Genomic DNA, 243,793 nt, shown 5'->3' with positions numbered 1-243,793 from the left:
ATCCCCTTTAAAGTTTTCCATTTCTACTTTGTTAACTTGGGTGGCATTTTGCAGGTGTGCATAATTCTAAATATAGCTCTTGCTATGTTTCAGTTATCAACATCTGTCTCTATTAGGACAGAGTCATAGGGTATAGCTTAGGAAAAAAGGGGGAACCACATTTCTATACACTATTTGTTGTGCATGTCTTTCTGTAGCGTGTAAACACCCTTCCCTAAACAACCCCCGGGTGCCTGGGGCCGGTCTAGCCTGGCTGGTGACACCGCTGGCCTGCTGCCTTACATGGGCAAACCTCTCAACTGACTGGAGACGGCTGGAATTTCAGAGCGTGACGTCACTGCCTACAACTCTCCCACTATTTGGATCAAGAAGTTTCACTTTTTTTGCTGGGATTTGAGCCTCTCTTATATTTCCTAGAAAGCGAGGTAAGCGACACTACCGAGCACTCTTCCGGCGCTTTCGACGTATATGCGAATATGGGCTGCGTTTAGACGGGTGTGGTTTAATGTGTGAGTGATAAAGTCAGTGTTGGAGTAGCTCGTCTTCAGTTTGTTCGGCCTTGTTCGGCTCTGATATAAATGTTACTGTAGCTCGGACTGGGTTCACTCTGAGGGCGTGGACTCACACGATAGCCTCGGCTGGGACTAATGTTACATGAGGATACCAACGAAGCTAACTTGTCGGTAGCTAGTGCCGGAGTTAGGCTTGGTCAGTCATATAAGACGTTGTGTTTTGCCAAAAGGGGGACTCAGGGCGTCTCTGGCGTCTCTGTGTTTAGCCAAGTGTTGTGCTGCTGAGCAATGCGGAAGACGGACTGTCACCGGAGAAACGCGAGAGCCCCTCACTGCACACAAATATGTCGCTCAAGTTCACTTTAGCACACTCACTAGCGTCACTTTACCGACGCGTCCTGTTACTTTTAGCTGAGTTAGTGTCGGCTAGTATGGACGTCGTCGTCAGAGAAAATACCGTCACCCCCGTTACGTTTGAACGGACTTGTTTACGACATGGGTTCGCCACGTTGTTTAAGAGCGTTTAATGACGGTCTTTATCCGTGGACTTAGAACTGGTTTATGTGCAGCTGCTGCTACTTCTCTAACCATTGGACTTTATAAATGAAACTCTAATTCATTGCAAATACATATGGGTTTGTTGAGGCAGTACATAAAGGAGAGGACTGACGTTACAGTACAGGCCCACATTATAGCTACTTTAACCCTGGTATGGATGAAAAGAAAGAACAGGGAGCATATTTTTCTTGATTTGTGACATCAGATGCCCCCAAAAGGCCATCTTAAGTCCTTATTTACTTCAGCAAGCCCAAATAGACTCATGTGAGTTACTGGATCTTCTTGACAACTTTACCATGCAGCAAGAAGTTACCACAGACCGTTCTGAATGAAGTGGCTGAAGTGAGACAGGTTAAATGACCTCCACTTTGAATGTCCCAGAACAGGACGCTGATTCAAAGTGTTTTGTCCACCCCGCTGATGCCATCCTTTGTGTACACAGCCATTCTTTTTTAACAATTAAATCCCATTCATTTCATTAGTATCAAATGTGTTGTGAAGTGTATGCCTCAAGTTTTACATGGGTCATAGTCACACACAGATGACTTACTGAATACCTCCGTAATGTAGCTCTAACACTGAAGAACCAGGAGCGTACCTATGTTCCCCGGGTCCTATGTTCCTGTGTGTGACCCAGGACCCAGGTCCAATGGTCCCCGGCGCCTTTTTTTTGGACCTATGTTCCCAGGTCTGTTATTTTTCCCACTATCTGTGCCGAATTCCATGGCAAATAGGCCAATGTGGACCCTTAGTGCGCGCTCACACTGTCCGTCCGTACCGTGCCCCGTGCTTTAGGGTACTTGCCCCCCCCCCTCCCTCTCCCCCCGCGGCCCAGGCCTGTTTGTACTCATACTTCCTGGGCCTCTCGTGAACGCTGCTTGCCTGCCTGTACGTCATCACACCGTAACACATCACACGCATTGATTGATATCATCGTGATGCGTCGCTTTGTTTACAAAAGCGCACAGTCTTGGCCACATAATGGAAAGCAGCACAGAAAACATGGTAACGTTATTGGCTTTGTGTTTTTTTTGGACTCATTGTGATGCGGCACGACCCGTGAACCTTTCGCCGCCATTGTTTTAAAATGTCTGCGCATGGTCAGTCATTTTTTCCATGTCCGAACAATCTATGGCGCACATAAAATCTCTCCCAAACGGGCCGTGGCCGGCAAGCGGTTGCACTCACACTGGTCAAACAAACTCGACTTTAGCCGTGAAGCATGCTTGGGCACGGTATGGATGGACAGTGTGAGTGCGCCGAAAGACTACCCCCTAACCCTGCTCCAAACCCTGACCCTAACTGTAACCTCTAACCCTAGAAAAATGCTGAATTAAATCAGCAAAGAAATAGTCTTATGTGACTGGGGAACATAGGACCCTTTTCGTGAAAAAGGGCTAGGGGAACATAGGGATGACCCCGAAAAACCTCGGTTCAAACTATAGGCATTGTTCTGCTGTAACCTGTCACTAACATGGAAAATAAGTCTTACTTTCTTCATTCAAACTTTGACTTAGATGTTGGATTTCAAATCAATAACACTAAGGTCCACTGAGAGTGCTGTCATCAAACTGAATACATCTGTGTCGCTGCTGCACATTTTTGACTCGGGCAACATTAAACGGAAGTGTCTTTTAAAATCTCTGGTTAAAAAGGATGCGTTTGACAGCGTTGATGATGTTAAAGTTAAAAGATGAGCGCCCCAACTGCCTTTGAGCCAAGGCCCCCCTGGTAGGTTTAGTCAAGTTATTCCACTGTTTGTGTTATTTTAATGAGGATGTCCTTTTCTGGAAGGAACAGCCGCGGTTTCCCAGACTCAAAATGAACAGATTTAGGGTAGAGCGAGATGGCAAGACAGTGGGCTTTCACCTGTTTGAGTGTTCCCACAACCAGAAAGCTAGCTGTGCTTGTATACAGTCCACGGTAACTGTGATCTATTGGTACCAAAAATGAAGACGACACACACTGTGTTTTTCTGTTTTGTGTATTACATTTGATCCTCAGATATCTGCCAGTCTTTGCCACAGGGTCATTTAACAACACACACTGCTGTTTTGAAGGTATTTCCAGAATCTTCTAATCATCTGGATGAAAAAATTTATGCTTTATGCTCTATGATTAAAAAAGAGAGATTTTGAACCTGTTTCCCAAGATGCATTTTTCCTAATTCAAACAAAGACGGTAGCCTGAGAGGACATATCTCCTTGCTCAATTTATACAACTTGACATTAAACAAAAAACACATTCATATTGACGTAGGTTCATGCTTCTTTTCAGTATGTCATTTTTCATACAAAATAACTTTTTGATATTTTGTTTGTGATTTACAAAAAGAACAAGGACATAATGCCGCCACCTGGATTAGTAGATGCAGTCTCAACTTGAGAAACGGTTTAAAAATCTATTTTGTTGTGCAACAAACAGTATATAATCCAGGTGGCTATAAGACTCTTTGAGGAATCTGGAAATACCTCCAGGTGGTAAACATGAAACATTAAACAAACCTTTGGGTTTTTTAAAGACAGATCAAAGATATATTTTTCAGACAATTTGATGCTTATCTCTTGAATGTAATGGTAATACATGAGAGGCGCAAACTTGGGCTGGATACCACATCCTGTTTCCTTGTCCCTCTATTGGCAGTGCAACAGCAGTAAGGTCTAATGTAAGTGTGGGGAGTAAAAAATCAGGGTTAGTGACCGACCTAAGACCCTTTATGCCCCCATGGTTTCCTGGGGTCCAATCCGTCTGTCCGTCCATCATGATACAGATGATGAATATGATATCTCAGGAACACCTTAAGGGATTTTCTTCAAATGTCAAACAAATGTCCACTGGGACTCAAGGATGAACTGATAAGATTTTGTGACCTAACAAATGCCTTTCTGGCCGTAACTCAAAAATTTCTACGCTAATTATGACAACCAGAATGGGTAATAGGATAAAATGATGAGGTGATGACATTTCATATCCAAAGGTCAAAGGTCAAAGTCACTGTGGCGTCATAATGTTTCTGTCCATTATTAAATGCCATAACTCAGGAACAGAAGGGGGGACATTTGGTCAGATACTGAATTGGTGAATCTTGTACTGCTGGGTTGACAATGTGTGTGAAGCATTCCCATTTTTCCAAAAAAGACACCCAATACCTTAATTAATACATTCCTCCAAAGTCTTGACTACATACTGTATATTATGCATGTCCGGACAGTTTGGGGGAAAACTGCATCTTCACTGGGTGGCGGACGCATACAATCACAAGGGGGTAATTGTAATCATTATATACAGTGTTAAAGGATTGACCTTCACCAACATATGCATAGACCACATAAAAAAGGTTATGATTACATAAGCATGTTAGAGGAAAATAAATGTATATTCTTGTGAACAGATAATGACACCAGACATTTGAGAAAACATACAGGGCATAGCATGGACGTGTCAGTGCCCGCTTAAAATGTCTGCTGTGCTTCCAGGTAGGGTGTGACATGTAGGCTGGCTTGCACAACAGTACTGATGTCTGTCTTTTACTTACTGTTAATCCATGTGGATTACGAAAAAAATCCTGCAAAACTCCTACATCTGTTATGATATTAAATAAAAAAATGTCAGTTACTGCGCAAACAGATTTTGTCAAAAATAAAGCGATCGGTGTCTGACTAGACATAAGTATGTTCAGAACAAACTCAATCAAGTATATTATTTGGTCTATTCTAAGCATTAGACTGCTGCTACTACACCAAACCACACTGAAACAGCCAGTCAACATTTGCATATTCCAGCTTCTTAGCTGCGTCTGTGGGACAAAAGAAGCAGTGAAGATATGTTGTTGGCCTCTTCGAACTAGTGACAGTCATTATTTCAGATTTTATAACATGCGTGGTTAATTAAAAGCACCAATAGATGAATAGACAGATATTGCTGGTTAAGCCTTCAGCTGAATCTTCTAGTCGTATGTATTCAATCATCAGAGAGCAAAGAAACGTTTACTATTTGTGTGTTTCCCATGAGCTAAGCGTTCTGATCACCAGTGTTTCATAATCACATTTATACCTAAATGATCATCTTTTTTTACATCATATTTGCAATATTTCTATATTGATATCAATAATAAAATGATTCATGAATATTATGACCATTCTTTTTCTAGTAAATATGGGTTTTTAACAAAAATAATGAATAGGTGTATGATGTACAGTATGTCATTTTCAATCTTATATTTAAAAGATAGCATTGCATCAGGTATTTATTTGAACATCCATCTTAAGTTTCTTCTTTAGAAGGTTGGCTACATCTATACAGAACATTCTCTTCAACATTCTTGAAGAAATAGATGGCAAATACACTCTTCAGGCCGTTTCACATTTGCACTGCAAACCTGAAATTATCTAGACATTAGGAAGCAGGGCTCTATGTGTGCGCAAATATCTGATTCCGTCAATTAGCCTCCCCCGCTGCATGTGTGAAAGAGAAACTCTTCAATTTCACTGCTCCTATGTGAGAAGTGCTTTAGAAGCAATATTCAGTTTGAATCTTTTTTATCACATGTTTTTCCAGACATTATTGTCAGTCTTATTAGTAGGGAGGACACAACTATCAGTTTTCAGCGCGGATCACAAGTTGATCGTGGTGAATTATCATTATCATGAATATCTTGAAATCCTCACGAGTAACTTGACCGGTGAATTGACTGCCATTTACTACAGTTTTGGCTGTTGGCCACAGCCGTTAACAGTATGGAAAATCCATCTTCTAATTTTATGTAGCCCTATAAAAGTAGAAAGTGAAACTGTTAGTTGCATGTACAGTAGTAAGTTCGATCACAGCTCTCCATGATTGCTGCAAGTCTTTTCCACTGAGATTTTTTTTTGAGCATTTTAGTTTAGCATACTTTTTCACTAAGAACGATTCGCAAAAAGTATTTGTTTCTTAACAAAATGTAAAGTGAAATGATTCCAGTTCTTGTGCCATTTTACGAATCCATAACATATGAATAATAACATGAACCCCAATTAGGGATTGGCCAGGATAATCGTGACATGAAATTTTCATATGCCTACTTATTGGTCCATAGAGTTTGGTAATAACTGTTCCACTGTGGTGAAATATTTTCTTTAGTAAGCATTGTTTTCCCTGAACCTTAGCTTTGCAGTGAAATAGGCTGTGCGAGGTATCTGGTGAGAAATGAAGGACACAAATTTAAATAGACAACTTACACTCAGGTTCATGCAGTAGTCTGGCTATGGCTTATCTTTATACTGATGAATGACACTCTGGAAATAATATTCCAGTTGACTGGACCCACTGAAATGTCGGTGGGTCACAGGACAGCGCAATTATTGTTATGTAATCTGTTTGAGTAATACAGTGTTGTCTCTATTTCTTATTTTCAACAGATTTCAACACGCAGTAAAGGGCATCGCTTCAACAACCTTCCAGGAATCCCTTACATCCAGAGAGGAGAAAAGGTAAGTCTGCTTTTACTGCATTGTGTTTTTTAGGTGCTGTGTGATGCTGTTGGTCTTGTCCTCCTTCTGGCGCTTTCATGTCGAGTGGTAGTAGAAGGAAGGTTGTGCGTTTTTAACGTGCAGTGTAGGCGCAAATAGACATAATTTAGCAACTCAGGGCCAATTCATCCTCAAAAGCTTTCACAAATTTGCCCATGAGGATGGTTTGGGAACTTAAAGTAGCTCAATGCAAAAAAGCAAAATATGCTTGGTTGTCCCCAGTGCGAATGCTCATTAGTAAATCATTGTGTTGCACGGTATACTTCAGTGAGAATTACTATTACGTTCTTATTGCTGTAATATCTCTTTTAGCTGTTGCACTGCACTAGTACTGTCACCTTTGTGTTGGGTCAAACTGCCTTTAAGGACAAGTAGGGTACTTCTGCATATGTGAACAGAGTTGTATAAACATGTAGAGGGACATTCAGGATAACTGATAAATTCCCTCAGGTGATGTTACTTGGGTCTGTGTTGCTTGAGGCTAAAGGCTAAAAGTTTGAATTGAAAAAACTCTGGAGGTGGAGAGTGGGAAAGGCCTCCTCCTCATCTCAGCTTGAGGCAACTGGCTCAAGGTCAATTAGCCCCTACTAGTACAACACACTTGAAACTCTGTAAAAAGCACATGTTATTCAGCCATGGCCACCTCTTTTATTCAAATCTTCTTTTCATTTATTTTTCAAGCCCTTATGTCTGCATTGACGTTGAAGCCACATTGTCATGTGACCCTGTTTGGCCGTCTCTTCCAATATGCGCTGCATATTGGCTAGGGCTACACAATATATGTCGTTTGTTAAGCCGACATAGAGCCAGTCGCAATGCACCGCCATGGCGTAAATGTGTGCAGACCCACTGACTCGAGTACACATGCTGTGTTTCATTCTGCCCTGTCTCTACACTCCATACAGAATCAAAAAGCCTTTATTGGGTAGTTAAAGCATTTTTAGCTGCTTACAGTTACAGTTAGTTATTAAATCCATCACAGCATTATACACATGGCCAAACCTCCCATTTGCTTGCTAGTTAGCTGCACAGTAAAAGTCTGTTTTTCTGCTCTGTCCTCTCAGGGCCCATCCACACGGAGACGCATTTTCCTGTAACGACACAACTTTAGTATCATTTTGGCCAACCATCCACACGCAGCCGGTGTTATCAGAGCCTGAAAGCGGTATCTTTTGAAACCGGGTCCCAGAGTGGGAAGATTTGAAAACGCTCCCCGTGTCTTTGTTGTCAAGGTCACTTACTACAGAGCGATTCGTGTATCACAGTGTCCAAAACTCCACATAAGTCTCCAATAACACCAGGAACAGTCGCTAGATTTCTCTCTAGGATGGATGCGGATTCGGGAAGTTGCCAGATTTGGCAAGAAACCCGCCGGTGTTTGTATCATATCATACAACGATACAGCGATACAGTGTCTCCCCGTCTCCTCTTCTCCGTTGTTAGTGTTTTTCTGTGAAAGTTACAGCGCCACGTCCAGGCCTGGCATGTGTATTACAGACGGAACCCCGGAGAAAAAAAAGGTAGTTTTCGATCGTGCGGACTTACCCTTAGAGTTGATCTGCTACCACCATGTTTCATTCTGCCCTGCCCATGTTTAACAGCTGCTTAAATAAATAATTCAAATAGTCACGACTTAATGTAACGTTACATGGCCAAACTCACATCCTAGCCAGCACATGAGCCAGCAAAGTGTCACACTCACTCAAACAAAACATTTGTGCTGCCCTAGTATTGGTAGGAATCTGACGATGAGATACATTTCATCATACAGAGGTGCACGATTCAGTATATTTCCATATATTGAGAAGCTGTAAGTAAGGCGATATATAGTGATTTTTTAAAACTGTCATAGTATATAAAGAACACACATCCATATTCATACGTTGTTGCAGTGCAAGAGTCAAATGGCTGAAGATGCACTACTACACTGCTATCTAGCAATCAGGGGTTTAAACTGGACAAAATGCAGCCTTTCCGACAAGTTTAGCATGACATGGTTGGTACCGAAGGATGCATTAGGTTATCTACTGTAGTTTCATATATCAATGCCTTCACTCCAACTATAAAATGGAGCTCGCTCAGCAGTGTCGGCCGAGATAGTCAGAGTTTCACAGGTTTCAGAGGGTTCATTAAAGATTGATAAACCGTTTTTGAGAATTGATACAATATCTACAAACACTGTAGCAATATTTTCTTACCCTACTTTTATTACACTTGTGTATTTTAGGATTTGACTTTCTTTAAAATAATATCTTAAAGAACTGTAGCACCTCACTCTTCTTCCACAGATCACCTCCATCACAACAGGCTTTTCTCATCTGTTCTGCTCAAGTGCTAGACAAATGTTGCATTACAGCCCCGAAAATTATTTCATGACCTTTGCAACTGATTTTGCATTGCTTTGAATCCGATTGTACGACTAATATTTAATTACGGACTGTATTTGAATACAAATAAGTTAAATTAATAATTTTACCGAATTGTAATTTTTAAACAATTTCTGAATATGTAAGAGCTTCTTCTGAATGCAGTCCTTTCCTTGGGGATTTGGATTAAGTGGGTTGGGCTGTTTGAGGAAACGAGTGCTCTCAAACTAAATTGCTCTTCAGAACTGTTTCAGTCCAGACAGGGAGATGTAATGTTCTCTTTTAGCAGCTGTTAATATTCCCGTGATCTCTACTGACCCCCAGCACTCACAGGGAGTAATCAGACTTTAATTATACCTTCTTAATCACTTGAACACAATCCGTGTGACAAGACAGCGTCTCACAGTAGACGGTCTATCTTTACCTTCTAATCTGGCCCCGGTTGCTTGATTTACAAAAAAAAGTAAATTGTCTTTTTCCCTGAATTTTCGCAATTAATTGAGATTCCCATTTACAGCTTTTACGCTGACACATTTTCTCTTCTCTACATTTTGACTGTCTTCTTTTGGAGCTTGTAAGGCAGGCTCACAGTGTTAGCCATCTTAGGTCAGACCGAACCCAAACCGATTGTGAAAAGTTCTCTACAATCATCTTTATTATTCCTAGTGAAAGGTATGCACCACAGAACTGGCTGTGCTGAGTGACTCTGGCTCACAGAGTATGGCATTCCAAGTTAAAAGCAAACCAAACTGATATTGCCCTCAATACTGTCTTCATATTTTCTCCATATTTGGAAATGTTTACCTCCTCATGATGGTTGACAGAGGTTGGAAGAGGGGATGTGAGTCATTTCGGCTGCATAAGGCTTTCTATGAACCCTCCAAGTCACTGCCATTTAGTGAAGCTAGCAGTTTTCTGTGCTTCAGTGATCCAAAGAGAAACTGTGAGTATCCAATGCTTAATTTTCATTTTGAAAATATATATTTTATGGTAGCATATGTGAGTACAGTGAGATAATGCAGTTTGTTATTGTGAAAATAGCAATTTTTTAGGATTAAATATAATATATTTTTGAAATTGTCCAAAATCGTACATAAAGGCTGCTTGTGGGGAACTTGTGCCGTTATTTGTCACTGTTATAAGTTTGAGAGGAGTAAAGGAGATGCCACTGCTATTTCCTTGCATCAGACACAATACTAACACACAGTGTTCCTGTGCCTCTCTGCAAGTATAGTTTGGGCAAGATGTCTTTTAAAAGTTTGGACTAACTCGGCACTGCAGTAAGAACATCTTTGACTACGAGACTGACCTTGTATAGAAATGTCTGTTGGTAATATGAGAAATTAGAGATGAAGGGGAAAAGTTCACAAATCTCTGCGTCTCGCCAAACGGAATGCATATAGTATGCAGGTCTGGACGATTTTCTGTTAATTCAATAAATAAATAGTTTACATAAAATAACCACATGATAAAAGCTATTTTTGTGTACTCCTGTGTGAATTTGATACTTGACAATTGGAGTATTTTTCTTATTTTATTAAGAACTTTAGTGTAAAATGATCATAACAGTTAAATGTGAAATTAAAGTGTGTGCGTGTGCCTGTGCGTGCCTGCGTGCCTGTGCGCGTGTGTGTGCGCGTGCGTGTTATGATCATAACAGTTAAATGTGATCATAACAGTTAAATGTGAAATTAAAGTGTGTGCGTGCGTGCGTGCGTGTGTGTGTGTGTGTGTGTGTGTTGGGGGCAGCAAGAATAATGGTTCTGCAAACATCCACTCAAACTGATATTTACACCTTAACGGGTCTGACCTTGCTCCTGGCTCTTACTTTCACACTTCAAACATTTAGTGGCAGGTGACTTGTGCCTGCCAGTAGTAGCAGAGGGAAGAGGTAAATGATTTTTCTTAGCTCTAAGGGCACGAGCTGCTGCTGGCCTTAGTGATGGTGTGGTGTGTGGCTCACTTACTTTTATCTTAAAAGATGCTGGGACTGTATCAGTGCTCAGCCTGAGAGCTTGAAACCAGTGTCAATTGTTCCTTTTTTTTAATATATTGTTTTATTGGATAATTCTGTATGCTTGCATGTACTAATGCTTATATGGAACTATAACATGTACTATAAAGTTTAAAGTCTTGTGGTAGCTGTGCAACAGGGCAAGCAAGACTAAAGTAGCTTTGTTGTGAAGAGACTCACGAGAATCACAAGAGTGATTTGATGGACTCATTTATCATTCTGTAGCTGAATTTACACACCCTGTCTCACACTTTTTGTATTTAAAGATGAGATTTATAAAATTTACAATTATCAAACATTAAAAAAAAAGAGCTATTACCACTGCAATTTATTATAGATATTGTAGCCCATTATTTATTTAACATTATATTATATTGTTTACTACCACAATATCAAGAGTGTAGCAGTGAGTAGCTTCTTAACAAATGCACTATCAAAAAGAGTGCTTTGAGATCATTTATTGGCTCTACCAGTTTAATAAGCAGGGGCAGATGCTAATCGTTGGTTACATCAGTATCTGGCAGCATCACCAACACGGTTAAAACGACCTTATCTGGTTTCACTCTACTTTGTGATCCTTGATTTCCAGATGTTTGCATCCCAAGATTGGAAGAAATTGTTTGTGTTCAAGACAAGTCTTCCAAATGAATCTTGTCAACAAATTAAGGCATGATTAACAAGAGCAATTACAGCGAGGATCCAACTGAGCTGAGGAGAATCAAGCTAAAGTGGAGGAGATTATTGTTCTTATTAAGAAGAATCACTTTAAGGGTTTGATTACTGTCTGTTTTTGTCTTTAACACTTGATTGCTGCGTGTCTACTGATGCCTTCTAACCACCTATCTTTTGTGTACCACTGAGAGTGCAGATTGAATAGGCAGTACAGCGTCTGTTTTCTAGTGGCACCAACAATGATAGAAGGAACATATTTAGGAATGATTAGAGCTTTGGAATGTCAGTCCTGTTTTAAAAGACTGTCTATTACTATATTTGGCAACAATGGCAGCTTTAAGAACACTCTTATACTTCAGTATCTGCTTGGCAATTCTGGATTTGGGGATTTTGTCTGGGAAGTTTTTGTCTTTCCCGTCAAGACGTATTATTCTTCAATAGATTTTGGATTTCTTTGGCTGGGTCCCTGGTTTTAATGTTGGTCTGGCTGCGTGCTGGTGGCCAGTATTGTGTTGAAACATAACTCATCACCTCAGTTGAGGGTCTTTGGCACTTTGAAGGAGGTTCACCTCTAGACTTTGCCTGCATTTATTGTTCCCCTTCCCCCCACACCCACAGCATGATGTCATGACCATCCTTCATGGTTGGATGCTGTTTGATATGTGATGAGATGTCAGCCTCCGCCAGACACTTTGTCATGTCTGAAGAATTCACTCTTTATTTCAGAAAAATAAAGTATCTTTTGCACAACACACCCTACTCTCTCATGAACATTTTCTAACAGGAAAGCTTTCTTTCTTGTTGTAGAGCCTTGACTCTGGGAAGCTCTCTTGCTGCCAGTGAACTCCGTAGCTCCTTCTGTTTGTTCCCTCAGCCTGTTGCCCTTTGTGGTGTTAAGATCTCTCAAGTTAGCCTTATGTCTAATTTACAAAATTAAGCCCTAATTCCAATGTCCTGGTTTACTACGAATAAAAAAGGTGCATTTGAATGAGTGTCGATTATGGACTTATTGACTCAAAATACTTTTTTTATCATTTATCCACTTGGAAACCCTAAAAACATGAGGCATGCTTTGTTTAGCTGAAGATGCTTCATCCGTTAAAAAACCCCACTATGGTTTTATAAGGAAAATAAATGCCAGCAATGGCTATTTCAAGCATTAACGAATATAGTAAGGAAGCTCCTGGACATAGAGACTTGGTCAGCTTATGTATTTGTATGATGAACACTTAGGGGTGGGAATTGCTCTGATTTTATTGATACCAGTGCCATTGTTGAATCTGCGTATCCGTCTGATTCTTTTTCTTTAGAACAAAGAGAATATTTGTATAGTATTTGTTTTTTATCAGGTTTTCTTATGCAAAGGGAAAAACTGCTAAGCCTGCCTGTATGGCACTAATGTTTTTATAACAGGATCTGTACCCTCGGTAATGGACGTGCTGCTCAATTACATGGCATTCCTGGAATTTGAACCCATGTTGAGAAATGTTTGAGCATATTGCTGCTGTTTCCACCCTTAGCTGAAATGATCATTTTACAAACTTTACATGAAATAAAGCTATACTTTACACCATTTGTTCCCCTCCCCCATGATTCTTTCTTTCAAGTTTGTTTGCAATCCACTACTGTCAGAAAAAACAAATCGGCATCAATAATAGAAATTGATAATCTCTGATGCGTATTTTCTCTGCTCCAGTGGCCTATGTAGTTTGATCAAATAAATGAACATCGTTTTTTCTTTCTTGCATGTTCTTTTTTGTCTTTATCTCCTTAACCTCTAGTCCTTATATTGATAGTTAATAGTTGTCTTTCACTTAGCCCTGCCAAGAAACCCAAACTAGAAATTATTTTTAAGTTCCCAAGTCCCTGTTTGTGTTGAGTGGCAATCATTTTTACATTCTGGTTTAAAATCGACACTTGCCAGTAAACAACAGTAATCTTTAACATTGTCATAATGACAGTGGAGTGATTGTGTGCCAAAAGTGACATTTATTTTCTCCGTGCCCCTATCATTCAGGATCAGATGCCACTAACTGATTAATCTCAGATTAAGGAGAAGCTTGAGGCTAATGGGACACTTTACACGATGTGACTGATACACTTGCTTGGCATACAGTGACAGATGCCACCCTCTAAAGATGGTCAAATAACTGAAGCATGTTGTTGGCAAAACACACAGCCATCATCAATGTGCCAAAACATATGAACTACAAACTCCATTAATCAGATTAAAATGACAAACGGATGAATTATATCAGTGTGGACATAAAACACTGTTTTTCTTTCGAATGTAGTGAAACCCATGAATGTTTTTTTGTTTTTCGGTGTCACTAAATATTATCAACATTGCAAATGTTCCATCTATACTTGCAGAGGGGCGCAGGAACACTGTGTGTTAGTATTGTGTCTGATGCAAGGAAATAGCAGTGGCATCTCTTTTACTCCTCTCAAGCTTTCAATCAAGCAGTGACAAAGAGTGGCACAAGTTCCCCTCAAGCAGCCTGTGTACGATTTTGGACAATTTCAAAAATATATCATATGAAACATTATATTATATTACTAATGGCTATTTTGACTATAACAAACTCCATTTAATTAAATCCAAATCTTCTCATATCTCTCTTTCTTCTCCAAGTGCTATTAAACTCTTTTTTTTTTGGACACTGGACACAAAAACATGAGACTGTTAATGAGCTATAATGGAATATCAGCAGACTTAGTATTAAGGGTTCAAAATAAAAGTTGGTGCTGTTTTCTTTCTGGAGTAATTCTTCACCTGTTTTGAAGTGAACTTTTAACCTGGCAGCCGTTTGTCTTGATCTTCGTTAAGAAAAGAGACGGAGAGGCAGGCTTAGGATGCTCTTGACGGATAAAAACTGTTGAGGTTAGTTGGTAAAACCTTGGAGAAGCTGATAATGTAGGATTTTAGAGCTTTGTGTTTGAGATGTTAAGGCAGCGCTTAATTGACTATGAAGAGTTCCGATTTTGTGCTACATCAGGCATAACACCTTTTGTTCTGTTACAATCTTATTGTGTCATTGTAGCTGTGAGTCGCTGGTGTCAGCAGCAGACATTTTACCCTATCACTCTTTGAAAGAGCCGCGTTAACAGCACTTCATTTATCAGTCTACTGGCACACTATACATGTGCATATTTCAAGTGGCTCATCAGCAGGATTAATTGCCAACAAGTCCCCTGTGGTCCAGGAATGCAATTACCTACTGACCCAAATCATCCTCTTGGCTGGAAGTCACTGTCTCTGTTCTGGCAGCGTTACACCTGGGACCCTTCTCCTGGGAGTCTTCACTTAACCTCACACTCACCCCTCCATGCATCCTTACATCAGGGCAGTCTATGATTTTTGTGTTTGTCTGTAATGTTCAGGAATTTTACCCTCTGGTTTTACCTCCTGATGTGGGGTTGATTTGTGTTTGTAGTATCCTCTTTTCAGGAACAGATGTACTTTGAATTTAGGTCATATGTGTTGTGTCTGCCCTCAAATGAATAGCCCAGGTGAACCAACAGGTGAATAAGGGGAAAAATACGGGGTTTAACCCCATGAACTGTTCCCCAGTATTTCTGAAAATGTATGTTTAAATATGAAAATGAGGCATTATCTTATGAAATATGTACTACAGAAATGTGGACATTGGATAAAGCCAGGTTAAAAATTCATTTTCATTTTGTCGACTTTCTAGAGTCAGAGGTTTTTACAGACGGGAATTTGGATCTCTTTTCATCGCTCCATAAATCGGAAAATACTGGCAACAACCATAAGAAAGTAAATTTTCATCTTCATTATTATCAATAAATGTTGTATAACTAGCTATGAATGATATATTGAAAAAACCCTTCAGCATATAGATAGGAATGAAAGAGAAGTTTTGGTGTATGTAAGTGCTACTGAAGCTGAGATTTCTAGCTCAGAGTGAGAAAATATCGCGGCCTTTCGAAATTCATATTCAAAAATAAAATTCACACATTTTGCAAGACACTACAAGTGAATAGGGTAAAAATTGTTAACCAACGGATATCCCCATGAAACATCACCTGCTGATTACATACAATAAGATAGTTATTTTTTGTATTACAAGTTTTCTGAAATGTAATGGTGTAAATATGCAAATGAGGCATTCTCTAATGCTTACTTTTGGTGAATTTAGGAGGAAGTTACAGACACGAACAAAGTGTAGTAAATAAACACCTAAGTGTGTATATTGGACGTTTTCATTCCACCAATCTAAAAGAAGACATGTTGAGCAAGGAAAAGGGCCAAAATCCCTAAATTGCCTTTAATTAAACCGCAAGACACGTGTTGCAGCACAGTGTTTGCGTTTCAGCTCAGAGTAAGTCTTTACTGTGTTTTGCTGTCATTTACTGTCGCTGTTCTCTCCTCTCCTTTTTTCTGTCCTTTCCTCACGCCGGAACTGGGTGTGCATAGGAGAGAGCTGATGGAGCGATAGCTGCTAACTTATTGATTTGCTACAAATATTAGCTGCTTTGTTTCAATAATGTTAGTAATAATGTTGCATGCCAGCTGACCTTTCCCTAACATTACAAGAGTACTGTCAGCATCATTGTAGCAGTTATATCCAGATATAGTATTTTCCCCACATTATTATTCCTTGTGAAAAACCTGGTGCCTACTGTACATTATAGAGAATGCAACTTGGAACAGTGACACTTCAGTCAGAGATGTGGCTGTGTTATGGTAGTAGCACTTAATGTAGCCTTGAGATGTTAGTCACAAGCAGAGAACAGGGGCAGTCAACTGAGGTCCGGTATCACTTCTCTCCAACAACTTAAATACGGACGTGCAGCTTACATAGGAAGGGTGCAGCAGGGTATTTTACATGCTACAAAGACTGTGAGTTGCTGATGAGCCTCTTGGACCTCATGTCCCAGACACAAGAGTGAGCCTGACTCTGTATTCAGACTTGAACGTTCCCTTTCATTGTACTTTTACCTGTTAGAAGTTCCCGGAGTTCTGAGTACAAGTGCAGGCAGCTTAACCGACAGTGTCAAGCTTAAGCTTAGGCAGACCAGCGGCTGCTGACTAACATTTGCATTTAGGGAGGGAATGTCGCCACAGAAACTCAATGGTATTTCTCAGCAAAGAGGCAAATACAAGTGCTTTCATTGGTGGGTCATATGATCAATCACCATTGTTTTAACTCACTCTTGGATAGATAGTAACTAAAAAGACTTTAACTGATTGAATAAAAATCTCACAGCCCAAGTGTTTTGGTTGCCTAACCCAACTTTGATTGTAGTGTATTTGGTATAACCACGACCTTCCCCAAACTTTAACTATACTGTAGCCACCATACACAGATTTTGTAGAAAGGGAGAACTTTAAAAATGTTGAACCTATTGTGTGGATGGCAGAATACGCTCTTGTCTGGCAGTAAAGTTGAATTTTTCACAGTTTACTGATACAGGAATAGTATGTATGTACAGAGTGTGTTCAGGTGATGTTTGTGAAAGAGCCACCTCAACAATAAGTCTTTCTCTAGCATGTTATTGTCTATGATGTCAATAAGTTGCTCAGAATGATTAAACTAAATTGGATTCCAAGCAGAATACAGAAACAAACAAAACAAAAGTGAAAAGCCAAGGCTTAACTGAATGGAAGCTGTTTATTTATGAGGCTGTTAAGAGCACTAATGCAGTAAGATTTCGACTTTAAGCACTGCTAATGCTATTGCAAGTATATATAAAGAGGTGGACGGGACTTCCACATACTGCTGGTTTGTCACAGCATAAAGAGAAAAGCTTCTTTGTGTCTCCAAATGTGCATTTGCTTGCACCATTCTCATGTAATGTCTAAATACATAGGAGGTTAAAGGTTATGGCCTGGGTCTTTAGTGAGTTGCCCCAGAATCTGCTTCATTAATGGATTATCCAATTGTATGTGATGTAGCGTGCATTGTGGATCAAGTACAATAGTGCTGCCACTCTGCATTGCCACACAGCCTGTACTCTATACATGGCTGGCTTGTTATTTGAGCTCCCTGCATGAATTTTTTTTAGGTTGGAGGTTTAAGCTGAGGGTGAGAGGGACCTAACGTGTCAGGTTTGAGGTCACTTGTGTTAATATCAGACATATCCAGTACATTAGTTGCATTAATCTCTTAAATCCTTTCACTGTCCCAACTTTCATGTGTTGCAGAAGCATCAAATTAGGAAGAAACAAACAAAGCAAAGCCCTAGATTTGATTTGCCACCTTTCAGGGATTGCATTTGTTATCCCAAAGCTCTTCTCAGTCTGTGCTGGTTTTTGCTTTTATTTATTTTTTTATTTTTCACAATGTTTCTGCTAATGATAAAAGCATTCAAAAGCAAGCCACAGGCTTTTTTCCTCCCACATTTAGTAGCTATATCTCAATGAAAAGCTGTTATTTAAAAGTTTTGGTTTCTATTAATGCCATGAGACAACACTTAGTGTTTACATTGATAGGTTTTGGTATCTGATGGGTGCTTGCTTTTCTCCTCTTGTGGATGTTGCACTGATGAGTGTGTCTGCATGGTGGAGAAAGCATTGTTTTCTTGACAATCCCAGAAAAACAGACAACTTTCTCTCCTGTAAAAGAAGTATCAGTCCCAAAGTACAGACATATTTCCATTGAACCTGTTTCAATAGAATCCAACTGAAATCATATTTTGAGATCATTTCACATGCATACGTACTTTAACTTGTCCATAAGTCCAGGATGTCCATGTCCAGGATCAAAAGTCATCATAGAATAGAATAGCCTTTATTATCATTGTATTGCATACAAAGAAATTAGAGTGCAACACCTTTGGTGCATACAAGACAATATTAAACAGCAATACAAAAAACAATTTAAGGACACTTAAAATTATTAAAAGGTGTATAAAATGTTTTTAATCCTGTGTTACAGGAAAAGAAAGGGATTTTGTTCTAGAAATACTCACATTTTTTTGGGCATTAGATTAATTGATGACTCTAAATTGCCCATAGGTGTGAATGGTTGTCCGTCTCTGTTTGTCTCTATGTGCCCTGTGCTAGACTGGCGTCTTGTCCAGGGTGTACCCCGTCTAACGCCTGATGTCAGCTGGGATCGGCTCCAGCCCCCCGCGACAGGGACAAGCGGTTGAAGATGAACGAATGAATGAATGAATGAATATACCGAGAGATAACTGAATTATCAACACAAGGACACGAGAATTGAACCTGGGAAATATAATCTATGTTTCACTGTGTCTTAAGAGCAAATTAATGATTTCTATATCTCTGCAGCATTTCCTGTCTCTATGGTGAGATCCGCTCCTCCGTAGAGTTTTTTTTTAATGGTAAATGTGATTGAAGCATGGAGATTGTCAAGCTCACAAAATCTCCCCTTTGTGGCACTGTTATCAATGACAGCTGGTCCACCTCAGTAACCATTAACCAATCATGATCTCTGTATTGACTGCAGCACCAGTGGAGGCCTCTGCAGATGCTAATGGTTTTGACAGGAGCACACAGCTCAGTGCAGCCTCTCCGTGGTATGGACTCTGGTCTCTGCATGTGCTCTCTGTAACATGGATGTTCCACACACAGACAAAATCCTAAATTGACAATGATTTTTGTAATGAGATAGAATCTAATGATGCATTAATGTTACAGATTCATTGATTGATTAATTGTATGATTAAAGGTATATATAAGTGAATTAACTGGAAAATGAGTCAGCCAACACAATTAGGTGCCAGGAGCAGACAGACAGAAAGTAGGGGTGGGAATCTCTTGGCACCTCACGATTCGACTCAAGGTGCAAGCACTCGCAAGCACCCTAAAGCACAGGGCACGGTACGGATGGACAGTGTGGGAACGCCCTAATTAGCTGGATTGATATCGGATAAATGAGGCCGATCCAGCATTCTGATTGTCATTTCTTTGTTTATCGCGCGCGCGTGCGTGTGTGTGTGGTTGTGTGTGTTTAAGAGGGTAACATATAGGGGACAGACTGGAAGTAGAGAGATGAATGTGTGTCAATAGTTTACAAAAGAGCAAAAATATAGTCAACACATATAGTGCCCGTTACAAGATGGAGGCCCTGTAAAAACAGGCTCGCCTGCAGTTACATCTTACTGAATCAAATCTTATGGAGTACAACTTTAAAGCTATCCTACCCGCGTTCTATAGTGATAGTTAGTAATTAATTTCGCCTTCTCCGAGTTAGGTGGATGTTTCCAAAAACTAGTTTTAATGCAGAGGGTGTTGCGTGTCCTATTAACTAGTTTTTGAATTAACTGGTGACAGTAAGACAGACTGAACGGGAGCTGTACCTCCTCCGCATTTCCGAGTTTCGCCTTTTGCGTTCCGTCAATAGTTTATCATTTAACATTTAGATAATCAATTTTTGACATTTGTGAATTGATTCAGAATCTTCCACGTTAGCATCGCGATGAATCTAAGAATCGATTTTTTCCCCCATCCCTACAGGAAAGGCTGGACTGTTACAGCAGGAAGACAACACAGGCCTGGTAGGCAGGTGACGGGGTCAGGTGAAACTCAGTGGAGGCAACCTGTGGGCAGGTGAGAAATGACATTCTGCGCCATATTCCAGACAATTTGGGGAGGTAGACACTGAGGCTGCCCGTCTGAAACTGAAGAGGAGACAGGGACATAATGTAGTGGTTGAAATAAATAATACACCTATGAGTATTTACGTCTACAAGAGGTAGAAACAAGAAATCAAACTGGGGCTTTGATAGTCACTCTGCTGCATTCAGCCTGCAGTCCGGTTGTTTTCTTGGTCCAGGTGAAGCTCTCAGGAAAGGTTTGCAGGTCAGGTATAAATCAGAGGAGCCACTTGGTTCCTGTCAAGGGTATTTCCTGCACTCCAGTCTGCCCTCAGGCACATTCCTGTAAGCCCAGTGGTACTGTACCGAGTTCAGAAAAGGAAACATGCACTAATTTAATTCCAACATGCCTTTCACTTTGCTGCGATGCTGAAAAGAAGTGGTTATAAATACACCATAAAACCAAGGGAGAGGGCAAGGTGTTTTCATGGATATGTATTTTTCATTGGTTTGGTCTACCTTTGCAGGCTGTAAACATTAAGGTCCAATCAAACTGTCCATTGTAGGAGCACTTAGAAAGCATGAGTCCACAGAGGAAATGGACGCACTGCTCCTCAGCCTCTGTAGATCGGTATGAGAAAAATGTTTTGGTCAGCTCTTGTAAAAAAAAAAAAAAAAAGCATCATAAGTATTCAAACCCATCACATAAAGCCTATAAAAATAGCTGAATGATCCTGAGTGAAGCATGAAGACAAAGATGAAGGTTAGAACATGAGCGTGAAGCATGCACACTTGTTTTTAGTCTCTTTCATGCCCGTCCATCATAACCTGATAAATAAGGAGCTTTTCAGCGCCTAAATTGCATTTCTTTGACAGATTGTGGGTCTTTAGAAATGTGTTAATGGTCTAATGTACTTGGATGATCACTTGTGTTTGATATAAAATTGCTCTATCTGAATGTTTAATGGCTCTGATAATTTGGCTATTTAGCTCATTGTATTTTTTTCTTTTGTTCTATAAAGTGAAAATAGTAGTAACCTAGGTTATCATAATGGATTTGTCATTGAGTGAAATTGGCTCGTTTTATTTGACTATCAAAAGAATATGACGATGTGACATAAAATCTTTATGAATTACCTATTTAATCTAATGTAAATACAGGAATGAATGGTTAACTAGATGCAGTTGTGTAATGTCACAGCCAACAGTGGAATAGTAGAGAAGTGGTTTTAGTGAATGCGGAGGGATGGATGAAGGACAAAGTAGATCCTGCGTGAGTTGAAATGGACAGGTGCAGGTCCTTTTGGTGTTCTAAAAACAACCAAAGGTTGGTTGTTGTAGTTTTTAACTGATGATTTCATCAGTTTTTACCAGAAGCCATTTCTATCTGCATTAAAAGTGTAACTTTTCTGCGTGTAAAATCCAAACTTGCAGACATGACACACATATTATAGTCAATTCAGCGATCAATGTCCATATATCTGCTTAGAAATAGTGTAAAAAGATCATTCTAACATCAGAACTTGCATGAAAATCATCCTGTTTTCTTTAGTATCAATGAATACAATGAATAAGTCCCATTTTTTTGTGTGGCTGTTATTTTTGTTTGTGAGACACAAATCTGTGATGGTTAAATACGCTAAAGCTGTTGAATTTTTGTTCAATTTAAAATGGTCTTTCATTGGAATTGTATCATGATGAAATCGTATATCGAGATACCATGATACACAGTACCACAAACAGGATCCAGCCCTCTCTCATTGAAGCAAATATTTGCGTCTTACTTAAAAAGGATAAAGATGTAACGGATCCAGGCAGCTATAGGCCCATAGCTCTGCTGGACTCTGGTTTGAAAAATAATCACTAAAGTTTTAGTCAATAGGCTGGGCAAGTACATAACACATATCATCCACCTGAACCAAACAGGATTTATTCCTGCAAACTCTGCACAATTCTTAATATATTATATACCACTTATGGTAAAGGTGATAAGAGTGGCCCTACGTATTTTCAACACTTAAGAGGTTTGGATTTGGTGACACATTCATACAGTGGGTCAAAATATATACATATATATATATATAGCAATCCAAAGTCCTGTGTCCTCAAAAATGGAGATAAATCCAGCCTGTTTTCCTTGCAATGTGGTGTTCGTCAAGGGGACCCCTTATCCCCTTTGTTATTTAACACTGCACTGGAGCCTGCAGCAATTGGCATCAGAGTGAATCCAGACATCAAAGGTGTCCAACTGGGTAGTGTGGAGACTTGTGTGACTCTGTACGCAGACGATCTCCTTGTCCTGCCAACCCGACAGTCTCTAAACCCATCTTACTAGATAAATCTCTATGGGAATATCTCTGTTTACACCATAAATTGGGGAAAGTGTGAATAAATGCCTCCAGTGGAACATTTAGCTAAACACTTTCTTGGAAAACCTGCCTTTTAGAGTGGCGAAGGACTGTTTTACCTATCTTTGATTTAACCTACCCATGAGTCTGAGTCTGCCTAGGTTTCTATATATTTTCTAAAACCAGCCCATATGCTTAGATGCATAATTTTTAAGAAGTTTGATTCTGTTGTATTTCACTTTTATATAGGGTGACAAATCAAACAGGATATCTAACTTACTTACTTACTTAGGCCTTTAAATTCCCATAAGAACGTAAGCCATCGATGGAGCTCTTCCATCCTCTCCCGTCTTGGGCCCTCCGCCCTCCAGGGTTTGCCATGACACCCTTTCTTACCTTATCCTGCTCTGTGGTTCTTCTCCAGGTGGTTCTGCCTCTTTTCCTCCTGCACTGTGGGTAGGCCCGTCGGGATAAGCAATAAATCGATTAATCACATGATAACTTTTAATGAGCTTGGTAACTTTGCCAGCCGTGACAATTTCCATTTTCCCTCGTGTCTCTCGACTGGCTCACAAGAGTTTTCACTCCGGTGCATCAGTTTCTACTGACCCCTCTTAACCCTTGTTGCGTGTTGTGTCGGAGGCAGACCCCTGCCGTTACAATCAGAGTGCAGCACGAGAGCCCCATGAGTAGAGAAACACACTAGTTGAGATTTGGAGTTTTAAAGATGAAATCTGTTTCAAAGCCGACTGTGACAGCTGCTGTGTGGGAACACTTCGGTTTCAAACAGAATGACTGCATGAACCACTTCGCCTGAATGCGTGGTTTGTTTGAAAACAATAGCAACCAAATGCGCCAGTACAACAAACCTGCATCTCCACCTTAAGCTTAACCATCCAATGCATTTTATTTACATCCATTTTATTTATTGTTTCAGTTTTGTGTGATTTTATTTAACTTTTATTGACTCTGACACTGCTGTTTGCATGACATCTTCTACGGCCGCACTCCCACTGATCATTCGTACTGTGCCCAAGCACTCTTCACGGCTAAAGTCTAGTTCGTTTGACCACTGTGAGTACATCTGTACCGCACCCCGGCACGGCACACTTGCCGGACGCTGCCTGGTTGAAAGAGTTGCGCTTTTGTAAAGCACGGATGCACATGTACAGGCACGAGTGTGCGCACCTGTATGAGCACGAGCGCAGGCATTAACGGCGGTTCTAATGTCTATTTATATGCGTCTGTTCTCCGCGACGGACATTTAAAAAGATGCCGTTGGTTCACGGTGGTCTGATGCGGAGTGTTTACTGCAGATTTGGTCAGATGAAATGTTGAAAAACAGTTGGACAAAACTAAATCTCTGAGAGGTGATGACATATAGGCAAGAATGTATGCAGTAATGCAAGTAATGTGAGTACAAGCGGGCCTGGGCCGTGGGGGACAGTGTGAGTGCACCCTAACAGTTAAACTACATGGGGAACGGAGGCTGAGTGTACGTAGGCAGGGTGCAGTAGGGTTTCTTACCTGCTACACAGACTGTCTGTAACGTGTGGCTGCTGCCAGCTTCACTGTGTGCACGTGGCACTTTAACTTAGTTGGTTGTGCAGGTTTGTAAGCTGTTTACAAAGGTCCTAACTGGCAGTTTGACCTGTTAAAGGAATCACTATGTCTGAGCCTAATGTTTTAGACTTTTTGAATTGGAATTTAGTTAACATCCAATCCATATCAGCCCAGTGCAATTAGTCCATATTATTTATTGTTTTTGGTTGTTTTGTTTATTTCTTTTTTTATTTAAAATGTTTTCCAAATCTCATGTTAAATATTCTTTAGAAATAAAAGTTTATTGATTCTTGAGAGGCTTTACTTACTCAAAATGGCAATATTATTGCTTATCTCAATAATTTCTGGGACAGTTAATCGCCAAACAATATCTGTTATCGTGACCCACATGTGGGTTCTGAGTCAGCGCCTGTTTGGTGATTGATTTCTTTCTTCTGAGTGTATAACCTATCCACTTCCGTTTCCGCCCCCGGATTTCCATTTGTATTGGGTCTTGTTTGCTGAGTTCCCACAGGTTGGCATGAGGGATTGGTGTTGGGCCAGAATACTCACAGGAGTCGTCACTCCTGTGCTGGCACTGGTTGGTGGAGGCTGCAGCTTATTGACTGTGGTGGTGGTAATCCTCCAGGTTTCTGAGCTGTAAAGTACAGTATAGTGTTCTTTAAGTTTGACTTGAATATTTGCAGTTCAACCTTCCAAATTTGCATTTTTTCCGATATCTTCAAGTCAGACATTATGTCAAGGAAACGTGCCTACACTCTGAGTCAGACCCCATCATCCATCCCTTTATGGAAATTCTTCTGCTCCCTCCAGACTCCAGGCATTTAGTAGCTAAATTGGTGAACTGCTTTACTACTGCTGTCTCATCTGATCAGATATGAGAGGCTTGGGCCAGAGACCTGGAGTCAGAGATATCACCAGATCTTTTGGAAGAGGCTATATCCAGGTTTCATTGTTGCTTGATGAACTCACGCTATAGGTTGAGCCAGTATAAGGTTTAAGCATAGACTGCACTACTCTAAAACAAAACTGAACCATATTTTCCCATCAGTGTCTGCAGAATATGACAAATGTTGCTCTGCTGAAGGATCACTGGCAAATTTTGTCTGGTTCTGATCCACATTACTCAACTTTCAACAGAAAGTTTAACAGACATTCAACCCCACCATGACCTGGCCATCTTTGGATGCTCTAAAGAAACTCTGGAGCTGCCATATGATATACAGACTGCTCTGCATGGTGGTTGCAAAAACAAGTATTCTCTTGACCTGGAAGTCCACTACCCCACCTTGCGTTGGACATTGGATTAAAGAAATGCTGCATGTCGTACAGATGGAATGACTGCGTTGCATAAACCCAATATGCAATACAGATTTCAAAGAATTTGGGGGCCTTTCCTGGCACAGTGTCATATTATTCCACACACATAAAGGCCCTGGCCCCTTTGGTTGCAAGAGAGAATTTGATGAAAAAGGTATTTCTTTTTCTCTATAATTCCACTTTAAACTGTTATGTTCATCGCGTACTAAATGCATGTATCTGACCAAAATGTCAGAAACAGACTACTTTAAGGGTGGCATGAGGGCCCTCTAGTGGGGTCTGTGCTCAGAGCTCAGTACCATGCGGCTCGATTGGCATTTGCGAGAGAACACCATAATTGGCAGGTCCATTATTGGTGCCCTGTTCTCCTCACAGATGAGAGCAGGTTCACACTGAACACATGTGACAGGTGTGAGAGAGTTGAGTGGTAAACAAACATCATCCAATAACATCATCCAGCATGATGGTTTGGCGGTGGGTCAGTCATGGTCTGGGGAGGCATATCATTAGAGGGTTTCACTGACCTCCATGTCATAGCCAACAGTACCCTGACTGCTGAAATCCTCAGAGTGATTGTCAAACCTTACACTGGTGCAGCGGGCCCTCTGTTCCTCCTGGTGCAGGACAATGCCTGGCCTCATGGCCACAGTGCGTAGGCAGTTCCTGGATGACAAAGGCATTGATGCCATTGACTGGCCCTCTTGTTCCCCTGACCTAAATCCAATTGAACACCAAAAGGACAATACAAATTGGTGCATCCGACGCCACCAAGTACTGCGACAGACTGTCCAGGTGCTCACCGATACCCTTACCCAGGTCTGGAAGGAAATCCCTCAGGACACCATCCGCGACTCATCAGGAGGGCTGAATTTTTGCACTTCTGCTCTGTGCCAATAACAGCCTCCATGCTTGTATGAGAATTAGCAACATTCCGATTCTGCTTTAATTTTTCGGGGGTTGGCTACATTTGGCAACTAAGAAACAAACACAAATCCATGAGCTCCTCTGACCTGTGTTTTCCACACTTTCTGGCCAGATCACCATATTAAACAACTCCTCCTTTACTGGCTACATCCCCATATGTTTTGGCAAAGATCGTACTCACACCCTTATGTTTGTATTTAGATCTGTAGCTCAGAGACCAGAGGTCTAAGATCAATCATGTCCCCCACTTTTCACGGATATATACGGTATATGTATATCAAGAACTTTTTCTGGCTTGTTAAATAATTTTCACTCAGAATTCTGAGCTGGAGAGGAAATTATTGGTTTTATTACATGAACTTCTATGGTTATGTGTGCTCGTCAGTTAATCTGGCTATGGTGGTCAAAGACTGTTGTTTCTTTTAGGAAGGCTCCAGGAGTGAGTGTGTAACTGCATGTGCAAGGAATGGAGTTGCTGAAAAATAACATTAGCTCTCAGTAAATCTATCCTGGGTAAATAAAGGTATAAATAAAATATCCAAACTGCATGGCAATGGTGCTCAATTTAAGTTTATAGCAAGACAAGAAAACAGGAAGTGAGGCATATTTTCTTCAGCCTTAATAAGGTCCCTAGCTAGCTGTTACTTTCTCAGTAAACTTTGTATGGGTAGATGGCACAATAGGTCTGTTATATGTAAACAGCAGAGGTTTGGCCTTGATGGTGGTACCTGGGGGGGCTAATGGCAGTGTTATAGGAGAATAAACAGTTTTCTCTGTTCTGTACCTGTAGAAAATAAATCCTGACAAAGACTGTGGTGACAGTGAGCTCCATGAAGTCGGCACATTGTTTCTGAAAAGGCATGTTGCCTTAGAGTTTAATATCATATTTTCATGATTTGTGAACAACAAATTCAATTCCATTTACTTCTGTGTTGGGGGTAACAGCAGAAGTCAAATTGTCAGATATCTCAACTCGTCAGATAAAACCTATTTTCAAGGTTATATATCACAAAAGAAAAAGTGAGAACATATGTTTATGCTGAATTTCCGATATTTTAACACATTTTATTCATTTACAGATCCATACACAGCAGGGCGAGAGCTAACAATTATCTCTATTATTATTATTTTTATTGTTGTTGTTCAGTATTTAAAATGACAGAAGATGTTGAAAAAATGTCAAATGTCTCGTTTTGTTTGACCAGAGATATTTATATAACAATGAGCTAACTGAGACATCTTGTAGAAGCCAGAAACATTTGGTTAACAAAATTGCTGCAGATTCATTTTCTAAATAGAAAAACAAAAAACGCTTATTGTTCCAGCTCCCGTACTTACTTATTGTTCATGCTGTGGCACAAAAAGATGGTTTAAGAAAAGTATTTACACTTTGTGCTTCGTCTAATTTTTATGTCTTTATATGTGCATAAAGTGCACACATTCACACATTTAACTGATAGTAATAAAAAGGAGGATTCTCCTTCTGAACATTAAGTCTAAACTGTTGGTCGGTGCTCAAAAAACTAAAAGCGCTAATTAAAAGTGGAAAATAAAACCGTTTTAGAAGTAAACAGATTTAAATGACTCAGTAATTGAGACTGAACTCTGAATAGAATCAGAGTGTCAGACTGCATGGCACAGCACCAAAATAGAGCTTGTTCATCAACATCATCTCCCTGGAGGAACGTGTCCCCAGCACCCCGGCTGCTGGTTACTTTTCCTCCGTGCCCGGCTACTCGCTTCTGTGCTTGTGGAAAACCGCGCCTCTGAAAATAGGCAGCATATGCTAGAACAAGGAACGCCACTTCAGGCAATACTTTTTCCTTAACATTAGCACAGTGTAAAGAAACTGAAGAGAAGTTGAAAAAAGACTTAGTTGTCAGTTGCATGTTCTCAAAACATTGTATTATACTTGGGGAAAAAAAAAATAAAAGTGCGAAGGAGGCATGGATAACAATCCCAAACTGGCACCCACCAGTAATTATGATGTGGGTACAAAGAGATTTTTGCCATTCTAGAGGGAGAAGGGGAGAGTAGGTGTATTAATTCCTATTCCTTCCTGCTTCCTCGACTTGGAAGTTCAGAAAAATAGACCCCCCTCCCTCAAAAGAAAAGAAAAAACAACAACTGTCACATTGACTGACGCCAGTCATATGTAGCATCTGTGTTCCCACCACTGCTCCCTATAGTATATACCACTCTGTGGCAATGTGGGAAACTGACACTGTCAATTTATCAGAACAAAAGAATTCCTCAGCAAGAGGAATACACATCTTTGGGCCCTGGAGACAAAAATCATTCCACCCCCACCCTTACCTGTATCTAAACAGAATGTAGGACATTCACAACACCAGAAATAGAAATTTCACTCACAATTATCATTTTTGAATGTATCCCCTGCAGTCAAAAGTTAGCATTTCATTTTAGGAGTTAGAGCTGCACTTTAATGCTAACTTTCTTAAAGTAAACAATTGAATAAGAGGCACGGAGATGAGCAGCGGCTGCATCCAAACACCGGCCAGTTGAAATGAACTGATCCAGATCCGCTCTGCTCTAAACTCTTGTCTCTTGTGAAACTTCGATTTAATTTCAGAGCTGTATAACTATTCTGTGTTTCTTTTCAGGTGTCTGATCCTGTAGTCCTCACCGTTGCTTCGTGTTAATATTTGGGTAAGTACTCAACCTAATTTTCCCTTCTGTTCTACAACAGTACAATACTGTACATTCACAGACCATGAACACTGCTGATATACTCTGCCACTGTGTCTTTAATTTGATTTACTGTATTGTGGACAATAATAATGTAAATTTTACCTTACAAAAGAGCTGTCGCAGTTGTAGTGATGGCAAAAGTAAAAAAAAATCTTTAATTATGTAGTCACATAAATCTCCTCTTTTTCTTTTTTGGGCCATCTCACATGCACATCTCCTAGATTTGGTCAAAGTTTAGTAAATTTATTGTATCACACAAAAATGTCTTTACACCAGATTTCTGGAGAAACAAAATGCTAAAAATCATATATATTTTGTTTTCAATAATGCAATCATTTTTTTTTCATCAATTGTATTCGTTGTTTCTGTGTGAGCGTCTGTGCGGTTCATGCTTGCCAAAATATATGATGTTAACACATTAGTAAGGGTAGTTAATGTCAGGGGTGATCAATAAATAGCAGTTTGTTGCAGTGCCATGCAGACATTAAGCCAGAACGGATTATTTTTTCTTCTAATTCATCAAAGGCTCATGAATCTAAACTATTGTTCGGATTTAAAGATCCATTTTTAATGCCAATGCAACATCACAGCTTAAAAATATTGTAATATTCTTGTCCAGCTCAACCATTTCACTATATTTAACGGGAGATGAGCTATACATTTAATATACACACATGGGCTGTGGGCCTGCACAAGTTTTACCACAGGTTACTGTAATTATGAAAATTAAATAAAGCCCCTCTCCATTGATTAGGCAAAACCATTTTCATTCATTACACAAGGTCAACACATGCACACAGAAGTGAAGGAACACAACCGTACCACTAAGCAGAAGGAACAACACAAGGAAATAAAATGAAGTGACGATAATAGTAAATTCAAAGAAAGAAACGTTTCTGGTCATAATTGTAAATCAGAATGCCTTTATTCAACAATGCGCACTGAAATTTGACTTGGTGATACAGCAAGGCAAAACAAGAAGATTAAAAGTTAAATGGGAAGTTAAAAAGTAAAGTAAAGTTAAATCTAATAATTATATACAGTACATACAAGTGTGTGTGTGTGTGTGTGTGTGTGTGTGTGTGTGTGTGTGTGTGTGTGTGTGTGTGTGTGTGTGTGTGTGTGTGTGTGTGTGTGTGTGTGTGTGTGTGTGTGTGTGTGTGTGTGTGTGTGTGTGTGTGTGTGTGTGTGTGTGTGTGTGTGTGTGTGTGTGTGTGTGTGTGTGTGTGTGTGTGTGTGTGTGTGTGTGTGTGTGTGTGTGTGTGTGCGCAATATATATAGCCACTTTCTAGCACTCACAGGAACATTTCCTGGCCAGTGAGCCGCCTGGTTGTTCATATGATTCATTAAGTCTGTGTTTAGTGTGGGAAAAGCATGCAGGGTAAATGTTATTGTTACATCAAAGAGTGCGATATAGGACAAAAAGTAGGTTAATATGCATATACATACAAACACATTCAGAATTTTACACACACACATACATATATATATATGTATCTATATCCATGCTCATATGTGTTTGTATTTTATTTCTTAATTCATATGATTATATATTTATATTATTTTATGGCATTGTCGTCATTTAGGTATTGAATCCTTACTTTTTAAAAAAATAAGATGTTGACAACCATGTTGATTACAGTCTATGTATTTGCATCATAGAAAGTTCTTCAAAGGGCAGGAGGATGTCCTAACGTCATACAGTAATGTTCACATGACACATTTCATTTATTTGATTAGCCTTGGTTATGAGAAGGGCGAGCCATGTGTTTTAGCCAGGCGGTTGTTGTCGTGGAACAAAGAAACCTTCCTCTAATCAAATAAAGCATGTCCAGTTTGCTCTTTAGTCTTCAGATGGACACGAGCCAGATTTCTGTAGCTCCATTTAAGTGTTCCCGCAGTCCTGCTGAAGTTGCCTCCAGCACAGGAATTGATTTATTATTTAGTGTAGGTTTTAACTCATTGACTCAGTGACTGGCACCACTTCACAACTATGGATGTGTGGTACATTTCCAGGCCCCGTGTGGTGACTTGAGCGCAGGGGCCAAAGCCGAAAATACAGGTCATGTGACGCGTTGTGGTGCACAGAGACACAACAAAAGAAACCATCTGTGAAACAATGGCAAACATGAGCTTTACACACTCAGAAGTCATGATTTGAGTTTAAAATTGTGGAAACCTCAAGAAACGTAAATTAGCTTTGATGTTCAAACACAACTTTGCACTGAAATGGTAAGAAGATCTTGAAATGACACCAGTGTCCGACTTGCTTTAACTCTGTAACATTCCAGGATTTGAATCATCACTATGACGATAGCAGTAAACACTTTTCTCCTTGCTGGTTCTGTCAATGGCACCTGAAATATGGGAAAGACGACTCACATTTGTAGATTTGAAATGAAAAAGACTTATTCAAAAATCAAAAGATCTGCTAATAATGAAATAATTCCTGTAGACCGTATTGCTGCATATTAATAAGCATGCATTGGTGCATTAGTTAAGCTCACAGCGAGTCTTTGTCCTTTTTCTCCTGATTAGCTCTGTCTTTGTTAGCATTATTTCTGATAAGCTGCTGAGAAGTCCCTTAACTGCCAGATCAAAATTGTGTTTGCATGTCCTGATAACACTAATGGTCCTTGCTATAATTGATTTAAGATAAAATGTCATCAGTGCTTGTGTGTTTTTAATTCTAATTACTGTATGTCTGTATCCTGACTTTGAAGTAGCTTTACTTGCACTAGCCATAGAAGAAAATGTAATATACAGTGAATACAGTAAACTGCACAGAACGTACATGCAGACATTGAAATTAGCAACTTTTGTTTAGCAAAGCATGCACAGTGGTTGATTACCAAAATTTGATATTGTTTTTAAACAGATGGCAAGGTGCTCATATGGGAACCTGATCTCTTCTTCACTGAATATGGAAATGTTTAACAGGTGGTCCAAGAAGCTTTCTTCCCCACCATGGCTTCCATTAACACACTTTTATTCTTCTAGTAATAATAAGCTTACTTGTGCCCTGAGATATAGGGCAGACAAAAGCTGTTTCTTTTTTTTATAGGCAAAAACTAGCAAAACTGTGGCCTTGATATGTATTATTAGACACAACCGTCTCAACCAACATCACCGTCATCATAACTCACACTCACCCAGTGTGAGGGAGTGTTACAATCTGATTGATGCCCAAAATTCTGTTTATTAGCCAATGGGTTGATTTTGTGATTGTGCTTTATCCCTTTTTATGTGGCTGTAGGACTACCTTGCACTCATATTTGGATGTGTTCAGACTCTGTATCTCAGCAAGTTGTCTGTTCCACTGTCAACCATAAACTTAGTGGCAGGGTTTGAGCCACCGCGCCTCATTGTAACAATGACCTCCATAGAACATAAAATGCCCCTTCACTGCGACATACTCAACTTTCCTCCTGAGTGCCATTGTACACCTTTAACTTCCATCAGACTTACTAAGCTGAACAGTCATTGTTCTTTTTGTTTATCAATTCGTTTTGTTTGTTGGTCAAAAAACTGTGTTCTCCTTTCCTTTTTTTTTCACAATATTTTTACCAAATACAAACAACACAGTGTTTTTTTTTCCTGCAGCCTGACCATACTTTAGTGCTTATGCGGGTGTGGCTATGCCCGACTAGTGTGTACAGAAATCATTTACAGTAGCATTAGCGTCCCATGCGTTACAGCTACTGACCAGAAGCTTTATGCTACTCAGTTGTAAATAACTGTCTGATCTCTGTTATACTTTCAAACACATAACACCAACATTTCAATTAACTTAATCATGGTCTGTGAAACTATAATGTTAGTTAATAAATGTTAGCTTAGCAGTTAAAGTGGGGACTGACAGCTGTTAACTGGAATAATGTAGATGATATCTGATACTTTTAGCATTGTCAGATGCAACTTACGAGTAGTTTGTTGTTATGAATACAGCTTAAAAGTAAATATAATGCTTCTTTTGAATGCAATCATTGGAATAATGTAAAGGCTTATTTTGACTAGCCTAGTCAGGTATAAAATGTGAACTACAGTCAAATGGTGTAGATGATTGAGGTTATTTTTTAGAATACTGATAAAATAATTGTCAGGTAAACAGAGAAACAAGAGATTAAAGGCATGTACTTTCTCAATCACTGGATTTTTCAACTACATGATTAAATATTTTGTAAATATTATGGATTAAATTTGGAAATGTTGTTGATGTGTCAACAAATCCTGTGTCATATTAATATAATTTTCAGCTCTACTTTCCTGTCATCTCTTTGGAAAATGAAATTATTAACAACACCACAAAGTGCTGGACTTTCTTGGGTGGTTGAAAGAGGTTTTTGTAAGAGTGTTAAGCGGATTTATAAAATACAACATTTATTCAGTGAGGTCCAAAGATTCAATCAGTTATTTGTTATTTTAGCTACTCCAAAACCATTAAGAGACATGTCAGCAAAGAGAAATGTGAGCACTTACAAAGTGAAGACTCAAGCCCAACCCACAAGCTTACTCACCGTGTGCACCATACCTTTGTGTATAAACAGTAACAGTGTGTGCACCCTTTGATTCATGAGCAGTGTGTAACATACTGCAATGAAGGCTTGAATCAAACACATTTTAAGGTCAGATAGTGGAACCCAGAAAAGCCTACCCAGTTGTTTGGTTTTCTCAGTCAGCATCACAGGAGCACAGTAGCACAGAAGTGGACGGATGGAGACCACCTTACATGCCTGGGCTGCAGTGATGGTTTCAATTGAACTTGCCAAGGATTGTTCTCAGACTGTTTGTTTGGATTCCTGGCTCGACAGTTTCTCTGTTTGTTCAGGCCAGTTTCTTGAAGCACACATCAAATCGAAGGATGACTAGCAAGGTTGGCTGCCAGCTGAATTTCAAGAACAGTTGAGTTTCACTGTGGCACTTAAAATGCTTAACTCTTTGTTGGGCTTGAGTAGAGCTGTAGTCAAACCTTTTTTTCTATATTAATTTCAGAATTCAAGGGCTTTATGTAAATGGATAAATCTGCAGTGTTTGCTGGGCTGTCAGGGAAATTATATTATGCCTGTTGTTTGTTATTTTTTAGAAATGTGGTCGTCTTCACTTCCATTCATATCATTCCAACCCAATGCCAGCATACTATATGTAAGGTAAACACCATTTGGATAAACTCAAGTCCTTACTCTGATATATCATATTCCTCACATTTTGTTCTCAACAGCATGTTGGTGTGGAAACAGCTTTCAGGTCTGAAAGAAAAATCCATGTAGAATCTCTTTGTTTGGTTTTTGCTTATATTGCAAAAATGCGTGCTGAGATATTCTTTATTTTTCTCATATAAAGTCAAATTAAAAGTATATGTGATAGGTAATCCTCAACTTTTTGCACTTCTGGTAACCTTGTCTGGAAGTCAGTGGGTTTTTGAATGTTTTTTTTTGGTTTAATGCCTAAATAAGGTCTGTGGTTGTACAAGCATAAAAGATTTTCACGTATTGACTTATGGCATAAAATACTCCCCTTGTGTATTTTAGAGCTCTGTCTTCTACCTTACGCAAAGTGTACTCGCACCCATTGTCAGTGTTAAGATGAGGTGAGGTCAGGTGCATTGTTGGTGCATTGCTATCTCGAGGAAGTAGAAAGAGATTGTTGCATTGACCAACAAAAACCTAGTCTAAAGTAAAACACACGTTTATTAGTGATTCAGGTATAATCAAGGCTCCGTGGTTACCCCACGGATCGAGCCGGTTGTGTCATAAAAAATAATACTCTGATTAATAGTGGATTGGTGAAATAATCGTTTTAACATCATTAATGAAAAATATGAATCACAGAGCTGAGCGGCACGAGAAACAGCAACTTCAATGATTATTTCAGAGGTTAAACGTTGAGTTTCCTTTGTCAAGTAACTAACAGTAACTACAGATTTCAGTTTTGCTTATCCATCCATCTTGAACCGCTTGTCCCTATCGGGGTCGCGCTGGAGCCGATCCCAGCTGACATCAGGCGTGAGGCGGGGTACACCCTGGACAGGACGGCAGTCTATCGCAGGGCACATAGAGACAAACAGAGACAGACAACCATTCACACCTACGGGCGATTTAGAGTCATCAATGAACCTAACACGTGCATGGATCGTGAGAGGAAGCTGGAGAACCCAGAGAGAACCCACGCAGACACAGGGAGAACATGCAAACTCCACACAGAAGGGCCCCAGCCAGGATTCAAGGTGACAGTGCTAACCACCGCAACACCGTGCCGCCTTCATACATCAATACAATACATAATTTAAAAAGCAACAGCCTACAGGGGGAGTGAAAATAATGGCAAGGGAACTAGGGCGATGTTAATATCTAGGTTGGCCTACAATAATATGTCATCCCTGTGGCACACAAGTTTACAGATGCTACTATACATCAGAACTTTTTTCTGGCTGTCCAGAACCTTTACCTTTGTTGCCTTCTGCTCTGTGTTGGGACTAGGGGATTGTAGTATATTGGCTAACAAAGTTATTAAATAGAACATATACCCATGTGATGTATCATGTAAAGACCCATCGGAGACTGTTTTTTATGCAGTGTAGGACAATGTGCAGGCAGGCTACTAATGACTGAAGCATCTTATGTCTGGTTCCTCTCGAACTAAGGATGATACACAGATCGTGCTGTAAGAGGTTAGCTAGTTACATTACATTTAATCTCTTGAATGTGGATGAAGAAGTATAAAGGCATTCATTGTGATTATTAATATTATTTTGGTTATTTTGTGATTTAAATCTGCCTGAAAAAGTCCATTGACTCTAGATTCTACATGTTGCTGTTTATTAATGTGTGTGTTATATTGGCCCGCCCTTATTATACTACCGAGTCCTGCACTGGTCCAGTTTTGCAAACCCGCAAAGCTATGGACCAGAACCGATCTCTTACCCGTAATTCAACAAACTAGAACCTGCAACCCATCCTGTGTTGTTGTTGATGTAATGCAATGTGACTCAAAGATAACCAATTTATGGTAATTAAATGTCCACATATCCAAAGTAACACCCTCATTGCTATTATTAAGCAACATGCTCAGCCCAGGAATTCAAGGTTTCATTAAACACATATTTTGTCAGGCTGTGTGAAATAGTTGTCGATTCAGACAGAAGCTGCTGAGCGTCCATATGGCCAGCTCATGGACAAATGGCATTCAGGACCTTTGGCAGTTCATTTGAGAATAATAATGTAAAATTATTTTAATTTCTGATTTTTCAGTCCAGGAAGAGAACCTGGCTCCAGATAGATACTTTTTTACCCGGGCCCATCACAGGGAATTTATATACATTACACACATTATTACAACATCGCTTTAGAAAGATATTCAACCTACCTTTTATAATATATGTATAATTTTAGTTTTAAGTTCGAGAGATAACACTATTTGGGCTGTAGTGATTTGAATTTGAGTCAGATGTGGCAGATTTTTGAGATTCCTTATCAAATTCAGTATTTATACAACAGGCCGCTCTAATACTCATTGAGTAGAGCTTCTCATAAATATAAGATGATGCAGTCATAATGTTAGCCCAAATATGGATTGGATGGTCCAGAACAAATGCTATAAAAATAATAATGATGCTAATGAATGAACTGAAGAGTTTTACAGTAATATGCACTCCTTTAAAAAGACCAATGATGGCTCTGTTGTAGGGTTCTCACGGTACTAGAAAATCAAAGTTGATACCGATACCCGGGAAAATACTCAAAACTCAATACCATTTTCAATACCACGGTAGTGTTGCACGGTAAATCGAGAAAGAAAGGTACCCTGGTATTAAAAACAATACTTTTTCACGTTTTATTAGTATTGGTACTGTATGAGCTTTGTGCGACAGCAGGGCAGCGTGTCTGTGTGCAGCTTCTCTCTTCTTCATCGGGGGGGGTGGCAGGACAGGACGCCAACCTGAACTTACGCCTGCATGTCTTTGGACTGTGGGAGGAAGCCGGAGAACCCGGAGAAAACCCACGCAGACACAGGGGGAACATGCAAACCCCACACAGAAGGCCCCCGGATTCAAACCAGGAACCCTTTTGCTGTGAGGCGACAGTGCTACCCACCACCCCACCGTGCTGCCACCGTATTGTGTCAGGTCCGCCGTTAATGTTACTGTTTACTTATAGCTTTATGATAACGTAAGAGACGTAACTGTTTAATACTTCAATGTTGTCACAACAGGAACTTTAATGACTCTCTAAATCCACAAAAAAGACTGGGGTGTCGGTCTTTAAGATGCTGCGCCAACTTCGTTGTGCTACTCGCCCCCACTTTAGCTTTGTTAGCATATCAGCTTGTTTACATCATTTGCCTTTCCCTGGTAGTTAGCCCCGTATACTAAATACTCCCAAGCAGCACTTTTGCTTTGTTCATTTTCAACAGTGGTGGTGAAGGTCCTCCAACAGCAGGACTAGCTTAGTTCAGCCAGCTCAGAGTTATTTACGTGACGAACCGGCTCTTGGTGGCATGGTTGATCCTTAATGACCCCTATTATCTAATTCGATGCTCCTTTTTTTTTTGACAACCCTTCTCTGTTGTGACATCTTTGGGTATCATGGGCTTGTGCTCATTATATCAGATCTGGATAAACGAGGCTTATCATTTTTTTTCTTCTTTTTTTTTATATATTTCCTTTTTTTTCGTCCCCTAGTGAACACGTTACCGTAGAGTTTCTGCCCAGTCCAACTTCAGTAGATAAGAATCAGTGAGTTATGACTGTAGAGGTGGACATGGTCAAATGGTCAGAGATATATTGCAAAGCATCTGAAATAAATCATTTTTCTTGTGATGTCTATCCTAAAGATGCACAATCAGATGTACTAAGGGGAAGTACTCGGTTACAGACTCTGTCGGTTTACGCCATAAAAAAGGGAATTTCTGTATGTGCCAGACTAATCATATTTGAAGCACACAAAAATGATTTGTTTTTACTTGAACATGCAGGACTTACAAATATTCTTTTTAAAATTATACTCCACCCAAAAGCAAGCATTCAGTATTAAATATCCTCTCCCTGACATGGAGCGGTTGAAAATGTTATATTCTATTGTACATAGGAAACAGCTTTTGGTTCTTCTACTTGAGCAACCTGAGGGAACTTTTTTGTTTATTTTGTTTATTTAACAGGGACAATGGACAGTCATTGACTGTCTCATGGTTAGCTAGATATCTAAATATCATTAGCTGTCCCTGGGCAGGCAAATCACAAAGCAATTATGGTTAATTAATAATAATTATAACTCTATAAAGTCTTCAGCGTTTCTCCAGCAGAATGTTATTCCCTGTAGAGTGGAGACTTTGAACAGAGATTTAGGAAAGCAGTTATTCACAAAGTACAACTGAACAGTTAAATAAATAGTAAATAAGTAAACTATAAAAAAAATCCAACTAATAAAAAGAGGAAGAGGATAATTCAGATTTCTGTTTCAGAAATGTCCTCACCTGGCAATGTACCTCAGCTGTGGTCAGCTGCATTCTCAGTTATGGTTACAAGTTTAAACTATAAAAAAAAAGTCCACAAAAACTTTTCAAATGACTCCCGTAACATAATCCACTCCTTCACCTTCCCATCTGTATGCTCAGGACGTTCCAGCCATATGTTCACCAAAATATGCAAAATATTGCTAACTACACTGCGTCTGAGAGTAGCTTGCATTTTGTTTTTTGGAAAGAGATGAGATTTTAAGGTGCAGTATCTCTTTAATATTTAGATTTGTACTCTGCATGGTGTTAAATGCTTTATTGTCAATATTTTTGTTTTGAGAATTTCCTAGCTTATTTATGAATTCTCTACCTGAGTTTGCCTCCATGCAATCTTGAAAAGAGATGAAAAGCTAAATAAAATCAATACTGTTTAATCGTTATAGTGTGTTTCCACATAGATTGATTAAACAAGCTTTCACATAGTTGTGCAGTCTTAATATTTAGACCTCAGCTTATTTTCAACAGAGGTAAGCTTCATCTGGCACAGGGACACTCTTACTGGCAGAGTGCAGATTTAGAATGCAAACACTGTGAGCATGAATCTATTTGATTGAATCAATGCTGCTCTGTTGCCTGAGTGGGCCTTAACAATGCAATGGAAAATAATAGTGTATTGAACTGGCATATTGTAGCCTTTGTTCACAGCTCTGCAGACATGTTTGATGGTTGCCATCAGGCCACATGTTTACACACCGAGGATGAAGGACTATTCTTAAACAATCCCTATAGCTTTCCACTAGAAACTGGAGCACAAGATGATATTCAGCTGAGCAGCATCACTTTCTACACGGAAAACGAGGAGTAGAAAACAAGTAAATAAGACATGCTTAAGATGGTAAGATTAAGACAACCCCAGAGTGATTAAGAGGGCTGACATAGATACCCTGGCTGGATTTTTAGATGGACCAGTGAGAGGGTATGGATTTGGTTTTAAGCAGCAGGAACACATAAACAGCAATAGCTATCAGTCAATTAAGGATAAAGCCTTCCAAAAACAAATAGTTTAACTTTGCTTTTCAATTAATCTTCGCCATGGGTCGTAGTGCTGCAGCGTGAGCAGTGGAGAAGTGAAAGATTAAATTAGAGTCCAAACAACTGGGCACAAGGACCAAAACATTTAACCCTGCCCTGCTGATGCTGCACAGATGCTTCTGGCAAAATAGGATTTCAGCACTTTGTTTTTCTTCAGGAGCTAGACAAAGATCTGATTTATTTTAAGGAGTGATCCATGGATGAATCATGGAAGTCCAAATGTGTCCAATTTTCAGATTTACACAATCGCCTACATTTTTCTGTTCTTCTCCCAAGGCCTTTCAAGAACGTTTCAATATTAAAAGAAACACATCTGTGCTGTAATGTGTTTGCCAAAGCGATCTGTAAGAAATCCCTGAGCTAAAGTCCTCATCTGCTGTGGAAGAAAATCTGTGTGTGATGTACTCTGGTGTGTGGATCTTAATGATCAAATCACATTGTTTCCTGTGAAATAAGTCTTATTGACCTTATGACTTTCAGCAAGTGCTAGGAAGTGCTGAAGTCTGTTATTTTGTCTTTTGTCTTCCTGTCTACGCCGGAAGTGTGATTATGTTGTGTTGAGGGCATCTGCAGCTTGTTATCTCACACACCTGCATTTTAGCACATTGGTACTTATTGAAGGCAACATTTTTTGTCACGTCCTCTGTTCTCTCATCTAGATTTTGGCAGCTGAACAGTCATACAACCATGTTTAGACAGATTTTAGTAGGATAATCAATCTGAAACCAAAGTTAAGGGAACAAGAATAGTGTTTTAACAAGTGCATGCTCATGTCCCCCACATCCCTGGTAGAAACTGGGACACAAACCGCGGTCTCCTGGGTGAAAGTCCTGTGTCTACTTGACTCGTCCACCACCCGAACCTCCCCCCTATGTAGGCTTTGTCGATTTTACTTTTGGAACACTTGCTCTGGGCCGTGACAAAAGGGAGGTATTTGACGCCCCAGGATGTCTGCGTTGGATGTGCTGGTGTCCGGACACATGACCTCCTTAATTAAAAAATGTTGATGTGTTCCCATTTAAAAAAAAATGTATAGCATGCCATATGTTTGACTTGGATTGGTAGTAATAACTCCTCAAAGTATCCTTGAGTCCAAAACCACCCAAGTCAGGAGACTTTTACAGTAGTCAGGTCTTTTGGAGATGAAAGCATGAATTAGCTTCTCCTGATCAGTTTTGGACATAAAACCCTTAATTCTGGATATGTTCTTAAGTTGATAAAAGGCCGATTTGGTGACTGATTTGATGTAGCTGTTGAAGGTCATTGGTATTATTTGGAGCAGTATTGGTGGTTAAAAAATGACGTTTCAATGCGTCCAACTCGCCGCCCTAGCTAATCCGTGTTAGCCAAGGCAGGCTGTTAGCGTCTCTCTACGTTAATAATTCATACACAAATTTTTTTCCCCCGATGGCATATACGGTAACCCAATTCGTCTAAAAGGACCCTGGCATGATTTTACACCAGAATTTCACTTTAAGAGACACAAACTAAAAAATGCCACTGTTTTTTATAATCGTAAAATGTAGATTATCAACTTGTAATCAATCTCAAGCTCTTTTCGTGTAATTACCCTCTCCCTCAGTGGCTAAGAGCCTTAAAGTAAGCTTAGCCACTGGTATTTTGAGTGTTAAAGAAAGTATGAGGAAACCCTGGCTCAGTGTGACATGGTGAAGTTATGGACCAAAAGCTTCTCATTGTTATGTATCTGTGGTCCTGTAGCCCAGTGCTGCAGAATATAGAGAGGGTGAAGGAAATGGCGCTGTGGCTGCCAACCCACTGGGACTTTTTCTGCTCCTTAGAAAAGAGAGTACAATCAACGCAATGCATGTAAATCAAGACAAAAGGGTAAAGAACCTTGGCTTTTTGTCAGCCCCTTTCATCGGGCCAAGCCCAAATAATTTGGGTACAATTGCAATGCAAAATCTGTGTCTGCTGCAATTGCGTAAATAGTAGCTCAAGTATTTAAAAAAATCTCAGATGAAATTGTCATGAGCTTACAATCATTTATGTCTTTACATCATGTGCTATGCTAAGGGGATTCTTGAGCAAAGTCATCTGTATTCAGTAAACAAAGTGTTATTGATGAGTTGATTCTATGTGGCTTTGCCAGTGAGCGAGCCAGGGAAGGGATTATGTCCCCAAGCCAAAACCCAATAGAAGTTTGAATGAGAGGATAGATGTGCAGTGCTCATTGTAGCAGTAGAGGATAAGCTGTGCAAAATGTTAAAATAACAGCTCAATACCTGTGATATGAAAAGGTTCGGAAATCTCTGGCTCGCTTAAGTGGAAAGTATCTCTGTTTACTATCACAGAATGATAAATCGAGAAAAGTTTTCAAAGAGAAGACTAAAGGCAGCACAAATGTCCTAATACACTGTGTTTGTGAAGAAGTATAACTTGATGTTTGTGTTGATATCAGTTTACAGAGGGTCTCTATTGAAGAAGCTTTTTTGAAGACCTTCGATGAGGTTTGGTTTTAAGGATTTAAGCATCTTCACCGAGTGAGACTGGAAAGGTGTAGCTACAGCAGCATATGGCAGAGACTGTGAGGAATCCAGAAATCCGCTAATCCACCGTTCTTACAGTGTAGGGATTATACCTTCTGTGACTTTTTTCCTGTTTTCACGTCTTGCTTTCCATTTGTCTGTCAACAGTTCACTCCCAATCACTGTTGTTGCTGCATAATGTTGCATCTGGTCAGCAGGCGTTTTGCAAAAGAAACATCTTGTTTACAACAGCTGTAGGATATCCTTTTCACTTAGCTTTGATTTATATGTTGTATCTGTTGTGTAGCAAAAAAACAGTAAACCTCTACTAAGAATCTTAAATCTTAAAAACACTACATGCAGGGTATCTTAGGCTGAGATACCCTGCATGTAGTGTTTTTGTCTGTGTTATACTGTTGTATGGCTGCTAGGAATAACAGCGTTTCAGCAAACCTTAAAGCCCCTGAAAACACGGTTCCTCTATAAAATGAAATACGCATTACAAAATGTGCATCAAGGTTAAAGTAAGGGAAAAATACATTTTTAGCTATTATATATTGAAACTCTTCTAATCTGCTTTAATGGGACTTTTTGAGTGTGATTGATCACATTCGATTAACAGTGCTAGAATCATCCGCAAACAACCTAACAATTGTAATCAGATATTAATTCAAATATTGCTAAATCCTGATTGGTGCACAGCCTTTTTTTTCCATCGATCTCAAACATTTTAATCTTCTCAACTGAAAGCTACACCATTAACTAACTGTTGCTGAGGCAACCAATATCGGACTGAACTATTCTTAGAACATGTGGCTTTTATTTACGCACCCATCTTGTTGTAATGACATTCATAATTCAGACGTGCTTCTTTTTGTATGCATAGCATTATTGCTATGAACAAAAACAGGAGCTGACACATCTCTGCCAGCTCTTAGAAATGCAACAAGGGAACAACTGACAAAAAAAAAAAATTGCGCAATTTCATTTGGGTTTCCCACACATATTCCTTGGGAGTTTTGTGTTAATTCATTCTGACTTCTAAAGATCTCACAGTGTTCAGGATGTGGGAGAGATTATACATTGACATCAAAGTTGAGACTTCAGAGCTTTATTGTGTTAAAGTGATGGCTTTTCTGTACATGTCACTATACCAGTACTACTGCAGAGGTGAACCAGGCAAAACATTATTAGTCTGATTTCCCTTCAAATCAGGGAAAAGATCTAACACGCATCAGTTTTGCGCTTAAGCCAACGTCACTCCACACCAAGAAATAAAAATGATACATTGTTTTACTTTTAGTTCTGGTCCAGTTCATATCCGTACAGATTTTTACAAGTAAACCAAGAGGTATAAACACAGTTATACAGAGTGCAGGTGATTCAGTGATTGGACAGTTTTGGAGATATCATCTTGCATCATCATTAGGGTGGGGTATCAATTCCTTTAAGGTAATGACCGAAATTACCCACAACAACAAGTATTATTAGTATATAAGGAACCGAATCTCCAGCAAAACAATCTCTGCATTCGGTCCTTTTTGTGCCCAGATCTACATAAAAAATGACTACTTGTATGGTTTTGCTCGCAGCCCCAAGCGTCCTTTGATATAATGAGACGTGTGATTAGCCCACTAGCAGCAGCTACAACCCATGCAGTCCGTGGTGTGGTGAAGACGAGCGTAGTGTATTTCATGGTGTTGGTGGTTTAACGTGTCAAGATGTTTCCATTCACATGAGTATCGAACAAGGGTGTCAAAATTTCATTTCTAAATCAAAAATCACTCAAATAAGATTTCAATTTCAATTAGCAAAATCATTAATTAATCATTTAATCCATATTAAATATGTAGTTTAATTTTAGCCATATAAACTTAATGTGGAATATACCAAAAAATGTGGGGGTTATTTCACTATGTATATCATGTAGCCATGATACCATGTGTCTTTTTAAAGAAGAATTTGAGAATGTAAATGACTGTTGTATGGGCATAAAACCAACAACCTGTTGGTCTGTTCAACTCAAGACCAGGTAGTCAAATAATGGCAAACGGCAGACGTCAGTTCTAGGGGGAAAAACACTTTGAAATCGAAAATGGAATTGAATCGTGGATTGGGGAATCCTGACACCTCTAGTAAAAAGTACAAACAATTAGATTTTAAAAGAAGTACTCTATTTGTATTGGTATCACTTTAAGGGTACTGCTATTGGACCCAGCCCTAATCCTCATGCTACATGCCATGGATCTTCTTATGGTAATATCTTGGTGGGATAGTTACTGTGAACATGCAGCATTTCATAATTTCTTTTTTTTCAATGAGAAACCGGGAAAATACACAGAAGAATATTTAGTTTGAGAATCTTTTTTTTAAACTTCTTTTCACTCTCTGATTGATCAGGGAAATGCACTGCATTCAAGGGATTAAACGCATATATGTTACCACGGTTACCAAATGATCTTGTATTAATAAACTCAATGGCCACTTTATTAGCTACACACATACACTATACAGTACATTGCTTGCACACATTGCCTTGTAGATGCTTTACAAACAGTTCAATATCAGCAGATGGATTTAGTTCTTGCTTGGTTTCTTGACTCATGCAAAAATCGCAGATGAAACGCTTCAGAGTTTAGATTGGAAGCGGGCCGAGACACGATGTTTCAGTCGAACTTGGTCTGGTTGTTCAGACCGCACCAGAGTTTGATTGACAGCTTTCATAATAGCCTTATGAATCACACAATATGGTCAAACACATCAGCGGTAGTCTGAACTGGTTCAGGTGTTAAGGAACACATATTTATCTTTTTTTTCTTTGTTTATTTCAGTTCATTTTCGGAGTAGCAGATATAGCTCTACTGTACATGGCCATCATACTATAGTGTTGTTACAAAGACAGGACTAGATGCATTTGAAACCTAATTAAAAATGCAGTGGGATAGTCACATCCCAATCATCACTGGTTTTAAATAAACATGTATTCAAAACTGATTTACAACCCCTGCACCACACACATACCATTATAAAGATACACACAGCTGACAGTTTGATCCCCCAAATTACACACTTGCCTCCCTTTTATCATATTTCATCACTCCAGTCTTCACCAGCACAAGCAGTTAGAGTTGGATGGCCAGCCACTTGACTTGTTTGTGAGTTCAGGATCATAATTAACTCTGTCCACTGGTAAAATGCAGTTTTTGCAGTTCATACTTTTCTCATCAGACGAGGATTCCTGTGTGTCCGGCGTGTTTTCATAAATTATATTTCACAATGTTTTTAGAGAGTTCTCTTTTTTTTTTTTTTTTCACAGAGGAACCTCAGTCAACTTAATTATCACCTATACTTTCATTGTAGACTGGCCTTGAGTTGAAACCCCATGCTGTAGTTTGTTTGCTACAATTCAAGCCTCATCACTTTTCTCCATTTTGCCTTACTGTAGAACAACCGTTTCCGCCACAGTGAACACATACTTAAAATACGAGAGCAGCTGTACTCCTCTACTATCAGTCTACCAGCAGACCCCGCTGAGAGTTACTTCTTAACACCAAGTGCTCATCTTGGAAATGAAAGGCACCAATTAACACATCAAGGTTGAGGATGGCACCAGTCATTTTTTTTTCTCCAGTCAATGCAGGTAGCTACAGCAAAAAAAAAAGTCGTCATGTTAAATGATAAGCATTTCCTCTGCTGTGATAAGAGGCCCTAGGACAATGCCTGTCAGATGAGGCCAATTAATGATGGCTCGATGTGATGTTTTATCTGTTCAAGGCAGGTCTGCAGCTCCCCTCTCACTCACTCACTGTTGTTCCCTCCCAGATAAGCTCTACTTTGTTGACTTTGCCCCAATGCGTTCTGAAGCCAAAGGCACTTATTAGCTACCTATCCGAGAGTGACATGTGTAGCTATAGGCCAGTGTTGGATAACGGTCCTTCATTGTCACCTCTGTAATTTCTGGATTAACGGTTTGATTTAATTTTCAGTCATCATCCATACAACACAGCTGTTTGACTTTTTTGTAGGCAAGGACCAATGTTCTCCCTTAAGCAAGGCACTTTGGATGTTAAATCACTCATCACACATCATTTGTTTTGCTGTGTGCTAGAACAGGAAGGATCAGATGCTAATGAGATGGTTGGAAGTCAATGTTGCTTTTTAAATTGTTTTAAAAATCTGTTGACCAAAGACTTCTATAGAGTGAAACTTAAACAACGAAAAGCGAAGTCAAGACTTTTAATTGTATTGGTCACATTTTTATCTATAATTTAATGAGCAACTAAGGAACATTCAGCCAGGATTAATGCAATCTAATACATAAACTGTCTAGTTTATAGGAATTTTTTAGGCAGATATTGACATCTGGAATTTTTAGATAAGGATATATTGGCTGCCTCTCCAAATGTTTTATAAGTAAGTTGTAAGTATTTCTATATATTTATATTTTATGGAAAAAAATAATTGATGAGTATGAGTTTAAACCTCAAAAGCCAAAGCAGCTAAGAACTGTTCATTTAGGACCTCATCACTCATAATAATAAGAAGTGACGTGTGGTCAGGGGAGGCAGGTGAGGCTGTGCCTCCCCTGTCATCATGAGGACAAAGAAACGAAATAGTTAAATAACACAAGTATTAATATTTGTCCTCTTGACTATGATTTTGGTGTGGTTCTTAATGTATTTTGACCATCTTTATAGTAAAAATTCTGTATTTCCTGCTTAAATAAACGAGAGGTGAGGCACGCACAGCCGAGCCTCCCTCCAGATTGCGCAATCACTCACAAACTGGATTGAGCGCGTGCAAACGGCGCGTGCTTGTTCCCATTTCTGTGTATGTTTCCACTATGATGGTTGAGGACACTTTTATGTAATAAAAGTATACATCTTCTTTTCCATGGTGATCAGTAATGTATTTTACGAATGTGTGTAATATTTACATCTTATTGATGTGACATAAATCCACAGGGAAAATGCTGCCTTGAGGCAGGCAGTACCTCTGCCTCAAGGAGGGCGGCGATAATGAGCAGCCTGCCAGCAGCCAGGTCACGGTGAACTCTGACCCCTGTGCAAAAAGTAAACACAGAAGTGTGCTGTGCGACGCTATAGAGCTTAGAGCCAAGCTGTCATTTCTCGCCCTGAAAATGGAGGATTTGATTTCTAAACTAAGACATTTTTCAAAGCTGGACTTTCAGTCAAAGCAAGAAGTAATTTACAAGTAAAGGTAAGATATACTGCAATATACAGTGGCACTGGTGTTTTAAAATGGTCTTCAGCATCCTATTCTCTCATCCTATCCTATTGGCATCCTACTGTATATTTATAAATCTGACTTGTGAGTCAGTGCCTCCCCAACCCTGACTGCACGTCACTGATAATAAGGAGCTGATGCACAACATAAACAAACATTTTGATAAGGATTCCTTAAATTTTGTTATTTCAGAATTGTTTAATAGATTCATACTGATAGGGATACTGTACAAAAACGAACTTTCAGGTGGACAAACTTAGTGACTCTAAGCTACCTCGTTTTATCCAGGACTTTGGTTTATGACCGAATACCTGAACAACTACTGCCATACCAATCAGCCTCAGCTATATTTTGTGTCATGCTAAATAGCAAATGTTTGCAGTCTAATATATTAACCGGTCATTAATAATGACCATCTCACTCCAAATGATCCCGCTTATTACATGGCTACTTACAAAATTAAATTAAATTCAATTCAAATTTATTTACAGTGCTAAATCAAAAAAAAAAGTTATCTCAGGACACTTTACAGAGTAAGTATAGAACACACTCTATGACTTATTTATGATTAGCAGAGACCCAAAAATTCCTTCATAGAGTACGGTGGCAACGAAAGCCTTCCCTATAACAGGCAGGAACGTCAGACAGACCCAGCTCTGTGGAGGACGGACATCTGTCTGCACCGGAGAGAGGAAGAAAAGGAGAGAGAAAGAGAGAAAAGACGGACAGATAGAGACAAAGACAGACACAAAGACAGACAGACGGACACACTTCCAAAAGAAATCAAACATTTCTCAATGAATTTTGATTAAAACGGAAAAATAATGTATTCTTGCTGGTTTGTTTGTTGACATACTCCATTTAGTTATGACTGTTGGCCGTAGATGAGCTGAAGAGCGGCAAGGGACAGAGGGAGCGTACAAATGTCACATGCTTTGGATTTCACCGGAAAATTTGTCCCGAGTCCTTTACATAGGAGTCACTCTACAGGCTGTTATAGGCAACCAAGAAAATCGGTGAAGGTCTCAATTTTTACGTAAGTTACATAACCTGTTCATCAATTGGCAATAAGGAAATACTTGTCAAACGTTTGCACAGGAAAATGTCTGCCTCTAACATTCTGCCCTTCAGTTCAATTCCTTGCTGCCTTACACAATAACATGTTTTTTTATCCCAGCATTAATATTCAGTTGAAAACATCAGTTAAGTTCTATTCTTAATCATTCTTAGGGTGCACTCACACTTGGCCCAGTTGATCGGTGCCGTGCTTTTGCGCAATTGCCGCCCCTCCTCCTCGCTGGCCAGGCCAGACCCGCACTCACACTGCCTCAGAAGATCCGTGTCATGGCACGATTGCTTCATGATTATACATCCTCACGTGGTAATAAGACACATGTATTGATTGACGTCATCCAATGCATCACTTTGTTTGCTCCGTAGACCTCAGAGTTTTGTGGGTTTTGTTCAGTTGTTTTTGAATATTTTAATCTGACCAAATCTGCAGTAAACATTCCACCTCTGCATCAGACCATCGCAAAGGATTTGGCAACATTTTTTTAAACGTCCGTTGGGGCGAACTGTTGCATATAAATTAAAGTCACGTCTGCCTTCTATGCTCGTGCTCAGACGTGCGATTCGGCTGTGCCCAAGCCCACCTCTCTCAACCAGGCCAGGGCAGGGAAGAGTGCCGTGCCGTTAAATGAACTAGACTCTAGCTGTAAATCGTGCTTGGGCAAGGTACAAATGCCAAGTGTGAGTGCTCCCTTAATCATTCCATGTTTTTTCTTGAATTATTGCAGCCACCATATTGTGAAATTGTGTTTGTGTTCAATTTACATCAAGAGGTGTGACATTCATACATCCATCCCTATATGTTCCTGTAGCTGAACTTAATCAAGTGAAGTTGGATCATCTTGTCATTTGCTATTGATTTGCTGAGAATGTGAAATATACAGATCCTTTCTTTGTTTATTGTTGATGCAAATATATTTTTTCAAGTCTGCTATCTACCACAGAGGTATGCTGGAGATGGTTAAGGTTGTGTTGTGATATATTTACAGCTGTCAGTCAGTAACCTCCTGAGACTCAGATAAGATAAACTCCTGAGACGTCGCATCTTACCAGTTGCAGTATCAAGGAGCACATACTCCAGTCATGCAAGCCATCCGATTCTATTTGATATATCCCAAGCCAATACAAGCTGTCAGTCAGCATTAAAGTGAGATTCACATATTTACAGAAAAGTTGTGCTTCTGCCATTAGGGAGCAAAGGCCAACAACTCACGTAAACTACTCAACAGCTGTTCAGAAAACTCATGCAAATCTTGTTATGAAGTTTTGAGGTGTTACTTTAACAAACATAGCCATTATCTAGTGGTATTTTAATGCCTTAGTGATGCAAAAAAGTCAATCTTGTTTTTGCTGTAATTCTTAAATTAATGATAACACTTTTTTTTTTTAGCACCAAAGTTAAAACCCTTCAAACATTCTCTGAGACTCCTTTTATGCATGACTTTTACAACAGTTTATTAGCACAGATAAAGAGGAAGAGGTTGAAAAAGCCGAGGAGATTTTGTAAGCGTACGCTCCCCATGGAGAGTCTCACTATTGTGAATTACTGTAGAAATTTGAGCACAATTACTTGATAGAGAAAGACCCCTTGTATGGGACTAAAAGGTCAGAAAAATAACAAGGACTGAAAGTTTTTCGTTCACTTTCTGCACCAACAATAAAACATTTTGTAGACAAAGACAGAAAATAAGAAAATAATAAGTTTAATACCTGTGAATCACATCACAGATCTGTTCTGACTCAAGACAGCTAATGTAGTCAGCTATAATCTGCATTACTTTTAGACTGGAAACAAACTTTAAGTGATTTTCACAATGTCTACATTCTTCACATCATGCAAAAACCCCAAAAATGTTTGTAGTTTTGTGTCTTTGTTGTAATTTTGCATCTCTTGTTGGTCATTTTGCATCTCTTTGTTGTTTTTTTGTCTCTTTGTGGTCATTTTGCATCTCTTTGTTGTTTTTTTGTCTCTTTGTGGTCATTTTGCATCTCTTGTTGGTCATTTGCGTCTTTTGTGGTATTTTTGTGTCTGTTGCATAGACAGTCTATGGTCCGTTATTAGTAATTTTGTTGTTTTGTGTCTCTTTGTTGTCCTTTTGTTGTTGTTATGTCTCTTGTTGCTAATTTTGCATTTCTTTGTTGTTTTGTGTCTCTTTGTGGTTATTTTGCATATTGTGTTGGTAATTGTGCATTTCTTTGTTGTTGTTTTGTTTCTTCGTGGTCATTTTGCATCTCTTTGTGGTCTTTTCTGGCCTGTTGCTGTTGTTTGTTTGTCCAGTAGGCCCATTCAGTAATCCATCTATGCATACATGCCTAGATAGGCATGCTTACTCATGAACAAACTCAAAGTTATATGATGGTGTCAAATAATATCTTATGCAGAGATTGAAACCTGAAAAAAGAATACTGAACACTTTAATGGCTATGTAATGAGGCTCTGGTAATGAATCTAAGTATGCTCAGACCTACAGTGGCAGAGTTATTTCACACCTTGAAGCTATTTTCAACTTGAATACATTTCACATGATGTCTAAACAGTAAAATGAAAACACTGCAGCTATCTTTTCATCTCTAACCCGTTCTTCTGTTTTGGTGTTTCTTTCTGCTTTGCTCAGGGAGGTGGTGCGGGGTGGAGTGGGTGGGTGGGGGGTTTACTCTTTGTAGTAGTCACAGGTCCAAATCTAATTTGTAATGGTTATCAACTGGTTGGGGTCTTCACAATAGCTAATGGGGAAAACAAATCGGTATTTGCAATGTTTATCATTTGATTAACCTTCATATTATCCCTCTGTGTAATAAGCCTATATATGAGAGGCTTTACACTGGCTGTCTGATAGCTCCCTGTACTAATGGGTCTGAAATGTTCTGGCCTTTAACAAATGGAGGGTTCCTTGTGTTTAGAATCTGACTCTGAGCCAGGTAGACTGTTGCTATAAAACACATTGTAATACTGTTCCGGTCAATGATAAAATAATAATTTGCAATTTAAAACTCACACAGTGTCAGTTTGCAGTTTTTCTTCCTGTCAGAAATAATTAAATTACCTAATAATGTCCTAATCAAACTGCCTCATGTAGATAGATAGATAGCTTTGTTGGTAGAAGTGAAACAAAGAGCACACTGATGTAGAAGTGGACGAATAACCGTTGATGTCCGTTGCTGCAACCTGCCTAACAAGTTTGTTCGCTCCTCTCTGAGGAACATGCTGCCCGTCCGCTTCTGTTAAACTGGAACCAACCCCATCTCATCGGGTTACTGTCTGAGTGCAGACACGATGGGTTGTGATTGAGACCCTCTTCTGCACAGAGCTCTGAATAAACTGGCTTTGACAAAACAAAAAGGTGATTTTGCCTGCTAGCTTTCTCACCCCCTGTTGTCATGGCTGGTTTGCATTAAGTGGTCAGTGCTGGTGCAAGGATTGACTTACAGCAAGTGACTGTGAGACAGGAGTGTTAAAACAGGACGGATTGTTGTTGGTGTTAGAGGTGAAGTTGCTTCACCGTAATGCATCAACACCCCAGAAGAACTTTTTTCACGCAGTTAAGTCAGACCTTTCTGTGACTGTAAAATCACTGGCTTCACTTCGTTGTGATCGCTCCAGCTCTGCGTTTGATGGAAGGTTGTAGACCAGTAAACAGCAAGTAAAGGACAAAAGTGATATGGCCTACAAATGATATTTGAAAATCTCCTTTATTGGGTACATTTAAGGACAACAATCCAGGATTTGCTTATAATGCTTATAGAAATGTCCATGAAAATGGCTTGTGATGTATTATCTGATAATCAGATCAATCAATCCTATATGTGGAACATGGCACACAAAATAAAACTGTGCCTCATTCTGGAATTAAGTCTAAAACCAGCTGAATTACTTTTTAATAGAATCGCTTTATTAAACAAACATTAAATTACACAAAATGTGAGATGACAGAAAGATTAGTCTATTAATGAATCATCAGAAATTCAATGCTATTTTGCCGATAAATGTAATCATTTATTGCCGATAATTCAGAGGTCATTTTAGTAAGTGGAAAGGGCAATAATTCTCTGCTTTCAGCTTCCTCAATTGTGGACTTTTTGTCAAATTAAACCAGACATTTACAGACACCTTGGACTCTGAAATGTTACAACTTTTTTCCCACTATTTTCACACATTTTAGGGCCTTTTGGAGTCATTTAGTGTAACTATACAAAATGGGTTGCATTTATTCTTGAGGTATGTCAAAAATGTTTATTTCATTTCCTTACTCATAAAACATTTTCAAAGCTGATTTTTAAAATATTTAAAAGCAGGCATTGTTCATATTCATGCTTGTCTTCTTCATTGCCTTTGCTAGAGCAATGCTCGCTTGTATGCACACACAGTCTAATGTAGTATAGTAATATTTTTTGCACAGTTTTGACAAACATGTTTTATTGAGAAGTGCTGCCTTTGGCTCGAGCCTGTGAGACATGAGTAATAAAAAAGATCATTAGAAATAATTTTTGGGATCGTTACCATTTTTTTAAAAGTTGTCTTCTCTTTTTTTTTAATCCCTCTGAGGATTTACAAAGACCTCTCACTGTGTTGGGACTTAACTGTGATGTTTTACTTTACTTAATCCATGTTTTAGAGGGATAAGTAAAATAAATTCCAGTCTTTAAACAATAAAGAAGTACATTCTTACTTACTTTCTCACATTTACATAAAAAAATCCTAAATTTGTCAGGTGGATTATTTCTAAATCATTGTGTGATAAAGATCTTTGGGTTTTGTATATAATACCTTCAGCAAAATGCCACTTGTTAGCCATGTCACATTGAGAGTGCAACAGTACCTGTTCATTATTGTATTATATTAATTACTCTTGAGTGAAATTGGTCTAAAATAAATGAAAGACAACTGAAATAGAATAGAAATGCATTTAAATTCACAGCACGAGTTTGAAAAAAAATCCCATTCTTTGCTCTTCAGTTGGTGTTGAGGTGATCTTATCATGTCACTGTGCTGTTTGCAGTGGCTATGTTTCAGAACATGATGTTTGACTTACCCCGTCCTCCGATGCCCTGATCTGCTGTTGTGCTTCCAGCATAAAATTTTAAACACTTGAAAGAGGTCCAGAACAGTCTTTTGCTTTTATTAATATGTCAACACGTCGTATGGTGTCAGACTTCCGGCACTTTCAAATATTTACCCCTCTGCACAAAATATTTCAAGATCCATAATGACCACTTGAACTCTTTGCTCTTCCCTGTTTCCAAACAGTGGAACGTGGGGACTAAGCTCTTGTTTGTGTAATGTCGCATTAACCTGTTCAGTCATTCAACCAGCCCTCTAAAGCAGAGCGAGTCCAATGCTGGGAAGACGCGGCAGCAACCTCTTGCAGATGGGAACCTTTAATTTTTAAAGCATTTTCATACGCATGGCCGATCCTCCGCACCTTGCGTCACAAACCATGAGTGCTAATCCCAGTTGCCTCCCACCCCTCTATTTGCTATGAAAAATCTGCCAGCCAAAGTGTGTCTCCATATTCATCTCTGCAGTGTCTTTTTGAAGTGATGTTTTGATCGGTGCCTAGTGAACCAAGGGCTGTGTGGTTTTAACTGAACTCTACTCATGGGACAAAGTACAAGGTGGGAGAAAAGCAGCATAACTACCCTTTACATTTTAGTTGCTTTATTTATAAAACACTTTCACTTACAGTATTATGGACTGCACTGGACACCCTGATGTGGTTTTTTTTTAGGACATTTGCTCATTTTCATTTGCAGTACTGTTGTGTAAAGCGGAAAAGCACGTGGACCATTTGATGGGCAAAAAGGCCAAAGTCAAGATAGTCTGCTATCCAAAGCCTGATATACAGTTTGTCATTCCTCTGTGCCATAGAGCTCACTATTGTTCATTTGTTACTCACTTCACATTTTCAGAGGTTAAACATCTTTGATAAAACATTTGAGTCTTTTGCTGTAACAGGAGTCATTCATAGATCTTTGTGTATTTGTCTGTTAAGCAAAGCAAAAAAAGAAGCTACTGAAGCTACTCCAGCTTTCTGAAAGCAGAAGATCTTGAACACTGCCAGATCAAGTTCTGCAGTTTTGTATACATTTTCTTCAACATGCGATTCGGTCTTTCAGCCACAAAGAAGATTTACTAGAAAGCATGTTTTGTTCCTAAAAAAATCTCTGAACCCTGCCATTTTATGTTTGAATTCTCTACTCTCTGTGGTCCTCTTTGGATGGTTTTGTTTGATAGTTTCCTTGGTGGATATGAAAGATTAATGCAGCAGAAACACCTGCAGCAGTTCCTCAATGACAGCTGTAAAAGTGCAGCGGAACAGCTGTGAGAAGACTGCCGTGCCCCCATAAAGCAAACTGTTTAACACAGTGTCACAGCTTTGTGAGTCATCTTGTAACTGCCCCGGCAATCAGAAATGACTTTACTTACATGACGCTTCAATACGGATGCAGCCTTTTTGCAACCGCTTGCGCACTTTCGACCTGTGCCATATGCCTCACTTATGTCAATGTATTGTGTGTATGCGTGTGTGTGCATGTCTACTTGTGTTTTGTTCATTCATTTGCATGAGGGAGGAAATCTTTTTTTTTTTTTTTAATCACTGAACACAAGGCTAATATAGAAGTGCGGTAAGCAAATGCATAATTTGGCTTAATAAGTAGCAGGAGATTCGGGAACACTAAGTCAAAGTCAAATAAATAAAAAAAAGCACCATGTTTAGTCTCACACCATCAGACCTCTCTCCACAACATTGTGCCAGTGTAGGAGAAAGGTCTGAGATACGTATAGCAACAAGGCCACATCTGTTGAGTCAAAATATGTTTACAGCAAAGTGCAAATTCTACACATATGGTATGTGCTGCATATATTTTGTTTGTGTGGGTTTCCTCAGGTTTCCTCCCACAGTCGTGAAACACACCGAGTGAAATGGAACTGAAGTTGGCTCTGTGTTCATCTGCCTCTGACAGGCTGCATGCGTGCTCAGATAGTCTCCAATGCTACTTAAAAGAAAACAGATGAATAGACGACAATTTATGCAAAATATTTCATGCTGTCATGCTAGCTTGTCGGTAGAGAGCTAAATAACGCTCCAAAGTTAGGCGTGGCCATTTTCAAAGGGGTCCATTGACCTCTGACCTCAAGATATGTGACTGACAATGATCCAGACATGCTCACTGTTTGATTATCCCACGCAGGTTTTGTGTCACAGATATAATATGTCTGTATACTGGGTCCCTAAACAGTCAGTTCAGTAAGGGGGAAAAATAATGCTCCAGAAATCCCTCCACCTCTCACTAGGCTTGGGCGGTGCCTACCAAGTGGTCATACGATGGCCACTTACAGTTTTTACTTTTCTTTTTTTTTTTGGGGGGGGGGACTTGCTGAAAGCGGCAATGCTTTCAGCAAGTCTTAAATGTAAAAGAATGTCCAAGCAAGACTGAGTTTCATACAGCTATTAAGAAAAGGGAGTTTAAGAACCAGGGAAGGAAGAAATGAAAGATATCAGAAAGATATCAAGCATGAGGAGGTCAAAAATAAACAGGAAATCAGTCATATGGCAGTCACATGGTGAAAGGCATTGGGAGAACCACTTAATCCCTGATATGAATTACAACAAGCAACACTTGATCACTATCAGGAGCTGATAGATTAACATTATTATTAACATACTAAGGCAAATGTTCATCATTAGCTGTGTGTGTGTGTGTGTGTGTGTGTGTGTGTGTGTGTGTGTGTGTGTGTGTGTGTGTGTGTGTGTGTGTGTGTGTGTGTGTGTATGTGTGTGTGTGTGTGTGTGTGTGTGTGTGTGTGTGTGTGTGTGTGTGTGTGTGTGTGTGTGTGTGTGTGTGTGTGTGACCGCGCGCCAGTCATCATGGCAATATGTGGTCCCTTGCTGTATTGGCAACTACCACAGAGGTAGTTTTGAGTATTTTGCTAGGTGTTTACTTCTGTTCGTCTGTGGACAGGTTTTGTTGCTTTGATAGCGTCGTAACCATGTAAGAAAAACTTTACAGGTGTGTAGTTTAGATCGAAATGAAGGCCATTTCAAAAATGGGTGTGCTCTGAGTGAAGGGCACTGGATGTAAGGGGTAGGAAGTAGGGAAGGGGCCATTGCCCCCACCACTCCCTGGCATAATTTAGTGTGCTCCCATCACAAGATGTTCTCTATTTTCAATATATTACAGGTCCCATGTGATTTCCTGGTCATGTTTTCATAGCCTTTTTGAGCCTACATACACTGCTCAGTTGCTTGTGGTGTAAACTGCCTCATTAGTCAATGATCCATATGTTCACAGTAATTAAATTAACATGCTAATCACCAAAATCCCACTAATTCATGTTAAGGAGGCCTTCTTCTGTCTCCGTGTAGAAGTTGAACATTAAACTCCTAAGCAAATATTCTCTAAGCCTCCTGGAAGTGTTCTGTGCGGCCCCGTCTTCCATCAAATCCGACTACTGTAGATTCTTTGTTTTGTATTTCTCATGATGTCAAAACTAGATGGAATTTTGGGATTGAACAAATTCTCAGGATCTCTTGAAATGTACTTTAGACAAAAAATATAATGGATAATAAATAACAATTCAGTAAATTTATATTTTTTTGACAGTCTGTTGAAAATATCAGATTGGTGCATCTCTATATGCAGTTTATTACATATTGTTTTGCTTCTAATGGAATTCGGTGACAATAAGAAAAATATTGAATAACACCAACCTTATCCTTTAACCTATTAAACGGTTGGCTCATCAAAATAAAAGCCCATATATTTTTTACTTAGCCTTTGTGGTGTCTGATAATGCTGATAGTTCTGTTTTATTTGGATTCAGGTTTTGTTCATTGAGGTCATTGAGATTTCTGCCTCCACCTCAACACAATGGAGGTGAATGTGGCGCTCAAAACAGTGAAACATTTCATTTTAAAAACTTCACAGCACCATTTTTCTTTTCAGAAATAGCGTCCTTGTTACTTTAAAGAAAAAAAACATGGATCATATTGTGAACAATTTTTGGTGGGGGCCATTTTTCCAATAGAATGGAGATTTTATTTTTGATTTGAAGTCAGTTCAGAACGATTTTTATGTATTTAGGAGTTTATAGTTAAAGTTGAGGTAAAGTATTTAGAAGTCTCTATCCGCACAAGAAGTCTGCAAATCACTAGTGGTTATATTCTGAAGTCATCAGTGTTTGGACGTCAGGTTTGTTTTTACAAAATGGCACATAAATCAAATGTTTTGAAGAAAGTTCATTTTAAATAACACATGTTGGTGGGTTTAATGTGCACCTCGGGCCCTGGTACACAGTGACATCCAGCTGTGAATTATTTGCCATCATCAAAATATGTAACCATAGACTGAAAGAGACATTTTCCATTCAACATGTCGTGTATTACTCACGCATCCTAAGATCATTTCTCCTTTTTTCCCTCCTTTTATTTCATCTTTTATTTTGTTAGCCATTTGAGCATTGAGAAATGAAAGCATTTGCATTGAAAGGACAGGTGGGTGTGAGACACCAGCGCGTGTCTGAATCGTAACATTAAGAGCAGGGAAGGATATCAAAAGTAAGAACCATTCAGGCGGCAGGAGGAGCAGGGATTTGAGCTGATATTAAAAGATGATTGTGCGTGGGTTTTCTCCTGTGCTCCAGAGAAAGAATGTAAACCCTGTATCAGTCACACTGAGGATAATAAACAGCAAAAACATCAGAACACAGCACAACAAACACAAACAAAAAGAAGGATGGGGAAAAAGCAGAGCGTATAAATAGTTCAAATATTTCAAGTGATTTCAGAATGCGATGGTGAAATACTGGATGTTTGTGTCCTCAGCCACAGCAAAGTCTTTTACCCTGTTGTTTTCACTGTAACTGCAACAAGGCCATACATAAGGGCAAATCCACAAATAAAATGTAATAATCAAAGTCATTATATCAATTAGCTGCATCTTGATGTATCTATTTCAATCCCCCACCATTAAGGAAACAAAGATAAATAAATAATTTAATGTGAAAAGTAGCTGATAGATATTTATCTCTACTACTCACTGTACTTATAAACACTGATTAGATCTTGTTTTTGACAGATGACAGCTCAAAACGGAAAATAATTGATGGTCACCTTTACAATTCTGTAATGTTACAAAGTCTTTTTGGTCTGAAAATGCTTTGTTGTTTTCGCCGCTCTTTGTCTCACACATCACTCTTTTGATTTGTTGTTCTGGCGTAGGCATCGCAAGAAAGAAAAAGTAAAAAAGGTTCTGAGTTCAAAGTGATTTCCTTTCCTCTTTGATATTTTGATACTTTATTTGCCTGGACACACGAATGCATGTCAGAACAGTGTGTATAACATTGTTTTTTATTTTGACAAAATAATATTACCGGCTGCTCTAATAGTCTGACTCAATAGTTGGTACACAAAAAGTAGACTTGACTCTTTTTTTTTTTTCTCCAAATTTTTTTTGATTAAATCTGACAGACAAGTACACAAGAAAAAGCATTACAGCCGTACAGTGAGACTTGACTCACATAATTATGGAGACAGGCTAGTCACCTCCATTATCATGCAAACATCCTTAGAAAGAGTGTGAAACTATGTGACAAATCTAAGGTGTTTTACACACTCTATCAGTTCACTGCAAAAAAAGACCAGATTTGAACAATTATACAACAAATCCTCATACCTTAACACCAGAATATACATATACTGTATGATCATTGGAGAGTACCAGCGACAAAAAGTTAGCCTCGGAAGACCCTCCTGATCTTGCTCCAGTGTATTTTACTCACAGATCAGTCCGGTAACGTGCAACGGAGAAATTTGGGAGCCATTTGCCAAGCGACCGTCCAATCAGCGTTGGTTTTGAGGCGGGTTTAAGTGTGACGCAACGAGAAGCGACTGTTCAGTGGAAACAACATGGCGGCTTCCACGGATGAGATGAGAGCAGCTATTGCGCAAGTTTTATCAGAATTAGAGAGTATTCCTTTTCTGAAAAAAGAGCAAACGGCACTGGAGGGTTTCCTCGGAGGAAAATATACTAATATCCTTTACTGACATGTTGTCTACTTTCTGAGCTTTGCCTTGACGCTCTGTTGGTACGTCATACCCTTTGTTGATCTTGATTTGGCCTGTCTATAGACAGATGGTTTATCCAATCAGAAACTAGTATTTTCGCCCCTTCCCAAAATATCTCTAAACGAGAGTTCGCAGATGGATATGCAGAGCAAATGTAAATTATGTGAATCAATCTCCTTGGTGAGTTTCCTGTGTTTGTTTGACACATCCATCCACCCCAACCTCCTCCCTTAGTGGACTTTGTCGCTCTTTATACTACGTCACCTGATTTTCTCCTTTTCTCCCGTCATAATTACTACAGTCACTAGAGGTTGCAACCTAACAATAAATGCAAATATGGATCGTAATAAGCTTTCAATAAGCCAGTCTGCAATTAGAATAAGATAACGGAAGTATACAGCATACTGCTGCCGGTCAAATGAGGATTCACAGCTGCTTAAGACTTCTCTATTGAGCTGCTGTCCTTTTTTTTAATCATAGTTATCCTTTATGACCTGCAAAACGCATGCCATTCCTATCAGCGTCATCTGTACTTTGTGTTTACGGCTCATAAGCAAATGTTTGCACACTAATATGCTAAACTCAGATTGGGTACATGTTAGACATTATTCCTGATTAAAAATATGTTAGCATTGTCAGTGTAAAAATGTGATCATGCTAGGGTTACTATTTAGCTCAAAACACTGCTGCAGTATAGCCACAAAGAGCTACTATCATGGCGGCAGAGCTTGTTTCTGTGGACCTCCTTGATGCATCAGTATGCTTCAAACTAATATCGTCTTGTGATGACAGGCGAAAGAGGCTGAACTAGAAGGCAACGTGAAAAGTCTCTCCCTGGATGCATCTGCTGCTTTCCTGAATCCAATTACTTGCGTGTTCCGTTCATAGTGTTGCACAGAATTAGTTGCATAAAGAACGTAAAAGGAGACCTTGAGACATAAGCTGAAATGGTGCCTTAGTTATAGAAATTGTCTCGTGCAATTCCAGGGGTTTTTATACCATTTCAGAGCAGTATGAAGAGAAGTAAAAGCAGTACCACAGTAAAAGACAAACTTTATACACATAGTATCAGGATGATACTATATAACACATTTACACACAGTCACAACCTCAACACTGACGTCCTACCTGGCCACTACCCATTGATGTCATCACATTGTGGTAACTTCCTGTAGCAGTGCAGCTGGTCAGTTGTTAGTAGTATAACATGGGGTTTTTAATATAAAAAGCATGAATTATGTGAATTATTTTAATGATTGTGATCATTCAGGAAATTGTAGTTATTTACTAAAGGATATTACTGTTCCTAGGACTGCTGCAGTTTGACTGGAGGCCCTTTTTGACTTCTGTCCAGGCCCCTTACTTCCCTGGCAAGTTCAGTGGTGCTCCTGTCCTTGAAGAAACACATTACACAGTTTAACTGTTTGATGCTGGATTCTTTTATTATTAGAAATTACATATTCCTATTATGATCTACGTTCCCTAATGTTCAAACTTAACTCTAAAGACCTTTTGTGGTTTTCAGAGGCTCCATCTCCTTTGTCGACGTGATCTTGTCCTTGAATTCACAGCTCCAAGCTTCACTTCTAATAAACTTTTGTGTTTTCTCTTCAGAACCATGTGGAACAATAACGACCAGACGGGACAAGTGGCTGCCAGGATGGAGACTACTTTGGGTAGTGCGAGCATCTCCGTCTCCCAGCAGCAGGCACCCAAGAAATTCGCCCCTGTGGTCGCACCCAAGCCCAAGTTCAACCCCTACAAACAGATGGGAGAGCCCACCCACTCTGACACTGCAGGTAACATCAGGAGAAACATCCAAACCACTGATATCATGCAATTTCAAATGAAACCTTTATACTTTCCCTTAGGACAGTGTGAAACAAGAACAAATCAAATACAGTATAGCTGGAGTTGATCTTTAGCACATCAGACCAAACTCTTCTACAATACATTACAAATATCAAACTTTGCTGACATCAAACTTACTTTATGTTCCCTCTCCATTTTTAGTATCAGTCCACATTCATGTTCCACTTCTACTTAAATTATTTATTTTTCTCAACAATGAACTCTGCAGCTTTCCCTCAGGAGCAAGTGAACTTGAGTAGAAATGTCATTGTATTGATCGTGCGAGTCGTGCAGTCTTACAGCAGACAAACCCCCAACTTTAAATGTCTGACTGTTTCACATTAAAACAGCTACTGAGCTTCTGTTCATTCTCTGACAAAACACAATTATTAAAGATGCTATTAATCTGTATTGCACATGTATAAACATGCAATATTCACCATATAGCAGAGCTATTCAATAATTTGTCTTAGTTATTGTATATTTTTACAGTCCAAAGAAGCTCATTAATAAAAGATATGACTCCAGCCTACTGTATTCTGCATCCGGACTGTGAACAGACCTCACCTTTCACAATCACCTGCAAAACAGAGAGGAGCGGTAAATAATGCAAAAAAAGAGCTGCAGAATAGAAGCATAACAAGGCACTGCAACCCAACATACTCTGTGATGCTAGAGAGCATTTTATTGTCATGGTAACACTGATCGTCCACCCTTACATTATAATTCTAGTATGGAGGCACCGATGTATTGGACCATATTTGCCTTGTTGACCTTGTTTATCTGCTTTGTTGCATCAATTTGTGCGGGCTAAATCCTATGTAAAAAGGTTAAAAGGATTTTGTGCCAGTTATTTGAAAAAGAAATTCATGTGAAATAATGTTATATTAAAGGTTGATTGTATGATTGAATTTGTGCTCATTCAAAGATAGCGTAATGAAGGGCTAAATGACTTTAAAACAGTTCAGTTATATTTTTAGAATTAAGATTTCTTTGTTTCTCTTAATTCTACTTTATTTGCGACATGGATGTTGTGTTTGTAGTTTTGGCTCTGGTTTCTATCACTATAAAAATTTGAATCAAAATGAATTTCTATGGTGTGCTCTGACTGAACATAAAGTGAATATTCGTGTCATGTTATGAAGCTTTTGCTATCAAAGTAGGGATGGACCGTGTGTGGCTTTGTAATAATGTGGTAGCTCAGACTCTCCTTTTTCGCCTCTGTGTATGTATCAAGTGGAGCCACAAGACCTTGCAATAATAGCACATTTTTTTGACGGAGGTTTGCTTCATGCATAAACTCACATCTTTGCATTGGGACAGAGGCCTTGTTGCATGCCTAATTTCTAATAGACATACAGTGTAAGAACTGCGGTTTGAAGGCGTGAAAGTCCAGGAAGCCTTGTGTTGTCTGCTTTTTCTTAGGCCCCTTGGGAGGTGATGCTTTGTGCGGTTAAAAGAGGTTCAGAGATACGAGTTAATATGCAATAAGAAAAATACTAATAGAGTGTTAGTGTAACTGTTTTAGTCTCTGATCCATTGCAACAGGGTTACAGTCTGGAATTATTAAGATTCACATCTCAGGCTAAGATTTTTAGATAATGTAGAATAAGTTGAGCAAACCCTGAGGCTGTGCTCTACAGAGCAGAACGGTGTCTGTTTTACATGAGACTGATATGACTCCACACTGAGACAACTGCCTTCAGAATCACGTTTGATGAGTAATATCTGTAAAGGGTGTGTGTTGTGTTATAATATATGATATTAAATGTACCCTTTCCTCTCCTGATGTTTAGATACATAAGTAAAGAAGTAAAATGTGTTTGATTTGTAGGTTTATATAGCCACACTAGAATATTAGTGTTCATGACTGTAAACATCTTTGAACCAAAGAAACACATAAATAGGATGATATATGTAAATGATGAGAAACTACTCTCTTTTGCTGCTAAGAAAATATGAGAATAATGTCATTTAAAAAAGTTTGGAGTCATTGGGGATAAATAAAACTGAAAGAATAAAGACACCTACTCTGTGTTTTTTACAGGCCGTTTCCAGGCATTGACACTTTCTTATTTTTGCATATTTGTCAAGGTTACTGGCGTTTAAAGGAAGACAATACAGAACCATGTGTAAAGTATTCACCAACACAGATACAAATTTCCTGCCTTTCTATTGTGATTATTATGATGATTATTATCTTCTAAACATATACACTGGAGATCAAAATTAGAGAACAAAGTATAAATACTTAATTTATTCCGAAATTATTTTTTATTTTTCATAATTTGGTAAAATATCTGCTTTGGCTATACCACTGCTGTACCAACATGTTTTCTAAATAACCAAGGCACTTCAACAAAAACCTTTATTTTGTGAAAAAAAAAACAGTGATCAACATTAGAGAACAGTAACCATTGTGTCAGAAGAGAAGATTTAAACAATGTTTTCTTCTGTAGGATTCAAAAATGAACAGGAAGTGTAGAGGCCACAGCTTTGAATGACTTCAGCACATCTGCGCCCACAGGACATCACTAGTTTCTCACACTGCTCTGGTTTGATCTGGGTCCGTTCTGACTCAGTCTCTTCCACAGTTCACTAAATGTAGTGGGTTTCTTAGACATTACTTTGTAGCCGAAGATTTTCCAGAGAACTACTTAACCCATTTTGCAGTGTGACAGGGGGCATTGTCCTTCATAAAAATAACAGCTGATTAGGAGACAATTGCAGTGAAGATATTGCATGTTGCTGAAGGAGGTTCACATAAACATTTGCATTCACCTGCCATGTAGCTGAACAAGAGGCCCAACTCCTGCTGCAGAAAACATCCCCCAAACCATGACACTTCCTCCTCCAAATTTAACTGACTTCTTTACACACTTTGGGTTCAGTCTTTTCCCAGTCATACGAAGAAAACATGTTTTCATCAGACCCAAATAAAGTGAACGTCCTCTCACCACTGAAGTGCAGCCTTTTTATTATTTCTGCTGATGAGAGGTTTGGTCACTGCAGAGTGGGCTTTCTGTCCAAATTGTCATAAACGATGAGACACTGTTTTGAAACAGACCCTTGCCCTGTTCAGCACTGAACTGGAGAGCAACTCCAGTTCAGTGCTGAACCCATTCCCATTGAGAGTCTTCTCATAATCCTGTCCTCTCGTGCACTTGTTTTACGTGGACGACCGGCCTTTTTGAGGGATTTATATGAATCCGTGTCCCTGTAAAGTTTATATTCCTGAAATCACAGACTGTGAACGCCCAAACTCTCTCTGATGGCTGAGAGGGTCATCCTTTGGCCTTCATCTGGACAACCTGCTGTCTCATTCATCTTAGAGCTGCTTGCTATCTTGCAAAGTAACCCGGAGAGCTGCCAGATAAATAGGGTGTGTCCAACAATTAAGTCGATTGTAACCAGGTGCCAGATTAACACCAATAAACTGGGAGGGATCTGAAAATGTCAAGTCTAATTTTGCTCAATGTTTTTTTTTCATAAAATAAAGTTTTTCGTTGCCAAGTGCCTTGGTTATTTAAAAAAAAAGCATGCTGGTACAACAGTGGTTTAGCCACAGCAGATATTCTATCAAATTATGAACAATTAAAAAATAACAGTATTTCAGAATAAATCAAATATTAATAATTTGTTCTCTAAATCTGATTGCCACTGTATATATAGTATATTTCCATTATTACTGAGTGCACAGTATGTCTGAAGACTTCAGTAAGTAAGTTGTTATAGTAAAAGTAGAACATATCATTTATCATATCATCCCCCTCCCCTACAGTATGTGTTGTAATGTGAGCATTATCTAAACCTCTACCCGCAAACCCCCCTGGAGTTCTAAAACAGGGGAAACGGTTATGAAATTCAGCAAACAGCGAGCATACTGTCAGGTTGAAAACACCGCTGTCTGTGGGGGGTTGTGGTTTGAGTTGTTGACCTGTCTGGTACTCCAGATGTTAGTTTTGGAGAAAAAAAAAGTTCTTAGAGGGTGTTCGAGCTCTGCCCAACAACAAAACATCACCAGGCCCGGCCTAAAATGAAACTGTATATCTGGAGCTCGAGTACATGAATGTGTTTGACATTTCTTTCAGTTGTATTTAATTTAACAATGTTTCAGTGACTACCCAGTTTCTAGTGTCTCACTTGGAAGACAAAAATAGATAGAAATAGATTTTATTCCCAGTTGATGATTTGGAATTAGGCTACAAAATTTAATCTAGACCCGTTGCCACTCTCTTATTTTTCCACAATTAATCATTGTCTGGGAATTAAGAGGATTAATGAAGCAATATAAAGAGGGTGTTTTAATGTAAATGTTTTTTTTTTTATGAATTCAGTCATACCAGAGTTACAGTGTCAATATCTCATGACCTCAGTGAAAAAACTGTTAATGCCACTTCTCACTGTTCACATTGACTGTGATGGTAATTACATAAACAAACTGAACAATGCTTGGAATTTTTTCGTCATAATAGAGATTCAGTTGAGGTCAATTATACTGCTGATTAAAATGGGTAATGTGTGGGAAACACTTATTAATATCTGTTTAGTTTCACATTATCCTGTTGCTGATATCTAAAGGTTGCAGCATGTGGACATTCAAGTAGTAAATGTGCCTTTTGGGCAACAACATTTTTCATTAAAACAGTACTATTTAATGACTACAATGGTGAGTGGTTGACGATGGCAGCATTTTGAACATGCAAATATGTAAAGCCATCTGCAGACATCTCCACATGTCAAAGGATAAGGCGTCTTTATGAACAGATTATCTGGGTCTCTCTTTATTTATTTCTTTAATATCTTTTATATCAAATGTAGGGTTTGTCTGATTTAAAATTGAGGATTAGCATAAAAATTAGGGACAAGTCAATTTGGCACAGCGCCGCGCTGTCCCTTTGTCTGGCAGGGGCCACTATCAGGGCTGGAATGAGCAGTCTGAGGCCATGTTTACTGTGCGGACAAAGAAGCCGGTGCAGCCGGGGCGTGCCTAGTTACCAAGGTCTGACCTCAAATTGTTTGGGGGAGAACTTGTTCTGATTAAAGCCCCAGCAGGAGGAAGTGAATGACATATACTGTAGGTCTTAGACATTGACCCTTCACTCCAAATGCCTTACAACAGATCAGATTTTAGGGTTTAAGTTGATCTGGTACGGTACATGTACTGTAGGAAGGTCGGTCGTGATTGCTTTTTGCATAGGGAGGTCAGAGCTCCACTTCTTTGATGCATCGACTGCACCATTGACCAAGTTTTAGGGAATTTTAAAAGTACACTTTATGACATTATGAATGTAATGCTTGGTCGGTTGAATGAGGAGCAGCTCTGCAACACACTGAAGGAGAGGTGGACAAATTGTCATGAATAACTGCACAAGGTAATGCAATCCAGTGCAATAACCCTGCAATAAAAACTACCGTTCTAGGGCATATTAGGTTCAGTTTGGTAACAATAGTATTGACTACAGTGTGTCATGTATTGAAAGCTGTCAAGCTTTGAAAAGAGTTCAAAAAAGCCTTCATGTTATTGGCAGATGGAGGAGGTTACACATGCACCAATGCATTGTGGTATGAGCGGGCCTTCCTTGAAATCTCTCTCACCAAAGAGACCTCACATCCCTAATTTATGCTTACAACTTACTCTCTACCTTGACATCCTTTTAGGTTTCATTGTAACTCCCTGGGTAAAATACTTTGCACATGTGCCACTGGATTTGTGTGCAGCTGTATGCATAGATCAACACATTATGATGATGATTAGTTGGTTTAGAGTTCTGCTCTTTGGGACTTCTCTGTTTTAATGTAAACTGCGAGACCAGTGTTAAATGTGAGGACAAAGGTTGTATATGTACAACAGACTGAAGATTCAGTTTTTGTTGACTCTGATCAGTTTTCTTTTGTTTTGTATTGCCCTTTAAATGTACATGACATTCTAATCATTATTTTGAGAGATCTCTTAAGCCCCTGTCTTCTTTGCGTAGATATGTGAAATAGTCAAACTTGTTTATTTCTGTTGTTCTTTTTAAGGATATATAGTCAAAGACGGTGGTCCTCTCTGAGGTTTCTGCTGGGCTTATTGTCTGTACTGTGTTCCTTAGTGTTTCTGATAGACCTAATGTAGTGTTATGAACAGCGACATCTCACCACCGTCAGACTGATTTTTCTTTAGTTTGTGGCCGAGAAAGGTAAATTAGTTCTCGACCCTAACATCTGTGAAAGTGTTATTATTGGGTTTTCTCAGCCTTATTGAATTGTATGTACGGGACGCAGGGGGTTTTCTACCTGGAAGTTACTGTAAACAAAAAATTGTGAATTATTATTGAATTTAGAATTATCTCAGTCAAGCGTTTCAATGGGGATTTTTTTTCCCTTCACGAATAAAATATAAGTCTTTATTTGGTGTAACCAAAGCGTGTCTGGCACCACAAGAAAATGATTCACAAAGGAATGAGTCACCACCAGAAGCTTCAATCAGAATGCATTTATATGATATATTAAGAGATTGAACTGTATAACTTGATCTATCAAATCAGATTTCTTTCATGAACCCTCCAACAGCATAAATGAACACTGAACTCATTTTGTGACAGTAACATGGTGTATTTTCTCATGATGTCTGCCGCTGATTAGGAACTTTAATACGTTTTTGTAGTGAGACAATCATGGTGAAAGTTGAAAACATCCGAGAGGTGCTGTTTATGATCAAACTTCTCACACTAAGTTACCACAAACCCGCTAATTGTTTGCTCAGAGCTGTTCAAAAGTGTCGACCATGTGCATAAGCTGTTTTTATTCCTCCCTGCTTGACTGGCCAGAGGCAAACTGACTACCGGTTGTTATGTCAGAGTCCCTCATGGATGTCACCAGGAGAATTTACAGGAAATCCACCAATGAGTGTGTCAGTGTCCCCATAGAACCCACAGGCTCGCGCTCTGAGCGGGTACAAACGCCACTTTTATCTAAGTAGAACACATACCTTAACTACTTGTTGTATTTTGTCTGCAGTTTATGCAAAGTCTTTACTGTGTGATTTTTTAAATCTTTGCTTCAAAGTATCTGTTTTCTTTGTTCATGATTTTTCTTTTTTTTTTTACAGTGTAGAACTTTTTTGTCTACATTTCATCTGTTGTTTTGTCGCCAGATCGAGACATTTCACTTCTCTAAAACTTATCTCAAAGTGTCATAGCATTGATAAAATATTTTCCTTAAAAGTGGTCTTCTTTTATTTGATTGCATGAACTGCTTGACCATTAAGTGATGTTGGATTATGATCATGAGCCAAGACAAAGTGATCATTTTTGTGTGTGTTGTATTTCATCAGTGTGACACATTAGACAAAGGTGCAAAGAAGACGTTTTTTTGTTAGTGGGAATACTGAAAGTATTTGTGTGCTTGTGTGAACGTGTTTTGTTTAAGCGTGTCATATATTGGAGGAACGTTCATGTGAGAGGAAGGGAGATAAACAAATATATAAATGGTAATAATAAAACTTATGTTGATAAATAAGTTCAGTGACTAGATCAATAAGTAATAAGAAAGAAACAGAATAGAAAAGTAAAACAAAATAAGTAAATGCATCAATTAGTTGTAAGTTGTCCGGTTTAAGAAATTTAATAAAATAAAATATAAATATGCTCTGATATTGGTGTGTTCTGATACTGATGTCAAAACTTGTTCATTGAAAGAAAATGGATAAAGATAAATAGTGTTCTCATATTTTTGCATGCACACAGAAGTGAAGGAACACAACCGTACCACTAAGCAGAAGGAACAACACAAGGAAATAAAATGAAGTGACGATAATAGTAAATTCAAAGAAAGAAACGTTTCTGGTCATAATTGTAAATCAGAATGCCTTTATTCAACAATGCGCACTGAAATTTGACTTGGTGATACAGCAAGGCAAAACAAGAAGATTAAAAGTTAAATGGGAAGTTAAAAAGTAAAGTAAAGTTAAATCTAATAATTATATACAGTACATACAAGTGTGTGTGTGTGTGTGTGTGTGTGTGTGTGTGTGTGTGTGTGTGTGTGTGTGTGTGTGTGTGTGTGTGTGTGTGTGTGTGTGTGTGTGTGTGTGTGTGTGTGTGTGTGTGTGTGTGTGTGTGTGTGTGTGTGTGTGTGTGTGTGTGTGTGTTTCTCTTGAAAGATGGAAAAAACATGCACAACATCTGCAGTATTATCATTGCGCATATTTCCTTTGTTTAAAGTCAGGAACTCAAATGTCTTTTTTCTTTTTTTTAAAGAATTTTGACCAAAATAAGTACTAAGCGGGACGACTGAAAAACTTGAAAAACATTTTCTGTTCCCAATAACAGTATAGGGGTCACAATCTAATATGCACCAATATCTTGGCTAAGTCTAGTGCTGTGTATTAAATATTTATCACATTATTCCATTAATAGTTTTTATATCTATATGATATTAAGCTATTTAATAGTTGCGAAGGTTAACAAACCCAATGAAAAGTGTTCTCCATCAAAGTGATTAAGACATCTAATAAATTACACTAAGTATCCATTAGATGCTAATTATGTTTAAATGTCACCATAATATTAACTCTGTGGAACTGTATAGCATGATGCATATCACCAGTGTATCATATTAATAGTTCATAAAGTCATGTACAGCCCGTTAGCACGTAGCCTTTGTCACTTGTCTTATAGAGCGACTGGCTGTAGGTTCACAGCTGATTCTCGGCGCGGCAGAGGCTGTTTGGAAAGATTTCATGTTCTGAAACTGGCTGAGTTTACACAGCAGTGGCTGTCTGCTCTGACATTTGACTGGCTCCATTTGCTCTCTCTCCTTTTCCTTTATAAGAAATGACAGCAAAGCTCCCCTCTCCACCTTTGATGAATCACGCTTTCACTCATCAGCAAACCTTCCTAACATCACATTTTGAGGCACTAATTGTTCAGCCCATTTGATGTTTTAAGCTTTAAGATGAAAAAGGCCAACTCTGGCTCTCAAACCATTCACCTATTCCCTGCGTTTGCTTCTTTGCTTTCATACAAAAACATAATCCGTCTATTGTTCCTGATCTGAATTTCTTCTCCTGTGGGAATTCTCCTCAGAGTAGCAGGAGCCAATTTTGGTCTGCTCCTTTACACTTAAAACAAGTATATCTCCTAAGACCTCAATCCCTCCCTTCCATCTCTAAACCAAATGAAGCCATAAATCAGTCTTCTGTACATATCATGCTAATTAAGAGCAGGGCTCAGCTGCTCTTTTCCAGCGGAAGATGGAATAAAATGGCTCCATAATTATGGCAAAACAATGTGCAGTCAACCTCTGCCACAGCATATTTGGAACGGGTATATGGAGATAAAAAGCATGTGAACTGACACCCAGGACTTAAAACACTTAGTCTGATTTGGCTGGAAGAGATTAAACATGTTTGCTACTGAATAAAATAAAGCCACTTCTCTGATTCTATTTTATTTCATTTTGAATACATATTAGGTTTGTGCGGTTATCTTTTTTGATTATAAAGCAGGCTCAGGTGCTATATAAATACCGTGAAGGTATCAAAACAAAGAAGAAGAAATACACACAGTCTGTATTCAGAAACTGTCTTTAAACGAGCCGTCTGGACTTCTGTACAGTTGTGATGTCACAACTATACTGTATATACTGTACTCAATGCAAGTAGAGTTGTAACTGTCCCATGACACATGTGGACCCACATTGTTTCACTCTCCTGCCCTTATTTTGGCTCATTGCACAATTGAAAGTATTATTCTTGTGTGTGTGTGTGTGTGTGTGTGTGTGTGTGTGTGTGTGTGTGTGTGTGTGTGTGTGTGTGTGTGTGTGTGTGTGTGTGTGTGTGTGTGTGTGTGTGTGTGTGTGTGTGTGTGTGTGTGTGTGTGTGTGTGTGTGTGTGTGTGTGTGTGTGTGTGTGTGTGTGTGTGTGTGTGTGTGTGTGTGTTAAAGTGGCGGGACAAAACTCTCACTATATTTGAGGTGTCTTCCATTTTATTTCTTCTTCCAATCTCTGAAATGTTGGATGCATTATGTGAAAGGAAGTCGTGCTGGGCTTTGTCCTAAGTCGTCAAAGAGCAGATGGCCAGCGCTTACACACGTGTAACTCTGATAATATTGTTCATATGTAAATCTGCAAACATATGCTCAACCTTCAGCCCCCACAGAATATACTAATCCTCACTATAGAGCAGAACTATTTAAAAAAAAAAAAAAAAAAAAAGAATAATTATTTTCTACTGGTTTTTCTCAGTTTCATTTTAGTCTCAGTTTCAAAGCATTTAGTCATAGACGTTCAAGTATGAGACTTTCAAAGGTGGCAGTCATTAGTCATATACAGTATACTTGAAGTGTTTATAAATGTGTCACTTACTTGGAAGACAAAGTTTAATATTAAGCACAGTGTCACAGCTGGATCCATCTCAACCCTTTTATTTTCCCCTTAACAATACTCTGGTTCCCGATAACCAGTTATACCTCTTATGGCCTCTCAAATAACTTTAATCACTGATTAGGATTCCTTGTTCACAAAGAAGCTATTTAACAGTAATTGCTCAATAAAGACAGGGGAAGTTGTCTTATTAAGTAGGTCTTCCTGCTGCTTCTCTCATTAGTGCTCACTTGGAGCTTGCAACTCCCTATTGTCACAAATGGAGCCAGCGTCATTCACGGCACAGGAGCCGTTCTCACTCTGCCCAGTTCACATCGCTTTGACATGACATGGCAACATAAGCACCGCACAGACCTGCAGAACATCAAGTGTTTAACAGCTCAAACACATGCTGCTTTTAGATTGAGTGGAAGGAGCAGAAATATTGCGTGACACAGATGAGGTTAAGTTTCTGTGGACTACAGCAGAGACCCAGGGCTCGAGTCCCGGTGGCACCTCTGGCTTGGCACAGTTGGCTGTGTTTAATGGTGGGAAGCCTGTGAGGGTTCTCGCAGCAACATGTCCTGGTTTGTCTGAAACATGGTGGAAAAAGATGCAGGGTTGCATCTGTTAGATGCAGATATATACACAAAACCAGCACAAAATGACAGTAATAGCATTTATGCCTAATACATAGGGTATGAGGGTCATCATTTTCGGTTCCTACAATTTTAAAATTAAACCGTTTCCCCCAGATATTATGTCACTGTCTCACTGTAGTTGAGAGGACAGAAGGTCCTCTTTCGATGAGTTAAAAAAATTATTTTGGTAAAAGAAAGAGAAGTCGTTGGAATGCGGAGATAACATCTGTTAACTTAAATGACTTAAAAGTGATTGCCTTGCAAATTGTATTTTGTTTTGTCTTTTCTTCTGATTTATTTTGGCAGACTTTCACCCATTTCATCATATTTTGTTTTAATTTCGATCCTTATTTACTCAAAATTTGGAAATAAGTTGAGTTCCTTTCCTCTTGTCTCTCTCTTTATTTCACTCTGTTTTTTTAGAGCAGTCTGTAAGTTGCCCAGAGAAACTGTTGAAATATGAATAACATTAACCAAGGTTTCATCCCTAGGCCCAGGACGGGAAGACTTTGATATCGGAAGCGTTCTTGTATCCGTTTGTAGTAGTATGGACCAATCCTGTATGAGTGGGCTTCGGTTGCATGCAGGTAAACGGTCCATGTAGAGAGCAAAAGAGGCAGATTACACTGGCTGGAATGCAGTCTGGGAACCCATCAGCTTTTTAACGTATCTGCACTCATATGCAGATATCTGTTTAAAGAGATTAGCCAAATTGTTGTCCACACCTACAAAGAGGATCGACTCGGACTGTAAACAATGACCGGCGCATGGCAGATGAAGTCTTAGCCCGGTATCAGTCATTCAGATATCTGCTGGCTACACTGGCAGCGATATCGAGTCTAAATGAATGTTGTACACACCATGTTTTAGCCCTTAGTAATGTTCTGTACTGCAAACTCCATCCTGATAATATCCCGGCTATCAGAAGGTTCTACTCCGGGGTAAGATGTAATGCCTTTATGGTACCATTTCATGGTTTGCTATTCATGTGCCATGTGACAAACCCTTTTGGATGTAGGCATTTCACTGCGTTAATGGGACTACCCATCCAATAAGCAGACGTGTGAATGAAGATAAAAGCATCAAATAAATAATTTATGGTACCCTGTGGACTTTTTGACCAATGGTGCTATAGAGTAACGTTTTTATGAGTGCCCTTTGTGTTGTTTGCATCATGCATGAGGATGCACGTGTCCAAGCACAGGGCTCTTTCCACTGCACCTTGGCTAGGAAGAGGATTGATTTGAACAAAAAAAATATATAAATAATCACACTTATACCATATGTAGCACTGTATAGTTTGACTTATTTTGAAGCTTACTCACTTACTTAATACTAGCTTTCCTGGTTTGTACCCTAATTGTTGAATGCACTTTTTGGAAGTCGCTGTGGACAAATGCGTACGCTAAATGTAATGTTATCTAATGGGTGACGGTAACGTGCATTTTGGTGAGTAACACTCAATATAAACAAACTTCTGAATGTATTCAAGAAACTTCACAGGCCACCTTTAAGTTGTAACTTTTTTCTGTGTGATAGTTGTTTCACCACAGCTATTTAAATCTGTACATCTCCGGTGTGAGTTACTGTTTTTCAAACGACTACCCGGCTTTGGCAGTTTTATTTCCCACAGCACTGTAGGGACAGGTTCCACTTGCTAGAATTTTGCTAGATGAAGCCTAGTAAAGCATGATTGTTTGAATGTAGAGTTATAAAGGTCGTCTGGTCAGCAGTGATGTATTTTCAATGTCAGATCATTCATTACATGCCCCTTTATTGAAAAGGCTTCTATTAGGTGACTGTTTCTTCGGTGACCCTGAATCTGAGTGCAGCTGTTTCTAAGAGAAAATGGTTTTGCTTGGAAAGCTTACAGGGAATGCAAACACTACGAGTGATTGTGTTTTATATTAGCACATTGACAACTTCCGCTCCTTAATGACTGGCTGGATTACAGATACTAGAAAAATGAAGTAAATAAACAGAAAGATGGAAAGATCCTTTCCGCAAAGATGATTTATGACCTCTGTTCCAGCTCCAAGTCTTGCTTTCCACTGCTCCACATAAAGAACTCTAAGACCTCTTTAATAAAACATGCAACATTTACAACTCTTATGTTTCCTGAAATGAGAAATCCCAAACATGTTTGATGTTTGAGATAAATGTACATGCAACTTAATGTTTTAATTCTCTGTAAGCCACAAGTTACAAGTGACTTGTATTCTGGCAAAAAATGATGCGTGCTGAAGCGAGATGGGAGGGAGGACTGGGGCAGAGCCTTGTTGTAGAGCAGCATACTTTATTTCCTCTCCCAGAGGTTTAGAGGAACTGTTACACTGGAGTTTTAGCGGAGGTCACTAGGTTATTATATAAACAATTCACATGGAGGCCCTCAAGCACCCAGAGGGAATGTTTAATGCAATGCTCACAATTTCTGAAATATTGTAATGCTCAAGACGCAGACATGTGTACAATTTTAACCATGCTGCATTATCTCTGTCTTCATTTTATTTCTTTTTTTCCAGCTGTTTTGTTGAGGCAGCTGAAAACCACGTTTAATTAATTTGGTCAGCTGCCTTGGATAAACTACATTGATGACATCAATTAGATTCTAATGAAAACAGATAAAAGCCATGGAAAGCAAATGGAATTTCTGAACAGGACTCATCAAAGTCTTAGCATTGGAACAAATTCCCATTACGTCTCATAAAAGCCTTTAATTTGCAAAGCTCATGTCTGGTTTGGTACTAAGAAGTACATGGTCAAATGATTCAGTGTTAAGTCCTGTGCCAAGAGAAGCCAAATCAGAATTTAATTTGGCACGTAACTCCTTATCCTGTCTGAAACATGTGGTTGGATGCAATCCTTGGATTAGCGTGGACTTTAGAACTACAAATTTGGCTTGTTTCTCCTCCTCTGGCAGAACAAACACCTAGTCTAACCCATTTGTAACACAACATTTACATTTCCAATCTCCGGTAAAAGCAACACATGCTTACTCCAGATTAGTACTTCTTAGTTAACCAAATTGCTGCAATTATCTGTGTCAATCCATTGGCGTGGGACTGTGAGGCTCTATTTCTTTGTCCTTCTCACTCTCTGTCTCTCTTGTGTAATAACTGCATAACCTTTTTCCAACGTCTGATTTGATTTTAGAGTTCAAGACAGATTTTGATGAATAATTCTAATTTCTCAGCATTTTGTACAGACACTGGTTTTAAGAAATGGTGCACTATATATTTCAAACAATTTACTGAGAAATACGGATATCTGTGTTTTGAATATTTAACTCAGAGTAAATTTAGACTAACTTAAATTCTGTCTCGTGTCATAATTATCTCTCAGATCCTGACGTACACATTTCATTATTATACTTTCTTAAATCTGCAACTAGAAGGGCACACGGAGAGTGCAGACCTCCGCCAAGGCCATGCCTTCTCTCGCGATGTTAATGAAAGTAAAAAATAATTTGTGTAACCGTAATAAATAAAATGGCTTTTATCTGTTTTCATTACAATCTAATTGATGTCATCAATGTAGTTTATCCAAGGCAGCTGACCAAATTAATTAAACGTGGTTTACATATAAAGTTCAGATATGTAACGGACTTATCTGAACTTTACCCATTTCAATGTTTTCTTTTGCTGTATCTTTCACAAACACAACAGGACAGGGTTACACACACAATTTCAGTTTGATGTGCGTGTGTTTTTAGTTTTTTTGAATGGATATACGTGATTGTACAGAGATGTGCGTTCTCCACACGTCAGCATGCTGGATCTCCAGCAGATCTATTCATATACTTGTGCACAGTAACCTCAGTTAATCTTACTGTGTCATTTTAACCTTGACCTGTCTAGTCCTGTGTCTTTGATGTAACTGAAGATTTATACCAATCTATGTTCAAAAGAATATTTTACTATTATTAAAAAAAAAATAAAAAAAATCTAATTTCTTGTTGTTTCCTGCACTTATAACACTGGTAAAAAAACAAAACAACAAGCTATATTGTGTGTTAATTCAGTGGTGTGTTGCCTGTTGTGACAGTTTCGATGTAGGAAAAAAAGTATTTAATAAGGTGTGTGTGTCTGTGTGTGTGTGTGTGTGTGTGTGTGTGTGTGTGTGTGTGTGTGTGTGTGTGTGTGTGTGTGTGTGTGTGTGTGTGTGTGTGTGTGTGTGTGTGTGTGTGTGTGTGTGTGTGTGTGTGTGTGTGTGTGTGTGTGTGTGTGTGTGTGTGTGTGTGTGTGTGTGTGTGTGTGTGTGTGTGTGTGTGTGTGTGTGTGTGTGTGTGTCCTTCCCAGCAGACTACCTTCCCCCTCCACCACCTGCGGAAGACTCAACTGGTTTCTCACCATCCCCTGGTTCCTTCCCTCCTCCTCCACCGATGAACTCCTATGATTTTCAGGTGAGAAGAAGTGTTGTTGTATCTTATTTTCTTGGTTGTCAGTAACTCTCAAAGAATCGACACAGACAACAAAGAAAGCCCAGAGCTCCACACTGAGTTCATGTACCAAGTCCAGCAAAACTATCTGTCCATTTGAGTTGAAGCCAACTGCAGAGACGTCTAGCTCCAGATGCTGCCTGGAGCCAGCCACCCTAACTCAAGGACCCACACACAAACTTACTTTCTCCATTTCTAAGAGCTCCAATGCAGGAAGGATAGAAGGCTGACACCTATTGGTGGAGCCTGGTCACTTTTCTCTGATTTTCTGGTCCTAATACCCACAGGCATTTGTTCCTCCCGGGATATCTGGCCTCTGGATCTGACTGACACTCTCAGCACCTGACCTCTGCTGTGAAATCCTCCAAGTGCTGCACATTCCTTTGTTTAATGTCCCCTTCAAGCCCCTCATTTGATGTGACCATTTTCTTATCCAAAATAAAGGACTCCTTTGTATGCTGGCGACAGAATGTTACATAATCTAAATAAGTTGTGTGAAGCGTGTGAATCCACCGCTCTTCCCACACAAACTGTGTACATAGACAGTATAAGACTGCATCAGGAGGATCAGCATTGCATGTCTTCATGTGGTGTTATGACCTCAATGTAAAACTACGGGCCATCTCATAGTTATATTTAGATATTTTAAAAGGTGGTTTTCAAAGCTAAGCCGGGGACACTCAACCTGCTTTGCCCTGGGGCCACTTTTGCGAAATGACAGGATGCCAGGGGCAAGTTAATAAACATTAATAATATTATTGCATAGTATGAAGTGGCAACATTTGTCAATTTTTTTAATGATAGGCCTGTCTTCAACCATTAGACGTTAGCAGTCCACTTTCATCTTTGTTATGAGGCAAATCCAGTGACAGCAGCCCCGCACAGATCAGGTGTATGCAGGTTTTTTTTTCAGGATATTAGGACATTCAGGGCTTATCCTAGACTTATGTCGGGGTGAAGGCATTTTTATTATGATAAACAAGCTTTATTGTGTTGTTTGCACCTTATTTACATTCAAAGTACAAAAAAAAATCCCAGCATGAATACTTTTATTTGTTTTTTTTACAAGTGGTCAGAGGGCTGTATGTTGAGTTTCACTGGGCCAAGCGAATCAACAGAGCTGCTTTATAACATATTGTTAATTGACTGAGGATAGAGAAAGAAACACAAAAGCAGCTAGAAATGTAATAAGTCGTCAACAAAATAGATTTTCATTTTATAAATTAGCAAGTTCAGCAAATCATCAGATCTCTGTTTTTATTAGTTTTACTAAATAATGTTTTTTTGGGGTCCAATCTAGTGAATCTCATTACAATTGGTGTTGGGTTGGTGTTGGGTTGTTTTGGTAAGAGATTTCATTTTTTAAATTAATTAATAATTATTTTTTATAAGTTAATTGGGCTTTTATCCGTTTTACAAATGAACTCAATATGGATGAACAAATATTCTAAAAGTTGAATGAAATTGTGTTGTTAGAACTTTATATATGACGATTTAACATGGATCGGTCACAGTTGGCTCGTGATCCATTTAAAGAGGTCTCTCTGGGTCTTCAGCAACTAATGGTATTTCATATTAACCTGGCTATTCAATGCTATCAGATCATCTTAGAGGAAGACAAATAAGACCTGTGCGCATGTTTTATTGCACTACATCTGTTATGAATGAAAATAGATTATTTGTAAGTAAAAAAAGTTCTTATCTAAGAAGAAATGAAGGGAAAGTCTGTCTTAGAGGTGCAATTTACACACCTTTTCAATGGAATTCCAACAGCCTTGGGCCTTGTTAACTTCCTGTTAGCGGATGTCATTCACATACGCTGCAACAAGAAATGAACTCGGCCACATTTAGAATGTTTATGTTTATGTCTTTGAAAAGCTCTATAGTTCTTGGCCTCTAGAAAACAGGGGCAACATTTCACCTTTTGCAACAATTACATGTTTTGGATGACATTGTTCCATTGTTTTCCAGTATAAATTAGTTGTAATGTATCCTCAGCCATATGACTCTTCCACTCCAACATCGTTTTCCTAAAATGATTATAAAAATCCCAACACATCGACTTCCTTATAGCAACGCAGTACACTGAATTGTAACCCCTATATCATGATATGTGTCGTATTGCCAGATACTTGCCCATACACAGCCCTAGTTTCATTGAGCACATGACTATTGATGTAAGACAGACCTGAAAAAAGTCTATCCGTTTACCAATAAAAACAACAACATTGGACTCTGAAAATGATGAAAAGCTATTATATGTATGAAGTGGACACAAAGATCATCACACACACATTACAGTTAGTTTCTTTCCTTATTTACCACTGCCATTTCGGTCGTCGTTCTTCTTCTTCTGAACAGTATCAACAGTAGAAGTAAAGGACTCGAGTCCTGAAATGACTTATGAAATTAAGTGCTTAATTAGTTTTAAAAGTGCTCTACTGTTTTCATCTGTAACTTTTCTTCCCCTATCCAATAGGCTGTAGAGTCACCCTGGCCATGCAACTTAATTCCTTAATACACCACTGGTATCTTAATTATGTGTCCTGTAGCCAGAGCAGAACTCTCTGACTGCAGGCGCCGTTCAGAAAAGGGATAGATATCAATCAAAATGTCTTTGTACCTTGTACTCTCTGCCTCAGTAGAGAAATTATACACACTGAAAGAATAAATCAGTGATGAAATGGTATTTCCTCAGACGAAGGCAGAAATATTCTCTTGTCTATATCACCCTGACTGAGAGAGATGTCTGGATTAGGACATGTTAATGCCAAAACCTTTAGCAGCAGAGAGGAAGACAAAAGCAGCTCCGTCTAATCACGGCTGTTGTCCACATTACGAAGCCCTACACCGCAAATTCCAACACATCACAGAGACTGCAGTGTTTCTTTCATCCTCCTCGTTATCCCTGTTAAATAACTTTGCCTGTTTTTTCTTTTGTTGATTTGAGACAAGCCATTAGTGTTTTGCTTTGTTTACCCCCGCTCGTGATTGCCTTAGATGTTTTTAAGCAGCAGCTCTTCTCCAAATGGAGGCAAGCCCCTGCCTGTAATAGATTGTGACAGGTAATCCAAACACATAACATTAGAATAAGAAGCAGTCACTGATCCAGCCAACTCAAAAAGCCCCCGCAGGCAATTGCAAGAAGTCTTCTTGCAGTTGCAGCATAGTTCAGAGGACTAAAAATATATCTGTCAGTCCGTGGAGAAATTCCCGGGAATTTTGTAGAAACCCGAGTGTCACTAATGGTCAAATCATTTTAGCTACTTTCCAGATTTTTGTGCAACAGTTTAGTTATATTATGTGTCTTTTTTTAATGTGTTGAAGTTTTGTTTTCTCTGAGGTGAAAAAATGGTAATGAATAAACCAGTGAGAGTCAGTCTCAGACTGCTTGACTGATCCTGTTACTGACGCTTTCAAGCTTCCTCTGGTAATAAACTAGTTAAATAAAAATCAGAGCAATTCTCATCATCTTTTAAAGGGCATGTTTTTAAAAAATATGGAATAGAAAATAGCAGACTTTAATTCTTTAAAAAAAAAAGGATCTTTTTGTTTGAAATGCTGCCGGTTGAGCTTGTGATGAATAATGCATAACGAATGAAATACTGTAAATCCAAGCGTGCTGAAAAGCAGGAGGTGAATAGTGCACTGCTTTATGAAAGTTGTCTTTCAGACAATACATCACTTCTTATTTCTCACCACATTTTTTCTCAGAGAGAAGTCTCTGCTATTGATGTGTGGCTTTCAAAAAGATTGTCTCAGGTCAAGGTGAAGCCTGAACTCAGAACTGTAATCCAAAGTGTAAGCAGGGTGAAAAAAGTAGAAGAGAATGTCTCCGAGCAGTGCAGATTGATTTAGATGACTATCTGTCCTCAACTATGAGTGCTACAAGACAAAGTAAGTCAACCAAGGGCCATTACAGGCTGTTTTGGAATGTTCCCTCACTTGATTTATTATACATACATGTGATGTTTGCTCACAGATGAAAGGACCAGAGAAGACCCTGGAGGAGAGACGCTCCAGTCTGGATGCTGAGATTGACTCCCTTACCAGCATCCTGGCAGACCTGGAGAGCAGCTCGCCCTACAAGCCACGGATCACACAAGTATGCTACCAGCACAACTTTACACCTGCACATCCTCATTTTACACTGAAACTCACTACCTAAGTTCATCTACTCAAGTACTGTGTTTGTGTATAATTCTGAGGTACTTTACTTGAGTATATATATTTTCTGAGAGTACTTTTCCCGCACTTCATACATCCAGAAGCTAAGGTTTCTGGTGGCTTTTTAGATTAATGTCCTTAACAGACTGGGGACGTGACAATAAACTGTCTGTTAAGTAGTCCTCATGACAAATAAAGTTAAAGTTTTTTAATGACATGCAAATTATATGCACAAAGAAGAAAAAACAAAACGCTGTTGCTGTGTTGCTAGTGAATGTCCATCCACCAATTTTTACAATTCACTCATCATGAGTGCTGTTCCTTCTGTAGAAACAAATGTATATAATGTCGTCTGTGGCTAAGGAGGGAGCTATCTAAAGTCTGAGGAAAAACCCCTGATGATGTCATACTGATGTCACCTCAGACTGAGCGTCAGACTTTTAAAGTTGTTCTTTGTAAGATTTTCATCTAGTTAATTGTCTGTTAAGTTTATTTATTTGTTTATTTCAGGACTGCCAGTTAGATAAATCATCATCACACATTATCTTTGTTTATAGTTCACATGTTCGAAAGGAAAAGCGGTCACGCCCCCGTTACCCACAGAATACATTATCTTCATCATACTATTTTTCTTGTGTCCTTTGTCATAACATGTTTCAACAACAGGCTGTAGTCAGAGCTGATATCCAGCTCTACACAGACAAATAGACATAGTGTCCATAAGTTACTATCTATCTACTCACTGATGAAAGCGCTTTGCTAAGAAATACGTGTCTGTGGTGACTTTCCTGCGCTAAAATCAAAAGTGTCGCACAGTTCGGACCTCCTATCAGTGTGGAGCATGTGAAGGCATCACGCCACATTGCACAGGTGAGAGCTGCCAATATACTGACGTCATACAGTCGACACTGTTTGGTTTCCAAAGGAACTCTGTGAGATGAGATCCAAGAGGCTCGCCTGCAGTTATAACTTACCGCCAAAGCGGCTGCTAGAAACAACATATCTCAATTATAACGGATTATAGCTTTCACAGATAGAGAAGACTGCGATACAACCTGGGGATGTAGAGTTTAAAAGATGCAGGTGTTTACACGTGTTAGAAAGACGCTATTAGGTTGCATTATTGGAAATGCAGCAGCAGAGTGTAAGGGGCGTGACTCGACTTGAATGTTGGCCTATGTTGACAGCTTTTTTTTTCTTTTTAATCCGACTCTCACAAAGACTCCAACTTAATGGAAGTGAAAAACTAAGCACATTACAGTGCATTGTCCTATACATTAAACTTTGACATCGTTTTCATTATAATACCTCTGTTCTTTTACTTAGGTGAGATTTTGTAGGCCTTTAAAAGTTTGTGTAACATTGTTGGGCTGGTACTTCTCAGTAAGAACAGTAAAGAACCTCAGTACTTCTTCTACCACAACTTAAATGCATAACAACTCAGGAAGAGATGGTACACTCATCTTTTAAACCATTACTGCTGTATGAAGGATACTATTGGGTAAAAAAACCCAGCAGAGCTACAGAATGGTTGAAATATTATTTCAAACCAAATGATATACTTTAACATGTTTTGCCCTCCTGACAAAATGAGTCTTGACCTAAATCATTAGTTGCTATTAAACGATTTTAAGAGGAACTTCAAAAAGTCGAAGCCTTGGGCAGTTGACTAAATTGTTTGACACACAATAAATGTAGGACAGGCAGATAAAAAAACTGAACCAATTGTGTTTGGAGTAGGAAGGCTCAGATGGGCTTTGAGCACCATGCAGATCATATCTTTAGTGAGATATTCGAGCAATAATGTAATACCTGAAAGGTTGTTTTCTGTGAGGGCTACAGACTGGCACCACCACTGTACTACATTTAAGTAAAAATAATGTTTTTATTTACTCTGTAGTCATCATGTCTACATGTTGTCTCTTTTATTTATTTATGAAAGGATGCATATGTAAGACGGAAAATAGGGTTAAGCTGATAAATTATTGACAGAGCGATGCATTTAGCTGCGGATGAGGGCCGGTGCCCTGTATTTACATTCACTGACCTATTATGTGTATTATGCATGTCAGATGGTGAGTTTAATGTGGAGGGTGAAAAATAATAAATTGTTATAACTAATTTCATGGCAGTTTCATAGCACATCTGTGACTATACATAGTTTTTTAGACTAGTAGAAAGCATATGCAAGATGCTATGTGTGTGGGAAAAGTGTGCAGTGTGACAAAGACAGACAAAAGGGTTGGTTGTAAGTGCTTTCATCCTTTGGTGTAGTGACTCCTGGCTTCCTGGTTAGAGGGAGCAAAATGGGTGTACCATACACAAAGTGAAATTATTGCACCACACATGGAAAACACAGCAGCTACAGAGTGAAAAGAAATGAGCCATGTGGTGCTGCACATTAAAGGCAAGTAAAATATGACCTTGTGATTTCTAGTATGCATAGTGTTGCGGTAAGTCAGTGTGTTCATGGGTGCTGTGATAACATAACATTATGTGCTCATAAACTGTGGTGAAATGCCTTTTTGACCAATCACACAGACAGATTTTAACAGTTTGGTAGTAGAATACAGACAAATCATTATAGTGTTGACAGTCTGCATACAGCGGCTGCCCACAGGTGTCTGTTCAGGCTTCCCATTGAGAGAGAACTTGATAATGATCAGGGCGTCACCCTACAGGATTAATAAGAGGTCACACACCATTCATGGTTTCTGCTTCTGCTGCTTTTGACTCACAGTTCAGTGCACTCACTCAAGTCTGAAGTTAGTTAGTTCAAATCCTTTTGGCTAATTGTTTTTGGTCTTTTTTTAAAAGAATAGTAAAAAATATTTTAAAAAAATGTGCTTATTTTCTTTTTTCCCCCCGAGGGTTAACCAAAAAAAGATCCATCCCACTCTCATATCTGTATGGTACAGTTAATATGTAGCTGGAGCCAGCAGCTACTTCACTTAGTATAAAGAATGGAAACAGGGGGAACCAGGTTGTCTCGTTCTTTCCAAAGGTACCAAAATCCATCCGTCCTCACCTCATGAACATGCTATATCTTGTTTTTTTAATCCTCACCAAAGCAGAAGTGTAAAAACAACACTGCACTGTTTTACGAAAGATTATGTGCCAAACATATTATAATTAGCTAAGTTAGCCACCTGTAGCTTCATACTTACCGTACATTAGAGTGGTATCTGTCTTCTCAACTAAATCTTGGTAAGAAAGCAAATTAATATATTTCCCAAAATGTCAAACTGTTCCTTTAACAGCAAAGAAAACATATTGCTGAATCGTTGTCATTCACGTGTGTAACTTGACAGTATACAATATATATCCTCTATTTCCTGCTAGCTGTCACTGTCACAATGTCATACATTTTCACACTATGGAGAACAGTTTGCATAAAGAATAAAAAGCAGATTAGTGTAGTAAAGATGACCCAGGCTGGGGGGTGGAGAGTAGCACGGCTGTGTGGCAGGCAGTAGAAGCAATGGAGAGTAGGTCAGCAGGCAGGCAGACTGTCAGACAGGAGTCCTGGAGCACCAGCATTAATACAGGTCTCAAGAATTTGAAGGAAACTGTACTATACAGTAAAATTCAAGTGCTAGAGCCCTGAGAGCAGGTACCACTGTAGCTGAGTCAGCAATCTGGAAACAACAAGTAGGCAGGGTCCAGGGGAGTGACGAAATGGGAATGAGACACACAAACACACACACACACACACACACACACACACACACACACACACACACACACACACACACTCAGAAGCAAACCAGGGACAAAGAAGACACAAGATGAATGGGAATCACAGAAACACAAGGGACACACAGGGCATGGCTGTGTCCAGGACAGAATCTACAGCACAATGTGAAAGCATCTGTTTTCCTCTCATTTATCCTTTCTGTGTTTTATGTAAACACACACACGTAAACAAGTATACATGAACAAAGCACAGAAGCCCATATATACACATGGCATAGAAGTACAAACACTTTTTTAGAACGTGGAGCTACCAGCTGCTGAAACGCATGGCATTTATTCCTAAATAAAATATATAGTATAAGTGCACACCTTTGTTGGGTGAAAAATGTGCAGTATATATCAGAGCAGTCTGAAAGCTTTTGTCAACATGAGTTGAAAAATTGATGTGCACCTGTACAGCTCTGTGAGAGCCCAGCTTGCGAATGAGCGGCTGAACAGTCATACTAACTAATGTATGGCTGTCGTGGTGCTTTTACCTGTCAGGGTCAGAGTCGCTGCATGTTTATTTTTATCACAACCTGCTGCAAGCTTTTTGAGTTACGGGTGAAAAGCCACACCACCTGTGTCTCAGCAGAGTACACATACATGCCATGACATGTATTAATCATGAAATGTTATGTATCAGACATTTTGTTGACTTAACCCTGCTTTTGCAGTCTAGGCAGCATCTCTGTGCTGTCATGATGCCCTTTTACCGTCGCTGTGTCTTCTCTCTCAGAGCTTTTTGCACATGGAAAAGAGTTGCTTTCCATTTCATTGTTTATTTTACAGTATTGCGAGCACACACACAGATGCACACACACACACACACACACACACACGCACACACACAAACACACACACACTGTTCTCTCTCCTCAGCTGATGCTGATTCTAGCTGATTAACTCAGGTTGACCTTTTCCCCTACCCAGCTGCTCCTGTCAGTCCATGCTCAGGCTCTTTCAATGCATTCTCCTACAATACTGGTTTGTGTCACGTGCCAGGTTTCATTCTCCAGCTCTGGCACAACTGCTGCACAGTAATCCTGCGCTTGTATAAGCAGAGAGTAACAAGCGGTCTTGATTTACAACTTTCTTCGCGCAAGCAATTACAGAGCCAGCTCTCCAAAATCAATAGGCCTGCCTGCTCTCTTCCTTTCAAGCGTCCAGGAGAGGAATCTTCCTCCTGTTAAATTTGGAATCAGCAGGGGGACCTTATGTGTGCTCGCCTCCCCAGATGAAATTGCAATGGACGCTGCTGCTCATTCATAAAAATCTAAGTAGCATTCCTGCAAATATTCAGCCGGCACTGATGCTTCACAGACATCAAAACAATTTTGTTTGCTTTAGTTGGTATTCTCTGTGGCATAACAGTGGGTAATGAAATGTGATCATTATATAATTCCCATTTGTTCTCTTTCCACTTTCGTCTTAGATGCCATTTGTTATTTGACACAGTTAACTAAGTTTGTGTTGCAGTTTGCTTGCTTTATCCTGCGACAGCAAATATTAAGCCAGACCTGATTATGATTATAACGCTCTTTATTCTGTCAGAAGTTTTTTATTGTCATCCAGATTTAAAGCTGAAATGTGTGAGCATATTTGTGCTGAATTTGGTACATTTGTAAAATTTCTCATCATTTATATCACATAGGTCTGTTTTTTTCAAAAAAAATATGAAGCTGCAGCAGACCAGTTATAGCTTGTGTTTGCATTCACAGCGCTTCATGTCACACAGTTGGCTATTCAGTACATGCACTATACACTGACAGTCTGCACAGTGCTGTTTGAGTAAGTGACAATGAACACGGCAGAAAACCAACAGCCAGTAAAGTAAACAAGGACGTGTATGAATGACACTAAAGAAGTATCAGATGAGGCTACTGGAACTAAAATGATGTGGTAAAAAGATGTGTTAATGCTAGGAAACCACATGGTTGAATTGTGTGTGTGTGTGTGTGTGTGTGTGTGTGTGTGTGTGTGTGTGTGTGTGTGTGTGTGTGTGTGTGTGTGTGTGTGTGTGTGTGTGTGTGTGTGTGTGTGTGTGTGTGTGTGTGTGTGTGTGTGTGTGTGTGTGTGTGTGTGTGTGTGTGTGTGTGTGTGTGTGTGTGTGTGTGTGTGTGTGTGTGTGTGTGTGTGTGTCATCTATCGTGTGAGGATTTGTATTTTAGATCTTGAGAAGTAACCTGTAAAGTCCAGTTCAGACCATATATTTGCAACGAGTCAAAACTTGCAACTACTTGCAACATGCATGACTGCAACGTTCTGAAACCTGCCAGTTCAGACCAAGGAGATGGTCGAGGCGTTACTGCTACATTTCTGGTTGTGATGAAACAGCGAAAATACCGTTTTATTTCCCTCATTCACTGTTGTTGTTTGTTCTGGATTACGGCACTCTCTCTCTTTATTCGCCTTCTTTTTCCTCTCTCTCACGCTCGTTGAGCCTCCGATTGATTGATTGGCTGTTGAAACAGGTGACGTGTGTTACGTTCTAAAACCAGATGCCGGCGATTTGACAAGCTGAATTGCTGGCGACATCAGCCGGTTAGATTGGCAACGAGACGGGTCAGTTCACAGCGCTGCAACTTTCACCTGCGCAGTTCTAATACTGTTGCGTTGCGTTGCGAATCTTTGGTCTGAACTGGGCTTAAGACTCAAGTTGTGCTGCAACGCAATAGAATGTCATCTGGTAAGGTGCTGTGTTGGCCGATCAAATACATGCCAGTTATTTTTACAGTAACCAGAGTATTTCTACTGTTTATCTCACAATCGTCCCAACAAAAGATAAAGCCATTGCTGCCATGTCAACTTTTCAGACTTGTATAATCCTGTCTCAAAGTGATATAAAACAGTATGTGGAGTGCTCACTTCGACTTGGTTTTAGGGTTAAATTGAGATTTAGGTTAGGCTAAAAGAGGTGATCTAGGATAAGGGTTAGGGTCATGGGGCTAGCATTATGTCAGTGAAGGTCCTCTAAACTAATAACCAAACCAAAATGGCACCCCCCCCCCCCCAGCCCCCAATCATAATTGGTATTATCATATAGTATCATATATGGAATTATGCGTTATAACAACCCTTTACGGCAGCTGCTCTTTTTTCTACATAGGAGCAGCTGATCAATGACCTGGTGGCCCCTACACCATACATCGTTAAAATCCCGTTGTAAGATTTTAATAACGCTTACTGTCCTCAATTCTAAGTATTGCATGATGGTTGGAGGAAACACAAGAGAGTGTGTTCATGCTAAATCCTTCAAGTACTGCACTGCAATCTGCACCCAACCAGCCCCGCTAATATGCAGCGCAGGCCTGTCTAAGCACATCAGATCTGTTGTGGGGGAGCTAACAAGGAGGCCCAGATGAGTGTCAAAATAGTGCGCTCATCAAGCAACGGAGCAGCAGTGCTGCTTTAGTGGAGGCTACAGAAGCTTCTACTGCCGTGACCTCTAACTCACACCGAGCTCTGGTGCATTTCTTGTAATCAGACACATCAACATCCCTCCTGCTGAGATTCTACAGCATCCAGTATGTGCTTAATTTTGTACATCGTCAAAATATGTGCCTTAGGGCCCTTATTAACAACATGTAAATACAATTAGTTGTCAACATATGAATGTTTGTTACAATATTTAAATCCACACAAACTCTTTCACATCTTTTTACTGTTCTTTTGAAGCATGTTTTGTCCTTTATCCATTTTTATTCACCTCCTTCGTACACGAATATTGACAATTTTGGCAAAATGCTTGTAGCAGGTGGCTCAAAATTAGTACTCATATTCTGCTAATATGCACAAAGATGCAAAAAGAATGCAAGCAGAAGAGTGAACAGTGACAGCTTTTCCAGACACAGTACATTATAGGTCACATTGAAGTTGTTTCAGTCTTATTTGGTCCATTGTATTTATTCCGATGGTAATCAAAACTTTATTATCAAGTGACTTTGTTGAGGACAAAAGAACACACAAGTGCTGATGCACTTTACTGGTTATCCACTGTATAACCAATGAAGTAACCAAGTATGAATTTTGTTCCACATTAAGCAGTGACATTTTTGTCCCAATCAAACTCCAATGCACTACTCCATTAAAGCTGCACCTCCTTCTGATTCAATACGGTGTGATAAGATCTAAGTTGAAATTAAAAAGCTCTTCCTGTCTGATTCATCCTCACGTTGCGCGACGATAATGTGCAGCATTGTAAATAAAATATTGTGTGTGTGTGTGTGTGTGTGTGTGTGTGTGTGTGTGTGTGTGTGTGTGTGTGTGTGTGTGTGTGTGTGTGTGTGTGTGTGTGTGTGTGTGTGTGTGTGTGTGTGTGTGTGTGTGTGTGTGTGTGTGTGTGTGTGTGTGTGTGTGTGTGTGTGTGTGTGTGTGTGTGTGTGTGTGTGTGTGTGTGTGTGTGCGCGTGCGCGTGCGCGTGCGCGTGTGCGCGCATTTTAGAGGGATGCTTTAAGTGAGTACAAAGAGCTACTCCACTGTCACTGGGCCAAAACTTCTGGGACTAAAGATGTGTGACTGACTTACAATCAAGGTTCCACTTCACTTAACAGTTAGTCGGTGAAGTGCACTGAAGCCGTGTCTTTGTTTGTGTCCGTGTTGGAGTGCTGTCTAGAAAAATCAAATGAACCGGGCTGTTGTGCTCTTTGGCGCCTCTAAAATGAGAGAGGTTGTGACCCTGTGACATGGACTTCAGAGTTCAGGTGTACATCATTAAACTCTGTAGTCACACGTGTTTTTAGATTGTCATGTAACGAGTGTGACTAGAGGTTGTCACTTACAACCTACCAACCAACTGTTCCTAGTATTTAAAACCTGACCTGGGACTTGACTTGGGTATGATTGGGTTGGGTCAGGGGTTGTCTCGATTACCATTTTTGGGTCTTTGAAGTTTCAGTGAGAATAACCTGTGAATATGTAAAGCTTTGAAGGTCCAGATGCTCAGAAGGCTGCTTATCAGTCAGTTGCTGAAAGTATAAGAATAGAATAAATAGCTATATGACACCATTCATAAACCACCCAAAGCATTATACCTTCTGAAAACAAACATATAGAAAAATGCCAACACCAATAGATACAGATATGTTTGTGACAGGCCAATATATCTGTTTATCTATCCTGTTCACAAAACAGTAACTTAGTTACTGTGAGTTAAATTTGGTTTAGTTAACATTTTCATCAGCAACACCCACAAACTCACCTGTTGGCTGCCCATTGTGTTTCATTCAGCGTACTCTCGGATAGCTATTCAGAACGGCATTATCCTCTTGTCCACAGTTCAGTCTGCTCTGCTTTGCACAACCTCCTGGCACATTTCAATTCAATCACTGCCTGCTGTTGTGGAGGGCAAGTTACTCACATTTGTGATAAAACCCTCAACACAGTCATGGCGGAATGATTGTGCCGAAAGTCAAACACTATCTTTTTGTCCTTGCAGGAATTTTTTTTTTTTTACTTCTACTGATAGGTATGATTTGTATTTGCAAAACAAAGTCCATTAGTTTGTTAATGGTATTTGCACACTGTGTTTCATTGTAAATTGTAGGGCATTCATAAAACACTTTGGTTCAATAGTCTTCCCCTTGGTTTGGATTTTTTTCACACAGTAAAAATTCCATTTAACCAAAGCATCAGCAGGCAGGCTGCAGCATTGCACACATCAGTCTGTCTTTTTTTGTGTGTTTCAAATAGCTTGATGTCTGTGTAATAAGTTGTCATGTCCATACAAAACAAATGGGCATTATTGAAGTCTGCTGACAGTTTAGCTGATGCCAAGTGCTTGAAATGCTGTTGAGATGGATCCTTCCACATGAGTGCCCTAAGGAGGCAGCACTTCACACTGTGCCAGTCAAGCCATGCCATGACACTCCCATCTCTCAACAGGCAGAGCATTGCGTATGGCACTTGCTGTCACAACATGGCAGAATGATAGGCCCTCACTGCTCGCTCCCAAGTCTCCCACTGATAATGGCGTCTGCTGAACGGTCCCAGAGAATGCAGACTCTAGACCACCCTGGTGGGGTCTCAGCTCCCTGAGAGTATGATAGGGTTTGTGACCTTTCTTCTGCTCCCCTTACGAGGCTCAAACTCTGAAGGCATCTCAAGGGATGGCCTCCCTGTTTCAATCTCATCATCTCATACACCTTTACTCTCTGTATCTCTATATTAGGGGTTTGGAAGTGAATTTATGTATAAATAGATAAACATTAAATGAACAAATGTCATGTCATGTATAATCATGTGTCAAATCTTGTTGAAATGTAAAATGCAAGGAATAAGAAAGTCATTTCATTGCATCACCATTTGCACAATATTGTAGATTGCTGAGGATAATTGGCACAAGATATCCCAAAAAATTGATAAGATTAATGAATAGTCAGTAGTTGATTTGAAGTCATCAATTCAACTCTGTGGATACACCAGAGAATAAGCGACTGTATTCACACATGAGCCCACCTGTAGGTTACCTGGTCTGTGTACCAGAGAGCTGTATTCAGTATAGCTGTAATCTCCATTTGATGTCCGGTACAACATCTACACATGTAGATACATGTATTTGCGTCCACACATACAGACTTGTCGGTTTATGTCTAGATCATTTGTCTAGATAATTTCAGGTTTGCAGTGCATTTGTAAATGGGCTTTGGGTAAATATGAAGCTATTGCCAGCCCCTGCTTAGCTTAGCATAAAGTCCTCTTCATATTGATGGCAGAGGCTACCTGCTTATCATCTTATAATCTAATTTAACCCTTCGAACCACATTCACACAATCATGTGCAGAATGGGGAGAAATTTGGGGCGGGGTCTTGCCCAAGGACACTTCGACATGCCGACCAGAGGAGCTTGGGAGCCGCCCCATGGTATTGAAACAACTGAGTTGAAAGCCATTAAAAAAAGATTAAATAAATTAATTCAAATGAATCGTATAGTTAGTAACCCCCTTCTGCTCTCAAGGCAAAATATTTTTAAGGAATGGCGTTAAGGAGAACAAGTCCAAAAAGAGTTTGACAGAATCTGAACTAAAGACAGGTAAAAAGGTCATAAAACATCCCAAAAACTTTGTGAAAATTCCATTATCCAATTATCCATTTGGGCTTATGGAAATTCAAACTAAACTATTTTCACTAAACTATTACTAAACAAAGCATTTCATTTTTTTTCTCTCCTAAATAGCAGCTATATAGTATAGGAGCTATATACAAACTGTCTAGTAAGATAAAGCTGATTTCATGTAATTTGCATTATTTTGAATAACAATGTGATTTTGAATGAGGGTTTCTGTACACATTGGGTGTGTCAGAGGACATTGTTCATTTTGTTTTGAGGAAATATAATTGTACTGTACTTAAATACTCTATAACTTAACTGTGAAGTATGTAAAAAGCAACCACTCAAATTCTGTCTTTGCCTCACCTGGCCTATTTCTCACATGTTGCCAGTTTTGGCATTTTGTGCCTTTGTTGTTAGGGAGATCATTTTACCGTTTCCATGTACAGTGCTGTGAAAAGTATTTGCCCCCTTACAGATTTATCCTGGTCTTGCTTTTTTGTGTCACTTACGTGTTTCAGATCATAAAAACAAATTTTAATATAAGATAACCTGAGTAAATACAAAATGCCGTTTTTAAATGATGATTTCATTTGTTAAGGGAAAAAAGCTACCCAAACCAACCTGGCCCTGTGTGAAAGAGGAATTGCTCCCTAAACCTAATAATTGGTTGTGCCACCCTTGGCAGCAGTAACTGCAATCAAGTGTTTGAGATAACTGGCAATAAGTCTTTCACATCGCTGTGGAGGAATTACAGCACACGTTGCAGGAACACAGGATTGTTTTAATTCAGGGTTGATATGGGTTGTTTTGTTCTTTTTGGTCAGCTGTGGTTTTCGCCTTGGAACTTTCCCATGGATGCCCTTTTTGCCCAGTCTCTTTCTTATTGTTGAATCACGAACACTGACCTTAACTGAGCCAACTTAGGCCTGCAGTGCTTTAGATGTTGTTCTGGGTTTGTTTTGTGAGCTCCCAATTTTGGTTGGCTGGCCACTCCTGGGAAGATTCACCACTGTTGTTGTGTTCTCCATTTGTGGATAATGTTTGGATTCACTGGAGTCCCAAAGCCTTACAAAATGGCTTTTTAACCCTATCCACACTGATGAGGCTTTTCCGCTTAATAGATGAAATTATTTTATTTATTTAAAAAGTGCATTTTGTATTAACCCAGGTTATCTTAATTAGATATTAAAATGTATTTGATAGTCTGAAACCTGTAGATGTGACAAGAAATCTATACAGGGGCAAATACTTTTTCAATACGAATGCTGCTGTCCTACCATAAAAACAGGAATGCCCTTTGTGTTTTTTGGCGGTCACAACACTGAGACCTTTTGATTTAATCTCCTCTGCAGGTGGAATACATTTGCATCAGTCGGGAACATGCAACATGGTACATGTAGTGACACATTACATTTCAGTTATCAGTGCTGGATTGTTAAATGGTTTCTTCTGTAAAACACAAAGTTCAGTCATGAGAAAAATGAACAGTCAGCAACTGCCAAGTTATTATGGACAAAGTTAAACCAAACAATTGTACAGTTTGCTCATAAAATCCATATTTCTCCTTTACGGTGACACTAAGCTGAGGAATGTTGGCTTCAACTGTTTCCAGCTTCTGCTGTTGTCAAAGCCATGACACTAGTATGCTAAGCAGCCCCCTTTATTCCTTGTAAAAGGTCAAAGCCAAGGGCAGCTATTTTCTGCAAAGGATGTTTTAACTCTTCAGGGCTCTGACGCCACAAGTGCGACTGTGTGTTTCTGCAGCTTATCTCCAAGAGCTGCCAGAACTGCATCAAGATGACACCCCAGCTCTGTATTGATAGGGCATGGTGGTGTTTAGCTTTTTTTCTCTCTGTTTTATATGCAGCTATTGTCTTTGATTGCTTTGTTGCTGCACAGAGCAGAGATGTTGCCACAGCGCCCGTGGCACCCATTGACCTTAAGGTCAATCTGGCAGCAGGTTCTGAGTTTTGACGGGGGCAGCCAACTGTGGAGAGAGGAGCATGCCTTTGGGCACTCAATGTGTTCCGTCAATGTTTGTTAGTCAAATAAACTGCATAGTATCACCTCGTTGTCTTTTATTAACAGGGTGAACCAATGACAAATTTTAGTTTGAGCCAGGGAGCTGTGACAGTCAATATAACCCGCCTCTTTACATCATGAAGTCCTAGTAACAATGCTAAAAGGCTTACCATCAACTGCTGTCACTGCACATTAACCATCTTCCCAATAACATGTGCAAGCGTACAGTTCACACACACCAACACACACAGTGCCCAGAGAGAACAGTTACAGTTTCCCGTCTCTGGGATTGATGATATCGACATACTATAAGCGATGGGCATTTCCAACTGTGCAGTATTTCACCTCATGGAGCAGGAGGGGTCACAAGTGCATGGAAGAACCTCATTACAGGGATGAGTCAGGGATGTTGTGAGACACTGGCCCGTAGTACTGCATGAGCTGAACGAAACAATTAGTTTCTGCTATGTGAGAGCCACGAAACACTTCTCCTTCTTTTGTAAAGATAGCCTGCAGAAGTGCCACGATCGGTGGCTCTCGGGGACTTTTTTTCTTCACACAGTAGCCCAGAAAAAAATATTTTTTTTAGTTTTAGTTGCATCACTTATACGCCCTACTTTATATGATGTTGTTACATCATAATAGAAATATTATATTCTTTTTTCTGAAACCCATTTTTTATGGGATTATATAACCGTGGATTTTAAACCACGGACTTAATGTTCAACTACATCGTCTTCAGGTTATCTTGGTGTTAAAAGTGGAGAGTACGGATGTGATGTACTTTACATATGAGTGCCACTTGACTCATTGCGTATTCATATCGCTCCCCGTATTTTGAGTGTGTCTGTCATTTCTGTTTAGTACATCACAGACTGAAAAAACTGCTTGGCTATTCTGAAAACGCAGAATGGAAAAATAATTCTTTTTTGGTGAGATATGTATAACTCTAGGTACAAAGTGAGTTTGTTAAAGCCCTTCATGACCTTTTGGAATTCCAAATGACACCATAGGACTGTTGCACATGTACTGAATTGAAAAAGAATTTCAACAACTTAAAAAATCGCCACTGTGCATCCTTAACATCTAAACCACTATATCCCTCTTCTTAATACATAATCAACAACACTACATAAGAATGTGAAATAAAACAAACAAATTCAATAACAACATTATCTGTGTGCTTTACATTATTCATTCATTCATTCATCTTCAACCGCTTGTCCCTGTCGGGGTCGCGGGGTGCTGGAGCCGATGCCAGTTGACATCGGGCGTGAGGCGGGGTACACCCTGGACAGGACGCCAGTCTATCACAGGGCACATAGAGACAAACAGAGACAGACAACAATTCACACCTACGGGCAATTTTAGAGTCATCAATGAACCTAACACGTGCTTTACATTACCCTTCCCCATTTCTATACCTTGCAAAAATAAAAAATTATACACCTTGTCTATTTTGTCATTACACTTAATCACCCTGCATATCGGCATGCACATACTTTTAGTTTTGTGCAAATACAACATTGTTTAAGATTTTATTTGGCTCTTACTAATTCAGTCATTATGAACCGTCATGATGATAATGGTTTGCTTTTGTTTGAAAACTAGACACCCGACAATAGATTTTTACTCTGTAAAAGGTCCCATTCAGTTTGAATCTTGTTCACTATAAAACACTTATTAAACAATAGAAGGGATCTGTATCATGATTTTGGCCAATAGATCTTAATGACCAAATATTAATCAACTAGGATCGGCCCCAAAATTATAGTTTTAGTCCGGCTACAGTTTCAAATATGTATCTACTGAAGACTCATTGTTGTGTATCAGAGCTTCCTTTTCACTCCCTGCATGTAAAAAATGATAAACTGTGCAAATATTAGAAACCACAGAACAAACATCATAGCTGTGATATTATCAGGAGAAACGACTTGGAGAATTGGTAACTGATTTAGTAGAAATGTTGACTTCTTTATATTTCAGCTTCAAAACCCACATGAGTTCTCTTCCACAGCGGTGGCAGTAATCCTGAATCTGTTCCCACGTCCTCAGACAATGTTTGATCTTTCATTCTTTCACAGTCTGGCGCTCATTTGTAAAGTTTAGGATGTACTTTGTGAATATTTTCAAGTTTGCAGATTTAAATTGAACAGAAACACTCAGGTCACATCAACTTTTCCTACTGAGCCAAGCGTAAAAATGTACTGCGATATTTTGACGTAAAATTTCAAGCATTTCCTCACCATTTTTTGGGAAAAAACTAAAAATGCAAACAGTAATAAGTAGATGGCGATGCACTTAAAGAAAGCTGTAGTTGCACCTGGCCAATGAAGTATAAGGAATTAATATTCACAGTTGTTGGAATTCCTTCATATAAAGAATGAATATTAAGTAAATACAAAATCAAAGGGAAAGACAGCACATGACTGCAGTTCCATTTAATTCCGTGATATAATTAATAGTTATAACACCAGTCACAGTGGCACTATTTCAGGACAAATATGATACAGGGCACCCAGTAAACATGTATTCTAAATGAAATGGCGTGGATGAAAACAGTATATTCACTTGTGAAAGGCGAGGGTTGTCATGCAACTATCACTTGAAGGAGCAGAAGAAAGAATCAGATATGCAGATAGGCAGAGCGAAAAGTTCCCAATATGTGAATAACACACTTTATCTGCAAACGGAAAGATAGTTCAAAACAGCTAGAGGTCTCTTCCACAGACACATTGTTTAATCATATTTAATGTGCTTTATCTTGAACTATTTTAGGAAGGAAATTGATACCCTCAATTGCATGACTGTATTGAGGCTGACAGATTGCAAAATGTTACTATTGTATCTGATTGCGCTGAGACAAGATGACTAAAAGTAGAGGGAGGAAGAGTTGAAAATGCTTCCACGGCCATAGTGCAAGTGCTGAAATAGACAGATGCAAATGGACGGTCGAGTCTCCGCTTTGTATGGAGCCAGATAAAGTTGAGAGAAAAATATCCAAGGTCTTAGATGAGTCTGAAAAGATGCAGAACTTCTCTCTCTTTAGGGGTTTTCCCCGAGCTTGCATTAGAAAAAAATCCCCCACCCGTGTGGTTTGAAATGCAAAGTTAACAGTTTTACTCAGCCCCCTAAGGCTTGTATAGTCTCTCCTAATCTTTTTTAATGTGTCAAAAGGCTTTCTTGAGAGTCTCTGTGAAATTTCACACTTAAGTTGTTTGCAAAGTCAGTCTGAATTACAGTGTGGAGTGAGGGTTAACTTTTCTGAAGGCGTTAGGGAAAACTTTTTAAAAAATTGTGCGTGTTGTGTTTGTGTAAGGAGGGGGTGCTAGAGACAACGACACAGCATGATGCTATATCTTAGGTCGGTTTGAAACCGGGGCCTGACACAGGAAGGTCGGATCATTCTAAAAGACATTAGTGAACTAATAATTATCAAATCTAATTTTAGCCGTGCATGTAAACAAGCCCTGTCATCAGTAAATCATTTAAAATGAGTCCTGGGCAGTAATTAAGTTTTATCCTTCATCAGCTTTCAGTGGAATTTTATTAAACTTTATAAAATGATCTCATTGGCGTGACACCATTGTGTTCTCATCAACATAATGAGTTAACATATCAACAATAATTAACAATTAAAAATATGTTTGAGGAGTTTTGTCTACGAAACAAAACAGTGGAACATCATATAGAAGTTTCTCCAATTTATCAAGTTATATAAATTATTTATGTAAGAAAAAAGTTTCTTGTAGGAATGCCGTAATGTGGTAATAAAAGGAAAATGTCTTAAAAAAACAATGATTTATGGTGAAAAGATACATTTTAAATGTAATAACATTAATAAAGCTGGCCATAATGCCATCATTTTCTTATTAATAATGAAACACTGATTTCCACCATATCAACCTGGCTTCTTGTTAAAATTGTGTGGTAACAGAAGGTGTCATTACGTGTTGTCCGTGTCCTACCCATCGACCTCTTCACTTCGTAGTCATGATATTATCTCATTAACACTGACAGGTCAAAGGCGTGCAGCCACTAGAACGATAGCTTAGTTAATATGAAAATCTTTCCCACTACACAGACATTTTTGCTCAGATTGTATGCATTTGATTAGTTTCATCACCCTCAGAAAGGCTTGAATCCATTCTCTTAATGTAATTTGTGGAAAATGTACCATGACAGTGTAATTATTTTGAAGGGGCCAATTTGCATTTCCAGGGCTCTGCTAGCTAAATGCTACTGTAGGTTCTAAGGCCTTTAAGATAAATTAATAATCTAGAGTATTTAAAACCCATGAAACATTTAAATTAAGTAATTTCACTTCCTAAAGGGCATAGTGGAGATTTTTCCATACATATGCAGACAGACACACTTTTTAAATAAACATCAGCACTAATCACTGAGACAGAAATCATAGTGAGAGCAGAAACTATTTTCTGGAGCTTTTAATGGTTCCTTAGGGGCTCCCCTCTGACTTAGATTAGATGGGATTTAGACAAAGTTGAAGCATGCACCTCTTTTAGCAAAACTTGGATTTTTTTTTTTTATTATTATCTCAACACATTATTAGTATCACAGGCAGAATTTTACTGTATACTTTCCCCCTGATCGAATTAGAACACAAGTGTGTCTTATTCAATTCAAGCAAGGAATTACAACATAGTGTAGCAGTGCAGCAAAACATAGCAATATGGATCAGTGCTGCGCAGCCGGCTTTGATCAACTTTTAAGGGAAATCGATTGGAATTGTTGCTCTGCCTCAATTTAGAAGACATCTTATCAAGATGAGTTGCAAAGGGTCTTAAGACTACAAGTGTTCATTTTTGTTCCCCAAGTGCTGCAAATTTAGTAATTGACTCTGAATTTTGGCTTCAGGCAATAACCTAATAAGGCCATCCAAGGTTAATGATAGACCCTTTTTAGACTGGCTGAACGTCTGACACCGATATGTAGTGATGGTGAAAAACAATTATTACTTACATGAGAGACACCCAGGGCAGAAGCCTCTGACATCTGAGTGAAACGTTGTTATTCTGTGTGTTATTCACTGCTATATTTGCTTTTAGTTTGACCTGTACATCAAATGTAACCATTGGACATTAGATCAAAATGCCACACTTCAGACAGCAGTGGCATGTGTTGCTGCTTTACAGCCATCTCTTCCCAGGAATACCAGCGCCACAAATCTCAGTGATTTAACATCTTTCCCGTCCAAGCAGCTGGAGTCAGCACAAGTGTCATGTGCCATTGCCAATCTGCTGTCATGGCGTCCTCTGCCAAACAATTTATCCCTTCCCCTCCTATTTTATTAGCCATAGATTATGGGTGGCCTTAGATGGTGTAGAGCCTCTGCTGTCGAGGTAGCCTTGTAATTGACTCTGGGGAGGCAGGATGGATAATTATTTAAGTGTAAACCACAGTGTCAGTGAATTGCCATTGAATACAACTGTTTTCAGTTTGTCCTGTTACTGTTACTTTCCTGTTGTGTACCAATGTTTCTTAGCAATGCTCACAGCATGGCTCCAGTGATAATAATTCATAACTTTGGTCCAGACTGAAATATCTAATAACAACCATTGGATGGATTTTCATATTCATATCCCCATAAGATGCATCCTATTGACTTTGTTGTTGTTCTTTCCTCTTACATCACCACAAGTTTGACATTCATGCTTTTGAGTGAAATGTCTCAACCCCTTTCGGATGGACTGTCATGACATTTTCCACACACATTTAACCCACCTCAGAATGAATTGCTATAACTTTGGTGATCCCCTCAGCTGTACTTTGTTTTTGTTGCTGATTAGCAAATGTAAGCATGCTAACATGCCAAACTAAGATGGTAAACATAAAAAAATTATACTGCTTAACAACATGTTTAGATTGTCATTGTGAGCAGGCTAACAGGAGTGAAATGTTTTCAGTAGAGAAATGTAGTCATTTTGTTGTTTGTTTCTAATTGTTTTTCAGAACTCTGGCTCCTCAGCAGCCTCCACCCCCAGTGCTCCAGTGACTGGTTACAAGCGCATGGTCATTCCAACCCAGCCACCTCTGACTGCCACCAAGAAGTCTACGCCTAAACCTCAGGCTCCTGGGGGGGTCTCTTCAATCCCCCCTTCTTCTGCCAGCCCGGTGGCCAAGCCTCAAAGCCACACAGCTCCTCAGCCTGTTCCAGCCTCCTATGCAACAGCCTCAACCCCAAGCCAGCCCACCTTTAATGTGCAGGTGAGGTCTGCCCAGCCTGGCCCCCAGCATCAAGCGCCAATTGGGCACCACTTTGGCCAGCAACCCATTCGCAGTCCTGCACAGGTCCAGTACATGCCTGCCCAACCCAAAGGTCCCGACTTTGCCTATGGACCGCCACAGCCGGGCTTCTCCCAGATGGCTCAGGGTGCATATCAAGAACAGCACCATCCAGGAGTACCTCAAGTCGGTGGCTTAAGCTCCAGGAGACCTGAGCCAACCCACGCTCAAGCATACCAACCTCCAGGCCCCAGAAAGACCTTCATCACAGATCCACCACCAAGCCTGGTTCCCTACAATGCTGGACCAGCTGTTCCACCAAAGGTAAGAATGTTTTTCATCACACCTACAACATACTTGATCAATTGCCATCATTTTTTAGTTACTATTAACATCGATGGAAAAAAACTCAACAAATTTGTGATCATAGAAAAAGAAATCTGTAGTTGTGGCACAAGCAACAATCAGTCACCCATTAATCCATCCATCCGTTTACCATTTTCATAATTTCCTTTCTCATCTCATGCTCTGGAACAGGGGCATTGGGCTTAGTAGACTAGCCAAGGCATCCATTTCCCCAACCATGTCTCCCAGCTTCTTCTGGAGAATCCCGAGGCGCTCACAGGGCAGCTGGGATATTTAATCCCTCCAACGTGTTCTAGGATTGCCCTGAGGCTTCCTCCCAATTAGATATCCCTGGAATGCTTCCACAGGGATGAGTCTGAGAGACATCCTGATTGGGTACTTGACCCACCTCAACCTGCTCTTGTCAAAACGAAAGCGTAGCAGTCCGCCTTCAAACCTCTCTGGGATATTTGAGCTCATCTAGCTCAAAGACTGAGCCAAGACATGGGAAGAAAACTAATTTCTGGTACTTTTATCCAAAACTCTGTTCTTTTAGTTGCTACTAAAATGATTTGACAATGGTTGAGGATTTAAACACGTAAAATGAAAAGGTAAATAATGAGCTTTGGTTTACTACAGTACAACATCTACATGACTGGAATAACTTCATCAATCTGCCAAATAATCCCTCATCAGTCATGTCATATAGTATTTGATGACTAAATCTGCGGATGTACTGTAAATGTGTGTATGTGTGCAGTATGCATACATTTGTACAGCATAAGATGGCTATGCGATGGGGAGATCTTTGCCTTCCTGAATAGAAAAGCTCAGAATAAACATTGTTTTAACCTTCATGAATTTTTGAAAGAAATTCTCTGTTGGGGGTTTACACCATCTGATTTCATTTATCTCATAAATAGCAGCTCATATTCATGCGTATTGTATATATCTACCCACTGTGCATTGAAAATCCAAGCTTCTTATTTTAAGTTCATTTATTTTTGATTTCTCAAACAATCATTTCATTCATTGTGTTAAGATGGAACTCGTCCAAAATTAAAAATCTTAAGGTAAACACACAATTCGTTATGTTTTATGCTACTGTGTAGTTCTAAGTACTTGATGTGTGCACTGTTATGATTTTGTCAGCCAAGATTAAATGATCTTTAGGTCAGACAATTAACCATTCATTAATGCCCTCCCCCAAACGGTGATTGTCCTTTCATAGCTTCATGTATTCTGCTTAAAAAAAGCTGTGTAGACTCACACACACTGTGTAGAAGACAATCTTGGGTGCTCTCAGAGTTTAGGGTATCCATTAGCAGCTCTCTCATGCTTCTTTATTAGACTTTATGTGTTTACTCTACAGCAATCCCATCTAACATAACTGTAGACAACGATTGTTACCTACCTTATCCTATATCCTCATCCTATTTTCTTTTGTATCATTAAAAGTTTTTGGGAAATATGAACATGTAAGCTGAAAGCCTCACAGGCTTATGTCCTTATTGTACTTATAACCCTAAGACCAATGTTGCTTTCAATTTACCTCCGGTTGGAACTCAGAACTTGTCACACCCGAGATGATCACGTTTTAGTTAAAAGGTGGACATTTTTTATATTTAGGTTATCTATTGTTAGCAACCTGTCCACAGATGACAGTACTTTGTGAACGATTATTAAGTGAAACACAAATAAGACAGTGAGAATAAACAGTGTATCCCAACTGCTTTAACTACTGTTGATGCTTGGCACCGCCATGTTGTATTTTAAGGTTGGGCTCTGAGAGATCTCCAACTGGGAACTTGGAAATTCCGACTTTCGAGTTCAACTGCAACGGGTCACAACTTGTTCCTGTTTCTAGTAGCTAAAGGAGATCCAAATAAATAAATAAATAAAATACACTGCAATACAAGAACAATACTGTTCATGGATCATCAGCTGGTGAGGATGGCTTTTTTGCCTGGGACATGAAGCTTTAGCAGCATTCTTTTAGCACCTTTTAAAGGGTTGTGGTTTTTAAAAAAAGATGCAGTAGACAGTGATTTCAAACGACTCATGGAGCTAACATTAGCTAAGTTAGCAGGTTAGCTACAGCTGATAAAATCTGCTTGTAACAGCTGACAACGTTGCTGGTTAAAATGAGAAGCCTGTTTCTGTCTTCCTCTGTCTGATATCAAGGACATGATAAATGTAAATCGTTTTGACATTTTAAATAACTTTGACATTTTTAGAGTCTATTCTCAAACAATGGCGTAGGTGTACCATTTAATGCACATGGAACTGAAGACCCAGTAACACAAAAACCTATTCAGAATATGTTTCAAAAGCATTAAAGTATATTAAATCTTGGCAAGAGCAATATGAGACTGTCATAGGCCTGGCCTCAAGCCTTCAAAAGAATTGTAAGACATTGGACCTTTTAATAGAACTCTACGTGACTGAGAAGAATTACAAAATACTGTCATCCCTTAGAACAGAGTAGTCAATGCCACAGAGACAGTTATTCTAATCTCAATGCATCCAGCCGTCGACAATCTCTGGAAAGTGCAAGGCCCTTGAGTTTTCTTTAATTCAAGGATTTTATGCTGGTTCAAAATACAAACTGGGCCTCCCAGCCTTTGGGAATAATTCATCAAGGACTGTACTTTGCTAAATACAAATTAGCTTCAACATTGCAGGGAGTATCTTAAAAATAATTCTAATTATATTTGTTTAGAACAAAAGTCTACATTTTGCTTGAAAAGCTCGCTTTGGTCCCAGTATGATACATTATTAAAAAACAAAAGGTGGCGTTTAATAGATTTGTGAACATCTCTTTGATTTAAGATAAAAGCAAATCTCTAATTTTACAGATATAGCGTGTAAGCTATATATATTTGTCTTTCTTTCCCAAGGATACACAGTAGCAGGATAATGGGCTCTGTGCCTCCCTCCCCCATGCTTTATTTGAATGCTTTGAAACATATTGGGAAACGTAATGCTCCATATGCATGCTTTCAGCCAGATGATGCGCTGTAAATGACTCTGTGGTGTCACATCATGTTTGACCCGACCCTACCCTAAAACTTTTGTGTCCAAACCTTGGCTCTCATCTGATTTTCTATTCATTTGTGTCCAGTACAGCCGCTCATAAATGCCAAAATAAACCAGACTCTCTAAAACCAAGATTAGACTGCAAGCAAAATCTGTCAACTTTGCCTTTATGATCATTACTCTGCTTGACCCTATGTCTTGACATGACATAACCTCTTAAAAATAGTGATAAATCTACTCAAAAGAAGTGGGTTGTGCCTCTTTTCATCACTCCCTGCCTCTTTTCATCTGTTGTGTAAATAAATCAAAACATAGTCAATTAAAGGAACTATTTACATATTTGTACATATCCAGAATTAATGTTGATTTATATAATACCCAAGACTTTCTCAGTAGGGGGTCTGTGACTTTGATTGAGGACTTTTTTCAAGCGATAATTCCACATAATTGAGTGTATTCATAGAAGGTCAGTGTCATTAGAAGTCCAAGATGGAGTCCTTGAATGAAATTCTATGATCTAGACTTATTCTGATTAGCTTGCCTGTTCTGCCCCCCGACTCACCCCATGTCACTCCCTGACACCTTGTACCCAATCCCACAAAGTGTTATTACTCGCATGTAAAGTTAAGGTGTAAGAACAGCTTCTTACATCAACAGGCTCCAAGGACACTTAATTAAGCAAATCCACCAGTGTTTGATCTCTATTGTAGTCCAAAAAATTAACAGATTTCATGGCCGCCGGTTAACATACCAATTTCCACGAGTCTCCGTCTATCTGGAAATGGGAGAAAAGCTAAGCTGGATGATGACTTGTGTTATTGCTGAGCTTGAGTGACGTTTGACAGGGGAAGATTATTTTCAACTGCTCAATCCCTGCAGCCAGTTAAAACCCCCTTGAAGGTCAATGATGGTTTCAACTGTCAAACATGTTTAAATATCTGACATTTCTTTGCCTTGCAGTCCTGGCCACTTTGCCTTTTGACCTGCACAAGATCATTTGCATATGGTGCCATCAGTACATGTCAAAAAGAACCATTTTTAGATGTGACGCGGCATGCCATGAACCCTTATTAGTCTTTAAAACCTAAAACTATAATCCAATCTCCAAAAGAATGCAGTTAGCAACACCTGTGACTTCACCAAATTAAGCAATTCACTGTCTGTAAACATTACAAGAGAAATTGTGATTTTGACAGTTTATTAATTAATTAAGTGTGCATTTAAATGGTAATTCCTGATTTTAATGCAATCTATTTATCCGACCCGTGCAACTGGAATGCATCCTAAACACCAGTTTATTCTTGTAAAAGCTAATTTAATAGGTATCATGATGGAAACTGCAACAGGCTTTTTATTTTTTGTGCAGATCAACCAAAATCATCAACAGCATATTATCTGGGGCAAAACAGATACATTTCTGTTTTTCATATAGCCCTTTTTAAGAAATGTAAAAAATGTAAAATGAGTCCAAACAATAGCAATTAAAAAAGTAATACCAAGACCGCAGCCTGTTGGTCACCTGAGCACCAAAACACAGCTGAGTCAAAAATGACAAGATAAGGCACAGAGACTGTTAATGCAAATACTAGGACCAGAAGGGGTAATTATAAGGATCTCTTAATTGAAGTCATTCAAGTGCAGGACATTTTTAAACACCCAGTTATCAGCGAGGCAAGACATAATCTAAGATAGAGAAATAAATAAATAAATAAATACCTTGCTACCGTTCCTAACAACTGCTATGCGAATTTCTCTGAAATTATAGGGTATATGTAAGATAAAGTGAGCTGAAGCCTGACTCCAATCACTGTGCGCGGTCGTGGACCTTGTTTTTCTCTTCATTTAATCGCCAGAAAAACAACTGTGTGCTACTGTAAAATCATCAGCATCATTTAACAGTATTATACGCATTTGTTACCAAATTGTGTCTTATCATCAATGAATTACACCTACATATTATAGACACTCATTATAGTCTGACACAGCGCTGTAAATATGAAACCACAGCTCTAAATATACTGTCAGCTATTGTCAAAGAAAACTACAAACAAAACACATTTATGTTATAACAATACTTGAGATGGATAAGATCCTACCTGCTGCTGTGACCGCTGGTAGCACTGGACTCACTTGCACCCGCCGCTGTCTGTGTCAGGCACTCGTGCCCGACATCAGAGGGTTTATTATTTCCACAGGTTAATAGTGCACTTAAAAAGAATAGTACAAGAATATACTGGCAAAACATATTTTTGCAGTTCGCCTTTTTTGATAGCCTATGTTAAGCAAAAAAACGTCAAATTTTTATTTATTTTTTAAAAAACAAATATTCGAATACCGAAAAGGAAAAAACTACCCAACAAACAAATGTCTGAATATTCAGGTCCAGCCCTACTTGCTTTTGCTTTTTAAGTTGTTGTTTCTTTTGTTTGGTGAGCCCGGACTAGGACTAGGGATGCACCGATCCAACTTTTTCAGTCTCAATACCGATACCTTATATCAGTTGATACTCGATACAGAGCCGATACCATTGTATGTAAATGTAATAGCTGAACCTGAGAATAAAGTAACTTAAATAACAAACAGTAATGAAATTTATTTGTAAATATTTTGTGCACGGAATTCAAAATTAACTTTGTATCATTATCCGCATATCAGTGGAAGTTAGAATTACTGTATGTCTGTGAAAGATATTTCACAGACATTGCATGTAAATTGAGAATGAAAGGGGACCCATGATAGACCATTGGGGCACTCCACAAAAATGAAAGGTTTGGCATTCACGGTAACTATTGATTTTGTTTTTCTGCGTGGAAACTTAACCACACATAAGTGTCATTTGGTCCTTATTCTGCAGTGTCCGAATTATGGCTGAAACAATTACTTGAGTAACTCGAGGATTCTTTTAATTCCTATCTCACATGTAATGTGGCCTGCTCAGTGCAGGGATCATTGTTCCACACAGGTCGTTTTTGCGGATGCACACTACATCTGGAAAAGGCAGAGAATGTCCAAAATTTGGGATCATTTCACACTTAAAAAGAAGCCAATAAGGTACAATGTGTCCAATGCAAACTAGAACTAGCATACCGCAACAGCACGACATTGATGATTCAGCATCTGATCCGAAAGCAGCCCGTTGTTAACGCCACTTCACCGAGCACCGCTGTTTTGGTTTAACAAGTGCCCCTGTTAACTGGCGACTGCTGTAGTTACTGCTTATGTTAGAAATAGGAAGAGAATGCATAGCTGTCCTCGTGAATGCCTCTCTGTTTAGTTTTTCCTGACAATAATAAAAATAACGTTACCTACTTGATCAGTCTTTATAGTTTGGTTTGAGGAAGTCACGTTTTGTATGCTTGTTGTTACGGTAAACAGGAAGAGAGTGAGTTGCTCTTCCTGATAATATCTATCTCTTATTCATTTTCGAAATAAATCTATTTGTCTTTGAAACTTGTTGGAGTAAACACTTATGTCACGTATACATATATGCACCACTTTGAATTGTTTAAATAGTAAACTTAGTCATGGTAAAATGCAAGAGTATTGCCTACAACACACATACACACACACACACACCCCTGTGTTAGGTTACCACACCAAATAGGCCTACCCCAGATATATTACATGCATACAATACATATATTTGTTAGTAATGGTTAGTAATAACACAGACATTATATATATTATTGCATTTTTTTTATCCGATTAATCGATGGAATGATCCATAGAATACTTATTTACACAAATATTTCGATACCTGCAGCCCTAGTCCAAATATTACAGTCAAAGGAGCTGTTCTTATAATTATGCCTGGAAAGATGATCAGGTGTAAACACTTGCTGTGTTTACATCATACGTGGTGCCTTCTCAGGTTATTGACCCCAGCTGCCTTACAGTCAAGAACTATGAGCAGCTCTTAAAAAAGCAGGCTGAGTGATTGCAGAGTTACAAGCCCTGCTGTATATTACCAGAGAGTTTTTTCTAGTTACCACGTGCAACTACAAAGTGAGAGCCCAGGGCTTCAACAAGATGAAGTCATGTTATCTGCAGCCCTGTGATCTTTTCTATTTGTGTAGATGTACATAGAAACAAATTGCACTCTGTTCTACTCCAAACAGACTAAATGTTTATTCTAAATTATGTATAGATAGACAAATTGATAGACAAATAGTCCCAAAATTTTAGGTAACCTTTTTGAAGCAAAAACACAGGAAACTGGTTCAGATCAGCGATTGATATAATACATAGAATCATTTCTCAGTGAAAGCGCATGAACAATTTTTTTTGTATGTTTCCATCACTCCTATCTACAGTATTTCCCTCTGGCTACATGAAAAAGAAAGAAATACTTATTTAGAATTCCTCCTCTTTTTTTACTGAACCACCAGTGTTAGCATAACATCAGAAAAACTGCTGCCTCAAGTTATCACTGTGCACCTCAAAATGTGTTTATTTGCTATTCAAATATGACCGTGTTTATAAGACAAATTCATGATTTCTATTTCGGTGTAGCAATTTCCACCAATTTAATGCTAAGTGGAGAGCTGAAATGACTGCCACCAATAAAAAGCTTGGTGTTTGTGAAGGCTGAAAGGTACAAGTAATGAATCTGATAATATAATTAACACATGCAGATTCTTATCCCCAAGCCATTTTCTGTCAAAAGCAACTTCGTTATTTGTCTAGGAAGACGTTTCACCTCTCATCCAAGAGGCTTCATCAGTTCATGTACGCATCTGACCAGGCTGGGACTGGTCCAACTATCTGGTGTGGAGATCCAGGTATTTAGCTTCTCACAAGGCCGATGATGTCTCTGTAGGTTATTAGACAGTGATGTTGTCTTAACAGCAAAATTAAAATCAAAATGTGTCATGATTTTGAAAAAGGACACCCACTCATATCTTGGTATCTAATTACACCGGTGAGCTGCTCTGCCCTTTCAAGAATGTCTTTTCTTCCTTCTCATACTGTTCAAGAAATCAAGTGGATACAGACAAGCATAAATAACACTCACTTTGCACAATGTTCATTATGATTTTAAATCTTAAATTCAAGTCATTTTCAATGAATAAGTCAACTCTTAACTTGAGTAAAGCAAACTTTTTTTGGGTGTTTACGGTTTACGTAATTTTTGCTGGCTTCAAATGCAACTGGTAAGCTCACATTTGACCATATTTGGACAAAAGGGCGGAGCTGAGTGTTAAACCAGTGTCTTTTCAATGATACTGCGCTGAGCTAAATACTAGAGAACGTGAGTCATCAAGCAGACTGTTGCCAATGGGTGAGTGCGTAGCTCCGGGTGCTGGAGTGGTTCATCTGCTTGTACTCACCACGCTGCAGTGACACAGAGCCGGTTGAAAATCATCTATCTCTTTTATACAGTCTTTGGTTATGAGTGGTTATTCCAAGTAGTGAATACCACAGCAGTGGGTCGTTTAAGGTGACTCGTACTGTAAACACAGTAAATGCAACCTTTCTTGAAGGCGACATTTTCTATGCACACAAACATCATAGATATTTTTTCTAACTGAAAGCTGCAACAGGCATCAGGTCCGGGTGTGCGTGACAATTTGATGTTGATGTTTTTAAACTCGGCCCTGAACTTTGTGAGGTTTCAAAATATCAATAGTGAGTTAGGAAGACATTTGTTGGTTTAGCGGATAATCTGCAAGACTTTAGAGACAAGAGTCCAAAAGACCAAAGTCCTGTTTGTAACTTAATTCATACACAGTGTTATTATACATCGACAATAGTGTAACACCTACCCTCTTATTACCAGAATTAGAAATGGAAAGACGTAACGTGGGAAGTGTCCATGCAGAGACCCCTGAAAAAACCACACGAGGCAGTTAAACCCTCACGCTATTGGCTCATATCAGTTGACCGATATACCTTGTAACCATGCCGCACACATTCCTGTATGGTGTGTGTATGCTCAGTACTGGATGCCTCTAGCATACTGCGCTACTGTGTATAGTTACTGCTGTGCCTACAACCATGTTGTTAGGTGGCATGGTGTTCGGTGGTGGTCCACCCAGGCTCTGGTTACTGAATGTTTCATAGACTAAAGGTCAGTACACTTGACCTGATCCCTGAGTTCAGTGATGGAAAGTGGATCTCCTTATGTTTCACTGTCTCATGCCAACGCATCAGAAAGCCCTCTTCCAGTAGCTGCTTCGGGCCTAAAACAGTGCTGTGACAAATCTCAAATGCAAATATAGCCACAAGCGACAAAAACAAATTATGCCCATTAAGGGCAATGGGGGCGCAGTATTGATAAATATGTGCGACTATTACGTTAAAGTGATTAATGGTCAAGGCTATGGACAGTTTGTCAAATTGTACAAAGTTAAGCAAGTCATTTTTTTGGGTTATTTATTGTCATTCTGTTTATGGTCATCATCATCAAAAAATGTCATTAAGTTATGATTTTTATACAAAGGCGATAATAATAATAATAAGATAATAATAGAAACATTTTCATTGTGAAGCTATTAATGAAAGGATTACTAATTAATTGAGATTTTTTTTAATTATTCACTAGCATTAATGACAAACCCATAGAGTGGATTACATAATTAAGCATTTACTGTTGGATGTATGAAACCCAAGAGCTGGGGTTTTTTTGACCAGTAGTAGTGCTATAGATGTTTTGAGAAGGAGGTCCCAAGAAAACTTTTAAATATGAATGAATGAATGCTTTATTTCAAACATATGAAAAATAAATTACACTTGAAGCACTACTCATTAAAACCTTTTGTATGTTTGAAAAGGAATTCATTCCTACCCCTTCTCCACTAAGTACCTAGTACTATAGGTTATCTTACTTCCTGTGTATCCTGTTTTTTAATACGTTCAACAAAAACAAAGAAACAACCACTAGTGTAAAAATAAATAAATGACAAGTATGGCAAAATGTGATAACCCTAGTGTTTGTCATACCCCTCTTCTTCCCTGTACCTTGTAAATACTATCTGTTTGTACCGCTGTTCAATGTCATGTAATACGTACTGAGCATACCCAGTTCCATCCATTTTTCAATATAGAGTAGCACAAAGGCCGGGACCATATGTGCTGGATTACTGTTGGCCTCCTCACAGAGGACATTTTGAGTTGCCAAACACAGGTTCAACTAAGGTTAAGTAAGGTCTGCCAGTGTCAGGACCTTTGCATTGTGAGTGCTAGCACACTGCTATGGGCTTACAGACACAACTCATTGGTTCAGAACCATCGTTCATGTAATTAGTAACACCTGTGCCTTTCCTGCCATGTTAAATAACTGACTTGGTGTTTTATGATGCCCTTTTATTGATGAATTTAGCAAAAGGAATTTATTTTCCCAAAAATTAATAGTTATTTTTAAAGATTATTCTCATTGTTTAAATGATGGTCTTTAATATTTATTAGATATGTGGTAGTAATAAATTATTCCTCTTAAATTATGTTCACCAGGCCTGTGTTTCATGCTAATTACACGGCGTGATTACATACAAAGCATGGTTGTGTTGAATCATTCACCTATCCATGTGAGTTGAAATATGTCAAGTCGAATGATCAAACGTGTGTGAGGAACGCAACGTGAAGCAAATTTAGGCAGCCGGATTGAACACAACATACAGTCCAGTATGTCCACATGGTTATCGACGAGTGCATGACCGTCTCAGTGGGAGGTTATACATCTCTGGACTGGTAAAGATAAAACAAGATCAATTACAGATCTGCCCTTCGTTTCATTCACAGTGATTCTAAACAACATTTAACCACACAGCTGGACTGTAAGCACACATGCTAAAAATCCCAGTTTTCCACAGATATTTTTCCTGTCCTGGATAAAAGATTTAGCAGGGATATACTATAATCTTGATTCCTGGCATTACAACCCTAGTGCATACAGTAGTTTCAATATCCTACATGTTGTTGCTATATTATTATTTTCATGTTTTGTTTTATGTTTATGATTATTCATGTAGAGCGCTTTGTGGTTGCTCTATAAAGTTGAGTTGGGTAAGTTGAGTTTCCATCTAACATGAAATTGAGCACATAAAACATGCTATCAGCAAATGGTTTCAGATATTATGATAATTATTACAAAAATTCAAAGGGTTGTGTTTTTTTTTCATGTTCTTTTTTAATATTTGTTTGTTGATTGGTCGGTTCATTCGGTCAGTGGTAACCCTCAGTACATCAGAGGTGTTTGTCACATAACCGCTCATAAATAATAGGCCCTGCCACTCTCTCTCCCCTGGCCCCCTCTGAGACGAACAGCATGGCTGGTAAATAACTGGCCGGATCGATACCTGTCATTGCACTTCAGTGAGCTCCTGCAATCTAAAATGTCTGAGCAGTTTGTTTATTTTCTTGTTTTCAACCTCTCCTTACTGGCCTGTTGTGAAGAGATGCAGATGTATCCTGTAATGCTGAGATCATTCTGCCGCTTTAAATAGGGTTAGTATGATACTGTGGCATGCTGGGTGACAGTTGGATGACCTCCCTGCATCTACTCTAAGTCATATGACAACAACAAATTCCTCTGTCTTCTCTACACATCTGAATATGTTTATTTAAAAGTATTTGCACCTGTTTTTGTGAAAGTGTGGAAAATGTGGTTCATGAAAAAAAGCACTGGTCAACCGTATGACACTGTATGATTGTTGTAACGTCCTGATCCAAGCATTTGGCCTTTTATACAATCTGCATGAAGATACACAGTATATAATTTCCTTGATTCAGTCAGAAACCAGGGTGCCCAAACCACCTGCATAAACAGTGGCCCCTGCTGGCTCCTTCTGGACTTGGTCTCCCGTCTGTTTCAACACCTCTTTGTGTCCCACTTGTCTCAGACTTAAACATATTTTCTCTGTTTTTTTGACTGTTGCTGCAACTCGATTTCTCCCTGCCCTCCTAACATCCTACCCTGTCCACAAACAGGCTCTTCTCCACCCCTGTCTCAGAGCTCATGAAACGTGTGCACTTTCTAAACATTTCTTCCTCTACAAGGAAGCCTCCTTCAGGGGATCAGGCTTTGTGTATTGTTGGCTCCATCATTTCAGTGGTAGCGTTTGGTCTACAGATATCCTGCAGGCTGTTATTTAGTTCAGCCATGTAGTTTTTAAGGTGGAAAGGAGAAGGATATATCATGATTTGTCGGGAGGCAAAATTACACAGGAGATAGACATTGCTGTGTATCACAGAAGGGAAGTGCAGGTTGCCAATACATCGATTTGAAAACGCAACCTGCATGACTCTTCATTATGTCCACCACATGTGTTTGAATATAGAGCCGTGCTACCACATGAGGAAACAACAGAGAAACCAGAGAAACCTGTATCCTGTGTAATCAGGTCTTTGCTACATTCATGGGATTGTAATTGTATACAAAGAGACACCGAATAAGTTTTATCTCCATCCCAACAATTTGTGCAGTCATTTGTTGTTGTTGTTGTTGTTTTTTTCAGATTGCTTGTGGCTCCCCTCTCTACACTCTCAGATTTTCAAATATCTGTTTGCAGGGGGATGTGTCAGTTCCGGAACAGATGACCTAGTTTTTACACACGCACAATCTTACAAACATTGAGAGGCCCCTCTACATACATTACATTTCTGCAAACACTCTGAAATGCAGCCCTTTATGTGACTTCAGTTTACAGGAAAGATTTGAATGGCTGTGGAAAATGTCAATTATGGAATTGGTTAATTTTTAATCATCGTTGTCTGCTCTGTACACAGCTGCTCTACAGTCGACTTATTTTTTCTTACCATTTAATTGGAGCTGAAACAGCATGACCTATTTTGTTTGTAGAGAATGTATACTTTATCTGTGCCTTCTCAGAAGGTGGCCCTGAGCTTAATTCGTAGAGCTGCGATGGTTCTTCTCAAAGTGTAATGCATTACAGATTACTCATAACTTGTTTAAAATCACAGGCAGCAAATCCATCAACTGGATTACATAAGGCCACTCACATAGACTTGGCAAATTCTTCAATCAAGCATGTAGCTGCCAGAAAAATGACAAATCAACTTTCCCTCAAATATCACTTTTGTCCAGATAAACTGCCTATATTTCAAGTGGAATAACTGTGGCATCCTTATGCTGTTGAGTGGCATCACCTGTGTACTCAAAACAGAGCTGTTCTTTTGTATTAACATGAATATAAGTCTAGATTCTGTCTGGTCATTCATGAAAGACTGAATCACAGTAATGAGGCGCTCTCCAAGGTTTCTACTGAAGTACGCTGCTGTGTCACCGTGAAACAAACAATCTCTGGCTTTCAAAGCCACTTGAGAGAATGGGTCTCTGCAGTATGGAAACAAATTAAACCATCCACTTTACATTGATGCTCTTAATACACACATTTTCACTCTTCTCATCTTTAAGTGTTTAACCCATATGTTGGATTCCAGTCACACGACATGCTGTACTGTAGCCCCCCTCTATTCAAAAACACTCGTCGACACACATGCAAACACACACTAACTCGCTGGAAGGATAGTGTGACTGATCCAGCAATCCTTTAATTGTTTTGGTAAAAGGGAGTCGCCTAAGCTGCTATAATCACTCGTTTAGTGTTGCGGCAACAAATGCTTTTTTTTTTTTTTTTTTAGGTATTTCAATCCAATATAACATTTCAATCCTTCATGAACCCTTACTAATGCTATGGTCCATTTGCTGTTGTTGTCATTATCACTATTATTTTTAATAAGCCATTTCCCTTTCAAAGGCTCTGCATCCATTTCAAATAAGACCATTGTGATTCAGTGAGACAAAGCCAGGACGTCAGATTGAGAGCTGACTAAAGCTTCTCTTTTAAAAGCCCAAGTTAAAGCTGCAGCTCAATTGACACTAAGGAGCATTTTGTATTGTGAAGTCCATCATCATTTAATCTGTGGATAAATATGTATGTGAGTGATTATGTCTTTCTTTAGTTTGTGCTGATCGTGCAGGAAATGGTAAGCTCTTGTAAAAGGTAAGACAACTGCTTTTGGTTTAAGGTGCAATATTGGGTTTATAAAACCAAAGCAATACACAGCTGATACATGAGTGCAGGTTTAGAGAAACAGATTAGTGTTGTTTAGCAGCTGTCTTTCATTGGTCTCTGTCTACAGTGTTTGTACTTTCCCCCCTTCTGGTTATCACTTTCAGCTCAGTGGGTAGTGCTGCTGTTTATGCAATGGCTCTCAATCTCATTGTCTTTGCACATTGTTTTTGAACTTTGCAAAAAATGAACCGGCTTAAATCTGATGATACAGCTTGTGATTCCTCAAAAGTTCAACTGAAATTTGAATTTTCCTGACTTTAGGTGTAAGGAAATGATACAAACGATAATGATACTGCAGCTATTGGGCATATAAAACTGTGGCTATATTTGTAGAAGCCCTTGACTGAGGTTTGAGGGCCCAGGCTGCTAGGAGACTGTCCATCGTTGGGTGCTACTTGCTGGAACATGTCGTTGCCCTATATGGTTCACACAGCCTGCTATACATTTCTTAAAGTTGGGACTCACAGCCACATTTTTTCAGAAGTCATATGGCCTGACAGGACATCGTAGATCAAAATGATGGCTTTCAGTGCAAAGTAACCCACACCATCAACTATGTCTTACAACTAGCTCCACTAGCTCATTTGTTATGCTGAAACATCTGAAGAGCTCTGATGCTTAACTATCAGTGGGGTGAGTCAGATAATGAGGTTTGCAATATGATTTGAATTCTCTACAAGTGATCATAAACTAAAGTTTATCCTTTTAACCAACTATGTAATAAACCATGTATTTTATTCATAATTTATCACATCGCTTCGTTTAAAGTTCAATTCTGATTAGTCAATGATGGCATTCTATGGTCTGTTATTTCTGAATAGCAATCCACTGCTACGTATAACAGACCGTTGCTATGTGTGATCTGGAGGACCACATCCATCAGTCCACAAAAACAAGTCCTGTAACTTAAACGTCAGCTGTGGGAAAAAAAACAACAACCAAATACAAATATTTTGCATCAAATAACTGATTTCTTTAGTAAGTAGCCGTGTAATATGCTATGTATGATAATGTAGGGGGAGTCAGTCGTTGTTGTAAATGGAACCCTAACAGAGTGATGCAAGACCATCGGCAGATCGGCCATCGGCAAACTCATTTGTTCTTTATCGACACATACTTAATCTATAAATCAGTAGTTCATTTTAAACCCCGAGTTTGCACACAGCCCACATTGTCGGCTCAAATTTTAATAATACCTTTCCCCATTAGGTAACTTGCTATCTAGCTAATTCACCACATGACAAATTAATGGATTTATTATAAAATAGATTACATCTGCTTTTGATATGGTAAAAGGTGCGTTTTTGTCTGCATATGCCATGGTGAATATACCCTGAGCACAGTGTCAGAAATTAAGGCGGGCAAAAGGCACAATGCCCCAAATAATCTTAGAATGCCCCTAAAAATCATAATTGACAAATTCCTACTTCTGAGGTTAATAGCCAGTGATACTGACGTGTTACAAACAAGCCAACACAGTGTTTTCTGACTGAAACCTGGGGTAGATAGGCGGCTTATTTCTGGCGTTTCTGGGCAAAAAAATAATTTGTTAATATGTTATGACAGAGAAGTAGACTTCTGCAGCTCCTCTTGGCTCCATTTTCAAGCTTTCAAAAATCCAATCCAGTCCTTGACAAGGACTTTGGCCAATCACAGGTCATTTTCAGAGAAGGAAGAGCATTTCTATTGGCTCAGGGAAGACAGGGGAAAGGGAGAGCTGCAAAAAGAGGTCTCACTCTACTTCAATTTTTGGCTTTTTTCCCCTTATGACCTTATGACCTACTACTATCCTACAGATCTATAGGTTTTCTACTACAGTAGCTCCAGTTTCCCGTTCACTTGCACTCCTTTGTCCACCTCAACTTACAAAGCTGTAGATCAGATGCCCTAAGAAAACAGATGTCTCTCCCATTCACTCTCGATCACTGCAGTAGAAGCAGGAAAGACAGAGCCTGGGGTTTAGTTCAGTGGGACGCGATGCTGTCAGGGCATCAGGTGAGAGCATGTACTTAGCCCCCACCACACAACCTCCACTCCACTCCTCACTTAATCAGTTCTGACACAATGCCAATTCCACAGTGGGTGGCGGACACAGCTTTATCCATAGATGTGGCAGTGATCAGCTCACCTTTCACTGTCATGCTGTATCAGGTAGCACGCAACAGTGGTCGCTCACAGATGATATTGTTGTTTTTATTTTAAGTGGTTTCACATTTAACAGCGGTTTGTCAAGTGGATGGCATTTGATGGTCCATCAGGATGTCTTTCAGGGGTATTACAACTGATTTCTGCCATTACAAAGCAGATGGCAGATGACCTGAAACTATAAGCCTCGACATACTGGGAAAACAGTGGGATATAGGTGCAGCTGTTAACCCAGTCACCACTGAATTTTAGCAACAACTTCAATGAAAGTGCGGCTGAGTGTCCTGAGGGCGTGGGCAAACAATTTACTGAACTGAGCCAGACATAACTGAAAAATCATGTATGCACATATAGCTGCTGTATGGTCTCTATTGTTGCCTCTGAAAAGCTGAACGGGAATTGCGGAGCAATCATAAAGCAAGCAGGGAAGCAATTTCTTTCTCTTATTCAAGTGAAAAATTATTCTCTGCTGTCACAAAAGACTCCCTAACAAGGTGCTTTAAAGTCTCTGGTAGTGCATTGCTGCAGGGTGTCAAAGAGTGGATAAGCTATAAATGAAGCTTAAACTCAAAAGTCTGTTTCTGGTAATGGCAGCATTTCGTTCGCTCTCCAATGTGCTTTTGATGTGGAGCTAAGATTATCAGTGTTAAATCGTCATCTTCCCTGTCTCGAAGTAACAACACTGGCATAATGAGCAGATTGTTGACGACAAGAGCACTTCTTTGAGGTGTACAGACTTATCATCTATTCTTATGTGCAGGTATTATTAGAATTCAACCCCCTCCACGTACACCTCCACTGACCATTATGTATTATTAAAAAAAAGGCCATGTAATTTGAGACAACAATAGAGGAATATCCAACCACTGAGGAATGTTATTTTCATCTCATCCCTAATCCACCATGATGTGATCCTGGCCGTTTATGGTTGAGTGACTGAAGAGGCGCAAGGTGCCAAGGAATCCAAGAGCTCAGGCCCAGCTGCTCTCTAGAGAGAGCTCCGGCGTGGCAGAAAGATTTGCACGTCGAACTTGTCGATCCCTCAGAGTTAATGAGGCCTACTGTTTGGGCTTCCATTATCAGCCTGCTGCATCCTGAGCCGGGCCCGGGCTACAGTCATGCATCATAAAGTTCTAGACGCTCCTTGATACATAGTGGACAGTAATCAAAGCTCAGCATTTCTCACTGTGTCTGGAAATAAACTCAGTAGACCACTGCATGTTCTCACACCAAACCTACTCTACTTTTGCCTTACCACCTTAAATGTATTGTTGAAATTACGCCGACTTTATTTATATTCTTGCAACCTTGACTGACACATACAATGAGTCAATTTAAGGAAAATTGGGTGCATACCAATTTAGACATCAATAATAACAGAAGAGTTGTTTGACTGAACCTGTAATTACCCTTTCATACTGAACACAAAAACATTTCTTCACTCAATCTCCTATTGACAAATCTGATTCCTTTATGTGACACATTAAACCAGGGGATAAATGAGTACAAACCCAGACTGGTGACTGACACCCACCCAGCTCCCAGATGTCACAATTAGGAACACCTCAAAGGTCAGCTCAGATCTCAGCCCGTGTTACAATATTGAAAATCAAATCTACTGTAAAGATTCTGCTGGCCCCAGATCTAGGGAAGGTCATCCAAGTGTCACTGATTTCTGAAAAAGCTCAGCCGCGCAGCACGAAAAGAGTCAAGTTCAGGCCTCCAGGGCGTCTGCAAAGGACACACACCTGTGACGGGATTGTGCGGTGAGTCGGGGTAGGGGGAGTGGGGGATGGGGGGCTGTGTTCTGTGACTCTGCGGATGATTGGCACAAAATGTCAGGCATTACACGTCAGCCCCGTATAGACACACAGCAGGCAGATGTCAGAGACGCCATGATAAGAGGCAGGGCAGGCTCACAAGGAAAGGAAGGAAGTGGCGTCTTCAGAGAGTTATGTCATCCTGAAATCTCTTACAGATTAGGCTTCAACACGGCTCACACCTAAAGTCCTTTGTGTTCACTCAGAGTAAGACTAAACAACTATCTCCTGACCTATCACCCAAATGCACAAGACTTAAAAAGTAGCTTCCCTCCTCTTTTCCTTCTGTTATCGTTATTGTCCAAAATACAAGGATTAGTCAGGGTCACACTTTTTTCCGCATGCTTGTATTGCACAGAAGGATATGCACAACCTTCTGGGCTGCACACCACTGGGGCCTGAGCCAGGGTCAGATGTCTCAGAGGGGGAAGGCAGACTGAAGACCATCCACTGCATTTTAATTACAGGGAATGTGTTTTGTGTGACCTTGAGAGAGTGCTTCACCCTGATTTATTGAAGTCAGGTTTTTGTGAATCTTTAAGTTGCACCTGGACGTATTTTGTTTAGCAATATACCCTTGCACTTTTTCTTTGCCTTTTAAGCAGCATTTGTATGGCATAGACCACAGGTGACATTCATCAGTGAGGTGGAAATAGATGCAAGAAACTTCCGAAATGTTCTTCATTACCTCAGTCAGCTTTGTGAATAACAACTGTGTTCCTTTTCTGGGTTCTCAGGGCAGTGCTCACATGGCCCACCCTGAAGACGAGCTGGAGCGCCTGACTAAGAAGATGCTGTTTGACATGGATAACCCACCATCTGAGGAATATTTTGGTAAGAAAGCTAGCTCGTCTCTCACACAGCCATAGACACACTTTGTAAGAATTAGCCTTTTTTGACATGCCACAGTAAGTAATAGCCATAGTAAATAATTAAATTTCAGATCGCTGAATACAGGATCCGAGTATTCACATAATTACCCTTTCATGACTGACTGGAACACTTTTGAAACGGGACTATTATTAATGTTTTATATACTTTATGTATATATATGTGTGTAAATGTGTGTGTGTGTATATATTATATTATATAATATTATATATATACACAGCAACAGTCCTGGCAGAGCACTGACGTCACATATCACATTGAAACTGTGGTGGTCTTTAAGATCTAACAAGCTCTCACTCACTTGTTACCCGCTGCTTGTTACATGCTACTAATTGATCTCCTCCTGCTCTATCTTCTTATTTCAATGTTGTAATCAGATCATTTCCTTGTGCCTGTTATGTATCACATATTGTAGTGATCTGCTGTGTTGTACCGGTGGAGCTCCCTGAGCCGAACACTAATGCTTGGCTTTAGAGCAGGCTTATAGTCTTCCAAACACAGGTATATGATAATTTCTACTATAAATGGTCCTATATTCTCTGCAGCGAGCGCCTTTGATACGACAACAGTCACTTCACAATGTGGCATTCATAGGTGAGAGAAGTGGCTAAAATTATCACGAGTCACTGTTTGATCCTCATGTAAGGAGAATACTGGGAAAAGCTTTGCAGACACACAAGCGCAAGTATTCTTATTTGATACATTACACAGAAGCAGTTCTGAAAACAGGGACACTGGTAGTACAATCTCATTAGGAGCACTCACTGTTTTTTTGTCACTGTGACTAAAAAGAGAGATAAACACCTGGAGAAAAGAGTCCTAATCTACTTGTTGTTCTACAGAACCGAACCCATGTCGCATTTAGGAATAAAACAATGTGGAATATTGGGTTAATAGAATAAAACTGGCATACGGTTTCCTAGATTAACCCACCCAGTGACCCACAAAGTTAGTTTTCTATCACAAGAACAATGTTTTTGGAAAATGACTTGAGGCTGTGTGTAGCACAGTGCAGGTGTGTATGATACGGACTAGGTTAACCTAGTATTCTTCGTACTTCTTATCTGTTGGTTTCCAAATGTAGACACAGCAGCATATCTACCAGTCTGGGAAGCACTCCTCAAGGTAGTGACTCAAAACTATATCAATGTGATCAAAGGATAAGGCACACTCCTGCTCGGGGTATAATGAGGATGAGAGATAAAGGCTTTGGACAGATGAAACATCCTGATTTTATTTATTTTATTATTTTACAGAATGACTCCCATTATTTTGGTCTGAAGCGCCTGATATTTACTGTTGTTCTCTTTTAGGGAAATAAAAACTAAATAAATATATATATTAACTGCCAGGATTAAACAAAATACCAATTTCAATACTATTTTGCAAAATAGGATTCAAAAATGAAGGATTCTGTGCATTTATATTTCATTTCTATTTTTCCGCCCTCTGTACCCTCTGCTGCCAGTGAGTGCCATCCCCTCTGCTGCTCTCTTCTCTAGCCCTTAATCCCCTTTGCCCTGGAATTAATTCCCATGCCCATTAGATACCTAACTCAATACATTCAATAGGACTCTGGAGCAGGCTTTATATCAGCACATAATCACACAGCACACCATGAACGCATGTGTAGGTGTATTATAGCTGCAGGGACATGTATTTAACTGGTATTAAGGGATATTCGGCTTCACGTTGGTGCGCACTGATGTAAAGACCTTAATTGGTCCACATTAGACATAGGTCAAATGGATCTGCTGGCTTAAGCAAAGTGTAGTCATTTTACAGAGGAATGGCCCTCAAAGCCTTGTTGGCCTCATTTTTTTGGGTGAATATGTACGTGATGCAGTCCCGGCTTGAACTCTGATTACTGCTATACCATGCATGCAGTTCCCACTGTTTGCCAACTATAAGGCAGATTGCTGAAGGCTAGTGAAACAAGGACATGGGAGTGAAGAAATGGGTCATATGTGAGCTGAGGTAGCCAGAACAAGTTAGGGATAGCGTGTGCGTCCGCAGCTGACAGCGGCTGGCTGTTACTGGAGTGGAGTGGAGTGGAGTGGAGGGGGAGGGGGTAGGGGGTGGGGGTCATCTTGTGGTTAAACAAGGCGACAGCTGAATTCACTGAGAGATAGAGAGAGGATGAGGGCAGGAGCCTAAGACTGAGGTTACTGCAGGGACTCATTAGGAGAGAGTTCAAGCCCAGGCACCGCCGCTCTGCAAATCCACAGAGCCCCTGTCCTCCCCTGCTGAATAATGTACATATAGCCACTTCATAACATTAAAATGGACTTTAGTCAGGCATGTTCTTTACTGTATAACCAGGGTTGAGAGATAATCAGTCCCAGCGCATGAGCCTGTTGTAATTACAGAGAATCTAATGGCACACAATCCTCTTCTCTTTTTTTTTTTTTTGGTGGGGTGCAGGGGGAAGAGGGACAGTAGTTATTGAAACCCTAAGGCTAGTAATTAACAGGATTAATCAAAGTGGGGCTGCGATCTCTAGCGCACTACTGGACTGGATCATTGTCTCACTGTAGCAAAGTTTTATTGGTGTCGCTAATGTCTTTGATGAGCTTCTGATCTGAAACCGCTAAAGTGAGTTTTCATTCATGGACCATCCATTGGTCTGGAGGGGGGTAATTGAATTGAATTAATGTTACACTCTGGCTCTGTGATGTTACAAGGAAACTTTTCAGGAGACTCAATGGAGATTCATCTTTAGCTACACAACACGATCGTGCTCTTTTACAATAACTTCACTGCAGCTAATTATACCAGTCACAGCACTGAAGACTTTTTGTGACACAACAGCAGCATACAGTTAAAAAAAAAAAAGCTGTTAAACTCCTCAAACTGTTAAAAAAAACCTGAAAATTGTTCACTATAAAAGAACGTCTTTTCTTGTGAGAAACCCAGTTTGTACGCCAGAAATTCCTCCTATGATTGAAGCGTCTTTGAAAAGCGACTGATTAGTCCTGATTTAGAGTTCCAGATTAGATTTGAGTAATCTGAAAGAGCCTTTTCTCCAAATGTCATCATCCGTCATATTTAATCCACTTAGGTTGTGCGTAGGTGTACTGTGTTTGTGGAAATCTAATAAGACACAGCTACTCAGCTTGCAGTACAGATGCCTTGGCATTTGTGCATCAGAGGAACTTACAATATTTTGTCATCACTACATTTCTGTCAACCAAAACCAGGACATAAAGCTGAATAATTGAAAGGATGAGATGCTTTGCATTATTTACAATTAATGATGATGATACTTATGCAGTGTAGTTCATTCTGCCGCAGAGAATCTGTTTTTATTTCTCCTTTAATACCAAAATGACAAGTTGAAAATTCCTTCGTGTGATCCCAGACTCTCAGTATTCCACTGTATAGAATTAAGAAAGATGTGAAATTTTAATATACAATCAATATGTATGTGAGTTTCCAGTGAGATTTTAGCAGTGGCATACATGTATTTGAAATGTTATCATCAGATGGAAGAGAGATAGTCATTGGAAATAAGCGGAGAGATTCATTTGGGCATACTGTACTCCGTGCAGGACTGAGCTGTCGGGAAAGCCTTTCCTCCTGGTTTGAGCTAGCCTTTGTTTTATGATAAGAGCCAGAGAAGAAAAGGCTTTGCCATTTTCCCTCATAATGTCAGCTGGAAGAGCCCTCATAATTTATAAGACACCTCACATGAAATGTTCATGAGGAATCTTGGAAGAGATACAAATGGCAGTGTAGCTCCAGTAACAGCATAGGCCAGAGGAGTCAGAACAGATCAGCTAAGGTAAGTGGGTCAGAAAAAGTTTAGGTTCACACGCTGCGCTCTTGTGGAGCTGTCTCTGTTTCTTTTTAACACAACTGAGCATCATAACTTAATGTATTAATAGGCTTCCAGTTTAGACAGCTTTGTGCATTGTCTTAGATACTCTGGCGGAATTCATTTGCATATTACTGAGGTCGCCCTCAGCAACCTCTTAGGAGTTTGCTTTTAGATGTGCCTCTACATGTCATAACAAGTGGGATGTGTGTCAGAGTAAAACCTTTCTGCTGGCTTAAAAAGACGCCCCCCATCCCTCAGCCCCGCTTCCCCACAACACTCCACCTCCACAGTCTCCGAATGCCTTTGGCCACCCATCTCCCCAAATACAGCTAACTGTTTCTATTCAGTGCATGAAGGTGTAGCTTTAAAGTCATGTTCATTTGTAATGTTCATTTGGAGCGTATACGGAGAAAAAAAAGAGCTCTTGTAAACATGCAGGTACAATATGATAACACATTGAACTTTATACTGTAGACATTTTTTATACAATACTGCTCAAGTTAAGTTCTTAAGTTTTAAGCCTTAAGATTTTTATTAAATCATACCCTGAATTGTAATAATTTTTCACAGCATTGTGTCGGACCTGTAGAACACCGGCTCAAGTTAAAATTCTGGGAAATATGCTAAAGAACGTTCTGGCTTGTTTGTATTTCTTTAAACCAATCACAATCATCTTTGGTGGGTGTAAGCCCTGGATTCAGCAACGACGCCCTTGCGAAATAGAAAGCAAAGATAGTGAAAGGGGAGCAGAACGTATGCTGAGATGGGCACGGTCTTCATCCAGTGAGTCAGCTGCTCAATATATTTACGTCCTTTAAAGGGGACATATTATGCTGATTATCAGGTTCATACTTTTTTTTGTTTTTTGGGTTTCTGCTTGAACACGTTTGATTTAATGTTCAAAAAGCACAATGTTTTTCTCATCCTGTCTGTCTGAATATACCATCTGTATTCACCATCTGTCTGAAACTCTCTGTTTTAGCACCTGTCTCTTAAAGACCACCTCCTGAAAAAGCCCAGTCTGCTCTGATTGGTCAGCATGTCTGGGTTTCTACGCTCAAACGGTCTCTGAACCGTCATTACAGCCAAGAAATTTCTACCTATATATTATATATATATATATATATATATATATATATGTACTGGATAGTATAGTTGTGACATCACAACTGTACAGAAGGCCGTTTCTGAATACAGGCATTTATATAGTATCTAGATGTGCTTTGTAATTAAAAAGAAGACAAGGAAATCCCATCTTTTTTAAATGTTGCACCTTTAATTACCTCTCTATATCGTAGTTTACATTGTTAGTGGTGGAGTCCGCCATTCCCACCCATAATTAAAATGGCCTAACTATGCACAAGGGATTCATAGGGAATGATGCATGCATGTAATCCAGTTTTGCTGTTAATTTAACCGCATTGATGTCAGCCTCATCGTTAACTGTTTAGTCTCCTACAGCTATATCAGAGTTAATGCTAATGCTAACCCAACATTTTCTGCTGCAGCTGCCTCACATTAAAAGCATTCAGCCGGCAGAGTGCCTTTCTACAAAACACAACAGCACATGCAGTTGGCTTTGTACTGACTTTATTTTGCTTTGTAAACAGACAGACCACTTCCTCTTGAATTTCTAAAAAGAACAAAATCAAATTAAAACATTAAAAACAACTGCCAACAATAGACACGTTATTAAAAAGTGATATAAAAACCTTTAATAACAAAAAGAATTTGCTAAAAAAAAATTGAAAGGGGTAAAATATTGCTCTATTACATGTTCTTAATTGAGTTTTGACACAAATAGGCACAAGCAGTATAATAGTCTTCCATTACCAACAAAATAATTACAGTGGATTTTATGATAGAACCTGCGTCTAATTTCCCCCCACAGTAATCTCCTCATGGGCCCTTTAGTTTGAAGAGCCTCTGTTCTCTTTCACTATCAGAGGATTTCCTCCACAGTGGTTGGAGTGTTGCCTTGTTGTTGTACTGTTCTGTACTCTGTGTGTATATGTATGTTGCAGCAACAGAAGAGCATAATGCTGCTGGAAGGAGGTCAGCGACCACCCAGGGGGGACTTCATATGAGACAGTCTGGTGACATGGCAACTAGTCTAAATCCCATGCATCACTATACCACCTACAGTGGATTATAATGCTCGACTGCAAAAGACTAGATTATACAACACAATAGCCACGAATGATCCATCATAGCTGCCTTTAGAAGACAAATGCAGTATGTGGATTTGACTTCCAAGACTCCTTTCTAATGTAAATAATGTTGCTTTGCTTTGATTGTAAATATACAAATGTGTCAGACTGAAGTAATTATGCAAAAACCTCCAATTTTTCAGTTTAAACTGTCTATAATTCTGTTCTTTAATGAATGAGATCTTGGCAGTTTTTCTGCTATGTCATCATATCACTTGTAATTGGTCACATGATGTTTTCAATACTTTATTATAGTTGTTACTATTTTGAGCGGTGGGGGGAGTTTCATAAATCATGGAGTAGTTTCTTCAGCATAGTTTATGGCATTCTCTCATTATTTTGTCCCAGCTCCGCCGCTGACCTCACAGCGCTGCTTTCTAGTTTCTCAGCTGATGCAGTGTGCCAGCATGGGGCTTCTGTTCCCGGCGACAGAAGCCCGCTTTTTGGCAGCAGTTCACGTGAGGTGACCACCCCCTCCCACCCACCCCTTTCCCCCTCCCCTTCCTCCCCCGCCAGGCTCGGCGCTTGCTATCCTGCCTCGTTGAGACAGCTCCACTGAGGCTTGCAAGATCAGCTGCCGTGCGAGCCCAGCTGAGGCTTCCGGGCACTCACGTTGCTAGATTTCATTTGTGAGTGAGCGTTTGACCTCAGGAATGAGTAGACATCCGCATGCTCATGCACGCGAGCGCAGACATAGTTACAAGCACACGGGTGCGCACGGACAAACTGCATATAAACACACAACACATCTTTGAACGCACAGCTGCCCCAAATATTGTGCTGCTACACACACTCACCTGTCTGCCCCCCTCCTTCACCCCATTCGCCAGCCCTGCTCGCTCCCTGGCACCCCTTCATGTCGCTCCCACCGACCTGCTTCTAAAACATGTAACCTACACTCAGTCCCCCTCGCTCTGCTGCCGTGGGCCCTGACAGGCCGAGCAGTAATGCTTAGTGGCACAGGCTCGCCTATCCTCCATCCTCCACCATCGCCGCAGCAGTTCTGCAGATTGCTATTTGCTGACATTAGGAATGAGATTAAAGGCAGGGGTTAGGAAAGAGGCATTCAGAGATTGAAATGCAGCGATGACAGCTATTTCTCTTGTCATACTAAGGCAACTGAAGGCCACAGCATTGTCAGGCTGCAGGGAGGGCAATCTGAAGCAACAAAGTAGATTAACCTAGAGGGGAAAGAGATGAAACAGCACACAAAGAGTGTCCTCTGGCAGTTCAGTAGCTGGCAGTTACATTATTTTCTGCTGCTAACCACTCGCTGACCTGTCTTTAATTAAGTGTGAAGAAGTTATGACAACTTTGTACCTTTGTTTGGCCTGCCCTTTTAAAAGGTGTCACAAGAAATGAATGTTGCATTAGGACGAAAAATTAAGACAAATCAACATGTGAAGTAGAGCGAGAAAATTAGAGGTAGCCACATCTTTATTAGTTGTTCTAATTTCTAGTAGCATTGTTGTGTTGTTGATATTGAAACACAACATATGAAGTCGTTGAATGTATTTTGGGCTTTTTTACCACCATATCTATGGGATATTTAATTCCAAGCACAAAACTTTAGTTGAAGTCCCAAAATGGATTTTGTGGTTCTTTTATTAGTTTTGGATACAAGCTACAGTTGCTGGCTTTGCCTTTGGGGTTTGCAAGGGTTGCACCAGCAGAATTGTATTCTTTAGTAACATAGTGTGAAAAGTTTGGTCTCCCACAAAAAAGTTCCTTGCGATCCTTCTTTACATGCACGATCTTTGATTTCTGACGATGTAAGATCAAATTGAGCTGCAAGTGTGCTCCCTCTCTGCCTTTCATGCTGCTTCAATATCACGGCGTGAAAAAAACAAAGAAGGCAAAGACTGAGGGAAATCTGAAGCGTTCTGCCACTCAACATCCCCCATTCCCAAACAACAGCGTCTCACTGCCACTACAAATACATTAGAAATCAATTATTTATGGAACAGAGTCAGGGCCTCTTTAATCTTTTCCTTTTATCCAATTAAATTGTCTAACCATTCTAAGCCTCTATAGCTCACAGGGAATGTGCTTCTTTAAAACAAGAAAAGAAGAAAAGATTTTCTCTTCAGTCCTTCTTTTGACTTTCGATGTAACAGAGAAGAGACACTTCTGAGGGTTGAGGAATGAAAGGAAAGAAAGTGAGTAAAGTGTAAATGAACTCCCCCTCCCGCCCCGTCACCATTGCATTGGTTCTACAGGAACTATTTGAAGTTTTGATATTAAGACTCTGGTTCCCTTCCCCGCGCAAAGGGACGCTGGGGAACGGTGAGGCCTTTCAAGATTCCTTTATGCCCAGCTGAAATAGTTCGAAAGTATTTGCGATCATCTCCACAGGGGTAAATACGATGTTGCTTCAATTGGTGTCCTGTATTATTCAAGAAGTCAATTGAAGTAGTGTCTCAAAATTGAAAATGCACCTGACGCAGACGTGTGAAATTATTGATGTGAAGCATTGTAAAACACTCTTCACTTCTGTCTATTATCATACAGTAAGACTGTTAAAGGAAGAAAGTTACAGATGCATTGAGTAGCTTTACATTTTTAGACTTTGTGGAATCATTTTCTCACCCCACAATGAAAAGCGTGATGGTAGAAGGATGCTTAAGACCTGAATGTGTTGTGGTACATATAATGAAACACAACATTAAATATACTGGACTGGTGGTCAGTCAAAACAAGCATTTTGAAGACATCACGCTGGGCTCATGGGAATTGGAATGGGCATAATGCACTTTCTGACATTTTCCAGACTAAACAATGAATCAATTAATTGACAAAAATGGACAGACTCAATAATGATGAAAATAGAGCTGAATCAATTTGTCGATTAGGGCATTAGTCAATTGACAGAAACCCTATCAATCAATTTTGATTTCCTGAATCTCAAATGTGAATATTTGCTATTTTTTCTGTACTTTGCTCACTAATCTTTTAGTGCTAGTCAGACAAAACAAGCAATATGAGAGGCCCTGGGAAATTGTAACAGCCATTTTTTTACCCTTTTCTTACATTTTATAGATGAATCTATCCATCAGTTAGAAAACTAGAAGCAGACTACCAAGACATGGCCTAACGCAATGTTTCCGAAAGTGAAATATAATTTGTGTATACACCTCGTGAATCACATCCGCTCCTAAATGTAGTCAGTTCTTTCTTGGCCCGTGCTACGCCCTTCCACCAAGTTTCATGAAAATCAGGACAGTAGTTTTTCCGTAATCCTACGACAAACATACAAAACGTAACCTCTTTGCTGAAGGTAATATCGATAAGTGAAATGCGTTGCAGTTTAACCCTTTTACAGTCATCATCATCTTTACAATACAAATACAATCACACATCAACAAATTGCTGGTACAAGTACTGTTATTTATATCCTCCGTGTCCCCATTGAAACCAGTCATCTACTTAGAAAATCGCTTGGCATGATGGGAGACAGCGCCAGGACCTGGGATAAAACCAAGTCATTTATATCCTGTCAAACAATAGAGATTAGAGCTGATGCGATTTGTCCATTTATTGTTAAGTTGATGGATGGATAATTCATCTGCAACTATTTTGGCAATGGAATCAGTTTAGGATGAAGTTTTTAAGTAAAAAGGCCAAAAACTCTCCGGTTGCAGCTTCTCATGGAGAAATTTATCAAGCCAATTTCCTTTGTCTTCTGTGGGAGTAAGCTGATTATCTTATGTTGATATTTTGGACTAAAGGTCAAAAGAAAATAGCTGTCTGAATGTGTCAACCAAGATATAATAAGAAATAATGATGGACATAAATGGACTTTTTGACTCTTATTATGAATTGGTCCTTTCTATTTTTGGTTATATTTTAGAAATAGAAATGCATACAGTAGTTTTGAGGCCAACTGTAAGCTGCCTCAGATCTTCTGCTCTTTGTTACATGATCATGTGATCATTCATGTGTGGGCTGCTGATGTGTGCACGCAGCATGCCATGACATGTCTGTGGGTACGCATACACTATAAGATACATGTGTCTGTGTTGGTATATGCTCGTCTACATGTGTGGCATGTCTAGTGCAAAGACATTTTTTTTTTCATTGTGTACGTGCCTGTGTTTGTGTGTGTGTGTGTGTGTGTGTGTTGGGGTAAAACTGTGTACACTGTACACACAGTCGCGCACAAATAGCTCCTGAGGGCCCTCGCGATCACAGACTGCCAAAAGGAAAAGGATTTCCGAGAGGTTTCCTTCTCGCTATTTAAAGTGGGAGCCCTGTGGGACATGTTTGGCATTCTCATCCACTCACTGAAGATGGCCTGTGATCTGAAGCCACTAACAGGCTCGGCATGCTCCGTCTCTGTCTCTCACTCGCTCTCCCTCCCTTTCTCTTTCCCTCTGGCTTTCTGAAGTGATTACCCTGCTTGTGATTCCACTGACACCCACATGTCCCCCGGAGACGTGCCTTCACTAGTTTGTTTAATCTGCCTTCCTGTACAGTAGGTAACACAGCCATAATTGAGGTGTGGATAGAGCTGTAGGAACAGACGTAACCAATAACAGGTTTTATGAAAACTTGGCTGCGCCTTAAGTTGCGGAAGACCCGCTAAATAAATGCACAAAATGCTGCCGTGATAAGAATTCAAAACGTTAACAGCTAGATGTCTTCAACAGCAGTCTGTCAGCCTTGTTTTTTAATGTATCCCCAGTTAATAAACAATGTATACTGTTGTAATAGAGGCGCACATTTTGGCGTTTCAATAAGGATTTGGAAATGTTACTCGAATAGTTGCAGATCCAGTCTTTTGTTAAGCAACTTTTCTCAGTTTCCTCTGAGGCTGACAATAAGATAATGAGTTATCTGAGATTAGAATACCATTAACAGGCCTCGCAGTCAAGCAGATATTTGATCTCAACAACATATGACTTCCAAAAGTTGTGCTGATACCTGAGACAGATTCAGCTTTACACTCCGTTTGAATTTTTGATATGAAAACAGCGAGTGGAACTGTGAAAATGCAAACATCAGATACTCTATCTCCCCCGGTTAGTGTCTCGCCTCTGTCTGTAACACGCTTGAACTGCTCTGTTCAGAACATACAGAGTGTCAATCATCGCCCAAATCAGCCTTTAGATGAAGCCAAAAAAAAAAAAAAATGAAAAGGAACAAAAATTGTCCGTACAACTGAACTTGAATTAATTAAATATACTGTATCATACTTCCTCTGAGAGATTGCATCTGTCCTCAGATGTGTAAAAAATAAAACATTCTCAGATATCTTTTTAAACCCTATTATTGTAAGATACCAGTAATTAAATTGACAGTGTTATTAATTGGGTTGAAGATAACTTGCATTGAGTCGAGGACATCTTAAACTCAATTAAAGATATCTCCAACTCAATTAAAGATATCCAAATGCCATGTCCCGCAATATGCAATCAGGTCTTTTCTAGCGCAATAATATCAGTTCACTTGTGCCCCTTTTACAAAGACTTAGTTGTACTTCTGAAGTTTTCTTTTTATCATTTAAAGCCTGATTTTCTGAAAAAGATGTCGTTCATGTCACACTTTGGCGATGTGTATAGTTTCTTTAATGTGGCATAATTATAGTATTTAATCCTTCCTTATCCAGTGTTTGAAATAGAAATGAAGATTAGGCACTACTGACATTAAAAGGGATAGCTCCATTTTTTGGGGGGAACTAGGTAGTATGAGTGGATGGCAGCTCAGCGTATGGATCCTGTGATTGAACAACTTCGAGCGAGCCGGCGGCCTGTCAGACAGAAACAAACAGCAAGAAATGGAAGCAGGTAGCAAAAATATCTTCAACTGATTCTAGTACTAAAACCATTTATTAATCAGCAAAAAGTTCATCAGAAATTATACAGATAATCAATTTGGCCTTTATCCATTTATCAAGCCAAAATGCTAAACATTATCTGCTTTTTTCCTCATTATTTAATTGTGAGTTGAACACATTTGGGTTTGGGTCTGTGGCTCAGACAAAACTCCAGAACTTGTGATCAGTATTTTCTACAATTGTTCGATGTGTTCTCGATTAATCATTTGTTTGGAAAAATAAGACCTGGAATAGAATTGTAAATTTAATAACTAAACAACCCTACACAGGTTTACAGTATGTGAGGGATCAGTTTTAATAATTTCGACTTTGTTCCTTGGCAATCCCGTCAATTTGGCTTGACTCCAAATACAATGTCCTTGAGCCACTATGGAGAAGAGGCCGGTCAGAACAGAAGTTCTAATCAGAGCTGCAGCAAAATAACATAAACACAACATACCACCATAGTTAACAATTGAATCCAGAATTGACCCTGAATTTGAATTATATATTTATTAACTATTAGCAACACACATAAAATAATGTTAAGCTCTCTGCTCATACCAATATACAGCTTGAGACTCCTGTTTTGTGCACACAGACATGTACCTTTTGAACTGGAGAGTTTTATGTCGAACCGAGCCATAGATTTGCTCCAACTCTGGGTCTCCTAACTTTGTCTTTGGAGAAAGGAATGGGAGTTTTACTTCTGAAACCAGGGGCCCCATAACATATCTACTCTCTACTGTATACCCAACTTTATAAATCATGTTAAAGATTCTCTGCACACTGTAGGATGATTTACATCAACTCAAGTTGTTTACTCTGATCAGAGCATCTGCCAGCACATGGAAACAGTCACACTTTTTAGCTCTCCTACATAACACTATACATTATTGGATCATTTGTTTTCATCTTGATAGTGTTTTCAGTTTGTGGAATGTGGCTGTTGCTATCCCGATAAATGCTATCTGACCTTAAATATCTGTGGATTCATACTGAATGTTTTCTCAGCCTCCCCTCCTCTTCCTCTCCCCAGGGCGCTGTTCCAGCTGTGGAGAGAATGTAGTGGGTGAAGGCACCGGCTGCACCGCCATGGACCAGGTCTTCCATGTCGACTGCTTCGTCTGCATGACCTGCAGCACCAAGCTGCGTGGCAAGCCTTTCTATGCTGTGGAGAAAAAGGCGTACTGTGAGCCTTGCTATATTGTAAGTAACGTTTTCTTTCTGCCTCACCGGCTAGTTTTGGTTCACTCTGGTTATTAATGTGTCAATTTTTTCAGGGGAAATTAGGGGTGGGCACATTGGTAAATCTGTGCCTGGAATGTTCATGTATTTTTTACTTCAGGCAAAAATTTTGTTTCATCAAAGCCCGGCAATCTGTCACCTCCCACCAGACATATCTTCATTTCCTCTTTTTCTTTGGCTTTGTTTTATTTTTGGTCACTGAATGAAACTGAAGGGACTTCTTGCAGTTACACAATTTTTAGTGACGGATACCGTTTAATGGCATAGACATGAGAAGATGTAAGAAGAACAGTGTAACTAACAAAATGTGTCTTGTCAAGTGTTCAGTGTCTTGACTTTAAAGCTCTTTGAATGTGTCAGCGGACTAGAAATTACTACTAACTCTGTAAAAGTAGGTGCTAGCCAGCTAGCTAATGGTTTAGTGCTGACATAATTAGCAAAGTCTAATGTTAAAGACTTACATATAAATGAACGTGTGTCACATTCATCATTTAGGAACTAGTTTTGATGTCAAGGTATCAGTACCAGTCTTGACATTTTTTAGCGATTCCCAGCCCTAATAATTAATCTCACTGTTGTATCACTCCTTCTCTGAAATGCTTTGCAGCTATTGACACTTGTTTCATTCCATTTTATAGTCTATGGTTTTTACATTTGTCACACTCTCTTATAGACTCACAGTAGTGTCTCAGAGATGGAGAGGAAATGTTACTAATAGTTTAGCCTTTTAACCTCAGCCAAAGTCTCATGGAGCTGCGTGCTGGTGCAGTAAGCGGCCACTCCAGCTCCAATAAACACGGTGGAACATAGCAGGAATTTTGGAACAGGTTTTCACACAATAGTGAAGCCACACTCACGGAGAAGCGGCACACCTGCTCCACAACTTGTCTGCCATGTTTATGTCTCCTCTCCCAGCATATCCGGTGTTTTCTCATTCGGACGGGAGCAGTCGGTGGTGCTGTACTTTTAGCCTCGGATCCTCGTAGCAAGGTGCAGAATGCTGCCGTACGAACGGAGACACCTGAGGTGTGAGGGGAAATGTCAAGGTGGCTAATGAGCTGGGCTGCTTGGATGTCTTGGCTACCCGCTACTTCAATGTTTCTAGCCTGTGACAACCTGATAGATATTCAGATCATTTGCTCTTCCTGAATAATGATATCAGAGATGCATCCATTGTCCTTTTATAATAGAGGATTTTCAGATATCTTCTCCATGGTGAATTAAGATGAGGATTAAATTGTTCTCACTTCAGTGAGCTGGTGCATAACTCTAGACTTACAGCTGATAAGCAGTCAGATATGGTTTGAATGCACTTTGTTAAACAAGTGTTAAAATCATGTTAGAATATAACATGGTGTTAATTCTCTCTTATATTGCGCAGAAGAGTCTGTCTCTTCTGTTTCCTCATTCTTAGTTTTGACTTTTCTTCTGATCAAAAGTTGACCCGACTGAGGAAATGACTGACAGTTAGATATCCAGTTGGTGTCTTAAGTTATTTTTAATCGTGGGTGTTCGGGTTTTCCTGTCGTTATGTTGAGCAACACACATGAAAGTATTTCCTTGCACAATATTGTCAGGAAAGACGCAGCATCTTGAAATTGTTTTGCAGAAGTGTTTCCCTCACTCAGTTTCATTAGAATATGGTTCCGTTTTGTCATCTGGATATGACAGGGTTGAGGTTTCTTAGTATCACAATACCATGTAAATTTGAAGGGCATTCCTGAAAGCTGAGACGAAAGTAGCCCTGTGATGCAATGAGCCATTACAATGGATATTTTGAGTAATAGCTTTTAACTTTAACTCTTGTTTTCATTAAGAAAACTGTGTGTTTTAAAATGTGAATGAGGATCAGTGTCCCCAGATACAAATGAATCCAACAAGGAGAAAATAATCCTTAAAGTGAAGCATCAAAGTATGTGTACAGGTGCCAGGTAGTACAGCATCTGTAAACAAAGGTGTATAAAGCCTTTTGTGTCTCCAGAGGGAGCTGTGTGAAGATGTGATAAATGTCCTCAAGTGACCTCTGTAGCCCCTTCCTTATCTCTGCTCTAGGCCAGCAGCTTCAGGTGGCCGAGTTGCCTTGTGGGCAATGTAGGCATCAAGTTTTGACGAGAAACGTGGAATAATAAAGGTGATGTCTACACTTCTGTTGCATTGATTTTGATCCTTTATCAGTGTTATTAGTGCAAAGCTAAATCAGCAGAGCAGGCTTCTAAAACCCAGGATGTGAACATTTAGATTGTTCCTTTAATATCATTGTTCCATTCCTGGGCCTATATATAGGCGTGAGTCGTTGTAAATACTTGAATTAGAATGTAAATAGAAAATAAATGGAAAGAAGAGTTAGTAAATAGGCTACATTCTGTCGTCTGCATGTGTGTCTCAGTTCTCATTATGAAAATTCTCAGTAACAGTAATTGACCTTGATCCGTCTCAAACTGTGTCATGAATGGTCCTTGATTTTGAGGGAACTGGGCCTGGAAAGTCCTTAAACATCTTTAAATCTGATGTCTAAGGAGGTGTTGGCATCCTGGATAGGAGCCACACTAAAACAAATGTTGTCAGGTATTTATTTGCTTACAAAGAGAGGAGACTGGGCTTGTACCAGTACCAATGCCTAGTTACTGTGAGGGCTTTGTTTTTGGCCAGTGAGGGATGAAGCGTCTTGATGAGCGGGCAGTTTCAAAATAACTCCTGATATACTGTATACACTAATTGCTTTTTAGAAAACATCTTGAGAAATAAATTCAAACACACACAAACACACTGATATTGTTGATTCTTCTGACAAAGCACATTAACACATACATACAAATTTCTGTCACATCACTTACAGGAAACAGCTTGATATGCACTTTACCAGTAAAGTCTGGAATTTGAGCTACATGACGTTTAAACCAGTGGCAGGCCATCTCTTAAATCATCTCTTTTCAGAGGCACTCACTGTGATTGTAGTTGTCTTGTCTGGAAGTTCTCCAACTCTGATACATGCGCTAAAGAGGAATGGGATAATTTAAGAACTTTATTTATGCATTTCATCAGCATAAATGTTCTTTTGGCACAAGATCAAAAGGATGGGGGAAATCTGAATTTCTTAATGAAAGTAATTTCTTCTTCTTTTATTCCCATCCTCAGGGTCATATGCCTCTGTACGATTAGAGAATGAACGTGAGAGTTGAGTCTCTGAAGAGAATTGTCATATCCCAGAGAGAAAGAGGAAAACTTCAAGTTAGCCTCCAAGTCAGTCGGTCTAGGAATCTCTCAGAGCAAACGAACATGAATACAGTGATGCTCTGTGAATTGTAGATTCCCATTGGGTGCAACATTTTACTAGCAGCTTCTTACACCCTTATTTATCCCCTGTTTTCCATCTTCCAACTGAACTTGATTTTGTAAAATTTGTGGCCATGTCCTCAGATTGGATGTATTAATAGTGCATTCACATGCTCCTCGGACAGTCCGATTTCCCCAGTGAGGAAATCGCTCCATCGGAGTTCAGTGTGTTTGTGAGTTTAAAGTCGTAATGTGGAAACAACATGGACGCTACAAAGAATATGTGTTGCATTTGATTGCTTAGAGTGTTTGAACAACAGTTTGATAGCTGCTTCCAGTATTTACCTGACTAGTTATCAGGGTTAATGCTTTTAAATAACATCTAACTAATAGGTCTTTATGTGGCCAGCAACTACAGTTACAACCTCCTTTAATACCATGATACAAATTCCATGTAAGCAAAGAATTGATATGCAGTACAGTAATACGTTTCTTACCATCAACCCAATATTTACTTTCATCCGTCATGTTTTTACAATTATAACAACAGCACATGAACTCAGCATCAATTTAAAAAAATCTAATTTAAAATGTGTTCTTTCATTGTTATATGTGTGCATACAAAACGTATTAAGGACAACATTTAACTCACTTATTTTTATTGTATAATAGTTACTTGTCAGTTTTCTCAAACTGCATTTCACTGCAGCCATTCTGAGTAAACTCATTTTACATTGCATATTTTCATCCCAATTGTTATGTACTGTAAGTGTGAAATAGATTTTTCTAACACCCTCTTACAGGTATAACAGGTGCCCAAGGAATCTCTCTTTGTGTAGAAAATGTATAAAAGTATGAAAAAATCTATAAATCCCTTTGCCAGGAATTGCAAGAATATGTTTTGCACGCCAAGCTGATTGTCATCCAATAAAGTCTTCTGCCATTTATCAAAGAATGTCATCAGCAGCCCCTTTATATCAGCTCAGACTTTACATATTCTCTGGAACAATATCAGCATTTGAATTAGCAAGATCCATCTCTTCCACTGGGTGATTTGCCTCATTCAAACTGTTTGTCTAGATATCTTTAATTCCTTTTAGTAATGTGCAGGAACTCACCTGCATCTGCTATCATCACCTGCCTACTGTACTTCCTGATTTTACAACCTGCTATCTCTCTCTCACCAACCTCAGTCACACCACTGGCCCACACATTGCAGGGCAGCAATCGGCCTTTGTCCTTGGCACTTCCCATGTTTGCCTCCGCAGAGGACTTATCGCTGCTTATTTGAATACACAACTGTGTTGATAAATTCTACAGTCATTCAGTCAATGTCTCATTTTGCATGGAGTGCTTTATAGTCGTGTTATTGTGACAACAGCGGGTTGCCATTGGGTTCTCTCTTTTTTTTTTTCCTTGTCTGATGTCTTTCAGCCTGAGGTGTCCCACAGCTTCCCCCATTTCATGTTTGCACAATGCACACATGATGAGACGACTATGAGTGTCTGTGCAAACACCACTCGGCGAGCCGTCCATCATTGTTACGCGGAGACAGCAGGTTTGAGTTTGAGTGCTACTAAGTGTTTTCCAAGAAAGCTCTCGTGAAGCATTTTCCAGCAAATTCAAGTATTGCTGACTGTATGTTTTCTGCACACTGTAACAAATCAATCCCTGTGCATCTCAAAATTCACAAACAGGAGATGAACCCATTGGGGCGGGACAATATAACAACAGTATTTTTCATAACAACCAGGCATCCCAGCTGGCTCTCTTGTGCGTTGTAATTGAAGATTCAATAATGTAACTAGATCTACGATGACATTTACAGTTTTTGTGTGCTCACCCCATAGACTCTTAAAATGGAAGCAGCAATTGTGACGCATTGGTTTTGTGGTTCGAGTATGGCATTTGGTTGTCGGCATCTTAGAATGTGAGTGCCAGAAATGACCATATTTGGACGAGAGGGCGGAGCTGGAAAGAACCGCATGCAAGTGACGTTTCAGTGGCGCTGCTCTAAGCTAAATGCTAAAGAGGGAAACTATAACCAATTTTCCGTGCAAATCCTCTGGTGGACGGGCTCCAGGTGCTGCTGCCACTCATCTGCATGTAAAGCAGTAATGCAGAGCCAGTTGAACATTATTACTTTCCCTTAAGTTACCAGCTGAGGCTAGCACTACCTAGATAGCTTGGTTAGCAAGGTGCATCCACCGAACTTTGGGCAAGACCTGATTGACAGGTTGCCGTGTATTTCCGTCCTAAACATCCCGACTTTTTCATCTATTTTTCTCTAAATGCAACCAGAATTTATAAGTGAACATCATGCTGTATTGAAGAAGCGATTGAGAACATAAACTCATTAAGAAAACGTTCACTGAGGTAATAAATCAAGTGAGAAGTAGTGTTATTTTTCTCATTGACTTCTATGGAATCAGACTTCTTTTTGGAGCCAGTGGAGTTGTACCTTGCTGGACATTAGTAAAAATACAGCTTTAAGTCACTTCACCATTGGCTTCACTTTTCAGGCCCAGAAGCTGCGTCTATTACTTTTTTTTACTGCCTATAAAACCTTTGTACTGTAGATAGCCACAGGTTCAGATTTATCTTTAATTGAGTCAGTCTTCTTAGATGCACACAAAGGTGCAGGAAGTTGAAGATTTGAGGATTTTTTTCTTACACTTTTTTCCCCTTGAAGAATCAGTCTCTCATTCAAAGCTTGCTGAGTGCTCCACTTTAGAGGAAAAGTGCTATAATTTGACAGGCCAAGAGCACATTCAGCGTGCCAGCTTTTGTGTGAACACACCATCTACAGACAGCGTCATGTGTTATGATTATGTCCAGGTATGTGGTAAGTGTCGTGCTCTGTTCTTTGTACTTGCTGTATTTTCACTTGGACAAGTTTATGTTATAATCATTAAGGTTTTCATGAAATTAAAGCTATTTTTAAGACTATTTATGGTCTGCATTTTCCACAACTGTTTCTTCAAATATAAAGATACCCTTTACGTCTATAAAGTAATTTCCACAGTTAGTGTGCTGCCATTCTTGCACTGGATTCGTACAGGGATTCAGCTGTACCAGAGCTGTAAAATTTATGCTAATTCTAAACCAACATTTCCTACTGCTACTAGTTAAAGAGTTGTTAAAGAGCATTGTACTGCGGGTGAATTTTATTGTGAAGCAGTCGTTGAACGTTCTGTTTCATTGCACTTTTACTTGTCAGAAGTTGGAAGTTCCTGAGTACATGTGAACGCAGCACAATCAGCAGTGATGAGCTCCACCTGGCAGACCAACGCTGCTGACTGCCGTGAAGAGCGTCACTAACTCTGCGGAACTCGAGGGGAGAGATCTTACAAAGTACAACTTTAAGGATAAAACATGTTGACTCATGGAAGCTAATGTCTTACTATATTCACCAAACTAAAAACAACTATGTATTTGTTCACTCCTTTTTCACTACTTCACATAAAAAACAAACTAATTCATTATGTTCTTACAGTCATTATACCTTCTAGAGAGTTCAAGCCAAAATGTCACTACATCATTTAGAAATTATACTCTTAGAAATGAAGAGTAGAATTTCTCCCCCCTTTACTTTAGGACGACTGCCTTTAACCACAACAGCATATTAGTTTACAGAGCTGAGAGCAACAGGGACTGTTGCTTTCCCAATCTGAAAGCTCAACTGGTCTTTGGGATACAGCGTCTTTGAGGTTAATTGCTTACACAGGGTATCATGCCTACTGTTCTTAAGTCCATTCTATGTCATCCAGAGCTGCCTTGCAACTAGTTCTTGCAAATTTCTGCAGCATTCCCACATCCAGGTTTTTGGCCAGCTAATTCACTTTTAAACGGCTCCTTAGCTGCCCTTTGCTTCAGGTTGTATGCTGGTAAACAGATCCATTCAATCAGTCTAACTGACACCAGGGAATGGTAAAAGGGTTGCAGACAATGCTCAGTTCTCTGTTTGAAGCAGAATCACATCCTCACTTTCCTGTTTATACCACCACTTCCCATGAATATAGATCATCCAAAGTGCAGCCGGTTTAAGTGTACTGTAATGAGACTGATGTAAGTAACACAAGGTCACACCAGGAGCGGAGCTTCTTATTGAAAGAGCAGTAATAAAGAGATAGGGATTTGCCCACACAAAAACCTTAATCTATTTCTGCCTCTTTTGACAGTATTTCTGAGACCGCCAAGGTCACGGACGCCAACTTGCTTGAATGTAATTATGTTCATTATCTAGTGTTGTACTTTGGCTCTGTTATTTAAAATAAATGGGCTTTGGTCTCATTGGCTACACTTTTCGAAAGATTTTCCATTCTGCTATTGTAAAGGAAGAACTGCACGCAGCAGCCCTGACCTGCCAGTCACCAGGAAACGTTCATGATTGACTGATGAGCTTTTACCCTCCGTGTCTGTTTGTCTGTCTTGGAAAGTGGTGATTTCAGCCTTGCTGCTCGCCCATTCATGTTGCCTTTTTAATAGCATTTATACTATCAGTCTGCTTCTTTTCTGTTAATTAATTTTCACATGCAGGCACACCTTTTCAGTACTAACTCTTAATATGACTTTCTATCATCAGCAAGGACTCTTTTTTTAAAAAGATCATTTTTACGCTTTTCTCCTTCATTTGAAAGTACAGCTGAAGTTTGAAAAGGTGAGAGAGAGGGGATGACATGCAGCAAAAGGTTATGTATGTTAAAAGAAAAGATCAAATTAACAAATTCTGATCAAATAAAGGAACTGTGAATCAGATCTGTGTTTTTAAAGTATAATTTACCACGTCTAAAATATTACTGTTGAGAAATAATAATCAATACAATACAATACTATTAGAATTTCCCTCACTGAAAAAACTGGAGCACCTATTTCATGAACGGTCCTTTAGTCTTATTAAATACACAAGTCATATAACTAGTCCAATATTTGGAGGAAATTTCCCCATAAGTAACAATAACACATGCATCCATCGGGTCAGTTAAATATCCATGCATGTTTCTTTTTGGAGCCAGCCTCAAGGGGCCACTTTTTGAACTGCAGTTTTTGGCTCTTCCACATTGGCTATTTTTTTTCAGACCGGGAGGCTGCCGCTTGAATTTTACAAGTGAGTTCAAACACACCATACTCATACAATCTAGATGGCAAAGGAAATATTCTCTGAGGGTGGCACAGCACCCAGAGGCGACAGGCATGGTGCCAGCTGTATTGGGGCTTCTGGTAATGGATGTCCTCCACAGCACATTATATCAGACTACTCTCCCACCTACCAATGGGATATCCCTAAGATCTCCCCTAAAGCCCCTCCTGTCATTGAGAAAGGGGATATCAGTTCAATACATCCAATCACAGAGATGTAAACAGTACAACAAGGAAAAAAGAAAGCTTGTTATTTTGCTTCCCTGACGGAGTAATAGGTCTGTAATTAGAAATGACTGCACATCACCCACACACATGTCACTTCTCTGTGATGGATATCCAGGTAGTCAGATCCTGTGCCAGTGTGATGAGTTCAGGGCCCCCATAGACTCACCACTGTGGCGCTGCAGCTCGCTGTTGGAGCTCTGCGTGTCTGCACAGCTGCTACGCACACACGGAGCGGCAACGGCAGGTATACACCCACCCTTGTTTTACTTGTCGTCTGAGGCATGCTCACTAACGCTCGGCTTTCTGCTGACTTCGTCATCAAATATTCATGGCTGTCTGCATTAGCTTGCAGAGTTCTAATTGAGTTCTGTATATTCAGACGTGATTAACTCGGTCTAATTCCTCAAAGGAGTGAGCCAATTAGATAGCACTTGCATGAATAGGATTTCACATCTTTGTACGTCTCCAGTCTTGCCAAGACAATTATGCATGTGTATAATTCCGCTGTACAGTGGGTGTGAGCCCACTAAACTCAAGCAGGTCATTATTTCTTATTACTGATCCACACTACAGGAAATGCAGCTGTCCTATCCATTAGAAGCAAGTAAATGAAAGCATGAGTGTTGTTATTAGAATACACTGTTTGGACAACAGGGGAGAGAGTGATTCCAAACACCAGGCCCTCTAAACCTTCCTCATGTTTTTTGTCTAAGCATATTTCCTGCCCCCCAGGAGCAAGCAGGAGAAAAATATCCGTGACCCAGTGCTGACCCACCACAATGTCACTCTAACTCATGGCATGAGAGAACTACTGCCGGGGTCTTTGTCAGTTTCTCTCTGTAACCAGAGCAGGAGACATTGCCCAAAGTCCAGAGGGGTCACGTTCTGCTGCAGAGCTGAATTTAAGGCAGAGAGGCAGGCAGGCAGGCAGGCCAGCCACTTTGCCTGAGCCAGAGAGAGAGACCGAGGCCCCCACTGCCACCTTTTATTCTTTAAAGAAAGGCATGAGCAATGCATGATCTGTGTGTCGGCCCTGTCCCGTTGGCTGTAGCCTGATATTACTTAGCTCATATAAAAAAGTGTGCGTGGACAAATAAGGCTGCACAGCTGCGTGGAACAGAATGGATGAATTTTAAATCTCATCTGACACCTGCAAATTTTGTTACTTTGTCAAAACTCACGTTGTGAAGTGAAGGAAGGAAACCTGTATAGAAAAGTGAAAAGGATCTGGGGGCCGAGGCTGTTCATCAAGGCAGATATAGAAACCAAGTGTCAAATCAACAATTGAGGATAGGAGACTCTGACGGGATGCCATCCCTTTACTGCACGCGCTGGTCATCCATAACCCGGTGTAAATTTATTACACGGACAGACAGGGCGAGCTGAGCTGATCAGGGTAGACCTGCACTCAGAGGAAGCGCGGCCGTTCCAGGTCAGAGACACGGAAACCTCGGCGCACTCGTCCTCACTGACTGGCGTGCACACAGATGAGTGTCACAAACGCTCTGTCTGTGAATTATACAGCTGATAGTTTCAAGGTCACTGATCCTCTGTGTTACCAAACCATTAGGAGAATCACTTTACATTGCGTGACATGCTCGCTCGCACCCACACATAAACACACACCTCAGTCATCTGCATCCAGGCAGCAGAAGAGATACGAGTGGGTGATTTACATAACACGCTTATAAATGACAGGATTGTGTAAAGGAGTCAAGTCATGTTAATATATATTCCCATGCTCACACTGCGGGCCTGATGCTTACACACTGCTCAGACAGATGGACAGAGTCAGGATGCCAAGGAGCAATCGTCACTGGAAAGCAATCAGTGATATGTAAAATTTAAGTAGAATGTCAAGGGCTGGGGATGGTCAGGGAGTTGGACCGCAGGGCGGGGAATGGCAGGGGGTGGCTCACTTGTTAACCTTCGCAGGGTGACTTGGGAGAGATGGTCGTGATCACTGAGCCCCACCAGCTGAAAGGAAACACGCACACACACACACAGTTACACACAGACCTTTCCACCTCCGCAGCCTGAGCAGACCACAGATCAGGGAAGGGTGGTGCTCCCAAAGTCCCTTCGCAAATGTGTGAAGATTCAAATGAGCTCCCACACTCCCTCAACCAAAGCAGATTTCTGGCATTTTCTGGGGGCCAAGACCTCCATGATTTGGCTTAAAAATGTGGAAAACAAGTGTTTTCCCTTTAAACTCCACCACAAAAACCCTATCTATTGCTTTGTTAAAAGGTTTTTTTTCAATGTATCTCCCAAAACCTCTTGATTATTGTGAATGTAATGGATTTTTCAATGACTTCAACAAATATCACTGTGACAGAAACACTTGGTTAGGAAGTGTCCATAATTAGGATTCACACAGCATCAGCAAACACTGACATGCGACAGTTTTGCCAAATCTGCTTTTAAATATGCATGAAAAGAAGCTGGTGTCAGTCGTCAGCTGTGAGTGAGTTAACTGAAAGTGCTTCAAATAATAGAAGACCTACACAAATATACTGTAAACTGAAGACTGTTGAGAGCTTTTTAGTTATGACCTTTGCATCTATGATTTGGAAGTGTTAAGACGTGACGTAACACCCTTTCAAATATGATTTCCGGATCCAAGTTGTTCCGAGCCTCGTATTTCTACAACGCCGCAGTGCCGGGTTCCCCGTTGTTTGAACGGTCTTGAGTTTTTTAAAAATAACATAATTGTCATTTTATCTCTTTCTTATCGATGAAAAAGACGTCTATTTGGCGAAAAGGCTTGTAGTAAGGACAAAAGTTTGACAGGAATGTGTGTGTGTGTGTGTGTGTGTGTGTGTGTGTGTGTGTGTGTGTGTGTGTGTGTGTGTGTGTGTGTGTGTGTGTGTGTGTGTGTGTGTGTGTGTGTGTGTGTGTGTGTGTGTGTGTGTGTGTGTGTGTGTGTGTGTGTGTGTGTGTGTGTGTGTGTGTGTGTGTGTGTGTGTGTGTGTGTGTGTGTCATATAGGGGAAGCACTGGAAATAGAAAGGTGAATGTCTTCCAATAAAGTTTAGAAAAGAGCAAAGAATTAAAGTCAACACATAGAGTAATGACCGTGACTGGAAAAGTTGGCGGACTCTGAAAGAACAGACTCGCCTGCAATTACTTCTTACGGCCAAAGAGGCTGCTAGAAACAGGGCATCTTAATTCTTATGGAGTAAAACTTTAAGCTGCACAAAAACTGAAGTGTAAAAAACAAGTTGTGGTTTTACTGTTGCTTAACCGTGCATATGATTTACTGGACTTGTGTCATCACTGTGTGGTTGCCAGGCAAATGGCAATGAGTCCAGGAAGTTCCTGCCCCCAGCTAAGGAGCTAATCAGCTGCTGGGGCTAGCTTCATATTTAGCGTACAAACCAAACCCCAGGAACAGCTCTGGGCTGGGGGGACATTTTGGTGTAGTGCCCACGCTCAAATCAAAAAGCCTTTTTCTTACTAAAAATCATTATTTCCCAATAAACGTTTTCTTTAAGGCTGTAGGTGGTGGTGTCGGATTAGACTGCATTATAGTGAGCGTTTTTGTTGATCCCTGCAGTTTGTAACTTTCTCACTTTCTCTATAATATCACCTCACTGTGAATCATAGTTCCTTCCTCTCTATTATTTCCCACTTCTTCTTGCTCCCCTTCTTTTATAATACGTCCTGTTGAAAAATAAGCATCTTGAGTCCGTTATACTGTATTTGTTTGCAGGGTGATTTATCTTGTCCTGCTTGATTGACCCATATTAAGCAATAAAAGGGAGAGAGACTGCTTGTCAAGGTTCATTAAGTCAGCAGACACCTTCCCTTGGGAAGTAGGAGGGTCACTGATTTGACTCATAGCACACGACCAAGTCTGTGTCTCTTATTCACTGCAGAAGAAAGACAGCAGCAGCACTAAGGCCTTTCTTTTAAACAAGTTCAGTTGTGAGATATCGCCGAGCTACCTTCAGTAGGGTGGAGTTAATTCACACAGCATGGCCTGGCACTGAGCAGCACATTCTGTGAAGGTCTGGACACACACACACTGAATCAGATCATCTGTAAATCCGGCCCTCTCTGAGTTCAGCGTGCCAGGTCCTAAATCTCGTGCAGTCTCACTGTACTACAGCCTGCCTCCCGTCAGCCCGACTTGGCCATGTGAAGAAGAAAACCGAATAGATAGGTGTGAAATTGTGTTAAAGACGGAGGAGATGTGAACAGCTCACAGTTAGCAATATGCCACAACAAATTTCCAACTGTTTCATCTGCAAACGTGGAAAATATGTCTTTGTATCACCCGTAGCTGTCCACAAACCACAGACTGGATCATTTATAATATTTGAAATGGGGGTAAATCCTTGACCCCTGAGTGTGTGAACCAGTGATGCAAGTATTGATTTATATTATCTAGTTGTAAAAACATTTTTAATATAACAGGTCAGTGAATGATAATGAGTTGGCAACTATTTTCATGATCATCCATTTTAAAACAAAAATGACAAACATTTGATGGTCCAAACTGCTTTAATGTGAGGATTTGCCACTTGTCTTACAGTACATGCTAGTTAGCTATATATTTTTTGAAGATGTATTATTATTATTATTATTATTATTATTATTATTTAATCATTATTAAATTAAGTGCATTTGACTACCTTATAAAGCTCTAAACAAATATAACAACAAAATAATGTACTATTGCTATCATCATTGGCTCTGAAGTCAGTTTCATAATGGGTCTGTGTATGAAGGCAGGTCCAGTGAGTGGATTTATTAGTTGCACAGGTGCCTGAAGTGTAACAGTGGCAACACGCAGCTAAAAACCGCTAAACTTGTGGACATGTAGAGAAAGTTTTCTGAATTTCATGCTGGTTAAAATGTGTAAGCAGACAAGTGTTAAATGTAAGTCTAGAGGCAGTGTCACTTGATCCAATAAAGTTACCTATAACAAGCTGATTTACTATAGAAATTAGTAAAATGATCCCACTCCATTTTTAAATAAAGAGTCAAAACTACACTAACTGCTCAGGCCTCGTGTTCCGAGCAGAGCACACGGGACCTCTAAACTCCCTGTTACATGCTTTGTTTGCTGTCACAGTCTTCATTCCAACAGACAGCTGTGTCAAATGTCGTTTGCAAGCCCGTTGTTAAATAGTCAGAAGCTGGGCAGGACCGCGCGGGGCATCTTAGTGTTCAGTGTGAAACCATGATAGCACTTTGTAGCAAAAGCTAACGGCTTACCATGAAGAAAAAGGGGCCACAATTGACTTTACCGTACTCCGCTCACCCCTCAGTTCAGCAAGAGGCTGCCTGACCTAAATTCACTTTACCTCATCTGCCTAGACATTTGTTTAGCCTTCTGGGCAAACACTTAGAGAAATGTATGAGGGAGGGGGGGGGGGGTACATATGCTTGAGTACATCACATTTAGTCAGGGGAACAGCAAAACACGGACATCTGCAGACATATACAGCCCTCTAGTGGCAAACTGCAGACGACCTGATGGAGAGGGCATGAACGGATTTATGCTGGATTTCCTGAACCATCTGTGGATGTTGTACCCAAGCACAGACCAAAAGTCATGGACATGTTCTGTTTTGACATGACATTCACGTTTGTGTAAGAGGCCTGCGAAATGTTACTTAACACTAAATGAAAGGAGTCACAAGTGAATAAAAAATAACCAAGGCTGAGCAGAATGAATGAATTGAGGTCATAGAATCTTACCATCAGAGAGAAAGAGAGAAATTTTGTCTTTTGAGTACTGTACTCATTACAATGGCCCGGAGGAACCGTGTGCTGTGAAATCATATGCTCTAGTTAAGCTAAACAAGGGCAAGGTATTCCCACATGAAGGGCAGATGAGAATAAGTAAGCGGGAATGCAGACAGATGAGTAAGAGTTGAGGATGGTTTAGTGCTGTTTGGCCCCGGTATCTTACTCACATTCTCAGGTTGCAAATATATTCTCTCTCTCTCTCCATAACTACCTCTACCTCTCTCTGTCTCTGTGTGCGTGTGTGAGACAAACCTCGAGGGCTCAGTGCAGCAAGCTCATTAAAGGCTTCATTCCACTTCCAGGATCGAGCAGGATTGCAATATGGACATTGTTTATACACAAATGTTGCCCTGGGAATATTGTTTATTTCTATTACCGTGTTGGAGGGGGAAAAGAACAAATAAGAATGCAAAGCTTGTCTGCACACATTGCTTTTCATGAAATATTGCCTCTCCAGGAGTGCTTTGAAGAAACGGCCATTTTTCAAACCACCTTTTACAGCCTCGAGTCATCCATCAGCTGCTCTCATGTGTTGCCCTCTTAACCTCCGCTGACACAGGATTGGCATTGTGACAAGCAACAGCCTGACACCACACAGAATGATGTCACATTTTTACTTTGGCGTTCCAATCCTGTGAAGCTGCATTGCTCATTAGCATACAGACTATAAATGTCACTTCATGTACTCTGCAGCCGGACAATGGATGGTTGGGAGTTTACCTCGTCCAAGCGGTCATACAAGTGTCATTTTAAACGGCAGGGCCCAGCGGTGCGTCTGGGAGGCAGCCGATGACGCAGCGCAGTGTTGCTACACACCCCGAGCTGTGTTTGGAAACACTGAGGCAGCTTGCCACTACAGTGGGAGCCAATGGGAACAGCTGAACCGTGCACTTTTTAGCCCAGCCAAGCGCAAAAAGAGGGGGAGAGCAGAGAGACAGAGATCCAGGAAATGCCTGAGCGAGAAGCAGCGACAGCGGGGCCCATCAGCTCTCGCACAGCCACATCAGGCCGCACATTGATCACCCTCACATGATATATCCATCCCCAGTAATTGCATTGCTGTTTAGAGAGGCGGTCGTTATTTATGAAATATTGAAATAACAAATGGCGTCTCCCGGCAGATATTAAGAAGAGAGATGCCACAGATAAGTCAGAGGCAGGCGGCCGCCACGTCCCCCCGCGGGCCGCTTGCCCAGTCGCCTGGCTGCAGAAAACCTGCAGTCATCACAAAGTGGAAATATTTACTGCTCACACTCTTGCATATGGGAGGATGAAGTGTGGGTGAGGGCAGCTGAAAAATGACTGTGTTTGTGTTTCGAGGGGAGTGCTAATCACATTCCTTCAGCTTCAGAGGCATTTGAGGACAGCTGAGCTAAAGGTCCAGAGTGTGGATTTATTTGTTGCATGCACACAGATGGGAGCCCAGCCACCTGAAGTGCAACAGTAGCAACAGGCAGCTAAAAACCACAAACTCGAGGACATGGCGAGAATGTTTTCTGAATGTCATGCTGGTTAAAATGTGTTTGCAGACAAGTGTTAATTGTAAACAAGCGCTCAAAGGGTCTTTGGAAATGAATCATCAGAATCACTACATTCATCATCAGGTTTGTTGTGTAATCATGTGGGTGCCTGTGGGTTTGTGTGTTTGTGTCTACAGAACACTCTTGAGACCTGCACCATCTGCAGTAAGCCCATCATGGAGCGCATCCTGCGGGCTACAGGGAAAGCCTACCACCCTCACTGCTTCACCTGCGTGGTGTGTCACCGCAGCTTGGACGGCATCCCTTTCACTGTGGACGCTTCCAACCACATCCACTGCATTGAGGACTTCCACAAGTATGTTGTTTCTGCTTTCATCCGGTTTTAAATAAGTCACTAGCCCACAGAGAATTGGCACCAAACTCTGCCGTTACCCTCAGCTCCTCATCATGTTTTTCAGCTCATTGTTTGATTCAGTCTCATCGTTCTCCTGTCCAGGTGCAGCAGGCAGCAGTTATCAGTGTAAAAACTCTGCAGTGTATGCTACATACCCAGCTTCAAATTGCAAAGTCGTTGACTAGCCGGTGAACACAGTGGAGCATTTAGCAGCTAAAGAGCTAGATATTTCCCTCAGACAGCTTGAAATATCTTCGAATTTGTATAATAAACTGTATATATTGTTAGTTGTTAGATGGAATCTACTCCAATCCAACAAATGCCTTGATATTGTTTGTATAGGCTAACAGTTTTACCCCGATTCTATTAGCTTAACTAAACACATCCTCCCAACTAATTACTAGCAAGGCAGGAAACTAGCATACACATGGATCAGTTGTAGTGTAAAGTGGAGACTAGTAACTCACAGATTATCACTTGATTTAGCAGTTTCCCTCAGCTCCACAGAAGATCTCAGCATATTTCAGCTCTTTAGTTTGGATGTATGGTCCACAGCTTAACTGTTTTGGTTCACTTCAAAGGCTCTTATCAACCATGTTCTGATAAACCCTTTTTAAGCTTCTAGTATGGCACCAAAAAAAGCAGACAAAGCTAACAACTAGCTAGTGAGCTGAAGTAAAACTAGCTGACAATTATTTTTACAGCATTATCTTCGCTGCTTCTGCCTCTCTTTTCCTCGCTCTTCCTCAATGGACTGGCACCAGTTCCAGCAGCTGTGGTGCCCCAAAATGGCTAAAACTCAACTAATGCTGCTTTAAAATCCTTTGCTGACTGGACACATTCAGCTGCAGTATAGATATAAACCTAATCAGTCTGAGATCTTTTTGGGAAGTATTGCGGGTAATGTCACAAGCCCAATGACCTTATGAGATGCGGCTGTGGACATGAACGTTATAGTAAATTCCTTTCATTGTGTCACGCTCAACCTATTGCATAACCACCTTCTTACCAGAAATGTTCCTTTACTCAGTGACCAGAAGGGAAACAGAAGTCAACAGTGGGCTCTGTGGATGCACAGCTTTTTGTTTTGTGGAGTAGCTCCACTGGGCCGTTGTTTAATTCCACATGACAAGTGTGACCTGAACAGAGCAACCTTTTGTGTCGAGGAATCGTCACACCGGGCCTGAGCTTTTTCTCTGGTTGATACTGCATGTGTGGCTTCCCAAAGCCCTCTTCGCTTCCTGGTTCCCAAGCATTTAGTCAGCATCAGAAATAGAAGTGTCCACCAGCCTGCAGTCACCTGACACGACCTGAAATCTCAGTATGCTTTTCATATCCTCATTGACTCTATTCATAGACCTGTTCCCTCTGACGGCATTTCCAGAGTTACTGGAAGCTTGAAAATGCTGCTATGAAAGTCACTTCAGATATTTAACGTCCTTTTATGTTTTGCTCTGTTTATACAAAATATTTCAGAGAAGAGCTTTTAGTGCCACCTTGATGGTTGAGTGAATAAATAATTAAATGGAGGTAAAAATGCACAAGCTGTACCTTCTCCTTTGTTTGAATAATTGTATCATAATGTCTTGGCACTAAAGGTCTTTTTAATGTTTCCTATTTGAATGAATCTGTTGAATGAGGACAGATCACTAAAACTCTAATAGTAGACATGGTGTCAATGGAGACCACGTTGTGCCACAATATTTCCTATTGTTCTGAGCTCATTGCTGTTATTCTCGGTTCTGTCTGACAGGAAGTTTGCTCCACGCTGCTGTGTGTGCTCCGAGCCTATAATGCCAGCGCCAGGCCAAGAGGAGACCGTCCGTATTGTGGCCCTGGACCGCGACTTCCACGTGCAGTGTTACCGCTGTGAGGTATGTTCTCTATGTTCTCTATGTGTTTATCTCCTCTGGTATGTGAGCTCCATAATTAGCACTGGTTTTTGTACCCTGGTGCACAGCTCCAGGTGACATCATTATGGTATGAAGGTATAAGGCATATCATGCATGCCTGTCCCCCAAGTCACCTTTGCAGCAACACTGAATCATCCCTCTCTTACCTGCCTCGAAAAAATAGCTTTCCATCTCTCCTCTGCAAAGTTCACGGACTTACATAGTAACTAATCTGTCAGCCACCGCTGGCCGTCTGATTACATTACGTGCCCGACCAAAAGAGAAGTACTATAACGTGTCACATTGTCAAAGAGCCTTGCCAGTGTGAGTACACAGTGCGTTTGGCAGACATAAAGGTCAAAGGAAAGCAGATTAGTTGAGCAGAAGGGGCTCAACAAGGGAAGAATTTTGGCACCAGGGAGACAAGTAGATGGAGTCGTAGTTCTCGTGTGTATGTGTGTTTGACTGAGTAAAAATGTCCACATGGTTTTGTGTGCTTATTACCCTGTAAGACATTACGTAAAGCAGCAAACTGAAGGCTGGAGTCGGACTAAAGATCCACACAGTATTCTAATAGAGCAACAACATCTTTTTTTAGGAGCTTTTTCTCAGACATTGTCAAGTAAACAGCACAGAGCAGAGCAAGAGATAATTACAATCATTGCTCCGGTAGTATTGGTAATGTTATGACAGATAATTGAGAGTCAATCCACTCCCAGATTGAACCAATCAGAGCAGAGCTAGATACCACTGTTTCTTGTTGGCCACACAATAGGCCTCTAAAAGACGGACTAAAGTATAGAGAGTTTAGACAGAGAGGTCCACATAATTTACTAATATATTTATATCACTGTACTGTGTATGTAAATGCCATAAAATAATGGAAGAAGGCTCTCCATCGAGGTCTGTTCTCTCAAGTTGATCCAATCGTACTGGCCTATGGGAGTCTCCATCTTGTCAGACTTTGACTCCACCTCATTTCTTCTTACCAAAAAAGGGCATGTATGTGACATTGGGGGGAGGGACATACATCCATCTGGCTGACGTTTACCTCCGAGGTGAAGTGAGGGCCAGAGGCTAGCTGTCACTCAAGAGGCCACGCCCCTAATTATTCATACACTTTAACCTCCAATAAAATAAAAACTAGCCTGGTACAAAAAAATTCACCCCCCTCAGTGTTGTCATGGTGATATGACCTAAACATACAGACTATAATGTTTTTTTGTACCAGGCCTTAAATGGGTTTAATGATGCTGTGAAAACAGCCTGTTTAACATGGGGGTCAATGAGAAACTGCTCTATTATGAAACCTACTACTGAACACTCAGAGAACTGCAGTTTTTGGCAGTTCCTTATTGGATCAACCAGGAAGTCGCTATAGTTGGGGCTTGGTGAATGCTAACATCAGTATGCTAACCTCATGATGTTTAACAGTAATTTTGTCTACCATAATCTAAGGATGTCCCAATGTGAGTCTGTTTATTTCGATCCAAAATCCAAAATTCCTACGATTAAAGACGTAGATGTACAATAAAAAACATTATAGTCTCTGAGATCAAAGTGGTAAATGTCTGAGAGAAAACACAAATTTACGAGAAAGAATTTAATATTCTCACTGTTTTTGAAGTCACAAATTTTGTTCCTGATGCACAAAAGCCATCGTTGCATCCAAATCATGTTCTTTTCTTCTGAGTAGACCCAATTCACACCGGTTTCTGGATGCTTCTAATAATTCTGGGCTAAAGTCACAAGTATTTCCTTTTTGTTAAATCCAATTGAGAAGTAAAATTTGTTAGGTCATTCACTCCAGGAATAATACACAGCAAGCAGTGGAGTCTGTGGTGTGACAGGGTTGATTCAACCTTGCAAAGTGAAGCAATGACCCAAAAACCAGGAGTTCTTTCTACAACAGCCCTAATACCCCATCGTAAAATACAGAAGGTCCTAATTTGATTATCATTAAATTATTGATATGAATTGATTGAAAGTGTAAATGGAAGAATGGGACTCCTGAAATTGATGTGTATAATCAGCTCGAGAGAAGAACACGCCTCTGTAGAACTGTTGGGACTACAAAACACAGTGCAAACCCTCAGGGGTTAAGAGAAAGTGCTCTTTGGACTGTTCCCCAGCAGTTACCAGTTATTGTCCCTCCAGACTGCCCAGCTGCTAGAGCCTCAGCCTCCTGTGACTTGACACTGGCTGAGTTTTGAAATGCAGTAAATGTCTCATTTATGGTGTGAGCACAGTGAGCGTATGGATGTGGCTGATGGGTGAGCGTGGCTAATGGCTGTTTGTGTTTGTGGACTAACAGAGTATCTGTGTCCTGCAGGACTGTGGCTCCCTGCTCTCAGAGGGGGATAACCAGGGCTGCTACCCTCTGGACGGACATGTCCTCTGCAAAAACTGTAACACCAGCCGCATCCAGGACCTCACCGCCAAGGCCACCACTGACCTCTGAACAACCCGCCAGCCGGTCACCTCCACTGTGATAACCCAACGCTCGCTCTCTCTATCTTTCTTTCTCTCTCTTTCTCTTTCTTTCTCTTTCTCTCTCTCTCTCTCTCTCTCTCTCTCTCTCTCTCTCTCTCTCTCTCTCTCTCTCTCTCTCTCTCTCTCTCTCTTTCTGTCTCTCCCTCTCTCTTTCTTTCTCTTGCAAACATACCGATCCACAGAAGCTTGCATTCCTCTGCATACATACACACACACACGCACACACAACACACACAAATATATATATATATATTCACTCTCAGTAACAAGAAGTAGCACCACGTGTTCACCTGCATACATGTATCTATTGACTTGGTACAACCACAGCAGACAAGGCTGTGAGTTTTTAAAAATGTTTTATTATGTTGTTAAAGTGATAGCTCAACATTTTGGGAAATGCACTTATACAGTGAGTTAAATGAGAACATTGATGCCACTTTCATGTCAGTGCACTAAATATCAAGCTGCAGTCAGTTAGTGACAGTTAGCTCAGCACCTAGTCTGGCTCTGTTTGAAGTTTTAAAAGGAGTCTGTATCCTTAAGGCTCACACATGAGATGGTTATTCTCATGTGGGGTTTCACAGGGGCTGTGGGCGGCTTCTGGACAAGAAATAGTAATGTAAAACTGCAACTTGTCACTTATCACTGATCATTGTCACAACACTTTTTTGTACAGAATGAAAAAAGCAAGATATAGCGTTATACTTAGTGAGCCTTAGAGATGCTGGTACCTTTGACAGAACCAGGCTAAATCTTTCCTTTATACTGAGCTAAGCTTAATATGTAGCCATATATTGACCGTACAGATATAAAAGAGGTATCAATCTTCTCATCTAAGGGTGTTTTAAATCGTACTCATGTGTGAACACAGTAATCACACTTGTGTGGACAAAAACAACGAACCAAGGCCTTTTGAGGAGGTGGTCTCAATCTGGGAACGTGATCCGACCCAACGAGCAGGTGAACTCTGCAAGTTTGTCGCCAGGTGTGCTTTGTATGCTGGGATGTGGCAGAACAAGCAAACTGTAGCAGCTTGTGTAGCAGCAGTAGCAGCTGGCCGGAGAAGGGCAATGTTTCTCTTTCAGAAATCTGCACTGGTCGAGAACACAGGACCTTTTTCCCGTATTTGCTTTCTTGCTCTGGCCTCAGACACATCTGACCAATAAGAGGGGTGAATATTCTCATGAGGTTTGTAATGATGTATTTTGGTCCGCTTTGATTTTTTCTCTGTGTGAAAAGAAACTGAGCCAAGGGGGAAAATGCTCCAAATTTATAAACTCAGCAACTGATTCAGAACACAGCAAACCAACTGTAGGTGTAAAAAGGCACTAACTCGCAAGTAAGCATATTTCCCAAAATGTCAAACTATTTCTTAAAATCACTCCAAATCCATCAGTTAACACATAACTTATATACATCATCACTCAGTGTTATTTAATCACCATCGACTAACATGTCCTTGCCAGGATGCGCATGTGTGCATGCAAGCCCACATTTTTCTTGCCGACTGGTTCTTTTGATCAAAGATGGCGTCTGACTCCACCAAAACATGCAACATGTTGACGCACCTGCCCGGCAGGTGAAGACGGATGGATGTATGACTGCAGCTGTATCAGTATTTGGAAAAAACCATGAGCATACATACATGTTGGTGAGGACGTTCTTTTTATTCTTTAGTGTTTAACAGTGCAAATCCACGGTACACCAATAGGGATAATATTACACACGGAAGCTCATTATTGCAGAACAATTCTGCATAACTGAACACCAAAGAATTGAACTTAAACTGCCATATATACTGTGTACGTATTTTGTATGCAACTACATTAAATGTTCCTAACATTATATTGATCAGGACCACAGGAATCACAATTAGTAATTCTCAGTGTCGAAGACATAACCCTCAATAGGCAGCTGTTGAATGCAATTCCCTTTTTAACGTAATATTTGCTTTGTACTTTTAATTCAAATTTGCTTTTATGTATACAATAGATTATTTTCTGTCAGCCTGAACAGTACAATCATGGCGCTCCGTTCATATAGAAACAGCCCTATAGTTGAGTTTAATTATATAGTTTCATATGTAACTTCCTTCATTTACAATGATATAGATTAGATTAGTGATCGTACTTTAAGCGGTTTGGTAGACATAACGGATTAGAAACGGCTATGCAATTTTTGATGTTAATTGCATCGACACTTTATAAGAAATTTTATGAATAAGGAAATATTTTACCTGTACAGATTCAAGCATAAGTGTCCTTATAGTAATCCTTTAATCAAAACTGTGCTGTTGGTACTGTGTCGCTGTGCTGTATGTCAGTATTGATTGTACCATTGACACTCATCTTTTATATTTAGTGTTTGTTTAAAGTTGATGGGCGAAGAAGGGACCATGAGAGTTTCCCACAAATGTGTGATTTTATTATTTGTTCCATCCAAGAATCACAGTCAGTTGACCAGTAGCTTGACTGCTTGGTTTTACTTTATTATAATTATTAGAGCAATAAGGTGATTGTGAGTTAAAGGTACCCCGTGGAGTTTTTAACCACTAATAACACTGTGGAGCCATGTTTTTATCGTCGGGTCACCGTTTGTTTGATTCTTGCACACACACATGTATCCATAACAATAATTTGTAAATACAAATATATTTTTGTCTGTTCATTTTTAGTTTCCAAAGGGTGTTATCAACGGTGCAGACCAAAATGCATCTGAAAACAATTATTTAGACCCACAACCAATAAGAGCAACGAAACAATGTAGTTCTGAGCGACACATGCAAGTTGGGGCGAAGCAGGAAAACAATGGCAGCCGGGAACAAACTTGGTCAGGTAACAGCTAAAGAGGGCACTAAAATGCGTTTCTGAAAACATTTAATGTTAAGAAATAGTCAATACAGTAACAGAATATAGAGTCATTTGATCAGCACTGCCTAGTTTGAGAGTTTGATCCGAGTTTTGTGAGCCTAGTAAACTGCGCTGGACGGACCTGAAGACTGGGCGGTGATGCTGTCAGTCATCGTCTTAAACCCGGCTCACATGAGGTAAACACTTGATTGGTCCACAGAGGGCCTGGACGACTGGAAATCTGTCTGAACGGGAGAGAAGCCAGACGTTTCTGCCAGAACAAATGAAACATGGGTTTGGCAGGTTCATCTGGTTTCCAGGCTACACAGAAATGTGTTTCTGAAAACATTTGAGGTGAAAAAGACACAGTTACAGAATCTTGATTCCTAGTTGATCAGCACTGCTTGGTTTGACAGTTTGATTAGAGTTTCATGAGGCTGCGCTGGGGGTCTTACTTTACATGTGTGTGTCCAAGGGCCCATTGTGTCGTAGTCTGTCCATGGCTGTAGGCATCACAGCGCGTTTTTTGCAACTGATGTCGCGTTAATCCGCTAATCGACAGTTGTTGGCAGCAATGAGAAAAGAAGCGCAGCAATGCTAAAGCAGCGAAAAAGATTACAAGCCAGCAAATACGGATGGAAACGTGCAATTTATAGTGTACAAACAATCGGCTTTGCAAATGTGTATTCAGAAAGGAAATTAATTCATCAAGTTTGCATTTTGATGTTCAATTTGTTTACAAGAAAACTCCACAGGGTACCTTTTAAAAGACAAAGACGATGTGGTTAATAAGTACTGGTCTGCCTATTTATCTCTCTGGAGTTGGATAAGTTTACAGTATTTCCCAAACCCCGACTACAGATGTCTTGTGCATGTGTATGGATATATTATAAACAAAGAGAGTCATTAGAAGTTTGAGAGATTTCTCTTTTTCACACATTGAGTGTTAAGTGTTTAGTGCCAGAAAGTGATTATACCAACGAATGAACGGTCTCTACTGTAATCAGTCTGTCTGGTTACTTCAGATTCTTTGTGGTCAAGTGTGAACCAGGGTTACACATTGTAAATAACTGTGCTAATAAGCTCATTAATAAATGAACAGTAGAATCATCAGACCTTTTTGCAGTAGGAAACGTTACAGTGAAAGCTTTGCACTGTTGCTCCTCTAGAATATTCTCAGGAATTTTCCATTAATATTTGGAGTGCAGTACAAATATTTCCCAAACAAAATATAACAAGAATTTAACAGTCAAGTGAAACACTCTTTGAGAAAAAGTTGCAATGGTTCCTAAAAATGGGTCACAAAACTTAAGTTCCAGGGCCTTTTATTTCATATAAACATAGATATTGTAATCTGTGTTATTACATAAATAGATAGTTTTTTTTAACAGTTTTTATTTTACTACTTTAAAAGAGTGCGTACAGTATATGACACCAGCTACACTAGAATGTGATTACGTAGAACTGGTTATTAGGCAAAAAATCCACACAATTGGAGCCTTCACGTCCTATGGAAACTTGGTAAATACCAAAATCCGACATGAAAATTGCACATGAATACCCCCTCTGTGGTAATTTCCACTGGGGAGCTCATAGAATATTTTAATACGCAAGTTGCTGAGATGAGATAACCTTTGACCTTTTCAACATGGCGGAGCGCAACGCAAGAGTCTACTTTATTATAACAAGACTGTTTTTGAGCTGGTAGGGAAGGTTATGTGCTTCAGATATGTTTCTTCTATTCATGATCTATAAAAAATACAGTATATTATTTACCGTTTTTGTTTGGATAAATCTTCTTGCTGTAGCTGATGAATTAGGCAGTTTAAAATGGTTTTCCCCAAGTAACAGGTCAGGATCTGTGAGTCCGCCATGTTTCATTTAACTCAACAACAGACGCGCTAGAACACAGCGCACTGGTAATTTTCAGTTTACAAGTGGAAAGGACCATCTTTTCCATAGCCCGTGAAGGCAACATATATATCATAATGTCACAGATTAGTATGACATGTTTGTCGACAAAGGTCCATACATGGCATCCAGACCTGCCGGGATAATTAGACAGCAATGTCACAGGAGACACAAAGGAAGATTTCAGTGACTAAATAGGAAGAGATGCAAAGAACATAACACAGCTAGTGAAAAAAAAACATCATCTGAGCAAAAGTAGTGCAGTGATGCTCATTTAAAATTCCCATTCAGGTGCTTTTTATAGCCAATTGGCTCTAAAACCAATACTAGCTCAATCAGTAAGGGGACCTTTGTGCTTTGGCTTTCAAAGGTCTTTTTCTGAAGCCAAAATGGTTTCCATTATTCAGATCTGCCTCTGGTTCTTGCTCTACAGGAAAACATGTCACTGTGATACTGTAGCAATACGTAGTGTCAACCTTTGCTGTGCTTTCGAGGCTGATCATTGCACGGTTGAATCATTCTAGTTTTGTGTTAAACTTAAAGGTGACGGTGTGAAGAAGTACACAGTCATCAACATCATGCTGAAATGCAGTTGCAGGAAGTGTCTTTCCACAGTAGCCTTTTAGGTTTGAACATTTTTGGAAAATGTGCCATGACAATCAAACCTTAATTTATTTTTATGTAAAGTATGCAGTAGATTAGAATTGATGTTGACACCTTGTGCATGTTTGAAAAGACTCACCACGGTTATACAGCCCAAAAAGAGCTGCTGTTGAGTTTGGTAAAGGATGTGAGGTCATTTAAAACTGTGCAAATCATTTTTTTTATAACAATGTGTAATGTAAATGGGGTGACTCATAGTGACAAACCCTGACACAGCAAACAGGTGAAGTTACAGAACATTTCCACTAGATCTGGCGACGGAGGCCATCTCAACACTTTCTATTCCTTTCCTATGGAGAGCAGGAGAAGCAGTGCATGGTGGGAGTGCTGCGGTGCGTTTGCTTGTCTGTGTTTGCATAAAGTTGACTAGATTTCAACTTCCGTCCAGCAGCTCGCTCATGAAACCTGGAGCATGCTGTCAAACTAAGCGATTCGAAGATAAAACAAGATTCAGCAGCGCCTATTTCTCAGATGCTTTCAGAAATAGACTTTAGAGGATAGTTTAGATGGAATAACAGAAGGTTTATGAGCGCCATTCTGTTTCCTGTTTGAAAGGGGGAGCAGAGAACCAGGGACCACCCAACTTTCAGCGCGTTTGTCCAGCCAGGTGCATCCCACGATAGCGTACAGTCACCTGTTTTTTCAGTGGTTACGGCCATCACGTAGCCAGTCTAGTTAAGCAGCGCATCCCTTTACCTTCTCGCTGGATCTTGTGGAAATACCCCGTTAGCAGCTGGCTGGTGAACATAGTGGAGTGTTTGTCTTTTCACACTGCCCCTAAGATGCTAAAAATATGAATTGATGCAGTTTTTTGCATATTATTTAATATAGAAAATAAGTTAGCAATTGCCATTTTAAATTGTAGGCTAGATTATAGGTAAACAGTAAAAATATTATACAGCCAAAATACATGGGGAACCAATGCGCAGCGTACGTAGATAAGGTGCAGCAGGGTCTTTTACCTGCTACACAGACTCGTCCAGTAGCGTGTTTCGAGCGACAGAGCATCGAGTTGCCTGCTCCTCATAAACATAGAGTTGAGGTCTACGTTACTTTATGCAAATCATGGGCGTCCAGCTCAACACTCAGCCTCGCATAACTCCTGAAGACCTTTGAAATTCATCAGTGATTCAGCAACTGCATAGCTTATTTCTTGAGGAAACGCATTTTGCTGAACTCTTTTGGTAATATCAGAGAAAGTTTCCAAATGAGCTGCTACGGTGGTCTTTATTTCAATTCTCATGGAAGCAGCCATCGTGGTCATTTTCTCAGTTGTTCAGCGGTCATTGAGGAAAAATTGATAACTGCCAGTAACAAGCCCATCATCATCTGGATATGCACCCCATGCATTTTGGCCATAATACTGTATGTCTAATGCCTTTTTCTGCTTTTAAATGATTTAGATGACATGTTTCAAACTGTTTTATTATTGGCTTATTAGCACATGTTTTCTACAACGCCTACCCAGTGACAGAGTTAAGCCTCAATGTGCCATAAAAGCTGTATTAAACTCTCCTGTTTAGTATTTGTACGGGCTGTCTGTGGACACATCACACATCTTTGGGGGAGCATATCTGACAAGAAGCTTGATGCAACAAGTATAAAGAAAAGACCGTAATGATTTTTTTGTTTGTTCAGTGTATTTGTGTTGTCTACTGTCTTTGTTCTACCCATGTGTGTAAAAGTGCCTTTGGCTGAGCAGTATTGAATCACTATACTGTTGCTGTGTATTTCATGTTTTGCCGTGCCTCACTCAAAGATGTTGCCATGTTTACTTGTCTTTACCAAAGTAAATAAAGAAGATCCCTTTGTTTGGGCCTACTCTGTACCCATACATAGATGTTTTCATCAGCCGCGGTGTTTAAGGCTACGGCAGCAGACTCTTAAATGGTGTTGAGTGTGAAACTCGCCTTAAAGAGCTTGACCCTCCGTTGTTAAAGCAAAGCATCTTTTCTTGATCTTTGGAAGGGGCATGTAGTCAACTGGTGTTTTTTTCTCTCTTCAATAAAAGCTTTGCAATAGCATCACGTCTCTGTGTCCTTGTTTACTTTTAGTCTTTTGCAGTATTTTGTTGAATTATATGCTTAAATATAAAAATTTTACTTCCCGATTTAGACCAAAGCTGTCCTGCCTGTGTGTGCAGCCTAATCCCCCCCTGGCGCTGGTTAACATTAGCCCTTTGGCTTCTGCTCCATCGGATTGCCCAGGTAATGAGCTCCTTCTCTCTGTCTTCTCCTCTTGCTCTCCTGAAACCCCCGGTGACCTCCTGAGCAGCGTACCTGCGAATGAAAGAGATTTATTCCCAACAAGTATAACCCAGGGCACCTTCACTCTCTTTAGGAGTCATTAAAAGCCCTTCAGTGGCAGCGAATGCCCCGCTCTTACACAGACTCGATTCATTTCCTCCTGTCTTATGCTGTCCCCAACTGCTCTTTAGACGAATTGGAATCACCTGCTTAATAGAAATCCTACACTCGCAATGGTCTTTAGAGTGTACATCTGGGACAACAGTTTAATTACACAGAGATACAGTGTTCACTTTTCTTTCTTTTTTTTTTTTCTTGTGGCCAAGATCAACAAATGCACTCTGCTATGAAGTATTCTTACTGCTGGGATCAGCCTGATGGAGTTGTTGGAATAATTTAAAGACCCCCTGAAAGTCTTTTTTTTTTTCATACTGTCGCCTCCCCAAGACACGCTTGATTTAATCCTTTCCATTTGTCAACTTTACTTGTGTGCTGCGTATCAGCAGTAAGTCAGTGAGCATTTCATTTCCTCCCTGCAGATTGCAAAATTGAAACAGCACTCTGAAATCTAAGAGCGGGCAAAGTGATCTCTATGGACACAACTAGGTATTATTTGTCAGAAACAAAACAGCAGCAGCAGCCAGTGCTGTAGCAGGATTTCAAATGAAACAGAAATATTTATCCACAGCAGACTGGATGCTTACAGTAAATACAGTAGGTGTATCGGGTCTGATGTGACCTGGAATGCATGTATTCACCCCCTTATTCCTCCGTTTGTAAAGTGGAGATTTTGGAATGGGAGCAACGTGGAAATTTCCTAGTAATTTTTTTCAAAACACGCTGGAGGCGAGTGTGTGTGCGTGCATGCCTGCGTGAGTGTGTGTAAGAGAGAGAGAGAGAGTCCCTCTAGCAGTTTAGCCGAGGACTTGCTTTACTGCACATAAATCTTGTGTTTACAAACAATTTGATGAGTGATGGGCCCTCGAGCTAACATGATGTACCCTCCAATTTCTTCCTCTGCATAAAATTTCAGCGTCAAGTCTCCGGGGGCCTGCTTCGGCATTTTTGAATGTCTTCTTCTAATACGCAGAATTATGGGCTGAATTATTTACCGGGATGGAGAGATGAGCACGAGGGAGCAAAATGGGCCAATATGATGCATAATCTCGCACACTCCCATTCAAATGAAGCTGTCATATGGTCTAGATTTACATAACATTACAATGTGGGCCGACATCGCAGCGCTCTGAGCTTAATGTTATTAGCTTTAAAGTGAATTCCCGCTGTGCATTTGCATCAAGAGCATTGATTTTGTGCGTCCTTGAGTTGGCTAAAGGCAGTGATGTAATCACTGAGTCAGTGTTGCTCTCGGTAGAACTTAGACGGATCACTCAGACACAAATCCAAGCCATCCCCATGTGAACGTTGTATGAAACCATTATTAGTGCCTTTTCTTGTTCTGCAGCTGGCTGTGAGCATCCAAGGACCGGCCAAGGTGCCCAGAGAGTTCAAGGGTGCCAGCCACTTTTATGACTTGCTGACTGTAAACATGTTTTGATGGAAAAAAATCTACAGTCAGTAAGTCATGAAAATGGATTGATTGATTTATTTCTTTCTTTTCATGCCATGCACACAAATTGCCCAACCCTCAAGACAGCAACATTTCTGTTGCAGTGTTCAAACGTTTCATTATATTTCATTTAATTACAAAGTTATTTTGCAGCTCCGTCTTAAAATATTCTGCTTCCTCTCCCTCCCAAGTTTGACAAATACAATCTGTTACAAAAAAGGTTTCCTTCCTGAATCACAACTCAAGTTTTTCCTAGTCATCCAACCAAAAGAAGTCAACATTAGGATTTATATTAAGGTCCTCCTTGTAATAAACATTAGATAATAGATAATAAGGGCCTTCTAATTCCTTACAAGATGCATTTTAACATTATCATATGTTAATAAGACTATATATGTGTTAATAATAGCACCCTAAACACATATATAGTCGAACTACAAGATATTTATAGACATTTACATTATTAGCAGTTGGTAGTCATTCGCTAATCAGAATAATGAAATATAATAATATATATACGGTAATATAAAATAATGAAATCAAATCAGCAGTTGATTCTGCTAACCTGACCCTGTCAAGGTTTTCAAATGTAAACACCAGAGTAAACACTGAGGTAAGGTGGAGGAGATTGCTATCAGCTAGCTTTTACGATCTATGGCTGCAGTCCCAACATAAAATCCCAACTGAACCCAAGATCAATGCCGCAGCCTTCTTTATCTCTTCATGAGAGGCAATGAAAGAGGCAATCGTGAAAGAACTGAATACTGCGATCCATGGATCTTCTCTGCGGGGCATCGTGCAGTGTGTCTACGTTGGACGGTGAGCTGGGTCGGCTCCGTGCCTGTGTCGGTTTCCAGCAGGATTTGGGGAGCTGTAGTGTCTTTTCACAGAGACTTGGCTGGAGCCTGCAGTGACGGACAGCATTCAGCCAGGTGACAGACACACTCAACTTTACGATGAATCAAGGAAAAATGGAAGGAGCTGATGGGATTATATTTAACTGAAATTTTAACTTGTATGATTTCATGTGACAAGGTTGATTGATTGATTGATTGATTGATTGAAGATGCAATAACTAACAGTAAACAAAAAAGCACAGTAAAAGAGCCTGGGCTGGAATCAAACCAACAATGGGATTGTCTTGTGATTGGTCAGGCGGGTGTATGGTCTGGACTTGGATGATGCATCGCCACCAGTGGTCCAGTGAGAGGAAGTGGATTAACTGTTATGGTGAACAACAGAGGTTGAACCCAAATGCACGACTCGACTCAGGAGATACAGGTAAAGGTGATATTTATTGTGACCCGGTGAAAGTACCAAGGTGCAGGAAGAAATAATGGCGTGCAAGGAGTCCCACAAAGTCCCACGAAGAGTGCTGGGTGAAAACGTGGTGATCTCCCCGGTAATGGCCGAGCCGCGTTTCAGCGAGGTCTGCGTCGTGCTGGTCGGAAGCTTCCCCAAGACTGAGGTCGGGTGGCTGCAGTGACCGGCAGGAGGAGAGGAACAAGCATGGTAGCAAGCAGGCAGACGAACTGGCAGGCAAGCAGTTCATATACAGAGCAGACACAAAGGAGAGGAGGGACTGCCAAGATGTAGATCATGACATTAACATCTTTATATACAGTCTATGGGCTCTGCGTATAGCAATATAGCGCGTGGTCTTTCTGTTTTGTACAAATTAGCAAACATTAGCATGCTAACATGCTAATTAAAATGGTGTACATGATACAAATTACCTGCTAAACATAAAGATGTTAGCATTGCTAATGTTAGCGTATTAGCATGCTGACTTTAACATAGTTTAAAGCACTGCTCCTCTTAAAAGCAGCTTCAAAAAGCTGCTAGCATGACTGTGAACTGTTAGCCTTGTTAGGTAATACTGAAAGCATTGGTGAGCTAACCTGTGTGACAAGTGCTTTTTTCCCCTACTACCACCCAAGGGTTTCATCAATGTGCTACCTTAAATGACTAACAATTTAGTAACCGTAACTTTAGTTCAGACTGAATGATTACAAATGTGTTCCTTAAAGTTCCAGAAACTTCTTTGTAGAAGGTAGAAGTTACACATGTGGTGCTCATTATGTGCCTGTTACAGCACATCTGTAGAAGTAAGATCTGCTTTCCAGTACAAAAATGTTCTTCCCCTCTACCCCGTTGTTTTTGGATGTGCTGACTGTAAATCAGAAAGTTGGAATCCAATTTTGATATTTTTAGGCTTTTATTGTAGAATAATAAACATGGAAGCGCCATGCAGCCTGAACTTTTAAACCTGAAAATATTCCATACACAGAGTGCAATGATTTCCTGTGGAAGTATTGACGTTTTCTGGGGACAACACAGCGACATGTTGTTAGCTTGAACACACTTCCTTTATGGTCTGTTACTTGAGTATCATTCCTCAAAGAACGCTGCTGTGTAAAGATGGAGAGTGACCACTGATACACTGGTTAGCTACAACGATGGCAATGATGTCTATCATGGAAAGACTTGGAGCAGAGTGCACTATCTGCAGCTGCGGTGTTGACACTTGTTAAACTGCCTGTGATATTGAAGGTTCAGCTGGATAAAACACAGCGTGGTACTGTAGTGCGGGTAATAACTGCAGTTCATTTGTTTTGAGAGCAAACTATCAACACATCTTTCCAAAAAACCTTCACGGAATGACTCAAAATCAACTTTCAACATTGGACGTGTGAGACTGCACCGATAACATTTGTTTGAATTGCTGTGCTTTGCCAAAGGGCGTCCTTTCATAAGATCCATTAGAGATGCTCCAGTATCAATTACTAATGCTCACAGAGAAATCTGTCCCCATATTGTTCTTTTATTCACATACTCCCACACGCACAGGAAGAAACAAAGGGCAGAGTCCAGCAGAAATAACAGTTTGATTTTATTTTTCTCTTTCAGATCACACTCATGTTGTTGATGTTGGAATGCATCTGTTTCTGCATTCCCACAGTTGGCTCTTTCAGAATGACCCTGTTTGGATTTCCTCTCCCCGGGCATCCAGAGGACATGTATTTACAGGGAATTTGGTAAAGCTGAGCAGACTTATTGAATACAGATCTGCTATTAAATACACTTACCGTTTGCTCTCTTGAAATAGCAATAACAAGCCACTGCGAGGATAAAGATACCTCACGTGTGAATCACAAATGAATAAACATATACAATATAAGCATAGACGAAACACACAAATTCACAACACACAATTCTTTTATGTACAATATATGTATCTGATAAGGGGAGTTTGTTATTATTTTAAAATCAAGTTTTGAACCTGGGCTGTTTGTTCCATTTACACTGTATGAAGGTAATAATGCAGTGCTGCTTGTTGTCTTTTGCCTCTCCATATCCCACCCATCACTCACCCTCACCCCTCTTGCCACAGTCTGACTGCCAGGCTCCCACTGCACCCATGGCTGATTTATATGCAACACAGGGGAAGGTTGAGATCTGGATAAATCCGCAGACTTTACTGACTTAGTGTAGGTGCGTCTCTCCAGCTCCACTGAAAGGTAAAGCAGTTCTCATGATTTAAGGCGTTCTTTGAGCTGTCACCCCTTGACCTAAGGGTAAGAGGCAGAGAATCGTCCATGGATTTAATGCAAAACCTTGTGTTTCACTGTGAACTTTCATTCTCACACTAAAGAAGAGCGACTGATTAAGCCAGCCGAGGGTATCTGAATGCTAGAACAGTAGGTGCAAAATGAATATCACTTTCTTGTTTCCTTGACAGTTGGTGGGTTTGTTGAGTGTTACCAATTATACCTGAACCTCTACGGATACAATTTTAATAGGTATAGAGCCAAGTGTTTCCATGTGAACCAGACTTGTTATACTTACAAACAGGAATGTGTTATATCATAGTGCTAACAAGAATCATTTCATGTGGGGAAAAGATTCTGGCTTTGTGGTAGTCCAGAGGTTCCCAACTATGTATGTCTGACGCAGCCCCCGATCCCCACCAGATGAACCCAAGTCCCCCTTCATCAACACCACCCGTCCAGTTCCAGATGTGTTAATTTCAGTTGGTTTAAAGTGGATGTTAAAGGTTGAATTTGGGGAATGGAGAACACCGCCATCTAGTGTCTCAAGATCATAGTCGCAACAAGCAAAAATAATCCGGTTTCAGAGTGTATCGAGCCAGGAGACCAGAGTCTGTTTGAGCCTGTGTGAACCTATCCCCTCCGGCAAATCCACCATAAAAACAATCATTGCAGAGGAGTTTGACTGACAGTTACCGTTAGCCGTTACCGTTAGCCGTTACAGCTAAGTAAACATGAAAGTTAGCTTACCGATCAAGGAGAAACATAGACATTTCAGCGTGCATTTTAATCCAGTTGAACTCCTTTATCTCAGTCGATGGAGTGAATTCTTGGCCTATAGTGACTCTAGTTTTTGCCTGTCTCTGTTCACTCAGCTGCTGGAACAAATAACCCAGTGCCAGCCTACAGTAACTGCACCAAACAACAGACAACCCTGGCAACCTGCAATGCTGGCTGCTATTGGCTGGTACAATGTAAACAGAACATGAAAGAAAGTCATTGTCAAAAAGATTTTTAAATATTAATTCAGACTAAATATATTTTTTATGGAAAAGCAATTATCTTATTCTGTACCCCTCAAAACGCCCCGTGGGTGTATTATTATTGTTTTTTAATATAGCTTTTAATAAACTTTCTACATATTTACAACCTTTAAGTAACACTAGAAACAGTTTCACAATAATCTTTTTTAAACAACTGAATTGTCAACGTTTAGGTCGGTTTGGTCAAGTTTATTTTATTTATTCATTTAATTTGACAGACAGTGCATATTGATGAACATGCTTGAAATATGCCAGAATTAGCTAAGAGGCTAGTGATCATATGTTGTCTCCGGCCAGGTCTACATTGGCATCCTAAAATCAAGACGCAAGTTTAAAACAACAACTGCGGTATAAAGTGTCACAGAGCAAAGACAGACAATAGCAGCACACACACATTTTTTGGGTAGATGGTGAGTTCTGTGATATGAGCCGCTACAGTGTTCCACTCATGAGCTGCTTTAAAGCTAAAGTGGGCAAGATTTTTTTGATCATATTCATGAAACCGGCACTATGGCAGATCACTGACGTATAAGCTAAAAAAAAGTTGACCCAAAATGGATACTTGAGGAACACCAGTGGAGGAGCAAGTTTGTTTGCGTTCTTACCTTCTACCACTTTGAGTGGCAGAGGCTGAACATTTTCGCTAATTATTTCAACTTTTAGATAGCTATTTCAGCGATTTATCCATTACTTTAAGCTAATTATGTGGTGGTTATACACTGCTTTCAAAGCAGTTTCACACCAAGCATAAATTTATTTTTTTCCAACAATTTGCAAATTTCTTGCAAAGATATGTATAAAATAACCTTTTAAAAAACAGACTGCGGGTTCTTATGCACATTCTTGCGTAACATTCATACAGGGGAAAAGTATTGTGATTTCTGTCTGCGGAAATAGGTGAGGGGCCTATATGTTTGACCAATGAATCAAGCAGTCAACCAACCAGTAAATACATAAACGAAGGACTTAAACGAGCTGCACAGAACCTGACTCCAGGCAACCAGTCAGATCTCTTCAAATAATAATCTATCGATTTTTATCCATAATAATAACTTCATATTTATATAATAATTTATCCATTACTTTAAATATTTATCTTGATAACTAGTTTTTATGTACTCTGAATGGTCACACATGGCGTTAAGTTGTGCAACTCAGGTTGGTGGGAGGTTAGTCTGGCTGGTTTAGCGGATGTAAAGTGTGGGGATAAAGTCTGATGTCAGGCATTCCCCTTCCTTTATGCTATCTCCACCATCTATTTTGCAAGAGCACTGTCACTGCATCTGGGGCTGGAGACTATAGACTATACCGGAGATACGGTAGTTCTGGCTACGCAAGACAAGTGGGAGACTAGTGTACCGTGCAGTCAGCCTAGGTTAGCCCGCTGGTTAGTTTGACAATACATTTACTAAAAGACCAGCATAACACCAACTTGGATGGTTATTCTCCACAACAGACTGTTGATAAACATTTTAAATAAAAGCATAATTTACATTTTTTCATATTAGTTTAGCCTTTTTTTCCCACGTAGCCCTGGTTAGACATCACTAGAAGATGGTCCTCACATGGTGCTACAATATTCTGCTGATGGTGCCTGAACTGAGACTTCAGATGTGGTCATCTACATCTTCACATTATACCCATTTTAAAAAGATTTTCTTTTCTTTTTCCTTCAGAGGAGGTCGTATAATTGATATTTAGCCTTGGGTTAAAATGCCAAAGAAGTTACCCTTCCACTGAAGTCTAGATACATCTGTCGAGCAATCTTCCTCTGAGCTCATGTGCTTTTAATGGCAGTGTGTTTGAGGTGCCTCTCAGAAGTGCAGAATTCAAATAGAGTTGAAAACTTCAGACATCACAGGGTTCAACTTTTAACCCCAGATGATGATGAAATGAGATGCCTCTTGATTACTTCAGCTTGATTTTTGTATTTGAATTTCTCTCTCAACATATCACCCATGTGATAATAATAGTAAAACAAGATAAGATCAGTTCCCAAAATTATCTCAAATGCCAGCTCCCAAGCCAAGGTCGCTTCTTTCAACTATAGAAAACTCTTTTCTATCTTTGTAGTATAAACCTCCGCAGATGCCGTGTGTTTAATTTAAATGGATTTAAAAGTATAATATACAAAGACTGTGCAAGAAGATTGCATAAGGGTGGATTAGTATATCTTGCTTGGACGCTCTTTTGTCGCCACACAGCATTCAATAATAGGAGTCTGGTGAGACAGTTTAAGAACCAACAAATGTAATTTACTGTCTTACTGGATCCATCTGTCGTTTTTCCAGTTTTTAGGCTTTCCAGGCTTAATAAAGTGAACTTTTAAAAAAGTAAATATTTAAATGAATGAATGATTCAACATCTTTGATGAGAGTGTATTCATTGAAATACCCGAGCTACATCTGTATCTTTTGTGATATTCAAATCAGAGGGTGAAGGGTAGAGAGAAATGGGCTATACCCATGTGGCCTCAATAACTATAAGAAAAGAAGGAAAGAATACTTATTTTTAATCCCAGGACTGAGAATTATTTGATCACACATAATACGTCCAGCCACAAGGGGCATTAAAACTTAAAATCCAGATCCTTTGGACCCAGAACAAAGGCAGTGGAAACATCAGTGATAAATTATTCACATCAAACTTGTCGCCCCTCCCTCCCCCATCACTGTTATGCCCAGACACTCCAAACTATTCCAACTATGCTTCTTTGGCTTGAATTACGGGAGGAGAGACTTCAGATGGCTGAACTTATGCACCTCTGCTCTGGAGTCAAGTTCACCTGCTGCTCTCCATGTAGTATTTCTGTGCTTTTGTTGAACTGATGTTAACAGCCAATGTGTTGCATCGTCTGCTGACGCGCTCTATGTATTTACATTTGCTTTGTCGGGTGCACAACTCAAACCAATACATTTCCGCTCTGCCTCAGTTATTTTTAGTCATTATAGTTTGGCTTTAGCCATGCTTGTGGCCTGCAAATCAATGTTGACCGGCCAGACTATTAGATATTTCAGACTGAAATATCAACTAATAATAGATGGATTGCCTCAAATTTGTACAGATATTTTTGGTACCGGATGATGTATCGCAATGCTTTGCTGTTTTCCTGATTTTTCTAAGACACCACAATTCTGAAATTTTGGGGTTTTCAGTAAAACGTTTCAACCGAACCCCATCCACAGCGATTTCCTGGTTGATCCAATACAGTGTCATAAGTGCCATAAAATGGTGTGGCCACTGGGGGCAGGTTTCATAATGTTGTTCAATAATACCAGTTTCTCATTGTCTCATAGTCTGTATGTTTAGGTCATATCTCCATGACAACACTGAGAGGGGTGAATTTCTTTGAACCAGGCTAGTTTTTATTTTATTGGAGGTTAAAGTTTATGAATAATTAGGGGCGTGACCTCTTGAGTGACAGCTAGCCTCTGGCCCTCACTTCTCCTCGGAGGTTAACGTCAGCCAGATGGAATTACCTCCCTCCTCCCAACGTCACATACATGCCCTTTTTTGGTAAGAGGAAATGAGGCGGAGTCAAAGGGCGCACTCACACTGTCCGCCCGTACCGTGCCCCGGGCTTTAGGTACTTGTCCCCCCCTCCCTCTCCCCCCCGCTGCCCAGCCCGTTTGTATTCACACTGCCTGGGCCTTGCGCAAATGCTTCTTGCCTGTCCATTTGTCATCACGCCATAACACGTCACATGTCACACGCATTGATTGACGTCATTGTGATGCGTCGCTTTGTTCACAAATCTTTCCATAGACCTCAGAGTTTTTGTGCGTCTTGTCGACTGTTTTGGAATATTTTCATCTGACCAAATCTGCAGTAAACACTCCACCTCCGCATCACACCAACGGGAACCTTTCACCGCCATTGTTTTAAATGTCCGCGCATGGTCCGTCTTTTTTTTTTTTTTTGCCTCATGCTCGTACACGTGCGCACGCTTGTGCTCGTACATATGCAAACACACTTTACAAAAGCCCACCTCTCTCAAACGAGCCGTGGACGGCCAGCTGGCCGCAGCTAGGCGCAGAGCGGTTGCACTCACACTAGTCAAACAAACTAGGCTTTACCCATCAAACCTGTTTTGGCCCGGTATGGAAGGACAGTGTGAGTGCGCCCAAAGTCTGACTAGATGGCAACTCCCGTAGGCGAGTCACTTGAATCAAGTTGAGAGGACAAACCCCTCTGTCGAGGCTACGTCCATTTTTTGTCGATCATTCGAGTACTTTCAGACGCAGCAGTTGGATTTTTATTTTGACATTTAGAGCTAGGGAATGCTTGGAAAGACGTAGATTACACATCGTGTCAGCTGACCTCATCTGAAGGCAAACGGTTTTTATGGCTGTTCCAAATGACCCCACTCGCGGGCAGGATGAAAGCTGGCTGCCATGTGCATAGCTTACATAACAAAAAATACAACTAAGGGTACCACAACATGATAATTTGATTATCCTTCTACATACATCTGTACATTGATGGTTGAGCTATGAATGACAGTTAGATTAAACAGTGTTAATCCGTTCTATTAACCTCCTCTCGCCGTCGTCCTGCATCCTCCCTCAGGCTGAGGCCTCCAGTTTTTCAAACACTCGGGAGTGAGTGATTCAGACTAACAGTGTTTTTGTTCAGGATCAACCAGCTGTGATTAAGGGGATTTGGGGGGGATTTTGTGGATTACCACTACAACATTTGTGAATAAACAGCTGAATGTCACAGGTTGTGTGTACTATCATGACCAAGTCCATTCACTTCACTGAGTGGATTAAGTGAAAACGCATCAACACAATGCTACTGCCAAAGAAAACAGCTCCTTATTCAAATTTTTCACTTCTCCTTTTTTTGTTGAGTGGGTTCTTTTGCTACAGCTGCAGAAAAATGTGGACGTTGAGTGCAATAAAAAAGCATTTACAACCAAGTAATGGACCAAATCAGTGACAGATACAGCATGCTTGTTCTTATGTCTGGTACCACTATAGATGTGTAATATTTGTGTTTTTCTAACAGCCCTGGTTCCGTGAAATGATATTCCCATGCAACAAAACAAGGGAAGCAAAACATATTTTGTCCTGGGTTACATTTGTCTTTGATGTATCACAAATATGTTTCTAAGTCCATGAAAGTCTGTGTGGTGAGGAGGTTGGGGTTGGCTGGATGGGTCAAACAAACATTGGACTTGGAAACCGCAGTTCATGTCCTGTGTAAAACCAAAAGTCTTGTCTGCTTAACGTCATGTATGTTATTGAGAATGCAGTTTCATTGTACGGGAACTTATTTTTTAGGAGACTGGGTTGCTTTCAAAGCAAACAAAAAGTTAAGCAAAGAGCTGATTTGTTTGGGACTGTTTTATTGTGAAATCAAGATCATCAACATCATCGATGTCTCCAAGGCCATGTGTTTGCACCACAGCTCACATGGCCTCAGAAACTGTAAAAAATATGTTGTGGTTCTTCCAACCAAATCTTTTTTTATTCATCGTTTATCTTCAACCGCTTGTCCCTGTCACGGGGGGGGGGGGGAGGCTGGAGCCGATCCCAGCTGACATCATTCTATCGCAGGGCACATCGAGACAAACAAGCAATTTAGAGTCATCACTTAACCTAACACATGAGCGTCTTTGGGAGGAAGCCGGAGAACATGCAAACTCCACTCAGAAGGGCTGTGAGGCGACAGTGCTAACCACCACACCACCGTGTCGCCTATGTTCGAACCATAGTGACATTGAAGTGAATGGTTAACTATGGATATGTGTGCAATCCGTATCTAATTAATGCGTGACTGATTATGCAAGTACAACACATTACAAACTCATGTGACTATAAGCTGACTTCATACTGATCATTGGGCAGTGTCCAGGGGAGAGCTTCATCACCTCGTTGCCCGTGGGTTTTGTTTCTGTGATAACATGAATTTCTCGGTAGCTATGGCTAACAAAAGCTAACGTCAAGCTTCACACTCAATAGCAACAATCAGTGTCACAAATGGGCTTTTCTGTTTTTGTTGTGATAGTTTCCTGAACAGGAGCGTCTGTGATGACACTAACGCTTTTCTGAAAAGTTAAGTGTTTAACTGGAAGTACCCGGAGCCTCTCCACAAAAAAAACTATGTATTCTTGAACAGTGAATTTGTAATTATGAAGAAACAGCGAGATCATTTGCAATAATTGTATTTTTAGGTTTTTCATCACATTTTTTAGACATCATTCGAACACTTAATTACTGTTTTCATTACGAGTTGCTGATGTCCCTTTCTCAACACTTGTGAAAATGTTGTTTGTTCCAGTAACTTTCCTCTGCTCAGTTGGCATTTCAGAGATTTTTTCTTCTTTCTTCTTTTTTTGTTTTTTTTTTAGAACAGAGATAATTTAGTGAAAGCTCACTAAAGGAATAAGTTGACTTGCTTTGCTTATTCACTTTTTTTTACTTAATTAAATGAGAATATAAGTATCACTCTCATGCCTGTGCATTATGAGCTATGGCCGGATGCCAATAAGCTTAGCATAAAGGCTGGACGCAGGGGGGAACAGATAGCCTGGCTGATCCAAAGAGTGTTGGCAGCCATGGAACTGATATACATGGAGTCATCGGCTGCTTTTTTCCCACCTGCCAGCCTGCAGATTCATGATGATTGACTTTTTATCACATGCCCATACAGCGCATTCTTCATCATTGCAAATATTTCTTTTGCTCATTGTATTTGAGGAGATGGTAATTATCAAATATCAAATATTTTAGTACTATAGTTTCTGTATGTACATCGACCCGAATTTCGCATTACACATGATGCAAAACACGAAACACGCGAAACAGCGGATTCCCCCGTCGTTTGACTACACAGACATGGAGGAGATGAAAGTGTCCTAGTGGCGTTCCGCGGGCACCCGGAGCTGTGCGATCTCGCGTTTATATTTAACAGGGATCGAGTGAAGAAGTAGCAAGAAGGCAAGTTGTATATTTATTGTATATAGACGGGGTCGCATCATTGCATGATCCAAATATGATCAAGTGATGCAACACTGGCATTTCTTGGCATCTGGTCTGAACACACCTTAAAAGTTACGTTCCCATACAACCAAACTGCATTGTTACTTATAGTACGTTGTGTTACGTTATGTTTCTAATCAAAGTCCAAGTCTGCGAAGGGAGGTCAGGGTTGGTGGGTCAAACACAGGACCTTCACCAGGAGACCGCTGTTTATGTCTTGTTTAAAAAAATGACATAACAAACACACTTATTTTAACCCCAAATCATCTGTTTCTTAATATAACCAATTCATTTTCTTTAACTTCACAAGGTTAACCACATGTTTTAAATAGCCACTGTTTAACAACGTGCACTGGAAAATGTGTTTCCCTCGAAACATAATTGAGGATGCAGTTTCATACACGGGAACTTAGTTTTCTAGGAGACAAGGGTGAATATTGGCCATGTGAAATATTTAGACCACTTGTCAGCAAAGTAGCAAACTGAAACCCTCACTTAAAAAGTAAATTGTTTTCTCATTTGTCATCAATCCATTGGGGAATCCATCTGAGAGTGTGAAGCAAAGTTTACTCCCTTCTTCTCACATGAACACAGCAGTTCCACCAGGCAACCCTGTGGCACTCACTCTCACAGAAGTGTGTGCTTCTCACATCACTGCGTGTCACTGAGACAGATAACTGACCTGATTTGAATACACTCTTGTATAGTATGTGATCAGACTTTCACACTGTGGGTGATTCATGTTTGAAGCACATCTGCTCACAGTTCAGCTAAGGGGCCCACCTACAAGACGGATGTTGGATGTTGATGGAAACTTTACTTCTATTTCAAATATGATGCTGTTTATGTGGTGTGCAGCAGTGGTCAGTGTGTCTGGTGTACATTTTTTAAACCCATACCAGAATTTAGGGACCTTGAATCAAGCTTTCAGCAACAGTAACGGAAAGACAATGCACTAATGTCAACAATTTGTGTCTTAGAACCACAGTGTGAAGTGTTGTTTATACCAGATGAGTCATGGAAACAGTGATTCAGCATCTGATATTACCAAACAGCACCCTACATCGTTACTGTAACTTTATAGCCTTTGTCAAACTGCTTCACTGATTCTCAATCATTTGTGAATGGTGAGGGACTTTTTTAGTTTAAAAAAAGAAAGAACTCATGAAAGACTCAGAAAGGCTGATGATGTTACTTTTTTTAAATCCCTGATCAATGACATGAACATTGTGACACACTGTTTCATTTTCTTACCTCGTCCTCTGCTAAAGGTCAACATTAATTCCTTCCTTGGGCTCTTTCTGCAACAGTCTCCTAGCAACCTGTCGTTCTTTGACTGTCCCTATTCAGGGTAATTACATCGAAGAAGCTGTTGTCGTAGGCTAATGGTTGTCCAACTGTTCTTTGAATTGTAAAAAAAGAGCCAAGAAAAAGAAAGTGAGCCCTTGGAATTACCTACATTTAATTTATCCATATAATGTGGTCCGATCTGCCATCTAAAAAAAGAATCAGATCACATCAATGAATTGAAATTGTAGTTAATGTTTAGTTGTATCCAAGCAACAGCCTCCAGGCCTAAAAAGTGAAGACAATGTGCAAGTGCCTTAAACCTGCATTTTGTTTCTCTTTTCCAACAAGGGGGCGACTCCAAGTGTGATTGTATAGAAGTCAATGAGAAAATTAGCCTAATTCTCACTTGATTTATACCTGAATAAACATGTTCCTAATGAGTTTATCATCTCAATCGCACAATGTTCATTTGTTAAATTATGGTCCCATCTAGAGATGATAAAGCAAGCTATAATTTTTTAACGTGGCTACCTGATTGACAAGTCGCTACCACAGCAACCAGGATAGAGGCTGAGCAATGTGTATCCATGGCTATGAGTATACTGTATTTCAATAGCTGTGAACTTGAAATTATTTGAACTTTGACCGTCTCACTGTTTTCACTTCATCAAATAGACATTTTTTTTCTCTTGCCTGGATCACGTCCATCTTTGAACCTATGCCTTCATTTGGATCTCAAACTTTAAAGTTTCATAACTGTATCTTGCATGGTTATAAGCCCAGCCCAAGTTCCAGCTATAGTAGGTGTCTCCAGGACCGCATTTTGCCATGTTGACACACACAGACTCACAAACTGAAAACGATACCTGCATCGATGTCGCGGCTGGTAAATATTAATATAATTAAACAGTTTTGTGCAGTGAAATGGTCTAAAATTCCTTTTGGCTAATGTTGAGATGTTATCAACCATGCAGGACACATTTGGTCAAGGCCACTGCTGTAAAATGAAGTTGAATTAGTTACTAAAACTTAAAAGTTAGTTCACTTTCTTTTTCCAACCTGACTTGTCAAGCAAATCATTGAATAAATAAACCAAAACATACCAAAATCATATTTAGTACTTCATGCTTGTTACCATTTCAGTCAGATAAAGCTTATCCATTGTTATGAATTTGACTGATATTCTGACTAAATTATGCTTAATGCAGATAAATCCAAGGGCTTCACTTGATTTGTATTGGCACTGTATGTAAATCTGATTGGAAAGGTTTATTAAACTGACATCTGTGGCTAAAATCTGAAGCTTTACTGTGTATTGATTCCAACAAGTAATTCCCTTCAACAGCTTGTCTCATAAATCTGTTGACTTTCCTCAAAATGTCAATCTTTGTGGCTTGAGTGATCTTTTGTGAAGGAATGGTGCACAGTGCTGAATGAACTTCTGAACTGAATATTGTTCAGAGAAATTCAGACTGCAGACTTACTTTATAGACCTATGCTGTAACAATTGTAACACACTTGTTTGCTCGTCATAGTTCCCTTAATGCCTTAAAATAGCTCCACAATGCCAGTTTATACTGTATATTGTACCTTGTTAGCTAGCAAGCCTTTTCATATTAGAATCACTAGGGGACACATGTATAATACTCATTTTCAAAATTCACAACTAAAACCTTGTGCACAATATAGACTGTAAAAAAAAAATGGATGTAGCTTCTCTGTCAAGGTTCGTTCTCTCAACTTGATCCAGTCGTGCTCACCTCTGGGAGTCTCCATCTTGTCAGACTTTGACTCCCCCTAATTTCCACTCACCAAAAAAGGGCATTGATGTGACGTTGGGGGGAGGGAGATACGTCCATCTGGCTGACGCATACTGAATTAGCGACATTAGCTCCACCGCTTGGGAGCTAGGCTAACAGAACACAATGCTAGATAAACGGGAGTGGGGGTAATTGATTTTCCAGGACCGGTAGGGAATGGGAGTTGGTTTTTTTTAAATTTTGTAACAGGAACAGGATTTTTTAGCGGGTAGAGACTGACAAGGCACTCGCGTGTCTCTAGCAGAGATTACACCGGCTGAGCGAGTCGAGTGCAGGCAGCATTTATGATCCATGATTTAAACAGATATTCAAAACAGAACCATGCTCATAGACTGTAAAACACAGACCCTCACGACCCGAATCCTCCCTGTGCTCCAGATTAGCATCTAGTTCCATCGATAGTATGCTAACTTATATTGCAAGTCATGGTGCAGGTGCGACTATCTAATTAGCATAACAGAGCTAACACGCTGTGTTCCTAAACCATCTGTTGGTACTGTCAATCGAAGAGCAAACCATCTTGTCACTTATGGTAGCACCACCACCGTCCAGGTCGAAATGACGCAGTTAGCATGCTAATCCTGACAAATAGCCTCCGAGGAGAAGTGAGGGCCAGAGGCTAACTGTCACTCAAGAGGCCACAGTAGATATTGGACTTACATTGACATAAACTTGACTATGAATAGATGCTATGGGCGCTCCATGTCTGCTGCGTGAGTAGACTAAATAGCAAATGTTTTTCTATATATGCCATAATCAGTGATAATATTTGTTGTGTAAACAGCTCAACTGCACTGCCCCAAGGTGGCCAAAAAATGAATTAAAGCAAGTTTAAAGATTTTATGATCTATAGACCAATCTGCTGGCTGATTTATGTGTCTCAGCCATTCTTGTGGAGGCAACTAAGTGAATGCATCACCACTTTTGACTGACCTCCACATGATGGTTGTGAAAGTGCTTTGTCATAAACCAGAATTAATTTTCAGGCTCAATTATTTAGAATATGATTGATTAACACATTTGCCATCCAATACTTATTGCCCTGTCATATTAAATACACAAATGAATAAACATCTAAAATATTGTAAGTTTCGGAGCCAGGAAACGAGAGTATGCCTTTGGCCGGAGTATTTTAATTACATAATATCTATGAGGATTTTGGAGTGTGGTGATTAAAATATAGCGAAAGGTTTTTAGACTTTTTAGTCTACATGTAACAGTTGTTCGACGGCATTTTGATGACTATGTTCAACATTCAGCAGGCTCTTTAAAATAATTTCTTCAGATCTGTGTCTGAAAAGAGGCCATCCCCTCCCCCACCTCGTCTTAAATTTTAATATGCCCTTTTGAGGATAACCATGCTTTCCGTGTTTTTAGCATTAGCCTCCTCATCCCTCACTGGCCACGCGTGTTTCTCATGCTCTGCATCCCACCAGTAAATTATTCTGAACTACATGATCAAAGTCATTTTTGAAGATCTGGTCTGTGGTTCAGGCTTGCATGGTAGACAGCACACTCTCATGCTCCTGGCACGATCTCCCATTCTCACAATACCCACGCACGCTGCCAGAAGACACCTAATTTGTAGATTAACCTCGGATTCACATCCTGGAATGTGGCACCTTCCGAGGGAAAGTGTGAGCGATGCCGGCTCGCATTTGAAGAAATCATTAACAATTAAGAGCAGGAGTAAGGGGTGGCTCAAAATGGTTGCAGAGCAGCACGGAAGCAGCGATGCCAACTGAAATAGTAATGTGTTTTCCTGTGTAGCTGTCAACTCTCTTATCTAGTATCCTTATTGATGTGGAATTCCAACAAAGCATGTAATGTTCTGTTCTTGCTCACAGAAAACACTTAATGGGAAAAATCCATCCCAACATGGATTTCACAAATGTTAGTTCTGCTTTATTCCACATTTGTATCTACCTTCCTGAAAAAACTTTAACATTGTACCCACAGAGGGCCGTGTCTATCTGAGATGACTGACACCGTGCTTAAGTCTGTCGTGCTTAACTCTTACTGTATACAGTATCTTCTTTTAGGAGAAACAAACAGATATCAACATCTGGATGAGGATAGCCCAAGCACGCTGACTGACATGTCTTGTGAAGACAGAATACAGTAGCAGCTCAGAGTGGTCGGGTTAAAAGGTTACGGGGTCATGAATCAGACATACACTTTATATCATACACTTTAAATTTAGTCTTCTCTCCAAGGCAGTGCTCTGTGCTCACCTCACTCTCCAAATCTGCTCATGTTTTATGCATGTCGGCCTTCACACTGTGTTTTCATCTTGCCTGTTCCTCAGGCATACATTGAAGAACTGGAGAGATCTATGTTTTGTTTCTGTCAAATGTTTTTCTCCAGGGCAGAGTTTGGGCAGCCTGATGATTTAGGATATGAAGAAGGGAGACATTGGCTCCTTGAGCAAAGTTAGTAATGTGTCCACAGGCCCCAGGTGGTGCTATAGAGTCTTGTTTTGAATTATAATTAACATCTTAACCCTTTAATGGGTTTACCAAGCATTTGGTAGAACTGAGTAGTTGGTTTCCTTCTAGGAAGCAAGCAGCAGAAAACTCTCTTGGTACATGGCCTGTGAAAGTTTTCAATTATTATTAATATTTTTGATCCGTTTCAGAAGGCTTATTGAACAAAATGAAACTAGGTGTACAGGGGTTGTTTTTTTTGCTAGCTACAGGTGTATACACTGATTCAAATGTCATGGTGCTTAAAAGGGGCTTTGATGATAGTTTGGCTGAGAGGTATGTTCCTGAGGACTGTGTACACCGCCCGCACTTTGCAGACCACAAGAGGCATAGTCTGACTTGCCATCATCATGATAAATTATATGTCAAAAGTGCCATTATGTACAATACTCTGACCATTTTGTGACAATGACAATCAGCATTTGGTTTTAGTCAAGCCCCGACCACAGCGACTTTCTGGTTGATCCAGTACATAAGTGCCAAAAACTGCAGTTCTCTGAGTGTCCACTAGGAGCAGTTTGCACAATAGATTGATCAAGTTGAGAAACGGCACCTGACGGAGAAGCTACATCCATTTTTATTTTTTTTTACAGTTTATGTTGTCCACAAGGTTTTAGTTGTGAATTTTGAAAATGAGTATTATACATGTGTCCCCTAGTGATTCTAATATGAAATAGCTTGCTAGCTAACAAGGTACAATATACAGTATAAACCAGCTATTTTAAGGCTCTAAGGGAACTATGACAAGCAAACAAGTGTGTCTCCCAAAATAGATAGTAGTGGTAGGCCTTATCCCTCAGAAAGAAATACAATTGTTACAGCATAGGTCTATAAAGTAAGGCTGCAGTCTGAATTTGGCGTCTCCCAGAGACGACTATGAATGGATCAAGTTGACCGAACAGACCCTCGACGGAGAAGCTAAGTCCATTTTTTTATACAGTCTATGGTTTTAGTCTGCGCTCTCATTTGAACTCATTTCCCCATATGATCAGGATCCCACGTCAGTTTTTATGCATCTCTTCTCACATAACCTCTTAACAGCCAATCATAGGCCATGATGAACGTGTCTCGCAAGCACAGGCAGCAACTTGGAGGTGGAGCTGGAACTTTCTCAGGTATGCTGTGTTCAAGTCAAACTGCTTGGAATCTACCAGTAAATGCAGTTATGTATTTAATTAGCTTTAATAGCTTATGGCCTTTACTGTTTCCATGCAGAATATGAACAGACTTCCAGTCGCTCTGTCTTGTCATTAAAGTTTGTAATAGTAGGCTGTTGGCTATTGTGCAGCTATTCGACCATCTGACAAGCAGTTATGACAAAGTATGCTGGCAGATAGCAGATGGCACTACAGTTTCCCCCAGTTGTTCAAAGACGTTTCCTGAAACTATAACTCAGTTTCTCAAAAGTCGGAACACAAAATCGAAAAGAGTAAACTATTTTGTCAGAACTCCACAGATCTCTTGCAAAATTAAACTCTGCACTCAAAACTGCTTCTCTGGCCTCAAAACGGATTCTTTACTCTGAAACCATATACACAGTTATCGTATAAATATCTCCTACAGAGCATCACATAAACACTGGTGTGATCAATTTAATTCACTACCATCAAAGTATAGTTTATAGGCATATATGTTTCGGCTTCATGAGGCCATGTTACATAATCAAATGTATAAAAGTCTGTAGAAATGGGTTCCTTTTTTAAAGTTAATGGACTTTTTTGTCCCAAAATAGTTACAATTTTATAGTACATACAGTAAAAGGTTGTTGCCATATTGTGGATACACATGTACTGTAAATACTGTAATGACAGGATCATTGCATTAGCACAGGATACAATGTACATTAGTCTATCCAGCTGGGCTAAACTCACAACTAGCCTCCCAGTCTGTAAATTTATAGTCGATACTGCACAACTGCTATAGTTCTGAAAATAAACAAATGTTACCTGTTTTAGTAAAACTAAAGTAAAATGGGAAACACTACAATAAGACAAATGTTAAGATTATCTTTCTGGTGCTGTAATGATGAAATCAGTGCTTAAATACAAAAAGGTACAAACACAGCATATATTAATTAAATAATTATAAAAATGCCCCCCCCCAAATGCTCTTTTGTGTTTTCCTAATTAAGTTTGAACAGGTGAGACGTGAGTGAGACCAATTAGTAATCGGGGTGTAGCATTCTGAAGGCCAGTGTTTTACCAGGTGAACAGAGTGTGCTAAATGATGTGACGTGTGCTTAGAGTTTTGTAGCTTGGAAGCTTGTTGATACATGGTCTTCAAGTTTTCAAAATTGTGTTCATAGTTCCTGTTTCCGTGTGTTAACATCTGGGGGAAAAAACTGTAACATCCCCTGAGCCACCCTGCAAGCATAACTGAAGGAATTGTGAGACGAGTCGATTTAAGTGACCACTGTAATCTGTAAATTGAATATTGTCATGGAATAAACTATACAACAGCTGTGGACAGTGAACACTTGACTCTGCTCATACAAAAGGGTATTGAACACACTTGTGTTTGAATACAAGTCAGCAGCGGTCACGTCATTTGGCACAGTACCTCACCTGGAAAAACACTGGCCTTCGAAACGCCACGCCCTGATTACTAATTGAACTTTTGGCCATGAAGACATGGCTCAATGGTCTGTCACTTTTTGTTAACGTCAAAGGGAGCAAAAAAGTCATTATGTTTAAAAGGACTTCAAATGTATGTCAGGAAAATGCTCCTTCAATCTCACTTTCAATAGTAAATGAACCATATTTCAGGTCAGGAAAGTGATTTTTTTTTTTGTAGATATCCAGAATGAAATTTGTTTTTTTAAGTCATGATTTGCATCTACAACAGTGGAATGTTTTTATTCTGTAGGCAACCTCAAAATTAGATATTACCATTTGGCTGTTGTTTTTGGAGTGTGCATGCGCTTCCAAACCAACAGCCCCCAGGCCGATATCCCAGAGGAGATAAGGGATGAAGAATAGATGACATTCTGTGCTCTCAAGCCTCACGCACATGTTTTTATTTTTACCTCCAGACTTCTTGGGAGCCATCTGTTCAAACATTTAAAGAATACCTTGCTCTCGCCAGCCGAAGAGAGTAGAGCAGCTTGACCGGCAGCCATTAAGAATGTGCTGTCGAGTAAATGTAGCTCCCAAGATAGAAAAGCAAAGAGATTTGTTTGGGAAGAAACCATGAAATAAGGAACTCAGGAATTCAACTAGGAATTCATCTGATGCTGTTGAAGAACACACATGATTCGATGATGTTGCTCAAGAGTATGTCTGCAAACATGTTTTAATTGTTTGCATCTGTCCAGCTGGGTTAACTTCTGGTCTATTGAGGAATTGATCAACATCCTGCTGTTTTTTACTGCAAAAGCCTCCTCTACACATACTGTGGGAACAGCTTGTCCTTGGCATTGTGTCTCAGGATCAGACAAAACATTCAAAAGGGAAAAATCCAGAAATAACAGAGAGACAATGGACTGGACTAATCATACTGAATAAATCAATCTTTTACTTCATAGTCTCCTAATTTCCAGTTCTGAATTACAGAGCATTTGATCACCATTTAATGCATTCTGCATAATAGCTCAGAGATAGAAAAGTAGAGGTAAAGTAGAATAAAAGCTCCAGAGTCATATTATCCATGTTATTCAGATATGAGCGATCACCATTGAAGCTCATTTTCTGACGAATGCTATCAGGTTCAGGTTTAAAGATGCTTTTTTTCTCTTGCCTCTCTGTTCATAATTGGCTTTCTTAGGCAGAACGCAGTTTTCTACAAAAAGCCAAATTGTGACACTGAGTGCCTCCCTCAAGACTTCTCCGCCATTTTCCGAGAAAGCCTCGGAATAGATCCTGACAAGCCATTACTGTTCTTCACTTTCCCCTGTTTATTTCTATTTACAGCAGTTAATACAATTATTCCCAGTCGTGACCTATTTAAGCGGTGCATGCTACGAGCCATTAGCATTCAGCGAGTCTACAAAGTTGCCATGTTGATGGATTTGTGAAAGAGGGTTGTGTTTTTTAGTGTGCGCGTAGGCGGAGGTTCAGAGGCCTCCTGTTTGTCTTCATTTAACTGATTTTCTGTTGCCATAGGAGCAGGCATCTTTTTTTCTTCCATGAAAGTGCAGCACTTCAGAGCGCACTGTCTGGATTCAGGTCTACAAGAAGGTGTCAGGGGAGTTGTCCAGGATTTTACAATTATCATGGCATCCACTTGCAGCTCACTTTGGTGAAAATGTTTAGTTCAGAACATCTTTATTATTATACCATTCATGAGTACATAGTAATGTGAATTTAGCTGATCTGTGAAAACCCCAAATATGTGCTGCAGCATGGACTGTAGGAAGAGAAGATAGCTCTTCTGTGTTCTAAGGAAGTGCAAATGTAGGATTTGTTGGCCTTTGTTTTGACATCCTTGTGCCTTGATTTCTGTTTATGTGAAGTTCAAATACCACAACCAGAGAATAAAGAAAAGTCAGCGTACACGATACATGCCATTCACTGCCCTCCGCTGCTTTGGACCGTTGCTTATCCACAAAGCTAGTCAAATGCTCCACACATGTCCATACAGCTCTCTGTGGGTCAACACAAGCTGTGTTTCCATTCAACTGTCAGGCCAATTTTAAGCGTCATCTAAGGAGGCAAACAATTCACAGAGGTCTTCAGCAATTTGTTTCGATTCAATTTAGTTGAACGTCTATGTCATAACTAATTCGTCAAAGATGTTTCCATATCCCATTTAGTGCATCAACCCTATTTCATAAAAGGTCAAATCCATCTCAAGCAAGCGTAAAACCTTTTTATGCCCATTTGAGGAAGTTTTATCAAATCGACAACTATCGTTTTCCATTCAGCTTTTCTGCGAAACTTCCCAATTTAAAGAAAACACGACTATAAACTGTATATAAAGAAGTCAAGCCAAAACAACTTGTTATCCCCTTGTGGCTGGCAGCAGTATAGGTCATAAGTAAAAAGTCACAGTACACATCAAATACATTTTGTGTCATTTTAGGTCGTTTTTGTCATGTGGATGTTTGTTCAAGTGTTCATTTTTCCAATAAGTTTAAATCAGTTATTTGATGCCATAAAATCGGGGTGAAGCGTCATGATTGACAGCTGTGATGCAGTGTACAGATGGGACTTGATGCGTGACTCTACCACCCGATCCATACTGCGAAGACTCTAATTACAACATGGCAGCGTCTGTATTCACGATATTTTTGCTTCACTTTTGTACGGTTAGAGGAAATGGAGATGCGTCGTCCATCTTTATATCCAGTCTGTGGTCACAAACAATCATCCCCATCAGACAAGCTCATCGGCATTTTGATGTCCCAAATGTGTTCATTTTAGTGAATGATATGTAATGCCACAAAGCTCATATATTATATGTTAGCATTTCTATTACAGCTGCTTTGAGTGCTACTGCATTTGCATCCATTGCTTTTAGATAACTGTTTAAACTACGTATTCATTATGTTTAGCTAATTTCAACTGTTTATGTATCACTTTTAAATTTTAGTTTAATTTCTTCCATGTATCCATTCATTTCAGCTAATTATTTTAACTTTAACCATGAGCTACTTTTTGCTAACTCTATCATCTCTATCACTCTTTATCATTCAAGTGTTTATCATTGGTTTTGGATAATTATTTAAAATGTTTATCCTCTCAGCCATTTATTTAAAGTATTTCTCCATTATCTTTAGCTAGCTATTTTGACTTTTCTGCAAACTAGTTTTGATGCACTCTCAGTGGCAACACATTGTGTAAAGGTTTAACTGAGGTATCTGACTCAGGTTGGTGAAGTTGTGTACGGTTCAGCCGATATCTCACAGTATCACACTAATTTGCAAATATATATATCAAAAGAATATTTTCATATTAGTTGAGCTACTCCACAATCTTTCAACCTGGTCACTGTAGCATTACCAGGGGCCCTGAGGTTCACTTGACTGGGCCTCACTAATATGCTAAACAGACAATAATAATGTCTTATTGCGACAATCCACAGCCCAGAGATTGCTGCTTTTCATAAGGGATACTTCCAATGCAGTCATGTCCATGTTCAAACAGATCGTTGACACTGGAGCGACCACAGCGATGCATGGCCTTCATGGTTAACTGACTGAAACCACAGATGTGCCTTGCTGGGCCTCTAAATAACAGAAAAGCATGTTGCGGGTGATGTCATTGTAACCTCAAGATTATACTGAAAAGATGATGACTGGATGTTTCTATTAAAGGTCTTGTGTGATCTGATCTATCCCTTTCAACAATGCCAGTGAGTCCTATTAAAAAGTGGGTCAACAGAGCTATTTTTAGTAGCCATTGCACACCCCTTTTCACAAACAAGCAAAGGCACAAATGCTGGATGAGACGTCACCCACCTACACTGAACAAATATTCGGGGGAAATGAAGGTGTTTGCCTTGCCAGTAAATGGGGTAAACCATTCATGTGGTTTCAAAGTTCACCTCTCTGCAGAGATGAGAAGCTGCATGAGGGCATGGAGGAGGGGTTGCCTCTTGGATTTGGCTTTGATAAACTGGGGACTTGTAAGATTTGTTGAGATCTCTGTTCTAAAGTGGGCTTCTGTTTCATCATTTCCAAGTCCTGATACTTTACATGGCTACCTTGTTGTAATTCCTCCTCATTTTCTGGGTTTCTCTCGCATATTTCCTTTCATTTACAGAGAAAGAACCTGAATAGGAAGTGTTTGCTGCCATCTCCTCTGTTAGAAGTGACACTGTGGGCGATGATGTGATGGAGGCATACCAGAGACAACATCCTCATATGCACCTTACTGGATTAATGTTCCACAATTGCACACAAAAGTTTGTCAACTAAACAGAGCATAATGCGGCATATGTTGGAACTACAGTCTGAACTGTGCAGGAGCCCCATTTATTCAGCAAGAAATGAAGGGAATAAACAATAAAAAAAAATTAGGCAGGTCTGTTTCAGGATTATACACTTTTAATGATGGCGGGTAGCAGAACTGCTCGCGATTGCAATCAAGCTCAATAAATCAAATGAGGCTGTGCACTGCCCCAATAAACGGGCAAGAGAATATCAGTGGGGCGGAAAGCGATTTTGCGGCAGAGCAGAAAATGCACTGTATTCCTACAGGCATTGCATGACAAATCTGTGAACTTCTACTAAGTAGAGGTGGAGCATTGTTTACTGGAATTCCTGAATTGCTGTTTCACCTCAGGCAAAGCAGAGACAAAGGAAACATAAGCAAAGTATGTGTAATTCTGGCCTTCAACTAAAGTTTAACTTTATCTTCAACTTCAAATTAAGGTGACATGATGCTAATGCTAAAAGAGTTGACACATTAAAAAAAATACATAATTTTTCTCATACTGTCTGTCTGTATTCACCCTCTGTCTGAAACGCTCTGTTTTAGCGCCTGTCTCTTTAAGCCCTCCTCCTGAAAAGTCCAGTCTGCTCTGATTGGTCAGTGTTTCTGGGTCTTCCACATCTGCACTCTAGGTGTCTCTGCACCATCATTGCAGTTGGGGAATAAATGTCACTGTCTGCTTATATATACTAACGTTGTGACATCACAACCGTACAGGCTGTGTAAGGGCTGTGTGCATTTCTCTGTGGATTGAGGGTTTTGATACTTTTGGAGCATTTACTGTACATAGCACCTCAACCTGCTTAATAATAATAATAAAAAGACATGAAAATCTCACTTTTTACCAAACAGGACCTTTACATTTCCCTGAGAACTTCATTCACATGCTGATAAGACCTCAGCGCCGGGGGGAAACATGTCAAGCCATTAGTTACCAAAAGGGAAATCACTTGTTGTTGTAGCACCAGAGCAGCTGAGTTTAAACCCTCAGCAGTCTAATAACTTCATCCTTCTAGTCATAGTCGCAGGGCTCGTATGTTTCCAGGAAATCCCGCTAATGTTACTCACCTTGAGTGAAACTCCCATGATGTAACAGCCAGTAAACCTCAGAACCCGTGTAAAAGTTTCACATTTCTGTTGTACGATGAGTCGTGTGAAGAAAAATGCTTGTTTTGTAGAAATGAAAGTCTAAACACGAGTTTCTCACAGAGTTTGTTGAGGTTATGTAATGTCAAATGAGCATGGCAGGACACCGTTTAAGCCCAAAATAAACTGCCTTGCTCAAAGGCAGCAGTTAAGAATAAATGTGTTACTTAACACCCTTAATTAATCAGCTCCCATTTGGCTTTCATCCTCCTCCTGTTAGTACCACATATCAAAGCAATCCTTTTCTGGCTAGTTTTCAGTGCCAGTCTCACTCTGAGCTACTCAGATGAGTCAGATATTAAATGAATTATATGATATCTGATCCTGTTGCGTGGATGGGCCAAGTGGGAGCAGTCAGTGTGTCCAGGGTGACACTGTTTGTCAAAGAGAAACACTTTGGATTGGTAATGACATCTGCCAGGAGGGCTTGTCCGCTTTACAGTCAGAGGTGATGTGAGAAAGATGAGACAGAATCAGGATGGCAGGAGAGGGAAGAAAGACGGCAAAGGCATATTGACACAAATGCATTTATTTACATGCTCACAGTGAGCTGAAATAATAGGATCTATATTAATCATATCATATTCCCTGCCAGGTTGCTGGCTGTAAGCAAAGGTTGGCTGGTTAGTTAATACATGTTAAACATGTTGTAATCACACATGTAGAACATGAATTTGCTCCGTCTGGTCCCGCTCTCCATGTTCTGCTGGTGTCGTGTCATCACTGGAACAACACTGCCACTTAGTGGCTGGATCATTACTCCCTCTGGACAAAACATTGCAAGGTTGGTTTAGGCACACTCATTCAGCTCTTAGCCCTGTGTGATATTTGCACCATAACTGAACTCATGAGGATCATCTGAGGTTTAGCCTCATGGGGAAAAACACTTTGCATGCTTAAATGTAGGGCATGGGGAAGGAATTTACAGCAAAAGTTTGAACTGCTTGTATCCCCATTCTGCTGCTATGATTTAATACCATGTGATCTGTTATTACTCAAGTGGTATTTACAGTCTTGTACCACCAATTCTTTGCAAAGCCTATACTTTCCAAGTTTAACTGTTGCTAGGTTTTCGGCCTCTGGAACACTTTAAAACACTTTTATGTATGTCCTTAATTGTCTCTGTTCTGACACTGATTCAACCTTGTCTTGAACAATAGTGTGTGTTTACTGTCTTTGTATTGTGCAATAACCATACACCAGTGCCAGTGCCACCCATGAGGAGGTCCAACTGACCGCTCTTGTGCATCTTGTTCCTTCGCTGGAGTACGACATTCGTTATATGGTAATTTGATCAAATTAATTCAGAAATATTTCATTTGTACGCAAAATGCAGAGGTAATGAAAGACTTCACAGATTCAGTAGATCAAATATTAAAAGAAAACCTTTACATGTCAGTTGATATTCTGACCTTTAGGGGTGATTGATTCAAAACAAATGTCCAACTAATAATATTACTACAAACCACGCACTGACTGACTCAAAACAAATAGTTATGGGTTAATGAACTGATTGGGATAGGAAAAGTTCCAATCAATGGTATTGTTCGACACTTTGGAAAACAAGCTGATTTTCTGTCTGAGAGTTAGACAAGATCAATACCACATGTCTGTTCATTAAAGGTTGAATATGTAGAATCTTCATTAAAAGCTAAAAGCTAGAAAAGAATACACCCACGGGGCGTTTTTGAGGGGTCCAGAATAAAAGTATTGCTTTTCCATAAAGAAATATATGTAGTCTGAATTAATATTTTGACAATGACTTTCTGTCACGTTCTGTTTACATTGTACCAGCCAATAGCGTTGCTGGTTGCCAGGGTTGTCTGTTGTTGGGTGCAGCTACTGTAGGCTGGCACTGGGTGAAATGGAGTTTGGCAATCCTGCAGCTGCTTATTTTTCCCAGCAGCAGAGTGACCGGAGACGGGCAAAACCAGAGTCAATATGGGACAAGAATTCACTCCATGGACTGAGAGAAAGGAGTTCTACAGCTAATAAATAAGCAGAGGCGACAGATTCCTAAGTAAATCAGCAATGGGCTCCTTCCTTTTGGATTGCATTTGGTAATTGACTCGAAATGACTTTACTATAAGAGGAGCTGGTACCGGGGCCAGTTGGTAAGTCTTTCAAAACACTCTTTTAAAAAATTCTGGGTTCATTAACTACATTGTTGGTGCTTCATTTATGTGTAGGGACTCTTCTCATGCTACTGCAGGTCTCTCCTGGATTTCTCCGTTAACAGTTCATACACGAAAAAAACTGTCTCGATGGCTTATTTGATGTATATAAGCCAAAAAGACCATGTGATGATTTTACGCCAGAATGACACTTTAACAGACAGACATGAGAGCAGTATCAATCTTCTCACCAAACTCTTGACAAGAAAGATAAAATGTCATTCCTTATACAAAATAAACTTTAAAATAAACTTTTATTTTCCTCGTTGCTGCTTTTAAAATGTGTATAACTAGTGGCACCCAGCTGTAGTTACATGCCATCTCTTAACCCCAAATGTGAGCCTATGAACCAGAAGCCATTTATGTGAAGTTTGTCTTAGCAGGTCAGAGCCTTGAACATTTTATCTTTGAGAAATGACAGCCACATGTCACAGTGATTTATGTGTGTACTATCATTTTCAGGCTCACCAGGCAACAAGCAGACTCTCCTGAAACTCTCCATCATTGACCGCAAACGTCCCTGTGATCTGAACCTGACAGGTCAGGTCTGGGCCTGCTGGTCATAACGGCCAAGGTCAAGTGAAACAGTTGTCTGCAGTCATCTGGAAGTGAAGCCTCTGGGCAGTAAACACTGTGGTCAGCTCACGGTCAGTATGTGCAGCTCTCCCACGCCACATCATTGTCAACTCAAGACAACATACACCGGTCCCGAGATGCATATAACTGTCTGAAAGAATTAAGTGTAGTTCAATTGAAATGTAAAAGTTAACTTCAGATTAAAACTATGAGAATTGCTGTAACTAGACCAAAAATGTATTAATTTGACCCTTTTTTTCTACAGAATATAACAAAGAAATGACTTCCCTTCATACTACGTGCTATATTCTGTCATGTAACCTGATGGAGCTTTACAATAATATGTAAATCATGGACCTCATATGGATGCTCTGACAACAATGCACCTTCATTTTTGATGGTCTTAAATGAAAAAAGGCCTTAACATTGACTCAAGTTGTTGACATGCTGTGCAAAATTAAAGTCCTATGTGGAGCTTTTACTGGGCTAAAACATTGAAGGTTAGGAGTTTTCCAGCTCATCAGCCTTCAGCTGAGTTAATGAACCCTCATAGCCCAGCCCCCACTCTCTGGTCTGAGCATTACTCACAGGCTAAGAAGGGGAAAAAGAAGCTGCCAGTGTTGCTACGCTTCAGCGAGCCACTGCACACACACAGATCATGACTGTAGAACTCACAGGGTCACAGAGGTCTATACGACATCTGCTGATCCTGTGTGATATCTCAGGAGAGTTCAATCAGGCTTCGCTGGGATATGGATAAACAAACACAAACATGCTGGGACATAATTGAATTACTTCCATCCACCCAGACCGTCGACGATGAAGGGTGGATGCCCCTGGTCATGTTTGTGTGCATGTTTGAGCTGTTAAGTCAACTGATGTCAACTCGCCGAGGATGCTCTGGCCCAGATACAAGCGACTCACGTTGGTTTCCAAGTGCACAACATGCCCAACATTAAGACATACGGTATAACATTAAAAATGTCTTCTTTTCTGTTTTTTCTTTCTTTTTAAAAAAAAAAAAAAAATTCTCATTGAATTTTCAAAGCTATACAAAAAAGGATCCAGCAGATGGAAAAAAAACGTATTACACAGAATATTACAGTACGGCATATTACAATAGATGTTTAAATATAAAATAATGAACTGACATGGGAATTTCAACAAAAAAGGAAACAAATTATTCACAAACATCCTACACATAGTGATATAGCTACTTAACATCGTACAGGAGTAGCTTGTAGTTTACTTGTACATTTTATGCTTAGCACAGTAGCATAAAGACAGGAAACACTGTCTGAAGTTAACAAAATCAGCAACGCTAAAGCTCACTTATTAATGTTACATTTTGTTTGTTTTGATTGGATTTGAAATTGTACATTTTAAGCAACATTGACATGTCTGAGAAGGAGTAGGAATAAGAAGTTTAACTAATTGAATTCCCCCTTCTCCATAACAAGTAACTTACTTTTGTTCCTGATATACCTTTGTATGCAATAATCTAACTATACAATGAATCTTGTACAATTATGAATAACATATCATCTATAAAAATGTATTATAGAAATATGTATACATCCATACATACGCATCTATATGCACATGTATAAAACCATGCATATACATATATAGCCCATATTTATACACATATTAATATGAATACACCATTTAATTTATTGTTTTTGTTTTAAATGAAACATGAACATCTTTCAAACACCTGGCACTTGTGAAAGGGGGTTTGGATAATTAGGATAAGACAACAGGCTTGCTGGTAAAGACTCAGGATTGTAAGTGTTCGTAGACCAGGCAGCATTCTCCGGCTTTACACTGATAATTCCATTCAAGGATTGGTTTCAATAAGTCCTGTATGTGGAGCTCATTGCTGACAGATTTAAACACTGTTACTGAACCCCTAAGCTGTGATCACAACACTGACAGAATATCACCTTTTAAAGTTGATAAAGCAAACTTGTTGGCAGACCTATTTACACATCCAGCAGATACAGACCAACATTAGCATCATTTGAAGTCGAGTTAATGTACAACCCTGTCTTCTAGATCGGTGCGGTAAATGTTTTGAACGTGGTTAATGTCGTGAATTGACACAAAACTACTTGGTGAGGTTTAGAAAAAGATGATGATACTTGATATAAGTCATATATGTAAGTCATGTAAAAGTCAACGTGGACGTTGGTTTCACTCAGGACATAAACCAAGGTCTCCTGGGAGAAAGTCCTGTGTTTGTTTGACCCACCCATCTCGGCTGACCTTCTCCCTGCACGGACTTTCTTGTACTTTGATTAGCAACGTACTTGTGATACATTACAGTTTTCGCTGGAATATAAATCCAATATTCACTCTCTTCTAGCTCTGTTTTGGTCTCCACCTACTCCCGAGGGAAATAGCTTTCTCTTAAAGTGAGATTCCGGGGTAAAATCATCCCAGGGTCTTTTTAGGCAAATTCGTTCATCAACTAAGCTAATTTTTTTTCTTGCATGAACTATTAACGTAGATTTTCTGGAGAGTTGCTAAGAGCCTGCCGCAGCTAACGCAGATAAGCTTGAGACGGCGTGTTGGACGCATTAAAACTGCTGAGCCAGACACTTTTTTTCCCCTTGTACTGCAGCTTGTACTGGGGCCAGTAGGAAAGTCTTTCAAAACACTCTTTTAATAAACTCTGTGTTCACATACTACTTTGTTGGTGCTTTGGTTAATGTGTAGGGACTACTGCAGAGTTTGATGTTATTTGGAGCAGTATTAGTGGTTTAAAAAAAAGGTTTTAATGCGTCCAACTTGCCGCCTCAAGCTAATCAGTGTTCGCCACGACAGGCTGTTAGCGACTCTCCATAAAATATACGTTAATTATTCATACATGAAAAAAATGGTCTCTTATTTGATGACCGAATTTGCCTTAAAAGATCCTGGGATGATTTTACACTAGAGTTTCACTTTAAGCAGCTTAATGTTTGACTTTGTTCACCAGCTAGTTAGCTAGCTAACTTTGGTGTCTTCATAAATTTTATATGTATAGTATATACAGTACACACATTTGATAATATACTACCTGACCTACTACCACAGTAAACACACAAAACAGTCCCCTTCAAAATATGAATGATTTTAATTTACCGGCGAACATTAACTGCACTTAGCTTAGAACACATGCTCCACTTTACTCACTATGCCATCACAGTGCACTATATGCACTGTTGTTTCATCTAAAACATCCACCGGAAACATGACATGTATAATTTAACCAATTATTAATTCATGGTAACATCCATCGGTGATAAACATACGTGTCACTGGAGAGAACCAAAAAACTGCATGGAGAGACCGAAGCATAAATTTAAGGAGATACATTACCAACTGAAACCCTTACAGCTTGTCAGCGCGGAACATTCCAGTTATGCAGTGTTGATTTACTTGGCCTAGTTACAACAATATGGATTATTCTTATCCTCGCTACTCCGAATGATGTGATGCATCATGGGGCAAAGGGTTTCTAAGTTCACCGATTTACGTAGAGCAGCAGCAATCCAATGTTACGGTGCTGTCATGCTGCGATATTTCCATTAAACTACCACCAGGTCTGTGATTCATTTATGCTCTGGTCTTGGGTTTGCAGTTATCGCAGAATCAAATAGAGGAAGAACAACAAGGAGATTTACAGATTTCATGGAGATTTTGAAGAAATTCCAGCTTCTTGCACTAGTTCTTCTGTTTAAGCAGAGGAAAACATTTAAACTTATGTTAATAAACCATCACTTAGGTAAAGAAGCTCTGGATTTATTAGAAGAATGTACTTGACTACGGACCAAAAACAATACCTAAATGAGATGTGAGCTGAAAGCTACTGGCCATTCACACTCAATACTAAAGAGCATGAAAATCTCAGCCTGCAGTCCGTGGGAGTAGCTAAGCAACCGTGCAGAAAGAGCGCCTTGAGAAATCTGTCTACATTTCTTTGACGTCTGCAGATTACAACTGGATTGATTTTAAACTTCCAACAAGGCGCTGGAAGAGCTCCCTGACAGAGTTGTGATTGGGAATGAGTGCCTTATACTATATGTCAGAAAACATTAGCTTACACGCAGACTGATGTTTAAATGGAGATGCTATTCAAGGATTTGTAGGAGGAAAAGTCTTTCAATGATCTGGTTCATCCCACAATTGCTTGATTGTGTTATTGTCCAGCTGAATCATGAATGCCATTCACTGGTATTTTAGGAAAAGATGTCAAGACAGGAATGTAAGCTTGAGAGAGGGAAATCAAAGCGAGCTAAATCTTTCATGAAGAGTATAAATAGTGTGCTTCACAAATCTGTAAGGTTAGACAGCATCCTAAGTTATTAGAATTCCGTCTTGATCCTGAACGTAACAGTGATCCAAAACGATTAGATGAAACCTTTCTGTAGAGCAAAGGGCGAGATAACAATGTTGAACCTAACTGGGAAATATAGTCTCAATTCTGTCATCATTTAAAACACCTCGAGCAAACTGTTGGGTGGATTTCAAATAGCAGAAAGAGATGGACATTATAGCGAAACATATGTGGACATGGGGATTACACATACTAGTGATATTGGGTAATGGGAATTGTGGATTTTTTTGAAGGGAGTCAGATCTTAGGTCTGTTGCTTTCTGCTGATAGTTGTTTTTTGTTCTTTCTCCGTAATTTCATTTCACGTTTGGATGAGGTTTACCAGCAGTCACTCATGCTGCCAGACATAATGTTAATGGTCTGCATTGTAAAAGTTACACAATGTGACGTCGCATCCTTCTGCTTTGACATTGAATTTTCTACTTTGAAGTTCCCCTCTGTATGGAATGAATGGTGTAAATAAAGTTTCCTTGGCTTGAATGCAATCCATGCAACACTTGACATTAGTCAACTTTTTAGTGGCACAATAAGAAAATAAAAGTATAATGCACAACGATAAAAAAAGAACAGCTTTTACCAAGTATGACTTGGTTCCCTTCGTTTGTATCAAAGAGAAGTTGAAAAGAATCAGATTGTTTGCAGACGTTGTGGAGGTAATGTCATGCCACAATGGGAACCTATATTGTACTGTGAACTTGATATGTAGAAAAACACACAAGCAGTGAAAAGATGGCAGCTGCTCCAGTGCCCCAAATTCACGGCATGGCATCTGGCTTTACATAATCAAGGTGCTGTAGAATCACTAAAGCACTGTACAAGTGGCGGGGGGTATGCATCATTACCTAATCCTGTGGCCCTGTAAATCAAGGCTTTAGCTTTTACTGTGTCGGGCTCGCATTGTGCATGGAAAGTTGAGGTTATTCAAATTGCCTCAAACAGAGTGGCACACAAAAACATAGAAGAAGCACAAAGAGTGGGGGGTGAGGGGGAAACATGCTGGCAACATGGCATCCTATAACAGGTAAATCCGGTCATGCAACATGGAGCAAGTGGAGTCAAACTGTGTGCATGAAGTCTCACAACATCCATAAATGCATTAGAAAGTATATTAATCCAATACAGTATGGAACCAGCAGCGCACCTATTTATAGATTAGCATACAGAGGTGGTGCAGGAAGTGTGCAGGGTTTATTGTTCTCCTGTAAATCAGTAAAAGGGTAATGTAAAGGCCTGAGTGCTGAGTTCAGGTGCAGCCTGTTCTGTCCGCTGCTGTTGTTGTTGTGCACGCCCATTAAACAAGCTTGAGACTCGGAACAAGGAAGTTATGCCTGTTGCCGCTGCCTCCATCTACAGTACCTTTCAGCTAATGCTTTAAACACATTCTGCGACATCCATAAGTAGTGGTAAGCCAGTCCTCTTTATTGCTATCACCGTGCACTGTTGACACAAAGAGATCTGGGGAATAAATATGTGTGGTCTCGATACTGGGGAAGTAACTGCTACCTAAGATTGACAAATATTAAAAGCAGCGGTGTCAAAATGAAACCTAGTGGAAGCTGTCTCAAGTGGACCTAAGTGTTGTTAATCTGTTTAAAGAGGTGTTGTGAAGCCCCGTCATGGCAGAAGCTGAGGAGGAAGGAGCTCCAGGTGAGGAGTTCAGCTTATCTCCCGACGGCCCGGAGGACACTCAGCCTGTTGCTGCCCCCACACAGGCCACCGAGGAGCGGGCAGGGGACACTCAGCCTGTTGCTGCCCCCACAGAGCCCACCGAGGAGCAGGCAGGGGACACTCGGCCTGCTGCCCCCACAGAGAGCACCGGGGAGCGGGCAGGGGACACTCGGCCTGCTGCTGCCCCCACAGAGGCCACCGAGGAGCAGGCAGGGGACACTCGGCCTGCTGCCCCCACAGAGAGCACCGGGGAGCGGGCAGGGGACACTCGGCCTGCTGCCCCCACAGAGAGCACCGAGGAGCGGGCAGGGGACACTCGGCCTGCTGCCCCCACAGAGAGCACCGAGGAGCGGGCAGGGGAGGTCGGAGCGGCCCGCCCCCAGCTTAGTGACATCTCCGTGGATTCATCTCTGAACCAGTTTAAGATCCGAAAGTTCTTCGTGCTGAGGGTAAAAACTTTCACAACAGCAGGGAACTTTGTACTGCCATTAACATTTCTGTTGGTTGAAACGAATTTCACATCGCGTTGCAAAGTTTAGCTTATTTGAAATTAGCTGTGTGAAAAATGTTAAGCTGGACACAATTTTGCCTTGACTATCTTTACTGAAATGTTATTTATTTATTTTTTTGTAGTTGGCAGCTAGTTAATATTATTATTATTAATATTATTTTATTTATTGAATTTGTTAGCTTAGCACGTCATGTATTGCACCAGAGCTAGCTTAACGTTAATTTATGCTAAGTTTTACCTGCAGTCCCTCGACAGGTCTCAGTGAACACACACACACACACACACACACACACACACACACACACACACACACACACACTACAGTAGTGACAGTGCAACCCCAAAATGGTTACTTCGCAGGTTAAGATATTGACTAAATTACCCTGTGAATAGTCTCATAGTTACCTTTAGCTTTAACTATATTTTGCTGCTAAAACATCTGCACTCACTTAACTACTTGCTGTACTTGTAACTGTTTTCAACATTGTGATATTGCTACTTTTACTGGAGCTTTCTCCATGGCTGTGTAAAATACTGACTTATTAATTTCGATTCAATAACACACTCTGCCATAACACACAATGTTTTGCAGTCAAGTAAAATAACACCACGAATCACAGATGAATCAACGCCAAAGTCATCAATAAATGGAATATTAACAGCATCACAAAAGCAGTGTTTACTGGAGGCCTGGATTGGATTGTGATGTGAAGTCTGCCCATGTTGCAACTCAGATTTCAGTGAGACTGTCAGGAGGCCTCAGTAGGAACTCCTCATCTTTTTAACTTGCCATTGAAATAATAAAACATGCAATATTAGATTTCCCTGTTACAGACATGACAGTTTGAGTGTGGATGGCATTGGAAAACAGAAATGCTCGTAGCTGACTATTTGGATCTGTAATGTATTATGCACTGAATCTTTCTCTTGTGTCTTCAAATACCTGAGTTACTTAGATTTCTACACAGAAGCTGCACGCTCAGCTTTCTTCCTTTTCAGTCATTTTCACACTGTATGCAGAGGCGTGATGTTTTTGTTTATTGTCATTTTGTTTGACACACAGACGAGCTGACATTTTGTTGGAGTACCAGTCCCAGCTGTGCATCTGCCTCAAAGATTACCCTTTAAGCTCTCTGTGCACACACATTGTGATTGTCACAAAGGGAAATTAGGAAGTGACATCAGTGCATTTCTGTCTCCTCAGCCTGGCACTCTGAATCAGGCCATCAAAGACGTTGAAGCCCTGGTGGATAAAGAAGTGGATGGCAGTGTTCACAGCGTCTGGCTGATAGCTGAGTGAGTTTTTGGCGTTTTTGCTTTAAAAAATTCTTACACAATTAATTATCAAATTGATTGAGAATTTTATTGTGACAATTTTATTGTGCTCAACCAATCTTTTCAGCAATAGTTGACGCATACTTTGAACACTTAGATAACTTTAATTTTATTACACATTCTTATCTGCTCAAAACTACATTACAATGTGCTTTAAACCTTTATTAATTATTTATAAACGGCTTATAAATACTAAATATGTGAGGTGGTATAATATTGTGTAGGGCAGCACGGTGGTGTGGTGGTACCGTCGCCTGCTGTATCGAATCCCGGCTGGGGCCCTTCTATGTGAAGTTTTCATGTTCACCCTGTGTCTGCGTGGGTTTTCTCCGGGTTCTCGGGCTTCCTCCCACGGTCCAAAGACATGCATGTGTTTATATAAACAAATGTAGAAATTCTTCAACCCACGAAGAAACCTGGGACAGTTTACAGTATCAGTAACAGATATCCTGTATAACTCCAGGAAACCTGCTGCCCGGAGAGAGAGTGCTTACTTGTCTTAAATTCTTCATATATAATATTCTACAGTGCGGGCCCATATTGCCTCAGCATGATCAGATGGAGACATCACCATGCATTAAGCTTAATAGAAATGCTCTCATCAAACCCAACTCCAGTAATAGCCTCAGTAGGTAGGGATCTAATTGTAAAAATAAAAAAATAAAGTGACTGCAATACATTTACCGAGTGCACTTGCAGATGTCAGGTTGCATCACTCCTGCACATGCTTTCAGGAAACATTTAAAAGGCTGGCCATGTGCGAATGAATAATACATCCCATTTATGCAGCTCTGTCTAACACACGTTCACGTTTGTCCTACATTTTGCCCGCAGTTACCCCGCTACAGAATCTGCTGTATGATTCCTTGCAACATACAGTAGAGCGTGCATTATATTGTTATTCAGTGACACTGCTGCTGTGTTTCCCAGAGGGCAGCCAGTGACTAATGTCATAAGAAATTCCTCAAATCTGGCTTTGCTGAGGATTGTCACAATCTTTAGAAAGAGCAAGATGATCTCAATGAATCTATTTTAATCACTCTGACTGAACTCTTTTGCTTTTATTTTTTGTTCTTGACTTGATTATTTATTTCTCCCTTGTTTATGCGTTTTCTGAGGTTGTGTTTATCATAAAGGCCTTTTTTTACTTACAAATAGAGTAGGTGGTTTTATTGATGTAAAAAGACCAAAATAGGGTTTCTTCTTAAAAGTGTTAAAGTGTGAGGAAGTGTGATCATTGTCAGTAACAGTGGATTATTAAAGAGAAGATGAACGGCAAGTGAATATACTCATTTAAAATAATCGATCATTCATTGAAAGGAATACTTCAAAATAGCTGTGCATGATATGGATTTTTAAAGCAAATACTAATAATTACCTGGCTGATAATGGTTAGGTAACGGATCATTTCAAATTTTTTATTTTAAAAAGAAGTTCATAACCTGCAGTTTGTGCAAAACTGAGGGTAAAAACCTTCATACTCCGGAAGTCCGACAAATAAACAACACGAAGATGAGAATATTTATATGGCTGATGTGCTCGGCCAGATCGTCTCAACAGTTACAGAGTCTAAGGCTTTTATTGTGAAAGGTAAGAACGGAAGGAGTGGATCTGGCTTTTTCAAGGTTCAAAGGAATATAAATTGCTGTCTTGAATAAGACTACAGAGCTTCCATCTGATTTTTTTATAGAGAGCGAAATCTCACAAAATCGACATAATTCTGGGGAAAAATACGTTGCTTTATCGCTTCGTAATATTCGCATTCTGTGCGAAAAGTAGTCATGACATAAAAACAATATATTGACAAGCTAATTAATTGCAAGAAAAAAGCCCCTGGTGTGGTGAAATGAAGAGCGCAAAGATGGATGATTAAATATTCCATATATCAAATATGGATATATGGCTTAACCAAATCTAACCATCTTCACTGTTGTTAACACACCAAGATCTGACTCTTCAAATGTTCATTTATTCTTTTTCTAGTAAATTACATTAAATAAAAACATAGTTTGCCCTTACAAAACATTTTGCCTCGGAATTCAGATTAAATCATTTGACATAATCTTTCAGTGTAAACTTAATATGTGTTAACTGACGAATAGCAAACCGACTTTAAAGATGTATACTGCCACCCATTGTATTGGAATGTGTGGATACTGCACTTTTTAAGAAGAAGAAGAATTACTTTATTTATCCCGCACGTGTCAATGAAAGTAATATGGCTTCGTATTCTTTAGCCAATAATTGAATTGATACTGATACACATTGTGCATCCGTGCTCTTGCTGAGAGTTAGATGAGAAGATTAACACCACTCTCATCTCGTCTGTACGCTTAATATGAACCCACAGTCCCGCACATCCCCAGACCATCCACAGGTTGATCCTGCATCTCTCGAACACCTCTGTACCGTCCACGACACCATGCACAGTCAAGGTGGATTCATGTCATTGGTACAGTCAAAGTTCGTCACCCACACCTTTCCCATGATGCCACAAGTGGTCAGCAAACTGTCTTTATTAATTGCCGGGAGCAATCAAGAGTGTTTCATTTGAGTTGACCACATGAAGCCGGTTCAGCGGGCCTTAGAAAGACAGCCACTCTTAAGAGAGTCCATGGCACCATGAGTTAGTGGTGTGGAGGGAGCGTGTGTGTGTGTGTGTGTGTGTGTGTGTGTGTGTGTGTGTGTGTGTGTGTGTGTGTGTGTGTGTGTGTGTGTGTGTGTGTGTGTGTGTGTGTGTGTGTGTGTGTGTGTGTGTGTGTGTGTGTGTGTGTGTGTGTGTGTGTGTGTGTGTGTGTGTGTGTGTGTGTGTGTGTGTGTGTGTGTGTGTGTGTGTGTGTGTGTGTGTGTGTGTGTGTGTGTGTGTGTGTGTGTGTGTGTAACACACTGTTAGGGCATAAGAGAAAGCCAACTAGTTCCATTTTTCTTTCCTTTATTTTTGGTGGTAAAAATTTAGCAACTTAGAAATGCTCGCATGCATATTGTATGATCTTTGCCTCAGGACATTTTTGGAAATTGAAGCTTTTACAGTACATAATTGAGCAGCTTTGCTATACATGTTTTTTTGTATTGACTTCAAATAAACTCCTGCAGAATACCATCATCCGAACTGCACTTCACACAAAAAGACTCAAATGCACTTAGTGAAAATCAATCTCTACAGCAGATTTGTCTTGGGACCCCCATAAATCTGGGCTTGTTAGATCAGCGGCTTCTAGTCTTTTTGTCTTGTGTGTCTTACTCAATGCAATAAAGCAAATACGTATGGCTGTATCCGAGTCACAATTTTCCATTTTTATCAAATAGACTATCAAGCACCACTATATTGAACTTACTTTTTGAATGGGGTTTGATGGGATGTTCAGAGTGACAGTTTTTGCCAACATAAGATAACAAACAAAGCCAGAAATGTACCCGTCTAAGCAGAAGGCAGGCTCCGACTGATGATTCAAAATTTCAACTTTCCGAGGGCAGCCCTACAAATAAGCATATTTCCCAAAATGTTGAACTAGAGTTTCTTGATTCCAAAGACATGCTTAATAAAACTGGGATCAACTTGATCTTCATCATCACTTTCTAAGAACAGCAGAAGTCTTCTCTTGACACACTTCGCATCAGATCTCATTGAAAGACCCAAAACTATTTTGAATTAACTGGGTTAAACAAAAAGACAACATCTATTTACAGCTGATAGAAATTATGTGTATAATTAGGAATCTCACCAATGTGAAGCTCCTTTGCACAAATCTCCAATTCGCAATCAGCCAGGAACAAATGGACTAGATGTGAAGGTCTCAGTATTTTAACTCTTTACTGTTTTTCCCATTTGCTTGAACACATTTGTCCACTCAGAAGTTGTGTTTTCAAAACAGTTCACACAGACCTGAACTGAAAGTTTCAAATTGACACATTTTATTTGCGAAATGCTCCAACACTCACAAAGCATTTAAAACATAAAAAACAAATATTTCCATTAAACAACACAACTTGTGGTCAAATGAATATATTATTTAAATCAATCATTACACACATTAGACAATGAAATACAAAATACTGCTATAAATATGAAGCGGAATAACTGTAATTTGAGCTGTTTGTGTTTGTTGATACTTAACATGGTTATAGTTTGTGCCAAAAAAGGGCAAACAAGCACATCACAACATAAACTGTCTTCTTCTCTCCAAAGATGATGATTTTACTAGAGATCGCAAACCCAGCTGCATTCTGCACCTTTTACACTTTTTCAGACGCCTTGTTGAAATACTGTAAAAAAGTCACCTTTATTAAGAACCATTTAGTCATTCATTTTATTCTTGTGTGCAGGTTTTTCTGTGTCCATGAACTGTCTGTTAACTGTTAACATGTGAGAACTACAGGAAGCACATAGTCAAGACACATTCAGACTTTCATTATGGTACGGCTTTTGCACTACGTTCTCCCTTCACCAAAGAACCAACAATGGAATCTAACCCGGAAATACTCACAGACAAGAAATGTATTGTCCTGCATTAGATTTTTCCATCTCATTCTTTTTGGCTGGATCACAGAGCCATATTCCAGGTTTTGACTAGTCTTGTTTCCATACCTTTCAGACTCTGCACTGAAAATTAAATGTGTGAGTGTTTTTCAGTGCTTACGCTTCACTGTATACATAAAGAGGTTAAAGGGATCAGACATGTCACACATGTAGGAAATGATCTTTTGCAAAGACGCTCTTGGTGTCATTGACTTTTCAGTCATCCTTTGGTTACCTTCCCTCATTGTACATAAAGAAATGTCTTGTATTGTGCATTGAACAAATCACTATGCTACAAATAAAGAGTGAGCCAAAAAATGCAGTCTGTTTCCAAATTCAAACACACTAACATACACTATCACTGGATGTTTCAGGGTGGATCACTGGAACAATGAAAAAGAGCGTCTTGCTCTCATCACAGACAACTGTCTCCTGATCTTCAAGTACGACTTTGTCATGTTCAACTGTGAGCAAATCCAGAGGATCCCGCTGAACTTTGTGGACCGCATCTCCTGTGGCAAGTTCAGCTTCCCAAAGCGCTCCCTGCTTCAGTAAGTCCCCTCATTAGCCCTTGATTAGTCCTTCAACAGTGAATGTATACCTTTGATCCATCAAACCTGTAGCTTTAACCTCAGAATGGGCCTCAGAATTAGTGGTGTGAAACGGTAACCTGGAAACTTCAACACTTTAATTTAAAGGATGTTTTTTGCTGATTTGAATCCAGTTCTGTGTCATTGTAATGTGGGAAGTCCCTGCCATGGAGGGAAGCGAAACGCTGTTCACCTGCCTACACTGCCCACACTGCCATGACACAGAACAGGATTTAAATGGGTAAGGTGTTTAATAGAGACATATTCATTGATATTTGAACAGTGTGGAAAAACAGAATAATGTAATCGAGAAAGTCTTAGATGAAATGATCCTTGGAGTGTTTCATTGCTATGGAACAAATAAAATAAAACCCCTATTTGGAGAATTGCAAATATTAGCCCTGATTATCTAATTCTCTAATTTGCTTCCCAAAAATAAAATATCAGCAAAAAAAAAATCCCTTTTAGCACATGATTAACTATTAAAGTCTTAGCACAAAACATGCCTCCTCATACGTTCTGCTGGTATGCAATAGTTCCAATTTTGTGAACATATAGAAGATGTAACGAAGAATGTATCATGCAGCCTCATGATTCTGTTTCAAAGGTTAAAACGATGCTTTAAGTATGCATGACTTCCTAAAAGTACTGACTGTGATTGGACATGTCAGTGAAAACCGTGACACGACGCAGCAGGCTGTGCTGTGAGGGGGATACATGCAGAGGATCGGTGCAGGGGGCAGCCAGGGACACATGGAACAGCCTGAAACCGGCATGGCAGAGAGACGAGTGTGTGGAGAGTTTTTCCAGGGTAAGGAGTGCATAGCTGTCACTTGGAGCTGTCGCTTAACTGATTAGTGGCAAAATTAATGTAGTCCTTTCATCCAAACCTTTTAAAGACGGCTCAGGGGATACTAAACCAACTAAAACTAATTTGATGAATAAAACGTAATGCACTGTGAAGAGCTTAGAGAACGTGGCCTTTATTGGAGGCTTTATCTCTGCACATTACGCTAAATTATACATAAAACGCTGGTGAAAACCACCCGGGAGTCCAGCAGTAAAGAGACCGTTTCAAATGAGAAAGACTCGACCCTCAAACATTTCCTCTCTCTGTCTTCATCTTCACCACTTCCTTCTTCTTCCTCCTTGTCTCTCCCGCAGGAGGTGTCTTCCTTTATTCGTCTAGGTCATTCCGTCATATTTTTGGCAGAAATTGATCTGTAGTAAAGTTCATGTATATATAATCCTCCTCCCTACTGCTGTAATAAAACATGAAACTTTGTTTCCACATCATAACTTCCACGTGAGACAAAAGTGTGAAAAGTTTGGCTGAGGATTATTCATTTGCTATGTTACATAACTTTTTCGGTTACACTTCATTTGGAGTCCCACTATGTAGCATTTATAAGCAGTATGTAAACCTTAAGTAAATGTTTGTAACACATTATAATTTGATTATAAGCTGCTACATACTAGACTGGGAACCAGGCAAATTTGTGAGCTCACGTTTAATTTGCTCTGGCAGATACATCAGGTCCTCCTCCTTATGAAACAGATTCCAGCCGGCCAATCCCAACCGTTTCTTGTATGGGGTGGGGTTTCAGACTATAGCTGACAACTTGCAGAGCCTTCACGCTTCCTCACGCCTGGGACACTACGACAAGCATAAACCTAGCTGAGTAAAGAGGAGTGTTGTTGAGGCATTTTCAAAAACAACCAAGATGGCTGCAGCTGATGTGGAACTTTTTCACATTTGTTGGCTCTGACTGGATGTTGGTCTATGCAGTTGCGTCCAAAAGCGTTTTGGTCCACGGCCTTTGATGATACCCTTTGGAAATCGATATGATCTGAGCGGTTGCAGACTAACTCACATTTGCGATGAGGTCTTGCGACGCCATGAGCTGTAAGATGCTATAAAGCTCCATTGAAGTGAGGAGAACAACAGAGTCAGCTAAAAAATAATCTGTGGATTCATCACTACGAGTGACACTTTATTAGTCATGTGATGCATTAGAATAGGATTATTAACGGACAGACGTGAGGGTGGGAGCATTTAATTAATGATTGAATCAGCAAATTTCTGGAAATGTGGAACTAATGCTTTAAGATGTTAGCTGCTGTCTAAGTCTGTTTTAGTCTATATGTATGTGTATGTGTATGTTTACTTCCTGTGGTTTGATCAACATTGGAAGTAAAAGACTGAACAGGCTGCACTTCAGACCTTTCAGAAGATGCAAAGAAGTCTTCAGTTTTAATGTATCAGAAAGTTCGGACAGTAATGGAATAATCTTTAATATCATTACTCACTGAAAAGCAAATAAATATAACTGCATGTGCTGATGCAAAAAAGGAAGTCTCCGCTTCTCCACATCAATATATCAGTGGGATTCAGCTGCTTATTTAGACGTCATGATGGTGACAGTTGGCTGCTACTCTGAAGGTGTGACTGTTCACATTTCAGATATCTTCAGCCTGGTCTGCCAGCTGACAGTTGTCATCTGACCACTTGATGTCAGTGTGCACCCTTAGTAGAGGCGGTTCAAAGCACGAGCACGCCACCTCACATTTCTTCATCTGTTTTTTCACCTGTTGGTTTGAATCAGTGTTGATAGAAAGTCCATACTGTATGGACTGCAAGAAACTTGACACAAAAGCAGAGCCATTTTCTTCCCTGTAGCATTCAACTGAATTGACACTGAGGGAGTTCTCATAGCTGCCTTGTTTAGTTTAGCACTCAGGTGCGGACCAAAACAACTGGACTGAGACCACCTTGAGTATGTGGTCTCAGTCCGGTTGGAAATTTACTCCGGTTCTCTTTGTCTGTGGTGGGAATGTGATCCCACCTCGATCAAACCAGACTGCCAGGCAAATTTGAGCTAAATGGCTCCTGTCTGGGTCCGGGTCTGCTTTGCATTCTTGGATGTGGCAAAGCACACCAACTGTAGCAGCTTACGTAATATTAGTAGTAGTAGCAGCTAGCTAATTGCATTGCAATGTTTCTCTCACAGAAATATGCACTAGTTCAGAGCAAAGGATCTTTTTCCTGTATTTCTTGCTCCTGCCCCAGACACATCTGACCAATGAGCGGCGTGAACATTCTCATGTGGTTTGTGGTGCATTATGGTTGCTTTGATTTTTCTCAGTGGGAAAAAAACTGAACCAAGGGGGAAGCCCTCCAAGTTTACAGACTTATCGTGCGGACAAAACAAACAATAGGTGTAAAAAAAAATCCTGGAAGCACTTTCATGAACGTTTGACCCCGGTGTTCCCAGGCCATCAGCTTAAGAACAAAGAATATCAAACTCCCCTCCATGGAGCGTGTAATTTGGCATCATCACCCTCGTCTCTGCGCTATCAGCCTCCCCTAAACCTTCATGATGCCAATACAAGTCGTTAAGGGAGTGTCAGTATTTCTAGTCCTGATGATTCTGTTTTCATCACACATTCTCCAGGTGCACCCATGACGAAAAAGCACAGCATATTCTTCGTCTATGGGGAAGGATGTGCTTTAAGTGCCTTCTTTCCAAACTGTCTAGACAAACTAATTACCCAGCACATCATCTATTTATTTTTTTTATTCCTGTCTGAAAGTGTTGGGTGTGGAGGTTTAAAGAAGCCCCACGAGAGGTGGCTTCAGTTACTGCTGTAGGATATATATATATATATTTATGAAGGTTGGAAATAAGCCCAGCATGGCACTCCTCTGTTTCTCATCTGATCAGTTCTGGATTTTTTTTTTCTTCAAAGAGAATGATGCCTTATTTAGCCCTCATCTTTAACTAAAAACAGTTTTAGTAACTATTATTCCTTCCTCACATTGCCTATTGTGATGCTGACTCAAGTGGGCTTCTTATTTATTTTAACAGTTGTTTTGGTATACAGATCAATAGGGTGTTAAAGCTATAGTTTGAGTCAGGTATTGCATTGGTTCTTTTAGACCCGGTTTACAGACAATCATCCTCTCATTCTGAAGTCTTTCTGACCACACCTATACAAACCAAAGCAGCTTACGTGTTCAGCCAGCAGAGGGCAGTCCGTACATGGCAGCTATTTAAGAGATCATCAGCATAATGTACCCCATCAGGTGATAATTTAATCAGAGCCACAACCGTTGTAACGTGAGGCAGAAGAGTTCAATTCTGACATCTGAAACAAGTAAGAAGGATGTGCAGACACATGCCACCAGTTTTCTCTCAATGAGGACTGTTTTCACTCCTTAACCAACTCCACTATACAAACAGTATTTTGGTGAGGAGACAGTGGGGCTAAAGCTTTAGGGGTCACCACTGATGTGCAACATTGCTGGGGTAGTCACATACAGGTTAAACAAACTGTGTGTGTGTGTGTGTGTGTGTGTGTGTGTGTGTGTGTGTGTGTGTGTGTGTGTGTGTGTGTGTGTGTGTGTGTGTGTGTGTGTGTGTATGTGTGTGTGTGTGTGTGTGTGTGTGTGTGTGTGTGTGTGTGTGTGTGTGTGTGTGTGTGTGTGTGAGTGTGTGCGTGTGTGCGTGTGTATCCTTCTTACTCACTCGTCTCACCTTGATTACTACTCTTACCCCTCTTTTAGTATCCCCTAGACTAGCTTGAAGGACTAACTTTTTTTTTATAATGTAGAAAACATTGAATCCTACATTTCCCATAATGCAATTCAGTGATGTCTCTCAAAGAGCCTCAGAAGACATTACACATCTGTTTTAGTAGTCCGTGTGATTAGTAAACCAATGCCGAGTACTTATCCCATACCTGTGTGTTAACAAATGCACATGTATATTGATCATTTTGAGCAGCTTTGTAGTATTATTCCTGTATGGGTGTCAAATGATGGCTATTGTTGTGTACCTGGCCCAGGTTATACATGCTGGGAATGAATGCTACAGAACTTTCATTCATTATCTAGTTTGACAATCAGTCATAAGATAAATAAACTACTTTAAGTAGATTTTTTTTCTTGGGGTTAACTTACATGACATCAGATCAGTGCATCTGTACTGATAGGATCATTTTAGGCAGTATTGGAGGCAAATCTAAATCAGACTGGCCGATTACTTATTTACATATTAATTGGTTGATTATACCGACCATTTTAATATGGACCCCTGAAAGAGTAGTTGTTGTCATAATGAACTACTAATGAGGATCTCAATAAACAATAAACCCCAAAACTTGAAGCATAAAGCCTAGGCACTTTGACATTGGGGACAGGTTTTGCTTGATTTATGCCAAGACCTGTAATTTTTACCCTTCATAGCTGCAAAAAAATTGCAACACTCGTTTGACTCTTAGGTAACTTATTATTCAGCCACTGAAGAGGATATTTCATTTCGGCAGCTTCCTTCAATTAACGATTCCCTGTCATTTTAACTGCACTGTAATACTGCTGTTTCATAGATAAAACGCCTACTGCAAAAAATTAAATGCAAACTTCTATTTTTACCAATAGGCGTGTAATGTTTGATTCATGCTGCTTTAAATTCACCTTGGGAGCAGTGTTCAGCTGGTGGACAGCTTTTTACGGGGGAACTATCTTAGCTAACAGCCTGCAGCTATGATATCACAACCTTTGCATCATGCCATCCACAGTAACATGGCTGTATGTCTAAAGCTTCAGAGGTTGCATAAGCAGCTTTATCAAGAATAATGTAAATGTCTTTTTAAGATTTACATTTTCTTGGGAAAGTGTGTATAACAAGTAAGCTCAATTCTTTTTTTTTTTTTTCCTAGTCGTCACTGCACCCTTTTTCAGCCTCTTTACTCCTTTCACGTGTTGGTTGGATACATGTATGGATGGCTGACAAACCTGCAGGCTCTATTGAGCAATCAGACCAGATTTGTTTGTTCACTCTGAGACAGTGTGGGACACTTGCCATGACAACTGGAGCAGGGCTTGATATTTATCTTGTGATCTTGTGTGTTGACTTATGAGTCCCAAACGCTTGAAAGCCTAAGGAGGAATTTTTCGTCACTTGCCTTTAAGCCCAGAATACAGTGTTTCTTTTATGCATGTGTGCGTTTTGGATAAACACTGTGCATTCAGTGGAACCCTGCTAGGAAGGTCAGTTAAGTTTGGATTTCCCCAGTTTGGCCTCTTCCTTGAGGTGTTTGTAAGTCAGTTTTTAAACATTCCTTTTGACACAAACCTTGTCTCCTTGAGAAAATTATGAATGACATGACAAAGAAAGGTGAAGCCCGCTTTCACCGTTTCTGTATTTTCATGAGTGTATCGAAGTGAGGCACAGTGAAAGTCCAAACCCCAGCTCTGCCACATAAACACAGTGAAGACTTCCAAGGCCTCTGGCTGAAAAGCCCAGCCCTGCTCTGCCTGTTTGGGCTGGTCCCTCTCCCTGTGATAGCTTACCTGTGGAATTTGCCAAAGCTTTTTTATATCCCCATCCATGCTAGAGCAATAGCTGTGTGCCCTTACAAAGGGCAATGTGTACAAAACGTAACCCCACCATCCTCACTCGCTTTTGCTGAAATATAATCAGTCTTTTAGCCTGGGCTTTGCTTTTGTACCAAGTTTTTTTCTCTTTCCTCCCCCTTTTCTTCCTGCACAACATTTGCTCTGGAGGAGGCACATAATGTTCAGCAGCAGCATTGTCATTTCGAACGTACTTGAGTAAACAGGGCTAGATGATTGCATTATGATGCAGCCCCTCCCTGGGACGGTGACATATCAACAGCTACACCACTATTGTTTAGCCTCAGGTGTTTAATTCTGTTTGGCAGGAAGTTCTCTTGTACAAAGTATGTGGTTAAATGTGCACATCAGTGTGACAGATCATTAAGAAAATCAGAACACTGTTGGGAAATCACCTGCACCCTGATTTAATCATCTTCCCTCTTACATTTTTATGCAAAGCAGCTGGTACATTATAGATAAGACTTTGCACAATTACATTTTTTTTAATTCCACAAACAGCTGCTGTTGACAGAATCACAAAAACACCAAAACAGGCTCTTTGATTGCCACAACGAGCTACACTTTATGAGCCCTGTTTGCACAATTTTGATGTGTTAAATTGTTTCGCAAGTTGCCTCTAGAAAGCTCTCTCCAGTGTCTATACACAGTATTTTAAGTGTTTGTACATCCACACATCAAGTGCTGAGTACAGCAGCAGGCAAATGACTTGCATAACAACATATGGCACAAATGTTTGGACAATGCCAAACAAAATGATGAAATCTTGAGCATCTCTGATATCGAATCAGTGTTGGTATGAGGGCAGTGTGGGCAGAAAACGGCACGTTATGCAAGAAACTAATTTTTAAAAAACATGGATACATTTGATCTCTCAATGTACGTAAGGTTTGTAGAACTGTGATGCAAAGTCAGAATTCACCCCTCGTTGCCTTTGTTCCGATTCTGAACTTGATTTAATGTTTAAACCATGACCAATGTATCAATGACCTTTTGTATCTTTTGTAAGATGATTTAACTACTATAACAATATTATTTGTGTTGTTGTGCCATGAGTGTGAAGTTATGTTTGACTGAGGAGTTAAACCGGTCACTACAGGTTTTTCTAGCTACTGTTTTGAATCAATCTGGCAGTTGTTTACCTGCTTTGTTAAACACCATGAGTTCATCAAGACCTGTTAGGCCAGAGTATGTAACTGTATTTAATTCAAATATAATTTTCAGTCCAATAGAAAACATGTTTGTGTGGCATTAGTTTACAGGAGACTTGAAGAAGGGCAGTGACCAAAAGTGTTGTTCAGTAAATGAACATTGGCAATATCATTTCAGTCAGGAACACATTTAAACATTTATTGCAACAAATGGAAATACGGTTACGCTTGGCGCTGATGGCTCCACTCTTAATAATTCTCCCTGTACTAGCCAAACAGCATGCTAAGCCAAGACAGGGAGCACAATGCTTCAATCACCAATGGGTGTACATGAGTTGGCCCAAATCAAGACACTGAGTACCATTTTAAATCTTTGAGACATGTTAGGACTCTGAACTAGAAAGGTGGAGGCTGGGGTGGAGGAGGCAAAGCTTTGCCAGCAGCAGCGGTGTGAGACAGCGCTGGGGTGCAAAGACCAGTGCAGAGGGAGTCATATTTCAATGAACCACCTGTGTGAGGACGGGCTGTGATTGGTGTCTGACTTATGGAAATCATTCAATCGGTGGGCTGTCAGACAATTACGGATGGGCTGCATGACTACCGAGTCCTGCATGAACTAACCTAAAGCTTCATATCTTTAACACTTGAGTTACAAGCCTTTATTTGTGGTCAGTGGTCTATATAAGGTTACGTACCAACACTACCAGGAACACATTGTTTGGGAGCAAAATCCTTGTTTTGCCTATGTACTGTGTCTAGAAGTATTATTTCTTTTAGGGATGGGCCATATGATAATATACTGTATATCATCAAAGTGATACAAAAATGTCTATTGTATATATTTTCCCAAATAGTTTATATTGCAATGTTGAAAAACCAGCATGCATTCAATTAATACGTCATTTAGACACATGTACAAGTTTATTGAAAAAATGAGAAAATACAAATTAAAGAATTCACACGAGAGTTTACTAAAATAGCCATATATATGATCTATTTATTGAGTCACCAAAAAACTCAAAACATGCTATATTGTGATATATATTGTCATCAGGATAGAAGATTTCCTATTTGTATGAATGATCAATTAATATATGATGTATTTTCTTCATTACTCAATTCATCTTTTGATCTCTACAATATCAGGAAATAATGAAAAATGTTTCCCAGAGCCTAATGTGACTGACAAAAAAAACTGGTTTGAGAGATCTTACTGGACCTCTGTAGGCTGCTCTTCATCATGCTGATGAAGGATTATTCAATTTAGTTAGAAGTATGACCAGACTTAAGTACCCATTAAATTTGATTATATGATCTTATTTGATACAGCGGCACGGCTGGGGCCCTTCTGTGTGGAGTTTGCATGTACTCCCCGTGTCTGGGTGGGTTCTCTCTGGGTTCCTCCCACAGTCCAAAGACATGCATGTGTTAGGTCAATTGGTGATTCTAAATTGCCCGTAGGTGTGAATGGTTGTCTGTCTCTGTTTGTCTCTATGTGCCCTGCGATAGACTGGCGTCCTGTCCAGAGTGAACCCCGCCTCACTCCCGATGTCAGCTGGGATCAGCTCCAGCCCCGGTGTTTGTAAAACACCAAGGCTTTACATGGTTCAAGGTCACGTGTGGTTGTGATATACTGTACATATCAAATCAAATCAAATCAAATCAAATCAAATCAAATCAACCTTTATTTATATGGCGCATACAGAAAAGTATCGCAAAGTGCCTTACAGATATACATGTATATATATCCAAGTCTTCATTCTTATACTTACAGATTCTTTGTTACATTTTAGTTTATTTGAATCCTGTGCAGGGACGTAAAACTGGCCCTAAAAAGAGCTGCAGGGGGTGTTTTGAACTCACTGTGACCCTGTACCTTTTGTACAGCAACAAAGATGCAGTATTCCCCACAGATTAAACAGTTTGAGACATGAGAGCCCTAGATCACGTTTGATGGACAATGTAAATAAAGGATTGTAAGGCTCTTCCCTGCATGGAGATCAACACCAGCATCATTTCAAAGATGGGATCTGTGAGTGTTTTCTCTCGGTCTTTTAAAGTTTCATTAAGCTGAGGAAAGATATGACCCCGGGGCATTTTCCTTAAAACCTATGGTATTTATTTTAATATGATGATGAACACTCTGTGGATTATCCCTCTAAAATGGTTAAACATGAGTGTCCTCACATTAAGTATTTGCCCCGAGGACAGATTGGACAGATTAGTGCCATTTTTCCATTATTCTTAAATTGTTACTATAATGTGAACTGATGTAGAAGCAGAAAGAATGGTCCATGAAGGTGTGGTAATTTCATCTCAGGAGGTGGCTATACATTTGTATTTGTGCATCTAATTACTGTAAAGCACTTAAACGCAGAGAGCAGTAAGACACAGTATAGGTGAAAAAAATGGCACACTGCAAAATAGTTTTGTAATACTTTTATCTCAGGTTAACTCGCATGTTATCTCTCGTTATCTTGTGATATCTCAGGTTAACTCACATGTAATCTCTCGTTATCTTGTGATATCTCAGGTTAACTCACATGTAATCTCTCGTTATCTTGTAATATCTCAGGTTAACTCACATGTTATCTCTTGTTATCTTGTGATATCTCAGGTTAACTCACATGTTATCTCGCGTTATCTTGTGATATCTCAGGTTAACTCACATGTTATCTTGTGATATCTCAGGTTAACTCACATGTTATCTCGCATTATCTTGTGATATCTCAGGTTAACTCACATGTTATCTCTCGTTATCTTGTGATATCTCAGGTTAACTCACATGTTATCTCGTGATATCTCAGGTTAACTCACATGTTATCTCGCATTATCTTGTGATATCTCAGGTTAACTCACATGTTATCTCTCGTTATCTTGTGATATCTCAGGTTAACTCACATGTTATCTCGCATTATCTTGTGATATCTCAGGTTAACTCACATGTTATCTCTCGTTATCTTGTGATATCTCAGGTTAACTCACATGTTATCTCTCGTTATCTTGTGATATCTCAGGTTAACTCACATGTTATCTTGTGATATCTCAGGTTAACTCACATGTTATCTTGTGATATCTCAGGTTAACTCACATGTTATCTCTCGTTATCTTGTGATATCTCAGGTTAACTCACATGTTATCTCGTGTTACCACGAGAATCCGGCTGCTGTGTAAGGTAACAGTCCGACACCACCTCACATTTAACACTACGGAGCTGGCATGGTAAAATCTGTGTGGTGTCGGATCCAACTGATTTATGTTCTAATACAGCTTCTCCGAGTAATGTCAGATCTTTTCAGCTTTGCGGTGCACGTGTAAAAGGGGCTAGAGAGTTCTGGTCCACAGCTCACGAAGCCTGGGTGTTGTTTTGCAGCCCCAGTGGCAATACACACTGCAGTTTGGTTTGTTTTTTTAGGGCTGTTGAGCGTTTTTTTCCCCACATGATACCTGTGATAAAAGTTATAGATGAAAACAAGTTTGTGCCACATAATTGTCACTTATAAATGGCAGCCTATAAGTTGTAGCTATTCTGAATGTGGCTTGAGGCAAAGAAAGCATTTATATTCAGTGTATAATTCTCGGTGGAAATCAAAACAAGAACTTGTTTGTAGAAAGCAGCGAGTCGTGTTGATTGATCTTGTGACAACATGAACTGTGAAATCTGAAGTTTTGTCACCTGTTTGAGTCAAAGGTGTCTCTGACGGAGAAACACTGCCATTTGTGTTCTTCTGTGTTCCTTTCCATTCGTGTTTAGGAGAGAGGGAGAAGGGGTGCGAGTCTTCTGGGACCGGCTGAGAGAGCCCTCCTTTACCTCCAAGTGGAACCCCTTCGCCACTGACTTCCCCTTCTTCACCTTCACCCACCACCCTGTGAGGAATGTCAGTGACACATTCGCTGGTCTCTGCGACGTAAGTTAATCAATCAACAAATATTTTCTCACTTAACGCTAGTGGTTAGGTCCAGCCATGCAGATCGTTCTGGCTTTATTTGCTGATGTTTCGAGATATTTGAGATTTCTAAGAGAAAGTTTGTGAACTGCCTTTTTATTTGTCCATATGTATCTGTTGAAATATTTAGGTATTACATTTTGTGTCATGACTAATCCAGATGGAGGTGTGTACTCACCTGAGAGTCATGGAGACACTCTACTATTATCACAAAAAAAACAACAGTGTGGTGCGATGGTCAATTGAGTCATCACATAGATATGACTTACTGGAATCAAGCATCAGATATCATTTGTGTGTTATTTGTCAGTTTTAATACTCAATAAATCATCAGAACTGACACTCGTGTGGATCCTAAGACTGCCCAGGTATCAGCATACATATAGGAAACCAGCACTCAAACGACTTCTTTTAGTTTTAGATTTGGTTAGCGTAAAATTAAGATGTTTCATAAGCAAAACACAAAGGATGATGTGTCAGGATTTCAACATATCCCAGGTGTTTATGAAGGACAACAGCAGACGACTCAGCATGAGGAAGTGAAGAGAATGGAGCAATCATTTACATGTTTTGTAATGTTTCAAACACGTTATGCATGCTGTTTCTGCTGTCATGCAAAGTAAGTGAGAGGGTGGGCTGAGCCTGACAGACTCAAACAGCTGTGCAAAACCAGGAAAAACATTTTCTAAGAATCAAATGTAATCTTAGTCTTAAAGTTGTACATAAGATTTGAAATGCGTTGTTTCTAGCGGCCTCTGTGGCAGTAAGATGTGACTGCAGGCGAGCCTGTTCTTACAGGGCCTCCATCTTGTCACGTCCATGGTCAGTCACTATGTGTTGACAATTGTTTTATATATTTTTTTTAGTGGTGGGGCACGATTAAAAAAAAAATCTAATCATTTAGAGGCTTTGTAATTAATCTGAGATTAATGTCATATCAGTATTTGACTTAAGAAGCAACAGTTATCAATTTAAATGGATTTTGGTATATGACTTAATTAATGAATAGACACAATAATGAGTTAAACAACAAAATGTAAAAAAAATTTTAAACTTTTATGTCTGAAACACATTTGTTTTGGTTTATAAAAAATAAAAAAGTGCTTAGTACGGTATATTCAAGAAAAGTGGAAACCTAATATTGCAAAAATATTTAGAATAATATCCTTCCATAAAATAAACAGTTAAACAAAGAGTGCTTTTTCTCCCATGTTTTCAAAAACACAGAAACAAAAATGATCCATCAACTAATGACAGTCCCCCCTAGCAGCGTTGTCTGTGCTAACGTTAGCTGCAGCATGTTCAGCACTGTGGTGGGGCGGAGGCTGAAAAGTACATAAGATTTACTGGAAACTGGCATTAAAAGCTCACCACTGGCCTTAACTCTAGTAAAACACTTGATAATGCAATTAGGTTTCTGGTCTCATTTGTGGAGAAACTGGGTGCTCTTTCTTCTGGCTGTTGGCGTTTTGGGCGTATTTAGTCTTAGTGTGCTATTAGGTCAGCTAGGTTACTCATACCAGTATGTCCGATTTGTGCCACACCTATTCTACTGTCCTTCAGTTACGTCCATAATATACTATAGATATTATTATTATCATATATTAATAAATCAATTATATTGTTACAACCAGTTGTTTCTTGAATCCCACATTGAGTCGATGATACTAAAATATACCCAACCACCACACATCAGGCTTGTTATATTTCTGAGGGACGGATTCTGCTCAGAAGTGACAATGAGTTGGCCTCATTCATAAATGTTTTTCTAATAAAGGTTCCTATCATTTTCTGTTTCAACAGAAAACTCTACTGTTTTAACTTATCATCGTGAAGTAAATTGCACATTGTAATGACTATAGCAGAATGACACCAGCGTTAGATTGGTTCCCTTTAAGCCTCGCTTCCATGATGCAGTTCTGTCTGTTACCACGTACGAACTCCTGGGAAATGACAACTCACTGAAGTAAGATATTGTGACCTCATGGATGCCACACCCTGACCACAGAGATAAGTGAAAGAGCCGTAAAAAGAAAATTAATGTGTTTCCTGATAGATTTCTGATCATTTCACCCTCTTGACCACAGATCCAGAACTTCAGCGAGCGGCTCAAGGATGCAGCGCAGAAAGCCCACGCCATTAAGCCCGTTCCTGGGAAGGCCAACGGCGTCCTGGTCCTGAATCAGCACATTTACATCGAGGCTTACGTGGGCCTCATGTCTATCCTCGGGAACCAGAACAAACTGGGATACTGCATGGCTCGAGGAAATATTGGCTTCTAAAGCTTCTGTGTTCAAATAATTTGTTTGGTTGTCGTTTAAATTGCTTGCTAAAATTCCCTAAGTCTTGAATTCATGTTGATACGTTTGTTTACAGAGAGGATTGACCAAAGATTCATTTGTCTATATTCAGGTTTAGTGTAACATTGAAGCACGGATTCTCAGGAGGTTCTGTGTGAGGTTGCAACAACTATGTGATCTCCCCCCACTGCTTATTACCAGTGTGTGGTGTCTGAGCACTCAGAAATATCCACATTTCAACACCGCTCTTCACCGGATGACGGATCCCCCGCTGCTCTCAAGGAGCTTTGTATTTGCTCCTTGGCGATATGGTAATTCAACTCTTTCGCAATGGGACTCTTTTCTTCCTCCCTCAGTTTCTCTGTTAATTGCTCATTCCCATGCCATTCAGCCCCTTAGAGATTCACTGGAGCACGGGGCCCATTTTAACAGTTTACTTTTATCATTTCTAGTGTATTTTTACAGTGCGTACACTGGTGGGATTTCCCCTTGATTTGTGTGTTTATCCTTCCAGTTCTATACTCAATATTTACACCTGAGCCGATGTCCACGCCTTGAAAACATGACCATGTCTTTATTTGTAGACACATTTTCGATTAAACGTTCGTGGTCAGTGACAAACACATAGTGCTTCTGTGACTACTTCTTAATAAAACCCAACCTTGTTTCACCAGTTTAATGCTTTTACTGTGTGAAGCAGAAGCAGGAGGTCCAGCTTTATTTAACGGCAATCAATTGTCATTAAAAGAGTAATTATTACTGAGTATTCAGCAACAAAAGAGATATGTTGCATTACTCACTAAATTACTTTCCTTCCTGCTTGACTGGGCCAAAGCGTTCACACTCTCACATTGCATCTTTTGTATTTAACATATGTAGAAACAGGAATTAGCATTTTGGTTAAACAAGCTCACTTCTAAATGTCAAGTAAAGGAGCGCAACTGGGAATCGTTATTTTAATGTAATAACTGAATTTCAGATTGTAATCCTTTACACTAGTTGTTACTTATTAATGCATTACTGCTCGACAGTGAAAGAAGGCTGATATCAATGGGATCAAATTAAATGCAGGATTACATACTGCATTGTTTACTTAGAATACCCTCTGCATACAGTATGTAGGCAAATTGAATCCAGCACAGGAATGGCGGACCCTGCCAGCAACAATAAAAACTATATTATATTATATTATATAGGCACAATTACAGAATTTAAATGCACTGGATGGATATTTTTATGAGGAGGCCAACCATAAATAGTGTCAAAAACAGGATTTAATTGTATGAGAATCTTAAGGTTTATAGCTTTAAAGCCTCTTAAGTGAAATTATACACCGGTAAAATACAGTTCTGTTCTCAGATGAGTGACAAATACAAGTGAATGAGGACAGACTTAGCCAGCAGTATTTAGACTCTTCTAAAGTTTTCTCTTCAGGAAACAAGGTTAAGTAGCAAGCATCCCAGGAGCACATGCAGCTGTTATTCCACAGGGTAAAGTATATGGTTAAGTTCAGCACCTTTAGTATCATGTATCATAACCTTAGGGTCTGAAGGGGTTAACATGTTTCCTCCCAGAGTGAGGACGTGTTTTTTAATCCTGGATCAAGCCCTGCTCTGGCCTGGAGCGAAGCACCTCATCCATATTTCTGCTCTTTAAGTTGTAAAAAGTTCAGAAAACAGGATTAACTGCCAGATAAATGAACAGTCAGAAAGTTTTGTACCTTAAGCCCTCAAGAAAACTGCAGTTTGACATTTAGGTCACTTGATGATTCAAAGCTGCGACATTACTGGAAGAATACCCAACTGTTTGTTGTTTGGTTTCCATGGACTCCATTTGTACCAGTGATCGTTTTATTCTTTTAATTGTCATGACCTTATCATAGCTGCAGGTAAAGCACTTACCAAAAACACTGAGCGACCGCTTTACAACGAGAGACTATCGTGTCACAAATCATTTTAAAAATAATGACGGACTTCTCGAGATGTAACATTTGTGATTATGTTGTTTGCTATTCAAGTGATACCATTCACATGTCCTGTCATGTCTGAGTTTAGATTTAATGAATCTCCCCTTTAATCATTTTCTCTGCATCTTTTAAGAGCATCACTTCATGAGATGCGATGCGACTTGCTCTAAATGTCAGAATATAGAATTAATACTATATATGGCCCCATGTGTGTGCACTCTGCAGGAGGGAGTGTGTGGGTGTGTTTTTGTGTAGGATGCATCTCTGTCCTCAGATGCTCTTTTTTCTCACATCATTATATTCATCCCTCAAGGTACTTTACCAGAATTAAAGCTCTAATTTGTTTCTCCCAACGTTGTACCGTATGTACAGTCTGTACTCAAGATTCACTGATGAGACAGGACAGATGCGGCTATGCGTTTTGTATACATAACTACTTACAACATTGACAGATTAACAGTTGTGATTAGGGTTTCGATGTAGAGACACAGGTTATAGTTTTCTTTTGTCAAAAAAACATTTTGCCACAGAATTTACACTGTTTAACATTGTAATCTTAAAAAGCTAAGTTTATATGCTGCCTTAACACTTGCAAGTTCATTGAATCATTTCTGAACTTAGTTTCACATATGTTCATGTGCTTGTTTCTACTATTCTGCTGTATTAACTGCCATAACATATGAGTCATATTCACATTACTATAGATATTATTATCTATCTTTGTGTCTGTCTTTTTCTCTCTCTGTCCATCTGTCCGTCTTTTCTCTCTTTCTCTCTCCTTTTCTTCCTCCCCAACCGGTGCAGACAGATGTCCGTCCTCCACAGAGCTGGGTCTGTCTGACGTTCCTGCCTGTTATAGGGAAGGTTTTCGTTGTCACCGTACTCTACGGGGGAATTGTTAGGTCTATGTAAATCATAAATAAGTCATAGAGTGTGGTCTTTGCCTACTCTGTAAAGTGTCCTCAGATAACTTTTGTTATGATTTGGCACTCTACATAAAATTGAATGAGTTGTTTTAATAAACACACACCTTACAGAACTCGATAAAACAGCTTTAAACTAAACATGTGAAATTAATAATCCTTGAACCGGGTATATGCAGTCTGAATTTTTTTGTTTGATTCCAACTCATACTGTCCGGGTTAACCCTCTGTGATGTAAAGATTGAGATGATTTATGTTCTTACACTGGGCTGTCTGATCGTTGCATGTGTAAAATAGAAAATAAAGCGGCAGATCGGGCCTGCAGACCGTTCTTGCAGATGCCAATTGTCAGTAAAGATTTGTTTGAAAGCTCCGAGGCAGGTAGAGGTTTGTTTGTTTGTTTGCAGATGTCTGTAACTTTATACCAGAGGTTCACAGTAATTATAACCATAACCTGTACTGTACTTTCAACTGATGGACCGCAGCGCTTTGAGATGACGTAGTATAACGAGCGACAAAGTGGAGGAGGTCAGGGCTGATGAATGGGTCAAACACACACAGGACTTTCACGCGGGAGACGGCTGTGCATTTCCTGTGTGAAACCAAAAGTCAACACTTTATTTTTAACTTAACCGACCTTACTATGTTAGTAGGTAACTACATCATGGATAAAATATAATTTGATTTGACTACGTAACACAACACAATGTTTTACAGTGTAATGGAAACTAGACAGTGTCATTAAGCTTTAGTAATGAAGAAGTATAATAGTATATAGTATAGTTGTTGACAATATATATTGTATAATAATTGATTATTAAACAACTTGAACTGCAGCAAAGTTTGGAAGAATTTTCTTCTGGGCCAAAACTTATAATGTACAAATTAAACAGACATTTTATATGAGGGCGTGTTGCATTTCACTTATGAATCTTAGTAATTACACCTTCAACACAGTTCCCCTCTACAGTACCGCTCACAGTGCAGCACACTACGTGTATATCACTGCTTTGTCAAAGAGAAGCACATGGACTCACAAGACAAATGACTTTCAAAGCTAATGATTGCATTCCATTCTGTAAAGGTAAGTTAGCGCCTCGGGCTAGATAATACGGCTTTTGCTTCCCTCCCAATTATTTTCCACCAGTAGAACATCAAACTGATCAACTGGCAGTTATGCACTAACACCAGTACACGCCTCTGCCAGGCATACCAGCCAGTCTGACTTTTGTCCCTTCATAAGTGATCCTCACTCTCTGGTAGATTGTTCTTAAACGCAAGAAACACGATGTGTATGAAAACAGTATTAAGTTAGCAATAAACAAATTAGCCGGTTAACATGGGGGCCTATTGGAGAGCTGGCCTGGCCCAAGTGGTTTTGTTGCAGGTCAAGGTCGCATCGGAAGTCTCCATGACAGCTCCGAGTGGTTATTTTGCTTGATTGTGATGTGAGATGATTTCCCCACTGCCCTGAAGTGGAATGTGATGGGGAAAGTGAGAGGCTTAAAAACTGCCCATCAGTGACTGTGACCCTGGATGGCCCTGGCTAACAACCAGAGCTGCCTGAGATGCTTGGGGCGAGTAACATAAGACAAATTCTGCAAGACACTCTTGCAATCCTGGTGTGGCACGCAGTCTTCTCATCTCTCTGAAATACCTCCAAAGCCCTCGTAGATATGCCAGCTTGGATACCGGCCTTCTTTTCACAGGTCATGCAACCTCAAGTCACCACTTTTATTCCTTCGACATCTGTGTTGCTTGTTTGTTTGGTAAACATGTTACACCTGTCAGGAGAATGCTGGTTGCTAACGGGCCAAGTCCAACAGCATTTATTATATTCTGTGGCACTTTCCCCTTCTTCTCGCCTCCCTCGTATTTCCATCTGTTGCCCTCGCAGCAGTGAATACAGTAAAGTGTGAACGAGTGAATGTGTGAGGGAAAGAGTGCGCGTGTTTGTTCACACATGCATTTGGATGTGTCGCCGCACACGCGCCCACAGAGGCTACTGGGTTGTTGTCTGGATTGCTGTCTTGTAATGGAGATATAGAGACACTGTTTTTATTTATCCCTCCCCCAGCTGTCACTGTTGTGTCTGGAGCATGTTCGCTGAACTCAGGGCTATGGGACACTTGGATAACTGTCAAATCCACTAACCCTCCCAACTATGCAGAATGTTACAGCCCAGAACACACCCTGGACTCTTTTTATGGAAAACAAAAGCTGAGGGACATTCAACAAATGTGCAACCTTTACCCGACTCTCCTACCTTTGATATTTTTGTGTACAGTAAAAGCAAGAAATTGAATTATTTCCTAATTCTTTAACCTTTTTTTGTGTATTCAAATACCATGAAGACGTCTCATAACTGCTAAACCACAATGAATTTAGTTTTATTTCCCTTACAGACAGCTTTCCTTCAGTGCAATAAGTATTTAGATCCTTCACTTAAAGGTCCCATATATGCTCGTTTTTCTGTTAGAACATGTTTACATGCTTTAATGTTAACTAATATATGTATATACTCTCTCTCTGAATATAATAATAATAATAATAATAATTTTGTTAAGTGTTTCCGAGTCTTCTGCATCTGCACTCTCCATCATTGCAGCTGGGGAATGATTGAGCGTTTTGATACTTTCACAGTATTTATGTAGCACCTCCACCTGCTTTATAATCAAAAAAGACATTGATTTCTCACTTTTTATAGTATGGGACCTTTACGTAAAATTAGCAATACCCCAGTGTATAAAATACCGTTATAATCAAAAGTCCTGCTCTCTGAAATCTTAAAAAGGAACAAAGGTATTATCAGCTAAGTCTAAATAAGTCTTGAAAGTAAACGTGCTCCAGAATGGCCCCTGTAAGTGTTTTATTATTATATATTTAAAAAATTAAAATTATAGGAGCATAGTGTTGATATTTCTTATGTAAAAACATATTCTGCACAGTAAACAGCCACCAGGTTAAGGTACTGAAGTTAAGAGAACAATGCTGCCGCTCAAATTCTCTATTACAAGTACCTCACAATTGTACAAATGCACATTCCAATGCACATACTGATGAATTGATCGTCATTGCATTTACACAGCATTTGCTTTTCTTAAAAGTTATTTTTTAATCATTTAGCTCTAAGTGTTACAGGATATGAATCTTCACAAATATGCATCTGTAGGCCAAGTGTTTCAGATCCAGAATATGAGTTACTTCCAGGTGATAATTGCATTTAATCAACTCCTTAAAGGGTATAGTTTAAGGTTTTTTGAGAATATGGACTCTGTACTTTATCCCAGGAGTTAGATAAAAAAATATGAAATTTCAGGCCTGGGGCGGGTTAGCTTAGCCTAGTACAGGGACTGGAAACACGGGGAAACAACTGGCCTGTTAAGGTTTTGGGCCTTTTGTTCTGGACTATTTGTTGTCAGGAGCAGCAACATATCAGTTCTACATGGTCAGCCTTTTTTTTCTTACCTTTGGACAGAAGAAGGATTGATTGAAGTTTTTATTCCTGCATAAATGTTGTCAATATAAAGCAAATGAATTAGAAACATACATGCTCAGTGTTCATTCTGTTATGGTTACTTACATAAACCTCACCAGAGTGTGCCAGTACCGGTGTGATTATATTATAAGATGTGTCAAGTGAGAGTGTGCTGACTGAGCTGCAGCTCCAGTCTGTACATGCAGCTTGTGTAACTGATGAAAATCACCACACTGGCACGTATTCAACATTAGACGAGCACTATTCACCCACAGGTGATTGCGTTCCCTGCCGTATTTCAGACAGTGTGTGAGGGCGAATCTGTGTTGCCGTGTCAGTCATCCAGCTCCTTGTTTTAGGATGCCCCCATTAGACGCTGGGCAGACGGTCAGCGGTGGTGAGATTAAGCACTGATGACAAGCTGCTGGAATGGCTGCAGTGGAGGAGACTGAGCCGAGACGACATGGGGACAGGCAGGAGCCTCAGACATGTATACACACACACACACACAACCACATTCATATTAAACTCCTCATACACATACGTATCATAGCTGTCTGCAATCTGATGCCCATGATAATATTTTCTTTCTGGAGTGGAAAACATTTTGATTTATATCCAAGATGTGATTCACACTAGTTTGTCATTAAGTTAAATACATTTTAAAATCCATTTAGTAAAGTTTACAGTTTAACATTCACCTTCTTGCCAAAAGAGGGAAACAGCAGTCTGCCTTCTCCGTACTGTGCATACATGGAGACAAATGCAGCCATAGGATATGCACCGTTCCAGTATATTTTGGAAGTAAGAATTATTTAACATTACAGCTTATTATCACTTGTTTAAGTGTTGATTTAAAAAAAAATCTATAGTTTTAGCTGCCTCAGCTCTGGCACTGCTGTGTGTTTGTAAGTCTGATCATGTCCTGTGAGCCTCAGTCATTTTTATAAGGGATTAAAGAGCTATCGTGTGAGTTAATGTTATACACTTTTAGCCTGTTACACTCTGCACTGTAAATTTTAACAAGTTGAGTTTACTTAAAGAAATTTAGGAAACCGATTACCTTGGGAAAAGTAAGTAAACAAACTTAATTGTGTGAAGTACTGTAAAATTATTATATTTAAGTGAGCTTTACTTTGTTTTGAAGTTGTGAGAACTTAATGTATCTTACTATAGTTAAATTCAAATCAAGCTGTTACAACTCAAATACTTTGAGTCATATTAACTTAGTATATTCTGCCAAAACAAGTGGGCATCACTTGAAATTTGTACTACACTTTACTTGAGGTATCTTAGTGTAATCCACTTCAATAAAGTTGACAGGAACTCAATAAAGATGAGTCACATTAAGTTAATATTACTGTGCCATATTAAGTGGACAGTACTTAAATTTAAATAAATGCACTTAACATACCTTAGTTAAGCTAACTTTAAAATAAGGATTCACAAAATGGCATTATGAAAATGTTTTTTTTTTAATTTCAGTATTTGTAAACAACAATAAGAACAATCAACATGCTGTTCATTCTGAAACTTCTCTAGACAGAGACCATTCAAACGTCAAGTTTGGCTGAACAATTTACAGGTGATAGATGGAAAGTCAGACCATCGCTTTAGCACCACATACACTTTAAACTTTTTAAATGGGGTTTACCTAATTTGACCTTTATCAAAACATTACATATACTGTACTGTAATTACATATGGCGATTTTTGCTAATACTGCGATTAATTGTTGAGCCTTAGTCCAAACCCTTCTGTTAGCAGAAAACCAGGCCAGTCAATGCAGGGGAGAGAAAACGGAGAATAAATGATGCTAACCAGTTAGAGGCTAATCCTTCTTTGCAGTTTGCTGAATAATTCCTGCTAAATTATGTCTTTCTCAAAATTATTTCTTCAATATTATGTGTTTGTGAGAGAGACTGAGTATAAGAGCATGCATGTGTGTGAGTGTGTGTGTGTGTGAGTGAGACAGAAAGCGTATGTCAGTATGAGTGAAAATCAGTATGTGATGTATGACAGAATGAGTGAGACTTAAGAGTGAGAATGAGTGTGAGTGAGGTGTAATGATTGGTCTGGATGTAAGCTAACAGAAGGCTCTTGATTCACAATGGACACTTTCCTGAATGTCTCACAACAACAAACAGACTTGGCAACATTTAGTCTGTAAAAGTTTAAAACCTGAGTAAAACCCGATAATTAAAACTGTATTACATAGAACTGCACTTATACACACATCTTCAAAGCAGCTTAATTAAGTCAGCTCTTTAACAACTTTGATATATTCAACCTGTGTTACAGAGGCACACTACATTTTAATACTAAACATCACAAAATGTACGCCCTATATAACAGTTTTAACTCACTGGAAATTACATAACACCTGCACTGATGGCAGGGTCATGTGACCTGCATAAGGATGTCTTCTGCTGCCTTTAAACAAAACAGCAAACAAATACAACAAGCAGGTATCTCAACAGATACTTACAGGTTTACTTTTGGTCTCTATTAACCTTTTTTTTATACTGTGGGCTCCCCAAGTACCTGCTCCCTTTCTGAAATTATGAGGTAGCAGTAACTTAACACCCATAATATAATACTGAACCAGATCAGTACGGAATGAAATGAGGCTGAACCAAAAAACCAAACAAAATCAAAACACTGCCATTCTTTTGACAGTTACTGTCACTAAAAAAATGCAAGTGAAACATAATATTCAGTACAATAAAAATAAAAGTACGAAGTATTCAATAATGTTTTGTTTCAGCCCCATCAAACCAACACTCATTCACACACCACACTTATGTAGACAACTAGTATAGCTATCCCTAGCCACAACATCTAGCCCGAAAGAGCATTTTTTAATGTTTGCAGTCTTGGGCTGAGCTTTTGAGGTCCGAGGTTCAACAACATCTTCTGGATGAACTCAAATGTGTTCTTCATACCTTTGGGGTAATCCAGATGGAGTGCATATATTAAGCCGAACAGAAGACAAAGTGCTTGAGAGGTTGTGGGAATCTCATCCATGATGATGTTTCCTTCAAGGATGATTGCAATGCTGTTAATCACTGGTGGCGTGTCCTCAGTCATGACTCTAAGAACCCCAACAGGCACCTGGGTGAAGTCATCTGTAGTGTTCGAATCCTTCATTAAAAATAAAAGAACACAAATAAATTCAGGTAGGATGCTAAGACTCACAGTTATAGTGTGTTCACTTTGATGATTAAAGTGTCTGCACAAAATCACATAGAACAAACCACAACTCTGGAATACTGTCTTAGAGAGCTCTTTAGATTATGAGCAGGTAGAAATGGCTGCATTTCAGTACTAAACCTGCACAAAAAGCATTAAAAAAACAGATTTGGCTCAAACTTTGCATGCATTGAAAATCATTTTAAACATAAATGTGTAGTTGCAATTTAGTGATATAACCCTCTAAACCAAATTTTATATCAGGAGAAATGGAAATAAAACATTTTCACCATAGACTAAGATGGAAAATTGCTTTCCTTGAGCATCACATGTGAGACATCAAATTTGTTTGTAACTCCCAACTGATTAAAAATATGTCACTTGTTAAATGTTGTGACATCCCCATTTAAATATGTTTTGTTTGCAAAGTGTGAGTACAGGCTATAATACCTAACTTGATCTCAGTTTGGGGGATATTGCTATATAGAATGCTGTTTTTTCTGAAATGAACCGAACCTGAGGTCTGATGACGTCCTAAAATGTGCACTGTACGATGATCATATCATTACCATCATAAATGTACTTACTCGGCAACTGAGGAAGAATTCGCCTGACTTATCACCAAGAAACAGGGGCAGACATTGCAGGACAGCAGTGCGTGTTGTGGTGATGTCACTCGTCTCATGGAAAAAATGACAAAAAACAATAAGCAGAAGACTATATGAAAGCAAACTTATTTGGGAAAAAATGTCTGTGGATGAATATGTGCTCAAGTTACAATGTTAAATTTTAAAGAATTAATTGTACTGTAGTAGCAGCTGTAGGCCTAGTTGAAGCTTGCAAGCACTCTACCATAAGGTGGTAATGATTAAGAAACTGAAACAACACTTACTTGTGTATTGATTGGCTGGAGGAGGCGATCAAGTGATTGACCGACAACTCCTTTTTTGGATTTGAAGAGGTCAATGAGACGAGTGGTATGGTGGTCTAGAGCTTCGTAGAAGTCTTTCTTGAGGTTCTTACTAGCGACTCTGTAGAACTCGGCAAACACCTTAAGAAACAATAAAACACAGTCAAATAGGGTTAGGTAGCTAAATAAGGTCCTTTGGATGTCATATACAATACATTTCTCAAAAAGTAATGACCAGATTTACTCAATGATAAATCAATTAATCATTCAAATAATGAAACAGAGTAATCTACAATGAAAATAATTATTACTTGTGGTGTGGTTCAGTGTAGTGCAGTGTCAGTGGGACATACCTGACTTTCTGTGAACAGCGCAGGCCAGCGTTCCATCATCCTTTTAACTGGAGGCTGTTCTTCCACGATTTCTTTATGTCGCAAAGAAAATGTCTGGTCCATCATTTTCTTCACATCAGCTGAGTCCGGAAGCCTTTTGATTGCTTCACTTTCAAGCTGTCTTCTAACAGACTCAAGAGTATGTGCATTTTCACCATCAGGAAAATTTGGCAAGAAATTTGTCTCACTTCTTTTCGCTCTTTTTATGTTACTACATGATGGCGCTCCTTCAGGGAAATCCCTATTCCTCTTGTTGCCATTCACCGTGACATCGGCCATTCCAGATCTCCTCATTTTTGTACGGAAATTCCCCATCTTAAACGTAATGCTATTTTTCCATCCACAGTATCCAGTGGGTGATCCAGCTTCTTTCAGACAGAGATGTTTTGCAATCAGTGCAGAGGCCACTTCTTGACAGTTTTCCTCTGTGGGGTATGCTGTGTATTTGTACATTGTCTCTGCAAGTCTTTCTAAGATCACATGTTTCATGTCCCGAGAAACATCCATCCGAGTTCCATCCTTCATGTAGGCAAGGTCTCCCTGTCTCAGTCGGAAATTTACATCCACAGAGAATTCTGGAATATCAAATGTAGACGGCCAAGGATCCGGCCTCATCAACTGAGATTTTTCTTCACTTGTATACAGTATCTCTGTATCAGATGTGCTCGGTGAAGACAGTATGCTAGAGACTAAAGAGAGGGACTCAAGACTTATAATTTTCAGCGTGGCTCGATCTGGCAGTTCTGACACATCTGTCAGATTGCAGAGGGCGTTGTTAAACAGTGGGTCTTCAAACTGTAGTTTGAAATCATATGGTAGTGCCAGTTTAACTTTCAAGTGTTCCAAAAGAGACTCAAGGTTGTCTGGTTTCTGATCAAGACTGATTCTTCTAATGTCACAATCAGTGACGATGACTCTGATTGGCCACTTCTGTTCCATAGTCCTACCAAGAAGAGAGCCATAAAAGTTAGTGCGGCTAGCATAATATGTAATGTTTCAAAGAAACAAACAACGTGCCTCTGACTCGGTATGCCGACAAAGGAAAAACATCATTGAACTCAGTCAACTGAGAGGCAACCAAGCCTGCGCTGCTTTGTGTCAATTCATAGGCACGAAGATGCTCATGATACCATGCAATCATTGGTTTGCACAAGAAAACAATGTCTGTATTAATCACTAGCACTTGCTTAATCTGTCTGAATTCTGGAAGCCCTCCACATGAACCTACAGAAACCACCATATATGCAGCATAGTTCATTCCATCAATATTGACAGACACAGCTGACAGGACTGTGTTTTGGAGACCACATCTTTGGTGCAAAATGTCTTGAATGTTCCCTGGGAGGGAAGAAATCATTATGCTCTTGACTTTGTTTGCTTGGAGTGCTGGTTTAAAAAATGAAGCACAGTCCAAATGGTACGCCATCATCTTTTGATGTCGCCTTGCCAAAGTTAGGGGAACATTTTTGAAGTTCTGAGTTTCATGGATGACTTTTTTGAAGAACTTGTGCTTCCCTTCGAATCTCATTGTCCACATGTCTATGAGAGGGCCAAAGACTTTTGTCAAGTGGGGATAATGCTCGATATAGTGATGCTTTGGACGGAGTCTGCAAGCTGGAAAAGCATTCAGTAGTAACTCTCTGTGCTCTGACAATTTAGACTCTAAATAGAACAAAGACTCATCTGTGAATCTTGGAGACACAACCAATTCAAGCACATCTTTTAAGACCATGAGCACCTCCCATGTCTCATCTCCCTCAGGAACAAGATGCCCAATCATTAAGGGAAGCAGTCTGATTAGACACCAGTTTTCATGGCCATTCCCTCCTATTGTCTTCCTTGAGGCAAATGTCTTTGGAACTGGTTGAGGTTTGTCCGTTTTGTCAGAAAAGAAATATGGGAATTCTTTGATGGCCTGATTTAGTGTCTCAAGAGAGATGTATTTCTTTTTTATCAGATCTTGAATGCACAGGTGCAATTCAAATGGGACCACTCCCTCCAAAAAATCATGAAGAATATCTGGAGGAAATCCATCTACAGCATGAAAATATTTCAAGTTTTCACCAAGCACACATCCACCTTTGACTCCATAATGTGCTACTTTAGATGGGTCCTGCTTGACTTCCTGAACCTGTCTGTCATGGGCATCTTTGGTTCTCAGCATGTAATAACCTGAGTTGACATTTTTTGTTTGGATTTCTTCTCGTGTGGCCATACAAAACCTGCACATTCGCTGCACAACAAAGCTCTCTTGAAATCCCGCCAATGCATGGGCAGCCAAGTTATCTGCTGCAACATACAGCACAGTCCCCTTAATGCTTGCTCCCAACTTTTCAACATAAACTCCATTCTCCTCAAGTGATGCTAGGTCTTCAATAAGTGGACGTAGGACTTCATAATACCCCTTCTCCTTAACGGTGTTTACCTTGCATAAAACAGCCAACTGTATGGCATGAAGGGATGATCGGTACTTTGGGTGTAGATTGGCAAGAACCCAATATACTGCGCACAATTTATGCTTCTTCTTAGATGTTCCGAGTGGGTTTGCAACCTCAAAGTCATCAATATACAACCCCAGGGTGATTCTGAATTCGTCTTCTGATAAAATGGCATTTTCACTAAAGTGAGAACCATCCCTATAGTTACTATATCCACTTCCTTTAGAGCTGCTGGTGTTGAGAACCTTGTCTAAAACATCGTCTTTGCTCAACAGTGCCTGAAGCATTTTAATCAATGGAATGTAAACTATATTTTGACCCTGCTTGTCAGTGACAAACTCCACAGGTTCCACGACAAGAAATTCTTTCGCTATGTAAGTTGCTCTCCTATTGGAAGTTGAAAGTGAGCCTCCAGCTGATGTGTGTTTCAAAAATACATTTGTGTCAGTCAATGCACAGACTACCTCCTTAACAACAGCATTATCAATATCAGGATAATGGCGTCTGAGTATCTCCTCAACCACAGAAAACATCAGGGGTTCTGAAAGTTGAAATACCTGTCGTATTTGCTGGATGATTTCTTGGAGAGCACTTTCAGATATGTTCAGTATTGTCTGCATTTTCAGGAAAAGTGAGGCTAAATTATGCTCAAGTTGAGAGTTGAGGTCATTGACATCAACACCAACATCTGTCAGATCCTCTTCTTCTAAACTAGTGACATCTTCAGCTGGGACTGGTTCAGCTGGGACAGAGGTGCTCTCCTCAGTGTCACAGAGCTGCACAGCTATTCCTGGTTTGAACTGAAGACTAGATGCAGAATACTTCGGGTCATGATTCCTATTTTTGTGTGTATTAAAAGTAGAGTAGACATTTGTCTCAAAGTCACAGTCCAGATAGGGGCACTGCACTTTCTGCATAAACTTCAGATGCTTGCGTAAATGAGTAAAAAATTCATTTTCACTGCAAGGTTCGTTAAACTCACACACTTGACAATTAAATGTTTGCACATAATCTTTTTCACTGACCACCTGTGAGTGAAATCTGGATACATGAACCTTCAGGGCATTAAATGATTTGAAAGTGCAAATACACTGCTGATAAAGACATGGTATTGGGGAGGTTCTTGTGAAGCCACCATGCTTTAATCTATAATGCTTTAATAGCTGGCCTCTTTTTGGAGTGACAAAAGTGCAGAACTTACACGTCCACTGCATCCCTCTTCCAGTAGACACTTGAAAGATGGGTAAGATGGTTATCTGGTACCCTGGTGGCCAACACAGTCTTGGTGACTGAGGGAACCTTTTTTCTAACTGCCAACAACTTCACTGCCAGAGACACCACCTAAGGTACACTATATGGAGAGAAAAAAATAAATGTAAAAAAATGTATTAAATAGTACAATTTTAAAAAGTCATTTTTAACAGCCATGTGTATTCACATATCCTTCATATCTAAGCAAGATTAAATGATGAACAGATAAATATTATTTCAATAATGTTTACAATGTTGTGTATTAAAACAGATGACAGGTACTATGAAAAAATCCTTCCAACAAAATGTATTACTTAAGCATTATTAATCTGACCTGCATTTTGAATTTCTTTATGAAAGCGGTGCCCACCTTGTCTCCTTTTCTTCTGTGTTGGTTTGTTGGTTTTAGTATGTATCAGGGTCTCATACCACCTGCATGAAATAAACAAAACTGGGTAAAATCACTAGTCAGTGCCATGTGACACCATTAATCAAAAACAATGTAGTTATTCAATGAGAGTCAAACTATGTTTTATCTAGGTGTATTCAACATATCCGTGTCCATAATTTCATTTGAATGTGCCCCCCCCCGCACCCACCCACATACACATAACGCTTCTCTCCCACCACAGCCCGTTAAGCTAAGCTAATTAGCTAACTCACAAACAACAGCAGCTAACAGACAGGACTCGGCGGAGACATGTTACATATTAGCACTACACTGGGGCTCAAGGCCGAGTAAAAGTACTTTTATTCAGATTCGCTCATGTTGAGCTGCTACTAACGTCTGCTCTGTGAACGCGCGGGCAGACACACACATAGGCTAACATGCCAACAAGAAGTCGAAGAATGGGCTTTAGTCCAACAACTCTCATTCCAAACATTAAATCATATTGACAAGATTACGAACAAAAGCTTTACACTTACCGAAACCACCGTGAGAGCCAACGTTCCGTGAGAGCACCGGGGCCGTGTGCATGGCTGGCTTTGACCGCTTGCTTGAGTTTACTGCCAGTAGTAGATGCGCGCTAACCGGAAATGGACATGCGCACTGGGTGTAACTGACGTCTCATACCACAAACCATGCTACTCACTCAGAAAAATCCAGTTCATATTACTTAATGAAACAAGTATGCAGTTAAAAAGTGCAGAAAACTCGGTGTAAGAAAGTAAACTTTAAAAACTAGCATGTATTAAGTTAAATGCACTATTTATTCTTAAGTCAGGACATTGTTTGCATTTACAGTGTGCCCGATCCAGTGGTGGGTCCATGTTTACAAGCTAAGCGGCTGTGCAGCCAAGCTTTATTCATGCACACATCTACTTCAAATTCTAGTGGAGAGTCCAAAGTTTCCAAATATAACAGGTATGCCAGGCAGAAAATGTCTATACACTGATGCCAAGGACATCTGGAATATTCCCTTCCTAAATGTCCACTCAGTGAGGACGCTCAGCTTTGAGTTTTCAAAAAGTGTGAGGGAAAATTCAAAGGCAAAATTGAAATTTTAAAATACAAATATCATAAATTGTATTTATTTAAACTCTTACATCTATCTATCTATCTATCTATCTATCTATCTATCTATCTATCTATCTATCTATCTATCTATCTATCTATCTATCTATCTATAAATAAATGTAAATTATAGCAATATTAAATACTCAAGAGAACCTTTATTTTTTTAAAGTATTGGGTCATTTTCATCCATCCAACGTAATCTCAAAATTGTATTTTTGTTGGGTTGCCATGTTTCATTGGAAAGTAACCAAGTATAAGTAAAAGTATAAGAACAATTATCAGCTATTTGTCTTTTATGTTTGTTTATTTTTTAAAGATTATTTTTGGCAGTTTTCAAGCCTTTATTATAAAGGACAGACAGGAAATGGGAGAGAATGTGTGAAATGTGAGTGAGAGGGGAAGTAATGCAGAAAGGGCCGTAGTTCGAAGTCAAATCCGCGGCTGCTGCCTCAAGGACCTTCATCCTTTTTACATGGGGCGGCTGCTCTAACCACTGTGCCACCAACCACCCCGGCTTTTATGTACTTATGAAGGTAAAATTGTACATTGTACTCCATTCATATGTTTCACAGATGTAATTAGTTACTTTTAAGATGAAGATGTTACAAACAAAACATATGGTGATTCTAAAAATGGGATCCAGTATATACAGTAGTTAACATTTGCTCCACTTTGACCAACTACAACAGTAATGTAGCACTTACATGTTAATGCATCAGTATTAATGGTACAATAATACACCGACAACCATAGGGGCCGTTATGCACAACAAGTCCTTAATCTGTAGCCAATACTTACTGTCATTTACTTAAGTAACATTTAAAATACTTGTAATTGAGTGCTTTGTGTGTATTGCTATCTTTTTAGGGTGTTTTAAGGCACATTGTTTGGCATTATTCAGTCAGCCTGCCATGAGAATTAAAAATCTCAGAAATACAAAACCATGCTAAACCCCAGTCGATCAGTGTGAAAACATCCCACTCATGAGCCATATGTCAAAACAGTGTTATTATCCTTTAAGAATGTTAATCACACTGGTGTGAGCAGTGGCCATTTCTGCCTCAAGGGCCTGTTTCCTCAGCAAGTGGAGCAGTTTATGAGTGAGGTTAAGATGTCAGTCTGAGCCCTGGTTAAAGAGCAGCCCTCCTTTAACTGTCCCCCAGCCTGACCTCCGGCACAGGAGGGAAGAATGTGATGTCTTGACGCTAAGTGAGTGCCCCAGCTCTCCCTTGCCTCTGACCCCCTCCGCCCAGCAGCAGCAGCAGCAGCAGCAGCAGCAGCAGCAGCAGCAGCCCTGGGCCTTCTTGTGTCAGCCACTGTGTCCCCAGCAACCTCCTCACAGTTTGCAAATATGTCCTTGATATGGCTGGCATGTCGTACGCAGATGTCCCAGTGGTGGGAGATAAATTTGAGAGCAAGGAGATGTCAGGCTGGCAACAGCTGTGGGCTACAATTTCACCAGATGTCTGCCGTTGCTAACCTTCAGCAGACATGAGCTGGCCACCCCCTGGATGTACTTTACATGCACAGTAAATATTTTCTCAACACGAAGCTCATAGGAGGCGCAAACCAGAATTTGTTTGTCAAGGCTCACATGCCCGCAGCCTTCAGGGGTCTGATTTATAAGATGTGGAGGCACGTACGGAGGAGATGCAGCCTGCGTTTTACATAAAATGAATCACAGCTGGAGCTGTAACAGGCACACATAGTGAGAAATAACATATCCAGTGCTCTCAGTGCTCATTGGATGATCCTGGAGATGTTCAGAGTTCCGGCTGAAAAAAAGGATTTTCAAGAGGACAGACTTTTTTTCTTTTCTTTTTTTTGCTGTTTCCTCCAAAACCTGCTGGTGGCAGTAGTGCCCCCAGAAATCTTTCACAGGAGTGACCAGGTGGGACCACTGGAAATCATGGGGTGGGACAGCAAAACAGGCTAGTTGAAAACTACTGTATGTCAGTATGAGAGTTAAAGGTTCAACTGGGCACTTTCATAAAAATAGCTTTTCAGTCATTGTGACTGTGAGCCAAAAACCAAGCACTGCCCACCGGCCTGGTCACACGCTTCCTCACAGTAAAACAGAACACTAAAATATGCTTAAGGGCTCCCTGGCCAATCACAACCAAGTGAGTTAAACTCTGTGTTATAGTCCTGGCTCTGCCGTATCTACTCCATCGCCACCAAACAGTCTACGGTAGCTATTGTTGCAGCTGAAACTGTTGAACATTTGATATTTGCAAACACCAAAGGCCCCCTCTGGAACAGTTTGAGTTCACGAGCAGTTTCATTGGTTGCTTCACTTGGAATCTTATAGATGCCATTAGTAGCACTAGACTGATGATTTTTTCACAAATCATCCGTCTCATTTACTTCTGTCAGGATACAGTGACAGTTAGAGCAAATATGACAAAAAGTTATTTTAATAAAAGTTACCAAATGGACCTTGAAGGAATAACATACTGACATACTTACCTTTCTTATTTTACAGTTAGGGTAGTCTGGCTGTGGATGTCAGGTCCCTTCTGCCATCTCCACTATCTGTTTTGCGAAGGCACTGTTGCTGCATCCAGGGCTTAGCGCCACCCAAGACTATTGTGATTGGTTTAAAGAAATGCAATACAGTTTTTTCCCACTATAATATAATATTAACTTGTGCAATCGCTGAATTATGTTCTGGCAATGTGGACCAAACCTGGCGATACAGTTAGATACTAATTATCTAATGTGCATCGTGCATCCTGTTTTAATGTGTTATGTATCTGTGTATACACAGGAGATCAAAATTAGAGAACAAAGTATTAATTCTTGATTATATTGTTATTTGTTGTTCTTCGTAATTTTGGCTATACCACTGCTGTACTAGCACGTTTTTTTCAAATAACCTAGGCACATTAACAAAAACCTTTATTTTGTGGAGAAAGCAGTTAGCAAAATGAGAGAACAGTAACCACTGTGTCAGAGGAGAAGATTTAAACAATGTTTTCTTCAGTAGGATTGAAAAATGAACAGGAAGTGTAGAGGCCACAGCTTTGAATGACTTCAGCACGTCTGCGCCCACAGGACATCACTAGTTTCTCACACTGCTCTGGTTTGATCTTGGTCCCTTCTGACTCAGTCTCCTCCACAGTTCACTAACTGGAGTGGGTTTCGTAGACATTACTTTGTTGTCCTGGATTTTCCAGAGATTCTCTATGGGGTTTAGATCTGGACCCTGATATTCCCCCCTCCAAATTAAACTGACTTCTTTAGACACTGGTCCCCTTATTTTGATCCAGGCCAGTTGTCCTTTTTCTTAAAAAGTCAAATAGTCAGCTTTGATTTGCAAATTGCATATTATGCACGCAAAATCGGCAGTGTGTGTGTGGGTGGGGTGGGGGGGGGGGGGGCTGTGACACCTTGCTATTGGTCAGACAGCGCTGACAGGTGTGATGTCTGTGTGTGGACAGAGTTTACATTCCGGCAGTCTTCAGTCTACCACAAGACACGGGGTGCCACCGACATGGTTGTGTCATTTCCTTTTGCGCCACAGTGTATAGCTACAGTTCTGACTCTGAGAGTGCAGACACAGAGTACAGATTGGTCACAGACGCTCCAAGGTCAGTTCAGCGTGATTTGAACCGAGTCTGAAATGACTTCAGTTACATTTCTGTGCTTCCTGGCATTGCTGAAATCCACTCAACCCCTTTTAAAATTGTTTTGATAAGCAGGATAGTGTGGTGTTTTGAAAGGCCTCGCATGGTGAAAGATAGCTTCTTTTCTTTGTGCGATGACTCTCTTTGACGAATACTGACAGAGGGAGAAGAGGTGCGATGACGCCTGTGTGTGTGTGTGTGTGTGTGTGTGTGTGTGTGTGTTGGTGTGTGTGTTGCATTCTATGGCAATACCTTCACAGAATCACCTTACAGTGAGTTTGGTACGTGAACTATTCATCCGAGTTCACCCCACGGTTGATCTCTTTCCCATCCTTTGCTCTCCCTGCAGTCGACCTGAGGGTGTTGGAGCAGCTTGGGTGTGTGTGCGCGTGTGTGTGTGTGTGTGTGTTGCAACTGCGCACAGTTACTTGGCTGCGTTGGGATGGGGTGGGGCTGAAAAGGAGCAATTTGGCATCTGTAGATTATACGGAAAAGCTGACTGATGACATATTCATCACATTTTCCACCCTTCCACTTTTTTCCCAAACAAAACCAGGTGAATAATGGATGCTAAAATCCAACAATGCATATCATGTATCACCCTAAAGAGCACTGGACGTGCATTCATTTAAGCTCACCATCATGTTTGCTTTAGCAGTGATAGTTGAGCGATTTGTCATCAGGTGGGGTTTTTTTCTCAGACGGGCTGAGTGAGAGTGGCATGGCTCTGGGATCTTTTGGGATCACTTAACTTAGCTGTATATGAGCGTCTGTCAGGATTACGCATATTTCAAATGGTTTATGTGCCTTATGTAGAAGTAACACGCTGTACTGTAGGAGCTGAGTGAGAAGAGACTGAGTGCAGGAGTCGAATGGGATCCACAGGCCCCTGAGGCTCAACAAACCAGTCCTGCAACCTTTTCAGCCAGGCTGCTGGAGTCGTAAGAACAGATTTGTTTTTCAGACCTGTTATTTTCCTGCTTGGTTAATACTGACTTCTTGTATTACAAAGCAAAAACAAGCATAGACGGCAACAACCGTGTATGTCATGAAGGCATAGGGACACTTTTTTACATTTGTTAACAAGGTAAAACTCAATTTGTTACACTTTTTGTGACTTTCAGTGATTGTTGCTGGGGCATTATGTGATTACACATGAGATGAACATTTTCCCAGGAATTTCATCACGTGACTCGACACCATCTTTGTTCTATGGTCCACTTTCCTTTGGTCTGATTGTGCCTGAAGTCAGAGACTAATGTTGAGATTTGTTTTAAGTGTTATTGCTACATGTAAGGCTGTGACTGCCTTCTGTTTGCAGTGCCAGTCAGCAGATATCTTTCATTATGGGTCTTTATGAGCCTTTAACTAATCCTGTCAGCACTTTTGTTGCTGTTCACTCAAGTTATACGTTCTGTTAAAGGTTCATAAGGAATGCATTTGCACATCATACACATCTATTATTTATAGGCTCTTGTGGAGTTTTATATTCTGCACACAGTTTCAGTTTGGTAATCACCTGCACCATTACAATAATAATATAATAAATAATAAAACATCTGGGTGCTTGTTGCACTGTGGAATGGATCAGTAAACCCAAATTACATCGAGTTTAGGAGCTGTTTTAATTACAAGCTAATTACCGGACGCAACAGCAACACTTTTGTTGAAAATGTCCCACTGTAGGAATAATAAAGGATTATCATATCTTGTTTTTACCTTGTGGTGTGTGCGTGTGTGTGTGTGTGTGTGTGTGTGTGTGGATGTGTGTGTGCGTGCGCCTGCATGTGTGTGTGCGTGTGTGTGTGCATGCCTGCGTGTCTGTGTGTGTGTGTGTGTGTGCATGCGTGCGTGTGCGTGCGTGTGCGCATGCGCGCATGTATGTGCATGCCTGCGTGTGTGTGCATGCGTGTGTGTGTGTGTTTGTGTGTGTGTGTGTGTGTGTGTGCGTGTGTGTGTGTGTGCATGCCTGCGTGTGTGTGTGTGTGCGTGTGTGTGTGTGCGTGTGCGCATGCGCGCATGTATGTGCATGCCTGCGTGTGTGTGTGTGTGTGTGTGTGTGTGTGTGTGTGTGTGTGTGTGTGTGTGTGTGTGTGTGTGTGTGTGTGTGTGTGCATGCCTGCGTGTGTGTGTGTGTGTGTGTGTGTGTATGTCATCATGGCAAAATGTGGTCCTAGAGACACAGACTGTAGCAGGAACTACCACAGAGCAGGTTAGGAGTATTTTGCCAGATGTTCATATTTATATCTGTCAGATTTTGTTATCACAACAACATCATAACCGTGCATGATGCATTCAGGGAACTTTACAGGTGTGCAGTTGAGGTTAAAATGAAGGCCTTAATCAAAGAAGGGTGTGGTCCAAGCGAGGGCGCCAGAAAAAAACAGTAGGGGGGTACGCATCCGATCACAGGATGGTCTCTCATTTTAGATGTTAATAATACATTTGACAAACACACAATCTCTAAACTGAACTGACCAGACTTAATCTTCTGTCACTGACTGAATCAGTGCTTTTCGGCAGCGGAGATCCCCTCACTGGTGACTGCACATCGCTGTCAGCTCAGTCTTGTTATTCAGGATGACTGCCTGGTGAAAAGCTTATTGAAAGACAGCAAAAACTACAGAGACAATCTAGCCTGTCTGTTAGCTAACTGTAAACAAGTGCCTGCTGAGCTAGCAGTGCTTGTAAGCCTAGTTTTGTACTATAAGGAACTGAACACAACAGCCAAAATACTGAACGTATGGTTGAACTAAAGACACGGTAACGATAAACGGTGCTGAATGTTACAGCATAAGAAAAAGTGATGCGTCGTCGAACTGAATCTGAACACAACCATTCAAATCCCTCTCTTCTTTACGCAAAACATGAAGGTAGAGCCAGTAGGCTGTTAGTTAAGCATGAGAAACAACTAGCCTATTAGAAAGTATACGCCAAACAGCAGCTCTATGGCTCTATTTGGCCCGGTATACTGCTATATTTAGTGAGATTTAGAAGTGCTGGTTGACACGTTTTCTACCTTTGAACAGAGCCATTCTAGCTGTTTCCCCCAGGTCTCAATCTTTGTGCTAAGCTAAGCTAACTGGTTGCTGGGTCGGGGTCATCCCTATGTGCCCCGGGTCCTATGTTCCTATGCCTTTAATTCAGCATTTTGTTAGGGTTAGAGGTTACAGTTAGAGTCAGGGTTAGGGGGTAGTCTTAGGGTCTACATAGGCCTATTTGCCGGGGAATTCAGCACTGATTGCAGAAAAAAATAACAGACTGGGGAACATAGAACCCTTTCAGTGGCAAGCGGGGAGCACCGGACCTTTTTTCAAAATAAGGGTCTGATGTTCCACGGTAACCAACAAAGCGGTTGCATACAAAGTGGGGAACATAGGACCTGTGGAACATAGGTACGCTCCCGTTGGGTCTAGCCTCATATTTAGCATACAGACATAAGAGTGGTATAGGATTACCCCTCAGGGGTATCAGTATACGCATTGTAAAGTAAATGTGCCAATTCTTGCACACACAAAAAAACTGTGTGACACTGTTCAGTTAATTTCCTCATCTTAAATCATCTTAAATAAACAATGGGAAGTAAAAAAGACGTGGGTTAAGCCCATCAGTGGTGACTCAGCGAAAGCCTTCTGTACTTTATATCAGGGAATGTTCTGTTGACCATGGAGGTGAGAACGACTTGACCCAACATGCTTCCACAGAAATGCACAAGAAGGCCACACTAGCTAAAGGTGCAAGCGATAGCGATGCATTCTTCGGGGCAGCTACTGTGGAAACCTACAAATAGTGGCAAGTGAAGCCTCGTACATGTATCACACTATCTGGCTATTTCCTCTGCAAAACTACAGCACACAAAAGCTATGTGTAAGATTAGCATGAAGGGGATAACGTTTTCTAATCTACAGTGCAGGAGTCACAAGTGCTTTGTCTTAGATGAATAGTAAAGTTAATAGATTAATAATAAATAATAAATTAAATAAATTATTATTAAACCTACCGTATCTTGCCAAGGCATGAGAGTTATGTATTTAATTAAAAGATTAGCTATCATTATGACAAATGGTTTAAAACAATACAATGTGTATTCACAAAAACCATACCACCTTTTTCCCCTTATTTCATAGTGACAAATTTGGCAATCCTAGAGGTATCAAACAGTCTGAATTAAATGTACCCAAGTGTTCATAGAAATAATGTACATGATACAAAACATTACAAAACAATGTTACTGCAAAACATATTTTGGGAGTAAAATAATCTAAGCTCCATATGTTTGGTTTAAGTTTCGTATTAGGCCTGTGAGTCCGGGCTCGTGAAGAAAAAGGGTTTGTGTCTATTTGAAGGTGTTTGAACTATGCGTTATTGCTGAGCCAGGTGTCACTCAGACAGACTGCCAAGTGACTCAGACTCCACTTTCGTTATGTGATGTCAAGCTGGAGGTCGACACTGACACCGTCGGTTAACAAATGCCCACTTGTGAACTTTTCAGATGCGGAGGTCCGTTGAGCTCGATCAGCACCTGTATCCTGAAAACATCACATCACCTGCTGCGAAGGCCTTTTGCAGCGCTGGCAGTAGACTGACACATCATGTACAACTATAGTAAGACGAGAAGAGCGAAACTGGCCTTCAATGTGCCGCTGTATCCGTTTCACACTAGCTTCCACAGCCGTGCCATGACACCTAAACAGATGTACAATCACAAACCCTGACAGAGATGGACGTGTGACGTTATCCTGCTGGAAAGTGGTCTACCTGACTCTGCAAACATCCCTGTCCCATTGCCTCCTGCTCCCTTGGCTCATCTTTCATATGTGGTCATTGCAGTGTAAATTCTCTAAGCCTATCAATTAGCAAAAAGGATTACACAGGTCTTCACTTGAGCTCCTATACAGTACGTCACCTCCTATACACGGAGAATAGGTTGGTAAAAACAACTCATAAAATCAAAGTCATTGTTTAATGTTGAAGGTCATCCTGTCTTTATTGACTGTGACTCACGATAGGAATTTAACAGTGAAATCAGAGCCAATAAAAGCAAGCCTTTCTCCTTCTGTTAAGCCAGCGCCATACGCTCTCTCGTGGATTGAGGCTTGAAGATTTGTTTTCTTCTATATAAAAAGAGAAAATGTCCCAGTTTTGTGGTATTTAGGGATTTTTTGTTCTGGCATCGAGATGTCGAACATGTTATTGTTTGACGGCTTCGGTATGTTACAGATGAACTGTATCCATCTACTCATCAGAGACTCTCAGAAATGTCTCTGAAATATCCACTTTCATTCAAGCATCCCAGAACATGGAGAGCGTGTTTTATTTTTAAAGCGTATCCAGTGACAAAGGACACTTCAACCCCTCGCTTAGATTACATGCGGACGAGTGTAAGCTCATGGATGGGGGGGTAATGTGTCTTTGAGCTGCCCCCGGGCATCATCATGTCCTACGCATACATGCTTTTTAATGGGTTGAGGGGCAGACCAATCACACTTGTCAACCTGTTGCCAGGATACCGGCGGTGTGGTTGCTAAACATCGCTCCACAACTTTTACATCATGGACTATATTTCTGAAAGTTAGAATATGAAAGATTGTATTACCTCACAGAAGTGCTGAAGCAGGTCCCGGGAACACCTGCTCATTCAGTGTAAAATATCATCACCCCTGCTCCGGAGTCCAGACAATTTCCTCATTTAATGCCTGCTCTTAATGGAGGAGATGATCACCATCTGATCCTAATAAGTCCTCAGCCTAGAAATGATTGGCAAAGCAGAGGGCGTTTAGCAGCAGTGAGCATTTTAAGTTCAGCGTCATGTAATTTATCTCTGCTGATAATGGTCCAGTTACATTTTATCTTTGGTTTGCAAATGATTTAGCATCAAGCTGAATCCCTCGTTTATATGTATGCGGACAACTTGAATATGACATTAGAACATTTATTCAAGTAATTATGTGGTAATAATCCCTTGTTTCAGTTTAAACTGGCAGTGTTTGAGTTCATTTCCTCACTGTGAATGTGAAATGATATTGTGCTACGCTAACACCACGCCATGAGTGATGTTGACTGACATCAAAAGACAGCAAAAACAGGTTTAGTGTTGGATTAGCTGTGATTGATGGTTTGCGGTTCACTGGTTGTCTGGCTTCTCAGATCTGGGACTGGTTGGAGGAAAGCTTTGATTGTGTTTACCAAAAGTGCTCCGCTCTAGTCCGTGATGGGATTGTGTGCCCTTGGGAAGAAAAACAAAGTGATCCACCGGTGCTCGTTTGAACTGGAGCAGGATTGAATCCAGAGTTTCATGTTTTTGTTTTGTCTGTAATCTCTTATGGTTATCCAAATCTATATAATGTACACGAGCTTCACTTTTCAGGTGGCTTTGATTTCCAGAATATCAAACCTAAACGACATATTAAAATACAAAACAAACAAAGTACTTTTGTATGAACAACATATCGAATACACTGTGTGAATGGAGCTGCTTGCAGAGCTGAAACTATTAGTCAATTGATCAAATAGTTGACTGACAAAAATAAACCATCAATGATTTTAATAATCTATCAATTGTTTCTGATATTTTGTCAAGATATTTTTGTTAAAAATGCCAAACATCACATGTTCCAGCTTCTCAAATGTGACATTTTGAAGCTTTTATACAAACAGAATGTCAGGGTTTTTGGACTAATGGTCAAATAAAACATCAACGCAACAAATCTGAATATGCCGTCTGATAAATTATAATGGAATTTTTTTTTTCCCTTATAATGATCAAATTATTCACTGAAAAATTTGCCACTGAAGCCCCAGTTGCTTGCAGTGACACACTCACAGAGAATTATCCACCAAGTCTGTGAGTTCTCCTGAGCTTTTAGTCACTTTTAGCACATTGTTTTGGTTTTCTAGCCCAAATACCAGCAACTTTGGTTCTAGCACAAGAAGTAGAGGATGCTCTAACAGAGCAACTGTACATTACCTGCCCAGAACTGAACAGCAGATAGACAAAGTTAGCAACTAGATGGATATACGGTCACCAGCTAGTTACTAACTTTTAGCTTAGCAGCTGATCTGTTGGGACCAGGACATTAACACCCGCCCACCCGCCAAATGCATATTTCAGCTGTGGCGTGT

The 243,793-nt window shown here is 39.9% G+C and overlaps 2 protein-coding genes across 5 annotated transcripts; both read left to right on the top strand.

The window, feature by feature from the left end:
- Positions 1-318: 318 nt before the first annotated feature.
- On the top strand, positions 319-160,417 carry lpp (LIM domain containing preferred translocation partner in lipoma). Of its 4 annotated transcripts, XM_083940417.1 has the most exons (13): positions 319-425; positions 6,467-6,538; positions 20,082-20,174; positions 28,941-28,986; positions 61,055-61,239; positions 76,579-76,682; positions 80,701-80,823; positions 99,667-100,263; positions 119,062-119,158; positions 132,100-132,269; positions 148,368-148,546; positions 150,339-150,459; positions 152,810-160,417. In XM_083940417.1, the coding sequence occupies exons 5-13, from the start codon at positions 61,059-61,061 to the stop codon at positions 152,936-152,938; spliced, it is 1,701 nt and encodes a 566-aa protein (XP_083796543.1). In that variant the 5' UTR covers positions 319-425; positions 6,467-6,538; positions 20,082-20,174; positions 28,941-28,986; positions 61,055-61,058; the 3' UTR covers positions 152,939-160,417. The 4 variants fall into 4 exon arrangements, with proteins under 4 accessions (XP_083796543.1, XP_083796545.1, XP_083796542.1 ...); XM_083940419.1 differs by lacking the exon at positions 20,082-20,174 and having other exon boundaries at positions 76,582-76,682; XM_083940416.1 differs by lacking the exon at positions 20,082-20,174.
- Positions 160,418-195,854: 35,437 nt separating this feature from the next.
- On the top strand, positions 195,855-220,087 carry tprg1 (tumor protein p63 regulated 1). Its single transcript, XM_083940678.1, has 6 exons — positions 195,855-195,940; positions 196,134-196,654; positions 197,921-198,012; positions 202,942-203,118; positions 214,481-214,634; positions 216,761-220,087. The coding sequence occupies exons 2-6, from the start codon at positions 196,154-196,156 to the stop codon at positions 216,953-216,955; spliced, it is 1,119 nt and encodes a 372-aa protein (XP_083796804.1). The 5' UTR covers positions 195,855-195,940; positions 196,134-196,153; the 3' UTR covers positions 216,956-220,087.
- The last annotated feature ends 23,706 nt before the right edge of the window (positions 220,088-243,793 follow it).

Source organism: Echiichthys vipera, assembly GCF_963691815.1.
Source record: "Echiichthys vipera genome assembly, chromosome: 3".
NCBI classification, from domain to species: Eukaryota; Metazoa; Chordata; class Actinopteri; order Perciformes; family Trachinidae; genus Echiichthys; species Echiichthys vipera.
Note: the sequence above shows the minus strand (reverse complement) of the source record. Positions and strands in the feature narration are given on the sequence as shown.

What these genes read in the sequence shown, in the direction of transcription:
- tprg1 (XM_083940678.1), top strand. Translation starts at nt 196,154, where the DNA reads ATGGCAGAAGCTGAGGAGGAAGGAGCTCCAGGTGAGGAGTTCAGCTTA. An exon ending in GAAAGTTCTTCGTGCTGAGG is followed by an intron (nt 196,655 to 197,920) that starts GTAAAAACTTTC and finishes CTGTCTCCTCAG; the next exon opens with CCTGGCACTCTGAATCAGGC. An exon ending in CCAAAGCGCTCCCTGCTTCA is followed by an intron (nt 203,119 to 214,480) that starts GTAAGTCCCCTC and finishes ATTCGTGTTTAG; the next exon opens with GAGAGAGGGAGAAGGGGTGC.
- lpp (XM_083940416.1), top strand. Translation starts at nt 61,059, where the DNA reads ATGTGGAACAATAACGACCAGACGGGACAAGTGGCTGCCAGGATGGAG. An exon ending in TGAACTCCTATGATTTTCAG is followed by an intron (nt 76,683 to 80,700) that starts GTGAGAAGAAGT and finishes GTTTGCTCACAG; the next exon opens with ATGAAAGGACCAGAGAAGAC. An exon ending in ACTGTGAGCCTTGCTATATT is followed by an intron (nt 132,270 to 148,367) that starts GTAAGTAACGTT and finishes TTGTGTCTACAG; the next exon opens with AACACTCTTGAGACCTGCAC.